Genomic DNA, 239,546 nt, shown 5'->3' on the forward strand with positions numbered 1-239,546 from the left:
GCTGAGTGGAGACCCAGATATGAGGAGGATGTGGATAGTTGACGGAAACACACTGTTCGAGGTATCACTGTACAGTAAGACTAATGATGATCACTTTCAGACTTCATACTGTGCTTTTTTCCATTGGCCATCAACCCAGTACCTGTTCAAGACTGGCAAAAACCAGTAATGGTACTCCTCTGTCTTCACTAGCAGCTGAAACCAAATAGAGAACTCAGTGAATCTGCTAGACAACGTAATGCATTCATTCTATATTCTTCCAACTGAAGATAAATTCACCAAGCAATACATGCACCAGAATATCTCTCGTAATTTGAGGTGCTAATTGCTTTTTTAGAATTTAACTTATTTTGCCAGGATGATTCACAAAGCGAAATCTATCAGCATTTATACTAGGCTCCACACAGTACTTTTGCACATACTTTCACATCAAACAGGGAAAAAATATAGCATAGATTCTGCACATGATTCTGTATGGAGGCTAGCACAAATGCTGATAGAATTAGTATTAGCATCTAGTTTACAGCTTCTCAGATAATTCTTTAGTTACAGGTGAAATTTACCAAACACCATTTTATGACCAATACATGAACCACAATTACAGATGGTAATCTGATGTGTTTTTTGCTGCTTTTAGAATTTTTTATTTGCAAATAGTTTGCTAAGGTTGCAAAAACTATGCTAACACAATTAGCATTTATGCTAATATTTATATATTTTTAGTTATATTTTCACACTTGACAGAGAAAAATGTCCCTCCTGAAAAGGACTAGTGATTTTGCTTTCCAATTGGGAATTGACATAATGATTTCCTATAGACACCATTATTTTCCTGATGAACACCTTTAGATCCCATTAGGAAAACATCACATGCATTTAGAATCTGTTAAGCCATTAGTATCCTTTACATTGTGATATCTACCCAGTACAAAAGCCAAAACACATTATAAAACTGTGAGGAACACTATGGATGTGAGTCTTGATCCATTCTACATATGATTTTGTGTGACTGTAGAAATTTGTGAGTGTGTTTTGTATGTACTGAAAAAAACAACATGAATTCCATGGCTTATCCTGGTCTAGCTGGTCTGGTGCTGGTGTAGTTGGTCACCCAGCATGGTCATACTGGTTGAGCAGCATCCCAGCATCCAAAACACAACATGTGCTGGTTTTGCTAGGTGATCAACCTTGTTGATCAATGTGAGTTTTTCTAGCATAGTAGTTAAGCCAACTAGGAAGCAATGTAGCTAGTTGGACCACACACTTCTTCTAAGCCGCTTCTCCCTCACGGTCACGGGGGGTGCTGGAGCCAATCCCAGCGGTCATTGGGCGGAAGGCAGGATACACCCTGGACAGGTTGCCAGTCCATTGCAGGGCAGACAGACAGACATACACAATCACACACACACACTCACACCTAGGGGCCTACTTGGACCAATTAAATGTAAATTGTTAATTGTAATTATTGTGGTAGTTCGAGCTGTCTTTAAAGTAGTAGGTTGAAAACACTAGAAGCTTAAATGTAATTGTGGTTCCCATTTGGGTCAGTTCTTGTTTTTGAATGTTCAGTGGAAAACACCACACAGAGAACACAGTTGTTCTAATCTGTCTGTCTGTCCCTCCCTCTGTAGCGGTTCCTCAAAGCTCTAGACGCGATTTTGTCTGCTGGGCCCCTAAACAGAAACAAGAAGGTGACAACAGTGTTGGAAACAACTGAGAATGTACTGAAACTGCTAGGACCCCTGCTATCTAATATCAGCAAATCAAATGATGACACAGGTAAGGGGTACTAAAAACCTGAAATGGTACTAAAACCTATTGATTTTCTTTTTCTGTTTCTTCTTTATGCTGCTCCTGCACTGCTGAACAGGATTTGCTGCTGCGCCTCTGATCAGCTGCAATGGCTTGGAAAGTCTTTTTTGATCACATAAGAAAACAAGAAAATGAAACACTCAAGATAAACTCGAAAGTAGTCACAGCAGTGGTCACTAACCCTAATACGACCCAGCTGAAGAAACAGATCATTCTCACCTTCTCTCACCTGCAGGTGCGGCTATACTTAAATGTATACTTTAATGGATTTTATGTTATAAAATAGCAGTAAGAGATTAAAGTAGCTTATTATTTCATGAGCTTCACTGTAACAGCTCAAAACCACATACTGCACACATTGCAAAGGCATGGCTGCTGAAAAAGACGGGACAGTTGCTGGACTGGCTTGCTTGTAGTCCTGACCTGTCCCTGATAGAGAATATGTGGCGCATTTTAATATGCAAAATGCATCAGCAAAGATTCCAAAAAATAGTTTGCAGGAAAAATCATCCAGTGCGACCTTCTTCATATTCCACATACAAAATATGGACAAAGGTATCAGGACACCCCTTCAGATTATAGAGGTAAGGTGTTTCAGCCACACCCATTGCTAACAGGTGTATAAAATTAAACACATAGCCTTGCAGTCTCAATAGATAAACAATAACAGTAGAATGTGTGATAGTGATGAGCTCAGTGACTTTAAACATGGTACTGTCATAAGATGCCACCTCTGCCATGAGTCAGTTTATGACATTTCTGTCCTGCAAGATCTGCCCCTGTCAACTGTAAGTGCTATTATTGTGAATTGGAAGCACCAAGGAACAACAGCTTAGCCACAAAGCGGTAGACCACGCAAAAACTCAATTAGTGGGGCTGCCAAGGACTGAAGTGCACAGTGCTTATTCTCTGTTGAATCACTCAGTAAAAAGTTCCAAATTGCATCTGGAATCAACATCAGCAAAAGATCCTAAGATCAAAATGCACAGTGCCAGCAGTGGAAACTGCATTGTGCCTGTAAAGTTTGGTGGAAGAGGGATAATGCTATGGGATTATTTTTCAGGGGTTGGTCTGCACCCCTTAGTTGACATGAAGGGAAATCTTAATGCTTGACAGACCCTCACAGAGCCCTGACTTCAAACAAACACCTTTGCAATGTACTAGCATGGAGATGGCGAGCCAGGCCTTCTCATCCAACATCAGTGTCTGACATTACCAATGCTCTTCTGGATGAATGGGCAAAAATTCCCACAGACGCTGTCCAAAGTCTTGTAGAAAGCTTTCCAGAAGAGTGGGAGATGTTATAGCTGCAAAGGGGGGACCAACTCCATATTAATGGCTATGGATTTCCTGTAGATGGAATGTGTAAGTGTCCCATTACTTTTGTCCATATAGTGTATGAAACTTTAAAAACGTGGTGTAGCAGCCTTTTTTCTTTCTATGAACCAATAATCTGGAACACATTACCAATAAACATTCGTCAGGCTTCGTTTATCACTGATTTAAAACACCTACAAATCTATTTCTTCACGTTATCATTTAACTGGCTTTAATTATTTTACTTTCCAGTGCATTCCCTTAGTATTACTTTTTTAAAAAATAGTTTTACTTTTATTCAATTTTTCACTTAAATTGCTACAATTGCTTTTTCTCTCTTTTTCTGTGACTGCTTGTGTGTGATGTTTGTTTTAGTATTTGCCTATTTATTATTTTATTTTTACTGTCATTATTATTATTATTATTATTATTATTAAGATCATCATCACTATTGTAAAATACACAGGAAAGTACAATCTATTAAAACTTTACTCAAGTATATGTAACTAAGTAAATGGAACTAGTTATTACTTCTCCCTTCTGTTTTTGAAGCTTTCATTCTCATATAGTCTTTCATCAGGTACAAATGCTAAAAAGACAAAATAATAGACTATGAAGACACCAGCTGTCGCTCTTGGCTACTATTCACGATGCACTAAGAGCTTACACCCCATGTCACTTGGCATGAGTGTTTGGGGTCACTTCCAAATCTAACTTTCTTGTTTTCTCTTCCCTACAGCAGCCATCAGATGGAAACCAAATGTATGTGTTCTGGGACTCCTTTCTGGATGGTGGTGCATGGTGCACCAAGGGCTGCACTGTGGTCTGCTCCTGCACTCACCTCAGCAGTTTTGCTGTGCTAATGACATGCCATGAAATGCAGGTTATGTAGTTCTTTTTCTCACTGCAGATGCTAACTGCCCATTATGGGAAAACTAAACTTCTCTGTTTTAGTAAAAGTTGGCAGAGCCAGCAGTAATACAGGAAGAGCTAACTTTCTGCAGACTTTAGTTCCAGCCTTTAAGCTAACGCTATATTGAAGTAATATCGGCAACTGGGAAATATTTATTTTCCTTCTTGTAAATTGCACTTAAACAGCTGACAGATTCAGTCAAATTTGTAGCTGGGATTGAAGATGATACAAGTTTACCAGACATGGTGTATAATGTGACCTTTCTGTTGGTGGCAGTGAATGTGAAAAAAAAATGAATGAATATGGCTAAGAAAAATGCAGGGTACATTCTGAGGCTGGCTTTACATTGTAAACTTTCATGACACTTATTGTCCATGCAACTTGACAGTGCAATTCAAAAGTTGCATGCAACACATTCAGTAATTCCTCTAGTTAGTCAAATTCGACTTGCATCATTCTCGCTGTATAAAACAACCTGTGCTGACTATCAACATTTGCATATTTACAGACTTTTTATCATCTTTATATAATTTTCCAGATGTCATTCTTCTATAGCTATACATAAGAGATATAGAAAATTTAGTGAAATTTAGTTTCATGTAATTTTCAAGCACCTAATAATGCATGTAGATTTCCCAGGGTAAAGCCAGCCTTGCACACCTGATCCATCAGTTTCACAAAGTAGGCATTAAAAGACAGTGTACATATGGAACTTACCTGTATATAACCCATAATGTTGTAGTTAGTTTAAAATCAATCTGAAGTCTTTTAATGAGAATGATATAAAGTTTCCTAAACAGTTAGTTTCTATTGTAACATCTGTCTCTGTCCCTTCCTGCCACAGGAGGTATTTGAGCTGCAGCTGGTCGCATGGGTGGGGCTCTCCCTGTCCCTCATCTGCCTCCTCATCTGCATACTGACCTTTGGCTTCATCTGCTCCATCCAAAGCACCCGCACCACAATCCACCTGCATCTCTGCATAAACCTCTTCATTGCGAACCTCGTCTTCCTCGCTGGCATCAGGCGAATGGAGAACAAGGTACTTTAATACTGAGCTATTGTGCCAGGAATTATGTGCGTGTTGCATGATAAAAGTACCATGTATTAGTTTTATTATAGAAAAGTTCCCCAGGGTAAGATGACACCCCATTTTCTCTCCTGATCAAGTGATGGGGCCAAAACTAATCTCAGCACATTTAATGAATATCTGAAACTGCATTTGAATTACCATGTTTCTCAGATTTCTTACTTATTTTTTTCTGGTCAGTTGATCTTTGCCATTGAATAATAATGATCTATGTATTTGTATTAAGCAGTACAAGAAAATCTGTCATAGAGAAAATCATAGGGGCAGTTTGCAGAGAACAACACATTTGGTTGTAAAAGAAATAAATGTTTATTTTCTTTTGAAGTGAAAGTGTAATGTTAGAGCTTTGAGACAAGCCACCCCTAGACATTTAGCAAAAGGCCCCATTTAGCATATTGCCTCAACAATATTATTTACTTAGATTTTCACCAATAAAACACAAATGTGTTCACTGTAAACCTCTGTAAAAACTCAGTACAGTAAATGGACATTTCCCCCTATTCTCCCTTCTTACATTAACTGTTAATAGTTCACTGGGCCCCATTCCATCCAGTGTGTTCATCCAAAGTCTCTACTGACAACTGTTCTAGTTTGTTATTTTGGAGTCTACTGATGGTGCTTGTCCCTTGTCTCTCCAGTTGGGCTGTGCATTTGTTGCAGGTCTGCTGCACGTCTTCTTTCTGGTTGCATTGTGTTGGATGTGCCTGGAAGGTGTGCAGCTCTTTAACATGGTAGTGCTGGTCTTCAACACCATGCTGAGACCACTCTACCTGATGTTGGGTGGTTATGGAGTTCCTGTCCTCATTGTTATCATATCAGCCAGTATCAATGCCAGAGGTTATGGCACCAAGCACCAGTGAATTTTACCGAGGCTTTTCTGCCATTACTGACTGGCATGATTGTATCAGCAGTGCTGCATTAGTCAGTGAGCAACTGTAGCATTTTTAGCTTTGGTGTGCATTGTCTTACATACTTGTTTGTTTGCCATCAGCTGTTGGCCCAACCTGAAAGGTGGGTTCACCTGGATGTTCTTCAGTCCTGTTTGTGTCATAATTGGTGTAAGTACAGATTAAAATATGGGAGCTTAATCTACTAAATATTGCATGCTATTGCAATATTAACTATTTTTAGTATTGAAAAAGACTCTCATTTCCTTTCTCTGTCAGGTGAATGTGTTTTTCTTCCTGATAACTATATGGAAGCTGGTTCAGAAAATTTCCCTTCTCAAACAAGACTTGAGCAAGCTGCAAAAAATCAAGTAAGTGAATCCATTTTTACACAAACTACTGCCTTTGCAGCATGCCAGCAGCTTTAGGACTTGTCAAGGACAAAGGTGCTGTAAGATAGTATTCCCATTTCAGCATATTTTCTAACATGCCTTTGCCCAAATTGACTCACCAAGTGCGTGACACTTACATTTCACTAGTGGTCACTCAGAGCAGAAGAGGAGCAGGGCACAGTAAAAATGCACATGTCCTCAGCAGATTAGCCTCAGTGTGTTGATCAGCTAGCAATGCAAAATGTTGTTTAAGAAGTTTGAACATAATATGTGTGTGAATAATTTGTGAATAATTTGTGAATATTTTCTTTTGTCTAGCTGTAAGTTTTGAGATACTGTCCAGTGGGCAGTGGCATATGTCTGCGTCTACAAGAAGTCTGCGTATGTTTTAGCCATTTAAACCACAATATTTCCTCTAAGAACTACACACACACACCTCTTCTAAGGCACTTCTCCTTCTGGGTCACGGGGGGTGCTGGAGCCTATCCCAGCTGTCATTGGGCGAAAGGCAGGATACACCCTGGACAGATCCCCTGTCCATCACAGGGCAGACAGATAGACATACACATTCACACCTAGGGGCAATTTAGCAACCCCAAAAAATAACTGCATATCTTTGGACTGTGGGAGGAAACCAGAGAACCCAGAAGAAATCCATGCAAACATGGGGAGAACATGCAACCTCCACACAGATAGGACCGTAGTCGCCCAGTCAGGGACTGACGCCCAGGCCCTCCTCGCTGTGAGACGACAGCACTACCCACCATGCCACCATGCTGCCCCTCTAAGAGCTAGGGCTGTCAAAATCAAATCCAATGTTCGAACACTTATAAAATGCAATTAAAAATGTGCATTTGCGCATGTACAGTTGCTCATGCTGTCACTGCAGTCACACTCTTTAGTTTATAAAAACAATCGCTATCGTGACATTTTATGGATAATTCATTCTCAAAGAAACTATTCTCTCAGAATACACCTTTGTAACTTTTGCAATAATGAGCCCATAAGTTGCAACCCCAGGTTAAGACTCGCTAGTTTAAAAACCTTGTGGACACTTGATAATTTATTTTCAGTGCCTGCCCTTTTGTGGATATAGAAGACATAACACTGGACTTGGAAATCTTAATTTTAATGCAGTTATGTATCCTACATATATTCTTGGCAAATTGGGGAAAATTTGATTTCTTATGTAGCTCTACTAAGACCTGTTTGTCAACAAATCAAATCAAACAAATCGAACAAATTTGATCTCGATGTAACAGCGACTTTCTAAATTTGTACTTGCACCAGTATTTCTGATGTATTAATTTTCCATGAATCTACATTTAGGAAAATATTGACATTATTCCTCATCTTTTTTTTATTTTCTCTTGGATTTAGGATTCCATGTTCAAGCCATTTGTACATTTGCTGTAAAATAATTGTTGGATCTCTGTCTCCTCATCGGGTCATTCACAGTCACTGCCATTGCTCAGCTTTGTGTGCTTGGCACCATGTGGATTTTTAGTTGTTTTCAGTTTGAGAGAGGGTCTCTGGTCATGTCCTACCTCTTCACTATCTGCCTTAGCCTGCAGAGGGTGCTGGTGTTTGTCATGCACTGCCTGCTCTCCAAACAAGTGAGTCCACTCATTTCATTCAGGACTACGGAGCCCCGATGGTGACATCCTGTATAAATAAAAATAATGCGTGGCCACGACTTAGTAAGGCATGGGAATGAGATGATTAAGTCATGGCCATGACTTAGTAAAGCGTGGGAACGAGATCCTAATGCGTGGCCACGATTAAGTAAGCAGCAATCTCGTTTCCACGCCTTACTAAGTCATGGCCATGACTTAATCATCTCATTCTCATGCCTTACTAAGTCGTGGCGATGCATTATTTTTATTTATACAAGATGTCACCAGCTGGGCTCCATATAGGACTCCTGAGCTGAAATGTGAAGATTTAATGCCAGCTGAAGACAAAATTGCAAGTGCAGCTGTGTTTCCACGGTGTGTCAGAGACTCACACAGTCTAAAATCTCAATGTCAGTGCTAAAGTAAACATGGATATAAAACTTTGGGCCTAGCATTGTTACAGTACCTGAATTTGTAAGGAGACAATACAATACTGGGTGATACTTTTTCTCCGTCTGCTCCTGGTTAATTGTAAACATTTAAAGGGAAGAAGACATTTTCTTTGCAAAGTATTCAAAGTTTTGGCCCTCAGCTTATCTGTTTGACAGAAACATGATTTTGTAACCCTTCTGAGTTTTTGTACAAGTACTGGGAATCTCCACCACTCCTAGTGCAGCCCAGATGTAGAGGCTAATAAATACAATCATGGTATTTGGCTTTCTAGTCGTATCATTAGCTACATGTTGGCTTCCTTCTGAATTAGCCAGCTAGCAGTGGAGGAAAAAAAGGCTAAAGCATTTAAAGCAGTTGCAATTACTCTACTCTTTAACCCAAGTTCTCTATCTAGATGCTTTTTTAGCATGGCTCAATGGGGCAGGCATGCAGTGTTTACAAGAGATGAAGCACATTACATTCTTCGTTTTCGCCAGAGTGCCCCTTTAAGCCTGAGTGTCACACCAACAGCTTCACATTTCTATCTTGTTCCAGTCTGCCTCATGATGTTCTCTAATCTTCTCTTATTAGGTGAGAGAAGAGTATGCCAGGATCCTGACCAGCCTGTGTGCACAAAAGAAAAAATCCTCAGAGTTCAGCACAAACCAGCCCAACAAATCTCAGGCACTTTCCATTTTAATTCAGCACTCCACTCTCATAAGCTGCTTCAAGGGAATGTAATGGAATGCATTGCAATTTGGGTCTCACTAAAAATAAGGGTTCAGTCTCATTTGAATTTTCCCTGTTAAATAAATAAATAAATAACATAGCTAGGGGCTTTTTAGCTTTTTTTCTGTGTGGCTGAATAGCTGTTTTAATTCATTTGTCCATTAAAGTTAATTTCACCAGAAAAAATGCCCAGCCAAAGCTGATAGCCCTATTGAAGACTCAAATTGTATGCAAATACAAACCCGACTGAAATGATTTAGCTCCAGTTTGGCATCCGTATCAATGAAGGCATGCCTCCATATAGTGCGCTGTCAGATACTAAAGAGAGAAAAGATGCTGCGGACGTGTCAGCTTGGGTGGCAGGCAGGAAAAAGCCAATTTCTCATCACAGCCAATGTTCTCTGAGACAGGCTGGTGGGGAAGTCATGATCAGTGGAGCATTTTGACCAAGATGAGCATTACAGTTCCATATTAGATGACCAGCTGTGATATGAATGTGAAGGAGGCTCTTCTTCCCTGTCTCACTGTCTCTTGAACAGCTTTGCAGGCATCCAGGAACATCAGTACACGGGAGAGTCAAACATATGAAGCAGGCTGGATCCGCCCACCAGCAGCGCTTTCCATGTGCACACTTCACCTTGTCTGTAGCCCTTCTGACCACTGTGGGTCTTAACCAAACATCGATAAACATGGTTGGCAAAAGCTCCTTTAAGTACTTTTTTAACTGCTAAAGGCAGTCCATCCATGCATGTGCTGCAGTGAACTTACATGTAACAGGATTACATCTTCGAAATGGCGTGGCAAATAGTTTTGTCGTAAATGGTTCATATCTTGTAAAATTTAATTTTACTTTTAACTGTTTTTAAATAAGTGCTAGATGTAGTATGTAAACAGTGTTTTAAAATGCTTTATCTACACAGTCCACAAAGGCTTAAGCTTCAAAAACAGCCTGTGTTGAATTCACTGTTATTATGAGGTCACAAAAACCAAAACATTTACACACATCCAACTATTGGACCTACTCATAAGAAGCTGTAAGTAGAGATTCAGCCCGGACTGCATTTTAAATGTGGCACAATACAGGACAGCCAATCAGAACAGAGGTCATTTATGTACACAGTCGTGTGCAAAAGTTTGAATACCCCTGGTGAAATGACATGTTTTGTTGATTGTTGATGGCATAGTTTTTGTACAGGCCACATTTTATGTCTATTTATTTTATCTTCATTATGTTAAATTTGGATGGATGTTAAATTTATCAAATAAACTGTAAACTGTGCATTAACATATGCCGAGGTGTAAGGAGTACTTATTTTCACTTAGGAAATCAACATAACCAGGTGCACCTAAACTTTAACACGGTAACAGAAATAATGGGTTTATTCGAGAGAAAGATACAGAAGGTTGGAAAATGGTCATATAGAAATGAACTATGGCTGTTTCTGGTACATAAAACCACATGAATGTTGTAAGTGAGCCTCAGAGGCAAAATAAAATATAATAAAAATGTACTATATAGCTTTGAAAAGCAAATGTTAAAAGCTAAAATACTGAAAGGAAGAAGTTTTATTTTAACAGTTATATTTGTATGTGAGTCCATGTTTTTTGTAATATAAATGAGGATTCTGTTGTAATATTTAATTAGCTTTAAGGCTGCTCTTGTAACTCATGTTACTGGATTACAGCACTCTGACCTGTACTTTTTCTCTGTGTTTCTTTGCTGTACAGCATATCTGAGCCTTTTTCAAAGGTTTTTATTCGCCATTAAAATATTGAGTTGAGAAGTTGTGCCTATGTCTTTATACCTGTTTTGTGCCAAGATCTGAAGGTTTTTATGGCATATGCATGATTAATACATTTTTAATGTACATCTGTGCTGATGGTAGCTACAGATGTCTCGTTACTAAAAGCACAAAAAAGGCTATTTTAAAGCTGCAATTTGCCAGAGGAATTTTAATGGCAATCATTTTCAAACTAATAAAGAATAATTACAAATGGGGAAATATAATTTTAAAATAAAACAATACAATAATCAACAATAATCATTTAATCATTTAAAGCATCTCAGATGAATGATGTTTGTTTCAAATTGGCATAATACAGCAAAATGAGTGCTCATTTATTTGACAAATGGATGCTTCATTTCATGCAGGGAATACATCAGATATTGAAATCAGGGTGGCGCCAGGCTGCAGCCGGAACGGGAAATTGCCAAACCAAACCCCCCCACCCCCCCCCCACCCCCGGCCCCCCTCAACAGACACACACACACCTCAACTGGACTGCAAATGTTACTGCAAATTATTATTATGATGGCACCTACACAATGGAAATAATATTAATAAGCTGCAAAATAATGAATCAAACACATTCAAAGAATTCAAATAGAGCTGCACATGTTTTGCATTAGCTGCCTCAATAATAGTTTGTTGTAGAAGTGCTGCTCTTCTGACCATGTTCAAATCACACTATATCATTTAGTATCCTGTGAGGGTCAGTGTCTCTCACTGAGTCACCGACTGACTGACTGATGTCATTTAGTATCCTGTGAGGGTCAGTGTCTCTCACTGTGTCACCGACTGACTGACCACTGAAACACATATACATAAGAGTTGCCTAAGACAAGCAACAAGCGATGCTGTACTATTAAATGCCAACCTTCTTGCCCTCTCAACGCTACCAATATAAGGAAAACAAACAATATGAGAAAGCAGAACTGTGTTCACTAAAACACAACACAGGTTCCTAACATGGACCAAATACTGAGAGGACAAACACAGTTTCACATGCTTTGAGTCCTAGCTGTGTTTGAATGGACTTTTTCCTCAATCCTGGTGTACAAGCAGCCTTATTTAGCTATTTTTACTGCTCCAGGTGAGGATAAAGCCTCCAAGAACTAGTGCATGACCAATATATGCACCAGAATGTAAATATCAATCATTATTTGACGTTTGCCATTTTCAGAGTTAGCATTGACAATGCAATGTTAGATAGCTTAGAAGCTGTAATGTTAGTGGTATCAAAGTTAGTGTAATGTTAGTGTTAGCATGTACGCTACCAGCTACAGAGCAAAAGTTTTTTTTTGCTCATATATATTTGCTTGTGTGCAGTAAAAGGGCTGTTCCTTCAATCAAACAATGCCTCAAGTAGAAGATAAAGTAGCTATCCAGCCTCTACAGTGTCATGAACAAGTGTATTGGCTTTTTTGCATATTTGACACAATTATTTCAGATCTTTAAACTAAATTTACTATAACACTAACACAACGTGAGTAAACAAATAATTTAATCTTATGGCTGTTAATAAACAACTTATTGATGTTCCTGATCAATGACTCATTACATTCTGATAAATTATTCATTAGTAAATGCATTGATTACTGTCAGATCATATATCTCTACTATAAAGTGTTACAGTATTTTGAAATGATGATGCAATACTTGACTTACATATTATCATTTGAAAGTTTTTCTCAAGGCACAAAGCAAAACTGCTCACGCTGAGAACACATTGTGTATTGATGCGTAAAACAAGCTCATAACTCCATGAAATTGACTCACTGTCACTCAGAGGAAACTGCAGTTCTTTCTCCAAAAAAAAAAAACAAACAATAAAATGTGTCACGCTAACCTGTTTGTTTACATGCCACTAATGAGTCTGACTGTGGAAATGTAATTCTAGTCTTTGTTCACGTTCTTCCAGCACCCCCCTCGACCCTGACGGAGAAGCGGCTTAGAAAATGGATGGATGGATGTTCACTTCCTTCTTTTTATGCAGACTGGACAATGGTTTGAGGTCATGGGTTCTCTAGTGTTGTATTAACACTTTAGAATAAAAAAACATGATGTTGCTAGTGCTGAAGTATTCAGTGGTGCACAAAAATCCAGCACGGAGGGCTTGGTAATTAGCTAATGAGTTAAAATGGGTGTGCTGGCAAGCCACTATGCTGGGCAGCAGAAGGGCCACAAGACAGCAGGGAATCTAAATGGTCCAAACTCATCTGCTACACTAGTACTATTGTGTTTTCTAAAAAGTGGAACAATTTCTCAGAAATGCACCAGAGGACCCTACATAAGACATGGTTTATGTAGATATGGATGTTGATATTATGTAGATGGCTGTTCAGTCATGGAAACCTAATCCATAAAAACTCACAACAAACAATTCCTAACCAATCATCATGCCCTGCTAAACCTATTATTTTATATGTGCATCTATATCGGCAAGCAGGGAAAAAACAGTCACAATAAAACTAAACTTTGTGTGCTTTGCTGAACTGCTTGCCACATGTGGTATGAAGATTACAGATTAGCTGTAAATGTAATCTAAATGTCTGCTTTCTTTGGTAAACACAGTAAGGACCTCTGTTGTACAGATCTACTGTATATTTCTCAACCACATTCCTCAACCACACTTGGTTTTTAGTTCTGGCCTTGGCAGTCCCATTCTTTGAGCTTGTGTGGCCTAACACTTTGTCGCTGAACTGTTGTTGCTACTAGACACTTCTGTTTCATAATAACAGCACTTACATTTGGCCAGGGCAGCTCTTGTAGGGCACAATTTTGACTAAATTAATTTTTTTCGAAACAAAAGTGGAGAATAATTTTTCATAAATGCAACAAAGGACCCTTATAAACGCCATATCTTATGTGTTTTTGTGAGTTTTGGGGGAGGAAGTAAAGGCAAGTACAGGCTACATCTGAAACTTCATCTGCATGTTTGATGTCTATGCACAGCAAAGATAGCAAAGTTAACTGCTCGGCTAAGCTCTCCTGCCGACTGCTGTCTAGTTAGAGCCTTTTGTGTTACAATTTTGTTCTTGCAGTGCACGTCTTAGACCATGCAGTTGCTGTGTTTTAGCCTGGTAATGTATTATCACTGGTCTGGTAGATGTTATGGAAAAGTCATTTGAAAAATTATATCTGAAAGACTATAACCACCATCCCATGACCCCACAAAGCGATCTTGTGCAATTTTAACAAGTACCCTTGTATTTATTACATTTATGTAAATGTGTCAGGCAAACTGTGTTGAATATTGAACCATGTATTGTCCTTTTATGAAAGGTACTTTTGCAATACTCCAGTCTCTATATTGAAAGTTCCTTTGCAACATCGCCAATTTGATCTAGCTTTCTCATCCACAGCAATCAACCCATCAAAGTTAGCCTTGAGGGCTTTTTCTCATGAATAATAACAAACTCTTTAAAGGAAACATATTTTTACTCTTTTTACAGTTCCACATAGTTCTCTGTGTTGGTAGAAAGATAACAGTGAAAAATCCAGACTATAATATCTTAATTGAGTGTTTAACCTTGTCCTTTACTCCTCTGTAAGAAAAGGTTGTATGAATGTTAATGCTGAATGCTAATGACGACCATAATGACCACTGTAATAACTCTGCTCCAGCTCCGCTCTGAATTTTTTCTTTCCTGCTCCTTGCTCTGCATGATAAATTCTTATGATGATTATAATTATGTATGGACAAGACACTACAGGTTTTATATCATTAATTACAAAATGTATGACTATGATTAATGAAAAAAATGTTAAACAGTCTCTGACACAGAGGCTTTTCTCACAAGGTACAGGCTTGAAGTGACGGCCCAGTCAAAAGCAAGAAAACTACTGAGGATAAATAAATGTGCTTTTAACGCATCTCTTTATCATTTGTGCAGCAAAATGGACAATACAAGACTATAATTTCTGTTGAACTTTATTGTGCTGGTAAGAATTTACAGTATGTAGGTCTGCTGAACAGCCCTTGACCACAGATGCTGTGTATGAATGGCTGTCATGTGTGAGCTGTAGCAGTCACTGCAGCATCAATCATGTCATACAATGACATGTGTGGGGAAAAATAGGACTGTCTGGATTGTGGGATGGAGCAACACTGGAGCAATTTAAGAGTGAGAGAGAAAACTGACTGACTGAAAAGCTGCTCCACACTTCGAACAAAATCATGCTGCTCCGCTCCCAGCTCCAATTTCATTCCACGCCACTCTCATGCTGTGCCGTAACTCACTCAGCAGTGAGTTTATCACAATATACATTAGGATAAAGTCATATTCATCATTCAAATAAACATAAAAACAGTAAAAAGTAACAAGAATTTCTTGGGTCCATTTTTTCCTTGACACCTTCACAGCCACCACAGAGACTTGTTAATATCATCAATTACATCATGACCACAATTTACTGAAGCACTGATTCAAACCAGGAGTTTATATATAATAGTGGAATTCCTCAAGGAGAGGTTTGAAAATGGTTAAACAAATGCACTAAGATAAATTCACTATTTCTTATATATATATATATATGTCATAATCATAACTTTTTTATTTGTTTATTCAAATATTAACACTTTTCTCAGCAAATAAACACAAACTACACAAATAAATAAATTTTGAAAAAATGTGTCTTGGGTGCCTAAGACCTTCTCACAGCGCTGTACATGTTTGACATCTTTTTTAAGTTTTTTTATGCTAAAGCTCAAATAGTCATAAAATCATGAGCCATGTTCAGGACAGACATTTCATTACAGCAACATTTATATTGTACGTAGTTTTTGTTTCCCTGATTACCACTGCTAAGATAATGCTATTTCCCCTATGGGATTTTCAACATTATGTTAGCACCAAATTAGTGCATGTTCATGTTTCATAGCAGCTCTGTAGCTTATACATGGACGCTTGCATTTAGGTCTGTTCCAGTAATATGTTCTTTACTTTAGATGTTGCACAATTGGATGTTGAATCCTTCATTAAAGATGTCAGCTTAGACTGTCTCTGAATTTTAGTCTTAAATCCTCTTATAGGTGATCAGCACTGAACAAAACGTGTGAACGTGTGAACGTGTGAACGTGGAGTGACCCTCCATCCCTGACAACTTTTGTTATTGGAACACGTCATGGGTCTCTGTCATGTGTCTGTCAGTTGGACATTTTCACCTCACAGTAAAATTTATACAATTTTATTCTTTCAGAAGAGAATCGCTTATACATCAGCCACTAGTACATGAACACTAAGTGCATCTAACTTTTGTAGATAAACTTTTAAGGTGTTGTGGATAATTTTGCTAACATTTTTTGTCCAGTCTCCAACCATGGGTGTCCTCCATGATTACCTTCCTTGTAGACACACATCACATGCCCAGTGACATAATGCATGGGGAGATGTTTCAGTTGTACTGGGAGGTGCCTTGCCTTGCTATAACATGTGGCTCAGATGCATGTCAGATCAGATTCTGAAGAGGTTTGAGTGGTCAGATTTGTATCTATTTCAAATGCATATTGGATGCATTTACATGAGTATTTTTATTAGGCTTGGCCTTACAAGGATATAATCATCATACTGAAGATGCCCAAAATGACCAGGTGCAAATGGGATCAATAAAAAATCCTGGAACCTACACTCACCAACCACTTATGAGGAACACCTATTTGTTTATGAAATTATCCTCGATCATGTAGCAGAAGCCAAGTGCATACAATCATGCAGACAAAGATTGAGAAATTCAGGAAATGTTCACCTCAAATGCCAGAATGGGATTTATGATCTAACTGACTTGGACTGTGGCATCGTTGCTGGTGCCAGCCCAGGATAGTTGGAGTATTTCAGAAATCTTCTGGGATTTTAATACAAAACAGTCTGTAACGGTGCAACCTCCAAAAGAAGAGACACGGGGATTTACGCACGGCCCAATTGGCGCTATGGGCGTGGGTGTGGATACGAGGAGGCGAGACTCCAAGTTCAAGTGGACACGTGCTTATTTTATTACACACAAAACAAAAGAAAAACTGAATCAAACAGAAATAAAACGAAAGATAAACTTGAGGATTCGCTGCAAGGCTAATCCTCACCACACAGGTTATTCCCAAGCTGTTACAAGCAGCTAACAGCATCACTTCGGGATTACACCACTCCTCCCACAGGTAGCTGAGAAGACCTGGCTGAAAGAACACCGAGCGTTCTTATCGTCGAAGCCCCGCCCCGACTAAACTAATAACTTGCTTGAAGGGACGATGTCCCAGGGCTCTAATTTACATACACACACAAACATATATACACACCCATCTATACAGCTACTGACTAGTCGTGACTACTATATACATATTACCGGTATGTATTCATTAATTAACTAATTCATTCCTTTGCAGGTTTTTCCCTTTAGAACACTGAGGCCCCTCTCCCTCCCTGAAGGTGGATCCGCCCGACAGGGACAAGAAGCCTCGGTCCACTTTCCATCCCATTTACCCTCATCCCCTTCTTCACAGGATGTCAAGGTAGGTACATACAACATTCCTATTAATCTCAGTGATGGGCATACACTGCACCATCACACAGTCTCAGAGTGGTGAGAAAATACAAAACAGCAAATGGTAGCTGATGAGAGAGATCAGAGGAGAATGGCCTGACTTGTTTGATTTGACAGGAACTGAAAGAGCCATTCTTTGTACCTCTGAACACATTGAACCTTGAGGTGGATGTGCTACAATATCAGAAGTTCATAGTAGGTCCCACTTCTGTCTGCCAAGAACTGGATTCTGAGGCTACATTGGGCTTAAGGTTACTAAGGTTGGGTACTTTCACATTTGAGCCAATACTGGTACCAGTACCTGGAATTCAGCACCTGTTTACCAATGGTAATTATTTTGGTACTTCCCCTCCTAAAACAGTCCTGCAACCTCCAGCCTGTCAGGGTCTGTCACCAGGGCATATGTCATTGTATCTCCCAGCATGTAATTTGAATTTTCCATGTTATATTGTAAATGTTTTGGACATACTTAAAAAAAATCTCACATGTTACTGTTTGTATACCGTAAATAGCATGCTGGTAAGGAATTACAATGCGGCCAGTGGCTCTGCATTGATTCATGCCAGTAAAAATGTTAACGTCAACCAACGCTTCTCCAAACAACTGTTTTCTCCAATAACTTATCTAACTAACTAATCTGTTACATGAACATTCTGATGCAGTTGTCAATGGTTCACTTTTTGTTGGGTTCAACTTTGTCAGCACTGGCTGCAGGCATGCTGCTAACATTAGCTGTGGTTTCTGCAGGGGGACTTCAAAACACATGTGGTACACTCTTCAGCTTTTGGATATATTTTGTGACTGATCTGGTGGTTTCTCAGGTTAGATGTGTTGCCATGGCCAGCTCTGCATTCGCATTACAAATATTATAAAACTCTGTCTGTATCAAGTTTTGAAAAATGTTAGCACACTTTTGGCTGCTTTTGGCTCATCTGGCTGTGTGTTGGGCTTGAACCAAAATTTGGTACCGATGGATTTAAAGTGAGTCGGGTACTCTGTAGTATCGATGTAATTCAGTCACTACCCTTAAAAGTACCTTGATCTGTACCCAACCCTGAAGTTCACCAAAACTGTATAGTTGACAATCAATTGCTGCTGCTTGCCTGGCGAGATCTCAATCCAAAAGAGCGCATTTGGTATGTGGAGATTTGCAGCAAGAATCTGCAGGAGGCATCCATGCCAATTTGGACTAGAATCTTTAAGGCAGCAGTCCACTCTTATCTGCAAAGAGCTGGTGTGGTTGCAGGTTTTTATTCTAAATAAGCTGGAACACTGATGGTACTGTTTAAATCAGTTGGTCTCAGTCTTCAAACAATTTATTGCATGTGCTCCTGGTTTGTTGGAATGAAAACCTGCAGCCACACCAAGCCTTTTGTGGATAAGATTGCTCTATGGCAGGGGTCCCCAATCCCAGTCCTGGCAAACCAACACAGTGCACATTGTTGAGCACATTATATTCAACTCATTAACTAATTAACAAGCACTTCATTGGCTGGATCAGGTGTGTTGAATAGGGAAAACACAAAAATATGAAGAACATAGGGTCCTCAGGACTAGAACTGGGAACACCTGCTCTGAGGAATGTCTCCAGCATCTTCTTGAATCCAGGCCACAACAAATTCAAAAGCTGTTCTGAGAGAAAATGGGGTCCTCCTCACTATTAGAATGGTATTCCTAATAAAGTAGCCAATACCAGTAGATTCATTCATAAACATGCTTGTTGAGAATGTTGATTACTGTTATATGCCATGGTGGTCATGGCATGTTATCTCTACACTGTAAAAAATGAGAGGTCAGTTCAACTTAAAATGATTTAGTAACTGATTACATGGCTTTTATTGACTTGAGTCAACTTGAGGACACAAGAGTTCATACAATTCAAAGGTCTTAGTTGAGTCAAAAATTCTCCAAGCTACTGTTTCTAAAACCTGCATCTCGGTGAAATTAAACTGAATGTGTTTTTTTTGACTCCGTTTCCCACTAGCTGGCTCTCCTTCTATCATCTGGCATATTCTCCTCTTGGGTTTCCGGATAATGGACCACTGTGGTATTGCTGGGATTCAACCTCACAACCTCCTGATGTTGGGATGAATTATTACACAGCTGCACCACATGATGCCACACATCAAAGTCAAAACAAATATTTTCTCCAGTGTATTAAACATTTGTAGACACAAAATCTGAGTTGGTTCATGTGTTCCTGAGTGGTGCAGTGGACTGAGCCATCTACCAAACAGGAGGTTATGAGTTTGAGCTCCAGTGATGCCATAGCCATCCATAAGTGTATACTCAATGAGTCTTGGCTGGTGAGGAAGTTGAATATAAAAAAACAAGCTCATATTATTTACATAACTGAGATACAGTAAGAGATTTGACTCAACTAAGAAATTTGAGTTGTCCTCAAGTTGAGTCCACTCAAGAAAAGCCATGTAATCTGTTACTATATCATCCTGAGTTGAGCTGACCTCTAATTTTTACAGTGTAACAAATGTGACAACAAATTATTATAGTATACCCCCAATGGCTTTAAAAGGTGTCCCACTTTTTTCTAGAATATTTTGTGATAGTAGGACAGTGCTTGAAGTTTATTTGGTGTTTTTCATGGACCAACCATGAGAAGTCCTGTCTGTTACTGAAAAGATCCTTGTAAAATGTTTTCTGATATTACATTTTTCTGTGCCTGTCCTACTGAAGCCAGCAAAATTAATGTCCAAGGATCTCTTTCACTTTCTGTCCCTCTGGGTCAGTTCATCTTTTCTCATAAGCCTTGCTAGCTAGGCTGTCATTGCATTTGAACTTCAGGTTGTTCCTTTCATCTTCAGACATGAGGGAGATGTGACAGGGAGATTGAGTGTCCAGAAAGCCAACAAGCAAAACTTTGAAAATGTCCAACTTCTGCCATTACTGTAATGGAGTTCTCAAATCCATGGCAGGGTCAGCCAGATAGCAAAAGTGGTGATGAGTGAAGCAACTGGAACGCATTCTTGATTAGGAATGCCCACTGTGACCCTTCAGACTCTACCTTTCCCGTGTTCACACTCAGCTCTCTAGGTAAAATCATGGGAGGCGCAGGGTTCCTTCCTCCTTTGTCTACCTTGCTTTATACTCTCTAAAGGCCTCTCTAAATATTCAAGTGGAAGAATATGTAACATATTTATAGCTTTAAATAACACTAACGTCATAAAATCCTTCCATCTCAAGAGGCTTAAAAGATGAGTATCAGACTGTGGATAATGTCTGAGAACATGCCAAAAACTGCTGTAATGAACTGTTTAGATGGATTAGTCTCAGATTACTCCAGCCTCTCTCTGACACAGGGTAATAAAAACATCATTCGGACATTGTTCATCTTAATCATCTTAAACAAGTATGTGTGTGTGGGGGGGGGGTACAGATTCAGAAACCTTAATGTGCCACCTGTCTGAAAGATAATGAATGAAAAAAGGAGATTTTGCTTGGTCCTGTCTGGATTTCTCAGAAGAGCAGGGAACTACGGATGAAAGCAGATTTGGAGTGGTGTTCAAATTAAACTCTGGCTTTCAGGGGAGTCTCTTCCAAATGTGCCCATATCAGGTATGGGTCAAGGCCTTTGGAAGGAGTGAGGACACCAGAAGTAGTTGTTTTCATTTTATTCTGAACACAAAGTCGCTGAGACTTTTTTTTCCCTTTTCTTAAGCCTCCACTGGTCTCTTTCTCTTGCTGGGCTCTGCCACCTAATGAGAAAAGAGATGGCTATAAGTAGGCTGGCAGAAACAAGTGACAGGTGAGTGTTATCAGCTACTCAGCCCACTTGTTTGGCATGACTGGCTCTCCATCCTCCACAATCTGTTATAAATTACAAACACACATAAGCATAGTCGCATTATAATGCAGTGTGAGTTGTAAAGTGAAATCACAAATGGTCCAATATACAAACTTTTGCATATGTTTTTGCTCTGTAAAACACATTAATATGCAATAATATGCATGAGTACCCACAGATACAGGGGAGTTTGAGAGTTGGGTGACGAGTATTAAAAGTATTCCATGTGATTTTTAGACTTACTGAAAGTTTTCTTCATTAATTACTGAAAGATTCATTCGTTACATAATTCAAGACTAGTTTTAGATACAGTGCCAACAGAGTCATATTCTATTCTATCACACCTCCAGTGGGCCTCTCTGGGTCAAGTGTAGTCAGTAATCCAGGCCTGGTCTGAACCATGAGAGCAATGAACAGGTACATAAGGAAATAGAGTTGAGTCCATAAACAAACAATGGTCAAAATCCAGAGGATCAAACAGAGTTCAAGGGAAAATCTGACAGAGAAAAGAGGGACAGAAAAGATAAAAAATGCAGCAGGCAAAAACAGGAACATGTAAACCCAACACAGAAAGGACACTGGCTGCTCAACCAAGGAATTAATCCCAGGTCATTTTTGCTATGAGGGAACAGTAATACCCACTGCACCACCCTAGACTACAACATTTTTTATTCAAATGGAAATGCCACCAAAATGACACAAATCAAGGTTTTTAAAAATGCCAGAAATAGTGACAGCAAAAATAAGGACGACATTTTTCAAAGGTAATGGTGGGTCCATAATAATATATCTGTCCTGTTCTATCCCAGTCACAAATAGATCATTATAGAGTTTTTGCCAAATTTCAACACTTTAGCGAGTCAACAGCCATTACAATTTCAGCCAATTGTTTTGTAACAATAAGCTTCACAACTGGGATTAGGAATCAAGTGCAGTTTTATTGAACATGTGGCAGAACACTGTCGCACTTAGGCAGGGCAAAAGCCAAAGACAGGTCAGTCACACTCAGGCAAACAGTCCAAAAACAGAGTCCTGTACTCACAAGCGATAAGGCACGAAGTCAGAACCAAAGAAGATGAAGCTTGGAATTGCAGGACAGAAGTAAACAAGACTTCACTAAACGTTTGAGCAAATGTTTCCCTTAAACAACATACAAAATGGCTTTGAATGGCAAAGGAATGGCTGTATTTGCTTTATTGACCTTGCAACCCCTAGTTCCTATCACTACCGCTGTGAAGAAAAACACTGACTTTCTTTACAGTTCAGCTGTTAAATTAAGCAGACATTTTGATACACTATGTTGCCAAAAGTATTCATCTGCCTTCACACTTCATATGAACTTGAGTGACATCCCATTCTTAATCCATACGGTTTAATATGATATTGGATCACCCTTTGTAGCTATAACAGCTTCAACTCTTCTGGGAAGGCTTTCCACAAGGTTTAGGAGTGTCTTTATGGGAATTTTTGATCATTCTTCCAGAAGCACATTTGTGAGGTCAGACACTGATGTTGGACGAGAAGGCCTGGCTCACAGTCTCGCACTCTAAATTATCCCAAAGGTGTTCTATAGAGATTGAGGTCAGGACTTAGGCCAGTCAAATTCTTCCACACAAAACTCGCTTATCCATGTCTTTATGGACCTTGCTTTGTGCACTGGTGCGCAGTCATGTTGGAACAGGAAGGGGCCGTCCCCAAACTGTTCCCACAATGTTGGGAGCATGAAATTGTCTGAAATCTCTTGGTTGGCTGAAGCATTAAGAGTTTCTTTCACTGGAATTAAGGGGCCAAGCTCAACTCCTGAAAAACAACCCCATGCCATAATCCCCCCCTCCACCAAACTTTACACTTGACACAATGCAGTCAGACAAGTACTGTTCTCCTGGCAACTGCCAAAGCCAGACTTGTCCAACAGATTGCCAGATGGAGAAGCGTGATTTGTCACTCCAGAGAACACGTCTCCACTGCTATAGAGTCCAGTGGCAGTGCTTTAAACCACTCCATTCAATGCATAACATTGCGTATGGTGATGTAAGGCCAGGAGGCAGTTGCTCAGCCATGGAAACCCATTCCATGAAGCTCTCTACATTCTTGAGCTAATCTGAAGGCCACACGAAGTTTAGAGGTCTGAGTGATTGACTCTGCAGAAAGTTGGCAACCTCTGCACTCTATGTGCCTCAGCATCCGCTGACCCCATGCTGTCGTTTTACATGGCCTACCAGTTTGTGGCTGAGTTGCTGTCGTTCCCAATCACTTCCACTTTGTTAACACCACTGACAGTTGACTGTGGATTATTTAGTCGTGAGGAAATTTCATGACTGGACTTGTTGCACAGGTGGCGTCCAATCACGGTACCACGCTGGAATTCACTGAGCTCCTCAGAGCGACTCGGTCTTTTCCAAATGTCTGTAGAAGCAGTCTGTATGCCTAGGTGCTTGCTTTTATACATCTGTGGCTGTGGAAGTGATTGGAACACGTGAATTCAACGATTTGGATGGGTAAGTGAATATTTTTGGAAATATAGTGTACAGCACTGGAATTTCCCTTTTAAGGCATTTTAAGTCTTTTCAGGGAAGTTAAGCTCCCCTTGGCTCCTCCGCTGATTTGGAGCATTTAGCAGCCTGAGTACTGATGAATTTGTCATCCATTTAACTGTCTCATCTCAGGGATGAATGGAAATTACATGATTTTCCCCCTTAGATTCATTTTGCTTAGCTAAGTAATAGTAAATTCAACACCCAGTCATCTCAGAATGCAGTATTAACAAATTTCAGTCAGGAATTTCTAACATCAAATCAAGATATTAGGTAAAAAATAGTCTTCACGTGAATAGTCCAGGCCCTGTTCCTGTCAAAGGTTACTCTCAATTTCCATTAAAAGAGAATGAATGGAAGAGGAGTGAATTCACAAAGAGAGAGACAGATAGAGAGAATAAAGGGGAGAGAAGACGGGGTGAAGAAATTATGTAGAGAATTAAATTGAGAAATTGACAGACTGGAACTGAAGAAAAGACATAGGGGTGGGGTAAGAGAAAAGGAGGATGGTTGAGAGGTGGAGGCAAAGTGATGGACGGATGAGCAAGTGGAAAGTGCAGATAATACGGAGAGAGGCTGTGGGATGGACTGGATCCCAGAGCATCACAAGAGGGAGGTAGCACTATAGACAGAAGCGAGCAGCTCCAGCACCTGGGTGAGTGAGACACCTTCCAACTTCATTCTCTCCAGTAACAGCATCCACATAAAAATGGTTCACAGGAAAATTCACTGCAAAAATACACTGACAATTTTGATGTTTAGTGAACACTTCTATCATTTCAGTTGCATATCTGTGTTCCTGAGTTCCTGCTGACATTGTCATGTTGATGTCATGCTTTTTCAAATGGGCGTTTACAGTTTAAAGCTGGTGGGAATTTTACCCATTGCAAGTTGACTGAACTGAGCAGGGAGTGGCTGTCTTCTTCTCAGCATGCAGAGAGCTGGTGTAGCTGTTTTACATGTAGAATAAACTGTGATTACATTGCAGTAAAAAAGTCATGATTTTAACCAATAAGGCTTATCATACGTGTGTGTGTGTATACAGTACTGTGTGAAAGTCTTAGGCACCCAAGACACATTTTCAGAATTTCTGTTTATATTTGAATAAACAAAATTTATAGAATATTAATTAATAATGATTATATATATATATATATATATATATATATATATATATATATATATATATATATAAAATTACATAAATGATAGTTATTTTATGGATGTTGGTGTGTTTAACCATTTTCAAACCTCTTTCCTCCTCGAGGAAGCCCAGTATTATAATGTAGTTAAAAAGCAACTCCTGGTTTGACCAATCAGTGCTTCAGTAAGTTGTGCTCATGATGTAATTGATGATATTAACAAGTCTCTGTGGCGGCTGTGAAGGTGTCAAGGAAAAAATGGACCCAAGAAATTTGTTATTGTTTGTTTATTTGAATGATGAATATGACTTTATTCTAATGTATATTGTGATAAACTCACTGCTGAGGAAAATTGTTTAAAAATTTGCTTAGATGCCTAGAACTTTCGTACAGTACTGTGTGTATATATTTATGCACATAGCAAACTGGCTAAGTTACTCTTAAGCTATAGGAGTAAAAAATGGAAGCCTGAACCTGCTGTCAGATCCACATTTTCTATGTAATTGGACAGTTAACATGTAAACCAAGACTTTTTGAGCAGCTTGATACGAATTGCTCCATTCTAGAAGAACTAGAGGAACATAGTCAGAATTGTACACAGTGGAAGTGATAAGAGCCAGATGTCAGAGTTTCATGCTTCTAAAAGCTCTCTTAAAGAAAGTTATGACACAAAATGATTACATATATACTGAATGATGTCAGACATTTCTTCACAATAGTACTGCAATAAGGTTTTGAGCCTTAAAGGATCAATATGTAAAATGATGCAACCTGTCAAATTCATACTCCATGCTCCAAACAATAGGAGGCAACATAGTGCCAGAAAGTTGGTGCCCATCCCTTTTCTAGGAAACAAAAATGCATAGTCCCTTCTCTTCCCTGTTTTTACCAGTCTAGAAGTAATGTTGAGCTCAGCGTCAAATGTCATCCCTTTACTGGCTAAGAACTACAGTGGTGGAAAGCAATGCCGGTGTTAGCTCTTGTTTTGCTTCTATTTATTGTACTTCTTTTCTTTGCTGCTGAATGTGGTTTCTTGCCGGAGGCGGGCAACAATGGTGATAATTATCGCTTGCCAAGACCTTTAACGATCTTTGCATAGAATACCCCCTTGGGGAAGTGCTTCTTCATGCTTTCATGTTGGACTAATGGAAGATGCAGATGAGTCAAGTTCTTCCACACCAAACTCGCTCATTCATGTCTTTATGGACCTTGCTTTGTACACTGCTGCGCAGTCATGTTGGAACAGGAAGGGGACATCCCCAAACTGTTCCCACAACATTAGGAGCATGAAATTGTCAAATCTCTTGGTCTGCTGAAGCACTAAGAGTTCCTTTCACTGGAACTAAGGGGACGCATCCAACTCCTGACAAACAACCCCACAGCATAAACCCTCCTCCACCAAACTTTACGCTTGGCACAATCCAGTCAGACAAATACCGTTCATTGGACTCCCAGACAGAAAAGTGTGATTCATCACTCCAGAGAATATATTTCCACTGCTCTAGATTCCAGTGGCAGCACTGCACCACTGCATTTGATGCTTTGCAGTGTTTGGTGATGTAAGGGTTTAGATGCAGCTGCTCGGCCATGGAAACTTATTCCATGAAACTCTTTACGCTGTTCTTAAACTAATCTGAAGGCCAGAAGTTTGGAGGCCTGTAGTGATTGACTCTGCAGAAAGTTGGCGACCTCTGACCCCACTCTGTCATTTTACATGGCCTACCACTTCCACTTTTTTTTACAATACCACTGACAGTTGACTGTGGAATATTTAGTAGTGAGGAAATTTCACGACTGCACATATGGCATCCTATCACAGTACCACGCTGGAATTCACTGAGCTCCTGAGAGCAACCCATTGTTTTCACTAATTTGTGAAAGAATAGTTTGTAGAAGCAGTCTGCAGGCCTAAGTGCTTGGCTTTATACACCTGTGGCTATGGAAGTGATTGGAACGCCTGAATTCAATTATTTGGATAGGTGATTGAATACTTTTGGAAATATAGTGTATTTCAGCAACATGATACATATACATTTCACATCACATCAAAACTGTTAGGTCCTCACATACTGTTGACAGTTTTAGTTCATTTTGGAACTAAAAATCTTGGAAATTTTAATATATATATATATATATATATATATAATAATTATATATATATATATATATATATATATATATATATATATATATATATATATATATATATAAAATTACATAAATTATAGTTATATATATATATATATATATATATATATATATATATATATATAAAATTACATCAATTATAGTTATTTATATATATATATATATATATATATATATATATATATATATATATATATTTATTTATTTATTTATTTATATATTTATTTATTTATATATTTATTTATTATATAAATCAGTGAAATTCCCCTTTAACTGGTTAAAGTCTAACTGTGATTTCTAAAACAGTGCCTTGTGGGCATGTTCATATTCACTAGACAATGAAAATATTTTAGATGAAGAATGTACCTGTAGTGTTGGTACACAGCACTTTGAGCCACTGCACACTAATCTGTGCAAACGAAGAAATGGATCTTAATTTTCTTCTTAAAACCCACTTACACGGTTTTCACAAAGATTCGGACACTAAACAATGTTTTCTTATTTGGGATTTTGTTCTTAAATAAGAACAATATCTATGCAAATTCAAGTCTACACAAATCTACGCAAAATTTCCTAAAATGTTTTCTGCAGTTTTCACCAGAATACGGTACAACAAAGTAAAGAATGTATTACATGTACCTGTATGTTCAAATGTCCTCATTTACATAGACCCACCTAAGAATGAAATCCAGGGTGAAGTGAAGGTACCTCCGTTAACCTGGTGCTAGCATTATAAAGTGATTACCACAGATACACTAGAAAAAATTAGCATCAATAAAATGAAATGAATCTTTCAAATGAAAAATGTATTTTTTAAATGGATAGTGTACCGATGAAGTAAGAACTCAATTTTGTATAAACTGAGTGGCTGAAAACGTATTTTCTTTTCCAGAACTAGACTGGTCAACTAGCCAACAAAGGTCAGTCTTTTTCAAGTTAAACTTCTTCTTTTCCCCTAGAGCCAAGACCCAGGCAGTGCACAGGACATACATTGTGTGTAGCTAAATGTCCTAGAGTACCAAACGTCCTAGACTCTGTTCCTCAAAGAAAGGAAACAGCAACTCTATGTCAATCATCTATCTCTGCAGAAAAAGACTTTGACTGACAAAACACTGTTCATAGAAAATGGACGAAAAGAGACTGAGTGTTGGTATAGAAAAGAGTTCAATGAGAAGGACGAGGCCAGTGTAGCAGAAAAAGCTCCACATTTGTCACATTTAAAAGCAAAACTGATTATTAATTTAATCTCTGAAATGCTTCATTTTCAAGTATTGTGCTGCTGTATATACTTTTGCTCAGTGCTGAGGAAAGGTAAGGTCTATCTGTCCTGATATTTCAGCTCCAGAAAGCTCATTTCATGAGTGTCAAAGAATAAACATGGAGAAGGAATAAGATTCGATGGAGCATCATTATTTCCTTGGAGTCTTTCCAGTGCAGCAGAATTTCTGATTGCTAATAAGCTGGGGAGTGGAGAGCCAATGCTGGTTTTCATGCAGACACTGAGAAGTGAATGAAAGAATGGCATTAAAGATGTTCGAGAAAAAGAAATCTACAACCTAATCAAACAATGGCGTTAGAGTTGGAGATAGAGGTCACACTTATACCCAAGAAAGATATTTTACAGCTTTTTTTTATCTTTGTAAATTGTAGACTGAAAAAGAGAAGAAAAATCCATAGGCTCCCACAGGGCATAGAACACAACAACAAACTGCCTCCAGAATCTCTAATATTCAACAATGCAATTGTCTTCACCAGTGCTATTATATATTATGGTATAATTTTATTGATTTATCGATTCACCCAGAGTTTGTTCCACTGCTTTTTACTTTCCACCAGTAAGTAACTACGCCCCATTATTTTCAGTTAACTCCACCCCTTGCTCATCTTTGAAAAATGCTCAAAAATAGGAGGGGCATGCTGGGAGGGGTCCGGCATTGATCTACGGGACAAAACAATTCAAAATGGATGGTCAGGTTTGACTATAAAGTTACAAATATTTTCTCTGACAAAATGTCTAAACTGTAGATACTGAAAAAAATGTAAATGAGAGACTACATTTTTCTTTGAGTTGTTAAAAAGAAACAAATCTCCCATCTAGATAAAAGTACCCAATATACTGTAAATCTTTGTCGTTCCAGACAGAGAATGCCCCATCCAGCTGAGAAGGCTGAAATAAGTGGTTGTCTAAGATTAGGGTATGGGTAGATGTTGGTGGAGCTTTATTAAAACAACTGATTAACAAGTAGTTTCCACCTTTCGAAATTTGCCTTAAGCTTTTCAAGCATACATTGGAAGTTTAGCCTATACAATAATTTGGGTTTTCTGGGAATTTGAAGACCCAAGAAAAAATGGGACCCATGTTTTGATTTAGTGGCATGAATTCATCAGATAACCAGATAGCTTACCAATTGAATCAATATAGTCTTACAAGTTAGGAACTTCAGAAACACATCCTCATCAGCGACTCTGTTTAGGGTTAGAATTAGGCCTGAATAATCTCTCCACTGCTGCTTCCTTTGCTGTAAAATAGTTAACACACAATTCTAACAGTTTTCACAAGAAATGGTTTCAAATGCTGGAGTTAATGCATAACTGCTAATTCACCAACCTTAAACGTGAAGACTGACGCACAGACTGCTGGACACACAGCAACACAGAAAACAAAAAGGCAAAGAGAACGATTTAAGACTAACACTGATTATTTAGAGATGAACGGACTTATTTGCATTCATAATCACTCAGTTGGTTTCCTCATACGTTTAATCTGCAACAACTCACATGGCAGAAGGTGCTTCTCTTTCTCCTGCTTCTCGTTCAAATTCTCCTGCTACACCTTAAATGGCGCAGCAGTACAATCTGGCATCACCATTTAAGGTGGAACGGGACAATTTGAATGAGAAGCTGGATAATGAGAAGCAACTTTAGCCTCAAAAAAGTTGAACACTGAAAAACATTTTACAAGAAACTCGCGAAGAAGTTTCCTGAGGTGCGAGAAGCGGCTACAGCTGAGCTAAACCTTAAAGAGCAAAGTAATTTTGTGTTTATTTCAATTTTAGTCTGCATTAGCAAATAAGCACATACTGACACATACTTACAGCCAAGATAGTAAAACGGACATAGTGTTGTGGCTCCTAAGGTGGTTTATTTGTTGAAAGGACAAAATGGCTCTCCTTAATATTTCGGTTGTGACCCCTGAGTTAAGTCTACTTGTAAGGGGTGATCAGCGCACAGTTTGCTTGAGCTGCTCTTGAGCTGAGGCCACAAGAAAACTGATCACAATATATTAATTTTGTGGCAAAAATGTATTGAAAAATAACCACCTTAAGGGCACTATATTTTACTTATGTATTTCCCATTGCTGGCTAAGAAGTCAGCATTGACAAAGTAGTGTTACAAATGTCTTGGAATTATTGCCTCCATGTAACTACTTTCAAAACACATTTCATTGCATTTTGTCATGACAAACCTTAAGGGACACCTTAATAACTGATAACAACAGCAGTGGCTTCAGTGTGGGATAGTGACTGGGCCAGCAGAGCCAGGGGACTTCCAAACGTTTGGGTCCCTGGAGGCCTCAGACCACAAGGCCCAAGGTGGCTCAGACTTGAGACAATCCACTGTGGATGTAAAAAAAATTATTTGAACAAATAACCTTTAAAAACTAACAGGAACATGTTGGGAAAAAAATTGATAGTTTATACAAATTGCCCAGCAGGATATAATGTAATTAGCTAGAGCTAGAGCTAGAGCTACAGAGAAAACAATGGGTACTACAGGAAGTGAAGGAAATAAATGAATTCATTTATTGCCAATTCATTTATTCATATTAAATGGACTCTCTCAGACAAATTTCAGTTTGGATTTGAGTTTTAATTATTAAAGCTCTGACTGTGTGATTGCTATCCAGTAGGGCTGGGCAATTAATTTCATTTATTTTCAATTATGATTTTAACTGCCAATGATTATGAAAACAAGACCATTGAGATTTGAGAATTTTTTTTATGTTTAGTAGTTTCATTTAAAAGATTTTTTTTTTTTTTTTTTTTAGTTCAATAAATACATGATGTTTCCAGAGTCAATGAGTAACCAGTTAAATTGTGATCTTAATACTGAACAAAATGATCATTAATATGATCAAGCAGCTTTTCTACCCAGATTTTTCTTTGCGGCCTATCTTTATTACTGTGCACATCTCTATCAGAGAGGCATGACAAGCCAAGCAGCAGGCCTATTACAAGGAGAATATTACTACATAGAGCAGCTTGACACTCAGAACAAAAGCAGACAGAAAGCATGAGCTGCATCCGCTTATCTGTCACACTGGGACTATAAAGAAAAAGTGTAGTTGGAGGACTTGGAGATGACTTTACTGAGGCATATATTATATGCTTTATGATAAGAATTCAAACTTGAATGATATTCTTGTCTAGTGTTTAATGAGTAATCGAGTAATAGAACTGATTCTGGCTCTAGGATCTAAGATTTCCACATAATTGTACACATTAGGATATAAAAGTCGAAAAAAGTGGTCATAAAAGGCTCTTGAGTAGTGCAGTTGTCACTGCTGGCCCTGCTGTTAGGAGATAAATTTGATCCCTGGTGATGCCACAGCCTTTCAGGGCTGTAAGTCCAAGACCCTGTTCATACCTAGTTGTTTCATATGACCAGGATATTGCTGAATTGGCTTATTGACTATATTTGGGGCAAGAGGGAAATAGTGTAAATGGTTTTGAGTTTATAAGGCAAACTAATTAAGTGCACTGTATTCTGTGACATTTCAGTTTAATCTATTATAACACTGGGGCTACTTTATTTCAAGTGACAGTTAACAATTCTGATTTTTCCCCTAGATATTCCAGATGATGCACGCTTGACCTGCCATCTTCCTATACCCCCATCTCCTGCAACTCATCATGGATATTGTGTTCACCTCCTCTGTTCCCACTGTGTGTCAGTACTCTGCAGACTTGAACATATCCTTTCCCTTTCCCCATGATCCAAGTCTAAACTCTACAGCTTCTTCTCCTCTCAGCCCACCAAGCTATGCAATATCTTACTTTACCATGACCCTTGGAGCCCTCTCAAACTTAACAGCGCTAGTCATCCTTTCCAAATCATACACTCGCTTCCACCGCCGAGCTAAAACACCTTTTTTGTTATTAGCAGTGGCTCTGCTCCTGACTGACCTGGCCGGTCATTTGCTTACAGGGTCTTTTGGTCTGTACCTGCATCTGGGAAGGGTTAGAAGGCAAAGGGCCACAGCCAGAGCCATTGACCCCCCACAAGCCTTCTGCAAAATGTTTGGAGCCTTTATGGTATTCTTCGGTCTGACTCCTTTGCTCCTGGGGTGTGCCATGGCAGTGGAACGTTGCAGGGGCATCACCCAGTCCCTTCAGCACTCTGCCGTTGTCACCACAGCTCATGTGCGGCTTTGCTTACTCCTGCTCTTCACCGTGGCCTGTACCTTTGCAGCACTCCCCCTCCTGGGCGTGGGCAGCTACAAACTCCAGTTTCCTGGCACCTGGTGTTTCCTCCCTGTGCGGGGTTCACTCTCCACTGCGGATGTGAGTTTAGCCTTGGCTTTCTCAGGCTTGGGCCTGGTCGCGCTGGCAGTCTCTGTATTTTGTAATACTGTGAGTGGGCTGACATTGCTGCAGGCCAGGTGTAGCAACCAAGATCTAAAGCAGACTACTTCCAGGAGACATAGATCATCCTCTCCTCTTCAGTCACTGGACATGGAGATGATGGCGCAGCTTGCGGTTATAAATGTGGTGTCCTGTGTCTGCTGGAGTCCCTTTCTTGTGAGTGAATCCTTCTCAAATACTAATGTATCTGGCAGACAAAACAAAGTCTGTGAAAAAAATAAGGCTTGAGTTTTTGTCTTGCCAATTATGTCTTGTGCAAAATAATAGAAATACTTAAAACCCAAATCATTAATGCTGCAATACAGCACTTATTGTAGCTCAGCTCTACAGTACAGATCCTAACAAAACAGAAGCTTAAGCTAATGTTTACAAACTCATTAGTAGTCGATGGTGTACAGCACTTAAAGTAAATGAAGTTTAACTTTGAAGCCTCACTGGTGATTATCCCATGTTACTGAAAATAATGCATGGCCACAATAACACAAAATATTCATTTTTAAAGATAAAACCACTGATATTCGTTCATGCCTGAGGACCTCAACACAGGAAGTTATCAAACACAGTCTATGATGAACGACTTTAGAAAGATGTGACACTGAGCTCTGTAAGATCATTTCTCACTTCATCAATCTGTATTTTAGATCCAATTCAAGCTTAATTTGTTAAACAAATTTTAGCCTTACTTTTAGTATTTTAGACATTAACTATTATTTAGAAACAGACATTTTTCTGGATGCTCTCAGGATTGCTGTGGTCAGACCTCAATTATAGAAACACACACTAAATCAATCGGTTTTGTCGCATTGTTTTGTATTGTATTGTTTTCTTAGGAAGCCCAGTAAAAAGATTACGTCCAGGTTTTGTACTTCAGGTCTGTGTATGTGAAGCAGAAGAGCTTAGCTTCTCATAAAGGATGTTTCTCTGAATTTTATTATTTATTCTTGAATTTTAGTCATACTAAGACTTTAGATTCAATTGTGGCCACAACCTTGTAAGGCATGGGAATAAGACAGTTAAATTGTGGCCACAACTTAGTGAGACATGGGAATGAGATTGTTAAATAGCTGCAACTTAGTGATATGTGGAAATGAGATGGGTAGGCTGTGGCAGCGCCATAGTAAGGTGTGGGAACTAAAAAGTCATGGCTATGGTTTAGTAAGGCATAGATAAGGAAACAAGATAATTCAGTTGTGGTAGTTAAGTTACAATACGTTATCTTGTTTTCAGGTATTAGTATATTGTGGCCACACATTACGATTCTATTTCTGTAAGCTGTGGCCACACATTATTTTTTATGAAGGGATATCTCCAGCAGGGCCCTGATTTGAAGTAGGTCTTTATTAATGGTGTTTTGATTCTCTTTTCCCTCACTTAGATTTACATTACCATATCAGTGAGACAGTTCTTCAAAGGCCATTTCAGATCAGATGAGGAGTATGACAAGCCACTACTGCTGGCCTTGAGGATGGCCTCCTGGAACCAGATCCTGGACCCATGGGTCTACATCCTCCTGAGGCGGGCTGTGCTGTGCCGAGTGTGCAGTCTGCTCCAGCCCAAAAGAGCTATTTTAAGCCAGAACAACTCCTGCATAGGCTTGGAAAGACAGGAAATCCGGCTACACTGACATCTGTGCTCACAAAGTAGAGCAAAAGACAGTCAATAGTAAGAAGGCACCATTAACATGTCTGAAATGTATATTAAATCAGCCATAGGAATCATAGAATGTATGCAGTGGAGCCCAACCCCCTACAGAGTTTACTTTGAACCTGGAGTTGACCCTTACAACTGGATGCCCAGAAAACCTTGAATACGATGTGATAGGAATAAAGCCTCAGATTCAGAGAACTTTTTTTGGGAAATTAGACCGTTAATTGATTGCTTAGCTAAACACATGCTATGTGACACTTTTCTATAATGCATTGTTACATTGGCAGATTACAGTATTCTCCAACTGAGCTTTTCTATTATCATTATGTAATTGTATGTTTGCATGTTATGGATGCATATAAATAGAAAACTGATGGCAGCTGCCATTTGTTGGGTTCCAGGGCCATTGATGAGAATGGAAGGCAGATTTTACACTTTTAATAAACATTGATAAGCATTTCCATTTAAAGGGCCTATATTATGTGAAACCTAATTTTCATCAATTTTACATTACATTTACATTTAGCAGAAGCTTTTATCCAAAGCGACTTACAAATAATGTGATACATAGGACAAACATAGTCAGGCCTTAAAGGAGGCCAAGGGGTAATAGCAGGGTAGAGAAGGGAAGGAGGGCAAGAAGGAGATGAGGTTGGTAGTGGTAAGATTTGCAAGAGGCAATTAGAGCAAGTGCTCCCTGAAGAGCTCTGTCTTCAGGAGTTTCTTAAAAATAGCGAGGGACGCCCCTGCTCTGACGGTGGAAGGTAGCTTGTTCCACCATTGGGGAATCAAGTATGAGAACGGTCTCGATGGCTTCGATTTTACACAAAAAAGTTCTATGTAATATGTAAACAAGCCTATACAGTCCACACACGTCCAGCATCCACTCAACTCAAGTGGAGTGCACCCATTTACATCTACCTATTCAGTTTACAGCAGTTTAACCCCACTCATGGTTGCTGAAGTTTGCTTTTTGAATGAGACGAAATATGAAGCAGCCAATCAGAACAGAGATATTTTGCATATTTCAGTCTTAAAGGCACAGTAATAAAAACAGCTTGTTTAATTCCAGGTGATAATGGACAAGGGCTATGTAAGACTGAATTAGTTTTGGTACATAAAAGCAAAGTCTGGGAAAAAATACGCAGAAAATGTTCAAAATATGGGCCTTTAGTAAGTTCCAGGGCCAATAAGTAAACAGCCTGTTTAGTTCTAAGGGACAAAAGGAAGATGGAAAATAATTGTGTGCATGAATTTGGACAAATTTTAGTACAAAAACCAGACAAGTGTTATAATTCGGACCTCTGGGGCAAAAAAAAATCACGAAATACAGTGCAGAATATGTGCCCTTTAACATGCCCGCGGGCTATTATGTAAAAAGAGAGGACTCAATCTGGAGGCTACTTTTATTGTGTAGAGCAGCGAGCCCCCCTCTCCGGCCATGTTGAAGCTTTTCCTGCTCAACACTGGATTCACAGGCTTCTCCTCACTCGACCCATGCAGCATGCATGTTGCTCTTACTTTTCTCTAACGCGTTAAGGGGAAAAGTGATTAAATCTCTGTCGTGCGTCCAGAGCGGCTCGTCATACTTGTATGAAACAGGTGAATCCGTCTTCGTTGTTTTCGGAATCCCTGACTCAGCGCTGCCGCACGTCAACAACAGTTTGGGAACAGAGTTAGCAGTTGTGGCTAACTTCAGCCACACAGTCACATTATCGCAAGGTAGTCTCATGTTGACGGCCAGTCGGTCCTGGTCAGTCAGTAAGGACAGAGCAGGCTGAGCCACTGATGTGTACAGCAGCCTGACCTTTCCACAGTTGGACATTTTCTTCCCTCACTGCAGCCTAGGTGAGTAACGTTAGCCCCCATGGGTTTGTTTACACCGCCGCTTTCCACCCTTTAACAACAAAATACTGCTTTAATGCTTGTGGGGTGACGCTGTTGACAACTAGTAGCTTTCACGCTGTACCAAATTGGTTTTTAAGTAAAAATCCGTATAGTGTTTTGCTCTCCTGCCTTTTCTAAATCAGCTGTGTTCGCTGTAGGATGCACTATGCGGCTACTGCCTCTCTGTCCTTTGGCTCTCTGGGCCTGCTGCGGCTCTTCGGGGCTTCGTGGCCCTGGAGCCTGGCGGCCGGACTAGGGGTCTACCTGGGAACCGGAGGCTGGAGGTACTTTTACGTTGCAGTTCGCACTGCCAAGAGGGATCTCAAGTGAGTAGAAAAACTGGAGACTTTCATCGGTTGAGCTGGAATTTTCTGACTCTTCAGATTTTGCTGAATGTTGTTTGCCAGTGTAATATAAGTATAATTTGCAGCCAGTAGAGCAAGACAGGCTGGTTTACCCTTTGTTTATAACAATGTGTTAAATATACATATTATACAAATGCAAAAGGTGAATGGAGACTAAAACTTTATGCTAGAAAATTCTCATGCTCATTAGCCAGTAGGGATGGGGTACATCACCATACTTAGTATATATAGTGTTTGATGTTTCTGAGGCTTAATCAGATACGCTGGAACACTTGAAACAAGATTTCTAGTCAAAATATCCCTTACTGTGCTCCCAGTCAAACAGGACCAGTAATGCTGTCTTTGTAAAGATGCAGTTGGTCAGTGCAGTTGTCTAGAAGTACTGATATCTCTAATAAGCTCAGAAAAAGATTTAATGATGCAATTTGTCTTGATAACAACTAATATCACCAAGTTAGCCAGTGAAAACCTTAGTCAAAGCTATGCGATCGTTCTAAAAATGGGCACTAATAATTTATTCTCTTCTTTTTGGTGCATCAGTGGTCTATATGTGCTTTTGAGGGTGAAGCTGTGGATCTGGCGCTACATGCGTAATGGCAGTACAGTACCCTCCATCTTTGCCCAGACTGTGAAACACCACCCAAATAAGCCTGCACTTGTGTATGAGGCAACCGGGGAAACATGGACCTTCTCCCAGTTGGACCAGCTGTGCAATGCTGTAGCACACTGGGCTCTGAGCCAGGGCTGGACCTCAGGGGATGTCGTTGCTCTGTTCATGGAGAGCAGGCCACTGCAGGTGGCTCTCTGGCTGGGCCTTGCCAAAGTCGGCGTGGAGGCTGCGCTGATTAACTTCAACCTTAGGCGTGACTCGCTCCTGCACTGTTTGGGAGTCTCAGGCGCCCGGGGGCTTGTTTTTGCAGTTGAGCTGGCTGATGGTAAAGACTTTTTACTGCACGTTTATCTGTTTTCCCCTTGCCCATTTCCCTGGAGTTAAGGGTCACGGCACAGCGCCAATCAATTACAAAGGCTAAAGTGATCTTTAAAAACTAAACAAAGGTTTTAACACCTCTGTTTCATTGCTACACATAGCCTTCTCTGTTTTCATGTCCAAATTATTTACCTGGTGGAACTGGACCTTGCAGTGCTTGCACATAATCCATAACAAAAGGGATTTTTGTAATCCTTATAATCTCCAATTGGACCAGGCACAGCTTTCATGGGTGAAAAACAAAAAGTACAGTCTCTACATGAAAACTTACCTCATCCTCTTCGCAGCCATTTCTATGTGTTTAAGGTTTCAGATTCAGCTCCTTAAAATGCAGTTTTCAATAAGTTTTTTCTTTATTGTGCCTGTCTTTCAACAGCTGTGTCTGAAGTGAGCTCCTCTCTTGCTCCATCTGCGATATTGTTCTACACTGGTGACCTGACACCTGATCAGGTAGATGCCCTCAATGCTAAACCCTTGGACTCCATATTGGCTTCCTCCCCACGTCATCCTCCTCCTTATACCCAGTCCAAGGGCTTTAATGGTGAGTAGTGACCCTTCCACTGTTTCTGAAGTGCTGATCCAAGTGTTCGCAAAGGTCTCTTTAGCAATATAATTTCAGCAGCATCTCTGTGTCGAAACCTCCATGAGCATTAAAAGACTTGACTGATAATCAAGTTGAAGTCCTCTGCTGCAATCCCTGTAGCTTTATTTTCCCAGTACTTTGCATTATTGACCTCAAATACAAAGTGCAAGTGAAGGGAAAAGTCAACTACTTCTCTAACCAAAGGGAGGACTTTTACCCAGATTCAGTGTAAAAGTTGTAGGGAAACTGAATGATTGGAAGCACTTATTCCACTGAAAACTTTCTTCAGTCAAAGACTGGGCTTAAACTCTATTCAGAAAAATGATTATTTTCAGTGGAATATTATTTTATAAAGCAAACATGTCTAAAGTTTATTTTTCTGGAAATAGTTTAACCTGTTTTGGTATAAAATTGTGAATGGAAATCATTTTTGTTGTTCATCTGAAATGAAACGATGGATGAATCTCATAGTTCCCTACTCCCTGCACAGTACACTATGTAGGCCCACTGTGCAGGTCTTAGTGATGTCTTTGTCACCTAAAAAGTGTATATGTCCAACACAAGAACCATTTGGGATTCAGTCACATGTGCAAAAATTCCCTACTGAACATTCAGTGCATTATTTGAGTGTAGAATGCAACATTTAATACCTCATGTAGGAAGCAGGGAGACATTAGGGATTCAGGTCATAACTAGGAAATTGTTAACTTTAGTTCGAGGGTATTTACATCTGCATCATATCAATCATAAAAAAATAATATTAAAGCGCTGGTCACTATTTTGCAAAATAAAAGTAATGAAAAGCTAATAGCTACTTACAGCAAAACTACATGCACATATGTGTTAACTGTAAGGCTGAAGGACACAATGTGTTAGTGATGTGAGCCACTGCTCTTTTGAAACATCAAAGCTATTTGACCCTGTTGGGTAATTTACCACAGCATAACTAAGATTGAAGTTTAGAAATGTATTAAGAACACCCATTCATAATTTCTGTGATGCAATATACCCTAGACTGCCCGTTGAATTTAGAAGATCCTGTTTTTCAGGATTACAGGGGCATGAAAAAGGCCATCTAATTTTAAAATATGGATAAAAATAATCTCAGTTACTTTCACACAGACACGCATGCCTTCACATGAAGGGTTAACTAGGGCAAAGGTTTAAAGACTAAAACTAAAGAGTCTAAGACAGAGGTCACTAATAGGCCGCACAATAGACTGTGGTCTGTGGACCTGGACCTATAACCGATAAACTATGGAGAATTGTTTAATTTTGACATGGTGGTCCTGTTTTAATTGGCGTAACTTTTCTAGCATTTTTGGTAACTTTAGTGACCCAGGAAACGCACAGACCAAGCGCATGCATTGTAAGTATCACATGTGATGCTACTCAGCCAATCAGATCTGTGCATTACGATGAGCACTGAGACTCGAATGAGTAATGCGCACACACAGGGGAGGGCCGAGGCAAGAAACAGCAGACGGAGAAGAGAGAGAGTCAGAGGGAGGTTATTTGACATTCTAAAAATTCTTATTTTGGCACTCTAAAAAGAGAAAACTAACAAATTTGTTGAAATATCACCGAATTGTACTTTATTTGATTTGATATTCAGTTGTTGTTGTATAAGATGTTGATATACCTACTAGGCTACTTCAGTTTTAATTAAAGACCCCTGGTCAGAGAGAGACATAGAGAAAGTGGTGAGGGGTGAGAGCACCCACAGATATCTTCCCCATCTATCACAGACTTGGTTAAAGCCGTTATACCTTCAGGCAAATTATACATAAAAGACAATCTACATAAACAATAGTTAATTCATTGTTACGAATGAAAACTGCTACTGTGCAGCCTTAGGCTTGGAAGCAAAATGAACACTGTCATTGATTATATTGAAGTCAGTGTAGCACAGCATGTGCTACCCTGGGCTCAAGGAGAACGCTGGAGGCAGGATTTAAGGTTGCAGCAGCCATGTTTCTTTATTTTCCCACAAAATAAACAACAAACAAAACCAAGCAACACTAAGCTATGCTGGCCACTTTTCAGGGGCTCAAGCTGGCTAGACGTTTCACTCTCTTCCTTGAGCTTTTCAAATCTTCAAACTGCTGCTGCTCGTCCCTCTCAGCTCTTTTTAAAGGCGCTCACGCTGCCCGCTAGACCAGAATCAGCCGGCTCTCATTAAGGGCAGCACCAGAGCTGAGAGGGAACAAGAGCTCGCCACTCCGCCTCCCTGTTACCACCCCCAGCTGGCATGCTCAACCTGTGTAACAGGGGGCGGGGCCCGGGCGGCGGAGCTCAGGGCTCGCTCCATCCTCTGGTGCCTCTTGTAGCCGGCAGCAGCGTCGTCCTCTTCCTCCCACCGTCACTCCCGCACATCAGGAGAGCTTGGGCTTTGCGCTCCGCCCCCTCCACATTTGTGGCTCTGAGTGTTAAGTGTTCGGGCCCTGCCTTCCTGCCGACTCTCTCGGCCATCATCGCCGGGGCCCGGTGGGCAGGCGCATGCCACAGTCAGCAAACAGTGTTCCTCTTAATGACGTCAGCAAGAGTCTCTCTGTCAAGCTAAAGGTTCTCGAATGGTCACCTTTCACCCAGTTAAATGAAGATGGAAAAACCCAAACTCCAAGTTCTTTTAGACATTTAACTGAATAATAGTACTTAATAACTCCTTTACTTCAACTTACTAATTTGTCAAAATTACTAATACAGGTACTACAACTACTATTTCTTGTGTAATCCTGAATCCTAACATAAATGTAGTTAAGATCAGTTAATTTGAATAAGGTCTACCTTCTTTGCAAAATGTTAAGTCATAGCATACGCATGTTAAATATTAAGTTTGAATGCTTTTTACATGTAAAGTATGTGACTTCTGATTCACTTTGCTCATTCCATGACCCTAAGTGGTTCCAGCATGTCTGCTAAAAAAGCTGCTGATAGATGGACAAAACAGGCTCATCCTCTTATCTGGTTGTGAGTGCATCCTTCTCAATGTGCCACAGGCATCACTGAGACACAAAGGCCAAAGTACTAGTATTATGAGGTGTTAGGAATATATTCTTAAACAACATATTTGTTGTTAAAAAGATAAAAAAATTGATTATGGGAGATAATGTAATCCGTTCAACCACAAATGGCGCCCCTTTGTGGAGAGCTTCAGTCTAGAAAAACTGTCAGGATTCCCTGCAACCTTGTATATTTTATTTTCAAAATAGGCAAACATAAACTAATAAATACATAATTTCTTAAAGTGCTCCTTGCGGTGATGCCGATTTGTTGTAACAGTCGTTTTTACTGCTCCATGTACATTTTACCATACTGTCTATGTACTGTATGCACAACACTGAGAGTGAGAGTAGTAGACAAGATCAGAGTAGTTTTTGAGCTTTTTACATGTCTGTTCTGTAGCCAAATGGTCAAGTTTCTTGCTGCATATCTGAAGTAATTTGATCCGTCATTGTTTAATTTTTCATCCAATATGCTGGAGACCACACAACTTGACAGTCACATGTCTGATTACTCATGGTCTGTGCTGAAGAGGCAGGAATACAATTGAAGTTCAGATTAGTGAATAAGTACTAACAAAAGCTGATTGAAATTAATTATTGATGCAGATTAAACATGAGAAATTTTACAAAGACTTGCCTAGTGTGATGTCAGGCTAAACTAGCCTTTATTGTGTAAAAGTGATTAAAAATATAATTCAAAATGAGTGAAAACCGTGTTTAAACAAAGGCTGGCTGAAATGATTTATGATTCATGCAGATTATCTGAGAAATTACTCGCTATTGTGTCTCTATGGGAAATCTTGTCAGGAGGACCTTTTGTTCTACATGGGAAAAATTCTTTTATACATTATACAAATGATAGGAAAAAAAACCCTGTGTGATGAAGTTCTGTTTTTGTATGCATGCCAGTGCAAGAGAAAAGTGGTAGGGTGCTGTCTAATACTCTTTTGTGTTTACAGACCGTTTGTTCTATATCTACACATCTGGCACAACTGGACTCCCCAAAGCTGCTATTGTGGTGCACAGCCGGTAAGTTCTGCTGCAGGTTGCACCTGTAAATCTGAAAGAAAATTCAGTATTCATTTATTCAATTTCCAGTCAAAACAACCATTAAATACAATATATTCTTCTTCCAGTGTTTGGAGCAGAGGAGCAGAAAGCGTATATTTCACAGTAAATAACACAAAGGTCTTTAATGCTCAATATAATTAATTTCAGTATTTGTATTCACTCGGTTGCCTTTTAAAGACATGTGCAGGGATATTTTTCCACACCTCCAGAGGTCAGTCTTAGAAGTTGGTTGCAATGGAAGTTGGTTGGATGCAAGTAATCCCAAACATGGTCAGTGATGTTGAGCTCTGGACTCACTCTGGGGTGGTCAGTCTATTGTCCTAAGAACACCAACAGTTTCTTTGTTTGATTTGGAAATTTTCTTCTTTTTATCCGTTTCCTTTTCTCAGTAGGAGCTTCTTGACAGCTACACATCCTTGTAGATCCACAGTGTTGTCTTTTCACAGTGGAAAGATAGAAAGAAACACCTTTGGATTTTTTCAGATCTGAAGCAAAAGTGGAGTTTGATTTCTGTCAGGATGAAAATACTGTTTATCTGATGGTGACAGTTTTGGTGGTCTACAAAGTCTTGCACAGTTGTTAGGAGGCTCATTTCTCTATCTTTTGAACATTTTTGTAACTCAGGTTTTGGAAACCCCCTTTTTTTTTTCTACTTATTTTCCTTTGACTATTCCTTTTGCAACTGGACTATTTTACTCCTAGTCACCTCAAGAATATCTCCTGAACAATGAGTAACTTGTGCTTAAAGGTCATTTTGACTGAAAATAGAGTACATTAAAGGTGGTCTCTGACTTTTATGTGGTACATTACGTGTCTATGTCTAAAATCATAAATCCCAGAACTTTTGAATTATCTCACAGAAGAAATTCATGTTTCAGGTATTATAGAATTGCAGCTTTTGGATATTATTCTTTTCGCATGAGGCCAGATGATGTCATCTATGACTGCTTGCCACTCTACCATTCAGCAGGTATGGGCAAACTGATCTTGTTCAGTTTCTTTTAATGTAATTTTTTTCTGATAGTCTTAGTGTTATTGGTCCAGTTAAATTTAAGATTTGTACCTGACATGCCAAACATAATTTTCTGTATTTTCTCAATTTTTCCAGGTAACATAATGGGTGTTGGTCAGTGTGTAATCCATGGGCTGACTGTAGTGGTGAAGAAAAAGTTTTCAGCTAGTCGGTTCTGGGAGGACTGCATCAGACACAACTGCACTGTAAGTGACTGATCACTTCTTTTGTAACCATGTTGTAACTGAGAGAGATTACTCTCCAAATCAAGGGTGTCAGACATCAGTTCTGGAGAGTTACACAGGACAATTTAGTGATTTTCCTTGCTCTGACACATGATTCAGCTCAAGAATGCTTTGACGATGAGCTGATCAGCTGAGTTGGCTTCATTACAGTTTGGTGTCCTTGGGATCTAATGGTTGTTGTGCCTCTCCAGGTAGTGCAGTACATAGGGGAGATCTGCCGCTACCTGCTCTCCCAGCCGGTGCGTCCATCAGAGCGGGGACACCGTGTGCGACTGGCCGTGGGGAATGGACTTCGTCCCAGCGTATGGGAGGCTTTTATGGAACGCTTTGGGATCAAACAGATTGGCGAGTTCTATGGAGCCACAGAGTGTAACTGTAGCATCGCCAATATGGATGGAAAGGTCAGGGTCCTAGCAGATGAGTCTCTAATCAAAGCTGCTTGTTTTGAAGATTGTTTTTTGGTTAGGTTAAGCTTAAATCGTAGCCTGGGGGGTTCAGGGTTCAGTGTCAGATCTCCAGGGCAATTTAATAAAATCCAAGTTACTTCTTTTAGAGCTGTTGTTGGGGATACAAATGTAATTCTAGACTTAGAGTTTTGCTGGGAAATCCCCAGTGCTGGGTAATCCAGCCTTTGTTGTAGCTTTGGAGAGTTTATTGGTAGTTCTCTGTTCCTTTCTCCAGGTGGGAGCCTGTGGCTTTAACAGCCGGATTCTGCCGAATGTCTACCCCATCCGGCTGGTGAAAGTAGATGAGGATACTATGGAGCTGGTGCGAAACAAAGAAGGACTTTGTGTTCCATGCCGACCAGGTGAGATCAATATCCTGAAAAGAATTCTTCATGATCACTTTCATTATTAGCATAGTGTACAGCTGTTTTCTTTTTGCCATTTGATTTCTAATGCATGTTATTAAAAAATAAGATGATGGCCATGTTTTGCATAATTTACCCTTCTGATCTCAGGGGAGCCAGGGCTCCTGGTCGGTAAAATCAACCAGCAAGACCCACTGCGTCGCTTTGATGGGTATGCTAGTCAGGATGCCACCAGGAAGAAGATTGCTCATAATGTTTTTAAGAAAAATGACTCTGCCTACCTGTCAGGTAAGTCACAGGTTTTTTTTTTTAATATCTTTAAAGCTATTCCCATTTGTATCATCCGTTGGAAGACTCTGCCCACTGGGTCATTCCATAGGCCTTTTTCACGCACAGAGTAGGGGTCAAGTTCAGAGGGAGGTTATGTGTAAACTTATTTCCGGTTTCCACGCCACTCCGCTACGAATATGGCTGCATTTCATTATTCATCATCTTTGGCTGAACTCCCGTGCTTTAGGCAGGATGATGTGGTCAGAATTGTGGAAGAGCTATCAAGCACCAAACATGCAAAACTCAATAAGGTATATAAATAATTTTTTGAGCAGTTTATTTTTGATTATGAAGGTAAATCTTTAGCTGGATCCCAGTGCTAACTACCTTACTTAATGTGACGGACAGGATGAGTGATGTTAGGTAGTTTCAGCACTTGGAGATCTTTAAATATGTGTCTGTTTAAGATGTAAATAAATGGTGTCTAACATGAATTATTGTGTTAAATTATGTACTTCTCAGTGTCCAATGCTGTAGACAGGGAGATCCGTGTAAGGGCTCTGTGTTGTCGGTCCTTAAAGAAAAGCGAGGATCCAAAGACTTCAAAGGAGTTTAACCAGTTCATTGTTCCAACATTGCAGTTCATGAACCCGTTTTAATTTATGCAATTAGATTTACTATTTTATAAACTAATTCATATTAGGTTTTTAAATACCACATATAGCCACACATCTTTACAGTAACCACCTGGGTCACCGAAGTTCTTTGATGCCAGTCTCGAGGGTCTCGTACATTAGCCATGATTTTGGGTCCATAACAAAAAACCCAACACATGACTATTCAAATGTAGTACAAAGCTAAATGAAAATAAATAAACGTGTATTATTGAAATGGAAGTGGTGGTTTTTTTTTTTATTTTAGGGGTATATTTTAATAACAGCATTTCACATGCGATGTAAGTAATGGCTCTTATATAAGTTTTATATATATATATAGCTTAACTTGTTCTTCCTCCTCTATCCTCCACCACCCCCTCTTCCTCATTAGTAGAGTCTCAGAAACAGCCCTCTCTCTGCTATACACAGACTCCCTTGCTTGTTAACTCCAGCTGAAGCTACATGGTGCTGCAGCCCCTTTTCACCCATGTTTTTCCTTTTAGAGGTCCGACAGGTTGAAATGAGCGCTGCACACATTTGTGCTGTTTCGAATTACTTTGAATGTTGGCTCCTCGCTCCTTTTTACTGCGATTAACCATTTGTTTCTGAGCTCATCATCAGATGGAAATGAATGAAAACTCAAAACCGGAAATGATTTTACACATAAATTCCCAAACCAGAAATGTTGACCCTGGAAACAAGAGAGAGCCTAATTATGTGAAAAGCTTAAAAACAGACCAAGTGAGATGTCATTAAGATGTTAATCTACACTGCTCAAAAAAATAAAGGGAACGCTTAAACACAATATAACTCCAAGTAAATCAAACTTCTGTGAAATCAAACTGTCCACTTAGGAAGCAACACTGATTGACAATCAAGTTCACAGCTGTTGTGCAAATGGAATAAACAGGTGGAAATTATTGGCGATTAGCAAGACACACTCAATAAAGGAGTGGTTCTGCAGGTGGGGACCACAGACCACTTCTCAGTACCTTTGCTTTCTGGCTGATGTTTTGGTCACTTTTGAATGTTGGTGGTGCTTTCAGACTCGTGGTAGCATGAGACGGACTCTACTCAAGTTGCTCAGGTAGTGCAGCTCATCCAGGATGGCACGTCAATGCGAGATGTGGCAAGAAGGTTTGCTGTGTCTGTCAGCGTAGTGTCCAGAGGCTTGAGGCGCTACCAGGAGACAGGCCAGTACACCAGGAGATGTGGAGGAGGCCGTAGGAGGGCAGCAGGACCGCTACCTCCGCCTTTGTGCAAGGAGGAACAGGAGAAGCACTGCCAGAGCCCAGCAAAATGACCTCCAGCAGGCACAAATGTGCATGTGTCTGCACAAACGGTTAGAAACCGACTCCATTAGGATTCATGGAGAGCATTTACCAGAACACCAGGATTGGCAAATTCGCCACTGGCGCCCTGTGCTCTTCACAGATGAAAGCAGGTTCATGTTGAGCACATGTGACAGACGTGACAGTCTGGAGATGCCGTGGAGAGCGACCTGCTGCCTGCAACATCCTTCAGCATGACAGGTTTGGCAGTGGGTCAGTAATGGTGTGGGGTGGCATTTCTTTGCAGGGCCGCACAGCCCTCCATGTGCTCGCCAGAGGTAGCCTGACTGCCATTAGGTACCGAAATGAGATCCTCTGACCCCTTGAGACCATATGCTGGTGCGGTTGGCTCTGGGTTCCTCCTAATGCAGGACCATGCTAGACCTCATGTGGCTCGAGTGTGTCAGCAATTCCTGCAAGATGAAGGCATTGAAGCTATGGACTGACATTCCCCAGACCTGAATCCGATTGAGCACATCTGGGACATCATGTCTCGCTCCATCCACCAACACCACGTTGCACCACAGACTGTCCAGGGGTTAGTGGATGCTTTAGTCCAGGTCTGGGAGGAGATCCCTCAGGAAACCATCCGCCACCTCATCAGGAGCATGCCCAGGCATTGTATGGAGGCCACACACAATACAGAGCCTCATTTTGACTTGTTTTAAGGACATCACATCAAAGGTGGATCAGCCTGTAGTGCGTTTTTCCACTTAAATTTTGTGTGTGACTCCAAATTCAGGCCTCCATTGGTTAATAAATTTGATTTCCATTGATTTTTGTGTGATTTTGTTGTCAGCACATTCAACTTTGTACAGAACAACGTATTCAATGAGTATTTAATTCATTCAGATCTAGGATGTGTTATTTGAGTGTTCCCTTTATTTTTTTGACCTCTATCACATAATATACTCAATTGATCTCCTTCAGGGGATGTTCTGGTGATGGATGAGCTTGGTTACATGTACTTCCGTGACCGGAGTGGTGACACTTTCCGCTGGAAAGGAGAGAATGTCTCCACTACTGAAGTGGAAGGCACACTGAGCAGCATGCTGGGCCAGACTGATGTGGCTGTATATGGTGTTGCAGTGCCAGGTGATCAAATGTTTTTATTAAGAATTGAGTAGACTTGCTAGAGAAAGTGTTTTGTTTTCACTCTCCTTTTCTGCATGCAACCTATAAGAGCTAGATGTATGTGATGTGTTAACACCACTTAAAATACCACCAAAACGTACTTAAATCTTTAAATCTTTTTCTCCTCATCTTCTCTTTTTCTCATCTGTCTATTGGGTCCAGATGCGCACACTTTTTTTTTTTTTTTTTTTTTTTTTTTTGGGACATGATTAATTCAAGTTGCTTTTCCCTTCTCAATCAAGCATCTTGGACAACATAATGGTACTATTATAACCCAGAAATTGTTAGGGTCCCCTTGTGGCTCAGGGGCCCTGCGCAGCTGCTTATGTTGCCTATTAGGTAGAGCCAACATTTTGGCATATTGTTTTTGAATTTCAGGTGTTGAAGGAAAAGCTGGGATGGCTGCCATTGCAGACATAGCAGGAGGCTTTAATTGTGAATCTTTTCTGAGAGAAATTCAGAAGGCCCTGCCTCCGTATGCCCGGCCAGTCTTTCTCCGCATCTCCCCACATGTAGACACAACAGGTGAGTTACGGCTTCTGAACATCAATAAGCCAGGTGCAGATGATCTGTAATTGAAAATCTGTCTGTCACTTATCTGTATGCTTCCCTCACAGGCACTTTTAAAATACAGAAGACCAGGTTACAGAGGGAAGGATACGACCCCCGTATCACAACTGACCAGATCTACATTCTTAACTCTAGAGCAGGACGTTATGAGCTTGTTAATGAGGAAGTGTATAATGCCTTAGTGGACGGTAGAATACCTCTTTGAGAAAATGAAGAGCAGGTAAGGTGTGGTACTTCAGGGATCAGTTACAGAAATGCAAAAGACCATGCTGTGATTTGTACTGTTATTATGTAGGCAGCCAATGTTTAGCACTGTTGAAACGAATAGCACTACATTTGAAAGTTTTTAATACGCTATATTACTGAGTGCTGTACTTGTGCACAAAATGCACAGTAGATTTAAAGAGTGCTCTGAATGGGAATTCTGTTACCAGGAAAAGCTCTTTGTTGTGCAGGATTTCTTTCAGAAAGGCCTAATACGCTAACAGATGCACAAAGACAAGCTGTGCCTGCTAGAAAATATTCCTGACTCTGCAGAACATAAAAAGTATTCCTTTATTGTTTGGATGTTTGTGTATATGAAGAGAATTACTCACAAAAATACCAGTATTCTCTATTTCCCTACCCTATTGTCCTGTAAATAACAGGACACCACACACTTTTTTTTTTTTTTTTTTTTTTTAAGCAGTACCTGACAACTTTATATTTTACCCTATTGAAACTTTGCCCTGTGTGTGTTGCCAAACACTAATGTTAATGTCTTCATCATTAATTCTCAACACTGACTGCTTTTAAACTTTATCTTCAAGTGGTTTCAGGTGTATATTTCTATACACATCTAATACAGGGTGCCTTAAGTCGCATCTCCCCAGTTTATAGTCCAGTTTGAAATGATTGGTACATCCAGTTCAAGGCCTGCAAAAGGATTGTAACAGAATGGACAATTTACAGTGGACATAAATTTAATCCAAGTAATCATATTTCTATACACATCTAATACCAAGTGCCTTAAGTCTAATCTTCCCACTTTAAGGAGTTCACTTTGATATAATGGGTATATCCAGTTCAAGGCCTGCAAGAAGATTTGTAACAGAATGGACAGTTTACTGTGGACTCAAATTTTAATCCAATGTAATCATTTAGATCAGTATGAAAGCTGACACTGGCTTCTCCTCTTAACGTGTGAATGATCAAGCTAAAATAAATGTTTTTGAAACTTTTTTTTCCATTCTTGATTTTATAACAAAAGTCTCTCAAACAGAAGGTGTTTAACTGTATTTAGTTCTGTAACTTTAGTGTCAGGTTCTACATTGCATCAAACCACTGTACATTACTACTGTTTTACTATAATTCAGAATTATTCAGTTTTTGAAGGAATAATTTGGTAAGAGAGACAAATTATAACAATTTTCCACGATCCCCAATAGTAGGAGATTATCATGTTTGATTACCAGATTTTGGTTCTTTCATGTAGGACTGGAGCTTTGAGCCTAACATTGCTAATAAACACTTAAGTCAGCAGTGACCCAGATGTTTTCTGTGAATTGAAAACTTCTCTCAAAGATGCACTTTAGGACACTGTGTGACTTACTGTAAGCTATTAAATATAATTAAAATCTGTGTAGCCAAATGCTACAGAGTTTATTTGCGATTTCTGTTATTCATTTTTTATAAATAACTCTTACTACTGAATTCTAACTGAAGCTATATATTTATAAATATCTTCTTCTTTCGGCTGCTCCCTTTAGGGGTCGCCACAGCGGATCATCTGCCTCCATCTTGCCCTATCCATTGCCTCCTCTACTTTCACACCAACCATCTCAATGTTCACCTTCACTACATCCATAAACCTTCTCTGAAGTCTACCTCTTTCCTTCTACCTGGCAGCTCCATCTCCAACATTCTTTGCCCAATATATCCACTATTCCTCCTCAACACATGTCCAAACCATCTCAACCTGGCCTCTCTGGCTTTATCTCCAAACTGCTCCACCTTCACTGTCCGTCTGATCTGCTCATTTCTAATCTTGTCTAGCCTTGTCACTCCCAACAAAAATCTCAGCATCTTCATCTCCGCCACCTCCGGCTCAGCCTCCTGTCTTTTAGAAAGAGCCACAGTCTCCAAACCATACATCATAGCAGGACGCACTACTGTCTTGTAAACCTTTCCCTTCACTCTTGCTGCTATCCTTCTGTCACACATCAGCCCTGACATCCGTCTCCACCCACTCCATCCTGCCTGCACCCTCTTCCTCACCTCTTTTTTGCACAGTCCGTTGCTCTGGATGGTTGACCCAAGATATATTTATAAATATAAACGTTAAAATTTTTGGCTGAACAGTGATGTTTTGTTCATTTCATGCGTTAACGCCGTAACATACTGTGTGCTAAACTGGGGTTTAAAACTCTTGTTCTTGATTTTTAGAAGAATCATTGTCTTTCACACAAAAGGTGTTTCGTGTCGGGTTCTACTTTGCACTAAACCAGTATTACTACTATTTTAGTATAATTCCAAATTATTTAGTTTTTGAAGGAATAATTTAGTGAGAGAGACAAATTATGACAATATTCCACTAACTTCAATCATAAGAGATCATCAAAGACCTGTTTGATCAGATTTTTTTATAGCGTACAGTAAGTCAAACTACGGACTGTGAAGCACCAACTAGTCACAAAATCATGCTGAACTACACTATTATTGCCAAAGGTGTTCACTCACCCATCCAAATAAAGTCAGGTGTTCCAATAACATTCATGGCCTAAGGTGTATAAAATAAAGCACCTAGGCATGCAGACTGCTTCTACAAACATTAGGGAAAGAATGGGTCGCTCTAAGGAGCTCAGTGAATTCCAGTGAATGCCACATGTCCAGAAATTTCCTCGCTACTAAATATTCCACTGTCAACTCTCAGCGGTACTATAACAAAGTGGAAGCGATTGGGAACGACAGCAGCTCAGCCACGAAGTGGTAGGCCATGTAAAATGACAGAGTGGGGGCAGCCGATACTGAGTGATAGTGCGCATAGGTCACCAACTTTTGCAGAGTCAATTGCTACAGACCTCCAAACATCAAGTGTCCTTCAGATTAGCTCAAGAACAGCATAAAGAGTTTCATGTAGTGGGTTTCCATGGCCAAGCAGCTGCATCAAAGCCTTACATCACCAAGTGCAATGCAAAGCATCAAATGCAGTGGTGTAAAGCACCTCCACTGGACTCTAGAACAGGGGAGACGTGTTCTCTGGAGTGACAAATCATGCTTCTCCCTCTGGCAATCTGATGGACAAGTCTGGGTTTGGCGGTTGCCAGGAGAATGGTATTTGTCTGCGTTGTGCCAAGTGTAAAGTTTGGTGGAGGGGGGATTATGGCGTGGGGTTGTTTTTCAGTTGGGCTCGGCCCCTTAGTTCCAGTGAAAAGAATTCTTAATGCTTCAGCAAACCAAGATATTTTGGACAGTTTCATGCTCCCAACTTTGTGGGAACAGTTTGGGGATGGCCCCTTCTTGTTTCAACATGACTGCGCACCAGTGCACAAAGCAAGGTCCATAAAGACATGGATGAGCAAGTTTGGTGTGGAAGAACTTGACTGGCCTGCACACCAGACCTGACCTCAACCCAATATAGCACGTTTGGGATGAATTAGAGCAGAGACTGGGAGTCAGGCCTTCTTGTCCAACATCAGTGTCTGACCTCACAAATGCGCTTCTGGAAGAATGGTCAAAAATTACCATAAACACACTTCCAAACTTTGTAGAAAGCCTTCCCAGAAGAGTTGAACTGTTATAGCTGCAAAGGGTGGACCAACATCATATTAAACCCTATGGTTTAAGAATGGGATATCACTCAAGTTCATATGCATGCGAAGGCCAGACGAGCGAACACTTTTGGTAATATAGTGTATGTTTGTTTTTTTTTGTTGTTTTTATCATAATTTTGGCTTCTGTGATTGAACAGGTCTGATATTTTTCAGGCCCTAATTCAGCTTTTCCGTGTCAGCATTCAGAAATGAAAATTGTATTTAAAAAAAGGCTGATTTTAGTTTTCCTGTGGGAAAATGCTTTGTAAAACAGGTGGGTCTTTGGGTGGAAGAGGTTGAGAAGCTCTGCCTTAAGCCACACTGACAAGTCTGGGCGTCCTTAAGGAAGACTTAATGAGGAAAGTTTTGGGATGTCTTTGTATTTATGAAAAAGATTTGGAGAACTATTGACTTCTAATGTTAACAATGTTAATGATATGTAGCAGTTTCTCATAGCTCCAGCTCAAAATTTGGACACCCAACATCTTTTGGCTGAGCGACTGTCTGACAAGTGGAAAATTGTGTAAATTTGATCTTTTGCTGTTCCATTACTTCAGGTAGTCCATTTTAACCTAAAAGACTAGTAAATGCATTTGAACTTCTGTCAAGTGTCCAACTAGATCACCCACTGCTTGACTACAGTGAGAAAGGTCTGGGTCAATGGGCTGAATCACCAAGAGGTTCACTCTGAAGAGCTTTAGCGGCCCACTGTCACAGACACACTCGCCGGTAGCACTCTAAGTGGATGTTCCTTGCAGGCGCTGCAGAAGTAAGGCATTGCTCGTGGTGTGATGATATCCGTGAAAGTGTAGAGCGGTGTCCTCTCTCGTGGATCATAGAACATGACCTTACACCTGTCCATATCCAGCACAACTCTCACCACATCTGGCTCTCTGATCATGCTTAGTGGCGACCAAGGGGCGGAACACGCTTTGTACTCGCCGTTACGCAGACGAATGGTCCAGAATCCCTCTGCTGGAGTCAGTATGTGCTTGCCTTTCCTCTTGACTGACTCGCTGGCCACACCGATAACCCAGTAGGTGTTGTTTTTGACCTCAATGTCCCAACTGTATTTGCCTGAACAGTAGCCCTCAGATCCCAGCATTTCAGCACTGATGTCAAAGCGCTCTGGGTTGTCTGGGAGTATAAAGGTCTGTGAGCAGCACTGGAGCTGTGTCAAGTCCTCCGAGAGCTGGAAACAACTTGCAGCGGTGTTTGGATCCAGAATCACAGGAGCTGCAGCAGTGCATCAATTGAAATGTTACCAGAAGGAATTCAAGGAAATTACCAGAGAGCATTAGCTGCTATGTATTATAGTCCCAGTTCTGGTTAACCTGATTAATTAACCTTAATTGCTAAGTAACTCTTAATAATAATACAGTAATACTTACCGTATTGAACGATGTTCTTCATCTTCTCCCAGACTTTGAATTTTAACGAGCCTAGATGTTTGGCTACATCAACCAGCGAGTCTGATACCATCTCGGGATCCTCTGGTAAGCGCCAGGTTCTGCACAGAAGTGAGGTCATCTCAGTTAACTGGACTCCAAATGGTAGCATCAGTAACTAGGCTAAAAGTCAGGATTGGTTGACACCATAGGAATTCCCAGTTGTTTGATGTATTTTCATTTTTCATTTCATTTTCAGAACAGTGAAGAACAAAAAATTCAAACCATAAAAACTGATGCGGCTGAGGCATATAACACTGTAATAACATGACAGAATGCACAACATGACTAAAACAAAGTTTTAGGGTAGAATTCCCTTTGAAAGCTTGAAGGATGTTCATCTGCATGTTATATATCTCATTGATGAGCGAGGGGGTTCACTTACTTCTTTATTGTGTCCTTGTAATTCTAGGGAGAAACAAAATAATGTCTTACTATAACAAGCCATTCCTAAATGGTGTTATTAATAATTGATGAAAAAGCAGTTGACCAAGTTCAAAGTTTAGATTTTAAGTACAAATGAACAAAAACAAGATTCAGAGGCTTTTACCTGGAGGAACAGGACATCCTGGGAGCTCATTTCCTTTTCAGCTGCTCTGATAGTGTTAGTGAGGAACGCGATTTCACTTTCCATATCACCAATCTTTTCCATTATGATCTGGCTCTTCTGTTTCTTTTCTTGCTTCAATTCAGAGAGTCTGGCAGCCTCCTCATCTCGCAAGAACTGGTGCAGAGCTTCAAACTCCTCTCTTATCTGCCTCTCCGTGTGCTCTGCCTGAATCTGTAACGACAAAATGGGACTCCATCAAAAAGGGTTGGTGAATACATATTTCCTCTAAAATCATTCTGCTTAACTGACTGAAGAACAGACAGAAAGAATACCTTGATATGGTCTGCTGTTTGATCAAATGTGAGTTTAACTTTCCTGAAGGTTTTTAGCTTTTTCTGCAGGGGCATTAAAGCTGTCTTCAGTTCTGCCTGAAATAGAATAAAGTAAAAGAGATGGCAGAACTTCAAAACATCCTGCATAAATCAGAGGTTTGACCTCACAAATTGAGTTTCCAATATTTCTATAACCATCAGAGCTTGTTTAATTTCAGAATTTAAAAAAAGTCCTTTGAAGAACACCACCATCCTGGTTTGAAATTCCTGCTACTGCTTAGATAAGCTTAGCTATGACAAGAAGACACATTTACTGCAGAAAACTGCAGTTCACTTTGCCCCAGCATTGCCCAGACCAAAGACATTAAGTGAGGCGTTGTCGACTGGAATGAAGAGTGACAGACACTTGAGAAAGCACTGGGGAGTCTGGTTTCAGCCTTTCCAAAAGGCCCTCTGCCAGAGCCAATGAAAATATAGAGATATTATTAGTAGGAGATAAACTCTGGTAAAGACGCAGAAATAATGCTGCTTCAAAGTAGCTCAAGGTTTGTGGTGAGAGTTGACAGACAACCCCCGACCCCCCCCCCCCCCTTGGTGCATGAGTTATTCTTTGTTTAATTACTATTAAGATACATGGTAGAAGAGCTCTGTAACCTCTTTTCCCACCTTTACTCATACCCGGCACTCTGCTTAACCTAAGAGTGCTTAACCTGAATGCATTGCTAGCAAATCTGTTCGTTCACCTAAGCTTACCTTACAATCTTGTGCTGCTTCATCCAGAGAATATAACCTGTGGCTTTTGTGTCTGTCAGATGACTTGCATGCAACACAAGTGGGCTGTAGTTCCTCCAGACAGAAAAGGGTCAGTGTTTCACCGTGTTCCTTACACGCAAAAGGGTTATTCTTGCGGCGATCCATTAGAAAACCCTCACAGGTCTTCTCAAGGGTTGTGTTGACCAGGAGCTCACCAGTGGAGGAAGGCTGAAGGCACAATGGGCACTCACAAGCTCCTCCGCTACTCCAGCTACTTTCAAGGCAAGGTTTGCAGAACCTGTGCCTGCAGAAAAGCACTACAGGCTGCTGAAAAATCTTTCCACAGATTGGGCAAGAGAGGTCGTCTTCAGAGTGCCTGGTTGCCATTGCTCCTGTGACTTTCAGCTGCACAGTGAGGATCCTGTAGGGTTACTGTGCCCCACCCTCCCTCTCCAAGGTCTACTGTATGCACATGGGAGTTCTAGGAATCGAGCTTCTTATCACACTTTATGCTCAGCACCAATGGTGGTATAGATGAGTGCACCTTTAGCAAATCCAAATGGATTAGCATAGGATGTGTTCAGAAAGAATAATACAAGTTGATATGTGAACATCAGAATGGTGAGGGGGCAGTAACATACAGTGTTAGGTGCACAGACAGGTTAAAGACTTGGAAAGGAACCAACAGTTGAAAACTGAAGTTCTTTAACTGATAAACTGGGGCATAAACTGCCCCAGTTACCAGTGGTTGAGTGCTTTGCTTTGTTGAACCTGGCTGTGAGATATTCCATGCATACAGTGCTTGTAAAGCTATGTAAAAGTAAGCTTGTAAAGTAAGACCTAGAACTTTCTATCTTTATACAATGGGGTCCAAAATTTGACCACTTTGAAAGTCTTTTATTTGATCCTGCAAATAAACAACACATTTTTAGTGTTGGAAAAAAAATAAAACAGAATACTTATGAGAAGTGAAATAAATATTGAAGATTCTGCACTATTTTTGGGTCACTGTTCAAATGTAAACAAATTTGAAACATTGGCCATTGGAAGGCCTTACAAAGAAAGTGCTTTTTTCAATCAGTGATGATTTTTTTCTTCTTTGATCAACAAATGCAAAGGTTGATTCTTTGATCGCAATGCACATTTCCACTGTGCATCAGTCCATATCAGATGAGCTCATACCCAGAGAAGTCGGTGGTGTTTCTGAATGCTGTTGACACGTGACTTCTGCTGGCAATAATACTGTCTTACCTGTCTTAGTAACAAACTGTGCTTATTGATAATAGTTTATAGACATTCTGGAGTCCATGTGGTGACATCCATCACAGAAGCATGTTGGATTTTAATGCAGTGTTGTCTGAGGGATGCCCTGAATATTATCATAATATGCATCATAGAAGGTGAAATACTTTAAATCTTTGCAATCGCTCATTGAGGAACTGAAAAAGTGGGGTGAAGCATTTTTTGTATGGTAAGCCTTGACCAGTCCTTGCTCATAAAGGTCCAGGCCATTCCCTGGTTCCTCCTTTATACCGAAGCATGATTACATCACCTGTTTAAGATGATTTTTAAGCATACCACAACATTCCTAGTCTTAAATCGCTTAAAAGCATTTTTGGAGCGTGTTGCAGATGTCAGTTCCAGAATGAATGTATATTTACAAAAAACAATGAGGTTGATAAAACAAAACATTAAATATTTAGTCTTTGTTCTGTTTAAATACAAGTCGAAGTGGATGTACAAATCTGTCCATCTTACTTACTATTCATTCATACATGCATACTTCCCAACTATTTTAGAACTGAGGTTTGTACATACACTTAACCCTTTGTCTCAAGCCTTGCTGCTACAGGAGAGGTTCTCCACATCTACTGAACATTTTAGCATTTTCTGTAACAACCCATTTAGTAGTTATTACCAAGTCCTTAACGAGATGTGTCAGAAGCAAAGAAAACACAAAAATATATATGCATTTAAATTTAAGAATAAAAAAAATGTGCAGGTGGACTGTTGTGTGGTCAGTGGCAGATTAATTTAATACAGTTAATTTAAGAGATCAGTGCAAGACATACCAGTCAACTAACTTAAGTAAACTCTAACTTAAGTAATCACTGGAACACGACACTAAATACTCCCTTAGAGATGATACGTCAGCTGCATTTTGCTAGGACTATGTAGTGCATTCGCACCCCTGGATCAGGACTGAGAACCATGTTATAAATAGCATTTTGCAAGGTCATTGACTGAACACTGACTGGGGGAGCTGTGCTTTTGGATATGCTTGTTAATATTTACTTATATTGGGCAATGTTAATAAAATTCTGTATGTTTTTCTCAAAATGTCACGGTATTGATGTACATTAAAGATTCTCTAAATTAAAATGCCATGTACTATGCAGGATAGATCATAAATAAAGGCCTAGCACATTGGAGCAAGTGCTTCCTCAGTAGGGTGTAAAAGAGAAGACAGACACTTTATAAGGAGTGAGTGACCTTTCAAGGTCAAAAGCCGAGATGGAAAAGTACCAGCATGTGCTTGGCACAATGTTTTTTTTTAAAAAAGGATTCAGACTAGACTTGGAGATAATGGTTCACACAAGACCCTATATGATAGACATATGAAGGTCAATTTGGATATAATGGTAGTTTTGTGAAATCAGGAGATGACAAAAAGAGGTGGGGCGATGTCACCCCACCTTCACCGAAGGTATAAAACATGTGTACAAACTTTGCATATGCGTGAGTGTCATCCGAAGGCCTTTGGAGAAACATTCTCCATGCTCAAAAGGAATAAAGAACCTGCACTGAATTCTGAAGAGTCTTCTCGTATTTTTTAGTTTGTTCGATTCTTTTTATTTTCTTTCAACAAACAATTGAATTCGTTTTATTTTACAAACCATAAATGGTACTTAGGCTTGGTGGTCAAACAAGTGTCGAGCCACGACAGTATCACATGTTGAAATTACCACTAATAAAGTGACGCCATGCCCCCTGAGTGCTGCTACTTTAAATGTGAAAACAATGTCTAAACAAACCTGATGTAGCTGTTTTTGTACTGTTTTGTTCTTTTGGAATTATGCCAGAAGGATATCAACCAGCGAATGACAAATTGCATTTAACTGTCAGGTCTCTATTTTTGTGCCAGTGCAATGGCATAACACCAGCATATCACTAAGGAACGCTGGACACAAGCCCATTCGCACCCATTTGCTATTTTGCCGGTTAGAAATGATAGCAACAATGTGGGAGGAATGGTGCTGCAGGGGATGTGACATTTCAAATCCGCCTGTGTTAGGGTGTTTTTGGCGAAAATATCATCATGATCTGTTACATTTTCACAACACATGAAAGTGCTGCATTGCCTGATCCGAGGCCTGCACACACATGACTGCATGCATCGACTGAGTTCTATATTAACACATGAAGTGGTGCGTTAACTCACTGTGCTGTTAATGGAATTTTTAGACACACTGATGTTTCTTGATAGGTACAGTTTACCTCACAAACTACAGTGCTTGGCAAAACATTTATACATATCTGTATGTAATACATCTTCTCTTATTGAGTTATTTTAGTTTTTAATGTTTTTCTTTTGTTTTTGTTTGGTTTTATTTGGCTTAGTGACATTTAATTACTAGTGTTTGCAGTTCAATTTTTCAACTGGATTGGCTAAAATTATTTTCCCTTTGAGTTCTTTGTTTATAGGTCTTATCAATCCTAAATGGAACTAAAATAATAACACAAATATGCTACTAATGGATAATAATATTACCCTTTAAAAGAATGAGAGGAGTTGTCTGAATGGCTGCCGCTGCAGTATACCTGTGCCTGCTGGTAATGTATTCACTCTAACTTGTCCCTATTTATCGTTGCAGTGCTCAGTGTTGGGTTGGGTCTCTGCTACCGGCCAGGAAAATACTAAATATATACGTGCCTCACCCCCAGCACTCCAGTACAGAGAATTTACGGCTTATTTCTCTGCTTCCGCTATGACCTTGAAAATAGAGCCCCATGTGTAAAGTACAAAATTAGACTTAGACTTACAGCTAAAAGCAAACCACTTAGCAGGAATGCTTCGGTTTGTTTATTTATATATATATATATATATATATATATATAATATAATATGGCCTATTCATCCAGGTTGAGCATGAGAGATGGAAGTGGAGACTGACATGACTTATCACACTCATTTGACTTCAGCTTCTACTCATTAGGACATTACACTGTATACCCTCCTACCAATGTGGGGGTTGTGGTGTCAGCTTCACTTTACCAGGACTATTTGGTGAAGCCAGTAGTTGGAGATAAAGTTACACTGCCTCTTTCAGGCTCAACATTTGATCCTGTCAGCATTGCTGGTGACATGTAGACGTGTATGTGTTGCCATACTACGAAGCTGATACTGGGACAGGACCCCTCTTGTCACTGGGGTGGTACCCTAAAGGGTACATCACAGTACCTTTAGTCAGGGAAAATAAGTGTATCATAATTTATTGAAATTATGTTTTCTAAGTTATATTGACTCCACACACCCCGTCTCTAACTAAACAAAAACTTTTACCAATAGACTTCATTGTGTAATAATGAGGCAAGTGCACAATGCAGTGATGGTGATTGTTCCTACCTTGCAGTCCTCCAGTGCCTCTTTAAGGGGGTACACCCTGTAATTCCTATGACTCCCTGACTTGTGGCACATTGTACAAATGGGACTCACAAGTCCAATGCAGAGGAGAGTCAGTTTTAATCCATGCTCCTTGCATGTTCCCTGAGAAGGTGCAGGGCTCTTTTCTCGACAGAAGGGACACTCCTCTGAGCCCTGGGTCTCCCAGAAATGGGCCAGACAGAACTTGCAGAAGCTGCAGCCACACAGGATGCAGCAGAGAACCTCTGGGACATTAAATATCTCTCCACACGCTGAGCAAGCAGGCTCGTCTTCTGGAAGAGAGGGTTCAGCCTCCATCGCCTTCTTGCTCCACTGTCCTCTGGCTTGTGGTTTAGTATAGCATGTACAGAACTGCTCACATGCATGTTATGCCTCTGCAGATACAATTACAGGAATCTTCACTTCACAAGACTAAGGTCTGGCACAGGACTCAAGATCTTCGGTCAATCAGGAATGAGACCTGTAGTCATCCTTGACTGATGGTATATTGTTAGAGATAAAGGTTCTGTGCAGGTACATTTTTCATTCATCAAGGTATATCAGTGTAAATGTGCCCTCAAAGGTATAACAGTGGTTTTAAGGTCCAGTTGTGAACATGAAATAAGTTTTCCCAGGAAAAAAAGTACATTTTTATATCTTCTCATAAACTAATATTTAAAAACAGAACAATAAAATATAAAACCTGGAGACGAGACGGGTGTGTGGGGTCAATACAACTTAGAAAATATCATTTCAATGCATTATGTTCCCTGACTAAAGGTAATGAGATGTACCATTGAGGATTCCACCCCAGTGACAATTTCATACCTTTTTTTCTGAGAGTGTATTTTTGGGATAGACAATGCAATTAATTTGTTAATGAAAAAGTATAAAATGTGCCTTAACTTTTGCACAAGATACTATTTCATGTTTTATTTTTTCCCAATATGTTAAATTCAGCAAATAGACAGTAATTGTGCATTTAATTGTACAGAAGTATTATTATTAAGTATTATATTATATTATTATTATATAAGTATTATTAAGAATATTATTGCAAAAAAAATGTATAAATTTTAGAGCATGCATCATTGAACTCTCTCTCTCTCTCTCTCTCTCGTAAAGACAATCTTAAAGGGGAATTAAAAATTTCTGCGTAATTCAAAGGTTGAGATGCAACTGTTCAGAGAGGTTTGATGTAAAGGATGAACCTTTACATAGAGACTTACTGGCTTCTCTGCAGTGCTGGCGATAGAAACCAGGGCTCATGATGTCCACAATGCAAATAAAGCCATTTTATATACCATCCAAAACCACCAGTGAACCTAAAATTCTTTTGAGTTTAAATTTGTAATATTGATGATGGTAAAATAACGCTTAATCTGAAAAGTAAGCTTGCTTTGGGGACTAGTTTGCCTTACAACACCCTTCTTGTGTCTAAAATAAATTCCCCAAATTTTTTTTTGAGACCAAAAGAGGGAGCTTTTAGAGGTGGACGTCTGGTTCCTATCGCCACTACTGTGAACAATTCTGACTCGGTACGTTTCTCAAGAGCGAAAGATTTACGCCAAGCCACTTTGAAGGATTTTGTTGACGCACTAACCGTTTAATTATGCAGAATTTTTGAAAAATCGGCGGAGTTCCCCTTTAACACTGAGCTGTTTTTTTTTTGGGGGGGGGGACTTTAACTGTTACGTTAATGACGGAAAATATATTTTTAATACTAATACGAGGCTTTATGATGGCCACACTTCTACCGTAAATCACAGCACATCTCGTAAAGCAGTAGCGCTGGTATTAAGACATCAGCCTTGTTATTACATGGTAATTCGTGGTATCGCCCACCCCAACAAAGGGTCTTAGGAGGGGCTTAGCGTTTCTGTCTGCATGCTCAGTCGACCCGGAAATAAACAAACAGCAGCGGCGGCCGGGCTGACGGATCCCGCGTCTGATCCCCGAGCTCCGGCGGCCTTTCCTGCTCGGCTATGCGGCGCTGTCTGCGCTAAGGCGTGCCCGTCTCGCTCGGATCCCAAGGCCCGGTGCGCGCAGGCAGCAGGCGCTGCTCTTTAGGGATGGCCAGCAAGCCGTTTTCCTTCCAGACGCGCCTCACCTCGGTGATGGAGGTGATGGCCAGGGCGGTCGTGCGGGAGGTCTGCGAGATGGTAGACGGCGATTTGGCGTGTTTACGTCTGGAGCTGGCGCGAGCCCTCAACGAGAAGACGGCTCTCAGCGTGAAAATGCACGAGCTGGAGAGCGAGGTGGAAACCCTGCGCAACACAGGCGCGCGGAGCCCGGCCAAGAAGTACCGTTCAGTTTGCATACAGACCCTGGAAGGTACGAGTCTTCTTCGCCATGTCGTATGTGAGGCATAACATTAGAGCCACCTCCTTGTTTCTACACTCTCTGTCCATTTTATCAGCTCCACCTTAACTGTAGTCCATCTGTCTGTCTACGCGCTTTGTTAGCCCCTTTTCACCCTATTCTTGAATGGTCAGGACCACCACAGAGAAGGTGGGTGATTCTCAGCACTGCAGTGACACTGACATGGTGGTGGCGGGTTAGTGTGTGTTGGGCTGGTACGAGCGGATCAGACACAGCAGTGCTGCTAGACTTCTTAAACACCGTGGCCACCCGCTGTCCACTCCATCAGACACTCATACCTTATTGGTCCACCTTGTGGATGTGAAGTCAGAGACAGTAGCTCATCTGCTGCTGCTCAGTTAGTGTTGGTCATCCTCTACTCCTTCATTAGTGGTCACTGCACGCTGCCCACAGGACACTGTTGGCTGCATATTCTCTGTCCAGCAGTGACACTGAGGTGTTAAAGAACTACAGCAGCACTGCTGTCTGATCCACTCCTGCTAGCGCAACACACCGTCACTACATCAGTGTCACTGCAGTGCTGAAAATGACCCACTTTCCAAATCATGCCTGCTCTGTGGTGGTCCTGTGGGGGTCCTGTCCATTGAAGAATAGGGTGAAAGGTATGCAGAGAAACAGATGGAGTACAGTCTGTAATTATAAAACTATAAAGTGCAGTTACATGAAAAGCGAGGCTGATAAAAATAAGTGTAGATACAAAAAAGTGGTTTTAATGTGTAATACTGGTCTGCTTTAAGAGCTGGACGCGCCCTCCATCAACGGGATATTTGGAAAAGAGTGGTGCTCCAGTCTGTGGGATGGGAGAGAGCCAAGAGCAGAGGAGAAGGCAACAGAAGTGGAACCTGCTGTGCCTGATGAGGTAAGATTTTCCTGCCATTACCTGAACCCTGTTTGCTCAAAATTGCAAGTCATTTCTGAAACAAAATCATCCTTTCTGAGAGCCGTTATTTTCTGATTTGTTTTTAAATGCAGTCTGAACTCCATGATCACAGTAAAACACTGGCCATCAAAGAGGAAAATTCAGAGAAGGAAATTTGTTCAAGCAATACAAGTGAGTATGTCACGTTTATTATTATTATTATTATTTTATTATTATTTTATTAATATTTATTAATACAATTTGTTATTTTATTATTATAAATATTATTATTTTAAAGGTTATTCTTATATTTTTTTGCATTTCATCTTTTACGTTTTTTGAAATGATTGTTCAGACCTCTCTATATCCTTCAGAATTACACAGGCCGCTTTTGCTGCTGCACCCTTAAGACTGATATATGTAAACGACCTCTGTTCTGATTGGCTTGCTTTAATCAAAAAGCACTCTGGGCTTGAAAGCATTTTACAGGCTTTTAATACTTATTCTCAGTATTTCCCTTAAAAATAAAATTCATAGTTCATAATTAACCACCATTGTAATCTTTTTAGATGCACATTTACACATCCCTTTTTACAACAGACATCCTAAAGATGCTGAGAGACAGATGTGCTGTAACATTATGTGAGATTAGGAGACACCTGAATCTGACAGGACCTTTGCTTACCTACGCAGCTGCAATGATACTGAATATTGGTGTATAGAATTATATTCAAATACAGTAAAGCTGTGTTACTCAATAGATGGTCGAGTTCATATTCCACTGCTAGCTAACTGCAAATGCTCCACGTTCAGTTCTATTACAAGTGAAAAAACTTTGACCGACATACATCTCATTCATGATTGGCGTATTATTTCAAAGTTTTATACATAATTCATATTTAAAGCCATCATAACTTACAGGAATCAGCTAAACCATTCAGCTAGACCGCTCTCTGTTTGTCTCTGCCTTTTAGCACCATGGTGGCTAAATGACTGACTGAGTTCGCTCTGAACTTCTTCACCTGAGTGTCTTTCAGCTTCAGTTTATTCATGCCAGGCCTTCTCTGGGTCGCAACACTCCTAAGGGTGTATCCTAGGGTTTCATGATGTTTCTGTTGTGGCCACCATATTTGGGACCAAATTTCTGGCTTCGCTGCTCTGGACAAATGTAACTAGAGGTTAAAGATGGCTAAAAATAATCACCTTACTTTTCAAGAGAAAAATGTTACCCCAACGTTAGTCGATGAAATAGGCTGTGATCCTTACACAGTTTCCCCTGAACTGGTCCCACTGCAACTGGCAGAAAGCTACCAAAATTAGTTTTTTCCTGACATGTGTTTATCTCATACATAACCCCCCTTCCTATTCTGGAGAGTCTCTCAAAGCATTTAAAAGCAAAGAAGCCCACAGGCTCTTCACGTCAGGGTGGGTAAAGGATCCCATGGTGTTGCATAAAGAGGAGAAAATAAGTCTTTCTCATCATAGGAGGGTAACAACATCAGCTAACTAACACAGATGTGAACAATGCCTTTAGATAACTTTTGATGAATTTCTTGTTTTATATTTTTTTTTCTCCAAAAGGTTAACCTCTTATTCTCCGGGGGGTATTTTGATTTGTCCACCTATTTATTTATGTATTTATTTATTTATTTATTTATTAAAAGGTCCCCTCAAATGATCAGAAAATGTGTTTTATGATCATACATGTTGTTATATGCTTACAATTTACTGTTGAAAAGCAAAAATCTTTGTATTATTTTATAAAAATAATTTTTACAGAGCAGATCACTGAAGAGACACCATCTGTTTATGGTTCAAAGCCAAGGGTTGTGGAAAAATGGGTCGACTTTCGGTAGACAAAAAAAAATGAGCTTTAGCTTCGCTTCTTTTATTATACGGGTTAAAATTACATCATCATCTATTTGACTGGAAAGAAGACAGTTATAGCCTCATATGATGCCCACATTTTGAATGTAGCTTATGAAATATGAAAGTTCTGAAGAATATGACAATATTGTGCATTTTGGAACCACCAGTGGAGTTTAAGAGGAAACTGAGCAGAAAACAGCAGTTGTGCATTTAACACAATTTCCATCAAAAATCAAAATTTGACCACACCGTAAGAAAATCCACATTTTAGCTTAAAAAGAGTAACTTGGTTGCCTTACCTTTGTTTATTGAACATCTAATAGTAATTTAACAGTGCACTAATATGTGTTTTACATTCTATTTACTTATTATTTAAAGTTCACTGAACTCAAAGTTGTAAGGCAGCCAGGTTACCTTTTTAAGTTAAAACATTGAATCAACCTTTGCCCAAACCTTTGCATACAACTGGGTTTTGTGGCATCACAAAAGAAATTCATTTCTGTTTTTTCTGGCTGTTTTTGCTTTTTTTTTAATTTTCATATTTAGACCATATGGACTGAGCATGTTTTGAAGAATGAAGAATGTTATATCAAAGACTTTTATTTAAATAAAAAAAAAGACAATGAAATAGTTTTTCAGGATTTGGCCGCTTTAATGCAGTCAAGGCTTTTATTGCTTAGTCCTGTGTGAAAAACAGTAGACGGAGGGGACATAGTGTTAGATTTAACGTTCTGCTTTACTCCAATACAGCAGCGGCTGCGACACCTGGCAGAAGAAATAACCCGTCCTCTCCATCAGAGCCTAATGAAGTTCAAGACTTGAGTCTTATTGATGATGGTGATGACGACAACCAGGACAGCGAGGACATATATTTCATATCTGCAGGATTTCTGGGGGCTCCTGATGTCCACCCCATGCCATCTGGCTTTGAAAGATCAGACTTTACAAAAATTATATCCTCAGATGGCACAGTTAAGCATTTGATACTGCCAAGTGATGACCAGCTGGAATTCGATGAGCATTGCATGCCCATTGAATTTATTGAGGGTGAGCGTCCAGAGGCACAGTCATTTGGGGGACAGCAGGAGGACCTATTCCTGGAAGCAGAAAACACGTCCAGCTTAGGTAGCGCTGAAAACTTGACTTACTTTGACAGATTCGACCTGCAGGAAGAACCGGAGCGAGAGATGGAGCTAGCAAAGACTCCGAAATTTAGCTGCTTGGAGTGCGGCAAGACGTTCTTGCGGCAGAGTAGTCTTACTTTACACAAGAAGTGTCACCAGAGGCATAATTCACACACGTGCAATTCTTGCAAGGTGGTTTTCCCTCAAATGAACTTACTCAGAACCCACAAGTGTCTGCCCCCCGACAACCAATCAAAAACGCTGAACCAAAAGTTTGGTTGCGAGCAGTGTGGAAAGCGCTTCCATTCCAGAGCCAACCTCAGGGTTCATTACGCAGTGCATACGGGCGAGAGGCCGCACAGGTGCAGTTACTGCGGGAGAGGGTTCACCCAGAAAGGGAACTTGAACACCCACGAACGCATTCACAGAGGAGAGAAGCCTTTCGTATGTTTAACCTGTGGAAAACGATTCACGCAGAAAGTGAACCTGAATCACCACTTGGGCATTCATAGTGGAATAAGACAGAGCAAAACGAGGAAGTCTGCTGAAAAATCACAGTGCACATGAACATTATTTCATTTCAACTTATGTCAGTTGGTTGTATCATCATTGCACAGTATAAAAAGTTACGGAATGTGTGAACCTAGCATTGAATACATGATATAATACAACCCCAATTCCAGTTAAGTTGGGATGTTGTCTAAAACATAAATAAAACAGAATACAATGATTTGCAAATCCTTTTCAACCTATATTCAATTGAACACACTACAAAGACAAGATATTTAATGTTCAAATGGATAAACTTTATTGTTTTTTTGCAAATATTCACTCATTTTGAATTTGATGCCTGCAACATGTTCTAAAGAAGTTGGGACAGGGGCATGTTTACCACTGTGTTACATCACCTTTCCTTTTAACAACACTCAATAAGTGTTTGGGAGCTGAGGACACTAATTGTTGAAGCTTTGTAGGTGGAATTCTTTCCCATTCTTGCTTGATGTACAACTTCAGTTGCTCAACAGTCCGGGGTCTCCATTGTCGTATTTTGCGCTTCATAATGCGCCACACATTTTCAATGGGACACAGGTAAGCAGGGACGTCCCTGAAAAAGACGTTGCTTGGATGGCAGCATATATTGCTCCAAAACCTGTATGTACCTTTCAGCATTAATCGTGCCTTCACAGATGTGCAAGTTACCCATGCCATGGGCACTAACACACCCCCACACCATCAGAGATGCTGGCTTTTGAACTTTGCACTGAAAACAATCCAGACAGTCCTCTTCCTCTTTGGCCCAGAGGACACGTCCATGATTTCCAAAAACAATTTGAAATGTGGACTCGTCAGACCACAGGACACTTTTCCACTTTGCGTCAATCCATCTCAGATGAGCTCGGGCTCAGAGAAGCCGGCGGTGTTTCTGGGTGTTGTTGATATTTGGCTTTTGCTTTGCATGGCAGAGTTTTAACTTGCACTTGTAGATGGAGCGACGAACTGTGTTCACTGACGATGGTTTTCTGAAGTGTTCCTGAGCCCATGTGGGAATATCCGTTACAGAATGATGTGGGTTTTTAATGCAGTGCTGCCTGAGGGATCGAAGGTCACGGGCATTCAATGTTGGTTTTCTGCCTTGCTGCTTACTTGCAGAGATTTCTCCAGATTCTCTGAATCTTTTGATGATATTATGGACTGTAGATATGAAATCCCTAAGTTCCTTGCAACTGCGGATTGAGAAACATTGTTCTTAAACTGTTGGACTGTTTGCTCACGCAGTTGTTCACAAAGTAGTGAACCTCGCCCCATCCTTGCTTGTGAACGACTGAGCCTTTCAGGGATGCTCCCTTTATATCCATTAATGACACTCACTTGTTTCCAATTAACATGTTCACCTGTGGAATGTTCCAAACAGGTGTTTTTTGAGCATTCCTCAACTTTCCCAGTCTTTTGTTGCCCCTCTCCCAACTTCTTTGGAATGTGTTGCAGGCATCAAATTCAAAATGACTGAATATTTGCAAAAAACAATAAAGTTTATCCGTTTGAACATTAAATATCTTGTCTTTGTAGTGTATTCAATTGAATATAGATTGAAAAGGATTTGCAAATCATCATATTTTGTTTTTATTTATGTTTTACACAACGTCCCAGCTTCATTGGAATTGTGGTTGTAAGTGGAAATGTAGCTTTAAAATTGACATTGTTTCTAGTTGTTTGTATGTTGACAGTTCTGAGTTACACTTTCAACTTTCACAAAGTTCTCTGACAAACTAGATTATTTGTATAAGTAGTGCAGCTTTTATACAGTGTATACTGGGGGAATAATAGGATTCAGTATGCATAAAATAATTCACATGACATTTTGTATTTACCTTTTGTCTGCATTTAGGATGCATCATTAGTTAAAATGCAGTGGAGTGAATGTATTGTGTTGTGCCATATGTCTATACTAAAGTCAGACCCTTTTTATGACCCTTTGTAGTCAAAATGGCCATTACTGTTGAGTTTTTCGAAGAAATCTGCAGGGATATTTTTTAGGTCAGTCTTAAAAGTTGGTTTCATGTTTTGCTTTTCACAATCCATGTAACCTCAAATACAAAATTAGCCTTGTTCTGGTGCAAAAGAAGTCTGACTTGTTTTTTTCTGCTTTATAGCTTATTCCTGTTAGATGAAGGATCTGATGGCTAGGTTTTGGTACGGGCAGTAATGGAGGTACTACTTGATAATTAATGTAAACAAATTTTTCCTATGGGGATTTACTGATATATTAAGTGACTGCTTAACTGTATTGCCACAGCATTTACTATGGTAGAACATTGTAGAACTTTGTTAGTGGCCTACATTTGCTTTCACTGAATGAGACTTTTAGGACCAATAGCAGCACACATTTGTAATATAGTGAGTACTTAGGAATTGTGGAGTTTTACAATTACATACTATTGTTCATCTCTCTCTCTCTCTCTCTCTCTCTCTCTCTCTCTCTCTCTCTCTCTCTCTCTCTCTCTCTCTCTCTCTCTCTCTCTCTCTCTCTCTCTCTCTCTCTCTCTCTCTCTCTCTCTCTCTCTCTCTCTCTCTCTCTCTCTCTCTCTCTCTCTGCTTCATTTGTTAGCCCTATTTTGCTTTGTTCTTCAATGGTCATGACCACCATAGAGCAGGCATTATTTGGGTGGTGAATTGCTCTCAGCACACTGATGTGGCAGTGGAAGTTTTTAAATACCTCTGTATTATTGCTGGACTGAGAATAACCCACCAACCAAAAATATCCAGTCAATAGCATCCTGTGAACACTAATGAAGGACTAGGGGATGAACGACACAAACTGAGCAGTAACAGATGAGCTACTTTACATAAGCAAGGTGGATCAACAAAGTAGAAGTGTCCACTAGAGTGGACAGTGAGTGGACAGTATTTAAAAATTCCAGGAACACTGCTGTGTCTCATCCATGAGCACCAAAACAACACCCACTAATCGTACCACTGCCATGTCAGTGTCACTGCAGTGCTGAGAATGATCCACCACCCAAATAATACCTGCTCAGTGGTGGTACTATAGGGGTACCAAATAAACAAGGTAGGTAATAAAGTGGTCAGTGAGTGTACATGGCATATGTGTGGTAGCCTTATTTGAGGCTAGTTAATCATGGGTCATACGTTACGCCCTGTACACCCTGTGAAGCATATACTTCAGCTATATTTGTACATGTTGGCATATGCTGTATTTATACATACATAAATATATACTCAGCCATATATAAAGTAGATCCAGTAAACCCCGCCCTGTGTTCAGAAACAAGTTTGTCTTGAGGCCAGTGGACACAGACTGGACTTGTACAGAGTTGCAGATATGAGAGTTGGTGGTTTTTCCCCCTAACATCTAGTTATTATACAAACATCTATTTGTATAGCTTGTATAGCTGTAATTCATCAGTAAATGACCATTTACTAATTGTTTGTTGTCCATTAGAATTAAACATTCTGTTTAGATTGATATATGTAAGTTATGTCTGTTCTGATTGGCTACCATTGTACTGTGCCTCGTTCAAAAAGTGGTGCTCAAATACTTTCTTATAACATTATTGTGAGTGGGCAGAGCTAAACTGCTGCTGGCTCAATAGACATATATGCATAATGTGATGCTTTTTATGATGTCACAAATAATGAATTCAAAACAGGCTGTTTTGCAGCTTAGTTTCCATATATGGTCTGAATGGACAGGGCTGTGAATGGTTTCCATACCACATACTACATTATGTTATAGGCTCCTTAAAATAGTAATGATAAATGCACACTTGTAGACTTAAACTGAAGAACTAAGATAACAATGAGTGTGTTTACATGCGCTTAATAATCCAATAACTGTAGAAATTTTGTCAGTAATCCAATCAATGCATTTATATGCACCAGAGTAATCAGATAATGTGAAACTCTGGGTCTGTGTGATTCGGCAGTATTAGGATTTCTGCTTTGCAACCAGCCGGTAAGTCACAGACAACAACAAAACAAACATAATGTAAAACTCAAACTTCATGCTGCAGCTTTAAAAAAAAAAACGCACCACTTTACCTGAAAATATGAACATACATCATCTAGAAAATGATCATCTCGTTCCAAAAGTGGTTTGCTACCATCTCACGCCAACGCTGCTTATTTACGGTACCAACGTCTGTTTCGCACATGCGCAGGCGGAGAAATACGAAAGAAATCAGAGTAAGAGTTCACGTTGCACTGAGAAATCTGATTACTTAATCGGACGTCTACACCTTACTCCGATCTAAGAAATCAGAGCGTGCTACATGACCTGTTGAATAATCAGATTACTGCAGAAATCTGATTATGATCGGATAATTGAGTGCATGTAAATGAGCTCAATGAACTGTGTTATAATTGCCACAGCATCAAAAACGATCATGAATAACAATAGCACATTCACCAGAATCATTAAACAATGGTTTATTAATAAGGTAAAATCACTAGAAATCTACTAAAATCAGTGAATTAACATTAAATAGATTATTTAAAATACAAAAAGATAAGAACGCAGTCACACTGTCCAGTAGATAACTCGCTATTAACTCTTACTTGCTTCTCAAGTAACAAACAGAACAAACTTTTCTCATTCAAAACAAAATGCCACTCAGAAAACTGGGTTCACAGCACATAACCTTTGGCCAGTGGTCTTCTTGGCAATGGAAAATACAGTACTGTGGGAAAGTCAGAGACCATCCTTTTATTTATATTATTCATTTTCCTGTCAAAAATCCAAGTAATCCCAAACACATTCAGGGATGTTGTGGTCTGGACACAGGGGGTGGCCAGTCTATTTTTCTGAGAATACAAGTAACTTCTTTGATTGACTTCTTTTTCTTTTTCCATTTCTACTTCCTTTTCAACAGGTTTATAACTAGCTACATCTATAAATAGCTACATATTCTTTCAGACTCTTACTGCTGCGCTGTCTTCTCACAGTGGATGGATGGACAGAAGTGTTTTTTATCAGATCTAAATCAACAGTGGAGCTTGATATTCTCCAGTCTCTCAAAGACAAAAGCGATAAGTGCTGTTTATCTGACGGGGGCAGTTTTGGTGGTCTACAAGGTATTGCATGGTTGTTGGGAGTCCCATTTTTTTCTGTACTTTTAAGAATGAGCTCCTGTTTTGGTAATTCCCTGTTTTTCTACTTCTTTTACTTTGACCTTCCCCTTTATGCAAACGAATTAGCTGAGCTTTAATCATTTCAGAAGTATCTTCTGAAAAAAGAATAACTTGCCCTTAATAGCTGTTTTGACTGCCAATGAAATATATAAAGGGTCTCTGACTTTTGCACAATACATGTTCGCTTATCTTAAATAATACTGTTCACTCTATCATCAACCAACAAAAGCTAAATGCTTGGTTGTGCCCTCCATTAAAAAACATCAGAATACAAAGGTGCCATCTTCTATGCTAATTCATTTCACGTACATGCACAAGACTTTTTGACTATTCTTCCATATGACCGTATATGTACGTGCTGGTCTGCACAATGCACAGTGTCTGTGTTGAACATTAACACAAGTTCAGTATTTACTACTGACATGAGCCTAGCTAGTGCAGTGATGCGTGTTAAATCCATGTTTATAAGCATAACGTCTTCCACAGTCCACACAGCTGTAGGGTTTCTCTCCGGTGTGGCTGCGGAGGTGTATATTCAGGGAACTTTTCTGTGAGAAGCTCTTCCCACATTCCATGCATGAGTAGGGTCTCTCTCCGGAATGAGTGCGCATGTGGATTTTGAGGTAGGTTTTCTGAGCAAACCTCCTGCCACACACCGAACACACAAAAGGCTTCTCTCCAGAGTGTGTCCGTAAGTGTACTTTCAAATAGCTCAAGTAATTGAAGTTCTTCCCGCAGAACACGCATTCGATTTTCTTCTGCTCCAAACCAGTCTTTGGAATTCCCAAGTGTACACTGCTGGGATAGTAACCGCCGAATTCGTCCAAGTTCATGTTTGATGAAGCTGCACCGTCTAGAAGAGTAGATGGCCTCGGGTCGAAAGTCTGATCTCCTTCTTGTGTCTGTTCTGTGCTGTTCAGGGGATCGTTGTAGGGAATGAAATTTTCACTACTGTGGCCCCCATCCTGTTCAGTGCCAGGGAATGCAGACCCTAAAACTACACAAATGAAAAGCATGTTACAATCGGACACAAATTTATTCCACTGTAATTCATTTTTGCAGACTTTCAGTGGGTCCAGCGTTTACATACACCAAGACTGTCTCCTTAAACAGTGTGGAAAACTCCAGAAATGTATGTATGTATGACTTTTAGAAGCTTCTGATTGGCCAACTGTCATATTGTCGTAATTAGGAGTTAGATGGGAGTCCACCTGTGGCTGTATTCACCTTTACAGCCAGTTCAATGTTCTCAGATGAAACAAAAATTGAACTGTTTGACCATAATGATCAACATTGTGCATGAAGCAATAAGGCTAAGGCTTTCCATCCAAAGAACACCATGCCAACTTTGAAGCATGACAGTGGCAGCATCATGTTGGGCAGGTGTTTTGGTGGAAAAAGGACTGGTGCACTTCAGACAACATGTGGCACTACGATGAACTAGAATTATCTAGAAATATGGCAGCAACAGAAAGTTAAAACTTGGTCGCAGCTGGTTTTACCAGCAGGACAATGAATGTAATCATTCCTCAAAAGTGATAAAATGATTTAAAGACAGTAAAGTGAAAGTGAAAGTTATACCAGTTCAGTCAGGATGAATGGGCAAAGATTCTGGCAAATATAGTGAGAAGCTTTATTATAAGTACTTTGTGTGGATTGAGAGTGATATTTTAAGAAATGCGAATATTAAAAGACATTAAAAACTTGACAAGAAAGGAAGACGAAAGAGAGAAAGGTAAGCTACTCTCCTTTGTTGTCCTACAGGGACTGTTCTGCAGTATTTTAAACAATCATCTTGCTCCGTGTATTTTAAAATGGTCCAACTACAGACTATAGCTTGTAGTAGACCTGGATTGTTTCCGGTTTAGTGGTTTTACTGAATAAACACTACCACACAAGAGAACAAGATCAAGTTCAGGTTCAGGATAAGTTTTACATTTACACTAACTTCCTGTTCTCATACTGTTTGAAATGGACAAGATTTTTTGAGCATAATTTAGTGAATTTGTCTTGTTTGCCATCAGGAACTAATTCTTCAAAAAGTTGTTTTTTTTAGCCTGAGGTGAAATGAAATTAAACACTAGGTTCAGTGTTAACTGGTGAAAAAAGTAACAGTTTAGAGTTTAGTGTCAGGCCACATGTCTCCTACAACAAATTTGTGATCTTATTCTGATGTTAATGTACCTTCTCCTAAAAAGTTAAAAGCAAAGTCAAATAATCCCTCTTGGGAAAATATACAGTCAGTTGTCTTAAAACGAGGGTTTTCAGCTCTGAGGCTACAAGATCCATGACATTCAATGTGCCTCATTCACTAATTTCTTCTTAAGTTCTTTTTTTAAACATGTTTTTAATAATTTAATAATTTTCTTAAACTGCTGAACTGTTTGCACCTTTGTGTTCGTGAGTGTGTGATTCTGTATTATCTAAGAACAAATCCCAGATAAGAAAACATGGGTGAATCTGAGAACTGTGAGAACTGTGTAAGTGCGTTTAAAAAGAAATTTCTTCATAAGAACGGCTGGTGAATGAGGCCTGATGTTTTTATGCAGGACCAAATAACTTGTAGATGTGGCACAACTATATTAATACTAAACAGAATCAACATCTGGTTGCAAGACAGTAAAAAACTAGTGTAGATATTTTTTTTAATTAAAGATTCTTCATTCAGGTAAATATTTCGTTTTTTTTCCCTGATTATTGGGAAACATTCAGCAACAACTATTTACATGAATCCATGTTGCAAATGATCATCTGGGTTGCTTAGATGTACAGTACAAATTTCAACCCTATCTAGTGAAAATTAAGCAATTGGTGAGGCGCATACAAAGAATTGCAAAGGCAAACTTCAAAAATACACAACTACAAAAACAACATACCTTTCTCAGTATTCTTTAAATCTCTCTGTTGCTTGCTGTTCCCTGAGCAATCTTCAAATGCCTCGTCCTTGATGATAATCATGTCAGGTCCATCATCGATTAGATCAACTGACTAAAAACATCAATAAAATACAAATCCATCAGCAGGCCACTTTTCCTGGCCAAGGACTCATTCACACAGTTAAGAGCAGTTTACCCCCTTAAACTCTAAGGAACTATGGTAGTTACTGGTTAATAAGCCTCAGGATTAATGATTAATACGTCCATGGTTTAAATGGTAATTCTACAGATTTTTGCAGCATAATTCATTCACTGAGATGTAAACAAAGCCATTCCGATGGTTAATGGTGTGTTGTGGAGAGACTCGGATGTCCTTCCAGTGATGAAGATAGGACGCAGGGGCACAATGTCAACAGCAAATGTAGGCTTTTTTTATTTGTGATCGGAAACAACCAGTGAACCTATTTGTGTCTACTGAGTTTTTAATATTGTCACTGTCCAAAGAAAAACATGCATCTTAATTTGTCCATTTTTATTTTTCTACATAATTTGAACACAGAAACTGTCCTGTACATTGCGCAAAAATATATAATAAATACACTAATAGAAATCACTTAGAATAAAACTCTCTTTACATTAACTTACACTGAACGTTATGATTGTTTTGTCTTCTCCTGCAAAGCCACCATTTTGGTATTTCTTGTTTTTGGACATCAATGATATGTTGATAATGGCAAAATCTAAAATGGTTAAATCGGTAAAATAAACTTTCTTTGGGGTCTACTTTGCCGTACATTTACTCCTCCACCTTAACTGGACTGAAAAAAAAAGTTTTTTTCAAACCATAAATGATTGTTTATATCTTAACCATTTAATTATGCAGAAACGGTGTAATTCCCCTTTGCCAGCAGTTCCAGCAAAGTCTTGGCCAACCTTATTCCTGGAGATCAACCTCCAGCAGTTCCACAGTCATCCGCAACACCTGTAGACTGGTGATCTTTATCGGATGTTCTATAACTCAACCGGAAGACTGGAGGTAGCTAGTTCTCCAGGATGGGGGCTGGGTGACCACTGGTGAAGCCCACCTCAGCCCTACGGTCAGGTTTTCATGCTCTAACACACCTGGCTCAACTCAGAAAGGACTTAATCATTAGCTAATGCAAGTAATAGTAGTAATAACAGTAGTAGGCAGGTGGAGAGCAGGAGCACTGAAAGATGGGCAGCACCAGTCTAGTTCATCGACACTGACCTCTATCACAGGGGGGTCTTTATGGCTGTCGTCCTTCTGCCTTGCGCTGGGCTCCTTGTCTTTCCACAGATCCAAGCACCACTCCTTCCCAAACACACCGTCAATGGTGGGACGATGAGGGAGGTCTGCTGAACACACACACACACACGCACTCGTGGTTTAATACAGTACTTTTATACAGTTAGGAAGAGCCCTCTGGTTGTGGGTGGTCAGCCTACCTTTGGATCCGCTGCCAAACTGAGCATCCACGCTCGCCTGCAGTCTTCTCCTGGTGGCTTTGAGCTCCTTCTCCAGAAAATCGCATCTGCTCTTCAGAGACTGGTTCTCGCCGATTCTCCGCGTAATCTCGAGCCTCAGCACCGCATGACTCTCCTCGACAAGTTTGCCGATTTCCGCCACCGCTGTTTTCGCCAGCATTTCCATGATCGACGATAACTGCGTCTGGAAATGCGAGTCGCTGCCCATCGCTTCCATTATCCGCACACACGCCTCGCCCTCCGCTCACTGACCGGGAAACACCGCCTCAAAGCAGCCCTGCTGGTCTCCTCTGCCCCCAGCACATACAGAAGCCACCGACTCGCCTTTCTTCTCTTCTTCTCCTGAATTTTTTATTACTTTATTGTGATCGCCGGAGCAGCGGGGGATCATGGGATTCCTTACCGTAACTCTTGGTGTAGAAGAAAAGGCCGAGGCGAACTCAGGGCCCCTCGGCACCACGTGACCGGCCTAAACTGGAATAAAGTGTAAATATAGACGAAACTCCGCCATCGCGGCCTGCTTTGGGCTGACGTGCTCTCAGAGTCTAAATCTAAACCGGCTTTTTTTAATCAGAGGTGGGTGATGGGTCCATTTACCCAGTTCCAGAGTTCAGCAAAAGTTTAAAGGTTTTGTGTTTTTCTGAGTATTTTCCAGTGTTAACAGCTTTGCTAGCATTTCAGTACTCTCTTATAAAAGTTTGATCCTCCAGGGTTCTTCAGTAAAGACACCAAGCTGAAAAAAGGGCCATTGTATCCTTAGGGTTGAAACCTGATGGCTTTGCTTTCAAATGGCTGTCGGTTTAATGGTTACCACTATAGAGACCACTGTAGGACGCCTTTAGATCCTATTGAAAAACATCAGAGGCTTCTGGAATCAGTCCCACAACATCTGTTAGGCAATTAGAGTCCATTGCACTTTGATATAAACCCATCAGAAGATAACACTGGTGGCTACTGGACGGGACCAGGAACCACCAGAAACTCTTTTTCAGCAGGTCAGTGGTTCAAGATACGACAATGAACACTCAGAGAAGCATTTGCATGCTTAAATGGTTCTTTCCCAGGTGAAATCGTTCTTCAGACTGATGGAGAATGTCTTGTATATGGTTCTATATGGACCCACAAAGGATTCTTCTATTGTTAAAAGCAGACACAAAACAACAGCAGAACCCTTTTTGGTGCTATATAGAACCATATACAGCACATTTATCAATCTGAAGAACCACTTTGTTATGCAAAGAACCATGTAAGCTTGCAAATGCTCCTTTGAGTGTTCATTGTTCTATACAGAACCATTGTCTTTACTAACATGCCCTGGAAGAACCTTCTTTTTTTAGAGAATTTGTGAGAAAACACCTTTCTCAGTTTAATTGTAGTCATTTGCACATCGAATTTAATTCCTATTTTTCTTTGTTTGTTTCTTTCTTTTAAATTTCATTCTGTTCTGTTCGTTCAGCAGTTCAGACTCGCACCTCTCATGTTTGAACTTAAGCACTTTACTTTAAAACAAAAAGATCCCAAAAAGGCAAGAATAGCACTCCAGGGGTGCCACAGCTGGGGAAACTGCAGAACCGACTACCCAGGGATCCAAACTTAGCGTTTGTGTGTAAGTGGGTCAAATAGGGTTCGATTTGGGGGGCTGTAAGGGAAGGCGACCCCATCAGTTTAAAAAAATAAATATTTATTTATTAGTTTAACATATTGGAAAAAACAAACTATAAAATGTTCCACATTTTAGGTTTTATTTTCCCCACTTTGTTAAATTCAGCAAATAAACAGTAATTGAGCATTAAAATGTGCAGATGTGTGTTCTTTGTAGTGGATGTATTAACTTATTTTCACTTAGAAAATCAGCAAAACATTTTGAGCAAAGGTGCCTACACTACTGCTTACAACTGTATCAATCAATCAATCAACCTTTATTTTGACTCGGAAGTACATTGAGGGCAACCCTCATTTTCAATGTGGCCGAGCATTTACAAAAACAGGGATTGACACGACAAAGAAAATAATAACTACATTTAATAATTTTTAATTAAAAGAAAATTTTAAATAACAGTGAATAAAAGATAAAAGTAGATAAAAATAGAACTTGAGATTTAAATGGTAAGAAATTAAGATCAAAAATAGATAAGAAATTAGTATGGTAATAGTACAATATCACAAATTAAAAAGAAGTAATGATAAAAAAAACTTAAAAATAAAATGAGAGGAAATAAATAAATAAATGAAAAGAGATAAAGAACTAAGGAGAACTAACACAAAAATAAAAGTTACGAATAAATATGATTAAGTAAAACAGGTACAGGCTGTCTGTAGGTGATATATGTATATATATGTATATGTATAACCAGTACTTATTATAAGAATTTCTTCACATGAATTTGTTTAATTTCATGACCAGCATATGTGATTTAATTTAATTAAAGTCTGATGATCAAACCAGGTATGGGATGATTACAATTTATAGCTTCCTTAGTCAGAGGTTTGGAAAAGGATTAACAAAATCACTGACACACATAAAATAAATACTTATTGTATTACAGGGCCCATATATTTGACCATTCACTCCTCATTCCATACATTATCTGATGTATTGTTTTTGTGATGTCATGAAAACCAACGCATTTACATACACTATATTTCCAGAATGGGGTCAGTGGATACTGAGGAGCATAGTGCACAGAGGTAGCCAACTTTCTGCAGTCAATCACTCAGACCTCCAAACTTCATGTGGCCTTCAGATTAGCTCAAGAACAGCGTAAACAGCTTCATGGAATGGGTTTCCATGGCTGAGCAGCTGCATCCAAGCCTTACATCACCAAGCGCAATGCAAAGCATCACATGTAGTGGCGTAAAGCGCCGCCACTGGACTCTAGAGCAGTGGAGATGTGTTCTCTGGAGTGACAAATCATGCTTTTCCAACTGGCAATCCAATGGATGAGCCTGAGTTTGGCAGTTGTCAGGAGAACGGTACTTGTCTGACTGCATTATGCCAAGTGTAAAGTTTGGTGGAGGGGGGATTATGGGATGGGGTTGATTGTCAGGAGTTGGGCGTGGCCCCTTAGTTCCAGTGAAAGGAACTCTTAATGCTTCAGCAGACCAAGAGATTTTGGACAATTTCTTGCTCCCAATTTTGTGGGAACAGTTTGGGGATGGCCCCTACCTGTTCCAACATGACTGCACACCAGTGCACAAAGCAAGGTCCATAAAGACATGGATGAGGAGTTCGGTGTGGCCTCCCTCATGTCACTCAAGTGTGTGAAGGCAGACAAGCGAATACTTTTGGAAATATAGTGTATGTCTGCCTTTCAGCTTAAGTAGTTTTACTTTGCCCATTCACAATGAAATTACCAAGTGTGTAGGTCCAGACTGCTTTTTGAATGAGCACAATGATGAGCAGCCAGTCAGGACAGAGATTGTTCACATATTCATCCTAAAGACAAATACAGCCTGTTTAGGGATAAAGAGAAATTGGAAAAAGTTAATGTAAAAATCTATTATAGCATTTTTTGGTTCATAAAACCATAATAGGTACACCTCAGGGAAATAAAGTACCAGAAATGTTTAAGATATGGGCCTATTGTTCAAATGTATTGTAATATTACAGTTTTTCTGAGCACCTGTTTTTAAATAAATATACCAAATTTCATTCTCTTTGTAAAATTGTCATCCCTTTTGGACTAATATTATTATAATCGCTGTTTCCAGAAGAAAACCTTGTATCTCCAAAATGATACTTTACAGAAAAAGGGGGAAAAACCTGCTTTACTTTTAATGTAAGTCAGTGGAACCAGAATTCTTCCAAGTCATTTTGGGCATTTCTTTTGATCCAAATTATGTCAAAAACTGAAAAACAACAAAAATGGAGGTTTCCTCCAAGGGTTTTTTTGTGATTGCGATATGTTTTACATTACATCCATATTTGAGTTTCAAGTTGGGTTGAATATATCAGGGGAACTGCCCCCCCTACCTTCTCCACCAACTTGGTCATTTAAACCCACATCCATCCTTTTTTTTTTTAACATTGGCCACTGAGTGTACAATATTATTATTATGTATCAATCAACAATTTATGTGATGACAGTACTGCCTATCCCATAAGTCGTATACCAATTTTAGAACATTTTCAAGAGATGTGCAGAGGATCCCATAGAAATTGTGTTCTAATTATATAATGCCTCCTATAGCACCTAACAGACTCCAAACTGATAAATCTTGGATGTGATGTTTCAGTCCAGTTTTAAGGGGGAACTTAATTCTTGTTTTAAAAAAAAGGTTCTTTTGCTTTTTATTTAACTCTAAGTGATGTACGTGTTTTCTTTCTGAGTTTAGGCTACTCTACATGCCTCTGTTCTTAAGTTACACTTAAGTTACACTGAATTCAGTTTAATCCTCGACCCCATATTAGCATATAAAGTATAAATACATTTTTTACAATATATTTGGTTATGACTGAAATAAATTCGACTAGAATAATTGCAGGTATCTGCTGTGGCCATGACTAAAGACAAAATGAAAGGAAACGAGAAGGCAGACCTACAAGGGAAGCTGCTATTTTGCTCTGAGAAACACTGTCTGGTTTTACTTTGTGATGTTTTTAAAATAGTAACATAAATGGGAAATTACACTGCATTTGCTTTCAGCATTGTGATGCATTTCCAAGAAAATACATTGTCATGGAGGGTCTCTGAGGTTGCTGAGTGTGCCTCATTCACCAACTGTTCTTAAGAAGAAGTTTCTTCTTAAAACGCACTTGCACAGTTTTCACAAAGATTCTGAACTAACTGAGGAAGATATTGATTCATGATTCGATATTCCGGTCGATCTACATTCCCACCCTCACCTATGGTCATGAGCTTTGGGTAATGACCGAAAGAACAAGATCGCGAATAAAAGCTGCCGAAATGAGTTTCCTCCGCAGGGTGTCTGGACTCTCCCTTAGAGATAGGTTGAGAAGTTCGGTCATCTGGGAGGGACTCGGAGTAGAGCCACTGCTTCTCCATGTCGAGAGGAGCCAGCTGAGGTGGTTCGGGCATCTGGTTAGGATGCCTCCTGGAGACCCCATCTTGTTAGGAGACCCTGGGGAAGACCCAGGACACGCTGGCGTGACTATATTGCCCAGCTGGCCTGGGAGCGCCTCGGAATCCCCCTTGGAGAGCTAGTGGAAGTGGCTGGGGAAAGGGAGGTCTGGGCCTCATTGCTTAGGATGCTGCCCCCGTGACCCGAACCCCGGAGAAGCAGGATAATGGATGGATGGATGGATGGATGATTCATGAGTCCCAATAAAAAGTGGGGGTGGTGGGAGGAGAAGGTGCAAAATAAATTTTCCCTGCCCACTAATGCAAAATGATGTAATCAAAAATCAGCAGATGTTTTTGAGACAGAGTCAATACATTTCTGTCAAATTTACAGAGAAGCTAAGAATTCTGTCTTTAAAATGATATGATTGTGCTTAGTGTGATCAGAGACAATAACTAACAAGGTAAGAAAAAAAAACCCCTCAATTTTGATTTCAGTTGACTTTAATGTATAAATGGATAAATACATGGAAGCAGAAATCAGCTAATAATTTTGTGTGCTGTACTGTGAATTTTAGGGGACTTTCAGACCAAAACCAGGAATAAAACTCACAAATACTGTATGTAAAATGTCCACAGGAGTACCATCGCTGAAACTGCGGAGGAAAACATTTACAGGTTGTGTCACTATGTGACCCGAGTCCATTCACATTTGTTATCTGATGTTAAGATCATGTTGGCCTGATTCCACATAAAGACCAGTGGTGGGATCTGAATGTACAGTCAGGTGTTTGTTAAGATTACATTTCTTTGTGAACCCTTTGCCGCATTTGACACAGATGAAGGGTTTTTCTCCCGTGTGAGTTCGCTGGTGCATGTCCAGAGTGCATTTCTGAATAAAACCTTTCCCGCAATGCAGACAAAGATATGGCTTCTCTCCAGTGTGTGTACGTTGATGCGTATACAAGTGGCCCTTCTGTGCGTACCTCTTACCACAGAGCGTGCACCTAAATGGTTTCTCCCCCGTGTGGCTCCGCTCATGTATTTCAAGTTGACTGAAACACTTGAAGCGCTTGGAACAGTGCGGGCAAACAAACCGTTTCTCCCCTGAAAAGCTGGATGTGGTGAGGGTCCTTATGGACCTTGGGAGAAGAAAAGTCTGTGAGGTGGCATAGTCTGTAATTTTGATTCCTGTACTTGCTTGTACTTGTAAAGTTGGTCCTTCCTGGTCACATGAATTATCTTCAAGTGAGATTCTGTCCAGCGGATCAGCTGAAGAAGTGGTCTTCACAGTCTGGATGCCTCTCTCAGCAGTGTCACCAGTAAGATGACCAATGGTAGATGATATTTCTTCAGCAGTAGTAGAGCCAGTGACACAAGCTGCTGTAAAAAAAATTAATAATAATAATAATAATAAGTAATGCAATTTCTGCTATTTGTGTCTTTTGATTACAAAAAATAACTGAATTCTCACCATTGACTTTAAGACTTAAAATATAACAAAATGCTACAGTGCCATGGATGCGCCACCATTAAAACATCAAATCAAACTCACTCTTCTCCCCCGGGTTTTGTCCTCCTATTTCACAGTTCCATACATCCATCCCATTTGGCTCCTGCTTGATAGGTAATTCAGAGAGCTGCTTTTCCCCATGATGCTGCCATACACAGTCACTTTGTTTTTCTAGATTAGTCTGTATAACAGTACAAGGCATCGAAACCATTAATTACAATTTATAAATAAAAACATGATAAATTATTAATACTTTTTACAACAGAGTCATATCTGTGTTTTCCTTCAAAACATATTTTCTTCAGTTCTTTTTATTTTATTTTTTTCAAATTATTTTGTTGGGTTTTTTTTCCCTGCTGAACATAACATACAGGACCAAAACAACTTGTATAATATCAGCTTCTGCTGATTAGAACTAAATTCATTTTCAGGTTCAAAATGGTTCTGTAGGACTGCAAACCAGAAATCAACTCAACAGTATTATGTCTTCAATTTATTGTGTGAATTATGACTGAGTATTTTAATGTATTCAAAGCAAAAATCTTGTTTTTTTTTCTTCTTCTTCACTAATTAGCTTGATCACTAGGGGATACACTGACATGAGAAATGTTGGCAGATGCTGACAGCTGATTTTCCATGTACTTATCAGTGTCAATACAGAAAAATTTATAAAATGGGAAGTCAGAGCTACAACTACTTGGATTAACATTTGAGATAAATATTTTATGTATTTCTGTAGGGCTACTTGCAATAACATGAATTAAATAGAGGTATTTTAAGGACAGTTCTCATGGAGTGCAATAAAAATGTCATCAAATATCAGGTTGAATCATTGGTCTAATCCAAATAATAATATAATAATAATAATAATAATAATAATAATATAATATAATATAATAATCCCTTTATAGTTTTTTTAAAGCCAGTATCTGCTGATATATGATTCAGACAGCATTGTGCATCCCTCTACTCTGACTAAACCAACTTCAGTTATCTTTTCCCATAACACTGAAAAAAGCACACAGAAGTAAAATAGTCCAAGGAGAGTCAAAGACTAAGGATTACAGTGTTCTGTTCTTTATCAGGGCTTACCATAAAAAAAGGAAATAATAGCATAACTTTTGCTATTATCATATGGATGCATTGGATAATAGTAGACCTAGAATTTCTAAAAATGCAACTGTGCTCTCATTTTTTGCCCTGTAAAACTTACTTGGTCCTTTTTTGGTTCCCCAGAGCTCTCTCCCAAAGCAGAATCATTTGACTCGTCCAGGTTACCCTCTCTAGATGAATTATAATCAAGGTTAGGAGAACTGTAAGGTGAAATCAACAGTTGCATTGCAATGCACGTCCATGAAGCACAGAACACTAAGAGAATTTGCATTACACAGCAGCATTAAAGGGTAATGCCACTAATTTAACAAACATTCCGCATAATTCAGTATTTAGGATGTAAAAAGTCATTCAGACTGGTTTAGTGTGAAATGGTCTGTTCTAGAGAAACTTACAGAGTCAAAATTGTTCACAGTGGATGATCGGAACCAGACATCCACCTCACCTCTAAAAGCTCCCACAGAAAGTTATTAGTGTACGTTCACCGGTGGTTTTGGATTATAAGTAATGGCTATATTTGTGTTGTACACATGGCAAGCGCTGGTTACTATCACCACCACCGTAAAGAAATCTGGGTCTGTAAGTTTCTCTATAATGAACCAGTTCACATCAAATAACTGTGAATAACTTTGTTTACATCTCAACGACTGATTTACACAGACATTTAGAAAAATCGGAGGAATTCCCCTGTAATAATCGGACTTAAACACAACATTACCTTTTAACGCGAGGCTGGCTCTCTGTCCTGTGAGACAGTTGTACCAGGCAGTGCTCCTGCACTGATGTGAGCAGCACCGCTGCTTCTCCACCGTTTCCGTTTCCAACCTGCTGCTGGTTCTGAACCCCCTCCTGCACCAGCATGTGCTCCATCAGCTGCAGCCTTTTCCTCAGAGAGTCAATCTCGTGGTGACTGCGGGTCACTTCGGACCGCAGTATTTTGCACTCCATATCGACAAGTTTACTTATCTCTAAAATAGCTGTTTTGGCTAGCGTTTCCATAATGGAGGCTAACTGAGTCTGAAAAGAGGGCAGAGTAGACGGCATCTTTGCTTTTAATGGGTAAAAACAGGCTCACAGATAAACAGGGGGACTCTGCGTTCAAATGTGTCCTCATGCAAAACAAACAAATGTTCTGCTAACGCTACGAATAATGAACGACCAACTGTAAAACTTGTGTTTTGGTCACCCATGCAATCCCCTCCTCTGCTGCTTCCTCCCAACGTCAGTACCGTAGAGAAAAGCCTGTCATTATTGGACCTATAAACAAATCATTTCGATGGTCGGTGAACTGCCTTTGCCTTACACCGGCGCGTTATCGCCATCTAATGAAGTGGAGAAGCGAGGAGCCCTAAAAGACTACAACTACCACCCTGCACGAGCAAAACGTCACACGGTCCTGTACGCTGATTGGCTGCGGTGACGTCGGGTGAGGAAGAGAGTGGGGTGAACGGGAACGGTGAGCTTCATACAAATCCTCCTGGGTAAATGCGAATTATTCTGACAGGTTTTATGCGATATCGTGTTTGTATCGAGCTTATAGAAGTGTTTCCATAGCCTTTGTCTTTCTGTGTTCCTCTCCGGATCCTAGGCTCAGCCAATCCAGGCAAGACGTTTACTGAGCTCAATTGCTTATTTGGCAATGCTGGACTTTTCCACTAGTTTCAACAGAAATAATAATTGAACCTTTCTGGCTTCTGTCCGAGCTTCCCTCCACCTCTAAAATTCATATTCAACTCCTGCTGTATCCTCATGCCCTCCCATAGCACTGATATGGCTTCACAATATATATGCTTGTTTGTCGTAATCTCAATATCGCCTTTGGCGATAATCAGTTTAGCAGACTACTTTGGAAAGTAGTCAAGTCAAGAGGCTTTTTTTTGTCATTTCATCTATGTGCAAGTACACAGTGGAGAGAAATTACGTTCCTCCAGGAACATCACGGTGCAACAAGGAACAAAAAGCACAAAGTGCGAACTTGCAGACACAGTGTGCAAACAAAAAATTCAGCTAGAAAAATTAAACAGACATTAGACACAGTAAACAGACAGGACAGTGCAGCACCGACACAGCACCCATTACTGGACATGAGGTAGTGGAATAAGGTGCAGAGATATTAACATGCTCTGATCTGTGAGTCACGCAGTCAGATGATAGACATAAACACAGCAGTTACTGAGGTAGAAAAACCCTGAGTAAAACAGTGAAAACACAGAAAGCGCAAGTAGAGCATCAAAAGAGTTGTGTGTAGGGGGGGGGGGGTTAGCTCAGTCCTTGTGAGTTTAAGAACCTGATGACTGAGTGATGTACTCGGTACTCAGTGATGACTGAGTACTAATTATAGTAATATATAGGATATACATCTGTCAGAGGAACTCCTTAAACTGATTGGTCTGCCGTTCATACAGCTCTTCTCTGTACAATGTTTTCAGGCGACGATGTCAAGCCGAAGAGTGGTAGTGTTCTTGTCCGCAGAGGAACTTGGGCCGGCCCTGGCCCAACTGGTGGCCTCTCGAGCTGAAAAGGCCCTGAGCAGTGGGGCTTGTTCTTTTTCCCTGGGTCTCTCTGGGGGAAGTCTGGTGTCCATTCTAAGTAAGGAGCTGCCTGCAGTGCCGAACCTAGACTGCAGCCGATGGCTGGTGGGGTTCTGTGATGAGAGATTGGTTCCTTTTGATGATCCTGAAAGCACATATGGTCTTTACAAGGTAATGGGGATAGTATTATGGAATACATTTCTGAATAGAAGCAGAGAATAGATCAGAGAAGTCAGACCAGTCAAGTTCCAGAAGTTATATATTCCCCAAATAGTGTGTTGTTACTTTTCACTGATTAACAGAGAACAAAGAAGTTAAAATTCAGTGGTTACACCTAAATGTGAAATGAATAAACATGCAAGTATTAACATATATGCATAATTAATGACAAGGAAGGAAGCTCTTACATGGTCAAGTCTTCTTACACCTGTCTCTTGAGAAAAAGCACCCTAAAGGCCATTTGAACAGTGATAACTCACTGTAACTCCTGTCAGCTGGCGAGGCCTCAGGAAAAGAAAACAAGACCCAGGCAAAATGTGAGGAGTAGGTAATTCATACCTTCCTTGCACCCAAAGACCAGTGATAATCCACCCTAAAATTTACGAGTAACAGATATCATCTAAAACATACATACATATACCATGAAGATATAAGTAGTGTGACTGGCTATATTAATTCCATATTTCATAAGTGGAATTTCTGGATACACATTTCATAGGTCACTTTTTTGGTTATAAAACCACAGTATGCACCAAAAAAGTAAAGCACTGAATTTTAATTTATTTAATTCAATTTACACCTTTTCCTCATGGATAAAATACACACACATTTTCTAAGCCACATGTGGATAAAATAATCAGCACAGTTATTTTCAAAAGCGAGCTGAATCACAAAACTGTGTTGGTATACTGTACTTTATTAGAGATGCTCGATAATAAGGGTATAATATCAGTAGTGTCAATATTTAATTAAAACTAATTAGCAGCATCTGAGAGATTTTTAGATTTGACCAGTATTTTAAACCAACCTTTACTGACATATTTATTATACTCTTGATAAGCAGAACCTTTGACTAATGATGGGTTGCTGTGCTAAAATATCTGTAATTTGATATTTGTAAGCAATACAGTTATTTTCTTGAATGCTACTTCAGGTGGATATAATCACAATTTCTACATTGTATAAATGTTTCGATTAGCAGTGTCGGTAGATATGTAGCCTACAAAACTAGTCATAGGCATTGGTCCACTATTCCTGTATCGGTGCATGCCTATATTGTATTCATGTGGAAATGATGTATACATTTGAATGAAATAAGATCAATGTATATTTTTCAGTGTTAATACATACAAGGGCCTCATAAAAGAGCTCAGTGTGAACACATGGTCTGCAATGACTTGTTTTGTTTTTTGTCTTAGAATCAGTTGTTCTCCAAAATTAACGTTCCAGAGGATCGTGTTCTGGCAATAGACCCCTCCTTACCAGTGTCGGAGTGCGCAGATGACTATGCCTGCAAACTCAGTAAGGTACTGTTGTCATAAATTCCCTCTGATTTTCAGCAACATATCTTGTCGGTGTGATTCAGACCGCCAGTTTGGGTGTCCCTTGTAAGTAACTGCTAATTGTTTTGCAGGCTTTCAATACAGAGCAAATGCCAGTATTTGATATGTTGTTGCTTGGCATGGGACCCGATGGACATACGTGCTCGCTCTTCCCAGATCATCCTTTATTGCAGGTGAGATTATAAATCTCAGATATTTGCGTGTCATAGTCAGGTTAAGTAAAGGAGAATTCAGTTGATTTTTTTCAGTCGTCTCTGAATCAGATACTGACTCAGATTTCTTTACAGTGGTGGTGATGGGAATCAGAGATTGCAGTGTGTACAACACAAATATAGCCATTTTATTTAGTATCCAAAGTGGTCAGTGAACTTGTGTCTTCTGAGGTTTTAAATGTAATGCTGATGATGGTAAAATGGTGGTAAATCTAGAAACTACTTTGCCTTATAATGCCCTGCCTATACCGCTCCATGTTAAATTAATTTTAAAAAAAGGCCAAAAACTGATCTGAAAGCTGTCATAAAACAGCGTGACAGGATGTGAAGTTGCTCATTCATCACCATTTCATTGACTAGAGGGAGCTTTTAGAGGCATTAAACTCTTCTCTCGTTTGGCTCCCATCACCACCACTGTTCTGATTCAGCTTCTCTAAAATGCAACACTTCACAACAAACCACTCTGAATGACTTACATCATAACAATGTAGTTATGTAGAGGTTTTGACAAATTGGTGGAGTTCCTCTTTAATGGGTATTGTTTATATGTTCCAAAATGCATAATCTTACATATACAGAAAGAGGTTGAAGGGGAATTCCATCAGTCTTTCGAAATTTCTACAGAAGTCAATCATTTGGCTGTTAACAAAGTCATACAGTCATACATACCAAGTTTGTTTGATTTGAAATGGATCATTGTAGAGAGACTTACAGTCTCAGATTTTCTTCACACGGGTAGTGAAATTAAGATTACAAAATCCACAGTGCAAATATAGCCATTTTATTTGCTATCCAAAACCACCAGTGAACCTAGACATCATCCAAGTTCTTTTATATAATGTTGGTGATGATAAAATAGTGGTATATCTGGAAAAAATGTTTTCTTAGAGGACTTGTTTGCCTTGCAGCACCCTGCATGTGTCCCTTCAGCAAGGATTTTAAAACATTCAGTATTCTAGACCAAAACTAAATGAATGTCGTCAGCATCCCACAACATATTACATTTCATATAATAACTCACTGTGTGGTAGTTTTAGAGGCATTAAACTGTTCGGCATGAAACGCCCTAACAACTGTTTATGGTTTATGGGGTCTAAGATTGGAATCGACACAACTGTGATTGGCTGAAAGATAGCAGTCACTGAAGTGACTGGCAGTGAATTTGTATGTGGCCAGTATTTAGTCCGGAGTAGTTATTCTGTGTTATGATCACAGTATCTGATTTCAGTGCTTTCTTGCCACATGACTTAGATTGAAACAAACCCATGTATTATGTAAATTCTCACTGAAACCCACCCGTTCATCACTGCTCCTTAGCTGCAAATGGGAATATGGTCCTCATCTATAAATATTATGATCTAAAATGGAAACTAGTTATTAAGGACTACATGTACATAAACAGTTTTATATGTGCCATAAGCAGTTTTAGCAGATGTCTATAACTGGTTATGGCTCCAAAACCAATTTAACATTTTGATGATGATGTGTTCTATATCATGCTATTCCTCTTTGTTAGTATGTTTTTTCCTCACATGGTCTGACAACTTTGTTGTCTGTTGTTAGACTGAGGGTACAAAAAAGTTATGTGTATAATCTCTGCCACCTGCGAAAAGTGTTCTTTTATAGCCGTTACATGTAATAGTAAATGAGTGTTTGGTTTTTGATGCTATTGCTGATAATATATATAATATAGCCTACAATTTTCATGTGTGTGAGTTTCAGAGACTTATTAATCTTTCAGCATCAGGTCAGATTGTATACAGGACTGGTAAATGTCAGAGACCACCGTTTGTTCATTTAATTTCTAGTCAAAATGGAAATTAAATACCAGTTGTTCATTTTTTGGAAGATCTTAAGTGATACTTTTTTAAAATCCCACAAACGGGGAAATTCCACCTCAGCATTTAACCCATCCGTGAAGTGAAACACCACATACACACTAGTGAATACACACACACTAGGGGGCAGTGAGAACACTTGCATGGAGCGGTGGGCAGCCCTATCCATGGGCCCGTGGAGCAATTGGGGTTAGGTGTCTTGCTCAAGGACACCTCAGTCATGGACTGTTGGCACTGGGGATCAAACCGGCAACCTTCCGGTCACAGGGCCAGTTCCCTAACCTCCAGCCCATGACTACCCCAATTCCATCTTTCTGAGATTAGATTTAAGATAATCCACTTGCATAAAGTAGGAAAAAGATAAAGGAAAATAAGTTGACAAAAGGAGTTTACAAAAAATGATTGAAAGATACAAAGAAAATGGGACTCATAACAACCGTCTGCAAGACCTGGTAGACCATCAAAACCGTCTCCATCAGAAACAGGACTAAAAGCTTTCGTCTTTAAGAGAGAGGAGAAAATCAATCTCCATTCTTGCTTCAGATGTGAAAAAATCCTGTTTTTTTCTGTCCATCCTTCCACTGTGAGAAGACACCTCAGCAATATGGGTCTGAAAGGATGTGTAGCTGTCAAGAAGCCCCCACTGAGAAAAGGAAATAGAAACTTGTAAATCAAAAAAAGAAGCAACTGGTATTCTCTGAAAAATGGACTGACCGCCTCAGACCTCAACGTCATTGGATATGTTTAGGATTACTTGTGCAACCAAATTCTAAGACAACTTTGGAGGTGTGGAGAATATCCCTGCAGATTTCTCTGAATAACTAAAAGCAAATGTCCTGGAAAGAATGGAAGCTGTAATAAAGCTACAGTGCGGACACATTAAATACTGAAACATTTTATAATTGGTTGTTAGTAATTTTCTGTTAACTATACATTTTCTGCTTTTTTCCTGACACTAAATAACACATTAATAACTTGTATTTAACAAACATTTTGTTTGGAAATGAAATTAATAAAAGGTGGTCTCTGACTTTTGCACAACACTGTGTAGTGTTTGTAACAGAACTGACAAACAGACAATATTTGTACTGTTTGTCCACCAAGTAGTTGCTTTAGAAGCTTCAGTGAAAACAGTTTCTTAGTACTTATCAATTAATGCTAATATTATTACTTGCAACTTATCATTGGTGATGATTCAGTGGCCATTTTACAAAACAAATATATGTATATACTTCAACCCATTAAATTATAGACTTACTATTTAGATTTTATAAAATTAATTACTAGTTAACTAATATGGAGATTATGCAGCTGTGAGAGTGAGAAATTGATGTCTGGACCCACATATGGACACTGAGGGGTGTCCAACCTCAGCCACAAAGGGCGAGTGTGGCTGCAGGTTTTCACTCCAAACAAGCTGAAGCATGACCTGATTCTTCTTGTTTGATCAGTCGGGCAAACAATTCATCAGGTGACCTCCTGCTTTGTTGGAGTAAAAACCCGTAGCCACACCGGCCCTCTGCGGATAAGATTGGACACCCCTGCTTTAAGGTGTTTAAAACATTGCTGATTATAAGATTCTGCCTTGTTACTACCCTCATTACTATATTTGCTAACTCATATTTTCTTTCACAGGAAAGCCAGAAAACAGTGGCCCCCATCAGTGACTCACCGAAACCGCCCCCTCAGCGTGTGACCCTCACACTGCCTATGGTAAATGCTGCACGCTGCGTGGTCTTTGTGTCCACTGGGGGCAGCAAAGCGCCTGTGCTCAAGGTACATCATATTTCAGGATACAGTACTTTTAAAAGCGCTCATATTTGCTTGGTTTCTGACAGGATTTCTATATCCAGTATCATTTCAAAGTGGTGCAGGAGTAAGACAAAATGACAGAATCACTGTAACCATGTTTCATGCATGCCCACTTCCTTACTTACATTTTTTTCTTGTCTTCTACAGCGAGTACTGGAGGGTGGAGAGGGTCCAATATTGCCTGCAGCCCTTGTTACACCCACTCAGGGAGAGCTCTTCTGGCTGGTAGACGAACCAGCAGCAGCCTCCCTCGCCCTGGAGGTGGAAAGACCTGGCCCTGGTGCCAAGTTATGATTTGAAGAGTACACAAGGTCTCCACTGTTCTTCCACTGTCCACACTGCTCTTGAAGCTGTCAGAAATGACAGTTTTGTTACTATACCTGTATTTACAAAGAGATGTACAATGACCATCGACTCTAGAAGGCAACACAGTGAACACAGTTAACACAGTTATTCTTAGTGAATATGTTTACATTCCTGTATCCTCTGTTAGGATGGGTTGAAACGAAACACTGAAACATTAAGAAAGATGGTTAAAGTAAAATCTGAAACTGCTTTTTGTGTCGTCTTTGGGTCAGAACCATGTGTTTTGGTGAGGCTATTTAAAAATGCTTCTGGCTTTAAATGGCTGTACAGGTTTCTTTTGTTTTTGTAGCAAACTAAACCATAGTGTCTCATACAAAGCAACTAAATCAAAAATGAAAAGTGTCAGAGCAGGATAATGCATTTCCTCAGCTCCCTGTTCTTAAAAAAAAGAGATGATGCACTTGCACTGCTCTGAGGATTCAAAGGCAGCAGTGCTCAGAGTGCTGTAGAATTAGTTTCACTTACTATCCACAAAGTGTGTTTTATACTGATAAAGCTTGAGCAGCCCTGTTTTTACTTTTTGCAGTTGTCTTCATGTTTACAATACTGTGTAAAAGTCCACAAGACCACCCTGTATTGATTTTCAGTCAAAATGGCTTTTAAGGACAAATGCATTCATTTTTCACTATTAGGGAAAAAACAACATATCGCTGTTGTCAGAAGAAACTTTACTAACTTTGCAGGAGAAGAAGGAAAAAACATTTTTTGCTTTTAATGTAAGTCAGTGGAATCAGACTTTTTTTCCAAGCCATTTCCGGTCATTTCTTTTGGTCCATTCATCATAAAATTTACATACGATGTGTTAGAAATATAAAGGGTATCAGGCATTTTCAAACTATGTCAGAATCTAAAAGAAATTCAAAAATGGAGCTATGTGGTTTTCTTCCAATGGCAGCAATATATTTAACAGAAAATTAATTCATCAGAAGCTTAAACAACTAAATATAATATAAAACCTTTCAGTATTTAGAGTATCCACCCATTGCCTTCATCACAGCTCCCATTATTTTTTGAAGGTAAGGAAATCTGCTAGGCGGCACGGTGGCGTGGTGGGTAGCGCTGTCGCCTCACAGTGAGGAGGGCCTGGGTTCCATTCCCCGGCTGGGCGAATGTGACAAAAGGAGTGTCTGCGCCTGTGCCTGTGTCTGCGTGGGTTTCCTCCGGGTTCTCCGGTTTCCTCCCACAGTCCAAAGACATGCAGTCAGGCCAATTGGACGTGCTGAATTGCCCCTAGGTGTGAGTGATTGTCTGTGTCTGTGTGTCTGCCCTGCGATGGACTGGCGACCTGTCCAGGGTGTATCCTGCCTTCCGCCCGAAGACTGCTGGGATAGGCTCCAGCTCCCCCCCGCGACCCTGACGGAGAAGCGGCTTAGAAAATGGATGGATGGATGGATGGATGGAAATCTGCTATTTTTCCACACCTCCGAAGTTCAGTCTTAGAAATTGTTTTGTTTTTTATAATCCAAGTAACCTCAGTCACAAAGTTTGACTTTTCATCTCATAAATCCTTCCTCCACATCCTCCACATCTCAGATGTGCAATTTCAACATGTTAGTGTGGATTTTCTTCCTTTTGTCATTCATTTCAGGTGCAGCGGTAAAGAACAGTTTCTTGACAGCTACACGTTGTTTAGATGGGTTGAGAAACACCTTTTCAGATCTGAATCCTTGATTGAGTGGGGCTTGGTATTCTTCTTTCTCAAAAGACAGCTGGGACAGTTTTGGTGGCCTATTATGTCTTGCTGGGTTATTAAGAGTCCCGTTGTCTCTGTATCTCTGTATTTTTTTTACTTTTACTTGTACTGTTTTCTTGAGGTCATGACGTTAATTGTCTCAATGTCAAAATAAAAAAAAGTTTTTTTTTCATGAGAACACAGCTTGAAATAGTAAAAAATAAGCTGTGATCTCATGGATGCTTTTGGTTGTGATATAAAGTAAAGTTGTGATGTTAAGATAAAAATTTTATCATGACATCAAAGACTATTAGGTTGTCATCTCAAAATTACAGTCCAGAAAATGGGAACAACCACATGGCACCTCTGAACGGGTGAATGGGTGGTCTCTGACTTGTACACAGTACTGTAGCTCTTATTTATTTTTTGCTGGGTTTCATTTCATTTTGTTCTGTTGTTTCGTAGCTTGTTGTCACTTTTGAGCTTTAGCATTGTATTGTATTGTAGATCCCCCAAAAAGAGAAGAGTATTGCTTAAACTTCAGTCCCTGCACTGATAGATGGCGAGATGTTTAAATAAGTTCCGCTCCAGTTCTGTTGGGGTCTGTTGTTATTGACTTTGTTGCTAATTTCGTCTTTATTTTACTGAAGTAACAGTAATTTTACCCTCGGTTGCTCAGCGGATCTACCGTTTCCCTGGAGATGCATATGAAATTACAAGCACCTCCCCTTTAAACGCCGATGCTACATCCCCTTTAAACGTGAACTCTGCAGTGTTGTCACTGTGCGGCATTTTAGTCGGTCGACTTATTTTATCCAAACGGTTTTCCTTCAGGATTCAGGACGTGAACAAGTTTGGTGTCGAGCGAGTTGGCATGACTGTATTAAAAGCCACGTTTTGTCGCGTCTGTCCGTCCTCGGCAATGTTTATTAGAGTTACTTGGTTCGTTTGGACGCTGTTGTCCTTTCTGAACACTGGGGCGGTTCTGGGCTACTTTCACGAAGAGCGCTGGAGTCCAGAGTCTCCTCTCTTAGCTCCGAGGGTCGTTATAGCCTTAATCTGCCGAAACTCGCAGCATTCCCTGCCCTATTTCCTCGGAACCATAGAGCGTTTGAATTATCCAAAGGACAGGATTGCTCTTTGGTAAGTGTTTATCCACGACATTGGGTAGCTTTGACTAACGAGTCTCGTCTTGTGTCTTTTGGCCGATGCTGTGACCTCATACGATGCTGAAGTTGGGTTCCTAGTCGCCAGCTTCTCCTGCGTTTCCCCGTTCCACCTTAAATGGTATAACCGCTGGTATAACGGGGATTTTCGAGCAAGAAGCGGGCGAATAGAAAGCTGACTTCAGCCTCGTTGACCTCATATGTGCTGGCTCCTTGAATTGAATACAAGTGGCAGTAAACGGTGCAGACAGAAGTTTGAAGCCGCATAGCTGGGGATTGGCCTGACTCTGCTTTAATCACACAGCAGGAGCAGTAGTTGTAATTTGAGGTGCTCTTCATCACATTTATTGGAGCTGAGGCTGTAGTTCCACTCCGGAAAGCTTTCAACTATTTCCCCATGGCAAAAACCAAACTGTGTCAAGAGAACTATGCATTTCTATCAGTCTGAGTGCCGGCAGTGCAGGCACAGGCTTGCTTCTGCCTCCGTTTGTTCAAGGGAGACACAAGGAGGAGAAAAATACTGCAAAAAATACCTTTTCATTTCATACTTCAGGTGTCAGTCATCTCTCAGGTCTCCAGACTTAATGTTAATGGCCAATTCTGTCTCCATTCCTCCCCGTTAGTGGTTAGTGGTGGTACTTTTTCTGTTGGAGAGCCTATGTCTCATACATTTCTAGCATTTTATTTTAGGCCTACACTCTTAAAAAAAACTGGTTCTACAAGTGTTCTTTAGTGAAGGGAATTGTTCTATTTAGAACCATGCGTTCTGTATAGAACAATTTCACGCTTGGTGAGATGGTTCTTGACTTTGGAGGAGAATATGTTTTATATGTCTTTTATACCTAAAAAGGATCCGTTATTGTTCTGATGTCAAGCGTGTAACAATAGAAGAAGCCTTCTTGGTGCTATATGGAACCATATACAAAACATTGTCCATCAATCTGTAGAACCGTTTCACCATGCAATGGGCACATGGGCCTTTAATGGCTAAACCAAATCTCGATGCAGCACCTCCCAGGCAGGAACCTGGTTCTCTTCTCTCAGCTTTAAATTCATCCAAAAACTTGGATCTGACATTAGGTTCATTTCCAAAAGCTTCTGTAATTTGGACTTTGATATTGTCCTTATTTCATTTTTATCATGATCAGGGGTCTGTAACTTTGTTCCTCGTCAGGCTTTTCTTGACAGTGAATTTGACCTAAAAACATACAAAACTGTGTTTAGAACCCAGTCTTGTAGTAATTTCCCAAATATGGTATAATGCCAAGACGTTTATCGCTCATGTTGGTCAAAAATGTAATGAAACCCAGTGATGTAGTTAAGTATCCAGTAATGTAATACAATGTCTTGACTGATAATGTAATATTACATTATCACTTGAAACAATTTGGTAGCTTAAAAACAGTTTGGTTTTCAATTACAGGGAATTTAGTACATTCAGATTGATATGTAATAAATTATTACATTATTAGGATTTTGTTATATTTACAGGCTAATTAGTTTTTTCAAATGGGTAATGAAATACTTCTGTCTCTCACACTTTGAAATGTAGTCTTCATTCTACATTTGGGCCACATTTAGAGTTGACGTTAGCATAGACAGTAGGGAGACAATACCAACATGGTACGTATACATATTCAAAACTCAGACTTATCGCTAGACTCAAGTGCAAAAAAGGTGTATGTTATCTGCAATTCGGGCTTTAAATTCTTGCTTTTCCTTCCCATCCTGTCTAAGTGTTGTAACCACAATATTTGTTTCAAAAATGATGTTTTTGTGTGATGTCAAAACCAACCTATAGAACTATATCTGTTCAAGGTGTATAACATTTGTAAGATCACAACAGTACTGCAGTTATACAAATTATGACCAAATATGAATCCCACAGCCTGTCCACCCATATTCATCACATGATAATTGAAAATGTTTTCAGGCATATATCTTTGTTTTATTGATTTTAGGTAAATAAGTACAATTTTGAGACAATAAGGTAGCAGCCCACACCGCAGTATTATGTTATATGACATGCACTAATATTAACATTTAGCCAGTGGCTTTTGTCAGCAGCTGAGAACTGAATTCAGCTCTGTCAGTCACAATGGAGAAGAACAAGATCAGTAGCTTTCTATACTGAAAATCTTCATAAAAGTTACATTACATTATCAGTTAAAACACTGTATTACAATAGTGAGTAAATTGTTACATTATTGTGTATTAATACAGTTTTGACCAACTTAAGTGAAAAACATTACATTTCCAGGGTTATTACATGATTGGGAAATTATTACAGTATTACACTACACTACACTATGTAGATGCCTGATCTTCACACCATTACAAGCTTGTTGGGTGTCCTATTCCAAAACCATGGTTATTAATATGGAGTTATCCCATATTAATGTATCCTTTGCTGCTACAACAGCCTCCGCTCTTTTCTGGGGTGGATTTCCACAAGACAGTGCCACTTAATGAAGAGACATTTCGGAGCTGAACGAACCGCTTCTTACCGGTGAGCTTAGCTAATAGATATGACTCACTGTAAAGAGCCAGACTGCCCATCACTAGGGAAGCAGGAGCGTTTGTTGGGGGGAGGGGGTGTTGTGAACATCTGTCCTGAACAGCTGTATGTACATGAGTGCAAGAATTTCATCTCAGCATGGGAGCGTGGGTGTGCTGATTCTGCTTTAAAGGGCCCATATCATGGAAAAACAAGATTTTGATGCACTGTGTTAAAATTGTTAAAGTTTAAAAATTTATCACTAACTTCCCAGTCCATAAAGTACTTATTTGGAAAAACAGCACATTCTGAATTTATTGTTTTTATGTTGTCACAAAACAACAGCTCATGCACAAATGTGCACATTTTGAGCTGACATCTGCTTAACCCCACCCACTCATGTCAATTCAGTTTTTTATATAGCGCTTTTTACAACAGGCGTTGTCACAAAGCAACTTTACAGAAAAATCTGGGTCCAATTCTGCATGAGCAAGCCAGTGGGAGCAGTGGCAAGATAAACTCCATAAGAGCAAGAGGAAGAAACCTTGAGAGTAACCAATACTTAAAAGGTGAACCCATCCTTCTCTGGTCCACACCAGATAACAAAAGAACACGAGCATTTCAGCTTTATAAATGATGCAAAATACAGTACAGCCAGTCAGAAGAGAGAACATTTCGTATCAGCCTTTAAAGGTACAATAACACATTCCTTTTCATTTTAAAGATAAAGATAGGTTGGAAATGGTTTTCAGTACTTAAAGCTGTACAAACTCACAAGTGGGGCTCAAATGAAAATACAAGGAAAGCCATCATTATCCGGGAAAAGCAGAACAAATCCAGAAGTAGCCCTTGTACATGCAGGTGCTTTTTAAATATGGACCCTGGTAGCCTGCAACCAAGTGTTGATATTTACCCACCAATGCTGTCATTGTTCTATGGAGTAAATGGACAGTAGTTTGGTGGAGGTATCAGTTACTGTGCTACAAAGGCGTTTAAAAAGCCATTTGCCCTAGAAAAGAAACCCTGCTGAAAGAGATATACGTGAAGAGATATACTGAACGCAGGTGCAGAAGTTTTGTATTGGAGATGTTTAAACATGTCACACAGCCTTTACATTGCATACATTCCATCTAAACTGTCAAGATAAACACCACACGTCAGGAGAAGAGTTGCTGGATAGCTGCTTTGCATAAAGCATTAGGTCTGGTACATGAGGAGAGTGATTTTGAGTTCAATCATAGGTTTGGCGTGGATGCAGGAGTATAAGGTTCTCATGGTCTTGTGAGTTATCTGAACCCTGTCTGGAGACCCAGTTCATACTGCCAGCTTTCTCGGCCCAGCTGTGCTGCTAGTGCCTCTGTGGCCAGCACTGAGTCTACATTTTACTGTAGGAAAGCAAAACAATCTAGATTCAGCTGGAGTGATCAGTGAGGTCATACTTCAGTGATGTACCGTCTCCATGCACAGGCAGAGTTAATGGCTGCTAATGCTGTGTTAAACAAATGCTCCAGCTGTTCAGAGCCATCTGGTTAAGCTAATGACTAGAGTAAAATAATGCACCGTGATCAATTTGAAGGTGGTAATTCATGAATTTGGTATAGCTTATGGCGTAGTGGGTAACACAGCTGCCATCCACACTGCAGATTCATGTTTGATTACTGATCCAGACATGCACACCATGCTATACTGAGATGAGTCTTTAGGCAAGACTTCTAATGCTAAATATAAATAAATAAACCAAATTTTCTGTCTATTTTCAAATGTAAAAATCCCAAAAAATTAGGAGGATCCTGAGGATCTGAGTAGCTATTTTGTAAAGGGGGGCACCTAGCTAGTGAGTGGGGTCCAAATAAACCCCCTTCCAAGAAAATGTAGTATGTTGTTTAACTGTATATATTCTACCACTCTGTAAATATTTCCTTCAGTCATTTATGTATTCAGTAAATTTCATCATCATCATCATCATCGTTAACCACTTAGTCCAGATAGGGTCATGGTAGCAGTTGGGAGAGCAGAGAATCCTAGACGACCCTGTCCCCTGCAACTTCCTCCAGCTCATTCCCAGGGACCCAAGCTGCTCCCAGGCCAACTTGGAGATATAATCCCTCCAACAGGGCTTAGGACAACCCTAGGGTCTTGTAAGCCGTGCCTGGTGCACCCCCACCGGGAGGCATCGAGGGGGCATCCAAATCAGATGCCCGAACCACCTCAGCTGGCTCCTCTCAATGCAGAGGAATAGCGGCTCTACTCCGAGCTCCTCCCGGATGACAGAGCTCCTCACCTTATCAAATAGTGTAGTCCGCCACCCTGTGAAGAAAGCTCATTTCCACCGCTTGTATTCGTGATCTCGTTATTTTGGTCATTACCCACAGCTCATGACCATAGGTGAGGGTCAGGATGTAGACCGACCGGTAAACAGAGCTTTGCCTTATGGCTCAGCTCCCTCTTCACCACTACAGTCTGGTACAGTGACCGCATTACTGATGTCCCAGCCTGCAGCCGATCTCACGATCCCTCTTCCCATCACTCGTGATCAAGACCCCGAGATACTTCAACTCCTCCACCTGGGGCAAGTCCTTTCCCCTTACCTGGAGAGGGCATGCCATCCTTTTCCAGGCTAAATTCAGTACATTCAAAGAAAGGAATTTAAAAGCTTTGAATTGAAATACATTGAGTTGTGGTGAAATGTAATATTTCATGCTTTGATTCATTTCCTAAAGAACTGAATCAACCAAATTAAGCCAAATTGTTAAGAGGCCACAGATCTACACCCCTACTCTCTATCTTTGCCTTTCTTTTTTTATTCATTAGTGGCCGGTTACTTTTCAGTTTCACTTCTCATTTGTTGCATTTTAAAGTAATATCATTGTTACTTGTAACAAAGAGTTCATTTTAGAGCAGAGCTTTGTGTATCCGTGTTGTGTAACTGAGCTGCTGTTCTCACAGATCAAATCAAAGAAGATGTTATCTTACACCTGGTTTGGTGTTTCATCTTTTATACCTGTACAATGGAAAATGAGAAGGCCAAAATTTGAGCCTTAAATGAAACAAATGTAAGGTACACTGAATAAAGTGTTAGTTAATCACACTTCTTTGAATGAAAACTCATGTAAACTGAGCCAAGCCAAGTCATACCTTGTTTAATTTTGTGTTTAACAGGGTTGCAACAGATCATAATGCTGACAACACGACGTACCTGCTCCGCGACTGGCTTATCAACGTGCAGAAAATGTATCACTATGTGGAGTGGAGGCCACTAGAGAAGCCTAGGTTTGTAAAATCATGTTCGATTTCTGGGGAGGTGTAAGGTATAATCTGGCTACCAGACATACAGTAGAACATGTGTGAAGCTTGTTGCACCCTCTTAAAACATGACATGTTTGTCTGTTCTGTGCTTGTTCTTCAGTAATTAACTTTATTATACAGAAACTACCTGTAAGGAAGACTCTCCAGAATGAGTAGAATTCATAAACCCGTTTAATCCAAAACACTAAAAAAACAGAATCAGTCAAAAAAACAGTCCAAAGGTCAAAACATAAGAATCCAAAATCAGCCAAACCACCAAAGGGAGAGCCAAAGCAGAGTCAAAGCAATCCAGAAATATCAGCAGTGAGGTAACAAGGCTTGGTATGCAGGGAAAACTGGCAAGACTTTGTACCGAGTTAGTGTACTGAAGGTCCTTAAATAGTCAGGTGAAATGAGCTGCAGGTGAGGGGTCAGGGTGCAAGGAGGGAGAATGTCGGTATTTGGGTGAGACCTCTGGTGGCAAGGACGGGTATTACACCTGACACTACTATAAATTATAATACATGCAGTACTGTTAAAAAGTTAAAACCACCCTTCAATTTATTATAAAAAATACTTGAGAGAGCAGAAAATCAAACTTTACTCTTGCTTCAGGTCTAAAAAATCCACAGATGTTTCTGTCCATTCTTCCACTGTGAGAAGACAACACAATGCTGTGGGTCTGAAAGGATGTGTAGTTGTCAATCAGCTCTTACTGAGAAAACAGTTAACACAAAAGAAGAAAGTTTGCAAATCACACAAAGAAACTGCTGGTGTTCTTATAACAATGGACTGATCATCTCAGAGTCCAGACCTCAACATCACTTAATATGTTTGAGATTACTTGGATTGTGAGATGCAGAAAATACAACCAACTTTTAAGACTGAACATTGGAAGTGTGGAAAATCCCTGCAGAATGGATATTTTCCATATTTTGAGAGACTGAAAGCAAGTCTGGAAGAATTGAAGCAATAATAAATGGAAAGGGTGGGCACGTTAAATACTGAAAAAACTGATATTATATTTAGTTGTTGTTGCGTCTGTTATTTTCTGCTAAATGGATCGTTAACCTCAGAGTTCACTGAAAAATGAATAACTTGTGCTTCATGGCCATTTTAACTGGAAATTAAATAAATAAAGGGTGGTCCCTGACTTTTGCACAGTACTGTGTATTAGGAATGCACTGATGCTGATACTGGTATCGGATGTTGGCCAGATATAATGTTCATTTACTCATAAAAATACACCAATTTTAACATACTATACCATGTGATGTAAGCCTACTGTATGCTACTGCCGTAATGAACAAACTACTTAAGCTTTCAGTGGACGAGGGTCTGTCTTGCTGATGCCATGACAGTTGGACACTGCTTTGGTATATTTCAGGAAACATACAGACTAGCTAAACAGAGGGAAAAACTTGACATCAGCAAGATTTGTAAAATCGTACAGCGAATGCCCGTCTTTATAGAACATACAACTACAGCTCCACCAGACAACCGTCCAGAAAGACTTCAGCAAGACATTACTCGAAATGTGAGCTCGTCAAATTAGCCTAATTAGCCTAATTAGCATTAGTTGTAAGTGACAGAGGAGGAGGATCAAAACTATGAATCGTACGTTACTTAGAGCTCTACAGAACTGGTTTTCTGACATCAAACAAAACTCAGTCTACTTCTCCACTGCAATGCTACTGGATCCAAGGTAACTAATGTAGCATAGCTAGCTAATACACATAATTTAAGATCAGCTAGATTGTACTCATATGCAGGTCATTATAAGTAGTTAATTCAAGTTTATTCAGTTCATTTCAAGTTTATTTGTATAGCGCTTTGTACAACGATGTTGTCACAAAGGAGCTTTACAGAAGTTTGATACATAGGGTTACAACACACACTCACCAGCCACTGTTGCTAGTAAAAGGTTGGACCCCCTTTTGACTTTAGAACTGCCTTAATTCTTCATGGCACACTTTCATCAAGGTGTTGGTTGGTTATTTGAGTTACTGTTGCCTTTCTATCATCTCAAACCAGTCTGCCCATTGTCCTCTGACCTCTCACATCAACAAGACATTTTCATCCACACAACTGCCGCTCACTGGATATTTCTTCTTTTTCGGACCGTGCTCTGTAAACTCTAGAGATGGTTGTGCATGAAAATCCCAGTAGATCAGCAGTTTCTGAGATACTCAGACCAGCCCGTCTGGCACCAGCAACCACGCCACGTTCAAAGTCACTTAAATCACCTTTCTTCCCCATTCTGATGCTCCGTCTGCACTTCAGCAAGTTGTCTTAACCACCTCTACATGCCTAAATGCATTGAGTTGCGGCCATGTGATTGGCTGATTAGCTATTTGTGTTAACAAGCATTTGAACAGGTGTACCTAATAAAGTGGCCGGTGAGTGTATATCCCCCAGTGAGCAAGCTAGAGGTGACAGTGGCAAGGAAAAACTCCCTCAGACTGGAGGAAGAAACCTTGGGAGGAACGAAGACTCACAAGGGGGGACCCATCCTCCTCTGGTCAAACAGTATTTACAATTTAATAAGCTAAATACCAAATAAAAGCTAAGAGGATCTCTGTTTGAAGTCTAGATGGTAAAGCTTTAGGAATTGCACTGGTAGAGGCAGTCTCTAATAATCAAAAGCTAAACTAAACAAGTATGTTTTCAGTCTGGACTTAAACGTTGAGACTGTTATTCATTATGGTATCGGTGTCTGGAAATACTAAGAACATATAGTCCTAGTCTATCTCCAAAAAATGGTACTGAAGCATCCCTACCTTATATGTTATGTTATGCATTTATGATTGTAAGGAAATAAAGTGTAGGCTCACATATGGAACTTTAGCCAGACATTGTAATAAGGAATATAAACATGGCACTTGGTCTATAAATGACAATGAATATATGTTTTGAACGAAACTGAACCGCAAAATAAATTCCGTATAAATTTATACATTTTGTAATGCGTCTCTTCCCTCCCTCAGAGCATATCCAGATGACGGTGGACCCAAAAATTGGCCGAATGTCCGATACGCTCATGTGATGAAACTACGCCAAGCTGCCCTGGATTCAGCTCGAGAGATGTGGGCCGACTACTTAATGGTGTGTGTGTTTGCTTTCTCTGTCTGAGCTAACAAAGAAGGCAATAAAAACAAAGCAAACCACTCTGAACAGAGAAAGCGTCAGTCCATGGTTTTCACATCTTGTCCTTCTCACGAGACCACAAGGTCCCAAAATTGTAATTAAAATTGCTTTATTGTTGCTATTTTTGTACACCATGCTTGATGCATGTTGTCCAAGGAACATGGGCTGTGTCTTTTGGACAGGGTCAACCTGTGATTTAAAGAGAGAGTGACAGCATAAAGAGTCTGTCCAACTGAGACTTCTTTGTACTCAAAAAGCTGGCATTTTGTGATAAAAGCAGCCCTTAAAGCCATAAGCAAGATGTAAGCAATGTCATCCAGAGTGGTTTGATGTGAAATGTTCTATTCTAGAGAAACTTGCCGTCCCAGAATTGTTCAACTTAAGTTATTCACTTTGAACCAGACCTTCAAAGTAATGAATTATTTTAAAAGCTACACCACAGCAAGCTATTATGCACAAAGTTTACAGACATGTTACTTGACATCTGAGGCAATGTTTCGCAATAGTTTTGAGAATGTTTTGACCTGAAACAAAACATCTTATACATGCAAAGTGGAGAGGTACATGCATGCGGTCTTACAGCATATATAGATATATTTTTCAGACTATTTTTTTGAAAGGCAACATTACATAAAAGCTCATGGGACACATGTAGGCTGACTGGCCTTTTGGGATAGTAAATAAAATGGCTACATTTGCATTGTGGAAATTCTTTGTGTCACCGCCATTGAGTCAGTAAGCTTCTCTATAATGTAACATTTCACATCAAACTCAATGTTTTTTTTTTAAATCCCAGTGATGGAATGAAACAAAAAAAAATTCAAAATCATTGGAATTCCCCTTTAATATTTAAAGTAACAGTTTACTGAAAATGTAATTCGCCCAGGTTTCCCCCTCACCCCAAATTTAGTCAGTTGGTCAAGAGAGTTTTGGTGTCTGACTTTGCTTTTTTTTTTTGTTTTGCCCTGAAGCTAGAAAGCCAACATAACAGAAGAGATAGAGTTCAAATACTTGTTAGATACATTAGCCTTGTAGTTCAAGTGCATAAGTAAAGAAGCAAACTTTGAATACAAAACATGTCCTGACCAGTAAACTACATTTGGGGTCAAAATGATAAGTCAATTTTTCAGTGAACTATTCTTTTAAGCACTATGGAAGTAATGAAACACATATTTTCAGGTTCATTGCAATTTTCTATTTCAATTGCAAATACGAACTGTAAAATTTATACGTAACTTTAGAAAGAAAGCCCACTCTTTTACATAAGATGCATCCAGAAATCTGACCGTGTTTTCCAGGAAAGATGGCAAAAGAAAAACACTAGGAACACACCCACAGCCAAAACAGCGATACAGTTTTAGGTTTTGCCACAAGCGTTCTCTTTTGCTATGCTGTTTTGGAATCATTGCATCCTTATTAAGCACATAGTAATATATTAGCTAGGAGGCTGCTGCTATTGTGCTATCACACATTCAAATGTTAAAAGTCCTAAAATTCCACTCTGATTAAGCTAATTGCATCTACAACTTTGCTCGTCAGTCTACACACATGTTAAATTCCTAAAAAAGTCCTAAAATTATTTTTTTACTGCTTACTAGCTTCCTGTCAATGTTTTTGAAACCTGGTAAGTTGCACAGAACAATCATCATAATAGAGTGATTTTATAGGCCTGCATTTATCTGCAGCCAAATTGGTTTCATATCATTGAAACATTGATTATAAACTTTAGAGGGGTAGTGAACATGGCTTTTTTTATTTACCTCAGTAAAAAGTTTATTTTCACGTGTTTTCTTTTTATTTCAGGTAGCAGACTGTGACAACCTTCTGACCAATAGGGACGTGTTGTGGAAGATGATAAAAGAGAATAAAACTATCATTGCTCCGATGCTGGAATCTCGTGCTGCCTATTCCAACTTCTGGTGTGGAATGACCTCCCAGGTTTGTGTGCATGTTTGTATGAATTTAAACTTTTCATGTAACGCTGCATTGAATGTAGCATGAATGTGGTATAACGTGGTATGGATTAAAAGTTTAGAACTCTCTCTTACAACAGAATTATTTCTCACGTAGTGAATTTCCTGTAAAATTACACCATGCATTTGTTATTGCTGACAATAATTTTGACTTCTGTGGGTTAAAGTCATGATAAAGATATTCAGCATGCATAATGTTAAGAGCAGAGATGAACTTGCCTCTGTGTTCCTAAAGGGCTACTACAAGCGGACTCCTGCCTACATACCCATGCGGAAGCAGGTGCGGAAGGGCTGCTTTGCTGTTCCCATGGTTCACTCCACCTTCCTGATAGATCTGCGCAAAGAAGCCTCCAGACTCCTCGCCTTCCACCCACCACATCCGGACTACAGCTGGGCCTTCGATGACATCATAGTTTTCGCCTTCTCAGCCCGAATGGCAGGTGAGTGCCTGGTAAAACACACACACACACACCACACATGCTCCAAAGCCTTGTATGGTGATTATCATCTCTGGCTCACAAAAGGGCAGATAGACTATAAATGATAGTTAAGTGAAAAATCAAATGTACACCATTTCCTGTCTTACCCCAGATATAGTCCTTCAGACATGTTAGGTGTCCAAAGTTTGCTTCTTAATTTTGTGCTGGAACTATAATGAGGCCAAAAAGTAATGGAAGTTTACACTTACTTTAATGATTTCTGTCACTATATGAGGTAGTTCTCTACATCATATGCAAAAGTTTGAAGACCCCTGTTCAAATAACATTGTTGATGTTGTAAGTGAAAAAAGTGAACAAGGGACAAACTTAAACTTGCCATTTTTTTTGCAGATTACAGTGCACAATTTCTCTTTATTTGACATATAACATATTGGGAAAAAAAATCAAAACATAAAATTGAAAATGTGCGGCCGAATTTCATGTTTTATTTTTTCCAGTGTGTTTAATTAATTATTTGATTATTATAAATCACAGCAATTTACCACATTGGCTGATTCACTGTCTTACTTCGTAGCTGTTAATAACTCCCAAATGATTATGGAAAATAGACAAACATTACTCAGTGCTTATGTTATAGTACTAAGTCAGAAGTTACAACTTCTGTTACTTTTACATTATTATTGTCTCAATAAATGTTATTTCTATTTTCTTCTATTCTCTTTTATGTATATGAAATTGCCTCAACCCAACTGATGGCACACACTATAAACTCTGCAAATTCCTTGCTACAAACATAAACTAATGATCACTAGCAACTGGGAAAAATCATAGCTGTCAGCTTAAACAATAACTAAAGAAATCAGCTCAGATTATGAAGTAATTGTATTTAAAGTTTCTGTACAAAGCTAAAGATGAAAACTTGGAATGTCTATGCTGGCTGACTACAGTTTGAGGTGAGGGAAAAACTGTGAAATTAATATTTACAGCATTTTTCTCTATAAAGGACGGGTAGAGGGTACATGTTTCTGTAATATGAGCATTAGTTCAGAACTGGGACAATCTGTTTTGTCTTTTCTGCTTTTTCAGATGTGCAGATGTTTGTTTGTAACAAGGAACCTTATGGGTATTTCCCCGTTCCTTTGCGCTCCCACAACACTCTTCAGGACGAGGCAGACAGCTTCATTCACTCTGTGCTTGAGGTCAATGGTGAGTTTCCCAGTTGAAAGCAAAGCAAAAGTACAATAATGCAAAACTCAGTGACCACCCTTTAACCATTTGATTTAACTAGTCAGAACTGCCAATAAGTACAAATGATTCACTTTTCAGGTTCAAGAAAAAGCAGAAAACATACATTTAACAGAACATTACACACGTACATAAATACAGTTTCCGTTCTTTAATAGATACTTCCTCAAATAAATCTGCAGGGATGTTTTTTATAGACCTCCAAAGTTCAGTCTTAGAAGTTGGTTGGTTTACAAAGTGGCCATTTTGACTGGAGCATAAGTAGATGAAGGATAGTCTCTGACTTTTGAACAATACTTGTGACTTTTGAACAATAATGTTTTCGTTATCTGGTGGCTGCCTCAGGCTTACTCATCTGTATTCCCACACAGTGCGAAATCCACCAGTGGAGCCTTCCAGATACCTTCCTGCCCCTATAAAAAAACCTGACAAGATGGGCTTTGATGAGGTATGCTTTGGTCTTTGTTGTGGTGGTGATATTCTTTGGGTAGTATTTTGTCTTACAAAGCTCTGCATCATCACTGGATTAAAAATATATTTCAGGACAAAACCTTCTCTGAACTACCATAAGACAATATCTCAGGCATCAGGCAGTGTATTTCTAACCATTTAAAGCCATAACTTTATATGAGGGAGCTTTTTCTGATTTGATACATTTCTTGAAAATGGGGCGTTTCACATCAGACACCTCTGAATGACATGAAAACTTTAACAATGTAATTATGCATAATTTAGAGAAATCAATGGAATTTAAGTATCTGTGCTTGTGGCATGTGTTTTAATGGTTGCAGGTGTTCATGATAAATCTGCAGCGCCGAACTGATCGGAGAGAGCGTATGCTCCGCGCACTCTATGAGCAAGAAATCGACTGCAAGGTTGTGGCTGCTGTTGACGGCAAGTAAGTTAGTTTTCCTTAACTTCACTTAGCAGCTGCGGCTAACATTTATTTAGCTTTTAACAGTTGTTCAGAGGAAACTGCGGAAAAACACAGAAATGCATTAAATAAACAGTCAAAGCCTTTATTTTTCTGTTTTCCTTAGAGCCATGAATGTGAGTGAGATCCATGATTTGGGGATCCACATGCTGCCAGGCTACAGTGACCCTTACCATGGCAGGCCTCTTACGAAAGGGGAACTTGGCTGCTTCCTCTCCCACTACAACATCTGGAAAGAGGTTAAGAGCAATGGCTTGTAAATGTGGCTTGTATTATCCGCTGAGGGTCTAATATTTGGTTCTTTAATTTTGCACTGTGTCTATGGATGCTTAGCGTCATGCAAATTGTATGCCTAAATCATCAATCACCACTTGTCTCAAATGGAGTTGATACGTAATCAAATTGTTATATTATCTCGAAAAACGTTTTCACACTGTATCACGTACTATCGTCAAGAAAACAGTATCTGTTAGCTGCATTAGCCTTATAACTTGTGCAGAACGTCCAACAGCCAACATGTTTTGGCTCTTCAAATATATTTGAGGTAAGGGGTAATTTTTTAACCAAACAATCGCTTTAATTTGCAGATTGTGGAAAGAGGGCTGAAGTCTTCACTGGTGATAGAAGACGACTTGCGGTTTGAGGTTTTCTTCAAGCGTCGCCTGAAGAATCTGTTGAGTGAGGTGCAGAGCGAAGATCTGGACTGGGATCTTATGTGAGTTGGGCAGTTCCCCAGAAACACTCAGCACTCAGGCATGATTATTTATGGATCGCACATGTCACTTTTTCTCTTCTCTATCTCAGCTACATAGGCAGAAAGAGGATGCAGGTGGACCGACCAGAGAAGGCGGTGCCCAACATACACAACCTAGTGGAGGCGGACTATTCCTACTGGACACTGGGTTACATGATGTCGTTACAGGGTGCCAAAAAGCTCCTGAAGGCAGAACCACTCAGCAAGATGCTGCCTGTGGACGAGTTTCTTCCTATTATGTTCAACAAACATCCTGTGTGAGTTTCTCAGCTGGAGGGAAACCTCCATACATCTTTAAATGTGCACAGTTGTAATTTTACTACATGCACACCAGTGGTTTCATATTTGTCTGATTAAGGCAGGTAATTGAGTAAGCTCTGGTCATGTAAATAGCGTGAGAGGAAGAGGCCACCCTCATGTTAAGCCTTTTGTCAAAATAGACCTCATTAGATATTTATATGGAAGGGGAACAAAGCAACATTAGTATTTAATATGGCCCTTCCTCTAGGAATACTCAGTTCGTGTGCCAAGACTATGCATCCCTGCATTAGGTCGTCTGTGAGAAAATGTTTCCTGGACAGAAAAAAGTTTGTCTGTACCTTTTTATTTGCATAATTATACCAGGCAAGCCAAATGTCCTTTCAACAAAAATCTAACCACTTTGGGAGCCACAACATTTTATGTCCATTTTATCATCTTAGCTGTAAATAGGTCTCAGTATGTGCTGATGCGGAAGTCAGGCTTAAAAGGCTGACTAGGACATAGGTGAAAAAAATTTAGAATAATGAAACCGCAGACTTGCTTTGCTCTGCTTTAAGCTTCAGCTCAGCTCCGGAGCCACATGATGCCGGCCCATGACCAAGAATGTTCAAACTTTTTTTTTCCATGACTTGTTAGATACATTAGCCTTGTAGTGAAGGAGCAAATAAGAAAAAAGTAACCTTCAGACCTCAAGCATATCGTGGCTGATTGCATTTGGAAAAAGAAGAAATTTGTGCAAATTGGATTTTTTATGATTTTACTACTGTGAGTCGTTTACTACTGTTTGTGGTTAGTGAGAGGTTAAATCATGTTATTCACCTGATTTATATATGATAACAATATTATGACACAGTACATCTGTTTATCTTTTTGCCTTTTTCAGCTCAGACTACATGGAGCAGTTTGAGAACAGAGACTTGAAAGCCTTCTCAGCTGAGCCCCTGCTGGTCTACCCCACCCACTACACAGGTGAGCCAGGCTACGTCAGTGATACAGAGACGTCCACTGTGTGGGACAACGAGACCGTGCGCACAGACTGGGACAGGAAACGCTCACGCAAAACTCACGAACAGGCCGAGATCAGCACAGAGGCGCAGAACTCAGACGTGCTGCAGTCTCCTCTGGACAGCACAGCTCGGGATGAGCTATGACCTGCACTGTTTGGACCCTTTTGGGATGGAGCAATCACTCCTATTTTTTTAAAAAGGTCTTGGGACATGCCACACTATTTTTGCCTTTTGACTGACCAAAGAATGATTTTAACATGTTTTCTTTATTTTCTTCAGAATTTTTTGTTTTCTTTTTCGAGTCTCTGTATAGGGGTGTAAAATTCTTCACAGTAAACGGATTTGATTCATTTTGATTATGATTCACAATTAGTGTATTTTGAAAGCTCAAATTTCACTATGATTAAATTTTATTATTTTGGTGCAATTCAGATTTATTTTCTAAAAATACATTGAATCCACAACATTTCGGCCAAAAATAAGCGCATACAGTACTGAGACCATTATTTAATTTCCAGGCAACACTGTCATTAATTTAATTCATTGATTTAATTCAAAGTTATTCATTGTTTCAGCCTCAAGAAAAAAGCAGACAACATGTATTTCACAGATAAATCAGCAATATATTACAAATATATCAGACAAATATAAGATTATATATATTTCCCCACCTCCAATGTTCAGTCTTAAAAGTTGGTTTCCCAGTCCAAGTTATCTGAAATATATTCAGTAATGTTGAGGTCTGGACAATTTGTCCTTATTTTTGTCTTTTTTCTTTCTTGGTAAGAGCTTCTTGACAGCTACACACCCTTTCATGCTCATAGGGCTGAGTTGTCTTCTCACAGTGGAAGGATGGACAGAAACACCTATGGATTTTTTTTAGATCTGAAGCAAGAGTAGAGACTGATTCTCTCCTCTCTCTCAAAGAATGAAACCTTTAAAAGCTTTTCTTCTGATGGGAACGGTTTTGGTGGCCTACCAAGTCTGGTACGGTTATTAGGAGTCACATTTACTTTGTCTTTCAATTGTTCTTTAGCCTCTAGTTTTGGAAACTCTTGGTTATTTTCCCCCACTTATTAAAAGGTTCTTTACATGTGCTGTAGATGGTTCTGTGAAGAACTCTTTTGAAAAGGGTTCTAGCTCTTTCAGCTCAAGACTCATCGTACCAAAATGCACCACAGAGCGCCACAGGAAGTCATTCTTACCTGTGGCCATCAAACTCTATAACTCCTCCCTCAGTGTGTGATTCACAAAACTCAATACCAAACTGTTCATATGTGCAATAACAACAATTGTGTGTGCAATAACTCAAGAGGGACACTAACTTAATTTAAATAATTTAAATAATTGTAACTGCTTTATACCTGATGTTTCATATTACTATCAAAATCACGGCCACCTTACTATATTCTTGAGTACTTAAATCTGGTGTACATACTGTAAATTCTCTATATTGTCTTAAATTATTAGTAAAGTGTTTATTTTTACATAAATGGCTGCAACTGTAACAACTGCAATTTCCCCCTGGGATCAATAAAGGAATCTGAATCTGAATCTGAATCTGAATATGGCACCCAGAGGGGTTTTTCTATTTTTTTAAAATCGTCAAGTTTTACAGTACACAGTAGAGGAACCCTTTTTGGTGCTATATAGAACCCTTTTTAAAGGGGTTTTACATACAGCCATCTACAGCACATTCTCCATCAGTCTGAGGAACCCTTTCACAGAGAAAAGAGCCCTTTAATCATGCAAAGGGTTCTTTGAGTGTTCATGGTTCTGTATAAAACCTTTTTTTTAAACTAAAGAACCCTTGAAGAACTTCAATTTTTACGTGTGTATCTAATATGCTTTTAATAGCTGCTAAAAAATGAAAAACCTGTACTTGAGAGTCGTTTTGACCAGAAATGTATGAAAAATGATTTCAGACTTTTACCCAGTACTGTATGTTGTTAATGGCTGTTATAAATGAATTATGAAGTATTTGAATATTCCAAAATCAGTGCAGGTGAATCGCTACCTTCAGATGTGTTTTACACCCCTAGCAGTTTTGTAATCTATAACCTCTGTCCCTTGTTTCTTCAGACTGTCGTATGTCCCTGTGAATAGCAGTGTCAGTATAAGCACTCCATTTCCTGTAACTAGAACTTTGCTGGCTGCTGTGCTCCCCATCCTAAAGTCCCTGAGGAAAGGGTGAGAGATTTGTTTACATAAACTACGTATCCAAAATTAGTACAGTTTCTTCTGAAATCAAGGGTATTAATGGGAAGTTTGCTCTCCCTTGGCTTTGATTGCATTTGGCAGCAGGAGCATTAGTGAGGTCACTTATTGATGTTGGATGATCAGTTCTGGACCACAGATGTAACTCTGACTCATCCTAATGGTATCGTATGGTGCTTCATCTTTCCAGATGACAACATTCCACTGCTCCACAACCATGTGTTTTGTATGGGGGCCTTCATACCCTTCTGTCTGACACTAGGCATTGGGCATGGTGACTCCAGAGACATCCCATTCTATTTTCAGAGCTTTTCTATGGAGATTGTACAAGCTGTGTGTGTGCAGCTGAACATGTATATCAGCAGTGGTGCAGTTTAAAGCTTAAGTCAATAATTAGAAGAAGTGTTTGGATATTTTTGGACATATAGTGTAGCACTGTTGTGCTCGCTATGCTTGCCACTGTTAGTGATGTTTTAAATGAAAAAGCAGTCATATTTTTGTGCATGATGTTAAAGCCTTTCTTTTATTTCTGTTATGTTGATCTTGTATGCATTAAACAGAAGATGAAACCATGTTTGAGGGTGGGGTCCCAGTCGATCTATCTTCAGTCTGTCACGTTCTTTCATTAACCCCATCCGCTGCCAGTACCTCATTCACAGTTAGTAGTTGTACAGCAGTATCATCAGAGAAGCCACACAGATTCCACATGGCCACAAAGTCTTTGAATGGATGATTGAACATGCAGTTTTGTAGTAAGTGATGATCTGGGACCCCTTAGATTGGCCTTTTTGTACGTAGCTGATATAAATGAAATGCTTTGAATTTACTTGACTGAATTGCAGTTCGTATTTCACATGCATTGTGTGTGCACGTATTACATATAAGTTAACCTTTCAGTACAGGGGAGGACATAATGCCGTTGTGATGTGCTTATTAAGCATTAACACACCAGTAGTTGGTAATTAACTGGTTGCTTATTATGACATTCATTGAGCAATAACTACGGTGAATACAGCATTTTCTAGAGCATTCATAACACACTCATCCAGCCTACTGAGGCAGAGACGAGACGAGGGAAAAAAGATTTAAAATTTCTCTATAGCTCGGTTCATTTGCATTTGCAATAGATATTATAATAATTGCTAAATAAATAATGTCAGCATGTCAATCTTAGTTCAACTGTTAATTTTGTTAAGTATCAGGTCCTGGCTTGATAAAGCTTAACCAGAGCAGTACATGTGATAAGGAAAATGCTTCTCCCTCATTAATGCTACATATTGTGGTAATAAGCAGCCAGTTAATTATCAACTACTGATGTGTGAAGTCTTAATAAACTCGTTACAACGGCCACAACACTCCAGTGTTACTCAAATGTATTAATACGATTTTGTCTTTCACTTTACAATTTTGGTAATAACTGTGTTGATTTCATGTATTTTATCAATGTAGAAGTTATGTAAATTGAATGTATCAGATTTTTTCAGTATAGCACTCTCTCTCCAAAAGCACAAAACAAATAGCAAGCCGCCACCGCATTATGTACCGAATGTGCCTTAAAAATGTAGAGTGAAATACACTTCTGTGTAGATGTGTTTGTGTGTCCTTTAAGGTTGACTCTTGTACCACAGGTATCTCAGTGTGCACAGATGTCTGAGAACTGTAAATTACAGGGTTTTTAGATCCAGGGTGTGCTTTTTGTGGTAGACATCTTCTATGGCATTTTGTTGAGTGATAGTTTGCTATAACCTCACATCTCCAGTTATAATGACACAGTGTGGAGACAAAATCTTGCTGGGCCTTTATTTCTGCTCCCTGATGGTTCTTGGGAAGCCTCTCTTTAGGGCTACATTTGGCTTACAGTAGAGATAAGCCCTGCTTACACTCATCATTTCTGCACTGTACTGTAGTGGCATGTGTGATAACAATGCAACTGCTAAATCACACAACGTAAAAGTATCTGTCGTGCAGCAATAGTTTACACAGTAGGGCTGTAAGATTCGTTTGAAATCAAAATCATAATGGGAAAATAAAATTTTCAAATTGCAAGAGCTGCAATTGTAGTGTGACGGTCTATCATTAACAATGTTGATGTGCTACAGGGTTTAAGCAGGGAAAGTTTACCTAATAACTTGTGAGCTTGTGAACTGCATTTGAATGAATTTGATTAATCAGAAGCAACCAAACATCCATGTGTTGTGACATCACAACCATAAATACCTGGCAGGTTGGTGCACTGTGGTAAGAGTTCAAGTCTAAGCCAGAAAACGTATATGCTGGTCTTCTTCAGAAAAAGGCCCATACCTCAGTTGATAGGAAACAATTGCAATTTAAATCGTAATCGCAATATTGGTCAGAAAAATCGTGATTAGATATTTTGCCAAAATCGTTCAGCCCTAATACACAGTGCTTTTCCAAAGGCTCAGTGGCTTTTAGAGTACAGTATACTTTTACCACGGCAACTTATTGACTGCTCTGTGGGGGTCCTGTCCATTAAAGAACAGGGTGAAAGGGGGCCAACAAAGTATGCAGAGAAACAGATAAACTATACTCTGTAGTTGTAGAAACAGGACCTACACCATATGGCCAAATATATATGAACACCTATATATTGCACCCATGTGAGCTTGCTGGACTTCTTTTTCCAGAACCATGGGCATTAATTTGGAGTTGCCCCCCACTTTGTGGCTATAACAGCCTCCACTGTTCTGGAGTGGCTTTCCACAAGAATTTGGAGTGTATCTGGGAACTTGTGCCTATTCAGTCAAAAGAGCATTTGTGAGGTCACTGATGTTAGACCAAAAGGCTTGGCTTACAATTGACCAATTCATCCCATAGGTGTTCAGTGCGGCTGAGGTAAGAGCTCTGTACAAGTCACTGGAGTTCCCTCACACCAAACCCATCAAACCATGCCTTCATGAAGCTCACTTTATGCAAAGGGGCACAGTCATACTGGAACATGGAAGGGCCATGACCAACCGTTGCCACAAAGTTGGAAGCATAAAATTGTCCAAAATATCTTTGCATGCTGTAGCACTAACATCACCCTTCACTGGAACTAAGGGGTCTAAACCCTGAAAAACAACCTTAGACAATTATCCCTCCTCCAAGAAACTTTACTGTTGGCACTGTAGGAAGTGTTTTCCTGGCATCCACCAAAATTTGTCCATCAGACTGTCAGATAGTCAAGTGTGATTCATCATTTCAAAGGTTTCCACTGCTCCAGAGCCCAGTGGTGGCATGCTTCTCACCCCCTGCCCTGGCACTTGCCATTGTTCATTTTGATCTTAGGCTTGTTTGTAGCTGCTGAGCCATGGAAACCATTTTATGAAGCTCCTAATGGCCAGTTCTATTGCAGATGTTGTTTCGAGAGGCAGTTTGGAGCCCTGTAGTTAGTGATTGAATAGAGGATAGGTTGCCATGAGTTTCAGCACTCAGTGGACCCACTTTGTGAGTTTGTGTGGTTTGCAGCTCTGTGGCTGAGCTGTTACTTCTAGACACTTTCATTTCACAATAATAGCACTTACAGTTGATTTGGACAGATCTAACAGGACAGAAATATCGCAAACTGACTTGTAGCAGAGGTGGCATCATATGACAGTACCATGTTAAAAGTCACTAAGCTCTTCAGTACAGCCTATTCCACTGCCTCTGTGTATTGAGACTGCAGGGATATGTGCTTACTTTTGTCCACCTGTTAGCAGTGAGTGTGGCCAAAACACCTGAACTCAATAAATAGGAAGGGTGTCCACATACTTTGGCTATATAGAGTTTATGGTAAGTGGATCTGATAAAATGGACAATTATGTACTTAATGAAGTCCCTGGTCAGTGTGTAAATATATAGGGCCTCCCTCTTCTCTCAGAACAGTCCAAAGGGACATGTTTGCATCATGCAATTCCTTCAGATTTTTCAGGCTCACTTTCGTGCTGTAAATCTCCCAATCTACCACATCCCAAAGGTGTTTTATTGGTTTCAAATCTGATGACTTGGAAGGCCACTGAGGAACTTTGAACTAATTGTTCATTCATATTCTTGAAACTAGTGTGAGACGGCTTTTGCTTTGTGGTGCATTATCATGTTGTAAGTAGCCATTAGAAGATAAATTAGAAGTAGAAGGTAAATTAATGCCATAAAGGAGTATGCCTGGTCAGCAATAATACTCAAACAGGAGGTAGCATTCAAGTGAAGTTTGATTGGTATTAACTGGCCCAAAGTGTTCTCTATACCTTTACACCACCTCCACCAACCTGGACTGTTGACACAAGACAGGTTGGGCCCATGGATTCTTGTTGTTGGTGTCAAATTCTGACCCTACCATCTGTGTGCCTCAGCAGAGATTATGATTCATCAGACTGTGCTCCATTTTTCCAGTCTTCAGCTGTCCAGTTTTGGTGAGCCTGCGCCCACTTCAGGCTCAGCTTTCTGTTCTTGGCTGACAAAAGTGGAAGCCAACAAGCTGTTGCTGTTGTAGCTTATCCCCCTCAAGGTTTGACATGTGAATTCTGAGATGTGGCTTTTGAGTTACCATAACTTTTCTGTCAGCCCGAACCAATCTAGCCATTTTCCTTTAACCTCTCTTATCAACAAGGCAGCTCCTTTTGCAGAGCTGCCGCCCACTGGATGTTTTTTTTTTTTCATTGTGCTGTTGAGTAAACTCTAGAGACTGTTGCGAGTGAAAATCCCAGAAGATCAGCAGTTATAGAAATACTGAAATCAGCCTGTCTGGCACAAACAATTATGCCACATTCAAAATTACTCTCAACTCCACCAACCCCCCCCCCCCCCAAATTCTTACTTTGCCTAGTACAAAGATCACCCCTGGTTACTGAACATCACTGAACTATACCACATAACATAAGCAAGTCTATATGAGATTACTTAATAACTTGACATGGTTTCAGGCAAATGTGTGATTATTTAGTCATGCAGTTTGCGCAATGCCAGTGGGTGGCTATATGGGTGGTCCATTACTTGTTAGCTTTCAGCCTCGTTGCTCCAGTGAAAAACTAAATAAGTAAACTTATGACACAAAATGTGTCTTTGAGGGAAGGAGATTGTTTTAGTATGATTTTTAACCAAACTCACCCTTAACCTTTTTTTCATACCTGTAATACATCTTGTAGCCAGTAGAGGGCATATGAACATTGTTAACTTGACGTTTAGGCCATAAGGCCTCACAGGGACGCTGTGCAAGGCCTCTGTCAGGTGTTCTGTGGTATATGGTTAGGATGTCTGTGATGTGCTCAGCTGCTCTCTGCTCAGCTAATGCACATACATAAATGTGCATCTGAAATACGAACATAAGGGAAGCATGAAAATAAAACTGATGATTCATTGTGGTTAGGGAAATGAAATTTCCTGAGTAAAGTGTCCCCAATAAGCAGGTCACCGCTGCTATTATAAATACTAGCCCTGTACTTACATCAAAACAAAGTGCTGTTTATCAGATCTATGATGAATATTCACACATGGACCACATATAGTTAACCACAGTTTATTAATAGCTGTGCAGGCCACTGCTTCGGGCCTGTTGCTGGTATAAGCTGGCCTCAGTTGTTCTGTATTCAGCACAAGACTGGGGTGATGAGGTGTGTCTTAGAGTGACAGCGAGGCACACTTCCTCTTCACGCGATGGTGAAACCTCGCGTTGGCTAACCTCTGCTTTAGAGGAAGCACAGTGTGCTTATAACAAACGAGAGGAGAGAGAGAGAGAGCAAAGAAATGGTGGCGAGTCAATCTTAATAGCCGTCTGTACCTCATTGAATGCTAGTGGAAAACTAAAGGTTGACCTGGGGCTGCTGGGTCTGGGCTGAGTTCTGTCCAAATTTTCAGCATCTTCCTTGAAGTTGATGGAGTAGCCAGTGTGCAAAGTGTACACTCTGTTGTCTGCTGGCGGTTCTGAGGTAGGAAACTAGATGGAGGAGGCAACAGTGACTGCACAATTGCGGCAACCCAAAGGTAAGTTGAATTCACCCTCTGTCCCATGGTCCATTTTTTATTTTAGTACTCCATTGTGTTGTTACATTTCCTGATTAACTGTCTTGTGGGTGCCTTTGTTCCTTTTCTCACTTTGTGTGCGTGCGTGTGAGTGTGTGCATGTGTGTGTGCACAAATGCAGCACATCTCAGTCAGTGCATGATCAGGGAACTTCCTGTCATGTACTGCATTTCAACTGTGCATCCTAGTTGCCTCTAAGAATAGCTACCGCATGTACTAAATGGCAATATACTTGATATCGACAGTATGTTATGAGAAATTTAGTATATATCTTTCTTTAAATTTATATCCATTAGACTACCCAAAAAAGTTGTTTTTCAATGTCTCAAATGGAAGAAACGTACATATACTCCTGGTCATTATGTAATAGCACAGGAATTATAATTGTAGACAACATATTTATGGATATTCTGTAATATACATGTAATATACTTTCTCATATCCAAAATATCTTACAGTATATGGGATGTATTTACATATATCCATTAATATCCAAAATATGTGATGACATAGCACCAAAATACAAAAAAAGAAAAAAAAAATATGTACATATATTTCCTATTTGTGCCACATTGTATGTGATCAAGCCTATTAAAATGACGATAAAATAGTAATTGATATTATCAAAACCTCAAGGGAGTTTTTGTATGTTGTTTATTTCCTTCCTCAAGAGTCCATCTTGGCTATCAAGGTTAACTGAAGCTTTCAATGAAGCTATCAAGTAAGGATCAGGAAATCAGTTGTTATTTGATGTTACTTTTATTGGTAAGCATTATTGTCCCACAAGTGGTAAACCATCCTTCTAACCTCACATCACACAGGGACTTGCAGTAATTTTTAGTATTTAAATATATGCTAATATATTCAGACATAGTGTATGCCAATATATAAAAACACATGCTCATATACGGTACTGTCCAAAAGTCTAAAGCACCTACACACATTATTTTAAACCATTTGTTGTGGCAGTAAGCGTGTTTGCTAGTGAAATGTCTATATATATCACTAGAATTCATGCAAATAAATGTAAATACAGTCATTTTTTTTTTCAAAAACAATTGACTCTGATTGATTTCTCCTCAATGGCCCTAGCCATTGCATTGATTTGTTAAATTCTACCACTTGATTTAACATAATGACACATTGATTAGCCAATTAAGGTATTGGACAATAACTACAGTTACAGATACAACACTGAGCTGCCACGGATACTTATTGTATTACTGTTATTTGTATTTGTTATTGTACTGGTGTAGCTAATAAACATTTACAAAGGTTTTCAAAACTAATTTCCTCAGGTTCCTAAAACGTTTGCACAGTACTGTATGTAAATTAAACATATGTAATGGTGTCAAACTAGTGTCCGTACATATTTGTCAGAAATACACATAGATACATTTTTAAATTATCCTGATATATTTTGAAAAACATACATTGCTCCATAAACACCAGAAACCGCCCATCACATATTTAATTAGAGCCAAAATAAATGGCCGCAAAGTACAAGTCATTCCATTTACAGGAAATATATGTGAGTAGATGGGGAGTGGGGGGTGTAGTCAAATGAAAATAAGTGAAAAAAGGAGTTTCCAAAACTGGAGTTCCAAAAAAAAGATACAGAGAAAATGGGACTACTAACAACAGCGCAAGAGCTGGTAGACCACCAACACCCCACCACCACCACCACCACCACGAAATAAACAGCATTTAAAGCTTTCATCTTTGAAAGAGAGGAAAATCAAACTCCACTCTTACTTCAGATCTTTCTGTCCGTCCTTGAGAAGACTGTGAGAAGACAACTCAGCACTATGGCTCTGAAAGGATGTGTAGCTGTTAAGAAGCTCTTACTGAGAAAAAGGAAACAGACATAAAAGGATAAAAAATGCAAATCACACAAAGAAGAATAATTGCTTTGCATACGGAGTGTCAGTAAGTAGAAATGTAGAAATGATCACTATAAACATTTGATCTTTATCTGTATCTTGTTCCTTATTAGATAACATGCACCTGCTATCTTAGATAGCCTTTGAGGGAGCTGCCTCTACCAGCTCCATATTATAAGGCTGATTTTATATTTAATGCTTTTGTATAGAACTTATATGGATCATTTTATATTTAAGCACATATGTGGAGCCTCTTCTGATTGCATACATTCGTGTGTAGCATGCATATGTATGCAAAAGCCTCACTATACCAGTCATTTCCAGTCTGACCTTTATGTGTTATTTGAAATGGCATGGACTTCCTGAGGGAACTTCCACTGACTACAGCTGAGCTAAAATCAAAGTACCAGTTAAACTGCATGACATGAACAGGAATGGTGTTAGTTCCCTTCATTCTGAACTTTAAGTGAATCATTAAAAATCTAAAAAACAACACTTGGTTGCTCCTGCAATACAGCCGGTCTCTGACTGTGTACCGGATGTGGTTGACCAAAATGGAGCAAAGCAGTGTGTGTGTGTTGGGGGTGTATGTGTGTGTATGTGTGTGACAGAGAGAAAGAGAGAAGGGGGGATATGTCAGTTTTTCAGGTGATCTCTGTTGCCCAACACAGAAGTTTACTATTTTAACACAGGCACCTCTTGAGGTTTGACAACAAAAATATAAAATACCATAAACCATACAGTGATGTGTTTTTGTGTTGTGTACATATATTCACGTGACATCACTGTCATGATTACGACGAGCTTCCCCCTCTTTTACTGTCTCGAATCTCACATGGACCATGTGCGCTTTTTCCCTTCCTGTTTTTTTATATAATTTATTTGCATCTTCTAACCGTTTTTACCTGTCTGAATCCCTCTTGTTCCATTTCCTCACAAGTTCCCTGCTTGTACTGTGTTAAGCAAATGTTCTCACTGCTTGAGGGAGTTGTAAGCTTACTGTTCGCTATAGCTGGCTGTTGGTGCCCTTATGACATTCATCATTTTGCTTTTTGGTCCATGATATAAAAATGTTTAGAAAGAATCGAGTTTGAGATGCTCTTTTTCACCGACAGCTCGCTACTAACTGTTAGTGTTTAGATGTGTTAGCATTAGCCGTTATCATTTTTCACGCAATAAACATGGCAAAGAGGCTACCAAACTGCATATTTTATACCCTTATTATAACCAAAAATAAAACTAGTCATCTTACAGAAAGAAGCTCTAATGCTTCTAACCGTTTCTGGCTTTATTGGTTAGGCTAAGCATTAGCTTAAATGTACTCTGTTACCTTGAATGCTAGGTTACCTTGAATGCTAAATTAGCCAACAGACACTTTCAGCAGAACATAAAAAACAGACATAATAAAGAGCTGCCGTGCTCAGTGTTATAAAGATGACAAAATAAAAGACAATACTAAAAGTATACAGTAGTTGTTTACCTCAGATTAGCTGGGTTTAGCCGACCAGCTAAAGTTGAGTTGTGAAAAGCTGGCTTTTTTTGCCCTGTATTTGTTCTTAAATGTTAAATGGCTAAGCTGTATGCTTATAATACACTGAATTACCAAAAATACCTGCAATGTTAATGTTTTAAAATACCATTTTACCTTAGCCTAGTCATAATGAATCCTGCAGCGTATCTGACTGACTTATAAGTATACAAACATATGTATACCCGCTTAAACAGGAGTACGCTTTAAAAAAAATAATTCTATGTTAAAACAATTACCAAAAAAATGTATGTGTAAACAAATTGGCCTCTTTTCCTTCAATGTGCCAGCTGGTGCCTTGTGGCTTTTTTTTCTCCACAGCGTAAGGGTGTTAATAACCAAAACGTTTGACAGAAAGGCTTGCTTCTCACTACTGAGAAACTATTTCCAGAACAAGAGTGCTTTTACAGCGAGATAATGCTCCTGCACACAAAAGACGGCTATATTCCATTAATCTGATATTTTGGCCTGGTCAAAGTCCAGATTTAAACCTCATTCAGATCCCCTTTGGCACAGCCATGTGTAAAAGGTTGCCAGCAAGCTTACTGTGAATAAATCTACTGTATGTTCACAGTGTGAATAAATCTAAAGTAAAAGCTATAAGTTAAAAGCTCTGGGTTTCAGTCTTTGCTTGTTTGTTAACTTTTCTATTCATTGCTAAAAATGCTAAATCTCGTGCACTTTGAGCTTGGCTCAATATTTTGCGCATAGTGCAGTTTAAGTGAGTTGAGGTTATCATATTTAGAAAGTTAGAAGGTTATTACATTTCTTCAAATAGTTATGTTGTGCAAGAATTTCAGTCATTTTCGTCTCTTCAGCTCTCTTTCTTTCTCTCTTTCTCTCTCTCTTTCTCCCTTTCTCTCCTCAGATGACGGTGTCCAGGTCAAATACTCGGGGACCAAACGCTACAGTGAAATTTTAAGAGATTTTGATAACTTGGACCTGTCCTTAGTGAGCACGTATGTAACTTAGACATTCTATGACACATGCTGACACACGCTCTTTAGCCAATTACATGCTAATGTAGGGACCAGCCTCACTTCACAAAACTCTTGCTGGAGTTTATTCATTACTAGCAAGGTTAGTCAGGTGATTCCACGGCTTCCAACTTTTTTCAACATTGAATCAAATTTTCACTCATTTTGCTGACAGGGGCGTATGAGAGCAACAGGGTTGAAAGTTGCAGTGTTGAGATGTGGTTAGCGCTCATGCTAAAGGCACATGGACAATATAGACATTCTAAGGGCTTTAAATGTATTTTAGTGCATTGATTTTAATGACCAACAGGACTAAGCTTAAGAAGATTGAGGTTTGATATACAGCAGTTACAAAATGTGCTTAGCGTCCATGCTAACAACATGTGGACATCAAGGACATTCTAATGATTTACGTCTTAAAATGTTTTTTTTTTTAATCTTTAGAATCAATAATTTACTTTCAATTGGAACTTTGAACTTTTAAAGTGACCTTGTCAGTCAGAATCATTAAAAAAAAAAAAAAAAAAAACACCAGAGGACTTTTACTTCTTCACATGACCTTCAGGAAATTTGCCTGATGTAACATCCTGTTGAATATGAGATCTTCTAGATATTTCATAAGCATGAATATGTTTAGGTAAATGGGAGTGAATGTAATGGGATACGATCGATATGCTACTTTCTCACAGTGGTGGACAGTAATGAAGGAAGTGTAATTCATTGCTGTACTTAAGTAGTTTTTTGTGTATGTGTACTGATGTTTTTCCATTTTGGGTGACTTTTTTACTTTCACTCCACCACATTTCTCCACTACATTTTGTGAAATCTGTCACTCCTTTTGATTTCTGTGTGCATAAATACGTAACATGTCATAACGAAAGAAGCGCAAAGCCAGAGCACCAATCAGGGCACAGCCGTCACTTTGTTCTGAGCTTGTTTTGACCTGTTGGACATACCGACCCAGTGCAGCACACGGTTCAACGTCAGCGCAGCAGCTTAAAGTTTTGGGAGAGTCTACTCAACATAAATGATGACCAAACCTAACTTTGTGTAAATAGAGCACAATATAGAAATATGTCCACATATGCAGTCGTGACAAACGTGTCTTTTTTTTAATTTTATACAAACACCATTTCATGTTATACTAAATTTGTTTTTGCTAGTTTATGTTTATGAACAGGACCTACAGATTAATACATTAAAGGAAAACTCATTTGTGAACCTTTGTTTAAAACCAGGTTTTATTCAACTTAAACTTGTTTAAATTTTAACTCATTTTTATTTAAACTATGTTGCAAATAAATCTTAAACTTTGCTTTTTTACAAAAGCTTTTATTTCAGAGCCACTCGTTTCCCCCTGATGGAAACTGTTTACCTTCAGTGTTTTGTGCTTATGATCATTTTAATAGATGTCAGCGTCACTAATTAATGACATTCCATTAAAAGACTGGTTTACCAAGAGAGAGACTGGAGGATTTTCACCTAAAATGAGTTTATGAAACGAGTCTTGTTACAAAAATGGTAACAGAACATTAAAACCATAATTAAACTTTTAGTACTTTTATTCAAGTGCAGGTCAAAAGGGAGGAACTTCTACTTTTACTGGAGACATATTTTATGTTAGGTATTTCTACTTTAACTCAAGTACATGATTTGTGTAGTTCAACAACCACTGCTTTCTCACTACCTATAATGAATGACTCATGCAAAACATTTGATTACTGAAGTATTGTAATGATTATATGTCAAGGTAAAGTGTGGTTAGTGTGGGCTGGGACAACCAAACACTGCAGTCATTTATAAATAGGTTTTATATTTGATGTTATTTATCAGAAACAAACACATAGTATGCTGTGAAGGACGCTTCACGTATTGTGATGACCCAAAGGAAGAGGTAGAACCAATAAACTTTTTAAAAAATGTACAGTGCTCTTTATTGATCTGCTAGCACACTTCTAGCTTGTAGCAAAAGGACTGCTAAGTTAGAGGACAACAGTGGGTTGTTTATGGCTGCTGGTCATTTGCTGACCACCATGCCCCAGGCATCACAGCACATTAACATGTGAGTATGCCTAATAGCCCACTCTAAGCTAACTAGCCATTAAGTCCAGTAAACAATAAGTGACAATAATAATGTGGCCACAGGGGCTCACTGGAGAAAGAATAAGCTGGTTACCAGGCTATGTTTGAAATGTGCACTCACCGGCCACTTTATTAGGTACACCTGTTTCAATTGCTTGTTGACACGAAGAGATAATCAGCCAATCACATGGCTGCAACTCAATGCATTTAGGCATGTAGAGGTGGTCAAGACAACTTGCTGAAGTGCAGACCGAGCATCAGAATGGGGAAGAAAGCTGATTTAAGTGACTTTGAACGTGGCATGGTTGTTGGTGCCAGACGGGCTGGTCTGAGTATTTCAGAAACTGCTGATCTACTGGGATTTTCACGCATAACTATCTCTAGAGTTTACAGAGAATGGTCCAAAAAAGAGAAAGTATCCAGTGAGCGGCAGTTGTGTGGACGAAAATGCCTATGCATATATGTTTGTTTTAAGTACCAGTCTGCCATAAATGGATTTAATAAAATAAGCCTCTCAAAGCAAAGGTAATCCATAGGCAAATCCATAACCATTTCATTTAATAACTCTCTGTGAGGCACCTTTTTAGAGGGATTAAACTCCTATCAACATTTCCGATTCCCCTTCTCAAGGATGAACCATTTCAACCACTCTGACATTGTTTAGCCTTTCAATAATGCAGAAATTTAGAAACGTGGGTGGAATTTTCCTGTAATACCATAATATGTTTGTGTGTGACTGTATTGCTCCCTTAGGTCTGTAGATGATCTGCTTGCAGACCCTGACACACAGTCCCTCTCAGAAACAACTGATACCACACTGGATGATCTGACAGTGAGAGATGATATTGAAATTCATGCTCATTGCTTTTATATTCATCTCTTTGGCCTGTTTTTGCATTAACTTGTGTGGCTCTTTGTAGAATGAAGATGCAGACAATATGTCAGTCTGCCAAGATGAAGAACCTCCAGCAGAGGAAAAGGAAGGTGCTCTATTAGGTAAATTCATACATTTCATGAACATTGTGAACTGGGCAATATGACAATATTTATGGTTATATTAATAATTTATGTTGAGACATAATGCAATATGCTTTTCTGAATATATTTTATTTTATATTAATATATTTTATTTGTACAACACTGACCACCTGCATGTTTTATTATAAAAATAGCACAAATTTAGCACAATACAGTATGCCAAATAATGAATTGAAATCATTGTATTCAAAGGTTATAAAGATAGCATTTTTTATGTAGCACTGCTGGTTCTTTTTTTCTCTGTTCAAATGAGTGGAAAAATAAATCTGAAGTATCGCAATATTTTATTTTGCAATATCGCCCATCTCTAATCGTGTTTGTGTGAAACAGTACGAGTGTGAGACAGAGACAGGGAAAGAGAAAGAGTGGGTGTTGTTGAATGTACTGATGTGCTTTTAAGTTGCTTTTGCTTGTCAATCAGAAGTGCAAGTTGCACAAAAAAGGTGTGAGTGATACAAATGAACACTGACATGTGCAGAATGTCACAGGCCCATGTGTCATTTATCAGGTGTTGCAGAGTAAAAGTGACCCCAGATCAGCACTGACACAACTACTGTATTTCAGGGCCTGTAATGTGTGTGTGGGTTGGGTGAGGTGGGGGTAACAAGGCTATGGGCACTAGGTCCCCTAACATCTTTATGGTACATCTCATATCTCTTATATAATTTCACACATGTGACTCACAGATAAGATATAAAAGATTGCTTTTATAATTAGAAAGAGAAGGTTTGTGATTGAACTTCTGCTTCAACAGTTAAAGCAGTTGCAGAACAATTTGATTATTTCACATAATTGGGTTATATACCAATTCAAGGTAGTTGCTATGGTATTCCACCCTGTTGTGACGGCATCGCTTGGGTGTTGTTAGGTGTTGCTAGGCTGTTAGTATGGTATCTCATGTGGTTGCTCAGGTGTTACTATGGTGTTGCTTGGGGGTTGTTAAGTGGTTGCTAAGGTGTATGTGCTCCTAAGTGATTGCTAAGTTGTTGCTAGGCCATTGTTATGATATTTCAGGTGGTTGCTAAGGAGTTGCTATGCCATTATTATGGTGTTCCAGGTGGTTGCTAATGTGTTGCTAGGCTGTTGCTGTCATCCCAGATGGTTGTTAAGGTCTTGCTAAACTGTTGGTATGCTAGCCCAGATGGTTGCTGAGGCATTGCTAGGCTGTTGCTATATTATTCAAAGTGGTTGCTGATATATGTGCGTAGTATGTATGTTTGAGGTGGATATAGTGTTACATTATTGGCAGTGACAGTTAGATTTGAGGTTTCTCAACATTCCACTATTCTGTATGTAGTGCCAAAGTCTTTGAACAAACATTGTACGAACATCATACATCCAATTGGTTCAAAAAGCATTAGCACACTATTCGGATTCAGGATCTATGAGCCTTCAAAGTTTTGTGGTTGAAAGTTGAAAACTGTAGGATATGTTAGAGTTGAAATCTAGAATGTGAAATAAAATGGTAGAAGAAGAAGATTAGGAAGAAAAATAAGTTGGCTTTGTCAAAGCAACTTAGTAATAATAACCACTGGCCTGCATAACAGCACCAACTTAGTTGAGTGAACAGGTCATTTACATGGGCATTTTACTTCAGGTCATTTTTGTGTGAGGGCTCTTTATGTTTTTTCTACACTGTAAACTCCTAGTTAAAGACCTCTTAAGGCATGTAGTCAGTGGCATGCTTATTAGGAACTTCACCTCTAAGCTGGTTTTATCTATGCAAAAGATTAATGTAGTTTTTACACACATTGTGGCAAACAAAGCCAATACATTTTGCCATACATATCTTTTTTCCTCTATATGTCGCTCTACCCTCAAAGTTATGAGCTTATTAAGCCTCAGGAAACTTTAATATGTGTTTTCTTTATAACTAGATTAATCTTGCTCTTGTGGCCTTGCAACACAACCTGTGAATAACTTTAGTCCAATTAATTGCCAATGTATTTCAGCAAAATTCTCCTCTTTCATGAAAACTGGGCTGAGGTGAAATACGCTTAAAGTTAACACTGCTCCAAACAGAATTGGCAGAATAAGAGTGGTAACCTCACCAAAATACTCCACACAGCAGTAGTGGTAGTTGTTTTGTTAGTTTTAGGCTAGAGCTTGAGTAGTTGGTGTATATAACAGTGTTATATGGTATACGTGTATGAAGCAGTATTCATATTTTGGCCACTAAAATGACCTTTTGGGGGTAAAAAGTATGCATGACCAAAGGTGTCAGACTTGGAAAATTTTAGTTCACCAAGGGACACGATAGCAGCTCCATTCATTCTTCCAACAGAGAAAAACTGCATAGATCCAGGGTTGATGTGGTGTGGTTAAAGGCAATATGCCAACTACAGATGAACCACAACTTCAAAGGGCTACTGTCCATCTTGTTCTCACCTGGACAGGGTCAGTAGTAGGGTCAACTGAAGGGAGTGAGGAAGTAATCTAGAAGGGGCCATCTTGCCACAGCACTTTAATCTACGTTACTCTCTTCAACCTTTCTTATTTACGTGTAATTAGCCACATGGGCTAATTGCCCCAAGCTAACACAGGATTAGCACAGGATAAGGGTGCAGAGGGGAGATTAAACCGGCAGGCAGCTGCTGTCTTTTTGAGATACCTCCCAGAGATGGAAAGGTATGACACTAGAAGTACAAACAAAATGGACCACTCACAGAAAACAGCAGTGCAATGAATGAATAAACCGAAGAGCCTGAAGGAGACAAACAGTAGTGATAAAAAGGAAAAGCATCCAACAACGTGCTGTTCGCTATAGTACATGAACGTGACATAGAGCCGCTTGGCCTGAAAGTTGTGCAGTGTGCCAACAGAGATTAGGGATTACGCTGACACATGCCACGCACTGGGTTTAAATAACACATCAGGTTGACTTTGTGGCCCCCAGCCTGTTCCTGGGCTTGCTCACGCAGGAAGCATCACCTTCAGCTCTCTAAGGGGGACAGGGAGCAGACCTTGGTCTTATGGTGGCTTTCTAATCTGCTGGACCATCTAGATCCCCCAGCCCTCCAACCCCCTCTATGTGTTGTCTGAACTGTAATAAACCAAATGGAGGGGATGAAGAAGACCACCTCATAAGCTTTTAACAGATAAAGCATGCCTCTGTATAGACCGTTGCTGGATTTGACCCCTTGAACCCAAGTCTTACTATACAGTTACTGTAGATTGTATCTTCCTCTGCTAGCAGTATGTGTTAGTGTTTAGATATTTAACCCCTTAAAATGTGGGCTTGTTGTTTAGTTATTATTCATGAGGCTTATTGTTTAGTAACTTCTAACTATTTAGCAACTACTATGAGTCTAATAGGTAACCTAAATAGTTAAGGGGAAATGGGTTTTAGCAGTTTGCCATCACTGATATATAGATATGTCAGGGGCGTAGCTAGAACTTTTAGAATCGGATGGTTACGTGTATTTAATGCATCGTTTTTTTGGTGTACAATGTTAGCTTTAAAGGTGAATTCTACTAATTTCTCAAAATTTCTCTTTAATCCAGTCACTGATATTTGAACAATGTTAAAGTGGTTTGATTGTGGTGTGGTTTATTGTAGAGGAATTTACAGATTTCTTTACAGTGGTGGTGATAGGAACCAGGGGTTATGTCCCAATGTCAACAACACAAATATAGCCATTTTATTTACTATCTAAAACTACTACTGAATTTACATGTATCTTCTGGGTCTTTATGTGTAGTATTGATGGCAAAATAGTGTTACATTAGAAAAAAACATACATATTTAACTTTGAAAAAACAGCTTATCTTAAATCAACTATCTTAAAACAGCATGTTAGGCATCAGGCAATGTATTCATAAGCATTTAATGTAGAAACTTTCTGTGAGGGAGCTTTTATAGGTTAAGGTCTTTTGGATGTTGGGTTCCTATCAGCACCACTGTGAACAAGTTGGAGTTTCTCCAGATCAGACTTTGCTTCCAGAGTTGTTGAAAACGGATTTAATTCCCCTTTAAGAAAAGTGCTGGGTGCTGGAGCCTATCCCAGCAGTGATAAACATTTATAGTTGACTAATTTTTGATTGATTACACAGAATGCTTCATAATATAGTTCATAGAGTGGCACTCAGTGGACCCAGTGGACATTCACTTACCTGTTTGTTGACTGGTAACTACTCTGGTGGCAACTTTTTTTACCATAAAGCATAAAAGATGTTTCATTGATGAAGATGATGATGACTCAATTTCCATAATTCGAGTGGCCAGACATCATACTAGGTTAGCACTGGCTACCCTGACCTCTCATTGTTTATGCCTCACTAGGTGTGCTGATGATAATGACTGAAAAGATGAACAGTGATGGCATTCAGTTGTTTGAACACTACTGTGCATGGCAGGTGTTTGCTAACCTTTAAAGTTCATGCGTCAGCCTAAACTTCAGTTCCTTAATCTAACAGCTTCGTAACTTACATATTGGTTGAAGCAGTTACAAGTCTTAGGAATAATAATTGAATGATAGGAGTGTAAACGTGCACGTTTTCGGATTTATAACACTGTTACAAAGGAATTAGAAGCACGCAGATGTGCATATTTGATTTTTTTTTTCAGTCAAAAACAAACTGGCTTTCAGTGCGGACGTACACATTTGAGAATTGACTAATATTAATGTTGGTCTGTTGTCCCCAGCGCCATTGTAAGGGCTGTTCTGTTACTTTATAAGCGCAAGTGCAGGGAATTAGCTGATAATAATGGTGAACAAAACTGTTTATGATGTATAGCGATAAACTACTTTTAAAATCCTTAAATTTCAACACTATAACATTAGATTTGCTGGGCTCTGAGTTACAAACTACTCCATCTGTTATACATGACTGCTGTTACAACTTCATCACTTTCCTCTGCTAGCAGGTTCTTTAGCATGCTAACGCCTACATGGCTTAAAAGAACAAAAAGTAAGGCATTACTCACACTCATTACTCACACATATTCCTCACACACATTACTCACACACATTACTCACACATATTCCTCACACACATTATGTACATTATGCTCAGACTTTTTAAAAAAAATGTTCTGCTTTGCAAAGTTTGCATGGCTAGCTGGTTAGCTCAGTGACTCTTTAGCCTGCCAATAGCAAATGCTCTTTACTCCTTTCTGCTGCGAGTGGCTACTTGTTTAAGGAAGGTGTGATGCACATTGGAGTGAGTTGAAGTGGGTCAAAGCCTGGACACCAAAGCAACAGTTTTCATGTCTTATATGGGAGGAAGTTTAAGTGACTAAAGCTACATTTTCAGATCAGCTACTACTAAAGCTAACACTGGAGCTAGTCTGGACTTAGCAAGCTTTAATGAAATCATACAATGATTCAGATGAGTACGAGTGCACAGTGTTTCAAGTCATAAATGTGAACGCTAAAAAGGCCTGTTTAATCTGACTGATTTATCAAGCTGTCAGCAACTAGTTAACTAAATTATCTTAACATTTCTTTTTAACATTATTTATAAGACAGTATATTTTTTAGCTAATACAATAGACGAGATGAAGTTGAGCTTGTTTTAGAGCCAGCATATGTCGAAAAGGCAGCATAAACACAGTTTTGACACTGAGCTGTCAATGTCATATTTCGCACAGATTAATTCAAAAATTTTTCAGCTTCAGTAATGAATAATAACAACACCAACTTCCAGAAGATCTGGACAGTGTGTGTGAGGCTTTACACATTCTTCAGTACCAGCTTTCCACCATTTCTTAGCATAATAACTGATATAATGTCTGTTATACTCTGTCAACAGAAGGTTTACCAGTCAAAGATGATTGAGATCGGATGATAGGCATATCAGTCACTATTTTGCAATTGGTTTGGCTGCTGCCATAGAAAATAAGCTCAAAAAAGAATCCTTTGAATTTATTAGTGTTTTCAGAAAAAAAGCTCAGTCATTTAAATATGAGTGTGTCCATTTCACATGCCTCTCCCCCTCCTTCCTAATAAGATGTATCCTGGTGATTGGTTTTTCATCATTGACAGTACAAAAGAGACTGAGTTGAGTATTGGTGATAAATGGCTTCTAAGTTTAATTTTTAATGTTTTAAGTTTTTCAGTACTGCATTGAAATTGTTTCACCCTTACCTAATAATAAGCATGCTGTTATAAGGCCCGTCAAGTATCAAAAAATGAATGTAAACATTTGTTTATTTTTAACATCATTCAAAAAGCGGCTGCACTTCATGTCCTGAACTTTCCAAAATGGTCTAAATGGTTTCATTTCTTAGAAAAAATGAATTACATTAACTTAAATTTGAGTTGACATTTTTCGCCTTTCCTGTAAAGTCACCATTTTGGAGGTACAATCTTTTGTCGGCGCAGTGATGGTATACTGCTAGCAGAAGAGGAAGATACATACCGAGGTGCAGAGATAGAGAGAGATAAGGAGATAAAGAGAGAGAGTGAATGAGAGTGAGAGAGATAGCGATCAAGAGAGACATTAGTTGAGGGTTACCGATTCCTTTTCCCTGTTAGTTCAATAGAAAGAGGCAGCATTACTGAATTAGCTGGTTAACCTTAGCAAAATCTAAAGCCTGTTACTCCACAGTCTGGACCCCTCTGGATTAGCCCTCCCCCCATGCACATGGAGCTGTACCCTGTCCTGAAACACGCATGCCAGAAGATGAATGGAAGACAGAAAAGTGCAGATCTCTGCTCTGCTTTTTTTAACTGTGTCATCTAAAGGCATGTCTTCTCAATTTGAGATAACTACACTAGTTAGTGTACGTTATAAATACACTAGTTACAACCTGATCCACGATAAATGTTTTATACAAATTATTTGCATTAAGTATTTACATGTTACAGTAGAAATGTGCAGATAAACAGTTTTCAATTTGCAAAACAATAAAAATTCTAACTCTAAACACATGAAAAAGTTGAAACACCTATAGCATATACATAGACTTTTCAGGCCAAAACTGGACAATTGGTAACCATGGTGAGCTTACAGATAGACAGAAGTACACTTTTAGACATAGAAACCCTTTTCTACGTATAGCCCCTTAAAATCTTAGACTTATTACATGCTAAGGCTTATTATTCAGTAAGTATAGATACTTCAGTGTAAACTGTCTGAGCTATTCTTAGTTTATAGAAGTGTGTGATAAAACTTTGGGCCTGCCAGTGGGCCCTGGCCATGTAAGGAGTTAATGAAGTAAATAAATCTGATAGACCTCCTAAACTCATTAGCTATCACTAACAAACTAGGCTACAGCATTAATGTTTTTAATCCAGGCGAGAGCTACAACCTGCAGTAGATAACAAGCTCGCAGTGTTTTACATGATCACAGGCAGTCTGCTTAGTTTACCTCGCTTTCAAAATCCTTGACAGTTTTGAACATTTGAAAAGGGCCTGTTAGACGCTATGAACTTGGAGGCTAAAGAGTATGTCAAGAATTTATTGATAATGAGCTCAGTTTTAAGAAATTAGTGGCACACGCAAAACACTACTTTCATCAAAACATCCTAACTGTGCAGGCTGCAAGAAAGTTGTCCATGTATTTGTCACTTCAAGACTAGATGACTGTAATGCTCTTTTATGTGCTCAGCTCAAGAGCACTATTACAAACTGTGTTCAGACTGCTTGGGTTCTGTTCCGCAAGAAAAAGAGAAAAAGAGCGCTTGCTTACCTTATGATTTTTATTTATTTTATTGTTTCACATTTCGTATTTATATGTGATTCCACTTTTGTTTTTGTGTTTGTGTGATTACTTTCATTATCTTGTTTTTAAACCTTATGCTTAGGAATTTGGGTCGCATTATGTGTATAAAAGGTGCCATAAAAATAAAGCTTATTATTATTCTTATAGTAAATAAATATACAGACTATGGAAAATATAGATTTAAACCAAAGATTGGCTCTCTGCTTAAGCCATAGTTGTTCAAACTTGATATGATTTATCATTTTAAACCTCTTACATCTATCCCTGGGTTTTCCTGTTAATTCTACTGAGATCATGCCAAGCCTTTTTAATGAAGTGCAAGTTCAGAGGAACAAAAAAAAAACTAACGATGATTAAAAGTTTAACAAGCCCCACAGTGAGCGAAGAGGAAGAGTAAAAGGTGGTGAAGTTGGTGGGTGAAACAGTGTGGGTGGGTTACAGAAAACAGAAAAGAAGATGGGTGGGAGGAATAGATCATAAGAGAAAGACTGAAACTAATTTCAATGGAGTGAATCTCATAATTGTGAGGTTTAAAGAAGTTTAGATGTGTGAAATAACTGTAGTCCACTGTAACAAATGAGCTGTAAAATGACAGTAATGTACTGGCAGTTGCTTTTCATTTACAGTGGTTATACTGTAATTCACAATTACAGCACATTGCTGAATGCCAAATATACACATTATTGCTGCTATTTTTTATTTGCAGAAGTTGAAGGGGAAATCTGCTGATTTTTTCAGACTTTCTGCATAGTTCAATGGCTAAGATGCAAAAAAAACGTCATTCAGAGTGGTTTGATGTGAAAAGCTTCCTTCTACAGAAAATTATCAAGTCCAAAGGGTTTAACACCTCTACAAGTTGCCTCATAGAAGGTTATTACACTAAATAGTTATAAACAAGACATTGTAAGACAATAAGACATTGTTATGAGACAACGTTTTAGCCCAAAGCCTTATTTGAGCTGGATTAGTTTTACCAAAGGAGGTGCAGTAATGTAATTTGTGTGTGATTTGACTGGCCAATTCATAAGGGATCTGTGTGATTTCTCCAAATTACTCCAAATAGACCAGATCGGAACATCATTGTGTGGAGGCTAATGTCAGCATTCTGTGACAGATGTCACACTTCCAAATAACAACATGTGTGGCTAAATAACAAATTCACTGGCCCAGGGAGGAGACTTTACATCCCATTTCAGTGTGAGATGATACCTTTTCAAAATGAGGTTGAATATTTATATTGTTTTGAAGGGAATATAACCTGAATTGTTGTGGATTTCAGTAGTCTCATCTTAAACCTGGGGATTAACTAACCAAATCAAGCTCCATTTTAGCTGTAAGGCCTGAAAACTACAGACATTGCAGATTGCAGACATTTTTTCATATTTTAGCATCATCAGCATTTAGTTGACACTTAGTAGATGGCTATATTTGTGTTCGTCACAAGCCTCAATGGCAGATTCCTATCGTTGCCTCTGAGTCAGTAAGTTTCTCTACAATAAACCATTTTACACTGAACCACTTTGAATGAGTTTGGTTACATCTTAACCACCAAACTATGCAACATTTTTGAAAAATTGGTGGAATTCCCCTTTAAGGGACACAGTAGATTTACTGTAAATGTATAGCAATTGTTTATGGTGTGGAATCCATGTCTGCTGTGATTAGCTTGTGAATCTGACTGGATGGAGTGGGAGGAGTTAGGGTGGGGCTGAGGGTGTGGTCAAAGCCTTGGAGGAATCCCCTGGCCAGCCTGTCAGTCCAACAGCCCCACACACACACTGTTCATGTGGTAAAGGAGCTGTGGTTTCTGACACGCAGATTTCACACTCAGATTCTGGGAATGCTTTGCATTTATTTCCTTGTTTGGAACCTTTATTCAAGCTTTGAACAGCTGAAATGCAAAGCTTGTGCCAGCATGGACTGAAGACTGTTCTGTTGCTCAGTAGCTGGAAACAAATACTTTGTTTCTTCTTCATCTTTAAGCATTTGGATAATATTTATGTGTAGTATCATAACTCTCAGTTAATGCCAGAAGGAGCGGTCATGAGTTTAGGATTACTCGTTGGACAGGGTGCTGGTTAGGGTGAGCTGGGTGTAACACAGGTCTTAGTGATGCTAATGTATTCGCTCTCAGCCCAGGAAGCTGACCTCACCATGTGTCGCAGCGAGAGTGGCGTGGAGCTTGCCCTGCAATATGCCAAAATGTGGTGTCGCTATGCCAAGGACCTCCTCACGTGGATGGACAAGAGAATCAGTCTGGGTGAGTGTGAACTGCTTGTTGTTTTATTGTTGGCCATGGATAATAAGACTTTTTGGTAGATGGGATGATAACACTGCTTTATTCTGATACTGGTATCTACAACAGTACCTTGAATATGGACCTGATACTGATACTAATCTGATTATTTCCTCTTTAAAAAACTTTAAAATGTTTGGTACCACTTTAGAATAAGACTATCCTTTTATGTATGGCTTAATGTTAATAAAGTGAGCTGTTATGTCTGATGAACATGAATAAGTGGTGAAGCGGTGAAGCTGACAGGTTTAATACTGACTGATGAAAAAGATAAAGTAAGATGAATAAACATCAAAATCTGAGGTTTAACTGCAGGAATGAATGTGGTTTCATTATTAGGCAAACAATAGGTCGCTGTTGCCCTTTTTAATTATGTGTTGTAACTGCTTATTAATGACTTTAAGGTCTTCATGACCCAAATAATAACCATACGTAAACTCATGAGCAACTTATGAACACTTTATGAGGGTAGTTTTATTTTAAAAGATGATCTCCTAATGGTAGGCCACGATGCTCAAACAACGTGAACACTCAAAGAAATACACAACTAACAGCATCACATCATGTAATGTGAGTATGTCATCTGTGCAGTATGTGCAGTTATATGCATATGTTTTGGTGGCCTGGTCATATGACAGATTTCATTCATTTTCAAATGGAAAATAAAAACATTTCCTCTACAGCAGAGGTTTTCAACCTGTGGGCTGTGGTCCCTGGTGGGAATTGCTAGGGTGCTGATGGCAGTCTTCTTGTCTTCTTTTTTTTTTTCGTTTTACCACAAAACATCATTACAATATAGACATTTAGACCGTTAAATCTTCTTGGGGGCCATGAAAGCTGTAGTGATCAGTTGTGTGGTGCCATGACTTGCAAAAGCAATTACCAAGCACAAATTGGGGGAAATGGAGGGAAAGGTAAAACACAAAACATTTTTTCCCCAATATTTTAAACCCAGCAATTAAGTAGAAATGTATTAAATGTTTGGAAAAAAACTAGGTGATGTCATTTGACCAGGAGTGTTCAAGCCTAGCATAGATTTGTTATTGGATCTGATTCTTTTTTTTTTTAATGTCCCATATTCGATCCAGTATTTTCTGCTGATATTGATCTGATATTGACATCTGTTAATGGTAATATACCATTTCTACCTTCTGCATCAAATCAAGTTCATAGCTTTCATACTAGATAGATCCTGGGAGCCACCCTGAATATCGCTGTTGTTTTTCTTTCTACCTCTGTCTAGGCAGACATATTTCTCTGTCAATTATGACTTCAGTGTCACTTAAATGTAAACATAGATCATTGATGTACTTGCTGTAGATGGTGCGTGATATTACAATTACAGACTTTCAGGTTTTCAAAGAGCTTGCACCTTTAGACTTGTGGGTATCATTCATAATACCATCTAGTGGCAAAGTATTGATATTACAACAATATGAAAGCGCTGTGGTGAAATCCATTTCAACAGAGCTAATGAGGACTTGTTTATTTAGGGATGAATAATCTGACTTAAATGGGGAAAATAAATTAATAATGTTGTTATTATAATTACTGTTATTCGTTGTAGTAATACTACAAGTAGTAGTAGTATTAACAACTCTTATTTTGACATCAGGACAATGTCAGTCTGAGTCATGATGAGTAGTGATAAATATTGGCAGATGAACTGATGCTGAATCACAAACCCCATTTGTTCTGTGTGTAAGATAATCAAAACGACAGCAACAGTGCAGCCGGCCTGGCATTTCCCCATTGGGTTAGGATTATAAACCAGATTACAAGGCCATGTCAGGAAGGCTGAGAGTCTGATGAAAAAAGTGGACAGAGGATTAACCTGGCAACACCATTCCCTGATGTCCACAGTGCTATTTTCTCTGTAACCTCACAAGCATTTCTATTGTAAAATGAAACATTTGGGTCTGATCTGTCTTTAAATTAAGTAGTTCAACAACAAAGTTACACTTTTTATCCTTACACCAAATGTAGCCAACCATTACATATTTGGTGTTCGTGATTTGCTTTTTATTTTGGTTTGCCCAAAAATAAAAAGACTAGTGTAGCTAATAAATAACGTAAGTTCATATAGCACCAATTAGCGCTGCGCAAACTGCCTGCCTAAATTATTACATATCTCCAACCATGATAACCATGTTGAAAAATACAAACTTAATTTTAGTCCAGATTTAACTGATATTGGGCAGTGTTGCGCATTATGTGGGTTGCATGAAAAATGATGTGCATGTACAACAGTGGTCTTGTGGGGTACATCCTGCTCACAAGACAGCTTCAAAAGCCCAATCGCATATTCACAATTTGTCCTTAAACCTGGCACACAGATCTTTGTTCTGCAGCTATATTTTAACATCTTACGTGGGCCTCGTTATATGAATTTGTGGGTTCAATATATTCATTTATCACTACCGAATAATCACAATGTCACCTTAGGGGCATCACAACATCCGACAGCCAGATTCTGTCACTCAACATAAAGCAGAGTAAGCCAGAATTAAGCCATTAAGAAGTTTATTTGATTTAAATCAAGGCTAAAGTATTTATAACTTTATTTATAGCACTGTTTCTACTACTACTACTACTAGTACTACTAGTAATAATTATAGTAGTAGTTTTTGTTGTAGTTAGTAATGACAAAAGGATTGCTAATACACAATGTGTAAGATGCACTTAAATTAGTGTTTATGTTACATAGTTAAGATTCATAATGAAAAAAAATGGAAAAGATGAACTGGCTGTGGCCACCAGGTAATTTGAGTCTGAAACTCCTGATATACAATGTATGTTCAAAAGTTTGTAGTTACCTGTTTGTCCATTGTTTCTTATGAAATGATGGGTAGTAATAAGGAGTCTGTCCCTTCTTGGTGCACTAACAGCCTCTACTTTTACTTGGAAGGCTTTAAACTAGATAGGGCAACATTGCTTTGAGGTTCTGATTGCATTCAGCCACAAGAGCAATAGAGAGATCAGCTACTGATGTTGGTTGATTAGTTCTGGATCATTCCAACTCATCCTTAAGGTATTGAATGAAGGGTCATCACTCCAGAAAATGCAGTTCTACTGCTCCATACCCCAGTGCTGGGGGCTTTATACCCCTCTAACCCACACTTGGCATTGGCCATGGTGATCTGCTGTCTCCAGAGTGTCCCATTCTATTTATTGTTAGTGCTTTCTGTGGATTATACAAAGCTGAGTGTGTGCTTGTGTGTGTCACCTTAGGTGACCTCACTAAAGACAAGGGGTGACTGGATACTTTTGGACATGTTGTGCATTTAGACTGATGCTTACTAGTCAAGCTTGTAAGGTAAAAGAAGGTGCAGGGTCATACAGTATTACCAGCATGAAGCTGGTGCCAGCTAGTCACTTTGCTAGGGATTCAATATTATATTGTTTTTCCAGTGCAGCCGTATGGCCCATTATCCAATGTACTGAGCGGGTTCTGGTCCATTTAATTTAACTTAGGCACCCAGTCATGTCATATTGATATTTTGAGAGGAATACTACACTTAATACACTACTTTCAGTCACTCATATTGTCTATGAGGTACCTTTGTTTTGCATTAAGCCTATACAAATATACCAAAGACCAATGTCACTTTCTCAATCTGCAGGGACGTTTTTCCACACCTCCACAGTTCAGTTTTAGAAGTTGTTGTATTTTCTGCTCATCATGATCCAAGCAATCCCAAAACACATTCAATGATGTTGATATCTGGACTTTGGGGTGGTCAGTCCAGTGCCTTGAGAAAACCAGTAGCTTATTTTGTCTATTCCCTGTTCTCATTGAGGGCTTCTTGAAAGTACACATCCTCTCAGGATGTGTAGATCTCAGATTTCTCAAAGATAAAAGTTTTACGTTCTGTCTATCTGATGGGGACAGTTGGTGGTCTACCAGTGTATTCACAGACGTTAAGAGTTCCATTTAAAAAACAATCTTTCACTTGTGTTTTGGGAATTATTTTCCTTTCCTTAGATAAAATCTTCTAATAAATGAATAATGTGCACTTTGAAGAATGAAGTGTGGTATAGGACTTTCACAAAGTACTGTACATTACTTCACTTATACTTACTGCCCTTTCTTTCTTTGTAGAGCAAGAGTTTGCCAAGAATTTAATGAAAGCAGCAGACACAACAAGGTCCTGTGTTGCTCAACAGGTATGTAGTACAGGTACAAGCGACATGCAATGAAATAAGAATATGAAGAAACATTCAAACATCTTAGTGTCTCACATGTAAATATGATGCTTTTCAGTGTTTGGTACAGCCTGTTCGATGTGTTTGTGTGTAGGAACTGATGCCGCTGCAGTATATTTACACCATGGCCCTGGAGCAGGACATTAAAATCAGCACCACAGCCAAACAAACCACTGAATTGCTCCAGCAGCGCTGCTACCAGGTGCTTCATCAGATCATAGCTGATTAGAGCTCCAGGCAGCAATTACTGCAGCCACTCTTCTTTGTCCTTTGTAAATTCATTGCACATCCATATACAGCTACAGCGTTCCTGCAATACTTTACTAGTGGATTAGGGCTTTACTATAAAGAATAAGTTGAAATTGACTGAGTGACTGAGTGAATGAAGTTGTGCTGTTGTTCCATTCGCTGTTTTCTCCTTAAGGCTTTGTCAGCCAAGCGCAATGAGATTGACAAGTGGCGTCGGGAGTTCAAGGAGCAGTGGACAAGGGAGCAGAGGAGAATGGTCGGTATATATACGTAATATATATACAAAGTACATGGATAGCTCAGGATTTGCCGCAGCCAACAAGCTGAATACATACTATTATGAGTGTTGTGTCTGTGTGCTGTAGAATGAAGCTGTTGCGGCATTGAAGCGAGCTCGGCAGCAGTACATGCAGCGCTGTGAGGAGCTGGAGAAGGCCAAAGCCATAACTGCTAAAGGAATGGAAGAGGCTGGAGGTTCAAAGACCCTTGACAAGAGAAGGAAGTCTCGAGATGATGCTCAAACCAAGGCAAGCATCTGCTGCTCATACATGTTACACTTATAGGACAGAGAATACAATCATGACTACACTTAAAAAATTCACTGGGTTACAGAAAATGATCTAATACACAAGTCTGTTAGAATCCTGTAGAAGGACAACCTAAGGTTCTGTCCATATAAGGCTTACTTGGTTGACCAGGGGGCAGTCGTGGGCTGGAAGTTAGGGAACCAGCCTGGAAGGGCTAATGACCTAATTTAACCCTTTAGAGCACCATAATTAGATATGTTATGAAAAGCTGTAAACTATTAAGTTATTGGTGCCCAGTACTGAAACTGGAAGACACTGGACACTAACTACATAAAATGTTATTAACATCTTACAAACTATGTCATTGTTGCTTAGGTTGCAGAGGCTGAGACATTGTACAGACAGTGTGTGTACGATGCCAAGGCCCACCAGGAAGAGCTGGAGAAAGTGAAGGAGAGGATCATTGTGCACACTCGCAAACTCATCTGCCAAGGAGATACCGTGCTGAAAGAGGTGAGATTTTAGAAGTAAAAGTGAATGTTTTGAGTCTTCAGATAGATACAATGTTTATGTGCTGGTTATTTAACTGTGATCTCTGCAGACATTTTGCTTAGTTTGCTGTAAATATAAGCTACAGTGTACTCTATTGCGATATGCCACTAAATGACCCATTCCAATTGTGGAGGATGTCTACATTCATTATTATTCATTAACCATTACATGCTTTTACCCCCAAAAAAGCCAAATGTTACGATTGGCCCCTCCTAGTCCATGTGCTTTTTGTTTTGATCCCAGTCCGGCCCCTTGTTTGGTTACTCTGCCCCTGATTGTTCCCACCTGGGTTTCCACCTGTCCCTTGTTTACCCTCATGTATTTAAGCCCTGTGTTTTCCCCTCTGTGTTTGCAGGTCTTTGTTTGATATGTTTGAATTGTTGTTCTGATTGTGGTATTTGTCATTAGATGTTTGTTTGATTGTTTGCTGCATGGATTCTGTGTTTATCATGTCTGTCCCTCTTTCTCTCCGTGTTGGCTGTTTGACCCTGAACTGTTGTGACTATGACCCTGAATTTGCCCATAATAAAAGTCGCTTATCTCAGCGTATACGTCCACCTCCTCGCTCCGCGTCACACCAAAGTTAATGCCAAAAAAGTCAAAGTTAAAGCTCTTGATTTTGCTGAAAGCATGTCGATGTTTTATATAGATTATTCTCACTAAAAACAAGTGGAGAAATGTTATCAGTGCAGACAGAGTCGAATACTGTCAATATTGAAAATATAATTGTGCAACTAATATAATTATGTGGGCTCTGGAGTGAGGCAAGAGTTTCACCCTATTGTCATGAGATTGTTAGTTTGAATCCCAATGATGCCACAGTTTTTCATGGCAGGGAGTCCAAGAGAGCAAAACTGTGAACTTAGCACAGTTAGTGTGTTCAGCTGTCTGATGACAGATTGGAAAAGGCATGCATTAGCCCTCACCCTCCCAGCTTGGATGTCTTACTGATCTCTTGAAACATCATATCTCATCCAGACCACTTCCTTCAGCTGAAGCAGGTTTTTTTTTGCAAACACATAGGGTCTCTAACAGCTCAGCTGGTGAAAGTTCAACTCTGGAATACTATTAGGAATGTAACCTCTGTTGATGTTTTAAATTCAGAATAAAAATATATTTGTTCAGGCTAGCATTGTGCTAAGATTATGGCTCATTTTTGCCTGTGGCTTGTAAACATGCTGTTATTTTTCATTTTTCCAGTGTTTTACTTATATTTCTCTGTAAGCCACTTTGAGATTTTGTAACTAAAATGGAAAGTGCTATATACACAAAAAGTATTCTTTTGTTTATGCCGTTTCTCTCCCCAGGTGACAGTGAACATGTTCTACTATCAGAGACAGCAGACCGAGGCTGTTCCTCTTGGCTACCACAACCTGGAACTGACCTGCAGGCCATGTGAGCCTGGTGAACCCTATCTCCAGTACGTCTTCAGAAAGTGCCGCTGCAACCGTGAGCAGCCGCTGCAATCTTTCACTTTCCAAGAGTTCGTCCCTCCAAACAAGAGGTGAGCAAGTGTGGATGATGGTGGACAGCAGAAGTTGTTCTGTTAAAGTTTGTCTGCTAAATGGTCTAATTTCGTTGACAATACTAAAAAAACATAGACCTGCACTACAAGTGTTTTTATGCAAAGCTTTAGGCCAAGGGTTTGTTTATTCAGTGGAATACGAGTGCTTTTTTGATAGTGTTTCTCTGCTTGATTCATGGAGAGCAGCAAGGGTGTGCAGGAAGGGACTTTTGAATAAATTTGAATTCCGTTAGGTGAAAGCTAATCTATCATCTCTTAAAATCACAGGCTTCTTACATTCTAAGGATTATTATTATTCAGTAACTACATGGCAATGTAAGTCATTTTGAAGTTATGGGAGTAAGGAATGGAAGCATGGGAGTTTAATGGATTATATCCTGTGGGTGGAGAATGCAGTCAGGCAGTTTTTATTTAGTTTCCGGAGAGCCAGAGTCCAGCAAATTTGGCAATTTCCCAAAATATGATGGCCCAAGGCCCTCCGGAATCAGAGCTGGGCATCCCTGCTCTAAAGCACTGTTCTTGAACTCTAGATATTTGCATGCAACATAACCTTTACCACTATGTTTTTGTGATCTTTGGTAGATCTAAGGTGCAAAATACAGGGAAGTCCTGGGTTTTCCCCTAATTAACCTCTTGGACCCCCTGAATGTCTCAGAATCGCCGAAAATAAAATTATTATGATGTTATGCTGTCCATTTGTGTAAAACAGATGCTCAAATATAATTTCAGGCAAAGATCATTGTTTAGCTGCTTCCTACACATTCAGCCTCTGATATGGTAGTCTAACTAACTAGAGATGCAGCACTGATCTGCCTCGGGGTGGCACTGGGGCACATTAGTTCACACAGTTGGTCCTTCATTGCCTAGCAACTGTAACTATACCCAGGATACCTCTGAGAAACTGTGGAGCATGGTGTATAAATCTGAAAACCTGGGCACTAGAAAGGGCACTCAGGAGCTTATAGATGAGGCTACATAATACTGAGCATTACTAACTTGATGAAGAAATGTTTGAGTATTATTGGGACTTGCTTTGGTTCCTTTACAGGAGTTCTCCTACAGGCCGGCGTAAAACAAGTAATCCCTTGATGGCTCTGCAAGACACATTTCCCCTTCCAGATGACACAAGACGTGGAAGCAACATTAGTGATGGAAGTACGTGACAATACCACTGCTAAGCTTTTTTGTGCACTGAATGGTATCAGTTTTATTATTGTTACAAAATGTGTGGTTGTTCTGTTATTCTCTGAACACTGCATATAATTTGAAAAGAACAGAAATTTATGTATGATACTTATACATGACCTGTTGATGAACAGGGCGCATCGGCTGCAGTGACAGTGAGAGTATGGGAGGGAGCCTTGAATCTCTCTCCAGTCCAGGTGCATTTAATTACTTTCCCTCCTACATCATGTAAGTTTATATGGTGATATTTGCTTGATGTTGACTATTTTTGGTCTTTCATGAAGCCCATGGGAATCGCAAGCTACCCAAAGCCCCTTCCACTGGAACCATGTCCTCAGATGACCTGGATGAGAGAGACATTAGCACCGAAGCTGGTGAGAAAAGATGACCCATAATACACAACCCCAGCACTTTCCTCTCACAATTGTGACTCTATAGCTTAGAACCCTGGTGGTGATTATGTTGATTTTGCTCCTCTTAGAGTGTGGCGATCCTTTAAATGACAGCAACGGTGGTTACTGCAAAGTGCGCACCACCTCTCGCGCTGCCCTCACTCACCGGCTCAAGAAAATGAAGAGCAAAATGGCCAAATGCAAGCAATGTGATAACTACATTCTGGTCAATGGCATCGAGTGTGAGGAGGTGAGAGAAGGAAAGGGACAAAAGAGATGTTTTTCATTTTAAAAAGAAGAGTATTCATTAATGACTAGTTGGAATAAACCCCTTTCTTACTATATTAGGATAAAGTAAATACCATATATGATCATAGATGATTGCATATTGTGAAAGCTACAGTTAATCAAGGCTTTTTGTCAGTGGTATATCTTGCAAAGAGAACTTGCCTTCACATGTTATAAAAAGGAACCCTCATCCATTTTGCCTTCTCTTTTACTTTTTGGACATTCTTGCCAGTTTGTATTGGACCGACCTGTCTTTTCTTCTCCGTAGTGTGGCCTTGCTCTGCACAGGAAGTGCCTGGATCTTTGCCAGACAGAGTGTGAGCACAGGCGGGGGACTGTGTTTGGAGTGGAGTTTTCTCAGCTGCCCAGAGAGCAGCCACAGGCCGTGCCATTCATTGTGCAGCGCTGCACTGAAGAGATTGAGAGCCGAGCACTTACCGTCCAGGTATATTCATTAAAGGAATTCTCAGCAAATCAACAAATGTACAATTTTCCACTTACCCCATATTTAGTCAGTCAGCCAAGACATGTTTCCTTTACTTTTTCACATTAGCGCTAGAGCTAAGAGAAGTCAAAACACATCAAAATCTTCGTTATCTGCGTAATTTAACATCCATATTAATTGCAGATGCAGATTCAGCAGGAGTCAGAATTTGGCATAAAATCTGTTGTCTATAATTGCTGCCTATTATGCTAAACAGCCCAGTTTTGTTTATTTTTGTAAATCACTGTAAGACACACTGAGTCCTAAACCACACTGAAAAGTCTGCACATCTTTAATGAAAATGTGGTTTGGGTGAGTTGAGAGAAGTTTTGGAGATGCATTTACAACAAAGATTTGGGTGACTATTGATTTCTACTGTTTGTCAGCACTAGGAAGCATGGTTAAAATGGGCTGCCTAACTGTGACCAGAATTTAATGCATTTTTAAATTGGATTAATTATTAGTTTTATCCAAACACCTATAAAACACATCTGAGATCAGTGTGTGTAGATGAAGTAAAAATTGTTTTTTATGTAGATTTAGTTTGAACAGCTCTGCAGTTAATGGGCTAACAGGCTCCTCCAATAAATTTAAGCAAAGCTAGGTTTTACTTAAGGATTCACTCTAAAACTGCCACATGCAAAGTAAACAATATGACACATTGTAATGTTTATTCTGAGTTGCATATGCTTTATATGTCTGTGTTTAAGTAGAGCCAGTGTGGTGCCCAATCTCACATCCCTGTCTTAATCTTACTTCCTCTGGTTTCTGATCACAGTATTCGCAGTGTTATTGGATGAATCATACATATCACAGCCATCAATCAACACTTTGGGAGAAATCTCAAAAATCATAGGTAGATATGTATGTGCCTGACTTTTGGTAGACTTAAATATATTAAAATAGCAACGCATTTTACAGTTAACAGTACTGGCTTGTATGATGCTGAAAACATGTTAACTTGCAAAATCTGGCTAAGGGTCCCTTGGAAGTGAAATCAGGACGGGGATGTGAAATTGGGCTTCACACCATCAATAACTTAGCACTAACTGAGTTTACATAGTCACACTCGTTGAAATCAGCATTATCATAAAGGTTATAAAAAAGGTGTATCTGCGTTAATTACTGCTACATAATGATATGCCTGTCATCTCAAAATTTATTAAAGTGGTAAAATGTATTAGAAAACATTGAATTGATTAAGCTGACCTACAGATACTCAGACAATAAATATTTTGAATTCAAATTTTTACTCAAATCACAAGGGCTTAACAGAGTCATATTTGCATACACATTTCTATGCATTTTTACATGCAAATATGTTTTATATTTTTATGCATAAGGTTCTTTATTATGACTTTTATCTTTCTCAGCAAAGTATTATGGTGAATGTTTCTGCCTAGCATGTTATTATGCACTTAAGCTCAGTGTAAGCTTAAGCTTACACTTAACTTAAACTTAAGCTTAGTGTAAATTCATGAACACTTTAGTGTTCACCTGAATCACATAAACTTATATTTAACTGTAGAATAACATGGGACTCTGTGTTCTTAGTGGATTTGTGTGATAAATCCATGACGTGCTGTGTCTACCACTGTGTCATGAATGATTCAGACACATATCAGGGTACGAGCTAAGTTAGAATAATGGTTAAGTTAGTGATAGCTAAATTACAGTCATTCCTGCTCAGCGTGAAACTTTCATGCAGCATTGGGTTTTTTAAGAGAAAAGGCCAGTGGGTATTAAGAATATGAAGAAATGAATAAAAGCATAAATAAGAAAAAAAATGATAAGAAATAGGAAATTAATTACAAATTTGATTGAACAACACTAAGAGTGTTACAAATAGTTCTTACAGCTTTTCTATTGTCAGATAAACTAATAATCTTCAGACACTCCTGAAAATTCCATAACAAAGACTATCTGTGAAGTCTTGACATGACTTTTACATGACTGTAAAATTCAGCTATAAATAATAGTAAATTTATTAATTAATAATGTTGTTCTCTGGATTTGTCATAATCAAGGAACCCAGGCACTACATCTTTCCAGAATAGGTTTTAATCTAGATATGTTTGACTAGGGTCTTCTAGAATATAGGCAGTTCCAGGAGAGAAGGATAAATGTTTTAGGTTTGCTATCACAAAAACAGCAGTTAGTAACTATACTGGATTTATATTTAGAAGAAGGGCCTGGGTTCGATTCCCCAGCCGGGGTCCTTTCTGTGTGGAGTTTGCATGTCATGTTATCCCCATGTAAGTGTGGGTTTCCTCCAGGTTCTCTGGTTTCCTCACACATTCCAAAGACATACAGTCAGGTGAACTGGACATGCTACATTTCTAAATTTCTAAACTTCCTGGGACCCAGCAGCTTAGATTATGTGTGTGTGTGTGTGTGTGTGTGTGTGTGTGTGTGTGTGTGTGTGTTGGTATGTGTGCATGCACGTGTGTGTGTTACATCTAGTGTTCTGCATGAAGCAGGCCTGTACTTTGAGACCCCTGCACTAAATGAATTGACATCACTGTATGAAACTGAGAACAGAAACTGCACCACAGCCAAACTTTGACTCTGAATTAATTAACTTTTCAGGTAGTTAATTAAGTTTCAGGTAGCACATTAAATATACATTTCCTGAGCTATATCTTGCTATTTATGGCACTATTGTCATGTTGACTGTCCAAAAATAAAACTAGAAACCAAATGAAAGATGTCTATTTTTGTATGTTGAGCATTTTCTCTCAAACTTCTTTGTCTCTCTCGCTCTTTTAGGGGGTTTATCGGGTAAGCGGGTCCAAACCTCGGATAGTGAAGCTGTGTCATGCCTTCGAAACCCAAAAAGACCAAGTTGACCTGTCTGACCTCTCACCTCATGACATCACCTCTGTACTCAAGTACTTTTTCAAAGATGTATGTAGACTTTATGTAACAGTTTTACTTATTCTGTTAAAAAAAATATATTGACAATGAAGCAAAAATCAAAGTGTGTATATATAAACTACAACGTCTCTTTCTCTTCTACAGCTTCCCGAGCCTTTACTGACCTTTGACCATTACAATGACTTCATCAACATTGGGAAGGAGATTCAGCGGCTCAGTGAGAAGGACCACGCAGCCGATACAACACAGATAGCAGAGAGCATAGTAACTAATCTCAAACGGGTTCTGAGGCAACTGCCCCCCTCCAATTACAGCACACTGCAGCACATGATGACCCACCTGCACAGGTTAGAGACTATATAATGAAAGACCCATTACTCCTATGAAATATGTTAGTTGAGGATGCACACAATTTATATTTGCCTTAATTTGTTCCCTTTTAAGATTTATGACTTAAAACTCAAATTCTGCAAGTGACCTTTAGTGTCACTGACAAACAAGGCTTTTAAAAAGAAAATCAAAATCTCATTAAAAAGGATATAATGTGTAATTTTGTACCTGTAAGAATTTGTCTACTGTGTTGATATTTGTTTAATGATCTTTGCAATGGTGACATCAATATTACTGCCCAGAAAATGTCAGGTGGTGCAGCTACATGTTAATAAAAACATTATATTTTTTAAATATCTTTCAACTGAGTTATAATATTATATTATACTGAAAATGTGTAAACTAGTCTTTGTGCTTGGACACCTGGGGAATGTTCCACCTCAAAACGTTGTGCACTCCTTTGCTACAGTTTCTGGGTTGAACAACATGTTTTGTTGAAACAGTGTGCAAGTGGGTTTGAGGTGGATTTTCTCTCTCTTGATGGGTGTGTCAGAGGTGTTAACTAATCAGAAACAACGGGAAGATAAACCGCACCACATTAAAAAGACAGTTACTCAATGGATTCTAGTAAAGTCCTCAGTGTATCCAACATATTGTGAAGTATTGAACACGTATCCCCATCTCATCAGGCTCTGAAATTCTTCAAAAAGAATACCAAGAATGGCTTTCTCAGCTGCAGTACTTGCAATACTTGTGTAGCACAACAGCATTCAACACACCAACACACCTGTTTCTGTTTTGCTATGTTTTTTCAGGGTTGAAAGCAGCTTTGTTCAAACCTTTGTCCTTGAACTCATGTTTATACATACAGTTTTTTTCTATCTATCTATCTATCTATCTATCTATCTATCTATCTATCTATCTATCTATCTATCTATCTATCTTGCCTTGCTCTATTCCTTTTATCTACTTAATAATTACTAGACTGCACAGTTTCAATGTCGTACTGTAATGCCAGGACGGATTAAAATGTTTTAAAACTTGTATGAACATAGATATATTCTTTCGCAGGATATCTGAGTGTTATGAAGAGAATAAGATGTCTGCTGGGAATCTGGGCATTGTATTTGGTCCTACTCTCCTGCGCCCCCTGGTGTCAGGGGACGTGTCCATGATTGCACTTCTGGAAAGCAGCTACCAGGCTCTGCTGGTGGAGTTCATGATCAACCACCACGACCATATTTTTGGTCCTGCACCGAGACCCTGCACTCCCCCTCCACCTGTACCCACTGCCCCACTCCCAGACACCCCACCGAGAGCCTCCTGCCCTGCTGCACCGGAGAGATCTGACTCACATGAGGGATCTGGAGCTTCCAACAAAGAAAGGCCACGCTCCCTAGAGGTAGGAAACATCCTTCACAGGAGTTGGGCTCTGATCATAGCTTTGTAATTTGTACCAGTTTACTGTAGGGCTTCACAGTATACTAAACATAGTCATTTAAACTTGTATAATTTCTACATTATTACCTATACAGAGGGTACACAAAACAACAGAAATTCGACATGAAATACCTATGTGGTACACCTACAATGTAGCTTTACAGATTGTAGTCCATCTGTTGCTGCACAATTTTTGATCCCCCCTCTATCTCATCCATTGATGAAAAAGAACCACCTTGGGTACCCTGGGTGGTGGACCATTCTCAGCACAGCAGTGACACCAACATTGGCATGGTATTTTGTGGTGCTAGCATCAGTTACCACAGCATTGCTGGGGTTTTTAAACACTGTGTGCACTTACTGCCCAGCTTATTAGACACTACCTTGTTGGTCCACTTTGTAAGTCTATGAATAGAGACTGTAACTCCTATTTTCCCTCGTGCCAGTCATCTTCTAGCCTGACAAACTGTGTAGCAAAAGTTGGGATACAGTCATTAACTGTAAACATGCACAAGGAACCATATGTCCTCTGTATAGCATCACACAGTTTATTTACTTTGGGTAACACCTGTGTGAAACACTTAAATAAAGTAAATACCAATATACTTTTTCCAGTAATATGGTGCACACAAAATAACTTAGCGATTTATTATTGTGATTATTCTGCCTGCTGTGATATTGATATTATCCATATATCATGATAATGGTGGATAATCAATTTACCACGCAGCCATATTTCACTGCAGAAAATGAATGTTTTACATCTTTCCATGAACTGACTATTTTCAAAATTCAGACAAGTACCACCTCCCTTAGTTACTGTTTCTATGTCCATCAAACTTTCAGTTCAGGCCAACTAGTACCTTCTTTATCACTTGTGCTAACAGACTGAAAACTTCTGCAGCACAAGGGAAAGTATAGAAGCACAGAGAGGAAAACGATATTTATTATTATTATTATTATTATTATTCAAAAATACATAGAACAACATGGAGGAGCACATTTGAAAACACACACACTCACACTTAGGGGCAATGTAGCATGTCCAGTTGGCCTAACTGCGTGTCTTTGGACTGTGGGAGGAAACCGGAGAACCCGGAGAAAACCCACGCAGACACGGGGAGAACATGCTAACTCCACTCAGAGAGGACCTCAGTCGCCCGGCTGAGGAACATTTGAAAACAATATTTATTATTCAAAAATAAATTAGTTTAATCAGATGTCCAGTGTAGACATAAATACTTGAAAATTAACAATATGAATATTGGCCAATTTAAAGGGTTCTTCACTATGTTTTCAATTAATCTAACCAGTGAAAGTCTTTTAGCCACTAAAAGTTAAACAATGGTAGCTGTCTGTTCAGACAGGCTAATGCTACAGATAATACTAATTGACACTGGAGCTAGTCTCAGGCCTTGTACACAAGGACTTTTAGAAAACTTTGTTTGAAACAATGCAAATATAAATAAGCACAACTGTAATTATCTTTCGACTGAATGTTTTAATCACAAATGTCAGCGCTGTAAAATCCTGTTTAATCTGACTCATTCATCAAATATTGTTATCACATTCTAACCTAGATAAAGATAGCTTACCTTAGATCAAACTAAAGTCAGACATCAAGCTGTCACTGTTGTCTTCTATGTGGGGTCATTCCTAGGCTCCTAGGGTCCTGTTTTCATTGGGCCTCTTATTTTCTCAACCCTATGTTCTCCAGACCCAATGTTCCCTCTGTGTGATTTTGGAAGCCTGTATTCCATCATTGAATTTTTCTAGGAAAACTCTATGTTTATATGGCTCCATGTTTCAGCCTCGTGTTGCTTTAATGAGGTTACCTTAAGGGCTTCAGGAACTTGCCCAGAAATCACTGTGATCTGACTAGACATTCATTTTGTCTATTACTTAGTATTTAAAAACAATCAATTTGCTAGCTTCAAACTGGGCTTTCTGTAGTGAACTACTCCATCCGTCATACACAACTGCTGATGCAAGTACGTTACTTCACTCTGCTTACTCTGCTAGTTGGAATTAAACAACTAGCAGCTGGAAAAATAAGGACAGTCTAAAACACTGAAGCCAGACAAAGTAATCATTCAAAAAGTTATCTACGCTGTGACTTCTAAAAGAAGAGTTTGCATTACAAAGTGTGCTTAAATAGCTAATTCGCTCAATAAGGCTAGTCTAGCCGAGGGCACACGCATTTCTATTGAAAAACCTACTTCTTGTTGTTCCCTGTATCACCTTTGGTGACCCCAGGATCCCTAATGATGACCTTAGAAACCCTTCCAAGGACCATTCTACCAAAGTGATTCAAAGTCAGAGTTGAAAACACAATTTAACTAACTTGGACTATAGACTAATATCCTTCTGCTTTGGACTAAAAAGTACCCTGTAGATGATGATTTTGTATATATGTAGTGTGTACTTAAGTAGTATCTCAATAAATACCTTGGTTTAAACAGAATAGAAAAATGGTCCTTGTAGGTTTTCTTAGTATATCATATGGAGGTATGATGTATCATATGAAGCATTGAAGGAACATATGACCATGGAAATGTTGTTATGTTCCTCTCTTCCAGCTTCAGGTAGGAAACAGAAACAGTGTGTAACACTTTACAGCTCTGTTCTTTTAATAATTCTGACAAATTTACTTCTAGCACTGTTCTCAATGCTTATTTATTCTCATGATATCTTCTTACATTTTTTACATCACTGTGTTTTGCTGAGAGGTTTGTCAGTCATTCTTTTGCAAATGGTCAGTTTCTTGTGAAGGTTGCCAAAGTTTGACTACAGAAAATAGGGAATCTCTGTGTTCTGGCTTGTTGGGATTATAGCAGTGGGGATGGATTACCCTGGTGCCATCTGGGTGACGAAGATGAACTTCTCTTTCTCTCTCGCTCTCTTGCTACCTGTCGCTTAAGCCTGCTTACCTGTGCATGCGATACCTGGAGAGATTAAATGCATAATCTATCAGGATTACCACACTTGCCCATATATGTTTGTTACTTTTATTGAACTCCAGGTGCTGCTGCTGCTACCTGCTCTAAGCTCAGGCCATGCCAAGAATTTACAATCTGCAGTGCTCTTACTGAAACATCTTGTTTCCTAGTCCAGTCTTAAGGGATGACCAGACATTTTGTGCTGTATCTCTTGATACTACATAAGGTTTTGATAACTTGACACTATATATAAATCATGGTGTGCATGTACTGTACAGTACAGTAAAGACTGTAAAGACAAAGAATAATTTTAAATTGAGAGGGGTCAGGTCATATTTGGTAGGAGTTTTAGGCCACATTATACGTCTTTACATGTTAATATCACAAGCCCTGGCACAAAAGAGAAGGTCTGGCTCAAAGCTTAGATCTTAAAGGCACAATCAGTTTATTACAGACATTATACTGACAAAGATACACTGACAATAGTGGACAATTCACTTATATCTTCAGAAGACACGTCTTTGCCAAGTTTTGACTGAGTTCTCTTTGAGTACTCTTTCAATGTGCTCGCAAACAGTAGATTCATGCGTTCAGGCAGGGGGACCAAAGCTCAACCAATTGCAGTTTACACATTTCCACCAAAGAGTCTCCAAATCCCCAAATCTTACAAAGTGTAGCTTTAACTGATAAACTGAACCTTATGAGCCAGACAACACTGTTGTCTGTTCAACAGTGCTGAGGAGAATAGACAGTAACAATATTATAATGTTTCACCCTTTACTCATGTTTAAGGAGTGTTTAAGCATCTGAGAATTTGAGATTAGTGTGATTACTTGTGATTAGTGAAATTTCCAAATATCTTATTTCCAATTAGGTTTAGCAGAGGCCACAGTAAAAATTCAGTATTAAATATATTAGTTTGTGATGACTGCTACAATAACATTCTTTAAAAGATAAGATTTTAATTCACTTCTTTCGCTTCAGTTTTTGTTCCCTTACCCCATCCACTCAGCCACTTAGCTCTGTAGTAGTAGCTGTTGTACTCAGAGTTTGTATTATTTCCAAATCATTTTAACAGAGTCGCACACTCAAGAGAGACTCAAGCGAGGGTTATATTTCTGACAAGTCGTCATCCAATGAGGCAGTGGACCAGCTGAGCCCTGAAGCCAATGAGAGAGCAGGTAGGCAGTAGCTGCTTAGGAAAGATGGTTATTAGTGGTTAGGAGTAGGACTGAATGCTTGCCTAAACCCTTATGTTTCATATGTTTTGTGTGATTGCCAAATATTCTGAGCATTTCTGCTTAACCTCCTGCTTAAATGGGGATTTCCTTTTTTTTTTTTTTTAATTTTTGCTTAATTCGGTGGCTGGGATGTCAACAGATTCATTCAGGGTATTTTGACAGGAAGTTGTTCACTGTAGAGATACTTACTAACTCTGATTTCTTTACAGTGGTGGTGATAGGAACCAGGGGTCATAATGCCTACAGTGCAAATTCAGTCATTTTGTTGATTATCTAAAATGACTAGTAACAGTGAATTTTTGTATGTAATACTGATAAATCCAAAAATAGGTGTTTTTGGGGTATTATTTTTCCTTACAGGCTCTGCATGTACCTCTCCTCCACAGACCTGGCAACAGGAATAGCTAGTTGAGGGGACAAAATAAAGCACTGAGGGAACACACCTAATAAATTGACAGTGATATTTGTTATTAAGTGTACCAAACTAACCTACTTAGCATTAGTATGAAATATCCCACTACTAGACTTGTGTCTTATGGAATCTACACTTTTTAAAAATGTCAGTAAATTGATAGTTGCATTAATTTTTCAATAATTTACTGTACCATATTTGGAGTAACAGTAAAATAACAACCGTATACTGTTATCTGGACCACAGCATTACTGTAATGTAGCTGTATTTTGGTAGGTTGATAAAAAGTTGTAATTAAAACACCTGAATCTCCTGTATTTTTACATAACAACTGTAAATGTGATGTAGCTCAGTAACCAGAAATTTATTGTAAATTTACACATGAAAATTATATGCTTTTTATTTAAATAAAAAATAGCAAAATTATCATTTCACAGTTCAACTTAGCTTTTTTCATGTGGAAAATGTAACTCTTCTTCCACAGTTTCTATTGCTGCTGTTCATTGGGACTGATATAGGTTTACATTCTTGCTGGAATCAGCTGTAAATCAGATATTTAACATTGAGTTGAGATGAAAAAAGTGTTCCACATGTCTCAGAAAACAAACCAGACTGAGAACAGTAGATCTGTTTGACTTGGGCAATATTGACTGAAAAGTCTACCTGTGAGTGAAGTTTAAAGGTTGGCTTGCAGAACAAGAAAAGAATGTAACACGGTAGGGACACAGTATTCCAGCAAAGAAGACATTGCCCCTCCTCACGTGACACTTCATGACATGGAGCCTTCTCCACCATGAATGGAATTCATGAATTATATTGTCATGATTGGCCCCTCATAGTCCTCCTTGTGCTTTTGTTTTGTTTTGGTCTTGTCCATGTGCTTTCTTTGTTTTGATTCATCCCTGTCCTGCCTGCTCGTTTTCTTTTTTTTTACTCCACCTTTGATTGTTCTCACCTGTGTTATCCACCTGTGTATTGTTAACCCTAGTTGTTTCCTGGTATTTAAGCCCTGTGTTTTCCCCTGTTAGTTTGCTGGTCATTGTTTTGTATTGTGGTGTTCAATGTTGTTCTTCCTGCCTCCGTTGTTTGTTTATCCTGTATACATTTTTGTTATGTCTGTCCCTCCATCTATCTGTGTTGGCTCTCTGACCCTGGACCATATTGACCCTGACTCTGGATTTGCCCTTAATAAATCTCGCTTCTCTTCGCATATGCGTCCACTTCATCATCGCTCCCCAGCGTTACATATATGTTTTAGGCCAAAAACAAATTACAAAACAATCAGAAAACAATGTCTGAGGCATCAGTTAGTGTAGTAATAAGAATGTAGTTTTAAATCTCTCTGTGATGTAGCAGACACTGATCGCTTTGGATGTCTGGTTCCTATCACTGTGATTAAATTTCTCTCTAGCACAGTGGATTTCATGTCAAACCACTAGGAATGAGTTTGTTTACATCTTTAATTATGTAGAATTTAAAAAAAGAGTAGAATCTAATATACAGTCCACATGCAGTATTTTGGGCACCCCTGGTCAAATGACATGTTCTATTGATTTTTTTTTTTTAAATTAACAGAGTGTACAGAATTTACATTTCTAGACATTTTAGAACACAATTACTGTTTTATTTGTTGAATTTAACATGTTAAAATGAAATGCAGTGTAAATGCTATTTGCTATATGTTATGTTTAATGTTTTATTTTTCCTGTTAAATCTAGCAAATAAACAGAAATTGAGCACTAAAATTTGCAAGAAATTCATATTTAAGGGGTGTTCGCTGTAGAGAATGTGTAAACGTATTTTCACATAAAAAATCAACAAAGCATGTAATCTGACTGGGGGTGCTTTTGCAAGTTTGGATGTGCATATTTTGATTTGAAGTGTGGGTCCACATACAGGCCTTAAGAGGTTCAAATATCGTGTTTATGGTGTGGCATACAGAATCAAAATGCAGAGTAAACGTGGCACATTGTCCTATTGCTGTACTCTTTGTTTGAATATAATGTTTATGATTATAAATCTATATATAACATACAATGTAATACCTGAATATTTATTAAACATACAGAATCAGTTTATTTAGATGTGCCCTTCACTTCCACATGAATAGAATATATTAGAACCCAATTTTGTCTGTTTGCCAGTTTCCTTACTTTCCATAATTTTGGTAATAATTGTAATATAACATTTTATTCATGTCAAAATGATGTACACATTTGAATCAGATAAATTCAGTGCATCATTTTCAGTGCAGTTAAAACTAATCTCTCTCTCTCTCTCTCTCTCTCTCTCTCTCTCGGTCAGTCCTGGCTATGAGGAGTGCATTGGCCGCTCCGCGAGGTCACTCAGAGGGACATGTAGATCCTCACCCAGGGTCTCAGGCGAGGGCTCACTTCAGCAGGCAGCCTGTGAAGCCCCAGAGGCATGCCCCTCCAGCGACATGTGTGCACTCACCGACCCCACAGCAAAAACACCCCCCAGACTCCACCAGTCCACTCCACATGGCTGGACACACCTCTGCCACTCAGTCTCCGCCCTGTGAGTCTGAACGAGGGACACGATTGAACGATTCGGCAGCAGCTACATCCAATCTCAAACCCAGCCTCGTCATCAGGACAGAGACAAAGGAGAAAGCAGGCTTCTTCCTTTATCAGAACAGCAACCAGTCCAACAATGGACTGACCCGATCACTCAGGAGACACCCAGCGGAGGAGAGGACCGCCCAGAAGATTCTGTCTGGGCTGAAGCTAAGACGCAGTAACTCAAGGAAAGGGGAGCAGCTTCATTTTGTGTGAGACTGAGTGAAGAAAGATCTGAGAGGGCATATGCAGGCAGTGCTCACCAAAGGAGCAGAAAAATCCAATTTACTACTTTTTCCCTTTTACTCCAAATGTGCTCAGTTAGCCAAAACGTGTTTGGTGTCCAAAGTAAATGTCTTTAAGTGAGGTAAGAAGCTCATGGAGCTTAGAGAGAAATAAAAGAGATTTATACACTGCCAGATAGTATCATGAACACATCATGTCTAAATCCTTGCACGCTTGTCTCAATCCATTTTAAATTGATAAAGGGAAATTCCACCAATTTTTCAAGATTTCTGCATAATTCACTGCATATACCTCTACGCCACACGTGGATTTAAAAAGTGCAGTTTTTGGCCAAAACTTTGTCCCAAATCTATCGTAAGACACTGTCTCAGTTTTGTACAGTAACTTTTTTTGAGGGGGCTTTTAGAGATATTAACCTCTGGTTCCTATCACCAGCACTGTGAACAATTCTGAATCAGCAAGTTGTTCAAGAATGAAGCGTTTCACATCAAACCTCTGACTGACTTTGTTAATTAAGTTAATTATTAATCTCAAAACATTAAGTGTAAATTAAGTAATAAGCTCAAAAAGACATGCTTAGATGGTTTCTGTGACTATAAGAATGGATGTAAGCCCGTAGCATAGATGAATACGTAACCATTGTAACCATCTTAAAGTCTGAATCTTGTTCATACGTTTGGACAAAACTGAAAAAGGAAACTTTTGGACACCAGACTTTTTTTTCATTGGCTGATCAAGTGCATTTAGCGTGAAGGGGAAAACTATTTAAATTAGAATTTTCTATGGACTACTCATTTAAACAATCTCACAGATGGATTATGATTCATATCTATTAACTGGAAAATTATTCTTCACACAATGTACTCAGTGTTTCACCATACACTCTCAGAAAAAAAGGTAAGACACTGTCACTGGGGCAGTCCCCTTTTTGTCACTGTGGTGGAACCCTCAGGGGTGCATCCCAGTACCTTTAGTCAGGGAACATAACTGAACCATAGTCCATTGAAATTATATTCTCTAAATTGTACTGACTCCACACACCCCGCCTCGCCTCCAGGCTTTTTATTTTATTGTTCTGTTTTGAAACATTAGATTATAAAAAGACACAAATGTCTACTTTTCCACTAGGAAAAACTTATTTAAAGCACACAGTTGGACCTTTAAACCGCTGATGCACCTTTGAGGGGACTCTTACATTGTTTTTACCTTGATCGAATCATGTACCTGCATAGTACCTTTATTTCTGACAGTGTAAGATATACCATGTACAGCGGAGCGTTCTTTCTGACACTTAGGTGATGTAAATTATTTAGTGTGTTAATTTGCATTTTGAAGTACATCATAGACTCTGACTGTGGATTGGAATTATTTTAGGTACAAGCTTAGCTGAAGTGTTTTACAGATACACACACACACACACACACACACACACACACACACGCACACACACTCATTCTCATTTAGTTACAGTATGTGGAAGCACTGGTTCTGTTAAACACCATGTAGACATTTTATGAAAACAAATTGTCCTTGATATGATTTTACAAATTTTAGTTTTGGGGGGGGTGGAGAGAATATAGAATGTAATTGTTTTATATTGTTTTTTCTGAGAGTTAATTTCAGATTTGTATTTAAACATGAAAAAAAAACAAAGTTTGATTTTTTTAAACTAACGTCATTTGTTTGTGTTGTTTCCTTTCATGATCAATTTACCAAACTGATTGGCAGCATAATTGTACCCAGCAGAGAATTACCTCATATTACACTTTCCAGAGGTGCTAAAGAAAAAGAACAAGGGCGGGTCTCACCACAAGAGGGCACAGTTGATACCAAACTGGGAAGAGAGTGATGGTGCTGGAGTCTGATCTGTCATGAATTTCTAATTAGTGGTGCAAACATTAAAGAGGTAGTTTGAGTAAAAAAACTCACACTTGCCTAATTTTCCCCACCAATTAGCATTGTGCATCCCTAAATCACATCACAACATCTTTGCCTTAAACCACTTTGAGTTGCTGCATAATCTCAATTTTCATTTTAATAGATAACAGTATGTTAAGCACTGAGGGAAGACTTCAAACACATCTGATTGACTATGTAGGTGAAGGGAAAATTGAGAATTACAAATTATGGCTTTAAAGTCAAAATAAGTGGGAAATCATCACTCATTTCCTTCTGCTCCATGACATGTTAGAAGACACTTTAGAGGTGGTCAAACGTGAGCACACTTTACACAAATAAACTTTATGGGAAAACAGGAATTTTGTCTTTTAAGATACGATAATCCTCTATTAGTCCAACAGCAGGGAATTCAAATGATATGATCATGAATCACACTTAATATTACCAGTTGGCATAAATTAACAAAATAAAAAATGTCTTTTGATTGCAGGCTGACTTTATGTTTTAGCCATCTTAAAAATATGACTTATTATCAGAAATTATATACATGTCCCATCTTCTGAAGTAGTCATCAGGATTTGTTAGCACAGCCACAGCCACCCCAGGACTGTAAGTTTACAAATGGAAATTATGCTACAAATTCTGCACTTATCTGTAACAGTAGTGTTTTTTTTACAACCAAAGACAGTTAATAACTCTTAATAGTGACCCCAATTAATAACTTACCATTTGGTCCTAAATCAAATATATATGTGCTTTAAGTAAGGCCTAGTTATTGTCTATAGGTCCTATTTTTGCATCCAGTGTAAATGGATGTCTTTCTTTGTTACTGTTGGTGCAATGTCAAGGGGTCCAAGCACTGAAAGAGGGCTGGTTTATTTAGCCAGTATTTGAAGAACGTAACTTTTTATAGGAATAACCACAGCTCCTACAGAGATGGTCAAGGTGTTTAAAATGGGGTTGCTGATATTTTAGATGGTCTGCTTCCAGAAGTGGCCAGAATTGATCAAGGAAGGCGATTCTAATTGCTATAATAAACATGGTAGCTTAAACAGTGCACAGCTACTGCAGAATGAGAAAATATGTAAGTAAAACATAAAATAAAAATACAAACACCACCCTAAAACAAGCACATATGGGTCCTTGCTACTCTCAAAATTATTTTAAAGTTCAGTTCAGTATTTTTTAAAAATTGTTTAGTTAAATAATTTGGAAATTGGCGGTGCTACAGCCCCCTAAGCATCCCTGGGGTAGACAACTACTATCTATGTTTATACCTTATATTTTTACTTTCTAGTCAACACATCTCAACTATTATATAAAAATGTCCTACATGAACCTACATGAGAAGCAAAAGAATTGGGACAAAAAGGTGAAATGTGTTATTTTAATCATAAGTGTAAGACTAAATTAGAAATATGGAATTCACAATTGAAACAGACAAATATATTACATGAAATTTAATGTGTGTGGCCAGTACATGGTCATGGCCAGCTATTGGTCAGTTTCCAAAGCGATATGTAAGACATTTTGCCCATTTTGACTAATCAGTATAAAAAGGAGAGAAAGAGAGAATAAGAGTGAAGGAGAGGACCACATTACTGCCTTCTTCACCCCCCCCACCCCACCCCCCGCCCACCGCCCCCTCTGTTCCCCTCCCTCTCTGGCTTTGTGTGTCTGCCTTTCAGTCTTGCACTTCAGTCCGCTCAGCTTCTCCCAGCCCGTTCATATCTCCACTGGACTTTACAGCAAAGTGGGCAATGTTTCGGTGGTCCTGTGTCCAGTCTGGGATTTAATAACTCTGAAGGTTTTTCATGTTACCTACAGAAATCTCAGGAGGCTTGTGTTTCACCGTGAGGTAAGTGCCATTCTCTTTGTCACATGGATAGGTAGGCAGTGCACTTGAACTGATTTTCATAAATTTTATATCCAAAAGTATCTGGACAGTCCTTCTATGTAGTGAATTAGCTACTTTCAGGTGCACACATTGCTGATACAGGTGTTCATCTGCACACAGCTCAGCTCCATAGAGGTGCACTGCCAATAGAATGGGACATTCTGCAGCAGCCTAAGGTCACTGATGCTGTCAGCTAGGGGGGTATGAAGCCCCCCCCATATAAAGCACTGGGCCATGGAGCAGTGGCATGCATTCCATTGGGTGATGGAGCTCCATCCAATATCTCTGGGATGAGTTGGGATGATCTAGAACTGACCATTCAACATCAGTACCTGGCCTCACTAAAGCTCTTGTGGCTGAATGCAGTCAAATCCTCACAGCAATGTTCCAACATGTAGTGTGAAGCCTTTCCAGAGGAGTGGGGGCTGTTACTGCAGCAAAAGGGGCGCAAACCCCCAATTAGTACCCTTCGTTTCAGAAGCAGGTGTCTACAAACTTTTGGACGTTGCTTTTCAAATGGCAGTTTCTATGGATGATTATTGATTCCGCATTGAATCAGAACATTTAAGCCTGTTTTTCTAAGAGTTCGGAACTGCTGTTTAAGCCAGTCTGCAATCCATGGAGATAAAATGCGATGGATTCAGGCATTTTCACTCACAGAAACATGATGATGCGGTCTTGAGCACTTTATAGCATGTTTAGATATTAATAACAAACACCAGTGTTTGCTTGTTTTACATGTATGTTACTGTTTTACATTCAGCCTGTATTAAATCAGATAACTGATCTGACAGAAAGTAAACGGAGGAGCCAAACCTCTGAATCACTTCTGCCTGCACTTTTATCATTTACTGCCCATCCGCAGAAAGTCCGTCCCCGAAGATCAAAGCCTTTTCACGCGCTTTTTAAGATAAGACGAGATTATCTGGTTTATTTTCGTATTTCGCCAAACCGAAGCGGCTCTAATGTGCACAAATCAGCTTTCCCTGCTCGGTCGCTCAGATCAGAAAACAAGAGTCTGTAAGACACTCATTTAAACACAGACACTAAACGCTGAACAGGTTCAAGTGCGCGCAGTTCAGCAGGTTTAGCTTCTGTATTCCAGCCGGAGCGCTTCAGCATCCGCACACGGGGAGGATTAAACACTGATAATACTAATAATAATACTAATAATAATACTAATGATACTACTACTACTACTACTACTACTACTAATAGTAATAATAATAATAATAATAATAATAATAAATGTATGTTTTAAAGCTGGATATGCACGTCTTACAAAATACTTTTAAAATACATTTACTTAGATTAGATTATAATATTATAGATTATTAGATCGGGAAACCAGAAAATAAATCTTACAATCGCCTAATAAACGAACTGAATGCTGCAAAACTGCATTTGAATTTGAATATTTTAATACACGTCAAAAAATACGATAATAGTAGTTATAATAATAATAATAATAACAACAACAACAACAATAAAAACAATACCTTGGTTTCCATGTAAACGCGTTATTATTAAGAAGGTTTGTCTCCATTATAAAGAAATAAATAAAGCTCATACTGAACAGCGTGTATGATGTGTATAATGTCATGTGCCTGAAGCATTTAAAAATAACGGCGGTTAGAGATTTATTCATTTTATTTAATTGTTTATTGTTTATTCATTCATTTCTGCAGTTTATTTATAGCTTTATTTATTCCTTGAACAAATGCTGGAGTGATTTTAAATTTAACATGTATAAATACGTAATTGCAATATTACATGCTATTTTGTGTTTTTTTATGGTCTTACATAAACATAATTTGGGTTTTTCAAAAGGTTTTAAATATATTATTATTCAATATTTTAGATTAATTTTAGATTTCTTTAACATTTATTTATTTATATTACAATTAAACTTCAAACAGTATGCGCTCACTGACAGTGGATCGATACCATGTAAGAAAAGAATTCGAATTTTTTTATGTATTTGATTATTATTATTATTATTATTATTATTATTATTATTATTATTATTATTATTGCTTTTTTGTTATTACCTTACAATGGCAAACTGTAAGATAATCATCCTTTCGGACCTTTTGATGTTTTTTTTTTTCCTTCATCTGTTGAGCTGCTGGTTTAAGTTCATCATAAAAGCTTTAAAAACAGACAAACAGCGGCCGGTCACTAAGAGACGTCGGACGTCTTTAGAATAAAAGCGCATGCCTGTGTTCGCCTTGCATTCGCTAATAGTTCACTTTATGTATTTTTCCACCTATTTTCCGACAAGCGTCGTCTCCTACGCTTGGATTGGCTAGTGCTACACAGTTATGACGCTCTAGCCAATCATCGCTGAGACAATGGCACGCAACCAGCCAATCACAGCGCACGATTCGCGTAGCTTGACGGAAAGCGGGTGGGAAAAAAGCACTAAACAGCGGTGGAATTCTTAACGGTCAACTGGTTAACGTGCGCGTGGAAGCGGACTGTTTTAACTGCGCCGCACTCAGTCGCGTGGCAACAGGCTCAGATCCGATTTTCAAATTTTCAAATTTGAACGGTTTTCGCTCGCGCAATAACGGCTGCAGGCTGAGAGGCTAAACTTACAGTTGTTTTACAAGTCGAATATCCTGCACATTAGCACAAATTATGTTTACATATATATATAAAGATAGAACAAAACATATTTAGGGCGAAATGTTTCACCGTACACACTTATAAGTTACAGTGACAAGTTTGAAATGTCTGGTGTAAAAGACGGCACGGGTTTTATCCCCCATTTTTGTCACGTAGCCGACTCGCTCCAGTGAAAAGGATTTTGGAAATGTAAGTATGTTTAAACTCAGATGTCTGCGTGTATATCGAGTTCCATCTCAAATGTTTGCTTAATGCTTAAGGGAGACTAGAATCAGGCCTGTGGGTCGTTTAATCAGGCCTAACGTTAATCGGTCTCATAGCCATAAAACCACCGTCCACTCTTAAACACGTTTTCATGCCCGTGTACTTTCACAGAAAGCTGCTTTGTTGAATGTGCTGTGTTGCTTTGTTTTATTCAGCCAGCGCTCAGACAGAGGCAGGAACGGTATGAAAACAGAGGAAAACCAGTCATGTCTTCAGCAGGCTCCATCCACCACACCTTTTGGTGAGAATATCACTTTTTTCAGACTCACCTTTCAAACTGGAAATATTGTATATTTTTATAATCCAGATGAATCCTTATTTCCTTAATTAAACACAGCTAGTGTAGACTAGGCTTAGTTTGACTGCCATCATTCAGAACAGATTTTGTCTCGAAAAAGGACTTTGCTTCGTTTTTGCTGCCTAACATGGTGAAGAGCTCTTGTTGTGAGACCAGAGAAAAGGGGACTACAGAGCAACAACGGGCCTGTTTTGTTATTTAAAAAAGAATAAAAATTATTCATATATGTAGAAATACTTAATGAATACTTAATACATCAATGTATTAACATTTCTACACACACACACACACACACACACACATGCACACGCACACACACACACACCAGGGTTCTTCTATTGTAACAATGTAAATATGAGTACTTTTTGGTGTTATGTAGAACCATATACAACAAATTCTTCATAAATCTGAAGAACCAGTTCACTATGCAAAGAACTCTTTAAACATGGAGAAGGTTCTCTGAGCGTTCATGGTTCTAAATTGAACCACTGTCTTTACTGAAGAACCCTTGAAGAACCATCTTTTTAAAAAAGTATATGTATGTAAATATCTATCTATCTATCTATCTATCTATCTATCTATCTATCTATCTATCTATCTATCTATCTATCTATCTATCTATCCATCATATATATATATATTTTTTTTTTTTTAACATCTATATAATACATACCGAATGTATATATGACCCCTGTCCTTACGAAGCAGTGTGCATATGTGTGTTTCCTCAGAGCATGTGGGCGGAGGTGAGGTGTGTGCAGGCTGTGAGTCACCTATCGCTGACCGATTCCTCTTGCGTGTAAATGACCAGTCCTGGCACGAGACCTGTGTGAAGTGTGCCGTGTGCCTGAGCACACTCAGCGGGACGTGCTACTGCCGAGACCGCCTGCTCTACTGCAAGCATGACTATGAGAAGTAAGGCTGGACGTCCTAGGATGTCTTTTATGCATCAAAACTTCAGGAGCACTCTGCACACGTCCAGCTCTCTGCTGAAATTATTCAGATCAGTTGTTAATACCTGCGGTTATAAGACCCGCATTACTAGTGACTGCAGTGCTTTAGTCTTGTGGAGATTCGCCATTTCAGTGTGTCTCTGGATGAATACTAATAGAATTTGAAGTTCAGAGAGATGGGGTGGTTAGGTGTAACAGCCCAGAGAAAAGAAGTGATCTAAATGAGATCTCATCTTAATCTCAAGTACTTCTCCTAGACTTAGTTAAGTCCCGTTTAAAATCAGAGTGAGACTTATGCCATTTTGTCCTGTTTCTGAAATTTGGCTCCTGAGAAGTAAGCCTCAGATTTTCTTATTTTGATCAAAATGTTGTCACACATGTGGCTTAACGCTTTGGTGTCTGACTCGTCTCACCGCAGTCTCAGCTGAATAATATTTCCATAAGAAAAGTGTAAGATCTTGTCGCCATCTCTTAGTGCAAAATGAGAACTTATGTTCTTCTCCTTCATCACCAGAACTTCTCACAGTGAAATGCTGATGTTAATCTAATCTTTTCTCCTAAGGGTGGTTTAGGAGAAACAATTCAGAAATCATTGATCATTCATATAGTATAGAGATCTGCATTATTTCTCTGAGGCAATTTTAAGAAATAATTAGTTTCCTCTGGGAGGGCTAGGCTACTATGAAATGTACTCCAGGGGTGTCCATATCTGGTCCTGGAGGGTCAGAGTCCAGCACTGTTTGGTGGCTTTCTAAGCTACTAAGCCTGGTAACTAACTGTGGAGTTTAATAGCAGTGTTTCACAAAATTTTAGCATTGGTAGAGTGGTATCAATAGTATGCTAAAACAATAATAATAATAATAATTTACATTTATGGCATTTGGTAGATGCTTTTATCATGAGCGACTCACAGTTTTATCATTTTACAAAGGTATGTGAATGTACTGTTAGGAGTCTTGCCCAAGGACCCATATTGGTATTGTGTAGGGTTCTTGCCCAGGCAGGGGCTTGAACACCAGTCTACAGCCTGGACGGCAGTTGTGTTACACTATGCAGTATGCACTGGCTCTTAGATAATGCAGCTGAAGGAGGCTTAGGAGTTTGATAGCATTTTCTTGTGTTCCTCCCATTTATTTCCACAGACAGTTGGTTCAGGCTATTTTTTCAGGCAGTGTTTTTATGGTTTGACTGTCTGTGCCCCTCCACAGGATTCTGTGGCAACCACCTGTTATGGTGGATACTCTGCAAAAAGTGATGCACTGAGTTAGTTTTATTCTAAAATGTGCATAAATATTTCCACATGAATAAAATATTTTATTTTAACACATTTTGATATTTCATGTGCAAAAATCAGAGATCACTGTGCCTTTATTTCATTTAGGATAAGTAAGTTAAAAAATTATAAAATAGTTAATTAAATAATAATAGGGAGAAAATGATGTGACTCCTAACAACTGTGACAACTGGGTAAGTTCTGGTTGACCACCAAAGCTCTCCTGATCAGAGAAAATCAAGTTCAATCAAGCTGAGAGGGCAACTCAACACTACAGATCTGAAAAGATGTGTAGCTGTCAAGAAGCTCTTACTGAGAAAAGGAAACAGACAAAAAAAGGAAATTTGCAAATCAAATAAGAAACTGACAGTGTTCTCAGAACAATGTACTGTCCACCCCTCAACATCAATCCATACCTCAACATCACTGAATGTGTTTGAGTTACTTGGATCATGAGATGCAGAAAATGCACCTGACTACTAAGACTGAGCTTTGGAGATGTCGCTGCAGATTTTTTTGAGAAAATAAAACCCTCCTGTCTCCTGAAAAAAGAATGGAAGCAGTAATAATGCTAAAGGGTGCACACACTAAATACTGAAAATGAATATATTTATTTAATTGTTGGACACAATTGTGTGACTTTTATTAAATATACTGTTGGTGTCCAAAGAAAAACATCCATCTCCATTTTTGTTGAGTATTTACGGTGGCCACCCTTTACTGTAAAATTACCTTTTTGGAGATGCATGCTTTTCTTTGAAAAGCAACAAGTTTTCTGATTTTTTTCGTATTTAGTGTCCATCTTGATTGGAAATTAAATGAAGAGAGGTCTCTGAATTTTGCACATTACTGTAAATTAAATACTTTTTTCATTCAACAGTTAGTCGGCCTACTTTCTTTGAACCAAGATCCAAGATCAGCTTTAAGAGGCATATAGCTTGTATTTTTCCACTTTGACATGGTGCAAAATTTTGGCCTCATTCTGTTATATGCAAACTCCGCCCCTGGCTGAGTTGAATTAAGTGTGTTTGAGCAGGGAAATCTTTGTGAATGAGCTGGACAGCCCTAATCCAGAGGAACGCTGCATAGATATCAGTTGTTTACTGGTGGGTTCTGGTCCTGATCTGGGGGTTGTGCGTTCAAAGGCGGGAAAGTATTTTTACTGGTCGGTTCTGGTCCTGATCGGGGGAGACTGGGCAGGTCTGTGAACCAACAGTGAAATCAGCAGGGTTGAGACAGCTGAAGGACGATGTCGTGGGCTGTTATCGCTGTTGTGAAATGTGTCAGACGGCGTCAGGCAGCAGCAGCACTCCTTTCATCGCTGACACTTGGAGCTGCAGGATGAAGGGGAAGGGATACAGGAGGAGAGAGACAGTAAGGGGGAGTGGAAATTAGAAAGGGAGGATTGCAAAAATACTTTTTCTTATGATCTGTTTCAAAATGTCCATACCTTTGGCTGCATTTTGCACAGCCTGAGGTCCACGGAAACATCTGGACCCAGCGAAATATACAGTTGGAGTGTGGTGGATTAGATGGTGACTTGGTGTGGTAATGTCTTAACATGCCAGCACACTATTGAAAGAAGAAGCTATCAATGTGTAGTACTGTGCAAAAGTAAGAGACCCATTCATTTATTTAATTTCCAGTCAAAATTCCTACTAAGTAGGAGGTATTACTGAGGAGATTCGATATAATATATATATATATATATATATATATATATATATATATATAAAATAGGCAACAAATATAAATTAGTCCATTTGCGTAAGGAAGGGGGAAGTCAAAGGGAAATAGGTAAAAATAAAACAGGAGGTAGAAGAAAATGGGGTAGGAGCTGGGGAAAAATGTGTCTCCTACACTGTAAAAAACAACCTATAGAATCTACTCAATAAATGTGAGGTAACAATTTGCACTCAGTTTGTTTGGGTAGATTTCACCCCATATATTGAATAAATATTACTTAAATGTATCAGTTATGACACACTAAAAATAGTAAGGTAAAACCTACCCAACATTTCTCAATACCGTTTACTTAAAAAAATGGAGTAACATTAACATAATTGTTACTTTTTTTATCTACTTCATTTATTAGTTATATATTATACATTATATTCTAATATGACTAGCTAACCACTACTTGTTCAGAGAAGGTTAAATTTACTCTTTAAAAAAATGTCAGACAATTTTGAGGCCAACTTTTTTTTATTAAGTGTGCCTTCAAAAACACAAAGATACAAAAGTATTTTTTTCACTATGCACACAGTTAAAACCAAAGTTTCTTGAACATGTACATCCTCTCAAACAGTCTTATGCTTCAACACGTTTGAACTGCATCACAAAATGTTATAACACTATCAACTCATGAGTCTATTTTTCAACTTATACAGAGACCAGCCACTTCATTAACACCATTAACAGCTTCAACACATTTCTTGAACAACTGCATTACAAAACAGTAGAATACTTAGGTCTGGGGTATTTCAGATTGCTGAAATTAAAGGAACATAAACTATCACTTTTTTCAACTCATGCCTATTTGCAATTTTTTTACAGAGACCAGCCACTTCTTTTACTACACCCATTGTCTATTTGTCAGCTCCACCAAACACTTTGAAGTTCTATAATTAAAGAATGTAATCACTTATTAAAGCAGCACAGAAGGGGTTTAGCTGGCAAAGGTCGTTCACCAGCTCTGAAATCACAGAATCTTCAAAAGTACAGCCATGCTTCCTCAAGGTGCTCAGTATAATTTCTTTTAGAACTGGTCCAGAAGCAGATGATGTAAGGAAACAAAGTTCCTCAACTAGTTCATCAATACATGTATTAGATACATTGAAAATGCATTCCAGTTTAAGAAGAACTAACCCCAGTCTCTTAATAATTGTTTTTTTCAAGTCCTCGTCTGCCTCAAGAACAGAGTCACAGTAGTTTTCACATTCAGAAACTTCACTTTCTTCAAGCACTTGGCCATGGTTCTCACGGAAAACAGCAGTCTTAAAATCCTCCACTGAATGGGGATTGTGTTTTCTACTCTTGTGACTGTGGAATGTTGTGTATATATTTGTTTTGTAATCACATTCTTTAAAAACACAAGGCACCGTTTCAAACTTTTTTAGGTGTCCACCAAGGTGCTCAAAATATTGTCTTTCTGTGTGGAAATAACATAAATTACACACTAGGCATGTGAAAGAAAGGAGCTGGCCTGGTTTAGTAGTCTGGGGGTGATCCCTGGACAAATGTGTACGTAATGCACCCCATGTCCTAAATGAGCAAGGGCAATCCGAATGGAGACAGGGTATGGACTGGTTTCGACCAAAATGCCCATGTTGTAATCTGTAGTGTTTCAGTAGAGCCAATCGTTTTAAGGATGAGAAATTACATATTTTGCACAACCAAATCATCTGCAACAAGGCAACACTCCCATTTTAGTCAGTTTCGGGTCTTCAATAAGTGCTGAGTTTAGTCAGACACCCTCTTCACAAAAGTACAAATATTTTGTGTTCATATATCTTTTGTGAAAACTGGTATAAGGCCCACAGGAAAGAGAGTCCAAGACTTGAAGACCTTCACACAGAGAAGTCCAGGATATGCAGTTAACACTAGGAGACAGACAAGAGTCCACCTTTAGTTTCATACTGAAATTATTTTGTTTCTCAGGCTGTGTAACTGTCACACAAACTTAGACATGCAAAGTTTCACGTTCGGCCATGCTCATTGCAACACTTGGATGTTAGTCTGGAGCCCTGTAGTGAAGGCTCAATTCTTTTCTTTTACATATATTCTAAGGGTTCAGTTTCATTTATTTGTCTACAAATATAGACTAATTAGAAATGACAACACTTCAGATTAACTTACATTAATGAGTAAAGTTAGGTGAAAACTTACCTTCAGGTTGAAACGATGTGAGAGTTTGGCCTGTGAGAATGCACATTACAAACAGGGGTCACATTTTTATCAACCAACAACAAGCATACTTATCAATAATAACACATACTAATGATGTCTAATAAAGTAAACTAACAATTGAAGATAATCTGCTAATCAGCTCCTTAACTATACGGTCCCTGCTACCAAACAAGCACAGAACTCACCAACAACAAAACGGCACCTTTCGACATGCCATGAGACCGACATAAACCTTTAGCTACACCACTTAGTCAATTAACCTTAACCAATTAAACTAGCAAGCTGAGGCTAACTGATTATTAGTCAGACTTGCACATAAAACATTAAATGCTTGCTGTGCTTTTACCTACCATAGCTAGCTAGCTAGCGATAATTTATCCAGCCACCGCTCTCTTACACACACCGCCACCGCCGTCGCCCATACAACAAATCAAAGTCGGTATAGGCCAAATTAACTAGGTTAGCCGATTTATCCAGCTCGTCCACAGACGGAGTTAGCGCGCTAGCTAAATGTTTTAACTAGCTTAGCTTGCTACACTAGCTAGTTGGCCTAGGTTAGCTAGCTAAATAGTTTATCCAGCCTCCACCCTCTTCCACATACCGACTTAGTGTGCTAGCCATCTGCTTTAGCTAGTTAGTTAGTTTACCTGTGTAATCTAGCTAATTTATCAAGCAAAGCAACCACCTTCGTCCACAGACGGAGTTAGCGCGCTAGCCAAATGCGTCAGCTAGCTAGTTAGCTTACCTAGGCTAACTAGCTAATTTATCCAGTGACCACCCTCGTCCACATACAGTTTGTGCGCTATTAAAATGCATTAGCTAACGTTAGTTAACCTATGTTAGGAACTAATTTAACCAACTACTCTTGTTCATATACAGAGATAACTCGCTAGCAAAATGCCTTACCAGACCAGCTAAATGTGCTAGTGGGCACCATATTCGGCTGTAAGTACTGTGAAGCCCGCGCGAGGGAAATAATCACAAACGTGCCTCCTGAGTCCAGTCCAGTGGCGTTCAGACAGTCACAGCCTGCCACTACACTGCTTGTGTTCCTATCAGTGTTCACCTCATACTAATTAGGGGAAACACTGAAATCTGCAGGGGAATGGCAGCTAATCCAGGTCCGGGAGTCAGAATCACTGGTCTAATCAAAATACACCAAACAGTGCCCAAGTTGAATTGCCCTACAAAGCCTCAGCAATGTTCACTTGTACACAACACAGACTACAAATCTTGTTCAAAGGGTTTACACTTACATTAAATTTAGCGCTCAAACACAGCAACATCTTACCTTCAAAACAGCAGCGCAGCAGCTCAACTCCCTCGAGGACAAAGGCACGCGGGTCCAGTAATTTTTGAGTATGTGTTACACTATTTTTTTAAGTTGCAGTTGTTACTGTTTACAAATAGGTAGTGTAGGTAGAATTTACCCATTATATATGTTTTCACCTGCTGACTAATATATTTGAGTATTTTTTAAACAATGTGCAAGGGTTATATATACTACCCTCCAAAATATTTTTTTACAGTGTAACAACCTTGCAAGACCTGGTAGACCACCAATGTCGCTATCAAATAAACAGCACTTAAAGCTTTCGTCTTTGAGAGAGAGGAGAAATTCTCTCCACTCTTGCTGCCTCTCCTTTGACTGTGAGAAGACAACACAACATTGTGGGTCTGAAAGGATGTGTAGTTGTCAAAAAGTCCTTACTGAGAAAAAGAACAGACACAAAAGAAGAAAGTTTGCAAATTAAACAAAGAAGCTGCTGATGTTCTCAGAACAATGGACTGACCAACCCAGAGTCCAGTCCTCAACATCACTAAATGTTTTTGGGATTGCTTGGATAGTGAGAAGCAAAAAATTCAACCAACTTATAAGACTGATCTTTGGAGGTATGGAAAAACATCACCGTCAATTTCTTTGCTGAACTGAAAGCAAGTTTCCTGAAAAGAATGGAAACCAAAATTAATTCAAATAATGGACACACTGAATATGAACATTTATGTATTATGTGTAGTTGTTGAAACGTCCATGTAATTTTCTATTAAATGTGTTTCCTGCTCTTTTTCCTGATACTGAAAAATAACAATGGGTGTTTTGACTGGAAATTAATTACATTAAGTGGTGGCCTCCAACTTTTGCGCCAAGCTATACATGTGTACAGGACGTTCTGTTCTAAATTTTTGCAAGATGTGAATTTTACCTGCTCTATCTACTGATTATTCGACTATGTCATAATCGTGTGCTGAAATGGTTTAGAAATGCTTCAGTGATGCTGAGCTGCCAGTGTTAATTTGCTTCATCATTATTCCAATGAAGTGCTTTGCATTATAGGTCCTCTGTAGATATTCAGTGAATAATTTATGTTTTCTGCTCTGAAGAAGAAATGCTGCTTTGGTGATGCAGTCAGTTCAACCTGCTGTGATTTTGCTCATACTTACTTGAAGATTTGCCTAAAGCCATTTATTTTGAGTAACTTGAGTTTTGAGTAACAGCTTAACTTGAATCTTTGAGCCGTAGCCAAGTTCGGTAAATGCTGGTTGAACTGATGTATCTGAAAGTCCATTTTAGCAGCAACAAACGTACAATGTTGTTTGGATCTTGAAAAAACAGACCACGGATTCAACTTTGTGGTCAATGTGCCACTCAACAAAAAGATTGCATTTAAGGAATTGCTGGTCAGTGTCATGCTATATTAAACCAAAGTGATCTGTTTTTCTTACACTGAAAAATTAATAACTTGTATTTGATGGCCATTTTGAGTGAAAATTGAACAAAGGAAATGCTGGTCACTGACAGTACAGTGTGCTTTACAAGTGTCAGGTTATAGTCTAATAGGTAACAAAGGGAAACCTGGCATAGTCTGGCGGGTCAGTAACTGTTTTGACATGAATGGTTGTGTGTGTGCTTATGCGTGTGTTTAGCTCTTTTAGCTTATGAACATTTTGATATTGTTTCCAAGTATTTTCCACCCCTGACTAAATGCTTTGAAGAAAGCTGATGAATAACATCTAACAATTTGATGTTATTAATCTGGTGTCTATGTCTTACTCCGAAAGACTTGTTATTGTCACAGGGACAACACAACAGCACAGTTAGAGAATACATCTGACAAAATCTCACTGTGGCCATCTTAGTACACACTAGATTTCAGACAGTTTGTTTACCAATGTAGGTGGAATGTCTGAAGCCCAGACTAGGTTAAGATCAGCATTGCAGCATTTAGATAGAGCAAAAACATGGAAAATGAACATGGAAATGTGCATAAAAATACAAACTTTTTGTATGTGGGGTCCCGTTTAAGTTGAGTGTGATGTATCTGTGGAGCAGGCTTGGCACAGTCCTGTCCTGATGACCTTGAGTGGAAGAGCAACAATGACTCATTGTGTTCCCTGCTGTCTGTCCATCAGCACCCGGCACCACTCAACCCAACCCCTCCCCCACCCCATAACCTACAGCAGGTGTGTGCTCCATTTAAAGGCTTCTAAGAAATATCTGATAAAAAGAGAAACAGAATTTGAGTACAGAGGTTTTTATATTTAGCCCTATTTTGATCCACAAGCCTGTTTCACTTTGAATTTGGATTTGAATATGACTTTTATTTGGAATATGTGATATGGGTCAGCATGAATATGGGTCAGTAATAATAATGTTGAAGGACATGTTATACAGGTGTCCGAGTACAAATACTAGGTTATACAATAGGTTAGGTACTAGGTTATACAATATATAGTAGTTTTATTTCAGTAAAAATGCATGTGTGGTTGCATCTGATGTTTTTTGAGTGGTGCAATTTGATTGATTTTGCTCTTGCAGTGATTTTGCTCTTTAAGAGTAAAATTTAACCATTATAAAATGGTATGAAACAAATGTAACATTGAATAGATGATTGCAGATACAGGAATGCACAGTAATTGAAAAATTTATTTGTAATAATTGGAAAATGTTTTGAATTTATAAAATATTTTAAAAAGCTTATTTTGTCATTGATCCATGTATTGATATTGTCTTACAAAACACAATGCTGTTTCTGTTGTTTTTTGAGTACAGGATATTATTATCTGTCTTAAATGATAGGGATGCACAGTGACATCAGAATAATTTCAGTATCGGTAGAAAATTGCTTAAAATAATTATTGGTATTAGACTGATGTTTAGATGAGACTTTTCTGGACTCTGGAAGAGCAGAACATTTAGGGATGCTGGGCTACTGTGCTGAAATGTGTCCATTTTATTAATTTTACTGCATTTGAAGCCAACAGAAATATTTTTTATATTTCTCTGTAAGGCCAATCTAGACAGATGTCCCAACTTTCATATCGGTGCATCCTTAGTAATTAATGGCATGCTATAGTTTCTGCAGACAGACATTAGACTGAAAAACTCTGTAGTACTCCTTTAATGTCCAATTACTTTCTTCCTTCTGCTATGCATTATTTTTTCTCAGCGTCCTCTCCTCCTCCTATTTGAGCTATTTTTCTTTTGCAAGTGTCGCAGCAAGTGTTGCAGCACCCACATGCATTCGGCACATACTGTCCCATCTCATACCCTGATACAGACTGGCAGAGTAGCAGAGTCATAAAAACATACTCCATCTTCGTCGTGCTCTTGGACTTCTCTGTATGCAGCAGGCAGCCAGTCAGACAACCCTGCCTGCAGCAGCCAGTCCCATACCAATAAAGGCAGGCAGCCCCAGGGCACTGCGCCTGGGACCCAGGCACAAAATGAGTCTAGCAAGGGGCTCCCTCCACAGCCCACAGCACCAGCGTCCACCATGCATCGAGCAGATATTTAGGATACTCTGAGTTTAATAGATCATTCTGCAGGGTTGGGATTACATATAATCTTAAAATGATCATAAAACAATGTATTAGGCATCAAACAGCGTATTCTTAACCATTTCATGTAATGGGAAGTTTAAGAGGCATTAAATGCGCTGGAAATCTGGTCCCTATCACCACCACTGAGAACAATTCTCAACAATCCAACTAGGTTTTCAAGAATGGTGGATTTCACGTCAGACCATTCTGAATGACTTTGTTTACACCTGATGTATCAATCTATAAGTGCTCAACTACATTAATTCTGGAATGACAGAACCAATTGTAAGTGGTTAGAATAAAACTCAACAGAATTCAAGAATATAGATAATATTCATAGTATTCATTTTTTGGTCAGAATAAAAACTGAAAAACTTTTTAAACTGAAAAGCAAAACAGCAAAAAAGCACATACTTCGTGTTTTGTTTTTATCATCTATTTCTCAATAATGTGTAATGATTTTTCCACTCACATTTTAAATAGTCATAATTCCAGTAATTTTCTAAAATTTCTGCCTCATTCAATCTCTGAGACAAATTCAGTAAGAATGTTTTGATGTGGAGAAACCTACCGAATCAGATGTCTTTACAGCAGGGAAACTAGGTTTATGATGTATACAATAAAAATATAGCCATTGTATTTATTATCCAAAACCAACAGTGTCTTGTAAAGGTAAAATAGTAATAAATCTGAAAAATAAGTTGTTTGAATACTACATTGCCTTAAATGGCCCTACAAAGGCCAAAAGATCATTTTAATAACTATCATAAAACAATGTCTCAGGCATCAAGCAGCATATTCATAACCATTTCATGCCATAACTTCCTGTTAGGGAGCTTTTAGAGTCATTAAACTGTTCAGACGTAGTGAACAATGCTGACTTAATCAGGCTCTCAAGAACTGCAGAAGAACTTCTTAATGATTCATTTATGCAAAAACTTTGATTTATTGCTGAAAATTTTCTTTAAAAAATAATTCTAAATTCTAACCAAAATTATCACTGAATAATTCACTGAATTGTTTCCTAAAGAATGTATTGAATTTAAAAAACAGTCCTTTACTTTTGAAGCAATCCCATAGAACCTTGATGAGATGTGCAGAGTGAACAACCTATTTAAAGTTTCTATACCAAGTAAAGTTTTTCCTATAAATTGTACTTCCAAAAATTGTTTGGAGTCTAAATTTTTAACAACCTAGTGCCTCAGTAATGCAGTTTTACAGTGTAAGGGGACTCAGGATAAGCAGGTTTTTTCACATCTTTCTCTCTCTTGCACATATGCACCATTTAGCTTGACTTTCTCTCTAGTGCTTCCCTCCATTACCTCGTTCATCACTGTCTGGTTTCTAATAATATTTCTCTGTACCAAACCTCATTGCCCGCTTGTCGAGATTGATAGCAGTGATGACACCAATCAGTTTATCCCTCCGTTTATCGCCCATTTTCTCTTAATCATCTCCCTGCTCGGTGGCTTTGCGTCTGGTGGAAGCGGGGGCGGGGGGGCTGCCATGATTATGGGAACAATGCTAATTAGGGTCTCAGACATGTTTCCTCGCTGTGCTGAGGATAGAGAGGATAGAAGGCTGCAGCATTTGGCAATCAGTGCAAACTTTGATCTCAGTGTGTAATGTTCAGGCTGCTGTAGTCATGTACGAATGGACTAAAAAAACACCACTTATGTGGATTTATATCAAATTCTAGTCTGGTGTGGGCTGGTAAGCCCATAGACAGTGAGACAATGATGGCACCCTAGTGGGTTGTTAAGAGTTCAGAGGTGAGCTTCCAAAGGAATCATATTCCTGAGATCATGGGGTGGTAGAGAGAGTAACACTTTTAAGTTAAGAATATCTCAAAACAGCTGTTTTTTAACCAGAATTGCACCTGTGCTGTCACTTGCAGCAGCAAGAGAAAGGAGATGTTTTTAATTGTCGCTCTCATAACACAACAATCATAATTTTTTTCCCTTTTAATTGTTTTTTACACTATTTGAAAACACCAGCTGGTCTTGTGTAACATTTCATGATGAATGAACCAAAATAAATTGAATTATATGAATATATTAATTCTGTTTGAAATTATATATGTAACAATATGTTAATAGTGTCTAAATGTTACAGTTTTAGAGAGATTTTGTGGAATATTCCATATCGTGGAAAATCGAATTTCTCAATCAGCTATGTTGTATTTGCATTAATCAGTTTTAAATGTACAGTTACAAAAACAGCCTGTTTAAAGTTGTAAAGTGGACATGTAAAAATTAATTTATGATTGTTTTTGGTACATAAAGCCTCACAAACATCATAAAGTCTCAGGGGAAAAACTAGAATATGTTTAAATTTTTTGTAATTCTATCTGGCAAAAACAGCTAAAGACTGTTCAAGTCACTAAAAGCATACATAATTAAAGAAACAGCATACTGTATATTTTACGTATTTACTGTATATAAACATTACACACTTCATTGGCCCTTTTAACAAACAAAGTGTACTACAATTTTTTGTGGCACTTTTAGTTGTGGAGGTCTCATCTAGTATGCTCATGCTAGTATTTCTTTCAAACCTTCTTTAAGTAAGATACGTGTGTAAAGATTTATAGCTGACAGAAGACCATGAAGGACTCTCCGGCAGCATCCTCAAAAGCCGTTGGTATGTAAGCCTCATTTTTCAGCTGTGTTTAAAGGATCTTTCTGATTGGAACAGTCTTTGATGATGTGGTGGTCTAGAAATGAACCCCATCTAGACCACAGCCTAGTTTTTGAAAAGCAGCTATTGTAGCTTAAGCTGGCCACGGTTCTCAGGATTTTTCCAGTTCCATTCTGATTGACGTTCTTGCAGCAAGTTTAATCAATACAACAGGAAAAACTTTTTTGCACGTTGCCTGTTCTGTATGCCATGACTGAGCCTTTCATAGAGAGCTATGGTGACTGTTTGTGAAGTTTGTGAAGTCAACTTTGTCTAGGGTGTTATCAAGTTGTTCAAGGGTGTTGTTTAAAGTATTTGGTAGCGTTTAAGCAAGATATCCTTGCATGTTTGCTGAAGTGCATATCAGTTTGTCGTGTGTGGATTTGTCTTGTTTGTAGCTACATTTTGCACTTGCCTGTCTCCTGAAATTGCACATAAACAGGGTTCATGACTGGTTATTTTGCATCTCAGTCAAATGGTCCTTTCCTGTCAAAGTAGGCAGTTCGTGGCTATGTGAAATGACGGACTGCACCAGACCTTTTGACGATACACTTGTGAGACAATCCACAGATTCACTTGTCTTTGGTTGTAGTAGTGAGGAACAGAAGCCTAAAGAAAGCAGGTCCTGGCCATTTAAATATTTAACTTTTATTAAGAAATGTCTTTATTATTTAATGAAACGCAAATATGCCGCAACAAGCAATACAGTTGTGGCTAGGAGTATTTGCTACTGATACAGATGGCTCTTTCCAGTAATCATTGTGAAAGACACCATATTGCAGTCGTGCCATTCACAGACATTCATACAGGCTAACTTTAGTAGCTCTGGCAGAAGTGTAAAGCAAGCTGCACTCGTTATCTATTCACAGTTTGCTGAAGAGAATAGCAGGCCATGAAAAAGGGAAGAGATTGATAAAAGAAAGTGAGTTCAGGAGGCAGCCTGCAGAGCAGATGGGTCGGGAGAGACTATGGAAGAGCAGAAAGGAAAAAGAGAGCGGAGGTGGCCATGCTGAGGCAGATGACTCTAAGGTGTCTCCTCCTGTGATATTGCCACTGTTTTTGCATAATGTGTGATGAGTTCTCATCATCTCAGCTCCCCCACAACAATTTCATTACAGGCAGCTAATAAATGTTTCATGGCAGAACAAGCTGCTCGCCTCTGCTTTATTAAATCTGAGATAATAAAAGAAGAAATCGAGAAAGGGAGGGGGCAGGCCAGAGAGAGGGAGAGAGATAGGAAGAACGCCATAGACATTCTCAAACAGTGCTGCTGTATCTTCCGTTTCTGGGGCAACGGGTTCCCCCCCTTCTTTTTTTTTCTCTCTCTCGCTCTGCCACAGAGACACAGGAAATGAGAATCTGGCTGACAGGATATTGCGTTCTGGTGGCTTGGGGATTAGCTGTTTTATCCAAACACACACATACACACACTCACACACAGACACAGGTCTACTCTCACTTCGTTCAGACACACCCCTCCACACGTTGTCACATTTAATCTATACACCTCTGAATATCCCACACGCTACATAAACAACCATGCAGAGGTGATTTGGCTTGTGTAAACTATGCACAGGTCATAGTATCAGTTATCAAATATTTCATATCTACTGTTCAGCTGCAGTCCTACTGTCCACAGTGGTAGTTGTCATTTCAGGATAACCTCCAGAATGTCCACTAATCAGGACAGCAGAGAAGTATTTCCCTCTTTTGACATAATTATAACAAAAGGGCAGTGTGTTTAGAGCACAGAGCAGACAGTGTAAAGGGAGGACATTCAAAGGTTTAACCCTTTTTACAGTTTAACAGTAGCCATAAAATGCAGCTTCTTTTGGAGGAGGTCTCTCAGTTGAACTATGTATGTTTTGTGTGTTTAGGTACACCTACATTTTCGTGCATTTTTTCCCTTCATTTTTCATTTGTATCACTTCATGTCACAATCGTAGTTCACTTTTACAGGACGATTTTCCAAGCTCTCTTTTTTGCCTCATTCAAAAAGCAATTCAGGGTGAAACACTGCTTACAACTTCATTGTGAATTGGTAGAGTTAAACTGCAGAAAGGCTGATGCATGTAAATGTACTGGTTGTCATGACATCACAAAAACATTGAATTCAAAACAAGCTGTTTTTGTAGCTTAGTTTCTGTGTAAGGAAGGTACGGACTGTGGAGTGAATAATAAACCATCAAGGACCCTTCATTTTCGTTATAAAATAGGATAAGCATTGCCTATCAATACTGCTTATAAATCCTGTGTTCTTGACGATGTGGGAACAGAGAAGACTTCCAAGTTGGAAATAACCATTTGAACAGGCATCCAATTCCTGCTCTCAAAGGTGGAGCTTTTCAGGAGCCTTTCTGCATTGCAGTTCCATGACGTCATGTCAACATGGCTGCACTCATATAACAAGTTTTGGTGTGTTTAAAGCTTTTTAGGCAGCATTTTGTGTTGATGTCTGGTATGATATGTTATTTGTGCATAATATTGCTAAATACAGATGGATACTTGGATGATTGCAAGCTTAAGCCATTCTGTCCAAAATCTTTAATTAAACTGTTCACTCTCCTTTCATGATTGACGCTATATGTAAATGGTGAAATGACATAACCTATATTTACCTTTAAAATACAGGAAGCACAAACCAAACAACTATTAAACTTTTAAACAATGTAAAAGCTTTTCAAAAGCTTTTCCTATGTCCACAGCAGTCAAATGAGTGCTAGACTGATGTGAGTGTACACAGCATAAATGTGATATGCTTGATTTTAATACAAACATCATTTCTACATTAAAATATTTGGAAGCATTCCACATAGTACATAATTTCCACATTTAATGGAAGGCAATCTAACGAGATTTCATTCCAGGCAATTCTGGACTATTGATGTTGATTTATTCATCATGAAATGTTCACGCAACGTAAAATATAAACTTTTAAAAAATGACAAAAATAGTCAGAGTTGCAAGGTTTTTTCCCACAGCTACAATACATTACATTAACTCTTAGCACTGCAATTACACCCAAAAGTAAGTAAACAGAATTATGTTGATGTAATGCAAGGTTTTTATGTTGGAATGATGTTGAATCAAGTAAATTTAACACATCAGTTTTACAGCATGGCATTGCAGTTACCTTCATGCATTCTCATGCAAGAGGAATAAATCCATCAAAAAGCCATTATAGCCAGGTCTTCCTCATTGTTAGCACCCTTTACTGTTCCTCTGGTCTCATCTTCAGCACATATTCACCTAATTCGACCAAATATTGCTAGAAAACAGTTTAGGCGTCAGTGATTATTTATAACAGCCACTAAAGAGTGCACTTAATGGACATTTATTCATAATGGCTCTGTTGAACTTTTTGTTGAAATTTTTCTGGAAAAAAACAGAATATGTCAGTCCTGAACACATTCAGTCATCCTCTCTGATCTCTTATTTGACTGTCAGTGGGCTCATATATACATTTATCACCTACCTGTTGGTGTTTGCATATTATCTTTGAGGATATTTGTGTTTTTGTGGGTCTGCGTGGGTGCGATTGTATGTGTGTGTGTTAGAGGGTGTAGCAGGCAAGCGTTGTGGGGAATGCTGGGAGATTTTAATAACGCAGAAGCAGTGCAGTGAGATTTAATAAAAGGAGATGATGTGATTACTGAACCCTGGCTCTGAGCCACCTTGCTTCACAGCAATATCCGCTCACACACACACACACACACACACACACACACACACACACACACACACACACTCACACATGCACACACATATGTGCTCACCCACACACACACACACACACACACACACACCATGCAATTATATTTATATGCATGATTTACGTATTGACTCCTGATACACACAAAATTGCACAACAAAAAAAAGCTTGCAATATTTCTGACAGTATAGAAAAAAAAAACCTGCTTGAAGATGTGCTATACATGTATGTCTACCCACACCAAATTTCAGAAAGATTCATCTCAGATTTGTGTTAAGCTTCACCAGAGCAACAGTATGACAACTTGCTGCCTGTTTTCCCCCAAAGGTCATGATCACAGTTAACCCCTTTACTCCTGACCGATCAAAGCTCTAGTGAATGTTTGAACACCCCATGAGTACAGCATGGTGACCAAATATCTTTGTATATGAGGATGTATATCCTTATGGAGTTGCTATATGAATTAGATTTAAGTACTACTGAGTGCTTTATGAACAGCACTACTGTTGAGTGCTACAGCACTGTGCAAAAGTGAGAAAACACTTTCTTTCATTCCTTCATTCATTTTCATTCATTTCATACAAACATAAAATGGCCATTAATAAAATTTTTCAGGAGATATTTCTGAAGAGATTAGATATAAGATACTCAACACATGAATACCAAAGGTAAAGGTCAAAGGGAATAAGTGAAAGAGCAAGAACTGGCAGAGAAAACTGTGCAAGACCTTGTAGACCACTGAAACTGTCCTCATCAGATAAACAGTACTTAAAGCTTTCATCTTTGAGGGATTGGAGAAGATCAAGCTCCACTCTTGCTTCAAATCTGAAAAAAATCACAGGTGTTTCTGTCCATCTTACCACTGTGAGAAGACAACTCAGCACTGTGGGTCTGAGAGGATGTGTACCTCTCAAGAAGCTCTGAGAAAAGAAAATTTTCAAATCAAACAAAGACGCTGCTGGTGTTCTCAGAACAGTGGACTAGCCACATCATTGAGTCCGCAACATCACTGAATTTGTTTTGGATTACTTGGATTGTGAGAAGCATAAAATGCAACCAACTTCTAAGACTGAACTTTGGAGGTCTTGAATAATAATATAATAATAGTCTCCTGAAAGGAATGCAAGTTGTAATAAAGACAAAGGGAAGACACACTGAATACTGAACAATTTAATACTTAGTTATTGAGACTTCTGTTTAATTTTCTATTAAAATCATGTCTGCGTTTTTTTAAGACGTTTAAAAATTACTGACTTAGTGGACGCTTTGACTGGAAATTAAATTAATGAAGGGTGGTCTCTGTTTTTTGCACAGTACTGAATGTAGCTTGAATATCACTGAATGCTATTACATAAATGCAGTTTAGTGAGTACTATGAGTCCTGTTGTGTGCTATACGAATAGCAGTACTAGTGAGCTCTAGATTCATGCAATTTCAGTACAGTTGATTGCTATAATATGAATGCAGTTTGAAGACTATTGAGTGTTGTATGAATGCAGTTTGAGTGATGTATGATTGCAGTTTACACGCTATATGACTGCTTGACATCTACAATGATATGTGGTCCCTCAGGAGTCTTTCCTTCACAGCAAGACAGGAAAAAAATCTTTGTGTGTGTGATGGGCTTTTGTTGTCGTGGTGATATCTTCAGGCAATGTCTGATGCATCTTTCATTTCAGCAATTATCACCCAGCACATAATTTGTTTCAATGCCATTCTCACTCGAGAATTTCATTTGATTTTAGGACTGAAAGATATTTGTGGAAAGCTACAGTGTGGAATTTTAGGCCTTTCCAGTAAATAATAATATGGGATATTTGAAAAACAAAAAAAAAACAATTAGAAATTACCAACATAAAGTTATGGAGGTAATTATAACTTTAGAGTGTGTTTAAGGGAAATAACAGTAGTTTATTAAGTATGCTGGTTGGGCTGCATGAAATGGACGAAATACTATATTGTTATTATACTGTTGCATATTACAAATGCAGTATACTTTCCAACGTATTGAAAATACATTGGTGAATGCATGATGTGGTTTGTTTAAAGATTGGGCTACATTAATTTCATATATGAGAATTTGTTTGTTGGCTCATGTGAATACTGGGATTCATACAGACACCCAAAGACCATGTGTGATTGGTCAGGACGACCACAGCTTACACTCTAAGTGAAAGGTTCTATATGCTACCGAAAATGTTTTTATGACTTGTAACAATAACAAAACCCATTTTGGTGGTAAATAGAACTTTTTTAAAAAGGTGTTTAAAGAACCATTCACAACAGGTTTTTACTTATAATAGAGGAATCCTTGATCAATTCAAAGAATCATTTATGTCTGTGGTTTTTAATCCTGCTCCAAAATTGCAAGTTGGCCTATGACTTAGACCTGATTCAGCACAGCAATTGATCATCAAGTCATGAGCCAGGAAATAGTTGTAAAGTTGTCACTGTTCTATGTGTAATCATACCTTTAAGAAAGAACCTTTGAAGAGCTGCCTTTTCAAGCATGATCAATATGATGTGCTTTGTTTTAATTTGATACATTTTTATATAGCAAAACAAGGAGTGGCTGGAAATGTATCTTACTTTAACATTGAACACCCTAGCCACAAGCAACATAATAAAACAATACTGATTCAACAATGTTTGAGTATTTCCTCAAAAAAAGTTAGAATTACCAATTACTTCTCTCAACCTGTAATGGAAGTACTTGTTATTAACTGGAGAAAGTAACTTTATTCCGTAAAACCCAGTTTTACCAACTGTACAAGGGAAAGCCTAGTGGTCATTTTCAGTTATTTATTTAGAAAGAAATAGTCAAAATAGTTAAAATATTTTAAGAGACATCAGTATTCCTGCTTTTTAACAAGATAAAGCCATTTATGTACAGTTAGAATGAAGAACACTGAGAAACTGCCATCAGAAACAGCTCAAAATGCTGCTTCAGAATGAAATGTAAAGCTTACATGAATTTTTCATGAAAATCGATTCTGGTCTATTTAGGTGAAGTAAGGTTCCTCTCTGTTTTTCAGCTTAATCAGTGCGCTGCTCATATTCATAGTCAAAGTCACGTAGTCAAAGTCATGTAGTCAGCTGCCACAGGTATCACATGCACAGGCAAATTATGTATAAGGACAGACACAGATTTTATATTTTTCAAACTTATTTAATTACACATAATTAATTAATTTTGTTCTCTTATATACATATGGGTAATGCAAGTAGTGTATTTGTTATTAAGTTGGTAACTGTAAAGGATTACAAGAATTTCAACTGTTATGCATTATGCTACTTTGTTGCAGAAAAAAATTATCACATTACTATAATTTGTACAGTGCCTCCCCCAGCACTGCCAGTGATTGGATAGTGGCTTATTTACTTGCTGCACACTTCTGTGAAGGCCTGGGTTGCAATGATAATTAACAAGTGCTATATTGGCCCTGTTTGGTGTGGTGATCGTGGTTTGGGGATCTGTTGCTCTGGGTGACTGTGAGGAGGGCCTGGGGACTTTTGTATGGATTTGTTAAGTAGAGGTTGGTGTAATTTGGCGGGTTTGGCAGATGGATTGGGACAGATTAGCCGTAGCAGCTGCGTTTCGGACAGGATCATCACATCCGTGCAGATTAGACGCCTTTATGTGTGGACCTGGCTGCCTCTCCCTTCACCAGATTTGAGGAATAACACCTTCTTCTCACTCAGCGAGGGTGCTACGGCACACACACTCACAAACAAATGCACACACAGTATCTCTTGGACCTATTCTGTTGAAAATGTTTTTCCACTCTCTGCTCTTAATTTTATGTTGCTCGCTCACATTATTGCCTTTTCGGGTGGCACCTCTCATTCTCTCATCCTCCTACACACTCCCTCTCTCTTGCCTTTCTTATTATTATTGAACTTTGTGTTGTTGAAGAGTTTTTTTTCAGCCTTGCTGAAATCAGTCAGTACTTAATTCAGTGTTTCAGTAACGCTGCCATGTTGGGTATCGCTGCATTTTAAGCATACTAAAAAAAGTCATGCACTGAATTTTCTTCATTTTAATATGTACATAATAACAACATGAAGAAAATATTATTATATTATTGATTTGTTTAATACAAATGGCCAAAATTGCTTGGAATAAAATCACTTTATATTAACTTATGCTAAAAGTTGGGAATGTTTTTGCCTCTCCTATAAAGTTAGCTTTTTGGACATACAAGGTTTTTGTCTGACAACAGCAACATGTTTCATAAACACAATTTAGTCTTTACGTTTTCTTACATTAAGCAATAACTAAATTAATGTAATAGATTATATGAACATGGAAAATATTTTATCAAATAAATTCAGTCAACTGTTTCTAGTCACTACAGCTGTTGCTTTCCATGTGTATCGATAATGAAAGAGAATTTCTCATGCACAAAGATGAGCCTTCTCAATTAAGACTGGACTCTATATCGGCACAACTGTAGGTACCTGTCAATACTCATGAGTGTATTCGCGTGGCCATGCGGGCCTGTGCATGTGCGTGAGCGAGTACACCGTGTTTATTTGAGTGTGTGAAAAAGAGAGAGGAGAGATTAACCCCATGCTATCCTCAATCCCTGGTTATGAGTTTATAGCGTCTGTCTGGGCATCGCACTGTTTAAACAACAATCTAATTAATCCTGTCTTTATTAGTTTCACTGAGCTGAGCTGCGCAGGGAGAGAGGGAGGGAGAGAGGGAGGACGGGGAATTCTGGCAGAAAATACCAACAAGGGAGGGAGGGAAGGGACGGGAAAGAAAGGGGGTTTTAGGAAGAATTTAAGAGCGAAATCACTGTGCCTTTAAAAAGAACTGATTTTCTGGAGAGAGACCTGATGAAAAGGAACAATTCTATAGGGTGTAAGGCATATTCATATTCATGGGTGTGAATAATGTTGAGTAGAGAGAAAGCAGCACGTTATGGATCGCATCTGGGCTTTTATTATTTACGTCATTTACTGTATTATCAATTCAAACTACACGCTGTTCTGTTTAATTCATATTCTGTTGTCCTCTAAGGACTGCTTAGTCTATTATCAAGTGCTGCCCCCCAGTGTCTTACATACATCATTGCAGAGACTTTACAAGGTGGGTCTTTTTGCTCCTGAAGGCATAAGAGGAATATATGTACAAACTACTAAGTCAGATTCTACCCTTCATTTATTTACTTTCCAGTCAAAACAGATATTAAATTTACTCATCTTTAAGGAGATGTTTCTCAGGTGATTAGATATAAGTAAATACACTTACATGATGAAGGGAAAGTCAAAGTGTTTCGGTCTATCTTTCCACTGTGAGAAGACAGCTCAACACCATGAGTCTGAAAGGAAATGTAGTTATCAAGAAGCTCTTACTGAGAAAAGAAAATAAAAGAAAAAAAGAAAATGCTCAAACAAAGAACTTGCTGGTGTTCTCAAAACAATGGACTGTCCATGCAGACCTCAGCATCACTGAATGTGTTTGATTACTTGGATTATGAGAAGCAGAAAATGCAACCAACTTCTAAGACTGAACTTTGGAGGTGTGGAGAATATCCCTGCAGATTTCTTTGAGAAATTGAAAGTAAATCTCCCAAAAAGCATGCAAGCTGCAATAAGGGTAAAGGGTTGCCATGCTAAATACTGAAAACATTGATATTGTATTTAGTTGTTAAGATTTTTAATTAAATATGTTTTCTCTTTTTTCCTGGCACTAAAAAATGAATAACTTGTACTTAATGGTATACAGAATATTATAATACAACAGTTCTAATAGGATAAAAAAGTTATAATAAAATTAACATCCCGAATGCCTTGTATTTCGAAAATTGGTGATCAACTTTAGAGGTGGATAGATTGATATTGTAACAGTGAATTGTATATTGAACAAAGTCATTAAAATGTCATAATAAGTTTGTTGTTAAGTTTATTTGTAGGTTTGACAGAGGAGTGCCCAAAACTCTTGCATACAACTGTATGCAGTCAGTGTTAAACACCATCTCTCACTCTCTTGCTCTTTTTGGCTTATGTGTTTGTGTGTCAGGCTGTTTGTGCGGAAGTGCAGTGCATGCCTGCAGGTGATTGGACGCTCAGAGCTGATCATGCGTGTGCTAGGTCAGGTGTACCACCTGGGCTGCTTCAGTTGCTGTGAGTGTGAGCGGAGGCTGCAGAGGGGCGATGAGTTTGTGCTGAAGGAAGGCCAGCTGCTGTGCCGAGGGGACTATGAGAAGGAGAGGGAGATGCTGGCTGCCATCAGTCCTGCCCCCACCGAATCAGGTAACAGAGAAGGCAAAAAAAAACTCCTGAAGAAAAAGGAAAAACAAAGGATGTCCTGAAATGACCTAGGATGTCTGTTAGTCCATTTTTAACAAAGTAATTATATATTAAGACATGTTTAATGACATGTTTATTTCCCTACCATATTAAAATGAGGGTGTATGGAAGCCCATTTATCACATTCCCATTTTGACAATAATGACTTTTTCACTAAATTGAGTTAATAGATCAGAACAATTACTTATTTTCTCAAAACATCGACTTACTATGTCAAGATAATGATATTTAATGATATATTATATATTGATATATTATTCCAAAATAATTACTTTGACAGTATTTGAGATGTTAAGTCATTTTGAGAAGATATATATTTTTTTTTAAAAAAAGTCATTATTTTGAGAAAACAAGTTTATTTTAATCATTATTTTGAGATAAGTTAATATCCTGCTACAAGAAACAGAGAATTTTCTCTCTGACCTGGTGGGTACGTGTGGGCAAAATACCACGAGGTTTATTAAAAAAAAAGGAAAAGGCACTTTGCAAAATCATGTTTTTTCTTACGTGGATTTGCAGTGAAGAGTGAGGATGAGGAAGGTGGCAATGGCTCTGTTGGAGGAAAGGCTGGCGATGATGGCAAAGAACATAAGAGATCAAAGCGACCACGCACTATCCTAACCACGCAGCAGCGCCGCGCCTTCAAGGCATCCTTCGAGGTGTCCTCCAAACCCTGCAGAAAGGTGAGCAATCAAAGAGCCATCAGCCAAAAATGCAAACCCACACAAAGATAGTCATGAATCTCAGAGATGCATCATGTTTCTGTACTCCAGGTGAGAGAGACTCTGGCAGCTGAGACTGGGTTAACAGTACGTGTCGTGCAGGTCTGGTTTCAAAACCAGAGAGCAAAGGTAAACCTGCTTCTGCTTCTCTGATAAACCAACAGTTATATTCTGCTTTATTGGAGTCAGTGCTGGAGGGTAGTGTGCTTGATTTGAGTGGCTATCTGGCTGTATGATCAGATGAAGAAGATTGCTCGAAGGCAGCAACAGCAGCAACAGCAGCAGGAGCAGGAACAGATCGGAGGGAGCAGGCGGGGTCCGAGCAGAGGGGGCCGACAGAGTAACGATGACAGTGAGGGTAAGACATGGGGTAAGACGGGATGAAAGGATATTTAAATGATGAATATTATATGGATATTAAAATGAAGTAACTTAGAAATAATGATACTTTAAAAGTGTTCACTATACATGATATGTCACAATACACCTGGAAGTGTTTTATATGTACTGATAATTGCCACTCAGAAAACCATAATGAAATGTCATATTTCCCAGCCATACTGTAGCTTACTAGGTAGACAGGTCACAAGGACAGTTTATTATACAGACAGGCAAATAGAATAGTGTGTAAGAGATCACCCTTCGTTTATTTAATTTCCACTCAGAACAAAGGCCTGAACAACTATATATATATATAACAAGTATAATATATTTTTTTAGTATTTAGTATTTAGTCCATCCTTTGCCTTTCTTGTGGCTTCCATTCTTTCTAGTTTAGAAACAAGAGTGGAGCTTGATTTTCTCCTCTCTTGCAAAGATGAAAGCTCTGTTTATCTGATGAGGACGGTTTTGGAGGTCTACCAGGTCTTACATGCTTCTCATGATTCCCAATTTCTCTGTATATTTTAATCATTTATTGAACTCCCATTTTGGAAACTTTGAAATGTTTTTTCACTCATTTTCCTTTGACTGTCCCCTTCCTCATGCAAGTGGATTATTTTATATCTTCAAATATTTTATATCCTCAAATATTTCCTGAAAAAAAGAATAACTTTTACTTAATAGCTGTTTTGACTGGAAATTAAATAAATAGAGGGTGGCATCTAAGTTCTGCACAGCACTGCACATTTGTATTTAGCTCCATACCCAAAACTCTAAACCCAGTAAACACTTCATTTCACTGGTAATGGTCCTCTTAAAGAAAAACAGTCGGAGCAGTTAGAACTGAACTTGCAAGATAATGCGTCTTCAGGAGGTGATTTGGCTAGATAATGGAATATAAAATAAGATTTGAGAGGAAGGAGCTGTTGCAGCTCACACTTTGTCTCTTCACAGATGGTTCCAGTAGTCATGGATTAGATAGCATGCTCTCCTATTCCTCTATGTCACGGCAGCAGCTCTTGGCTATAGACCCAAACATATACGGGGCTGAGCAGTTCCGGCATGGCCTAACACCCCCTCAGCTAGGCCCTGAGCAGATGCACCCCTATGGTAAGACAATAGAAACACTTAGCAGCAAAGTCTCTATCAGCCCTGGGCTTTGTGCCATTTGCTATTGTCATTCTCGTCCTTCCAGACTCAGAAACAGTGTTCCATGACTTGGACAGCGATGGAAGCCTCAGTCACCTTGGTGACTGTCTCTTGGCAACGGCTGAGGGAGGGGTCGTGGCGGGACGTGTGGGAAATCCAATTGACCGCCTCTATTCAATGCAAAACTCCTACTTCACCTCGTGACCCCTCTTCACCTTTGACCCCAGACTAAGCCACCACCACCATGGAGAGAGGCAGCATCCAGACAAAGTCCTGCTGGAAACCTAACCTTCACCCCATCAAGCCTGAAGGATCCCACATAACACAATCACACTTGAGCTGTGCCAGTCATGATCTAGAAGGAGACAAAGCAAACAAAAAAGTCCACAATCTATGTGTTGACTAGGAACAAGGCTTGAGGAATCAGGAGGAATAATATTCTCGTGGCTAACCAATATTGATATTGTGTGACATGAAGAAACATGTACATACTTTTTGTAACAGTCATAGGCACACTATAACTACAAACAGACAGCTTATCACAAAGGTACAGTATTACCTCATAATTTGTTCATGTTGCTGACAAAAAAGCTTAAAAGTGAACAAGTCAAATTCATACAGTGCTCAGAAATGGGCAAAATTCACTTACAAATGTATCACTTACAAAGAATTGACTCTCATTATGAATATAAACTGGTTACACTTTATTGTAGGTTAGTGACAACTTACATAAATACACATAAACATGTATAAAGACATATTCCAACAGCCATCATCTGCTTTTGACATTTTTTGGTGAAATGACATGGCATGTTATAACAGCTGACTCTGTATCTTTATGTGTATCACAATGACAATGTGATTATGTGACATAAATGGTAAAAATGAAACTCACTTTAATGCTACATAAATGCTCATTTTTGTTGAACCAGGCTGACTTAGCAAGCTATGTCATCAGCATTATGTCACTGTAACATACATAGAGCTGCAAAGTCTCTCATCCTGTGTCATGACACAGCTTAATATCAGGAAAAAAAATTGTGTCACCTGATGCTGATATTATGTTAACGTGACATCAGTGTTGGCAAATGGAACATTTTTAATGACAAATGAATGATGGACATGATGATGAAAGTGTTTATAAATGTTTACATAGATCTATGTCAGTTGTGATGAAGGGCCAATGAAGGTGTCATGTAGCCTTTTCAACACTGCCCTACAGTAAGTGTTACCAATAAACCTTAACATAGCATAGGAATTACCTTGCAGTCACCTCAGAAATTGTCACATTAAGACCTAGCCCTTCTGATTATGAGTTTGGGAGTCTTTTTAAGGTATATGCGACTGATTCAAATCTGCTAAGAAGAGACTCACGCTGGGTTTGATTTCAGAAAAAAGCTGTTATGTTGAGGTATAGCATAAATCTAGTGTCGAAGTAGGTGGTTCTCCATTAAAATTGCTTCATAGTGCTGGACTAATAAGAAACCTGGACAATTTAGTCTACTAAATTTTCTCACATGAAATTTAGTGTTTTTCTTGGCCTAACGTAGCCAAACTCAACTTACAAGCTAACTATGAAGTTTATTATTGCAGGGAAACACTAAACTGAGCTAGAATGGAACTGTGCTCCACCAGTTTAGGGAGTTTTGGTAAGGTTCAGAAAGCAAAGCGATTGAATACACACCAGAGTGATTAAGACAAGTCAAACACAACTCCACCCAGTGATAAAGGTCAGCATAGCTGAGATGAGCAGTGGGTACCATCAGGTGGACTTGTGTGACAATGGACCACACAAATAATTAGTTATGAACTACTTTTCATCCACTAAAATGCCAAAAAATGATTGGTAAAGGTATTAAGAATTGAAAGTGGTTTGATTAGCTAGAATACTAACATCTGTATTTGTGAGGCCTATCACTTAGGGGTGGGAAAAATAACCAATTCTTAGATGCATCGTGATTCTCTCTTGAAAGTTTCTTAAAACTTTAAATAAACTCATAAGTACCTATACACATTAAAATGCAGGGCACTTGGCACTAAAAAGGGTGGTTGTTTTTTACCCAAAAAGTGGACTTTAATTATAGACATGTACGTCAGTCTCTTCAACACTGTTAATTATTTCAAATCACAAATCTCAGTATTGCAAAACAGACGACTGATGGGGGAAGCAAGCCCCCAAGCTTTAACAAAACTGTGCCCTCCCATATTTTCCCAGTGTTCAAGTTAGAAGAGCATATTAAGAGCAAGCTAACAGTTAACAGTTAACCTAGCAAGCATAACAGAGCTGTTTAGCTAGCTCATCTATCTGTCATACAATGTAGAGCACTCTGATGTAGGTTAACATGGCTCCTCTCACCCACAGCTTAACAAAACTGTTTCCCCACAGTCTCCGTTTCTCTATTCAAGTCAGAGAAACATACCATGTTAACACTAATGACCAAGCAAAATTTAACCTAGTAAGCATAACCAGGTTCCTATTGTTTGCTCAGGTAACCACGCAAGCATTCCCTGGATGCACATTCAGTTGTAAAGTGAATAAAAACCTTAAAAGCTGAATAATGTTTTAAGTGGCTGGACACAGTGAGGTCTACAACATGCCCTGTACATATAGAACCTGTGTCACTTTCTTCCTGCGCTGTTAAATTTCATTCGGCTACAGCGGTGTAGCACGCAGGGGTGTTGTTGTCAATCACGCTCGCTAATCAGAATATTCAGCCACGACCAGACCGTATTGAAATAATTGAAAATTGAAATGTATTTTAGAATATTTCTATCTTGTTTTTTCATTCATGTTTAATATGGCACTCAGTTTTAGTATCACAAGCATTTTTAAATATTGCTCTGTATTCCCAGAAAATACAGAATTATTTGGTTGTTTATTTTTTGCATTTATTTATTTATTATACGTTTAAAATAGTGGTGGATAGCAGGTCCAACGACCCAACTGACTCCTCCTTGACTGTGCCCCTGATACACAATAGGAAATTAAAAATCCTAATGTAGGCAAACATCAAGATGCATCGAGAATGGTTTAAACCACGAATCAAAATCAGACTGAATTGTGAGGTGCTTAGGAATTCCCACCCCTACCATCAGCATTGTAGATGTTTGGACACAGGGTACATCTGAGCTTCTGCTGGAGGAAAATAACTGTTCACAATGCAATGTAGCAGGGTTTGTGAATTTTCTTGAACAGTTACCTTTGTTCTGTAACACCTAGAGAAAATCAGATTTGAATTGACTCAATAGGCAGTTCAGATTTAAGTAGAATTCTTTAACATGTGTCAAGAGAATTTAGCTTTTTTATTATGAGCCCAAATTTAGGGCAGTGCCAAACGCTGTAAAGAGGTTTGTTTTAAGGTAAAGAGTTCTTCAGGGTCTAATACAGTTAAACAGGGTTGCTCTGAGAGCCTTGCGGGTTACAGGGTAGAGGTACACTATCATAGCATCTGCATTATCTTCACTACACGTGTTAACGAAATGGCACCTGTGTTTTTTGGGGTGTGCAGCACTTGGCAAGTTGATGCTAAATGTTCTTGTGCTCTGATGTAATACGCTTAGTGTGTTTGTATGATTACTGTTGTTGCAATTACCACTGCGGTCTCTCTATGATACTGTTGAATATTTTGTAGCTTCTCCTGTGTGGCAGAACTTCAGTATTGGAATATTTATGTTGCAGCATGATATACTGTATATGTGAGACTTTTCTTATTTAAAATTCAAGAATGTACAGAGCACTTATCGTTTTAACAGTGTCAACTCTATATTATCTTGATCTAGAAGTATCTATACTGACAAATCGGACTAAGCCAAGTAACTGCAAGCTGTGACTGGACAACATGGCTTATAAACAAAGTGTGCAGCAGAATATTAACAAGTCAAATGTTCTTGGATCATATCATGTCAGGGTAATTCATTGTGTAATGATATTTCTTGAAGGACTGCTGAAAGGGAGATGATTTAAGACACAACGTTTTAGTTTGTTTTCTTTCTGTGATTCTCTTCAAGTGAATTCTCTGTTATCCTCTGTGTTTGTGTATTGTGTTTTCACCTTTACAATATCATTACTAATTTTAGCTGTTGCTATAACTGTATCTACTTGATTAGTGAGTCTTCATCATTGATATTAGGTTTTGGAATTGTCTTCAGGTCAAAAAAGGAAAATACATTTCCCAGAAAAACTGCACGTTTGGTTACCCTCTCATCCTAATAATAATAAGAAAAAACATTGTAGTAGTCAACCTGCTCCATGCTCCCCCTCATAGCCCTGTCCTCCCACTCATCCAGTCAGTGGTCAAAGGGATTCTAACCCTCCAGTATCCAGCTTTTTCTTTTTGTTCTCCTGCCAGCAGGCAGCTGGACATGCTATGAGGGAGAGACTGCACACATTCCTTAGTTTAATATTATACAGTGATTTCACGAGGGAGACAAAGAGATCCATGAGAAACTGAGTGAAAGCACTCAGCACCCTCGTCAGACTAGAATAAATATTCTGTGTGACTCAAAAAAGATTAACTGTCATGTCTAACAGCATGAGAGAAAACTCTGAAGTGTGATATATCGACTGTGACGTTCCTCTCATCTAGAGCCCACAGCAAATTGACTGTGTAACGTTAACCAAGCAGCCTCAAAGAATAGTTATGGTATGGAAGCTAATATTAACTACAATACTATCGATATACAAAATCATTTATTCCACGTTTGATACAGCAAAACCAGCAAAAGTCTCAGGCTTTGTTCATGAAACATACTAAACAAAGAATGTATCCCAGATGCATGATTTCAGCTTGTGCATTTTATTTTTTATCATGAAAATGTATCATAAAAAATCAGGAAACCCCATGCAGAGCTGTATTATTATTATTACTGAATCACCAAAAAAAGTTTCAAATGTTTGACCAACCCCCCCTCTCCCCCATTTTAATTTACCATGAGCATCAAAACAGTTTAGAACAGTGCAAAAGTGAATATTGTAACTAAAAATAATGGAAGTCATTGGTTCAGATAAACAGCCGTTCTGTTATGCAGGATACTGTATTTTCTGGCACATACTGCAGCCTACATGCTGTGAGGTTTAGTAAGTTTATTTACATTAACTGTTTGTATTTATCGTCAACTTTATTCAGTTTCACTCCTGTGTGTCCTGAACTTCTGTTTTTGTGTTGGCCATAATTTTTATATTAATAATGCTAATAATTAGGTCTGTCACAATTATTACATAATTGCCTGATCACAGTTATTTGAACTGACCACAATTATTTTTCATGGTTGTTAGCAGAATGTGAATTGGGTATGTTTTCATCAGGGTTCAAATACACGTAAACAAAAGGAAGCAGAAAAGGCGCAGGTCTTAGTAATATCTGACTTTAGGGGACAGCCGTGAGAAATGTTTGTGTATTGGATGTTTAGAGGCAGCGGTGAATACTGTTTGTTTACTGGATGTTTGCTAATAACACCTTTAGAGGGCAGCAGTGAGTCATTTGAGCTCAAGCTGTGTCAGCAGCTAGGAGGCTTGAGAGCTAATCAGCCAGTTCAGTCACTTTAGGCTGCACTTTAGGCTTTAATAGTTACAGTGAACAAAAAAAAGGACAAAGAAATTGTTAATCGCAATTATTATTAATATGGCAACTCATTTTCAGCTAAAATTCAATGATTGTGACAGGCCTACTAATCATAATGTATTGTTATTTTATTATTTAAATTACATACAAATAGTAAATATTATGTAACGATGAGTACAAGTAAATGTCTAAAACAGACAAAAACAGAATCTGTATTTCATCACATTATACATACTGAGGTCAGCATTTCTCACATAAAACATGGTTTGAAATGTGTGTAAATAAGTGATCGTGTTTCCTGACAACAGCATCAAAAAGCCTAGTATGTCTGTGTGTACAATATTTTGATCACATAAAAATAAGTTAAGCCATAAGATCCATGGCTTAATACTGAGGTCACATAGGGGTTCTTGTGTTCTATGTAGGTTGAGGCACTGCATTTCCTGTTGAGAGAAAAATGGACCCAATGTTAGTTTGGGATGTTTCAAGGCCACAAGAGCAGTAGTCAAAGGAGTATATTAAACAAGGACAGGCTTAATAATAGAACACAGTGTATTTATATTTGATATCAGGCTTCAAAACACTTATGATCTGCCCTACAGTGCTTTGCCAAAGCCAGAGACCACCTTTTCATGTAATGGATTTCCAGCCAGAACAACCATTAATTACAAGTCATTCAGTTTTCAGCATTAGGAAAAAAGAGGAAGACATGTATAAAACAGAACTAAACAAAAACTCAACAGCTACATATATCATTATTATTTTAAGTATTTAGTGTTTCCGTCCTTTACTTTTATTATAGCCTCCATTCTTTTTGGGAGACTCACTTTCAGTTTTTCAAAGAAATCAGCAGGGATGTTTTTCCACACCTCCAAAGTTCAGTCTTAGAAGTTGGTTGCTTGTTCTCCAAGGAATCTCATAAAAACATATTCCGTGATGTTGAGGACTGGACTCTGGGGTGGACAGTCTATTGTTCTGAGAACATCAGCAGCCTCTTTGTTTGATTAGCATTTAAAAAAAAAAAAATGTTTTTCTTGACAACCATCCTTTCAGACTCATAGTGCTGAGAAGTTTTCTAACAGCGGAGGGATGGACAGAAACTCCTGTGGATCTTTTCACATCTGAAGCAAAAGCTTTACGTACTGTTCATCTGACAGAGACAGTTTTGGTGGTCTACCAGGTCTTAGACAGTTGTTAGGAGTCCCATGTTCTTCGTAGCTTTAAATATTTTTTGTGCTCCAGTTTTGGAAACTTGTATATTTCCACTTATTTTCCATTGACTTCCTCCTTCCTAATGCAAGTGGATTTTGTATCTGATCTCCTCAGAAATACCTCATGAAAAATTACTCATACTTAATGGCTTAAACATGAATGAAGGGAGGGCTCTGACTTTCAGCACAATAATATATAGCGCCAGAAAGGAATTCTCAAAGACCTAACTACGAGTTGTTATGATAGGACTGATGTTTACCTAGACCTTTAATGTCAACCGTCTCTGCACAGGCCAGAAAACGTACAACATGTGGTGAACAGGTCTGAGCAGAGGCTTGGTTCTCTCGTAGGCATCGTTCAAACTCAGCAAATTCTCCCGCACAGTCCGTCCGGATCTTTTTAATCACTGGACTACATGAACAAGAAAGAGGAAAAAGGAGAGGGCTTTAAAATTTTAAGCAGTTCAACATAACACCACATGGTTCAAATTTCCCCAACCCATTACTAGGGCATCTTCAGATAGTCAGTGCTCTTAATCTATCCCTCTGCAACAGTAGCAGGTATTATTTAAAGTTATAGACTGTCTAAAGGTCCCTGAAGACTAGACTAGGGAACACTGTAGCAGGATGACGAACTGTCTCTAACTGGTAAGCATAACTGCATTAGTTCATAAAAGCTGACAGCAGATGTAGGCAGAGTAGTAAAAAAAAGTGCCATGTTTGTGAAAGAAAGACTGAAGTAGAAATAAGCTTCAAGTGCTGTGTCCCTTAAGGTCAATATGAATTAGAAATCATAGAGCATTTTCCATTTTACTATGACATATGTCTGAGTGAAACTTGGTATCAGGGGGGTTCTCTGAGCTAGCTGAGCGGTTTCTCTTAATCATAGGTTCGGGTGGTAGGAGTGGCCAGTGAAACATAATATTATTGGCTACTTTTTAACCCCATCCCCTGGTACACGATGAACAAGCATCACGCATCAGAAGAAGTGGGAGTTACACTTTGATTAAAGACAAAACATAACTTTAGTGTTAAACGGTATGATGAGGAGTTCGCATGTTCTCCCCGTGTCTGCGTGGGTTTCCTCCAGGTTCTCCGGTTTCCTCCCACAGTCCAAAGACATGCAGTCAGGCCAATTGGACATGCTAAATTGCCCCTGGGTGTGAGTGACTGTCTGTGACTGTCTGTCTGCCCTGCGATGGACTGGCGACCTGTCCAGGGTGTATCCTGCCTTCCACCCGATGACCGCTGGGATAGGCTCCAGCACCCCCCGCAACCCTGAGGGATAAGCGGCTTTGAAAACGGATGGATGGATGGATTGAACAAATTCTACATTAAAGTCTGAATTGTTCACACTAGTGGTGACAGAAACCAGACATCCACCTCCAAAAGCTCTAAAGGTTACTACTACTAGTTTTGTGATAACGTCTCAAATTAAAATTGTATTTTAATCCATTCATTTTGGGGGGGGTGTACATGCAGGGTGCTCTAAGGCAAAAAAAAAGTGCCAAAGAAAACTTTTTTCCCCCAGATTTTTCAGATCTATGACTATTTTATCATCATCTCAGAAAGCATGTGTGGGTTCACTGGTGGTGTTACACAGTAAATAAACGGACTATATTTGTGTCGTAAGCACAAATATATATAGGTGACCCCTGGTTCCTATCACCACCACTTTAAAGAAAACTTGAGTCTGTACATTTCCCTACAAAGAACCATTTCACATCAAACCACTCTGACTGACTGTTTACATCTTAAGGACTGAATTATTCCAGAATTTTGGAAAATTGGTGTAGTTTCCTTTTAAGTTTAGTTTCCTTTTTAAATACAAGTTTCCTATTAAGGCAACAAGGTAAATATAACCAGTCACTTCCCACCTCTGGCTCTTGCAGATGATGTGCATGAATTCTAAGATCTGAAAAAGAAAATGTAGAGCGTAAACGTACTGAGAGGAGGTGCACTGCGCCACCTTCACCTTCAGGTGCTGGCACTGTTGCTGCCACTCTGCTGGATGAGAGGCAACACAAGCACCATACTCTTCCATCTCCTTCTGGCAGTATTTGGCTGTTATCTCCATTGCGGCCTGCCTGGAAACATTAGAGAACAATGCAGAAGTTGTACCAGCAGCACTAATGTTATTACAACACATCTATTGTAAGAATAAGTCCACTAAGTTAATGCAGGCAGCAAAGCACCAGACCTGAAATAAAGAGAGCAAAGGAGCAAAGGAGGAGTGAGAGTGAAACGAAGCTGAAGTCAGCTTCTTGCTCGAATTTTCCCGTTCCACCTTAAATGTGAAACAGCAACCGTATGTGTTACAGGGCGCCAGGTCGTAACAGCTGCAACATTTAAGGTGGAACGGGAAAACAAGAAGCGGGCGAATAGGAAGCCAACTCCAGCCTCGTAAAAGTGAACACAAAAGACCCTAACAGGCTAAAAGGCTATGCATGTGTACAGTCAGACATCTGACCTAAAACCATGCAACGCGAATGGCGCTCAACGCATCTTATTTAACGACAACACTCACATATTCGACGGTGACAGCTCGACATCAGCACAACACGAAGGTTGAAAAGCCGCATGGGTCTCGATACGCACACTATCCTCACGTCATGATCGAGGTCGCAACTGATTGGTTAGAGTGCTGCACGAAGCGCGACTCCATTGGTGCCGCGCATGTCAATCTCGGCGCAGGAGGCGGGATTTAGAGAGGGCATCCGACTCGAATGTCCTTTCCCGTCTTCGTTTGCCTGATCTGTAGCTCATATGTCACTACATTTTTTCACAGAGGCGACTAGCATGTAGATCCATATGTCTTGCAGATTAGCGAAATTCGAAGACGGTTGATTGAACGCTTGAATTAAACGTCCTCTCGTGTCTGCTGATCTACAACCCATGCGGATCCATCGCTACAGTCATCTGTGCTAATAGATTTAGCGCGTGTATGGGCTATAAATCAGGTAAAAAGCAAGCGAAGGACGTTTCATTCAACTATGCCGACGTAGCCGTTGAAGCAGCCATGTCAACCTGCTCATAATAATAGCTAAATTTTATATACAGAAGATGAAATTTACCTTCATGCATCACGTTTGTACGCACAGATCTATGTAATTACATTTCTACATTAGTGAATTGGCACCGGCAGCAAAATAAAAAATACTGTAAATCCGTTGCCATGTTAAAGCTTTTCAATTTTATTTAAATCCCAACAGTATTTCTTTTTGTTTCTGTTTTTCTTTCTTCTTTGTTCATTTTTTGTTGTTGTTTATTCTGCGACGCCAAGGCTGTGAGGTATTGCTATACTTGTCTGATTATGATTATCTGCTTGAATTTAAAAAGTCAGATTAAAAAAGAAAAAAGCAGCCACGTCAACTGGAAGAGAAAAGGTCGCGATTTTGTAATTAAGACCAGACCCGGCTTTAATTCGCTTTTTAATTTGCTTTGAATACCGCTGACTCAATTTTTTAATTGAAAGCAAAACAGTACACAGCATAGATGCATATTTTAAAAATGCACATAACAATGTACACATATATGCACATTTCCATTGGGATATTCGTAACAACGCTGAATGTTATGGAAGTACCGGCGTGCTTTAACTAATTTACAGCTTGTTGCTTTAAAGAGGAAACTGATTCATTCAACAAAAAATCGGCCTTTCGTCTGAGAATTTACACGTGTGGATATAAAACGTGGCCACTGAAAGTTTAAGATGATTTTGTTAAAATAACGCAAAACTGACGTTGAACCAGATACCGGAACTGACGTCTTACACCGTACGCGCTTACACACGCGGAAGCCGCGGTACGTGTGTCTGTGCGGCCGCTGGTTTTATTTATTTATTTATTTTATATTTCTGTGCCGCTCCGGTGGCCGGACAGCACGGACGGCGAGCGGCTGCATTTCCTACCCACCATCTTCGGCGGTCAGGAGGAGGTGGAGAGCAGAAGGAGGGTCCCCCGGAGCGGGAGACGGAGGGAAAAGAAAGCGCAGGAAGGATGGACGCCGCTAAAGCTCGCGGAGCGGACGGGCTTCCGCCGCCGGCCTCCAACCACCACCACCAGCAGCAGCACCGGGAGAATGGCCCGGGCGACGAGCTGGTGAGCTCGGTGTCACTCTACCGACGCAGGCCGCGACTCCTTCACGGCACGGTGCTGCCGTTCGCCGCTTTCCTCTACCCGGGTTGGCTGTACGTATGGCTCGGGGTCTACGGAGCCTCCGAGTACCCGGAGGCCGGCCTACTGTCTCTCGCCGCCATCGGCATCGCGCACGTCCTCACCGTGCTGACGGGCTACTGGTCGGTGCACATGCACTGCTGGCTGACCTGTTCCAAGGTAAACACTTTCGTAGGTTATGGACGAGGCTGCGGTCGGATCCCTATTCGCCAGCTTATTGTTCGAATTTTCCCGTTCCACCTTAAATGGTGCAGTAGTTGAACTCCGAATGTGACTGCTGCACAGTTTAAGGTGGAACGGGAAAACCTGGCGAATAACAAACTGACTTCAACTTCATAAGCTGTGGACATTGTGGGGTCATCGTAATGTCGTTGATTGGTGTGTCAGTGTGGTTTTCTGGGAGGATTCAGCGTTTAAAGCTGCCAGCAAAACAAAGCGAACAAAATGTCTAATGACTGAGGAAAAGGAGAGGAAAGTGAACACACAGGCAGTGTCTGACAGACAGTCTAGACAGCTGTATAAACAGAAAATGAAAGGTGCTCCAGAACAATGTGTTCAACACTTTAAGTGACCATCTTTATTGAAAGCAGATCAGTGCAGAAGTTTAAAACCCACATGGATCTGGGTTTAACTATTGCCTTAAAAGCGGCTTTTGACTTTATAGGTGTTGTCCTGGTGCTCAACCCAAGATTCCACCTTCAGGACCCACTTGGACTTGGTGGGCTACTTTTTGCCCATCTCCAGTCCTGAAATCCTTCTGGGATATATTTCTCATAACAGGATTTCTCAGTAAGCCACAAGTGAGGATTGTCCCAGATTGTTGGCTTAAATTCTGTGGTTAGCTGAGAAACCCTGCTCTGTGAAGTACTCTGGCTGTCCTGCACTATTTTATATTTTCCCTGCACTTGAATCACAGCATTAGCTGATGGTCAAGTCCTTCTTTAGCTGGTTATGGTCTGTTGGTCCCGGGAAAGCGTGGTAGTGCAGTGAACTACAGAGCTGAGGTTGGGAAACACTGGTGTAGACTAATGGTCAGCTGACGTACAAGAGCGGTGTAATCGCCAGAACTGGGAGGCCACCAGCACTTCACTACTACTAGTTTTCCTACACCTGAGAAAATTAGCTAATGGTCAAGTCCTTCATTAACTATTTCTGGGGCCTGTCTCACAAAACATATTAGCATGTCAGGTTAGACAGTGTTTCTTACTACGTTTCAGCGTCACATAACAGCTGCGTTAACTAGTTTTACAACAGCAATTAACAACTTTCTCTCTCTCTCAAACAAATTTCAAGCTATGATTATTGTAGTGAAAGTGTGACATTAATGGCCAAAGACCGATCATGTGAACCATGAAGTGGAGTTGCTTATTTTCCAAGGAAGGAAAAGAAATCATACTTTGTAAATACTTAGAAAGTAAAGCGTTTGTTATGGCAAAACCACCATTTCCTCTGCAACAGCATTCTTGTTTATCGGAGGAATATAAGCTGCTTTACATTATGACGTGTGTTTTCTCGTGACAATGCCACAAACCTCACAAAGGAAAAAGTGACCCCAAAAGGGCCAAAGCTCTCCATGATTGTTCATAAACTGAAAGAGCTGCTTATGATCTGAAATTCAGAACTTAACCTGCCCCGCCGTCATGAGACAGAAGATCCAAGATGAGCGTGCTTTGTAAGACAGACCCTGGTTGCGTTACATCAAAAAAACATGAGAATCTGTCAGCTGCAAAGTGGTAAAGCAGTGTGTGAGAATCTTCCATCTGTGTGTTTCTGACAGGAGCCTGATCCAACAAAGGCCAGCTTAGCAAAAGTGATACCAACACCTAACAATGGCTCTGCTGAACTCGTGTCGCTTCAGAGGGACAAGGTGAGCCTGCTTATCTTCCGTGTTGTATATTTATTCTTGTATATGTTTGCCATAGCATTGATAGATGTCTGTAGGTGCAGGGACATAGATTGTATATATTCAGCCTGAGAGCTCATTCTGTTTCATGAGTCCACACAGTACATTTGTTGAGATGTAAATAAAGTCAGTGAGAGTGGTCTGATGTGGAGAGAACCTTACTCAGATTTTCTCTACAATGGTGGTGTTTGGAACAAGGGCTTGCTGTATCTAGAATGCAAATATGGCTGTTTTATTTACTCTCTAAAACCACTAGTAAACCCATGTCTTCTGAATGTGTATATATACTGTTGAGCATGAGAAAACAGTGAGGAATAAAGAAAATCTTTGGGTGCAGTTTTTGCATTGTAATTCCACTCATGTACTTATCTACCATGAATACATATATTAAACATTTATGCAAGAATACAATCTCAAAACCATTGTGAAGCAATAATATTGTCATTTTTAATCGAATTATTTTCGGCGAGGGAGGCATTAAACCACCAGATCACCACTGGCGTGAGCTCATTTTGACCCAATATGCTAGATTCGTGCCCCTCCCGTCAAAAGCTGCTCTGAGAGGCTTTGTTTACATCTTTAATCATTGAATAAGGCAGAAATTTTGATAAATTGATGGAATTTTAATGCAGTCTCATCGGTTTATATAAGGCATCAAAGTATTTTTAACAAGAGAAGTTATGAGTCTGAGTGAACTTCACGTTTTATGACACCCAATATTACAATTTTACATAATACATTTTTTTTTTCAAAGCACAATTTTAGACTTGTGACTTGATCTACTTTCAGGATAATTGTTACATACTCTAATGTAATCCAGCTTCACAGTGTTTTTTTTTGCATACGTCAGGACGAGGATGGAGAGGAAATCCTATCCTTTGAGTTCCAGAAGATCCGTTATGTGTTTGACCGGGACAGGAAGCACTTTTTACCTGTGGCCTTCCCCATCGACCAGCTGATGGGCTACTTTCAAGCGTGGAGAGGCTACCAGGAGGAGGCAGACTTGCGAGCTGCAGAGAAGCGATATGGGACTAACCGAGCAGAGATGGTGGTGCCTGACTTCCTGGAGCTCTTCAAGGAAAGAGCAACAGCCCCATTCTTTGTCTTCCAGGTGTGTGCCAGTAAAATTTTTATCTTGCATTGAAGGATCGGTTTCCCAGACAGGGATTAAGTCTAGGCCTGGGCTACACAGCATTCTGAGTGAAGAGTTTCCATTGAAAGGAAGATCTAGTCCACGACTAAACCTAATCCTTATTCAGTTGACTAAACCTGAATGTTTACCTCTTAGAAATTTGCACTAATTACTGTCACTTTGTACACTTTTTCATTACATAATAATTATATATAATTACTTAGTAACAAGGTTGTGTTATAAATGATATTTACATTAAATTTACATTCTGTATTCACACCATCAGATCGGCACTGTTGGCTTTTTACAGTTTGTTTCAATGTCAGAAATGACAAGCATGGCTAAAATATAATGAATTCTTTCCAAAAAACAAGATGATATGCACAGCATTAATTTTATCAAATGCAAATCATAGTAAAATATCTGACAAACTGACAAACTTAAATTTGCTATGAATTGACAGTTTAGAATCCTGAATTTCCTGCTAGTGTCAGATTTATTGTTTTGTTTGTTTTATTGAGCTATGAGTGAACAATAACAAAAATCAATGTAAGAAGAGATGTTGCAAGATGCAGATGCCATGGGGATGCCAAAGCTTTAGTTTTATATTAAGTGCAAGTATTTATTGATATTATACACACCTATTGATATTATATGTACTGCGTTGAGTAGGGATGTACTGATACGGAAATTGTGGGCCAATGCTAGGACTGAACAATTAATCATTTTTACATTGAAATCTCAGTTTGAGAGTGCAGTTCAAATCACAAGAGCTACAACTTTAATTGTCTCCTATGTTATTCAGTGTAGATCTTACAAACTCCAGCACATGGAATTCAGTGTTAAAGCTTCAAGCTTAAAAAAAAATTAGTGCATTGGCAAAATAAAGTGCTGAAGCGCTAAGCTCTAAGCGCTTTGAATGACAAGTGTATGAAAGGTGCTGTATAAATGAACTTTTCTTGCCTAGAGATTAATTTATAGAAAATGATCAAATCACATTTGCAGTGTTGGTCAGGAAAATTGCAAGTAGATATTTTCCCTAAATTGTTTAGCCGTAGTCAATGCAATATCCAATATTTTTCATTACATATCTACTGTCGATACAAAGATTTATAAAACTTAGAAATTGCATATCAATTTTAATAGACATTTCTTGCAGACATCCTTGCACATTAGCCTAAATGTTAGCCTGCATATGTTGCACTTATAGAGTATTAAAAATGCCATCAAATGTCAGTGTGAAGTTATGGCCAAATCAAATCAGCTGTCTGATCCAAACAAAATCTAAACTTTTTTTAAAGGCCATTATCTGCTGATACTGTTATGATTCTGATGTCATTGTGCATCCCTGCTGTTGAGTGTTCACAATGCGTTATTTTTAATGTCTGAATGTATGACTCTTTCAGGTAAAAATGTTGTGGGAAGTGCAAGTTGTTATTTAGATGCCCTTTTGTGCACATGTGCATTCTGCAGGTGTTTTGTGTGGGACTGTGGTGTCTGGATGAATACTGGTACTACAGTGTCTTCACCCTCTTTATGCTCGTGGCCTTTGAGGCGTCTCTGGTGCAGCAGCAGATGAGGAACATGTCTGAGATCCGCAGAATGGGGAATAAACCTTACATGATCCAGGTATCAGAAGCAGGCTGCTGACTGTTTTGATGCATTCTTCCTCCCTAGAGAGACTTGGTGGCTCCTAACGTGAAAAATGTATATACAGTGCCTTATTTTAACTCGTATGAAAACTGGACTATTTAAATATTTGGTAGACCTTTTAATTGTGTATCTGAAAACCAGATAGAGTTATTAGATATGTTCTTTTCTCAGGTGTATCGGAACAGAAAATGGCGGCCTATATCCAGTGATGAACTAGTTCCTGGAGATATCGTTTCAATTGGTATGTGTCACACAAGATGTTTAACATAAGCAGAAAACCTCATACTTGCAAAATATCTTACTTTTCTCTTGACTATTGTGGTGAACTTCCATCATATTAACCCAACATATTGTTTAATATAATGACAGGTCTCCTCAATAGTTAAAACAGTGCTGCACATGTTGGGTTTTTATTTCCCCTTCATCTGATTGTGGTTTTGATAATCAGTTTCACTAATATTAAAGCTGTAAAAATAAAAAATGGTCCCAAACCTTTGTCAGAGTGCCTGCGTAAGAGGGGAAAAACACCCAACATTTGGTCTATATTAGGCCACTTGCTGGATTTTTCTATTGACTGAAATTACCTAAATAAGATAAAAAAAAAGCCTTAAGTTAAGAGTTGTCAAATAAGAATGTCCCTTCTGTTATTGGATTGGTTTATTTGTTTCTTGAGGAATCTAGCCAACTGAGAAATCTTCCTTTGTGAAACATCCCATCATGTTTCGTTGGCACAAAAGCTGGCTGACTCCAAATACACACCTGCTTGTTCCTGTTGTGTACATTTAGGAATTATAAGTTGCTGTGGGGTTTTTTATAGAGCTGATTTAAGACTGAAGGTGTTATTAAGCTTTTTTTAGATTTGCCTGTTCTGTAGAGACAGCCAGTGCAGTTAACTGCTCAAACTCACTGTGATGATGATCCTCCTGTAGTTATATTTGTTGTCTTAAATTATCATCTGTTACCAAAGGAGTGTTTTGTTATTCATATTTCTATGGCCGTGGTTATTACGATTGTTTGGTTTTTGACTGTCGTATTTACAACTGTTAGCGTTGTATTTGCACAGTTCTGGTCACCTGATATTTATTAAATCTCACTATGCCATTGCAACACCACACTTTGTGTCCTACTTTGGCCACCTCAGTCAAAATCCTCTGAATCTGCCACTACACCCCACTAATTTAAAATGTACTTTTTCCAAACCAACTAGCCCCTCTGGTCATCATTTATCTCCCATCTCAACAGGACGTTCTCCTCAGGAGAACTTGGTCCCATGTGATGTGCTGCTACTTAGAGGCCGCTGCATTGTGGACGAGGCCATGCTTACTGGGGAGTCAGTACCTCAAATGAAGGTCAGCGTGAATCATGAACTCTACAATACAAAAGAAATTGATTCTCTCTTTCACCATAGCAAGGTTTCTTGCAAGGTTTCAGAGGTTATCTCTGTGTTTGGCAGCCATACTGGTGCTCTAACATGGTGTTTCTCCACCCTGGTCCTGGAGAATGCTCTGCAATTTTTTTTGGTGTTTTCTCTGTTTGAATACACTTGATCAAACTAAATGATTCACTAACAAAACCTTACTGAGTTGAAGTGGGTGTGTTAAAGCAAGGGAAAGACTAAAATGTCTGGGATGGTAGGCCTCTAGACTAGGGTTGAAAATCACTGCTCTAACATACATGATGAAATTAAATATCTTATGTGAATGACCACAGTTCTTTCAGAAATGATTCAGTGTGTCATGGAAACTCAAATTTCACCTCAAATTGAACATTTTGGTAGGACTTTTAAAGGCCTATATCTCGCAATCATTCATTTTCTTTTTTCTTCTTTTTTAAGTATCAGTCATATGTGAAGTTTAAAAACATGGCATTCACTCTTTAGCCTATACAGTCCATATATGAAAACTACACTGCAAAAACAGGATGTTTGGAATTTATTTTGTTAGTGATGTCGTGAAACCACATTTGCATATATCCATCTGTCTGGCCTACAGCAGTTTATATCCTCTGCCCATTCATGCAGGAGTAATATTGTTTTCTGCAGAAGGAACAATACAGCACAGCCAATTAGAACAGAGCTCATTTACATATATCAGTCTTACAGGTTTCACAGCCTGTTTAATTCAAAGGTATAAAGAGAGGATGGAAAGTGGTCATGTAAATTTGAATCAAATTTCTGTTTTTGCTACATAATAGCTAAACAAATGTTAAGTTCAACAATACCGTTGAACTCAACCAACTGGTGGTTGGTTAGTGTAGTGGTTAACACCTTTGCCTTCTACGCTGTAGACTGGGGTTCATTCCCCACCTGAGTAAACACTCTACACTATACCAATAAGGGTCCTTGGGCAAGACTCCTAACACCACCTTGCCCCCCCCCCCCCCCATCGCTCTGGATAAGAGCGTCAGCAAGATGCCGTAAATGTAAATGTAAATACTGTTTTTTGGCACATTTTTTGTGTCACTCTGGAACTGCTGTCTCCAACCAGTGTTTATTCTAGCATCTTACTTACCTCCCATATTACCCCACTTATCAGACGGTCATCTCATGGATGCCTTTCTCTGCCACTATACACCCTTTAACTGCTGCTGCACTCAGCACTTTAACTTTAGACCCATACTTTGCACAATTTAAGGTTTGCAGGGGTGTGTGCGTGTATGTGTGTGAGTGATGGTAGGAATGCGGGTTTTATTTTATCTTGTTATATTTTTTATTTATTTTATCTTATTCCCTACATGTGAATGTCTGTCTGATACTGTGCTCTGTGAGCTCCTGTAACCAAAACCAAATTCCTTGTATACGTAGCATACCTGGCCAATAAAGCTTGATTCTAACCTAAATCTGATGTGTTTGAGTAGTGAAAAGCTGCGCTATGCATTATTTTGACCCTGCAGGGTTAGAAGAACACTACATCAACCTATCAGTTCCTGACTGTTTGTGCATTATATCTGCAGGAACCTGTTGAGGACTTGGATTCTGAGAGAATTTTGGACCTGCAGACAGACTCCCGTCTACATGTGATCTCTGGAGGCACTAAAGTGGTTCAGCATAGCCCACCTCTACGCGCCAGCGCTGGCCTCAAACGTTAGTACTAATGGCTCCGTCTGTTCCACTGTGTCCTCTTTTTGATGCCAGTCATCCATTTCCTCTTTTTAATCTTAGCACAGAACCTGCCATGTGTCATCCTACATTTGGCTCATTCACATAGAAATGATTCTCTCTCTCGCTCTGTTCTTTCTGCAGCTGTGGACAATGGCTGTGTGGCATATGTTTTGCGAACAGGGTTCTACACTTCTCAGGTAAAGCATTCTTTTAAAATGAGTTCTTCTCATTGCTGTGAATCCCTGTTTTATGTTTCATATGTGCCTGACTGATATATTGTTTGACTGATACTGACAACTTGCGTTTTCTATCATTTATCAATGAAAATATTGTCTGTAGCATCAATAATTAACAACTATTTTGATCTCCTGAAGATGGGGTGATACCTTAGCCAGTTATGCTGGTGGGACACCTGATGTGAATCGTTCTCTTTCAAACTGCATCTCAGCAGTGCAGAACAGATTAGTTATAAAAGAAAATAGAAAATAATGAAAACATATATATAACTTCATGACTTAATGCACAAAAATAAAAAATTGGAGAAAAAAAATACATTTAAAAATATTTAAAATTTAATAAGTACAATTAAAGGTAATAAACATAAACCAATACTGCATACATTCCTAGGTTGTTCTCCCTCAGCGCTACAATATGTATATTATTTAAGACTTGAGTTTCTGTTGTAAATTTTCAAGAAACCATTGTGAACTGACCATAATTTCTGTCAGTAAAAGACGTTTTTTAAGAAAATTAATCAAATCTAAATAGTAATAATAGTATTATAATAGTATTAGCCAATATCATTAGCAGGAATTTTAGTCCCTTAATATCAGTATCGACCATCACATTTTTAATATCAGACTGACCCTAAGTTAATTAATTTAATAATAATAAAAAAAGGCTTGCACTTCTGAAATAGTCTGAATTTTTATGTGCTGGTGTTCTTTGTTCAGGGGAAATTATTGCGGACAATATTGTTTGGAGTTAAAAGGGTAACAGCCAACAATCTGGAGACATTTATCTTCATCCTTTTCCTGCTGGTCTTTGCCATCGCTGCAGCTGTGTATGTGTGGGTGGAGGGTGAGTTGTTTTTCCATTCTCTTCAAATGAGAACTGTGAAGGTGGTTGAACTTGTAATTGATCTTACACTTTAATGATTAGTCCTTCAGTATAGTTGCAAAACACTCTCTTTGTGAATTGAGCACAATACTAGCAAAGACAACACCCTAAGAGAAAATACTGTGTCATCTTACAAGGTACAGTTACGTTACAGGATTTTTTTTACAGGAGGTTGCAAACATTTGTGGTGTTTCTCTTCCACAGGGACCAAGGACCTGACCAGGAACAAATATAAGCTGTTCCTGGAGTGCACTCTCATCCTCACATCTGTTGTGCCACCTGAGTTGCCCATCGAGCTCTCACTGGCTGTCAACACCTCGCTTATTGCCCTGGCCAAACTCTGTGAGTGCTTGTGTTGTCAAGTTGGGATTTATACATCCTTCACTCATGAAACGTTAAAGCTGTACTTTTCCCCAAAACAAAACCTAATGTTGCTAAAAATAAATGCCATTGAGTATCTGGTGACCACTGGGTCCATATCAAGAAAAACTGAATTTCATTCATTTTGTAAAAATTGTTTACTAGTAGAATGTAGTAGCAGTTTTAGTAGTATGTAAACATTAGTTCAGGTTTCAAAATGTACCGTGCACTGCCCAGTAAATACAGTCCATGTATGGAAATGAAGCTACAAAAAAAAAGCCAGTTTTGAATTTATTGTCAGATATACCAACTGTGACTTTTTTTTTTTTTTTCTTTTTTTTTTTTTATCATATTTCTTTGTCAGATGTGTATTGCACGGAGCCGTTCAGGATCCCTTTCGCAGGGAAGGTGGAGATTTGCTGCTTTGATAAGACTGGAACACTAACAAGCGACAGCTTGGTTGTTCGTGGGGTGGCAGGGCTGAGGTATAGCCTTGTGTAGTCTACCTGTTAAATAAAAAAATGTTCAATGTCACACAATAGACAGTAGCATTTCTTATTATTTCTCTAACAAAATGTTTTTCATGCTTTCATGCTCTTTATCTGTCTTACAACTGATCTGCCTCTCTGTCTCATAGAGAGGGGAAAGAGGTGATGCCAGTGTCTGAAATCCCCGTTGAGACTCACCGAGTTGTGGCTACTTGTCATTCCCTGGTTACTCTTGATGATGGTCAGCTGGTGGGTGATCCATTAGAGAAGGCAATGCTGACTGCAGCAGACTGGACTCTAACTAAAGGTTAGTGGGCCTGTATAAAACTAACTTAAAGCTTAAAGCTATTTTACTAGCCCAACTGAAATGTTGATTGAAAGAAATGGTTGAGTCAAAGATTTGCACAAATTTACAGTTTTCCTTGTACCTCAAGTGTAATCGATCAACCAAGACATTGGTTACCCAAAGTATTTTTCTTTATACACTGGAGCTATAAAGCTAACGAAGTTAGGAAGTAAAAGAAACCCATAGCTCTTAGTTTAGCAGTGGTGAAACTGCATGCCAGAGTTGTTGTTGTTGTTATTGTTGATGTATGGTTTTTATGACTTTGTATTAGATACTGTTATCTTAAAAAAAAATATCTGTTTGCTTCTTGTACTAGATGAAAAGGTATTTCCTCGTGCAATAAAGACTCCGGGGCTGAAGATCCACCAGCGGTTCCATTTTGCCAGTGCTCTGAAGAGGATGTCTGTCTTGGCATCATACGAAAGGCTGGGCTCCACTGAGCTCTGTTATATTTCTACTGTTAAAGGAGCTCCAGAGACACTCAGGAGCATGGTAACCTTCTTAGAAAGTTTCATTCAAGCCTTAAATCCAGCCTTCTTGTTGTTTTCCAGATTCACTCATATAAATATTGAATGGTGAAATTGTTAAAGGAATACCCCAACGATTTTGTTACTTCTGTCTGCCACCTCTGTATTATATCAGTAAAGCATACAGCTCATTGCATACACCTGTAACGTATAGTTGAAGCAATGTCCCATTAGTTTATTGACTTCAATTATAAGTGTGTTTAGAATAAGTGAGTATTTTGTTCTTTAATTAAATCCTGGTAAAACACACCAGAATTGTCTATGGTAATCAAACATATACACTACAGATAAAACTACTGCTGTTAAAAATAACAATAATGATCTATGAATCATTACTATTATTGTTGTTTTTGTGGCCTTTCTCGCACTTGGAGGGAGAATCCATTGATACTTTCAAACAACTGTATAATTAAATGGTGTCAATAGTCATTCAGAATATTTAAAAAAAAAAAAAAACCTTACCAAGTCATAATTGTTCGCAGTGGTGGCAATAGGAACCAGATATCTGATGCATTTAAAAGTTACCACACAAAAACTTATTGTGGAAATGGGCACAGATACGCTGCCTGATGCCCAAGACATTGTTTTGCGAGAGGATTTTGGCCTGAAATACATTTTAAAGTCCATTGATAGAGGAAGAGGACATGCAAGGAGTTGTGAGGCAAAATAGTACCCAAGGAAACTTGTTTATATAGATAGATTTTCATTGTGGACTCTGCAGTCACCACCTATTACCACCAAACCACTCAACATCTGAACTACGCAGAGATTTTTAAGAAATGGTGGAATTCTCCTTTAAGTCGAATATTAATTAAAATTACGAGCAAAAACACGGATCTAAGAATAAGCCAGATTAAAGTGTTTGGTGGGGGGTAAGTTAAGATCATAAAGAGAGTGCAAGTTTATAGGACTGCAGGAGCTCTAACATGAAAGAGGTTATGTTTAAAAGCACTGCGGTATTCTTTTGGTGTGTAAAACATGAAACACTTAAAACCTTTTGTGTTCCTTTCAGTTTTCACATTGCCCAGCCAGCTATGACGAGGTGCACAGAGAGATGTCTCGAGAAGGAGCCAGAGTTCTAGCGCTGGGGTACAAGGAAATTGGGCACCTCAGCCACCAGCAGGTACACTTTTAATGTCTCAAGGATAAGATTACAGCTTACTGTGCTGTGTAGAAATGGTGGTGTAAGAGTGCTCGTTGACCTTTTGTCTGTGTAGGTGCGAGAGATGACCCGTGAGGGTCTGGAGTGTGATCTGAATTTCGCTGGCTTTATGGTTGTATCCTGCCCACTTAAGAATGATAGCAAGGCGGTCATCAGGGAAATACAGGAGGCCTCTCATCATGTGAGTGGTTCACAGAATCATGCTTTTTCTTTCAGATCCAAACCCTCACTTGAAGACTAGGGGGCAGATTTTTAGCAGTTTTATCCTTTTTTATCCCAGGCTCACACTGTGTGGAGTAAATTTCCAGTCATGTTAATCTTTTTTTTAATCAAAGTCTAATTGATTTATTCATGATTTTAACTCCATATGAAGAATTTTAAGGATTTCCAAGGCTGATATATCATCTCTCCTTCTGTATCTCTCTGTGTTCAGGTTGTAATGATCACTGGGGACAATCCTCTAACTGCTTGTCACGTAGCCAGAGAACTCCACTTTATCCAGAAGGAGCACACGCTGATCCTGCAGCCTGGACCTACTCAAGGTAAAGTCATTTCACACCAAACAAGGCAGCTTTGGGAATGTTACTGACATTCAGAAAAGAACTGGTGTAATTCTGTTTAGTGGCTTTAAAAAGAGGAGGCATTAAGCTATGTGTTGGTTATGTTGCTTGAACCAACCAATGTGCATTTCATATTTCCGTGCAATAGAAGCCAAAGGGGTTTTGAGCATTCTGTAGGGATGTCATAAATGTTAACATTTAATTTTGTCCAATGCAGGGGTTGCAGGATGATGCGTGCAGTTTGATTTCATGGTATAGAATATGGAAAAAATAACATAGAGAGCAGTGTTGGCTGCAAAAACCACAGTCACATTCATCTCCTGTTTGGAAACATGTTGGTTTCCCAGTCAAGTACAATAATGATGGGCAAAGACAGGTGGGCTGAAAGGTGGCAGTGTACCAACATTGTGCAAGTATTAAATACTAATGGGGGGGGGGGGTGAGTCACAGCAGTGATTCAAGTAGCTTCCAAGTGCCAAATAGGCAAAACACACAACTCAACAGGGCTGCTTATAGCATCTTATTTACACAAGTACTTTACAAAACCTGTTCCCAGTCATTTCAACCAGTAGATAAGATTCTCACTTTATATAGAAACACAACAACCAATTGTAAATTAACTTGTAAAGCTCAGTTTGTTTAATTTGAAATTGCAATAATTTGAACTGCCTTATGCTAGCTGTTTAATATTTATTATCACAGTCACTGCCACTTCACTATATTCAAAAGTCTCATTTACATATTGCAAATTTCTCTTTGTTTTAAATTATTAAAGTGTTTATTCTTTTACATAAATGGTTGCAACTTGTAACAAATACAATTTCCCTCTGGGATCAATAAAGGATTCTGATTCTAGGCTTATAGTCCACAATTTTTTTGTTTACTTTTGTTAATAATAAGTGATGATACCAGATGTGTTTGACTGTTAGCCATTGCAGTCCTCAATGGCTAACAGTCAAACGTGTATATTAGTACTACAATTACTGTCCGACAGCTTCAATAATTCATTATTTCCTCTAATCATTGCTTTTTTTTTAACTACAGGTGAATGGCAGTGGGAGTCTATAGACGGTAGTATACAAGTACCTCTGCCCCCTCCCTCTATATCAGGAATGATCAGCCGCTATGATCTGTGCGTGACTGGAGAGGGGCTGACCAGACTGACCTATGACCCTCGCTTACTCAGTGCCCTGCTGCCTCATGTGCAAGTGTTTGCTCGTGTCAGTCCAAAACAGAAGGTCAGTTCTTTGCTTGCTCTTGTTTCGCGTGTATGCTAGGGGGCTAGACATTCTTATTTGTAGCTCTGTAGTATGAAAAACAGCATTGTTTTAAGACTGAATTATTGGATTCCTTTCTTAAAACAAAGGTACTAACTGTTTTATTCTTATTTCAGGAGTTTGTCATAACTAGCCTAAAAGGATTGGGATTTGTCACTCTCATGTGTGGTGATGGGACCAATGATGTTGGAGCGCTCAAACATGCCCACATTGGTGAGATTTTAGTTGTCGTAATAGGCCTCTGAAGTCATGCGTGATGCCAAGAGTCACTCCAAGAGTTTTACTTGGGAGAAATCAATGTCCTTTTAGCTGCTGTCGCACCATGTGGTATACAGAAATGTTATAAACCCACTGCATTTTGTCTGTAACTGCCCCTACCGAATGTCACTAGATCCTCAGAATTACTAAAAATATGGATAATGCTGTGAACATGCTACAAACAAGCTAACATTCCTGTGCACTGAAATAACATTGCACCAAAGTACGTATAATATTACATTTCAACACTCTTATTCACCAATACCAGCTATTCAAACTGTACACTATTTCTGTCAAAATAATTTAACTACCACATTTGACAAAGCTTGCTGATTTGTGAGAGGTATTTTAGGTTGTCAGTTTTATGATACAAGCAAATAGTCTTAGCTTTTAATTGTAATTTAGAGGAACCAGTGATATTTGGAGGAAAAGTGTAGATAAGACAAAACATGAATTTTAGAACATTTTTGTATACCACTGGGTGTCATAGCAGAGACTTTTGAGAATGGAACTCATTTTTTCCTTTAGGTAGTTTATTTTCCCCATAGGGGAAAAATGGCTTGAACTCAGAGTTCCTTATTTGGGCATAAAATTAAGAACACTTTAGCAGTCAATAGACAGCTCGGACAATGAGTACTTGATATATTTGAAGAATTTTTTATAGATGTATACTTACTAAAATCATGCAATATACTTGAATCATCTTGGCTGTGCTGTCTGTCTTGCAGGGGTGGCTCTATTAGCTAATGCCCCAGAACGAATGCCAGAAAAGAAAAAAAGAGGAAGAGAGAAGGAGGCACCTGTTAATGACCCCAGGCCCATGCCCCCAATCTCAAGTTCAGGGGGTAAACTGAGTTCCAGAGCAGCTAGGCAAAGGGTGATGGCCCAGCGAGAAGAGCAGCTTGCTGCACAAAAGGTTTGTGGAAAACTATCTGCCTCTTGTTAGCACAGTGTTCAGTTTTCCCTGTTCCTTGGTAATTTGGTAATTAAAAATCAGTCAAATCAGGTCATTTGAGCAGGAAAATCACCAAATTGAGCTGGATATCAGTCCTCTAGGACCAGAGTAGAGAATCCCAACTCTAAACATTTAATAGATCTATAAATCTGTTGACTTGTCAACTAGGAATGTTTTTGTTGTAAAACTTGCTGTACTTCAGTAAATTTCAGCCTCAGGCACTTGACCTATAGATGCACACAGCATGTTAAATTGCGTGTTAAAATCTCCACAGCTCTCAGAATCTCAACTCTTGCGGAATATTTAAACTGCTTCTATGCACAGTTTACTAGGCTAAATGCTACTATCAGGCTGCCACCTCTGCGTAAAAATGAACACAGAGTGAGATATAGGCCTAGTCACTTAACTTGAAAACATTCCTGTTATTTTGGAATTTATTTAGAAGCCGTTGGTAGCAAGTATGCAAGATATCTTCTTGCATTTGCTGATGGTACTTTAGTTTAATGTGAGTTTGTGTTTTTGTTGAGCATGCATCAAACACTGTGTGACTGGTCATTTTGTACATTAGTCAAATTATTCTTTCCTATGGGAGACACATTCTTGATGCCCAGTCTGGCTTGCCGGTGTTTTAGCACAGTCTAACACAGTTTGCAGTAGAATTGGGCTTGTTTTGTGTAGTATTTCCATGCAAAAAGTATTTTGGGCTTTGTGTTGAGCTGAAAAAACTGATTTCTGTTCTCTCCTCCTATTCACTTCAGTTTTTTACCATCACTTTATTTTAGGCACCGTCTTTGACCAGTTGATTGCTGCCGGTAGCACCAATTAGGAAATGTATTTAGTTATTTAGAAATTTATTTATTTATTTACTTAGTCGACTAGTCTGTGCAGCCACTGCTTGGTGGTAATATGTATTCACTGTGTTGCAGGAGAGGATATGTCAGGTACTGCGGGAGTTGGAGGAGGATCAGCTTCAAGTGGTCAAACTGGGGGACGCCTCAATAGCTGCTCCATTCACCTCAAAACTGTCTTCTATTCAGTGCAGTGAGTAACACATGCTGACTCACCAGTGTTTGTTTTGTTTTGTCCCCCCCCCCCCACACAAATTCCATTGGGTTCATCTAACGTACTGTTGTTATTCTCCCTATTTTCAGTTTGTCATGTGATAAAGCAGGGCCGCTGCACTCTAGTGACCACGCTGCAGATGTTTAAGATCCTGGCTCTGAACGCCCTTGTGCTGGCCTATAGCCAGTCTGTGCTCTACCTGGAAGGTGTCAAATTCAGTGACTTTCAGGCCACTCTTCAAGGCCTGCTTCTCGCTGGCTGCTTTCTTTTCATCTCAAGGTCGAAGGTGAGCTAATGTTCCCCTTTTTGTGTTTTCTTACCTTGTTGTCAGGCATTCATGAATAATTAGCCTCTTTAAGCTTGAATGATGAAATAGTGCTTGTTATTCTGGACTGCAGCCCCTGAAGACCTTGTCCAAAGAGCGGCCACTTCCCAATATATTCAACCTCTACACCATCCTGACGGTACTGCTCCAGTTCGCAGTGCACTTCTGCAGTTTAGTTTATCTGTACAGAGGGGCACAGAGCAGAAGCCCTCCCAGGTATCATTATTTCTTATATTCCATAATCAGCTTTTCAGAATGTTCTGTGTACACACGTGCTGTGTAATCCTTGGAGGATATTTCACAAAGCAGAATTTCCTATTTAGCCAGATGAATTAAGCCCAAAGTCAAGCCAGCATTTATATTACATGGTTTTCACTTTGAGCTTAAGTTATCTAGCTTTCTATGAAATTGGGGTGGAGAAATATGACTATTATCTTTATTTTAAAATGATAAATTATGTCACTGTTTTTCTGAGTCTTACCTATAGAACATTGATCAACTGCATATTTCATTAAAAGTACAACTTAACTAGGTCTGCTTAATTCTGTGTAGCACCAGATGTGAAATGTTGAATAAAAATAATTGTGCTCTATTTTTCATAGCCTTTTTAAAATATGGTACATATGCATTTCTTGATCCAAACACCTCCAAGCTCACAAAAACCAAACAATATGGTAAATTTTTTTCAACAGACAGTATGTATTCAAGTGTTGTGATGTATATTTTTTTACTTGATCACCCACCCCTACTAAGAAATTGTGAAATATCTCTCAGCAATTCTACTACCCTGCACACTTCCATACTGCTTACTGTTTTCTTGACACCTGAAGTGGCCCTCCAGGACTGGAATTGGGACCCTTGCGATAAAGACATGTTTCTGAATCATAGAAATGTCCGTTCTGATTAATATCTTCACTCTTTCTGTCCCATAGAGAGGAAAAGTTTGTTGATCTTTATAAGGAGTTTGAGCCCAGCTTGATCAACAGCACTGTGTACATAATGTCCATGGCCATGCAAATGGCTACCTTTGCCATTAATTACAAGGTACTGTACATTTATATAGAAGTATCTAAACATGGCTAAAGATTTTATGTTTGCAACATGAACAGTAATTTGTGTACATTTGTAATGTTAGAATGGTTAAGCAAATGATCAAATTTACAAAATTACACAGTTCTCCACTTGATATATTTGGTCAGCCAAGACATGTTTGGTGTCTAAATTTTACTTTAATTTATTCCTGGAGCTACAATGGTAGCGTTACTAACAAATATTAGAAGTCAGTAGTCACCCAAATCTTTTGTGTTTTAGCTGGATGGTGAAGTTTTGTTCATTTAAGGGTTTGACTGTTCTGTACAGTTTTAATGAAGACTTGGAGGCAGTTTGATTGGTTAAGATAAATTTGATGGGATGTATTATCAGCAAAGACTTGGGTCCAGTTGAATTTCAGTGTTTGTTAGCATTGTAAGCCTTATACCTCTAGTGCTAAACTGAAGAAGCAAAATTTGGATGCCAAACATGTCTTGGCCGATAGACTAAATCTGGGATACGTGGAGAACCTTGTGAATGAGATTTTTTGCCAAACCATTTCCTTATATAATTGTATTATATATTTATATTTAATATTGATAGTGCAGTTCATGTTATGTAAAAGAACCTAATTAAAGGCAGCGTTTCCCCCTAGGGCCATCCTTTCATGGAATCTCTCACTGAGAACCGTCCCTTGCTGTGGAGCATTGCCTTATCTGGACTTGCCATTGTGGGCCTACTAACTGGGTCATCACCAGAATTTAATGAGCAGTTTGCCCTTGTAGATATTCCAACAGAGGTGAGCACGTGCAGCTCATAGCAAAAACTTATGATGGTGAAACTTGCCTTAAAGAGGAGTGTTACCATTTATTTTCTGAATAGTTCATAGGGATGTAAACAAACTCAGCATGGTTTGTCGTGAAATTATGCAATGTAAAGAGAAACATATCAACTAGGTTTTTGCCACTGGCCAAAGATAAACACATTTGTTTTTGTCCATTCTTGACAATTCTTTGAACAGTGATGATTTGTTTACAGGAGTGGTGATAAGAACCAAGGGTCACAATGGCTACAGTGCAAAAACAGCCATTGTTTGGCCTCTCATTTGACATCTATTTTTAAAAATTACATTTCAGTGCCGAACTTGATCTCAAATATATCATAAAACAGCGTCTCAGGCATCAAGCAGCTTATTAACAGCCATTTTGACCAGAGTTGACAAGTTTCTCTAAAAACCATTTTGCATTAAACTAATCTGAATAACTCTGTTCACATTGCAACAATTAAATTATACAGAAATGCAAAAAAAATTTGGTGGCATTCATTTTTAATATAGCGAATTTAGTTTGAAAAATGGTTTCTTTTTCTCTGTTTTCTGCTTGCAGTTTAAGCTGGTGATCGCCCAGGTCCTGGTGGTGGATTTTGTGACAGCTCTGCTTGTGGACAGAGTTTTGCAGTTCCTGCTAGGCAAAGGGACCCTGAGGTTGCCGAACTGAACTGTTCTATCAGTAGCCGCCAAAGCAGCTGCTGCCTCCAGCAAACTGACTGCAGACGGGGAAAGAGGGCAGTTGTTAGTGGGCAGCCAACTCTGCAACACTCAGAGGAAGCAGGGATGGACAAGCATGGCACTCAATACTGTACACATCCCAGTGTTCCCAATCTCTGTTCTTGTTCTGTCTCTTCTCATCTCTTTCTTTACTCAGACCTGTTGCTTTCCTCCTGCTCAGATTACATGATCCCCTTCCATCCTATCTAACCTGCCCCAGCCCCTCCCCAACCTTAAACGGCCAAGAAGATAACAGTATTGTGTGGAATGAGTGTGTGTTTGGTGCGTTTGACTCGCGCAACTGAAAGGGGCATTCTCTAAGAGAACTGCAGAGTGATTACTTCTTTTTTTTCCTTCATTTTGTAAAAATACAGATGTCTGAGAGACTTATAAAAGACCAAAACTCACATAGTGCTGAGTCTTCTTTTCTTTTTGTGAATGTGTGAATACTGTATCACTGTATATACTCCATAAGTATTCTTTATAAGTGCAAGGTGTGTTGTCCTTTTGAGGAGAAACTTTCCAAATAATTTATACTGTTTATTTATCAAACAGACTGTGGAGAAACAGTTGACAAGTTGCATTTTCACATAAAAGCTTACTTAGATGTAATTGGAATGAGGCTGCTAAGAAGAGCATCTGAGGTGAGACACTTCAGGTGAATAGGGACATTTTTTAAAACAATATATATCACAGTGATCTTAGCTTATTGTTACTGATATGCTTACAAGTATTTATTGTATAGGAAGTTTTACAAAACTACATTTTGCAACTTTTAATTCAGAACCATCAGCCTACTGTGTTTGCACACAGAGGAATTAGACCTCTGCGTTTAACCCATCTCTGCAGTGAAACACCCACATACACTATTGGTAAAAGTAATCACTCACCCATGCAAATTGTTGAATTCAGGTGTTCCAGTCACTTTCATGGCCACAGGTGTATAAAACCAAGCCCCTAGGCCTGCAGACTGCTTCTACTAACATTAGTGAAAGAATGGGTCACTCTCAGGAGCTCAGTGAATTCCAGCATGGTACTGTGATAGGATGCCATGTGTGCAATAAGTCCAGTTGTGAAATTTCCTCACTACTAAATATTCCACTGTCAACTGTCAGTGGTATTATAACAAAGTGGAAGTGGTTGGGAACGACAGAAGCTCAGATGCGAAGTGGTAGGCCACAGGGGTCAGTGGATTGACCCCTCAACAGAAACGTATTTCTGTTGAGATTGGAGGGGGTCAAAATCATCATCGCTGCCTGGAGTGTCTTGAGAACATGTCTTTTTTCCCATAAAAGCTTGTATAGATGCGATTGATTAAAAAATGTGTCTGTTTAAACTTGATGAACTTCATTGTCAAGGTTATGAGTGTTCAGGGTTGCCAGGATGATGGAATTCAACCAAAGCCAATCAGTAGTAAACAAAGAATCAGAATCAAGCTTTATTGGCCAGGTATGCTACGCATACAAGGAATTTGGTTTTGTTTACAGGAGTATCAGATTCACATGTAGGGAATAAGATAAATACAAAATGTAACAAGATAAAATAAAACCTGCATTCCTACCATCTCACACACACACAGTCATACCTGTAAATCTTACAATGTGCAAAGTATGGGTCTAAAGTTAAGGTGCCTAGTGCAGCAGCAGTTAAAGGGTGTATAGTGGCAGAGAAAGGGGTCAATGAGGTGACAGTCTGATAAGTGGGGTAATATGGCAGGTAAATAAGATGCTAGAACACTATACTACATACCAGTATATGTAGAAGTGCAGTTTAAAGCTGGAATATTGTGTAATATTTTAACTGTTGACGAGATTGATGGCTTGTGGGAAGAAGTTCCTTTGTAGCCTGGCTGTCCTGATCCTCATCTGGCTGAAACTGAGGGTAGGAGCTTTACATTCATAAGGCCCTTTACTTCTTTACAGCATCATATACTCAGTATTCTAACTAGGAAACTAGATTAAACCGATTCACTTGCCAACCTTGAAATATATCCCTTTTCTGCTTGATATAAATTTGAGGAGCATGATCTGCTTGTCATTTTTTTCCAGTGCTTTCTTAACATCCTTTGATTCTGGAACATGAGCGTACAGCTGGCACAGGTTCGAGGATCAGAATTAGACGTGTCTAATATTGTGATCAACCATTTACATTTTATACCAACTAAACAGACTGAACGGGTTCCCAGGACCTGCAAGCCCACGTATTTTGATCGATAGCTCAAAAAGGTCATACCGGGAATCCAGTGGCTTATACAAGTACGCTGAAGGTGCTGTACGGCATTGGGTTCTAAAAGTGAATCTCTATGGCACTTTTATTAAATAAAATAGGCACTCCTGCCCAAACATAACATAGCATTTACTACTTTATTTTGAATGCGTAATGCCTGAGCACTCATTCACGATTCAACTACATTTCCCATAATGCCTGCACAAGCCGCTAATGGGAGTTCAGCGCGCGGGCTTTGAAAGAAAATGGCGGAGCTTCAAAATGAAGTGACTGAAGGGTTCGTAATTTTTTGGTTTGTCTTCGCTTTTTAGGCGCAGCACATCATTGACAGCTATTCTGCTCGGATGAAAAAAGAGAGAGCGTTCAAACGTATCAACTGGATCTACTCCTGCAGATTTGTTTGCCCAACTAGGGTGTCGCTGAACGTAGATAACCCGGGCCTGAAGTTAGCTTGTTATTCTCCAGCTTCATGTTCAGGTTTTTCCGTTCCACCTTAAATGGTGCAGCGTTTACATTCTGGCGCGTCAGAGTGTAACGAAAAATTGTGCCATTTAAGGTGGAACGGAAAAATTCGAACAAGAAGCTGGCGACTGGAAATCTGACTTCAGGTTTGTGATGACATATGCGAGATAGCAGGCCGTTTAATCCGGTTTAAATTAAAGTAGCTGCTTTTAGAAAGATGCTAGTTGTCATTTCTGTGCTTGCTGACACTTTTAAGCACAAGAATTAATACCTTTGTCCATTTCACAGGTGTGAGGGTGACGAGATGCATTCTACGGTAAGCAATTCCAGCACTATTAGTGAATCTAGCTATCTGTGAATGTGTTCAGTCATACAGTTAAAGGGAAACTCCGCCAATAGTTGAAAAATGTATTAAATGGTTGATGTGTAAACAAAGGCATTTAGAGTGGTTTGGTGTGAAATGCTGCATTCTAGAGAAACTTGCCAAGTCAGACTTGTTTACAGTGGTGGGACCCAGACGTCTGAAGAGTTTAATGCTTCTGAAAGCGCCTTCACAGAAAGCTATTACTAACACATTGTTTCATGATCCATTAATGGATGAGTAAATGCAGGGTGCTTTAAAGCAAAATAGTCCCCAAAGAGAACTTGCATTGTGACCCCTGGTTCCTATCACTGCCACTGTAAAGAAATCAGAATCTAAGTTTGTCTCCAGTTATCTGCTTTAACTACATCAGCCCACTCCAGATGACTCTGTTTACATCTCAAGGACTGAATTAATCAGATTATTTTAACTATTGGAGAGATTCCCTTTAATTGCCTAGTAATGTTAGCCGTCGGTCAAAGCTACTGGACTTGATTTCACTATCAATTCCTGTGAAGGAAGTCATTTCAGGATCTATAAAAATATTGCAAATGTATTTTCAGGAACTGCTTGTCGAAAGCTAGAACGCTGGTTAGCTGGGGAGGTTACTTTAGCATTAACAACTTATCCATTGTGTTCAGAGCTGTTCTCTTGCATTATAAGGAATACTTGGTCAGCTGATTTGTGTTTTAAAGTATGACAAATAAAATTATTTGAACTCCACAGAAACCAATTTTAGTTCATCTGAGGAACTGAAAGGTTTATTCTGAAGCTGTACTTCACCGCTTCTCTAGGAAATGTTAGCTTGGTTAAATATGACTTGCCAAATTATTAAAGAGGAATTTCACAGATGTATATGATTTCTGTATAAGTAAGATGAAAGCGCAATCATTCAGAGTGGTTTGATGTGAAATGTACTGTTCTAGGAGTCAAAAGTGTTCGTAATAGTGGTGATAGGATCCAGATTTTTAAAGCATTTGATAATTACCCTAAAGGTACCTCACAAAACGTTGTTGCATTACATGTCTGATGCCTGAGACATTGTATTACAGTAGTTTTGATTTAAGGTTTTGACCTAAAACAACTTTATTGAATGCCATGACATGCATGCTGGGTGTTTTCTGAAAAAGTAGCACCCAAAGAAAAGTTATTTTTAAGTTGTGTGTGTGTGTGTGTGTGTGTGGATAGATAGATAGATAGATAGATAGATAGATAGATAGATAGATTAGTTAACTGGTCATTTTGGATAGCAAGCAAAATGGCTATATTTACATTAGACATGGCGACATCTGGTTCAGTGTCACCCCTAGAAAGAAAAAAATAATAAGAGTCTGTACATTTTCTCTATAATGAAGAATTTCACATCAAAACACTCTAAATTACTTTCTTTGATGATTGAATTATGCAGATATTTCACAGGTGAGCTGTGCACTCGTAAGTGCACAGCTCACCTGTGGGGTGTAGTCAGCACTTTCCTGCCAGTCGCACACCTTGCTTCAGAGTCTTTTTCATTGATGTAGGTTACAGAGGAGGTTTCTCAAGGGAATAAAAGGCCGTTAGACAGGACTCCAAGCCCTGAACCTCCTCCAAAGTCTCCTCGCACTTCATCTCCCCAAACATTCATCCCACCTGTAGAAACAGAGAATCCACCAGATGGACAAAAGTCAAGCTGTGCTGAGGACAATGTTAAAGAGGCAGTGGCAGAAGATGTTGTCATTGATCTTAGCCCCCGCTCGCGTCGAAAATCTTGGAGGAGGTCAACTAGAGGCAGGAGATCACTCCCTGCCCTTCCTAGCGCCTCCCAGGGTGAGTCCTTTTGGTGTGCCTTTCTGCTGTTGTTCTTAGATATGCAGAGCATCTCATTGAAATGTAAAACAAACAGATATCCTGGAATTAGGGCTGTTTTTTGTCTTTGTGTCTTTAAAGACACTATCTCTGTCCTGATAATCAGTGTTCTTATCTTTTGTTTCTCATTGATCCCACATTTCAGCTCTGTGTAAATCAATCAGCAAAGATTTACGTGATGAGGAGAGGCTGGAAAAACTAATGGAAGATGCAATGCAGGTACTTAACACTGATAGTCAATAGATCTGTCATAAGTTTACATAACCACAGTTATTTCAGTCAGTTTCCACAGTTGTTAGATTTTGCAAACATACATTTATGTTAAACAGCAAATAGAATGTGGATTAAGGGCAAAATTTAGTTCATTCATTTACCCCTGGAACTATCAGGTTCATGTAGCTAGTAACTCAAGTAACTTTCTTTCAGGTTTACAGTTTGAGGTGCAAGTATTCAAATACTGAAATCACTAGTTGGGTATTTGTTAAATTTCATTATGAAAAGACAAAATGTAAATGCCAAACGAACAGGCCAACAACTCAGTGAAACACTTTGATTTTGCTCTTTTTTTCAAGCAAGTATTTTTACTCTGAAAGGTCATTACTGAGAAGGCAGAGATAGCAAGGCTTTTTATTAACTAGGCTAAGTGTTCTAACTGTTCTAGCTAATGTCCAGAAAGGCTAAGTTTAGAAAGGTTCTTGTAGGCTGCTTTTCCTTTCCTGCGGATAACCGAGTAGCCGTCATTACCTCTTATGGATAATTCAACATCAGTGTTAGTTAGTATGCAAATTTCTAGTAGCTAACAATTATTTCTTTCAACTTCTTTCATCAATTAACATTGTGCAAAATGTGGGCTTAAATCCTTACGGAAGAGGATCGTCTCAAGTAGATTTGCTTACTACTGTATTGTTTACTCCTTTTTTTTTCTGACACATTGTAATGTATGTTTGTCTGTTAAAATGGACAAAAGTACAAACAACTTCCAGGCTTGTGAAGGCTGGTACCATTGTTTTAAGCTATGCAACGTGCTTTGGTCTGCATAATTATAATGAACTGCTCAGAATCTACCTGACTTTTAAAGGTAGATTCTAACCTTTAATGGTAGACCTTTAAACCTCTATTGATTTCCTTCAGGATCAATAAAGTATCTGTCTGTCTATCTATCTATCTAGAGGAACATAGAACAGAATTTGTTTTGATTATTTGAAATCATAATTTTCATTAAATACTCCAGGGAAATGGTAGATTTAATTTATTTATGTTTCTTTTTCTCTCTAATTGCTTTTAATAAGGCATAAGTGATATTAAACTGTAATTGGGCTGCTATTAAAATAGTGGGGTACAGTGAACAAAAAAAAATTGTTAATTGCAGTTATTTGTATGACATTTAATCATTGGCTTTCATGATTGTTACTGACCTAATAGTCAGTAAATTCAGTTTTAAATCAGTGGGCTGTGCTTTTACCTTGCTTTTAGCTATTACCCCTTCCCTCTTTTCTTCTATGTAGCTTACAGTAAAGAGGCTACAAAACACTTTGTGTACTATCCCTGGTGCTGACACGGCGTTGCTTCAGACACAAGGTACTAGATTATTTATCTTTGAATAAATTACATTGGTATTTCATTTAAAGGGCCTGTAATGTGGACGGTTGAATTTTCTTTCACTTAGGGGACATAAGAGTCCACAGTCTGTAAACACAGTTAATGTTTCAAAATGTATTGTTCACTCTCCAGTCCATACAGTCCGAATTTGGAAACTGAGCTGCAAAAACAGCCTGTTTTGATTTAGTAATTTCTGTGATGTATTGACAACCAAATTATTGTTTATCAGTCTATTTGGCCTACACACACACACAAACGCATCTATGTATGTATGTATGTATGTATGTATTAAAGACACAATAATAAACAGTCTGTTTAAATATTAAGTGTAAATAAAAGCATCATGTATAAATTAATTCTGACTATTTTTTGTATGTAAAACCACAAACATTTAAAGTGGCCCTTTTTTTTTTGTAGTTGATTCCCTGCAGACAGAATGGAAAAGTCTGGCTGAAAACATTAGTCAGGAAAATCCACTTTTACTCTTCAGCGCTAACAGGTAATGATGATGTTTGTTAGCTGAGGTCACCTTTTTTTTCAACCCACTTTTGACGTCTGTCTTTGATTAAACTTCTCTCTGTTTGTCTGTAGTGATCCCGCCATTCAGAACATCATTGATCGAACGAAGGAGGCCATCAGCAGGTAGGCTTGTATTCTTAAGCTACTTATGTGAAACTTAACACATGACACTTCTTTCATTGCAAAATGAATATTATGCAAATGCTGTTTAAGGTTGCAGGCTGAGAGTTCATCTTGGGAGTCCTTGCTGAAGAAACATCGCAGTAAAGCAGAGGAATTGGCCAAGTGAGTACAACCACGTACACGAGTGCATTCTAACATCAAGATATTCTCACTTTAACATCCCACCTGAACACGGACTCTTAAAGGGTCCAAATCATGGAAAAACACATTTTCCTACGCTATTTTTTAATAAAACAGTTTAATGTAGCATGTAAATGTTACAGTTCCCTCCCCAGTCCCTCTAAGTGAAGCTACAAAACACCCTGTTTTCAATCCATTGGTTTCAAACGAACACATTTGCATATACCCACCTATGCAGCCTACAGCAGGAGTTTAGCACCGCTTGTTCACATTAAAGTTTAAAGGAATTGTTTCAGCCTGAACTGCTTTTTAATGAGACAAAATACAGGGCAGCTAATTAGAACAGAGCTTTACACACACACACACACACACACTCTCACACACACACTAGAATGAAGCTCATTATGTGTGTGTGTGTTTAGATTATATTATATATATTATATTATATTATGGAAAATGGTCATGTGAAAATTAATTAGGACTGTTTGTGGTACATAGTGTTAGAAGTAGACCTCAGAGTGAAAAAACATAATACAAAAAAAGAATGTAACAATAAACTGGTTTAGTTAGTTTAGTTAGGAAATAATCTAGTAATCACTGCTACTAATTGTGTACAGCTATAGGGTTAATAACTGAAAAATAAACCTGGAGTCCAAGTGGTTAAAACCTTTGATGTGCTTTAACTGTCTGTTTAATAAGTGTTCATCATCATCACCTGCAGGCAAGTGGAGCAGGCACAGGAGAGAGGCATGATGCTGGACCCATCCTGCCTCGCCCAGTCTTCTCAGAGCAAGCTTATCCTGAATAAACCAGATTACCGTGCAGTGCTGTGTAGACAGCAGAGAGTCCTCAATACAATGGAGCTGGTGGTGAGGATTCACTGTGTTGATCAGACTCTAATAACTTTGAAGGGGAACAGTTCTCACTCATATTTCTCTAGAATGGAATATTTAACATCAAACCACCCTGAATGACTGAGTTTACCATTTAATAACCAGGAAGTTGGGGAAAAAAAACTTTCATAGACCAAAAACATGCAGTTACAGTTGTTGTCCAGCAGGTTGTGCTGCAGTTGATCTTTTAGAAGCCACATTATTTTTCAATAATTTGTGTGCTGCTGTTCACAGTTGATGTGTTAAACCTATACTACCATTAAAAAGTTTCAAATCAATGTTTAAAAAAAAACACTTAATGAAAATACAATGGTTCTAATATGCTAGACCTGTGCAGCTGTTGGGAAGCTTAGATGTTGAGTGTGTCCAAAAAAATCTAAATGAGCTGTAAATGATTCTGAAATGAGCGAGAAAGCTGAAAAGCATGTAGAAAAAAAATAATTGAAATATTACATACAGTTATTATACTGAATACTTAATATGTCAAAAGTGGTGAGCACTTTGTTGTTTGTCTTTTCCTTTTGTGTGGTTCTGCCGTTGACCACCACCGCTGTCATTGTCAGTATTTCTACTTTGATGTCTAGTGATGATTGTTGACTCTGTACTATGTTTGTTGTTGGAAGCTCGGTGGGCATGTCCTGGGCTTTTTGAACATAGTTCTCATGGGGTTTTTTTTGCATTTGCTTGAGCAAATCTTAGGGCAGATAACCTCACGAATGACTAATATTACCATTTAATAATTTATCATTTGCAAAATGCATGTAATATCGAATATTGAACATGTAATATAGATTTTAGTGGCTGGTTCATAATATTTAAGCCTACACTATTAATTTATTGTTGTATGTATAATAACAATAATATGTTAAGTGGTTGGACACTAACAGTAATTACAGTAACAGTGTAGTTTTCTTCTTTTGCACAAAAAAGAGACTGAATACCCTGTTGCTCTGTTTTTGTTCACAGTTGGATTCCCAATTTATGATGGTAAAGGAACTCCTGTCCTTCCAAGAGCAGTCTCAGTTACTGGTGAAGGAGACCAGTGCCAGACTGGGTGAGGAATTGTTGTATCCCTCTGTTTGACCAAACAGAAGGAGAAATGTCTAGAATGTTAGAAAGTGGTGGTGGTGGTCATTAATTTAAGTCTGTTTGCACTTGTTTTTTACAGCTTGTAGTGCTGGATTCCAGGCTCTTCCGGCCTCTCCGGTGAGACAGCTCCTAAAGATGCCTCTGTCTACTACATCAGTCTAGTTCTACTGGTATGATGTCGTGCATGAGGCAGTATTTTTCAGAGGCTGTCCAAGATGTCAGTTTTAAAAATATAGTGTATGCGTTTCATGTTCATATAAACACTTCAATCTCTTTGTTCTGTGAAATATCCAACATGTAGCTTTTTTGTCAAATAGTTGTAAGGCTAATGCTGACAGACTTGTTTATCTGTTTAAATTGGACAGTGTCATTAACAGGCAATGACGCAATGACGTTATTAAATGCAGTGCTATGAATGGTGAATTTAAGTTATGCATGATTTAAATGGTTACAGTGTAATAAAAATAAAAACAGAGTGGTTTGAGGTCAGATGAGCTGTTCTGGAGAAACTCGCCATGTCAGAATTGTTCACAGTGGTGGTGACAGGAACCAAACGTCTGTAGCGTTTAAATGTCACTAAAAGGTCCTTTCCAGAAAGATTTTTGCATGAAGTGGAGATGGATATGCTGCCTGATGCCTGAGATGTTGTTTTATGATAGGTTTGAGAGACAGTTTTGACCTTTTGTCTTTAGGCACTGTACATATTTAACACCACTTAACATTAAAAACTTAAACGATATGTATGTTCACTGGGTCATTTTGGATGGTAAGTAAAATTGCTTTGTGTTGTAAATATAGCTAGGTTTCTGTCGCCACCACTGTAAAGAAATCTGAGCAGTTAGGTTTCTAAGCAATGTATAATTTCACCATTGAGCCACTCTAAATGGCATTGTTTACTTTTTTCTTTTTCTTTTTTTTTTTTTAGACCTCAATCCTTCAATTATGTAGAAATGGAAATTCCCCTTTAGATAGACTGCTGAACACTAGATGGCAGTGTTGTTAATCGTTCATAGTAAAACGTAAGCGTGCTGATATGTACTTATTTGTGCCTTTTTCCTTTTTATTTATTTCTTTTTTTTTTTTTTTTTAATATCAGAAGTTTAATTTGGTAAAAAAAACGTGTGTAGATGTGAGAGAACTAGAGATCAAAATATGGACAAGCATTCTTTTTTTTAAAGTAATACAATTAAAAACAACTTTTTCTTTTATCATAAATAGGCTTTCTGCTTTTAATGTTTTTCTGAACACTGGACTGTTTAAAATTATTATCTGTCTTATTAGACAGAATAAGCCTAGTACTAGACTAAAAAGGATTTTCATTTAAGAACCACCTTTGGAAACATAATTTGACTCAAGTCTAAGATTAATCCTTGTCCGTGGTCCTTTCACTCTGTATACGTATAATGAATTGAACTATTAATCCTCTTCATTGACCTGTTTCCAGCTGTCCTGTTTAATGCTGCTTCCTAAAGATATAAATAAACTAGTCTTATTTCTTCACTTGCTGTAGAGAAAACCTTGGTGCATCTTCGGTAGCAGAAGAAGCCTGCAATCCGATCTTTATTTCCCCATTTTAATGAAGACTGTGCTGTAGTGCTCCGTGTTCTCTCCGCCCATTTGTATCTCATGACCATTCTTTGGGCCTTATCCCCCTCCCCCACTCCAAGCACACCACCCCCTCTCTTCTCCTCTCCGTAATGCCGGGCCACTGAGGCAGAACGAAGCACTGACATTGTGCCAGTGATTCACACTCTGGCTTTTCATTCACATCTTCTCTCATGCTCTCTCTCCTTCTTGCTTTGCATCACCTCTGCTGATCTGGCTGCTAAGTATCGAGTTACAGCTGACAACTTGAGGTGTTTACTTCTCCTCTAAAACTACAGAACTCCAAGCAGAACGCTACAGAGGAGAAACCCGCAGCATTAGTAGAAGTTAAGTGAGTGCAACAAGCTTGGCGTCTGGCTGATATAGCAAAGTATGTACAACAAAGGATATTACAGTCTAATAATGAAAACTGGATTTTTTTCACTCACATAATATGAAATAATAGTTCAATGTGTGACGTAAACATTGTTAAAGTTTCCAAATGTACCGTTTGCTCCCCAGTCCATACACTCATGTGGACATATATGGTAAACTGTCTCTGTATATGTAAACTAAGCTGAAAAACTTGGTCATGAAGACCAAGAAGGTCATGAAGACCAGTGTGTTTACATATATCCACCTATTCAGCCTACAGTAATTTGGCCCTGCCCATTCACACTGAAGTTATAAGGAGTGTTTCAGTCTGGTCTGCTTTTTGAAAGGCGCAGAACAGGGCAGCCAGTTATTTACATGTGTCAGTCTTAAAGGCACAGTATCAATAACAGCCTTTTTAAATCTAAGGCATAAAAAGATGGAAAGTAAATGTAAATTCATGTACAAATGACTGGTTTCTGTGCAAAAACCCACACAAACTTATAGAAGTGGAATAAAAGACTACAGAAGGAAACCTGAGGTTTTTGAACAGTTAAATGGGAATTCTAACTTTTATACATTTCTGCATAATTAAATTGTTGAGATACAAAGTCACTCAGAGTGGTATGATGTGAAACTCCTTTTTAGAGAAACTTACCAAGCCAGAATCGTTCCTCTGGTGGTGATGGGGACCAGACGTCCAAAGCATTTAAAAGGCCTGTATCTTTAAAAAAAAAAAAAACATCTTTCGGCTTTGTTGAAATAAGACTTGAATGAGCCACAATGCAGGGCAACCAATCAGAATGGAGATCATTTACATATATCAACCTTAAAGCCACAGTAATGTTTTTAAGGAATGAAAAGACGTTATTTTAGCACACCTTTGAAATGCCTGAAACTTATTTTATAAAACACATTCATGATAAGTAGATACATGCAGGCTGTTATGAGGCAAATAGTTCTCAATGAAATTACATTTTTTTTCTAGTTTTACCAGTCATTATCGGCATATCATTACATATAAAAATTCACACACTTCTAGGTTCTCTGGTCATTTTGGATAGTAAATAAAATGTCTTTGTATTGTAGACATCCCTGGTTCCTGTCACCTTCACTGCAAAAATAGTTGGCAAGTTTCTCTACAATGAACAGTTTTACAGCAAACCACTGTGAATAACTGCTGACATGTCATCCATTAAATCATGCAGGGATTTTGACCATAGTTAATGGAATTCTCCTTTAACAAATGTGTGCTCTAATGCAGGTTAATGCAACTTATAAGTGTGCACATGCATCCTATACATGTGTGGTGCTCTAGCAAAAATGATGTCATATTAACAGCAGCAGTGTAACTCATGCATTTCATCAGTTCAGCTCAGCACTGTTGTCGTCCGACGTCTCCCAGACTGTTGATGTGTTTTCCTCTTGTTGATGAGTTGATTAGTATTTTATATGCGTGGTGTGAGGTGGAGGAGGTGTTGGATAAAAGTGGGGTTAAGTCCCTGTGTTTGAGGCAAAGGCGGTGGTGGGGGGTGGGGGGTGTAGTGGTATACAGCTAGAAATCGATTCTTATTTAGATGAAAATGAGGCTGAGTGCTTGTGGGCTGAAAGTGCATCTGCCTCAGAAAGGGCTAAAGAGGACACCTATTCAGGCTGGGATTTAAAAAAGCACTTCTCAAAGAGACAGGTGGCTTTGACTTCCAGGGCTAATGGCAGATCAAAATCAAAGCCAAAACCACCTGCATGTGTTCCATATTTATTAACAGATTATTAATTAGTTATAATGAAGTATTTTCTGTCAATCCTGGAGGCAGAATATGTGAAAATGGTCAAATGTGACCGTGACAATTATGAATTGACACAATTCCACCATTCAGATACACGACAAAGTGCAGAAACAAAGCCAAACGGAATCAGTTGTGTGAATCCAATATTACTTAAAAGGGCAATAATTAACGAAATACTCCAGCATTTTTCAACTTACTGATTCTCTGCCACATACAGTACAGCGCTGAATTTAAAGACCACCTGTTAATGTTTGAAATTAAATACATGTTATTAATTTTTCGGTGTCGGGTATAAATTGAGAAAACATATTTAACAAAAAAAAAAAACAATACACAGATAACTCAACAACTGAATATAACCAGTACAAAATTAGCTACATACAGCAATTGTGAAATGTAAATCTGTAAACAAAGTGCCTACAAATGCACTTATGTTGATAGTAAAACACACAAAAAACAGTATTGTTAACAGGAATGATAAACATATTTACCTTAGATATCCAATTTTTTTGCCTATTGCAATGACATTTTTGTGTCACTAACATTTTTAGTCATGTTTTAGCAAAGCGCCCCAATAGTGATAAATATGAAGGTAATTAAGAAGAAAAAGGAAAGACTATAAGTAACTATTATTTAACCAACAAATCATCATATAGAAGGGTTGAAAAAAATTGCAGGGCAGGTTAGCGCTTTTTTATTTTTGTCAATACTGACTATAACTAAGCAGAACTGCAGTCTTTTTTGGATTTAATTAATTTATTTTTGTAACTGTAATTGACGGCTGTATGAGAATGTATATCTGACTGCTCTCAACTCAGTTATGTACTTTTTTTACTTACATAATTTCCAATAGCAGAGATGACCCGTACCCCATCCCCTGCTGAATTGGCACCAATGGAATATAACATGAACATGTTTTTTCTCTTTGCCTTTATTACAGCTTTCATTTTTTCCAGACTTGCTTTCAGTTTTAAAGAAGTCTGCAGGGATGTTTCTCCACATCTCCAAAGTTCAGTCTTAGAAGTTGGGTGTACTTTCTGTTTCTCATAAGCCGAGTCATCTCGGTTACAAATTTAGACTCATCTGTCCATAAAACCTCCACATCTCAGATGTCCAGGTTTGGTGTTTAAGTTCAAATGTTTTTGTTTCCTTTTCCTTTTCTCAGTAAAGACTTCAAGACAGCTGCACATCCTTTCAGACCCATAGCACTGAGTCGTCTTCTCACAGTTGAAGAATGGACAGAAACACCTGTTGATGTTTTCAGATCTGAAGCAGCTCGATTGTCTCCTCTCTCTCAGTGATGAAAGTTTTGTGCTGTTTATCTGATGGGGACAGTTCTGGTGTCTACCAGGTCTTGCATGATTGTTAGGAGTCTCGTTTTCTCTGTAGCTTTTAATCATTTTTTTGTCATTTAGTTCTGGAAACTTGTTCTTTGACTTTGCCAATCTTTACACAAGATGATTATCTTATATCTAACCTCAGAAATGTCTCCTTTAGCCATTTTGGATGCACATGGGAAAGAAATTTGCATGTTTTCCTGTAGTTAGTAAAATAAAACCTATTGACTCAAACCAGTCTTATGATAGAAGTCAATTAGATTTCTGTATTTCTATGTTATTAAGCACAGGAATACACACCTAAATGATATTGTCTGTTATAATCAACAGTGCAATACAAATCTGTTCCTCTCCTCTCTGAAGCCTGATCAAGTTATGTTAAAATATTGGACAGTTTGTAATACTAGATGCATCTTTTAGGGTCAGATAGTGAAAGATTAGGTAAACAGTGGCTGTTTCTCACGCCCTAAATTCATCTTGGGTGTATTTCGGCCATGCTGTGGTAATGAGTTGGGGTCATGGTTCGCGCTTCCCGTGCATCCTCGCTGCCTCTTCAGATTGATTAGTCACAGATTGTAGCCGAGAGATGTGCAGAGCGTCAGCATAAACTCTGGCTAGTTTTTGTCCCGTTCCCCTCCTCGAGCGCCGTGTTCCGGGCTGCCGCCGTTTCTTCCGCTCCCTCGTCCAACCATTTGTCTGAGAAGGCTGTCTTTCTTTTCAGAGTGATGAACTACCCCAGAACTGTGCGTGTTTGCAGAAAAAAAAACGGGGCACTGCTTATTTTTAATCTGTGCTGTCTGTGCACTCGCGATGATAACGGATCAGGGGGTTTTATTAGGTGGAGTTGTATACAAGCTCACCTGATGAAAAAGTCTTGCCATGTGTTTATCTGTGATGTGCGGAGAAATCAACAGCATATAATGGAGTTTATGTGGGCCAGACTGTTGATTTGTTGCAATACAGTACTGTGCAGAAGTCGGAGACCACCCTCATTTATTTAAAGTCTAGTCAAAACAACCAACAAGTACACGTTATTTGTTTGTCAGGAGATATTTATGAGATGATTAGATATAGGATAGTACACTTGCATGATGAAGGAGTAAATCAAAGTGATAAAACAACAGCTTCCAAAACTGGAGAAGAGAATGTGGATGTCCTAACAACCATGCAAGACCTGGTAGACCACCACAAGTGTCACTGTCACATAAACAGCACTTAAAGCTTATATGTTTGAAAGAGAAGCAGAACTCAAGCTCCACTTTTGCTTCAGCTCTGAAAAGGTCCACAGGCGTTTCTGTCCATCCTTCCACTGTTAGAAAACAACTGAATGCTTGCACTCACTGAAGTAAAGGTAGGAAACTGTCACAGGGGCAGTTCCCTGCTTGTCACTGGGGTGGGACCCTCATGGCTACATCTCAGTATCTTTAGTCAGGGAACATAATTGTATCCTAATCCATTGAAATAACATTGTCTAAGTTGTACTGACTCCACACACCCAGTCTCGCCTCCAGGCCTTTTATTTTACTGTTCTGTTTTAAAACATTAGGTTATGAAAAGTACAAATATGTACTTATATACATATTATCTGTTAAATTTATGTTTTCTTCTTTTTTCTGTGACAGAGTGGTATCTAACTTTTGTACTGTGCTGTAAACCAATCCCAAAAGGCAGAGTTTATTATTTAACACTGTTCTGAAATGCAAAAAAAAAAAAAAAAAAGGTCTGGCCTTCAGATTAATATCAGCACTGGACCAAACAGGATTTTCAGTGTTGTTTATTATAGTTATCATTATGACTCTCCTTGAAAGGCTTTCATCTGTTAAATTGTGCTGAGTGGTGCACATTCCATCAGAGCTCTAAGACTATGACACTCACATCATCTCCCTAATCCCCTAAATCCTGAATTAGGGGTGGACAATTAGCAGAGAGATGTTGGAAAAATGACAGGTGTCATACTAACAGGCAAACCGAAAACAATTTGTTGAGAGGATATATCCACAAGAAATCAGGTTTTCGTGTTTCTTAAAGATACATATGAAAAAATATGAAGTCCATAAGTAACTGATAAAGGACCTTTTGGACTAGTTTCCACCACCTCTTCATAAATTACTGAATTCTGATGAAACCGTCTTGCTTCTGTTTAGAACCATGTAGTATCTAATAAAACCAGACAGCATTTGCCTCTAAAACTGAAAAAGACATTAAAGGATTTGAGTACAATCAAGGATGAATTTGAAGATTTGAGTATTTGTTTTAGGGGTAAAAGAATTTATATCATGTTGACAGTGATTGTTAGAGCTAAGGCTTCAGTTTAGGCCCTTAATGTCAAAACTCAGTCCAAAATGAGACTCAAAAAACATCTAAGATAATGCTAATTTCTAGCACCTCGGTGGGATTCTAGTAGTATATTAGTGCTAAGCTTACAGCAGTTCACATTTTTGGCCATTCTAGATTAAACACAGATATCTGAAGTTTGACATTCCATGTTTTATTTGAATCTTGTAACAGGCATAATAACACATTTTACCCTGTAGCAGGATTTTTAACAGTCCTGACACAGAGCCTCTCTTTTCCATCTGAGGGAAGCACATTGGTGAGGCTGTGGTTTGTACTCGCAGTTAAGCACATACATACACTGTAACTGTAACATGTACTTTACTACAAAGTTGAAAGAGAGTTTACTTGTTTTACAGCAAATCAGTTTTACTCAGACATTTTAGAAGACTACTCAGTAGGTTTAACTTTAAGTAAAAATGAGGCAACTGGTTTGAAGTAAACTCAGCATTTTCCAGTTTACAGTTTAGGACTTCCAAAAGGCCAGAGTTTTGTTTTTACTCACAAAGTGGGTCCCAGCTATTGTAAATCAAAACATGATTGGTTGATTCCATTATCACTTCCTAATAATGTTAGCACTTAATCTGACTCCTGATGCTTTCAAGTGTTTTCAGGACAGTGTTTTTTTCTGATGAGCAACTCATCCATCCACTGTGCATGTTCATGTGCTTTGTGTGACAAATAAACAGAACACTGAGGTTGTGAAATGGGTGTTGTAGTTTGTTAACTAGCTGGCATTGGTGTTGGCCTATTTTACTGGTTTTGTTTTTTTTTTTTAAACGCTAATGAAGCAGAAATAAAATTTAAACTGGACATAAAGTAAACCGTACATATGTATAATTCATTTGACATTTACTGTTTATTGGGTTTGTATAGTTGATTGGTTTTCTTCGCTTGGATGTTTGCTTCTATCCTCCACCATGATGAAAATGGCGTAGACGTCGCAACTCTTTTAATAGCCATTCATGCTGCTTTGAAAGTTTATTTCTACTCCATGTCATCATCTGACCTTGAAGACCGTTCATGTGGAGCCAAAAGCAGCATTAGGTCTTCAGTCCTGCTCCTGAAGTCCTAACCAGTTGAAGAGTTTACTTGGCTGCATCAGCTTAGATGCAGCAGAGGGAAAAAATCATGATTAGGTCATTTTCTAATGGGTGTTTTAGCCTAAAAGCTACAGACATGTATTTGCTGATTTCACTGAAATCATTTTGCTATTGCAGAAGCCCTAGAAGGCCCTGAGGGTCCCCACTGGGTTTAATCCAGGAGAGGATGAAAGCTTATTTTAAAGATTTTTCTTCAGCATTTTACAGAATGGCAGTGAGCACTATATCTGGGGGAAAAGTGATCATTAAAAGGGCCCATGAGATGACAAACTGAATGTTTCTCTCTCTTTTTTTTTTTTTTTTTAAATAAAAGTTTGATGTAGTATGTAAACACTGTCAGAGTTTTAAAATGTACCTTTCAGCCCCCGGGATATACAGCCCATATATGGAATCAGCCTGTTTTTAATTACTTGTATCTGTGAAGTCAAAAAATCAATACATTTGCAAACACCTGCCTGTTTAGCAGTTTAGCACTGCCCATTTATGTTTTCTGTTTTAGTGGTTGGGATAGTGTAGTGGTTAACACCTATGCCTTCTACACTGTAGACTGGGAATCAATCCCCACCTGGACAAACACCCTACACTATACCAATAAGAGTCCTTGGGCAAGACTCCTAACACCGCCTTGGCCTACCTGTGTAAAATAATGATCAAATTGTAAGTCGCTCTGGATAAGAGCATCAGCCAAATGCCGTAAATGTAGTCTGGGTTGCTTTTTGAACAAGGCACAAATCAGTGCAGCCAATCAGAACAGGCATCCTTTACCTATTTCAGTCCAAAAATAAGGGAACAAAAGTACACTTTAATTCTAGGGGATGAAGAGAGATTGGAAAATGGTCTTATAAAATGAATATTTACCATTTTTGGTACATAAAACCAGACACATGTAGAGCTATTGGGGAGAAGTGTCCATAACGCTGGTGGCCAGTAAGAGATATTAAATTAGCAACCTATTCTTTATTAAATATTTCATAGATATTATTGGGCTTAAGTGAGACTTCACAAAATGGGCCTAACGCAAAGCAAAGAATGAGGGCTTTGCATCTAATGTGGGACTGTTTGTGGGCCTCTCCCTTTTGGGCCCAAGTGGCTAGGATGACTGAGGAGTATAAAGTCCATCCCATAGCACATTGTCTGTCCTTCTGTGGGACAGATCTGTCCTACCACACAGGATTATGAGGGCACAAATTGGCTTTGAGATGTTTCATTAATGCTGCCAGAATTATACTGAGAAATGTAACTTTTCCTTAGTTATAAGGACTGGTGGTTACTGTTGTTATGCCGTGCTGTTTCTTATGTATTGAGTTTGTGTATCGTGTTTTTTCCCCTGAATATCTAATATCAACTGCGAATCACTTAAGTGAGCAATTCATTTTTAAGAGCATCTACAAACATGTAAAATAGTACTTCATCGTGATGCGTCGAATGCAGTTGGT

The 239,546-nt window shown here is 38.9% G+C and overlaps 13 protein-coding genes and 1 long non-coding RNA gene across 23 annotated transcripts in view; 10 read left to right on the forward strand and 4 right to left on the reverse strand.

Annotated features, from left to right (window-relative positions):
- LOC108429612 (adhesion G protein-coupled receptor E1-like) overlaps positions 1–10,294 on the forward strand; it is a 20,251-nt gene extending 9,957 nt beyond the window's left edge. Inside the window, exons 7-17 of the mRNA XM_017701476.2 lie at positions 1–61; positions 1,632–1,779; positions 1,896–2,047; positions 3,869–4,012; positions 4,887–5,081; positions 5,768–5,985; positions 6,121–6,187; positions 6,296–6,387; positions 7,856–8,024; positions 9,048–9,140; positions 9,733–10,294. The exon at positions 1–61 is cut by the window's left edge and continues 53 nt beyond it. Coding sequence (XP_017556965.2) covers positions 1–61; positions 1,632–1,779; positions 1,896–2,047; positions 3,869–4,012; positions 4,887–5,081; positions 5,768–5,985; positions 6,121–6,187; positions 6,296–6,387; positions 7,856–8,024; positions 9,048–9,140; positions 9,733–9,858 — 1,465 coding nt within the window. The 3' untranslated portion in view covers positions 9,859–10,294. The remainder of the gene's footprint in view (positions 62–1,631; positions 1,780–1,895; positions 2,048–3,868; positions 4,013–4,886; positions 5,082–5,767; positions 5,986–6,120; positions 6,188–6,295; positions 6,388–7,855; positions 8,025–9,047; positions 9,141–9,732) is intronic.
- Positions 10,295–17,402: 7,108 nt separating this feature from the next.
- Positions 17,403–34,616, forward strand: ptger1c (prostaglandin E receptor 1c (subtype EP1)). 4 transcript variants are annotated; one of them, XM_017701498.1, is made up of 6 exons: positions 17,443–17,468; positions 21,177–21,263; positions 28,019–28,046; positions 31,977–32,076; positions 32,335–32,927; positions 34,147–34,616. In XM_017701498.1, the coding sequence occupies exons 4-6, from the start codon at positions 32,040–32,042 to the stop codon at positions 34,393–34,395; spliced, it is 879 nt and encodes a 292-aa protein (XP_017556987.1). In that variant the 5' UTR covers positions 17,443–17,468; positions 21,177–21,263; positions 28,019–28,046; positions 31,977–32,039; the 3' UTR covers positions 34,396–34,616. The 4 variants fall into 4 exon arrangements, with proteins under 4 accessions (XP_017556986.1, XP_017556987.1, XP_017556983.1 ...); XM_017701494.1 differs by having other exon boundaries at positions 31,977–32,927; XM_017701496.1 differs by lacking the exon at positions 28,019–28,046 and having other exon boundaries at positions 31,977–32,927.
- Positions 34,617–35,843: 1,227 nt separating this feature from the next.
- On the forward strand, positions 35,844–49,871 carry slc27a1a (solute carrier family 27 member 1a). The gene is made up of 13 exons (XM_017701585.2): positions 35,844–36,266; positions 36,464–36,631; positions 37,211–37,605; positions 38,035–38,199; positions 42,206–42,275; positions 43,196–43,287; positions 43,426–43,535; positions 43,766–43,975; positions 44,256–44,382; positions 44,536–44,673; positions 47,573–47,737; positions 48,155–48,301; positions 48,394–49,871. The coding sequence occupies exons 2-13, from the start codon at positions 36,465–36,467 to the stop codon at positions 48,549–48,551; spliced, it is 1,944 nt and encodes a 647-aa protein (XP_017557074.1). The 5' UTR covers positions 35,844–36,266; position 36,464; the 3' UTR covers positions 48,552–49,871.
- Positions 49,872–52,106: 2,235 nt separating this feature from the next.
- trim35-13 (tripartite motif containing 35-13) lies at positions 52,107–62,087 on the reverse strand. Its single transcript, XM_017701493.2, has 7 exons — positions 61,976–62,087; positions 55,221–55,764; positions 54,468–54,563; positions 54,136–54,366; positions 53,971–53,993; positions 53,529–53,647; positions 52,107–53,373 (listed from the first exon to the last, which is right to left on the reverse strand). Exons 2-7 carry the CDS (start codon positions 55,605–55,607, stop codon positions 52,835–52,837), a joined length of 1,395 nt encoding a protein of 464 aa, XP_017556982.1. The 5' UTR covers positions 55,608–55,764; positions 61,976–62,087; the 3' UTR covers positions 52,107–52,834.
- LOC108429627 (zinc finger protein 2) lies at positions 61,667–66,871 on the forward strand. The gene is made up of 4 exons (XM_017701492.2): positions 61,667–62,199; positions 62,985–63,106; positions 63,220–63,298; positions 65,726–66,871. The coding sequence occupies exons 1-4, from the start codon at positions 61,938–61,940 to the stop codon at positions 66,664–66,666; spliced, it is 1,404 nt and encodes a 467-aa protein (XP_017556981.2). The 5' UTR covers positions 61,667–61,937; the 3' UTR covers positions 66,667–66,871.
- A 4,158-nt stretch (positions 66,872–71,029) lies between these two features.
- LOC108429667 (gastrula zinc finger protein xFG20-1) lies at positions 71,030–85,088 on the reverse strand. The gene is made up of 8 exons (XM_017701578.2): positions 84,496–85,088; positions 83,878–83,947; positions 82,707–82,845; positions 81,869–82,534; positions 76,092–76,373; positions 75,874–76,001; positions 74,625–74,736; positions 71,030–72,745 (listed from the first exon to the last, which is right to left on the reverse strand). Exons 1-8 carry the CDS (start codon positions 84,819–84,821, stop codon positions 72,177–72,179), a joined length of 2,292 nt encoding a protein of 763 aa, XP_017557067.2. The 5' UTR covers positions 84,822–85,088; the 3' UTR covers positions 71,030–72,176.
- A 67-nt stretch (positions 85,089–85,155) lies between these two features.
- On the forward strand, positions 85,156–92,287 carry pgls (6-phosphogluconolactonase). 3 transcript variants are annotated; one of them, XM_017701584.2, is made up of 6 exons: positions 85,156–85,233; positions 86,207–86,479; positions 87,727–87,834; positions 87,942–88,043; positions 91,556–91,696; positions 91,880–92,026. In XM_017701584.2, exons 2-6 carry the CDS (start codon positions 86,213–86,215, stop codon positions 92,024–92,026), a joined length of 765 nt encoding a protein of 254 aa, XP_017557073.2. In that variant the 5' UTR covers positions 85,156–85,233; positions 86,207–86,212. The 3 variants fall into 3 exon arrangements, with proteins under 3 accessions (XP_017557073.2, XP_017557072.2, XP_037395945.1); XM_017701583.2 differs by having other exon boundaries at positions 85,178–85,258; XM_037540048.1 differs by lacking the exon at positions 85,156–85,233 and having other exon boundaries at positions 86,213–86,479; positions 91,880–92,287.
- Positions 92,288–94,584: 2,297 nt separating this feature from the next.
- Positions 94,585–111,636, forward strand: colgalt1a (collagen beta(1-O)galactosyltransferase 1a). The gene is made up of 12 exons (XM_017701491.2): positions 94,585–94,913; positions 100,593–100,703; positions 103,706–103,823; positions 105,669–105,803; positions 106,074–106,278; positions 107,365–107,484; positions 107,895–107,971; positions 108,315–108,421; positions 108,564–108,696; positions 109,045–109,172; positions 109,262–109,468; positions 110,356–111,636. The coding sequence occupies exons 1-12, from the start codon at positions 94,645–94,647 to the stop codon at positions 110,621–110,623; spliced, it is 1,878 nt and encodes a 625-aa protein (XP_017556980.2). The 5' UTR covers positions 94,585–94,644; the 3' UTR covers positions 110,624–111,636.
- A 6,739-nt stretch (positions 111,637–118,375) lies between these two features.
- LOC108429666 (GEM interacting protein) lies at positions 118,376–158,632 on the forward strand. Of its 2 annotated transcripts, XM_037537078.1 has the most exons (21): positions 118,376–118,654; positions 122,973–123,063; positions 125,917–125,995; positions 126,084–126,159; positions 136,005–136,130; positions 140,269–140,333; positions 140,467–140,574; positions 140,797–140,877; positions 140,987–141,148; positions 141,524–141,661; positions 143,008–143,204; positions 144,274–144,380; positions 144,545–144,607; positions 144,695–144,784; positions 144,892–145,052; positions 145,359–145,535; positions 148,344–148,481; positions 148,596–148,798; positions 149,853–150,183; positions 154,239–154,341; positions 157,118–158,632. In XM_037537078.1, exons 1-21 carry the CDS (start codon positions 118,612–118,614, stop codon positions 157,606–157,608), a joined length of 3,030 nt encoding a protein of 1,009 aa, XP_037392975.1. In that variant the 5' UTR covers positions 118,376–118,611; the 3' UTR covers positions 157,609–158,632. The 2 variants fall into 2 exon arrangements, with proteins under 2 accessions (XP_037392975.1, XP_017557065.1); XM_017701576.2 differs by lacking the exon at positions 154,239–154,341 and having other exon boundaries at positions 157,118–157,263.
- A 2,620-nt stretch (positions 158,633–161,252) lies between these two features.
- lmx1al (LIM homeobox transcription factor 1, alpha-like) lies at positions 161,253–196,120 on the forward strand. Of its 3 annotated transcripts, none has more exons than XM_017701570.2 (9): positions 161,253–161,395; positions 164,485–164,570; positions 165,359–165,542; positions 188,006–188,238; positions 188,815–188,978; positions 189,069–189,146; positions 189,258–189,387; positions 190,353–190,508; positions 190,594–196,120. In XM_017701570.2, exons 1-9 carry the CDS (start codon positions 161,352–161,354, stop codon positions 190,749–190,751), a joined length of 1,233 nt encoding a protein of 410 aa, XP_017557059.1. In that variant the 5' UTR covers positions 161,253–161,351; the 3' UTR covers positions 190,752–196,120. The 3 variants fall into 3 exon arrangements, with proteins under 3 accessions (XP_017557059.1, XP_017557060.1, XP_037395795.1); XM_017701571.2 differs by having other exon boundaries at positions 189,258–189,375; XM_037539898.1 differs by lacking the exon at positions 161,253–161,395 and adding an exon at positions 164,106–164,254.
- On the reverse strand, positions 169,040–172,288 carry LOC119263694. Its single transcript, XR_005130469.1, has 3 exons — positions 171,669–172,288; positions 170,742–170,771; positions 169,040–170,455 (listed from the first exon to the last, which is right to left on the reverse strand). It is a non-coding gene; the product is annotated as an uncharacterized LOC119263694 (long non-coding RNA).
- Positions 195,325–201,082, reverse strand: LOC108429663 (coiled-coil-helix-coiled-coil-helix domain-containing protein 5). 2 transcript variants are annotated; one of them, XM_037539953.1, is made up of 4 exons: positions 201,062–201,082; positions 199,266–199,402; positions 197,580–197,731; positions 195,325–196,551 (listed from the first exon to the last, which is right to left on the reverse strand). In XM_037539953.1, exons 2-4 carry the CDS (start codon positions 199,394–199,396, stop codon positions 196,526–196,528), a joined length of 309 nt encoding a protein of 102 aa, XP_037395850.1. In that variant the 5' UTR covers positions 199,397–199,402; positions 201,062–201,082; the 3' UTR covers positions 195,325–196,525. The 2 variants fall into 2 exon arrangements, with proteins under 2 accessions (XP_037395850.1, XP_017557062.1); XM_017701573.2 differs by lacking the exon at positions 201,062–201,082 and adding an exon at positions 199,847–199,918 and having other exon boundaries at positions 199,266–199,406.
- A 27-nt stretch (positions 201,083–201,109) lies between these two features.
- On the forward strand, positions 201,110–220,705 carry atp13a1 (ATPase 13A1). Its single transcript, XM_017701569.2, has 25 exons — positions 201,110–201,653; positions 203,272–203,361; positions 204,248–204,508; positions 206,003–206,158; positions 206,354–206,423; positions 207,425–207,531; positions 209,135–209,264; positions 209,424–209,479; positions 210,236–210,362; positions 210,606–210,743; positions 211,126–211,246; positions 211,399–211,556; positions 211,912–212,087; positions 213,135–213,245; positions 213,340–213,465; positions 213,718–213,826; positions 214,889–215,082; positions 215,238–215,334; positions 216,108–216,295; positions 217,261–217,375; positions 217,486–217,682; positions 217,795–217,937; positions 218,654–218,765; positions 219,406–219,549; positions 220,136–220,705. The coding sequence occupies exons 1-25, from the start codon at positions 201,318–201,320 to the stop codon at positions 220,244–220,246; spliced, it is 3,573 nt and encodes a 1,190-aa protein (XP_017557058.1). The 5' UTR covers positions 201,110–201,317; the 3' UTR covers positions 220,247–220,705.
- Positions 220,706–222,740: 2,035 nt separating this feature from the next.
- On the forward strand, positions 222,741–232,324 carry LOC108429624 (DSN1 component of MIS12 kinetochore complex). The gene is made up of 11 exons (XM_017701490.2): positions 222,741–222,799; positions 223,273–223,300; positions 224,866–225,151; positions 225,336–225,409; positions 226,696–226,768; positions 227,207–227,288; positions 227,381–227,431; positions 227,522–227,593; positions 228,333–228,480; positions 229,471–229,558; positions 229,673–232,324. The coding sequence occupies exons 1-11, from the start codon at positions 222,768–222,770 to the stop codon at positions 229,753–229,755; spliced, it is 1,017 nt and encodes a 338-aa protein (XP_017556979.1). The 5' UTR covers positions 222,741–222,767; the 3' UTR covers positions 229,756–232,324.
- The last annotated feature ends 7,222 nt before the right edge of the window (positions 232,325–239,546 follow it).

Source organism: Pygocentrus nattereri, chromosome 1 (assembly GCF_015220715.1).
Source record: "Pygocentrus nattereri isolate fPygNat1 chromosome 1, fPygNat1.pri, whole genome shotgun sequence".
Taxonomy (NCBI): Eukaryota; Metazoa; Chordata; class Actinopteri; order Characiformes; family Serrasalmidae; genus Pygocentrus; species Pygocentrus nattereri.

Excerpts from the sequence above, each read along its gene's own strand:
- LOC108429663 (XM_017701573.2), bottom strand. Across the intron at positions 197,732-199,265 it reads GCGCAGTGCACCTCCTCTCA|TCCAGTGATTAAAAAGATCC; the intron begins GTACGTTTACGC and ends TTGTTCATGTAG. Across the intron at positions 196,552-197,579 it reads GGTTGACATTAAAGGTCTAG|GAAATGCAGTGCCTCAACCT; the intron begins GTAAACATCAGT and ends TTCTCTCAACAG.
- LOC108429666 (XM_037537078.1), top strand. The coding sequence starts at position 118,612 with ATGGAGGAGGCAACAGTGACTGCACAATTGCGGCAACCCAAAG. Across the intron at positions 136,131-140,268 it reads GGACAAGAGAATCAGTCTGG|AGCAAGAGTTTGCCAAGAAT; the intron begins GTGAGTGTGAAC and ends CTTTCTTTGTAG. Across the intron at positions 144,381-144,544 it reads AAGCAACATTAGTGATGGAA|GGCGCATCGGCTGCAGTGAC; the intron begins GTACGTGACAAT and ends GTTGATGAACAG.
- slc27a1a (XM_017701585.2), top strand. The coding sequence starts at position 36,465 with ATGCACTATGCGGCTACTGCCTCTCTGTCCTTTGGCTCTCTGGGCCTG. Across the intron at positions 43,288-43,425 it reads GCCACTCTACCATTCAGCAG|GTAACATAATGGGTGTTGGT; the intron begins GTATGGGCAAAC and ends CAATTTTTCCAG. Across the intron at positions 44,674-47,572 it reads TGACTCTGCCTACCTGTCAG|GGGATGTTCTGGTGATGGAT; the intron begins GTAAGTCACAGG and ends GATCTCCTTCAG.
- ptger1c (XM_017701497.2), top strand. The coding sequence starts at position 32,040 with ATGGATATTGTGTTCACCTCCTCTGTTCCCACTGTGTGTCAGTACTCT. Across the intron at positions 32,928-34,146 it reads TCTGCTGGAGTCCCTTTCTT|ATTTACATTACCATATCAGT; the intron begins GTGAGTGAATCC and ends TCCCTCACTTAG.
- LOC108429624 (XM_017701490.2), top strand. The coding sequence starts at position 222,768 with ATGGCGGAGCTTCAAAATGAAGTGACTGAAGG. Across the intron at positions 225,410-226,695 it reads TAATGGAAGATGCAATGCAG|CTTACAGTAAAGAGGCTACA; the intron begins GTACTTAACACT and ends TCTTCTATGTAG. Across the intron at positions 229,559-229,672 it reads GGAGACCAGTGCCAGACTGG|CTTGTAGTGCTGGATTCCAG; the intron begins GTGAGGAATTGT and ends TGTTTTTTACAG.
- trim35-13 (XM_017701493.2), bottom strand. The coding sequence starts at position 55,607 with ATGGCAACCAGGCACTCTGAAGACGACCTCTCTTGCCCAATCTGTGGA. Across the intron at positions 54,564-55,220 it reads AAGCAGCACAAGATTGTAAG|GCAGAACTGAAGACAGCTTT; the intron begins GTAAGCTTAGGT and ends ATTCTATTTCAG. Across the intron at positions 53,994-54,135 it reads AGGATGTCCTGTTCCTCCAG|AATTACAAGGACACAATAAA; the intron begins GTAAAAGCCTCT and ends GTTTCTCCCTAG.
- lmx1al (XM_017701570.2), top strand. The coding sequence starts at position 161,352 with ATGTTACCTACAGAAATCTCAGGAGGCTTGTGTTTCACCGTGAG. Across the intron at positions 164,571-165,358 it reads TCCATCCACCACACCTTTTG|AGCATGTGGGCGGAGGTGAG; the intron begins GTGAGAATATCA and ends GTGTTTCCTCAG. Across the intron at positions 189,147-189,257 it reads TTCAAAACCAGAGAGCAAAG|ATGAAGAAGATTGCTCGAAG; the intron begins GTAAACCTGCTT and ends CTGTATGATCAG.
- colgalt1a (XM_017701491.2), top strand. The coding sequence starts at position 94,645 with ATGACTGTATTAAAAGCCACGTTTTGTCGCGTCTGTCCGTCCTCGGCA. Across the intron at positions 100,704-103,705 it reads AGGCCACTAGAGAAGCCTAG|AGCATATCCAGATGACGGTG; the intron begins GTTTGTAAAATC and ends TCCCTCCCTCAG. Across the intron at positions 106,279-107,364 it reads CTTCTCAGCCCGAATGGCAG|ATGTGCAGATGTTTGTTTGT; the intron begins GTGAGTGCCTGG and ends CTGCTTTTTCAG.
- LOC108429627 (XM_017701492.2), top strand. The coding sequence starts at position 61,938 with ATGGCCAGCAAGCCGTTTTCCTTCCAGACGCGCCTCACCTCGGTGATG. Across the intron at positions 62,200-62,984 it reads TTGCATACAGACCCTGGAAG|AGCTGGACGCGCCCTCCATC; the intron begins GTACGAGTCTTC and ends GTCTGCTTTAAG. Across the intron at positions 63,299-65,725 it reads AATTTGTTCAAGCAATACAA|CAGCGGCTGCGACACCTGGC; the intron begins GTGAGTATGTCA and ends ACTCCAATACAG.
- atp13a1 (XM_017701569.2), top strand. The coding sequence starts at position 201,318 with ATGGACGCCGCTAAAGCTCGCGGAGCGGACGGGCTTCCGCCGCCGGCC. Across the intron at positions 217,376-217,485 it reads ACTGTCTTCTATTCAGTGCA|TTTGTCATGTGATAAAGCAG; the intron begins GTGAGTAACACA and ends CCCTATTTTCAG. Across the intron at positions 217,683-217,794 it reads TTTTCATCTCAAGGTCGAAG|CCCCTGAAGACCTTGTCCAA; the intron begins GTGAGCTAATGT and ends TCTGGACTGCAG.
- LOC108429667 (XM_017701578.2), bottom strand. The coding sequence starts at position 84,821 with ATGCCGTCTACTCTGCCCTCTTTTCAGACTCAGTTAGCCTCCATTATG. Across the intron at positions 82,846-83,877 it reads GGGAACCAAAAAAGGACCAA|ACTAATCTAGAAAAACAAAG; the intron begins GTAAGTTTTACA and ends ACTGTTATACAG. Across the intron at positions 82,535-82,706 it reads ACAAAACCCGGGGGAGAAGA|CAGCTTGTGTCACTGGCTCT; the intron begins GTGAGTTTGATT and ends TTTTTTTTACAG.
- pgls (XM_017701584.2), top strand. The coding sequence starts at position 86,213 with ATGTCAAGCCGAAGAGTGGTAGTGTTCTTGTCCGCAGAGGAACTTGGG. Across the intron at positions 87,835-87,941 it reads ATGCCTGCAAACTCAGTAAG|GCTTTCAATACAGAGCAAAT; the intron begins GTACTGTTGTCA and ends ATTGTTTTGCAG. Across the intron at positions 91,697-91,879 it reads GCAAAGCGCCTGTGCTCAAG|CGAGTACTGGAGGGTGGAGA; the intron begins GTACATCATATT and ends TGTCTTCTACAG.